The following is a 286,927-nucleotide window of genomic DNA, read 5'->3' as shown; positions in this document are numbered from 1 at the left end:
TCAAGCAGCACAGGACAACAGCAACAAAAAGCAGAGCCCTTAGGTTACTAACAAGCAGCGCTACTAAATCCCAAAAGCCTAAGAGACACTGTTCCAAACCCCGCCAGAAGATGTAGAGTGCCTGCCTAACATAAGTATTTGGCATCTCCAGAAGCCTGGGCTGCAAGCTCAGCAGAGCAGACTTTCGTGATTGTGGAGGTCATGTGGTAAGTCAGCTCCTTGGGCCTTTCAGGCTTTTCCCACTTCAAAGAACTGGCAGGAGCATGAAACCTGAGAGGAAAGGAAAAAAGGTTCACGTGTTTCCCCTGGAAAATAAAAAGGGTGTTTGATTCTACCTCTAATTAGTTGCTTCTTCAGCATCCAAGAGCAAACCCTATCCTCCTGTGTCCACAGCAAGGCTTTTACTGGTGAGCCACACACAGATGCTGTTCACAGGGCTGCCTTTACACAGGCACTCTCTGTTATGAGATTTTTCACCCCAGCTCTGTTCTGTGATCAGCTCAGCTTCACTTGGCATGGCAAAAGCAACCAGAGCAGTTTAGACCCACCAGCAGTTACACGGTTGCACACCTAGCGTCCAGCCACAGCTCTATTTTATCATCAAATTACCTACTCCAAAGACTAAATTTCAGAGCAAGCTCCATCGTGGGGACCCGCTGGGACTGGCACCAGTGTGATACCACCAGCTGCCCCCAAGCCCAAGCACACCAGGACTACTTCCTTCCCACTCACCCAGATTTCCTCCTCCTTCAGAGCCTGGAGATGTCAGCCTCCTCAGAGACATTTCTTCAACACCACTGTCTAACCTTATCATCTCATTTAACCATCTGAATTTTCACCAAGCATCCTCTACATTTTTTTCCTTATAGCCTGCTGTAAACATGTTTCTCCCGTTTTGTCCAGTTCCTCAGTATTGCCTACAAGGGCACCTGACCAGATCTAGTCTCTGAGCATAAAATCTACCCTCACTAATTCAATCCATTCTCACTCTTCTGCACATATTGGTCTTTCATAGCTCATTTATCCCATTTCAGTGGTTTTACCTTCTGGCTCTGGCTGTTATCAATCCAAATTGTTTTTTTCTCCTTCTTTTAAAGGTTTTAAATATCTTTTTCTTGATTAATTACATGTTGTTCCCAGTTGCTTTTGGCTGTAGATTCAAACAACAGGTGAGAATCAGCGTGATGTAGTAGCAACATAGCTCTTCCCCTCTTTCCTAGTTTGTTAACAGCCCTTCTCACCACCAGGCTTTCAGCACCCAACCCCATTGCCCACGGCAATTAGTGAATGGCCACTTGTCAAGTACTTCTGCTACTTAAACATGAGGAGGACCATGTGTAAAGTTGGTGAGAATGAATGCTTCAATACAACCCCAATCTCCCAGGCTGAATTTCAACCTCTCCCTGGAGGCCCCACAGCCTCAGAAGAACAGATACCAGGCATTAAACAAATCACAGGGACAGGCCCAAGTACCAGCAGAGAGGCAGGGAAGAGAGAGAACTACAGCAAAGAAGAATAGCACCAAAAATAACTTTATTCTGAAAGACTCCTAATTGAAAGAAAACCTCAAAAGCAATCCCCACAAATCACAATGTTCCTTCAATGGACAGTCCAGGGGTGACAATTAGACTGAAGGGAAATTCTTGACACAAAGTTTGAGGTTGGAGCTGTAGCAAACCTTTTCATCTAGGCCTATGCTAAACCAAGGTTGCCTGCATTCATACAGGAAAAAGCAATCAAGGAGTTCATTTGTTTGGGTTATTCTTGCCTCATGGTGCTGGAACAGACGCTCAACTTCCTATTCATTTTCTCCAGCAAAACCAAGTGATTACCACTTTATTTCCACACTCAAAGCTGAAATAAAAAACGGAATCCCACGCACTCCTTGTGCAGCCTCTACAGAGTGACTCTTTTTCTTGGAACAGGTTACAGTAATATGGCCTTTCTTAGGCAAAGACTCAGCAAACAAAAAAGCAATGACTGTGATCTCCTTTTCTATTTTATGTTCTGAAAAGGCAGCCCAAAGGGGTTTTGTTCACTGTAAGACTTCTTTCTGTTTAATGATTCTGTCAATAAAATTTGGGGATATCAGAAATATCTCCAAAACAACCCAGAGATACCAGGTAGGAAAAAGGTTTCTAAATGTCCACATCAACAGCTTTTCTTCCATTTGCCAGCACTTTAAGATAAGTCTACTTTACATAAAACATATAAAAGAGAACCGTAAACAGTCTTAAACAATGAATCATGTGTCCTCAGTTAACCGGTTTCGTTAGCTTATAATGCATGATCCTACTAGTACTGTTCTTTCAGAAAAAAACAGTGTTAGGCAAGATAAAGATCTTGTAACACAAAAGCAAGCAGCAAAAATTCTGGATGCAGTTCTAGTACATCTTAGAAGAGTAATGAGTAGTCAGACTCCTTTTCCCTTTTGCAAATGATTAAATCAATCACTTAGGAGCTTCACCAAATCCCTTCTCTACAACAGGAAGCTCCAATTAAATTAGTTATTAAACCCAATTAATTAAAGCTGCACAATTTCTATACAGATGAACTTGGTTTTGTGTGAGTCTTACTTGCGTTCAACCCTCTTTCTAATCAACGTAAGTAAAATCAATATATGAGAGTTAATAAAGCTTGCTGATAGTTGAAGGATGAATTCCAAGTCATTTAGTTACAGTTAATTTGGAAAAATGTTCTCTACTACACAAAGCCTGCCCAAATTGCCATTTTCTCTTATCTGAGAATCAATCATCTGACTTGATGACAAGAAGGGGTGGGGGGATACATCTCTTCACTCTACAGCATTAAATGATTAATTAACGTTTTCCAGGTAACATTTTAAGTGACAAATAGGAGAGCTTAGACTGTAACAACTTGTCAGAGCTTGAGGAAAGCCTCCTGTCACACAGAACGGCCACAGCTGTTTAGCAGCAGCAGAAACTGAGCTGAAGAACAAGGAGTCCAGAAACACAGCCCATATCACGAGGGCCAAGGAAGAGCTTCACACTCCCCTGAGAGTCAGCCCCACTGAGCCAGTCTTATCCATATACGCATGTAGGCAACAGAAAATACAGAATTTAATTCTGCCATTGTAGACAAAGCCCTGGTCTTCCTGAGGCATGGAGACCGATGCTGGTGAGGTCTGAATTTTAGTCCAAATTTGCCCAGGACAACAAATCCTAAATTGCAGTTGAATTCTTTCTAACTGCCTGCAGCCGTCCATGAGCTGCCAGCATGAATAGCAATGGCTTTGTGTCAGCCAAAACCCTGCAAAGGAAGCAGCATGGCCCTACCCTTTGGTGTGAGCACCAAAGCAAGACCTTCCATTTCTGCGAACGGCGCGAGCTCCCACGAGCTGCTCTGCGCAAGGCCTAACACAAAAAGGTTTGCCATAGTTTTGACTCATCTTCCCTCTCTTCCCACTAGCTTTTCCGAATGTTTTTCATTTGTTTCTTTTTTTTTTCATTCCACAACTCTCACATCTCCCCCATTCATTCCCTATCCCCTTCACAACCTCTCTTGCCCTTCTCTCCCTTTATCTCCTGCCTTCCCCCAGTCCCCTCCCCATTTTTTCCTCTCCTTCAAGTCCCTTTGCAGGCACTTGCAAATGTGACTGCTCAGCAGTCAAACAGAACAGGAAAACCCAGGCATCAAGGGAACCTTACTGCTTCGGCCTAACCTGAAATAGACTGACACGGGAGCAATTAGAATGCAATTTTATGTAATAAGATGATTTATTCATTAGTACAAGGCATAGATAAAAGCTTATGGCTGATGAGAGAAGCAGGTTTGTTACAGCTGTCAGTTCCACCAGCAAAATGTATTAGTCATTTCATTTTTCTTTTTATTTTTTTTAAACACCAAAAGCATCCTATAATTATGTGTATGTGCCCTTCCTTATAGAAAGAGGCTTTGCACAAAGTTATTTTCATAATAAAATAGCAACAATTAAAGTGTCATAAGATGATTGGTCTGTCAGCGAGTTTGATTGACCCGCGTATTCCTGATTTTTTTTTAATATTATTTTCTAGTTTCTAAAAGATAACAGTAAGATTTTGGTCTCAAAATATCTATCTTCTCCACAGTAGGAAGGTTAACAAACATCAGGTACTTTAAGCATGCTCTCGGCCAACAGACCTATACAAAATTTCAGATGAATTCTTTTCAAGGCCGGTGTCGGTAACAGGAGTCTTCTTTTCTTCTTGTTTTTGAAATAATTTCACCACAGCCCAAGTACCAACACTAAATCTCTTCTAAAGTTGTCCTTCCAGCCAAGACTGATGAGTAGCAGAGATCACCATGAAAAATACCTGCACCACTGATGGCATGTGGAAGAGACTGCACAGCTTTGGTTCACCATCTCACACACTAGCCACAACGCTTGAGACTCTGCAAAAAGCAAAGAGCACTCAGCTTTACCTTTCAGTGATCACAGCAGGAGCACACGGTTTCCCTTTTGCAGTAGTTCCAATGTTGAATTCGTGCTGGACAGGAGCACTCAAAGCCTGCCCCATTCCTGCAACGGAGCACTTGGACCTCAGCAACATGCACAACACAGGGAGGCTTCAGACCCCAAAACAAACAAACAAATGAAAAAAACTGACACAAGACAACAAGAAGGTTCCCTGAGAAGTAAGGAAAACCAGGGAAGACTATGTTCCATTTGTGGATTTCTCAGTGCAAGAAGGCCAGGTTGTTAACCCCATCTTGAATGAGTTTGGGACTGCTTTAATGTCTGACCTAGGGAAATTACTAGAGAAGGCAAATGTCTTCTAAAGACCATGAAGTCTTCATTTGCAGAGCAGGTGCTGTGTTTGCAAAGGGACCTGTAATAGGTAGGCTTCATATTAAAAAAAATAAAAATAAAAATAAATAGAGAACATAAACACCTTAATTCTGTTTAAAACAACTCTTGTTATCAAGTGCTGTCATTAAATGGCCTCTTTCATTAGTGCTCTTTTTGTGAAAGAAAGGTGTCAGAAAAAGCAACCCTTTAAATAATAATAATAAAAAAAACACTCAGTATCTTCCTGGTATTTAGAGTCCCATTCATAGTACCCCTTTGTGCAAGGACACCTCTCCCCTCATCAGAGGGAAATAATTCTCCACTCAAACATACTGGTCTCGCAACACTATTCAAAATAGAGGTACACACAATAGGTGAAGGGATGTCTGCCTGTATTTAAACTGCAAAAGCAATACTTAGAAATAACAAGGATTAGTCATACAGCACGCAAGACACTTTGTTCTGTACTTTATGAGAAAGTATCAATTACAGGATGGAAGACAGCAGTATAGCATGGGAATAGACTGATGCTCGGTACAGACCACAGTGAGCAATGCGACCGATAGTCTACATGGGCTAAAAGAAGAGATTTCTCAGAAGAATTCCCACTTTCATTTCAGTTCGGATCTATGTTTCATCATGGCTGACTCAACACGAATCACTTAAGACAGCACATCTAGTGAATTCTTACAACGTATTTTACTATTTAGAGGTGGAAAAGCATTCGCATAGTTCACTGTAGGCTTAAACCTGACACACATTACGCTCCCTTAGAGATTTACCGAAGCATGTCCTAAAGCCTCTTGACAGCGGATGGCTCACATTTCCCTTGCAACATCTATATCAGGTGTCTTCCCTTCTTCTGTGCAGACTCCACACCAGTCCCGCAGTTGAAACTGAAAACTGTGCCTCGTTCCCATTAAATCTGTGAAGAGATTTACCTTTAAAATAACAGGTCTGCCCTCAGTTTCAATGGCACAGCTATTTGCTCAGGCCCTCTAACCAGCTTTAATCTGTCATTTTTCTTCCCTATTTGCTTGCTTTTAGCACATAGCAATGTACCTTTCTAAACAGCTCCCAGATATATTTTCCAGTTCCTACATTCTTCTCCAAAACCCTGTATTTGATGCTAACAGTCTAAAAATGCACTGGTCAGAACAGAATGCTACCATCCAGATGTGATTACCCCAGACCAATACACTAACACGCTCACGTTCCTCAGTGGCTAAATGGCTAGCATAGTTTTGTACCTCAGCCTCACTGAAAGGTAACTGAAACCAGATACAGAACTAGACAACTCTCAGTGAGATGAAAACCAGGAATTAAATGCCTGCTGTTACCACAACTCTTGAAAAAGTTTCATTAGGATGCCATGGGATTCCCATTTCATAAGCACAGAATCACAGGATGGTTGAGGTTGGAAGGGACCCCCGCTCAAGCAGGGCCACATAGTACAGCAGGTACCCCCAGCACCGTGCCCAGCTGGCTCTTGAAGTTCTCCACTGATGACCTTTCCAGACAACCTATGCCAACGCTTGGTCACCCCCACAGCAAAAAAATGGTCCCTGATGTTCAGACAGAGCCTCCTGTGTGTCAGTTTTTGCCCCCTTATCCTGTCAGTGGGTAGCAATGGCCTTCTTTGCACCCTTCCCTCAGCTATTTATACACATTGATGAGATCCCCCCCCCTCCCTTGAGCCTTCTCTTCTCCAGGCTAAACAGTCCCAGCTCTCTCAGCCTTTCCCCACCAGAGAGACATTCCAGTCCATCATCTTTGGGGACCTTCACTGGTCTCCAGTATGCCCGCATCTCTCTTGTACAGGTAAGTCCAGCACAGGACACAGCACTCCAGACGTGGTCTCCCCAGTGCTAAGGAAAGGGGAAGGATCACCTCCCTCAGCCTGCTGGCAATAGTCTGCCTAATGCAGCCCAGGATACCAGGCAGTAAGGACTTCCTTGTTGGTTTTGTTTGTTTTTCACTCTTTCCTTTAAGACTAGGACTCTAGATCCAAGACTTGTCACCCAAGACTTGAATGTCTCAGCTGGAAGCCATTGTGTTTCCATTAGTTTTGTACAAAAATAAGACATGCCTTCAGAGCAGTACCTTTGGCAAAAGCATCCTGCTTCTCAAAATACTTCAGAAACAATCATTTGCTCTATTAGATGCAGAGCATCCGGATCCTAAGTCAGCAGGTTCTGTGGCAATGAACTGACAAACCAAGTCACCTCCAGGGCCAGCAGTGCTGGTGCCCTTCCACTCAGATTAGCTGTGGATATCAGGCAATGTCATGACTAAGGACAACTGGTGAGTTTGCAGCAGCCTTCAGCATGTTAGCTTGAAGATACAGCTATGTGAGTCATAAACTGTCCCTTTTAGGAAAACATCAGTACAAATATTCCTGCTCTCCATATAAAAGGCACTGCCATTTAAAGGGTTAAGGTGCTGATATGTTCAAAGAAGTGATCAAATACTGCATTGAGGGTGTAATGTAAGGACATAAAATATATTTTGCAAACTGTTGCACCAAAATATCCAAAGATCAAAGTAAAATCCAACAAAAGCAGGACCATGTCATGCTGGTTCCATAAAAAATAAAAAAATTAAGTGATATATATCTTTGCAGAGACTGCTTTACTAGAAAGTTTTGTTCCAGGTTAGTGATACATCCTGAAAAACATATCTCCACTTCTCTCACAGGTGGTAGAAACTAGCACGAAAGCAAATGCTGCTGTTGAAGTCAACAGGTGACATGCTGAATTACACTGAGAATGAATAGCCTCCTCCTGCCAGCAGGCAAAGCTGCCGTAGAGTTATTGATTCAGCTGCACTGAGGTTTTCAGTATCCCTGCAGCAGGCAAGTGACTGCCCACAATGAAGCAGCATCCAGAGGTTCCCCTCAAGACTCTGTGTTTGTTAAGCCATAGAAGAAGTTCATACCCAAAGACCTTGTGCTCTGATTTTTTTCTAAATCATGTGGAAAAAAAATGGGTAACAAATAAGAAGTGAAAGAAAGAAAAAGACTGAAATCAAAAAGATAGGAGACTACAAGGTCTTACAGTATATAAGCCAATAGCAGTTCCAGACTGGATTTAAAATGCACACATGAAACCCATTATCTGTAGCTGCTGCTCTGTCTGGCCACTAGCCTAATTTCTCACCAACATCACAGAAGTGTTACTCTGCATCCCAATTCATTAAAAGCATACAAACTTCCTACTGAAATATCCGCATAAGTGCCATCCTTTCTCATACAAGTGAGAAAATTTCCCTTCGGTTTACTTGCATAAAATATTTTCAGGCTCATACTTGCCACTGACGCTGCAGTCACCAAAATCACGTGAAAAGCACTTACGCACCCACGTAGCTCTGCAAGCACGTGTCACTACGTTCAAACATCCTGCTCAGGGCATCCAGCGAGGGGTTTTCCCTTTTCTGGGGCAGTGGGAGAGTAGCCTGCCCGTGTCAGCTGAAAGAACCATCTCCAGCATGCCAAGGGAAGCAACCCTTCCCCTCTGCCCAGCACCGGTGAGTCAGCTGGAACACTGGACCCAGTTCGGGACTCCCCAGTACTGAAGGGACACGGACATATACGAGCAAGGCATAAAGATGGCTACACTGACTGGAGCATATGGCACACGAGGAGAAGCTGAGAACTCAGCCTGAAAACCAGAAGGCTTAAAGGGGAGTTTATCAAAGTGTACAAATATCTGATGAGAGAGTGTGAAGATGACTGAACCGCACTCTTCTCAGTGGTGCCCTGTGAAAGAACAAGAAACAATGAGCACAACCTGAAATACAGGAAATTCTGTTTAAACATAAGAAAGAACCTTTTTTTTAATTTGATGGTGGTCAAAAAATAGAGTATTACCCAGAGAGGTTTGCAGTCTCCATCCTTGGAGATATTCAACACCCAGCTGGACAGTGCTGAGCAGGCTGCTTCTGTTGATCCTGCTTTGAGCAGGAGGTTGCACTAGACAACCTCCAGAGGCACCTTCCAGCCCCATACATCCTGTGACTCTGTGAATATGTTGGCTCTAAGTGTCTGTTGTTAGCTTGAGTCAAACAAGCAAGCAGCACCTAAGCCAGAGAGACAGAAAGCACACATTTATTTGGCCTGCATGACATTATCACAAAGATTTTTTTTTTTTTTTAAACATTGCATGTGTACATTACACATCTGTCTACCCACATGCTTGCTAACAGCTGTGAGGTCTGCCTTGTCATGCCCTGAGTTGTTCACTTCGTTCTGGGAAATATTAAATTAAAATGCCAGCTTTCAGATTCAATACATTTGAGTGCTTTTTTGCATCTTTGTCATCAGCAGAGTTCAGAGACGAAGATCTCTGAAGATCTCAGATGCAAACAGGCTTTGCCCTAACATTTACTGACTCCTGGAGACAAGTAACTGAGTTGAGTCACAGCTCAAAAAAAGAAATGAATGCAAGCACATATACACACACACACACACGTGTTTTTTAATCATCACCCCCAGGAGGTTGCACTTATTTCAACACTTTGAAAAAAGTATAAGGATTCAAACCCCCTCTTCCTTCATGAAAAAAGTAACTACAAAGAAATACAATTCCCAACAGGCATTTTATACACTTGTTATAGAAAAAAATTTAAAAGGTGTCAGCATCTGGAGAAATTGAGTAGCTGCTGTGGCTGAAAAATGGTGCAAGTGAACCATGGACCAAAGCTAAAGGCCTGATGCTGTAATGAGGATTTTCTGCATCCTTTAAGTATTCTGTTAAAGTAAGGTTTGGATAGTCACCTGCATATGAACAGAGATCCCTTCTGTACCACTACCTAGCATATGAAGTGATGCAGCCCCTTGAAATTACCCTTAAAGTAGAAAAACAAGTGTGGCGGAGTCGGGGATTCAATGCAGAGGAAGACAAGATCACAACTTGCAGACTGAGAAATCAATGTAAGATAAATCACTTCATTAATGATCTGGAAAAATCAGTTTTCCACCCCATTTCTGCATGGGGCAGCACATTCCTTGGCATGGAGGAAATGTCACAGCTGTTAACTTCATCTCAAGAGGACACATACACATCCAAAATATACCCATGCCAACACCACCTCCCTTGACACCTACAGTGGGTCAAGAGACACACATCAAATCTAAGTGGTGTTAGCAACTTAAATCTAATCTGCAAAAAAAATATTGACATTGATCTCTACATGGTTGTTGTCTACGCCAATACAGGACATTTTCAAAGGGAAAAAAAACAAACCTCAAAATGAGAGCTACAGTCAGACAATGGAAACTCATTCCACGCAAACTCATTCCCAATGCATTTGGGCATTTTGGTATGGCATTGCAGTATGAAACTTCACATCTCACCCTGGAAGTCAGATTTTTTTTTCCTCACTTCCACCTTTTAAAATAGCCCATGAAAAGCACAATGTAAGTGTTAAAAAAAAAAAAAGCAACAAATCAACCACTTTTTACATATTTTAAGTAATTAAAAGTGAGATTTTTAAATCAATTTCTTTTCTTCTCATGATTATCTGGTATATAAAGTGTGAACTGTAAGGTAAGATCTCACTCAAGTTCCAGACATCACCATAAGAACTATATGTAACGTACAAAAAATTTAACAGAAAACATTTCATTTCTTTTGCAAATAAAAAAATAAAACCACTTTTGAAAAGCTGACAGCTTTTCATCTTATTTTATAATAATAAATTCAGAAGTCTGCATTCTTAGATATTTCATTCTGATCTTTCCTTAATCCCAAAGTGATGAATATTAAACACTTGAAAGTAGTTTTGAGTAATCGGATGAACGGTGAACTTCAGAAAAAATCCTCGAAAACCCTCAAATATTACCTTGTTTTTTTAAAAAAATTCTGTATTTAAATAGGTCACTGCTACATCCTAAAGTTTTAACAATTCTTAATTAAGATGTATAGAATTCCTTTCAACACTCACATGCACATTAAATATACACATTCTCGGAACAAAAACAAACCAGAAAAAGCCCACATACGTAGTTCTGTACAGCAAAATACGTCATAGCTGTGCTTTGACAATAGGGTTCCCTTAACATCACTGAAAGCAAATCTTTTGAAACCATTTCTCAGACCAATGTCCTGCTTCTAGCACAGCTCAGATTTTTCACTGATACTCCTAGGTCAACGCTAGCTTAGCAGAAGACATCCTTTACTCAACCTCCCCCAGTGGAAGGCAAGAGGAAAAAATACCTAGACATGGCAGGATAATTATGAGTTCCCAGAAAACACAGCTAACTGGTTATCTTGTGAACTGGCATCAGAAAGCCCCTAAAAGTTGCATTAATGATGGAGAGAGGGAAAGGACACAACAGGAGGAGGCAACAAGAGGACACAGAGCGCTTCTCCTTCAACACACTGCACAGTTTCAGGTTCTGTTAGACAGAAGCCGTGCCACGGCTAACAAATTCCGATAGGGAATTCCTTTTTTTTCTGCTGGCAAACTTCTGAATAATTACTTGTGGTTTGGGTGGGATCTCCACAGGCAACAGGCTCAATTGCACTGAAGAGAAAGGTTTGGATTCCAGAAATCATCATTTGCATTGTACTTATCTAGAGTTGGCACCTCTCTACATTCAGTGATCACCGTAGTTCACCCATTTACTGTAATAAAGCTTAGTCCTTAGACCCTCAGCATGGCAGAAACTTAGTCCAATAAAAGGCAGGAAGTTAAATCTTGGTAACTGCTCTTTGTCAATGCTATTGCAAGAACACTGACTCATAAGTTTCTCCAAGCACTGAAGAAAAATGCTGCTTTGGATCTGGGTCCATATACCTACATGAAACTCTGAAGAAACCAAAATCAGGTCTACCATAGAGACTTACTGCAGCTCTCCTTGGAAGTGGAGTGACAACTGTTGTTTGTGTCCCACAATAAAAATCCTAGGAGCACATACTTGCAAGGATTGCACTCCTGTTTCCTTTGTCTCTGGTCCATTAAGTTCCATTCTCATGAAGAACAAACTCTTAAAAATCTGTCACAAATTTAACAGTAACTTTTCGCCTTCGATTTTAGATGCATTTCTTTATGTTCTTGGCTTATCTCAGAAGATCTTTCCCACATGGTGTAATAATGCAGACTTCCTCTCTGAACCTGATGAAGGCTATCCTATTTCAACACATACCATGTGGTAATGGTTAAACCAGTAATAGGTTTAGAGAAGCAGACTTCCAGCCCTAAACATGATGCCCCGTCTCTCACTCCAAATACACCCTTTTATCATTTCCCACTTAACGGTATATACCTTTCCATTACCATTTCAATTAAAACTTTGTAACTGCAAGAAACTTTACAAGTCTCCACCAAGAAACACTGAATTATTATCAAAAAAAAAAAAAAAAAAAAAAAAAAACACATCATTTTTCCCATATACTCCATAGAAATCAAATTTAATATTTACCAGGAAATGACAAAGGCATTATGTATGTATATAATTTGGGAATTATTACAGGAGCCATACGTTATTGCAGAATCCTAAAAGAAAGTACACATACTTCTATCCATAGTATTCTGCTCTGGATCAGCACTACAACGTGCCCATCATTCCTGTGCAGCAACCAAAACACTCCAACACCTGTAAACAGCCAAACTTACACGTCCTAGTCCCAACATGTTGATTTAAAAAAGCAGAGGAGCAGAAGTCTGTGCACCAACCCTTCCAGTGCTGAGTCAGTGTGCAGCGAACCCCTCCCACCCACCTCTCAGCCCCAGTGCTGGTGCACAGCTGAGGTGTCTCGTCATCTGGGCTCCAGCTGGCAGAGGAGCTCAAGATGCTCACTTTATTAACAAGTTACCTGAGAAACTGCTACTACACACAACGCACCCAAGACAATACAGAGCACTCCAGTTTAGTTCGAAGGAGTTGCATTTGCTAGTGGTATGCGTTTTGGGCAGAAGTCCTCAGTTTTAGAACCTCTCTCTAATTTTCCAGAGCCACGGTCCAATTACACTACATACATACTTCAGATGTCTCCCTAGTCAGAGGAAAGAGGAGGAAATAGGTTCATGGATATAAGAAAGGAACGGTGTGAGGGACGTGCATGTTACCAGGAAAATTTCCAGAAGTTGTTAAGCTACGTGGAACACTAGCAGTATAGGACTGCTGTGAGTGTAAATGCAAATGCAGTAGAAGTGATGGTAGTAAATATATTTAAAAAAAAAAAGTAAAAATATTTAAGCAAACAATACAGCTTGGCCTGGGGCAGAGGCCAGAATGCTTTGTCTCACAGGGATTCTTGCAATTTCAATCAAGGCAGGCTAGGCATTAGGCCTCACAAAGAGGTCTTTGCCACACAGAGTTGCAAAACTTTGAGTACACAGATGAGGAAACAGTGACACTGGTCCAATTTCACCAAGCCGCTCAAGGCACCTGCTTTAATCCACCTCCACTCAGACATTTAGGCACAAACTGAAGCACTTTGTTAGCCCATATCTTGAAGTCACTGCCTGTGGGGGACTTAGAGCTGTGGCACATACTCTAACCAAATTCAGTACAATTTCTAGGGTCCCATCAGATGACTGAAAGGTCTTCCAAACGAACCACCACCCTGACTGCATGGACATGGCAAACAGGAGAACACACCCTGCTATGACCATCTCAACAATTGACCTGTGAGAGAAGGAACACTCCAGTTTCTGTTTTTTCAATTCAATTCATGCAAAGGGCCAGGTGAGCTTATTTACCCTCTGCTGGTTCAGGATTCCCGCTTGACCTTTGATTTTCAGGCTTCCTGAGAAAGAGGCCGATAGCAACAATTCAGTACAGAGCTGATGGACCAAAACATTCTACGTACTGAGACTCTTCTGGAACACTTGGTGCATCGCTCCGTTTCGAAACAAGTCAGCTTGCATCACATTGTATATTTATTTTTTTTATATTACTCCTACCAGGGACAGCTGAACAAAAGCAGGTGTGTTTTTCAGAAGTTCACCTTGTGCTGCTGCATATTCCCCTGCCTTAAGGCAACTGTGACTAGATCATTGTAACCATCTCCGCAGCAGATATGCCAAAGAAGCACAGCAGCTGGGGAATTGACAGCAGATGACAACTGCTATAGAAAAGGAATCTGTTTTCATCAGTGGATACCTTTTGGAAAAAACAAAAAACAAAAAAAAAGATGAGTTGCAAGAACAGAGGACAGGAATTTGGTAACCTCTCTCAAGCGGTAAAGTAAGTTCCACTTAAAATCAGGTTTTTGGGGGGTTCCATGTAAACGTGGATGTAAACGCAGCTTCCTACACAGTCCGATGACAATTTACCAGCAGGTGGTGCGTTATCTGGCAATTCTTTCCCCGTGGTGGCAGACTAGATGTATAGGCACAATACTCCAAATAGAATGTTTCCCCACAGGATGAGACATCCGTGGGTGTTTTCGGCCTTGTATCCAAACAAAGCTCAATGTATTACTAATCATATACCCATAACATTCTGGCCACAGAAGATAGTTGGCGCTTGCAGCAGCGCATTTGAAAACTAGCTAAGGACAACAGGCCTCCATGTAAAATAAACTAATTTAAAATTGATTTGCAGCTCTACTCAACAAGACTTTACAATTGATAAAGCTTTTGCTTAAGTCATCCTTGCAGGCCAGGTCTATTATGAGGGCTGCAGGTCTCTGCAAATGTCAAGCTAAACCTTTGGCACAGAGCAAGTCATGCGTGCAGCTTCCAATGAAGAGAAAAGGCTAGCTACAATTTAAGCTTTCTAGGGCTAGAACTGCAGGTGGATGTGGATTGCATGCAGTTAACCTATGTCTCCTCTCCCTATGATCTGCAAAAGGCATACTAACCCAGGTTTCCACATCTTAATTGACACAAATTCAAGACGTTACTCCATGTTCACATACTATTTTTATTGAGGAAACCAACCTACCTAATAGTGAGCAAGGAAAAGTGATATATTTAAAAATATGTACTACAAAAGACATAGCCAAGTAGAACAGAAGAGTTATCCAGTCCATCTTCCTGCCAGATGGCTGTCTCGGTACAGTACTAGAGGCTTCAAGCCTCCTTAAGCAATGCCTAACTATGCAGAATCAGAATGTTTCTTTCCCTAATGTCCACCCTCAATTTCCTTTGCTGTACAATTCAACCCATTAATCCTCAAAGGATAGAAGTAGCAGTAACTTCATTCTGTTCATCTCTGTTCTAGGAGGCTTTTACCTCTTTTGAGGACTTAAAACCCACCCTTTCTTTACTTAAGTCTTTTTTCCACATCCCAGATCCTTGTTTGTAGACCTCAGTCTTCCTCATACACTTTTCTGAACCATCTCTGAGTTTTCACTCTTCCTTGATGTGTGATGTCCAAGTCTAGAAAGAGTATCTTGGCCAAGAAAAAGTCTATTAAGGAATCCCTCTTATTTTATTGAGAAGACATAGAGCAGCACTGAAGTCACTAGAGATGTTTTTTTAAGTGACCAAAAATCCTGTCATCCTCCACTGATTTACCCCAAAGTTGTTTGGCATTTAATTTGCTAAAGCTAGCTCAACCTGATTTTGAGCTGCTAGGATGATTAGTGAATGGTCAAAAGACATGATTCTGCATCTTCTTTAAAATTGACCCAATCTTGCACAGCAGATTACCAGCAGGAACAGGGAGGTGATTGTCCCCCTGTACTCTGCTCTGGTGAGGCCACACCTTGAGGGCTATGTTCTGCTTTGGGCCCCTCACTAAAAGGACATCAAGGCCTGAGGCATCATTAAAGATGATACGGGGCCTTGAGCATCTCCCTTATGAAGAAAGGCTGAGAGACCTGGGTCTGTTCAGCCTGGAGAAAAGGAGACTGAGAGGGGATCTCAACAATGTGTATAGATACCTGAGGTGTGGGAGACAGAGGGATTTGGCCAACCTCTTTTCAGTGGTTTGTGGGGACAGAACAAGTGGCAGTGGCCACAAAATGGATCACAGGAAGTTCCACACCAACATGCGAAAGAACTTCTTCACGGTGAGGGTGACGGAGCACTGGAACAGGCAGCCCAGGGAGGTTGTGGAGTCTCCTTCTCTGGAGATATTCAAGGCCCGTCTGGACACCTACCTGGGCAGCCTGCTCTAGGGAACCTGCTTTGGCAGGGGGATTGGACCTGATGATCTCTTGAGGTCCCTTCCAACCCCTCCAATTCTGTGATTCTGTGAGGCCCTGGAGCATGTCCAGAGAAGGGCTACGAAGCTGGTGAAGGGCCTGGAACACAAGTCCTGTGAGGAGCGGCTGAGGGAACTGGGGTTGTTCAGTCTGGAGAAGAGGAGGCTCTGGGGAGACCTTGTTGCTCTCTACAACTGCCTGAAAGGAAGGTGTGGGAAGCTGGGGGTCAGCCTCTTCTCACAGGTAACTAGTGATAGGACTAGAGGGAATGGCCTCAAGTTGAGCCAGGCGAGGTTTCGGTTGAAAATTGGGAGACATTTCTTCTCAGAAAGAGTGGTCAGGCATTGGAACGGGTTGCCCAGGGAGGTGGTGGCATCACCGACCCTGGGGGTGTTCAAGGAAAGGTTGGATGTGGTGCTTAGGGACACGGTTTAGTAGATGACATTGGTGGTAGGGGGATGGTTGGACCAGATGGTCTTGGAGGTCTCTTCCAACCTTAATGATTGTATGTTTTCAAGTTTATATGACATTTACTTTCAATTAAGCTTAGAAATGTAAAAAAAAATCTGAGGATACTTATTTTATTTTACTACGGCAGGTACAAAGATGTCAGTAATATGTTCATATGCCTGTAACTTGTTTCCCCTCACCCCACCGGCTCCTGAAAAAGCAATAAGCATTATTAGAGCAAATTAATTCCTGTGACTGTTGGAAGTACTGATTTAGAAATCAGTCTCTACCTATCTACACGAGATTTGTGTGTAGCTTTTCAAATTTCAAAAAAAGTTAACAGGTGGCACAGCTGGTATAGCACTTAAACAGAGGGGGCACACCAAAACAAATCATGCTACTTCAGAATTTTAAACTGAAAGTAAACCTACAGAGGGTAATGAAAAGGTTAAATTTTCTCTAATTAGAGACATGAACTACTCAAGAACCTGAAAGTACTTCTGTAGTAGTGCTGATTTAACATTAAGCAAATGCTGTTTGCTTCCAACTTAAGTCAACCCAGGATCACTCTAAGTGTCTGTGCACTGATCTATGGTGCAGGTCACCTTCAGCAAATGAACAAATGCACTTTAAAACAATTTCAATGAACTCTAAATTTTAGGTTAAGATAGTGGTCATTTGATAATCCGAATGTCTTAATCAGCAAGTGTTCCACTGCACCGCAGGAAGTTATTTCACAGATTTAAGAGGTTGGAGGGAGATTTACTACACGTACGTAGGAACAATCAAACCTGCACGCTCTCCTACGACTGGGGTGAGACAAGACAATTCTGCCACCTTACTGTTGAGCTATTTATCTGATGACACACTAAAAAAAGAAGCGAATAGACTTATGAATCATAAAATGATACTAACTGCAGCGGATGATGAAATTCATGACTCAGGCTACTAAGATTACCGTGTTCCAAATTATACTACTTGCATTTCTTTTATGTATTCCTTTGCAGCTAGTATAATTTGTAGTTACCATCAATTAAATGACACTAATAAATGGAGTTTTAAAAGATAAAAAAATGAATCGTGATGTTAAAAAGCAAATAAAAATGTCAAAAGATTAACTTAGTATTATGCCTCAGGGCATTTATAAAGATATTAACACAACATGCAGGTCTATCAGTACTCTTCAACTAGGAAATGTTTCACATTTTCAGTAAACCACGTTCAGCATTTTGGCCCTTCTAACAGCAATAACAGGTGATTTCCTGCCACTGTGTTCTTTTGCAGAGGAGAAAAGTGGTAACTTCTTGTAGAGTTAGGACTCACAAGAAGGAAATAACAGCATATGGGTGGTAAATATAAAAACTACCAAGTATTCTTCAGCTGTACTGCTTAGAACAAGTTTCAGTGCACATTTCTTAAGCTTCCTATCAAAAGCCATCTTCTTTTAAAGTCACTTTCACTGAAGAGAAATACCCAGGAAGGAAAAAAAGTAGTGTTCAAAGACCAAGTCACGGGTATCCAGCATCTCCTTCAGTTCTCCAGCAGTGGGAGCAGATGACCGCAAAAGTGAGGTTTGTGAGCCTGATCTTTAAAGATTAGCTGCTCCCTAGTAAAACAGGGGGACAACATGCAGCACAAATTCAAACGAGGCTGGAGGCCTACTATAAAGTTGGAGGCTGCTTTGTGACAATCACTACGGCATACCCAAGTGATCAGTCTCAGTTTATGCACATTAGAAGTCACATTACTGGCAAACAGCATCACGAAATAAACAACAGTGTCTCCAAGCAAACACAAGCACCAAACCATTCCCATCCTTTACGATAGTCACGTTTGTAGAGACAATGTAAAGAATTAAATATTGAAGTACAAAGGCTGTTGAGTCAGTTACCACACTACGAGGCCCTGACAGCAAAAGATGTCCAAAGAATGTAACAACTTTGCAGGTATCAGACAGTAATACAACACCATCAAACTCTGTTTAACAAAATATTTCAGAAGAGCACTAGCAAAAGGCCATTAATGTGAACATGCTGTCATCCACCAGTAACAACTTGGCAATATTTTTTCACATGATGTGTGGGAAACTGTGGCCATAGCTGTACCTGCAATTCCGGAACATTTTCACCTGCTCCCTGAGCATCCTGCATTAACAGGCACAAGTGGCAGATGCTGCCCAGATAAGCCTCAACTCTCCAGTGCTCCTCAGTATTTAAAGGAAGAGGAGAGGCCTCTGGGAAGGTAATGACTATGCACATCCTTCCCATAAGAGAGTTTCATAGACCATTCCAGATAAAAAAAATATAAAAATAAAAATAAAAAATGGTGTATTGTTCAGTGTGAAGCTACCTGGAAAAATAGGATTGCATACAAGAACTATCTGTCAGAGGCTTGCCTCTCCCCCACTACTCCCTTGGTAGAAGTTATTGCTATCGAGAAGTATCTTTCATGAATAATGGTTGGTGTTGTAATCAAGTGTACGGTCACATACTAGAGAATCTCACTCCCTAATAGAAAACAGGAAATGGAAAACCTGAACCAGAGGAAGCAAAAACAGGAAAGGGGAGAAGTAGAGAACAGAGACTGCCAATAAACAAATTAGTTTGAGCAGTCCCTGAGTAGTGAGGTACAGCACAGAGCAAAAAGGACAGAAGGCTCAAAATACATACATACATGAACGAATGCCAAAATGGAAGTCTAATTTGTTATACCTGGATGCTTGAAGTAGCAGTGTTCCTCTAAGCACACCCTGAAGCATTCTTAGGCCAACAGATCAGTTAAAAACATGCGAACAGAAGATTCCAACTATGCTTAAAGAAAAAACAAACAAAACAGAACAAAATAATACAAAAAAACCCACAACACTCACTAAAACAGGGGCAGGGAAAAAATTTATCTAGGAAAAGTGACAGCCAGAAGAACACATGAACAACAGCTCCACCTCTTGCTGGCAAGGACTGAGGATAAAAATTTCAGGCAGAAATCCATGACTGATGATCATATGACAACTACACACCTGTAACATGAACACTACCAGTAACCACCCTTTCAATAACCAGCCTTCGGCAAGTGGCTAGCATTGCTTTTGCAGAATCATTGTTTTGACAGTTATCTTAAATTAGGAGAAGGAAAAGTTACTTTGGAATAGATCTGCAGTTCCCAACAGTGCCCTTCAACTTTAAACAAAATCCTACCAGAAAAAATGCTTTCAAATAAAAACCAATTCCAGTTCTAGCAGCCTCCACACGCATATTCTCAGCAGGCATTTACTTTTGAGTGCTCATCCAGCTTTCATCTCAAAAGTTGGACCAAACCAACTTCAATCTATTTTCTCCAAAGGAATTCTCCTGGCATACAGTGTAAGTTTGTGTATAACAACTTTTACACTGATCAAGACTCCTTAAATGTTTGTACAGACTTGCAGCCAGTAGGACTTGCACAGCATGTGGGCACTCTGCATGCTTCACACAAACAGCAGGAGAATTTTTAGTGTGCTGTTTATCACTTCAATTCCCCCTACTAAACCTTGAGACACCCAAAAGACCTTCCAGTGGATATATAACACTTACACGCTCCTTCAAGAGTTGCCCACATGTCTAGTCTACTCCTGTCTTTGTGAGGAATAATGTAACCCAGCACAGGGTACATATGGCAATGCTATTAAGAGCTTTCATTTCACAGATTTTCAGGTTCTGGTCATCACCATCACCTTTGAGAGCAACAGAGAAACCATATTACCAGGCCGAAGTCAGGAAACAGAAGAAAAGATCAAGGGGTTGTCTAGAAGCAGAAGTTTCAAAAACGTGCAAAAGATTCAGCAAGTGAGGACACAGTACATGTTCCCTCAGCCCCTGGAACTAACCCCATGCAGCTCTACATTGCTAGAAAGGCTCTAACACGTATTTAATATGACAGGTACTCTAGACTACACCTGAGAGAAGAGACAATCCAAGTCACAGCTGGTAAGAGTCACGTGTGCTGTTGAATATTTATAAGACTGATACTTGGCATCTCAAAGCCTCAAAGCCCCAAGGCTTAACACACACCATGCTCTTCCACTTCAAACAAGGACTCTCTTCAGAGCTGCCAAATCTGCCCCTATCCCACGTAATGACACCAGGTGGTACACCTGTTGGCCTTGCTGAAACAGCAGACTGCTGAGCTGGAAAAAGAGATGATAAAGAAGCCAGAGGGCTCTCAGACTGCCAGATTAGTCTTCTAATAGCATACTCGGAATACCAAAACCTTCTGGTCTATCCTGAGACTGCCGAGATGAAACTGTCCAGATCCCTTCTGCTTGACCATTGTACCAGTCATAAGGATTGAAAAAAAAAAAAAAAAAAAAAAGGCTGAATAGCTGTAAGTCCACAAACAAAGAAACATGTCAAGGAGTGAAGAAACATGTCAAGGAGTTCCTGCAAGCTTTCCCAGCTCTGCTCAGCAAGTTTCTACCTGCAGGCCCTTTGCAGCTAGCTACTGAAGTAAAACAAATAAAAACAGACTTCACTTCTTCACACAGCAAATAGTTTTTCTCTCCACTTACTGGTGACATGCTTTACAGCAGTAACACACACACCAGACAAAATGGAAAGAAACGATCCGAGTTTTACTTCTGAAGATGCACCTACATAGTGCGATCTTGATGTATTTCCTTGCAAGCTGGGAAAATGAACAGACTGCAGATGAAAAATCTCATCCAGGGAAGTCCATGAGGCAGCTGCTATGAGGGAATTTAACCCACAGACTATACAAACCTGCATTTATCAGGAAAAAAAAGTTAAAACACCAGTAAATGCCAAGATAAAAGACTATTCTGGAGTACAAAAAAAAATTCTCAAAACTGCACAGGCAGAAATGTTAAATACTAATGGAGTGACCAACAAACTACATGGAAAGATGTAGCAAAGTTATTATGGATGTTGGAAGGAACATGCAGATTAAGAGGCAGTGAACAGAACAGCTGGAGTCTCAAGAAGCGACAATGTGTGAGCATTCAGAGAGGAGTAATTCTTCACCCAAACTATGGAGATAAAAAAAATCTTCTTCACTCTCTCCAAATCTGCTGAAAGTAGTCCCCTTCCCACAGGAAAGGCAATCCTCCGAGCCCGGCAGGCTACATTAGGTAGAGTCATAGCAAGTGATTGTCTGCAGGTGCCTGAAGAAAGCATATCCTCATATGTGACTTTGTTAGCAGATCTACAGGTTAGAAGGTGCCTGCAGCAGGTGACTTGGATATGATGTCCTGCGCAGATGCTGAGACTGATACAGACATCTATCTGACTGGTGGGCACCAAGGCCAGGAGTGCAGACAGAAAACAGAACTGAACAAGTAACAAGGTTACTGTCCTCATAAAAGGAAAAATACCTATGTATCAGCGCTGAGACTTGGAACTGTAGGTCTATCATTAGAGGCCATAAGAAGACATGAACATCTTCGAAGTAAGTAGAGCTTCTGTCATGTGTCCAAGCGAAGCAACAGTTAGCCTCTGAAAGTCCCCCATCTGTTTGGTCTGCACAAGGACACTCCTAAAAACTGCAGAACACTGGTACCAAGGAAGAGTGAAGTAAGTTTTGTCTGAGCTTCTTCGTAGGAAAACCTAGTGAGTAGAGACACTAATCCTACAGCATCATTTCAAGCTCTGTTCTCCAAGTTCCCATCTTCCAGACAGAAGAGATGCAGTTTAAAAAGGTATGTCACAAACTAAACAGAAGGCAGTCCATTACAATGAATTAGTATGCAACTTCAGCAGGATAGCTGTGCAACTTGACACTGAACCAACCTGTTTTCTTAATGCCTCTGGCAAATAAGGAAAGAAAAGAAAGCCAGAGCTACAAAGTTACCACAGGAAAGGTCAAAGTAGAAATAAACAAAACTGGTGACACTGAGAAACTGTAATCAATGCTTAATTCAAATAGAAAGGCTGTCCCATACCCTGACGCTTGTATGTACCAGAAGCTTTTAAAGGCTTAATTGCAGGTTTTATAAATAATTTCACCTCTCATGTTAGGTTCCATGTGTAAAAATCAGATTACTTACAGTTGGTGAAGAGATTTGGAAAAGATTGCAATTTTTGAATCAAGCATAAACAGAGACTTCTAGTTTCAGAAAACAAAGGTTAGTAGTTACGGGATTTAAGAAGTATGCTTTAGGTTGCATGGACGCGTGCAGAAAAACTGGGCAAAAAATTTATTCCAATATACAACAAGACACAAACCAAATGGAACTCAGTTCAGTGTTTAACAATGTTAATTAACGTTAGCCTTTTGTTAACAGTGAAAGGCTACAATCAGATTTGGGAAGTATCTCTCAAAACTGCTACCAGTTGTTTTCATTGACAAAAAACAAGGCATTATTCTTCTGTGATTTCAGTAATGAAAATACATTTAACACACTAACCAAAAACTCTAAAAATGTTTTGGACTTAACAAAGGTTTTGATATCATTGATTGTATACGCAATACAAAAACTAGAAAATCATTATAATTTAATGAAAAAGGACAAAGCATCTTACATGCTAATCTGTGTTAAAAAAGAGCGATTTAAGGATGGAAAAACAAGTCTATTTTCAGAGACGAAACTGCCAAGGTGACATCATCTACCCACTGTCCATTACTGTTGTACCTGAGGGCTTCCTGGTTTCCCTACTGCTGTGTCTTGCCCATTACATACTGGATTTCTACATTCTTCATCTAACAACGTGCAGCTTTAGTAATTCCTCTACAAAATACTAGTCTGCCAACAGCACTGTCCAAGAGCAACACCCAGAGGCTAAATATATCGCTACAGAAACTCTGAACATTTTAACCATTTTTTTTTCTGAGAAAAGAAAAGCTTCATAAAGATAAGCAACAATTTCCTGTAGAAATAAAGACCTGACAAAACTCTTTCAATGGTAATGTTAACAGAAAAGTAAGTAGGCAAACCCACTCAAAATGGCATTTTTATAGCTACTGTGAACAATGAGAACAGATGATTTACAGACACACACTTACGTAGAGCAGACAGAGAAAAAGTAATTTTTGCAACATGCATGTGTATAGCATCCTGGTTAGCAGAGCAGCACTGCAAAAGAGCAACTAAAATGATGCTCTCCTGAAAGTTAATTGCCTTTTGCAAATGCAGAAAAACAGAAGAGCGGCAGCCTGCTCCCCATTTCCTTGACCAGCTGTCAAAGTTTTTCTTCTTAAATCTTGAAGGCAGTTGCTGCAGAAACACCTTGAGTACTGAACAACCTGCAACTAAAAAGGTAATACCCTAGAGCATCTCTAACAGGAATATCTAACCTACAATTGCAGCCAGAAGGGGGACAGAAGACTGGATACGAAAACGAGTCGCTACAGCTTCATCTTAAATACTTCTGGCATCTAATATGACTATATCCTGTAAATTTAAAGCCTACACAACGGACAAATAAAAAAGACTGACAAACTAAGAACACAATCAGGAACACCACACTTACATCTCTGAACTCTTATTTAGAATCAAATGTACTCTGAAGAAAATGCAGTTAAGGTTATGTAACCCCAAAACATGACTGCACCTACCCAACTTTTTATATTTTGAGATTTCAAATCAGGACAACTGATCTCATAAATAAACAAAAACAGAAGTTTCAATCAAACACATCATGAACAAGTTCCTTATCTACTGGAGTAGGGTCTATCCCATTCTCCTCAGAGTTAATTTTAATTGCATCTTCCTTTTCATCCATCTTCTCAGAATCATGCTCCTTGTGCGGCACGTGCTCTTCACCTGGTTGTGATGAATCTGGACTCACATCAACTAAGAGGAAGCAATCATCTGCCAGCACCTGCTCAGCTGTCAGTCTGTTACAGCAGAACAAATTCCGAAGAAGAGATTTAACTTTATCATCCTACAAACAGAGGGAGAAGAATTTCATCAGCAAAGGAAACAAACGTGATTCCAAACAACAACCAAGTATTAGATGAACAGGTCTCATACATGCTTGCAGCCCATGGCCCTCACAAAAAGTTTGTACCACAACACTCTCCATGGTTTGCACCCTTCACAGACATGGTGCTTGTTAACAACAGAATAAAAGAAAGCTTTCGGCACCAGGTCCGCCAACTTGGTGCCAGCAGACTTCACAGAAGAGCATAAGTTATGTTTTAAAACACTAGCTTCTCAGCATTTTAGAGAAATACAGAATCATAGAATGGTTTGGGTTGGAAGGGACCTTAATCATCATCTAATTCCACTCCCCCACACCCCGCAATGGGCTCTTGAAGTCTGCTTTTCTACTGAAAAGGAACAGAATGGGTGCCATTCACCTTCTACGACATCAACTTTTAACTCTGTCCTATTGATTTCTTGCAGAGCAATAAAGTAAGAAAAAAAAATGAAGTAATGGGAGTAATGGGCTCTAAATCAACAGCAGCTGTTTTGCTATTAGGCCATCACTTACACTCAAGCTGTTTGAACTTCTCAGAAGGGATTACATGCCTAAATGCTTAGCATATTAACAGCGCTAGACTCCATGCATAAAACACAAGAACACGGCTGCTACACATATGCATGCATGTCAGCTGTTGAGGAAGGAAGGGCGCACACTGGATTTGAACAAGGGGACTGCAAGAAAATCTCAAATGATAATCTAAAGACATAGATTAATAAAAACCAATGTAAAAACAATCTTCCCACAAGGGGGCGCTCATGTTTGTAGCCGCTGCAAGCCAGCATCGCCTCTGACCTGGGTCAACAGAACAGCAAAGCACAAGATACCTGCGCACCACCCCTCCGCTATCTCCGTTTCATCCAGACAAAAATCTATGATGCAAAGGAACGTACACAAATTGTCAAAAATCTGGAGACAGAAACAAGCAGACAATTTCCAACTTTCCCACTGACCGGCACAGTGACTCAAGAGAGACCGCCCCTCTCTCCAGATAATCTGAAATCTGGGTGGAAAGGCAAGATCTGAAAACTGTTGAACTTGCAGGCACACAGGACTGTTAAATGGTTACAAAACATTCAAAACGCTTAAAAGAGAATCTCTAGTTAAAAACATTCAAACATTTGATGCACTGAAATGCAGAAGTAAATCATGCGTACACGCTTCCTTGGTAGAACTAAAAATGAAGAAAGCCCAGGCATTTAAAGAGCTTGAAAAGTTTCGTACTTCCGTATTCCCACTTCAAAAAAAATATCAAAATATCATCAGCAAGTTTCCCCTTTTCACCATTTTCTCACACTAAGGAAACCTAAAACGGATCCCTTAAGTAATACTGCTGTAGGACAACATTTCATTGTGTTTACTCCAGCTGATTTGATCTTATTTACTCCTTTTAATAAATACACAAAACTGAATGCTGAAGTACGCTGAATACTGAAGCTCAGCATGGTGAAACGGAAGGTACAAGATCATGTCTCTAATCACTGCTTCTCCTCAACAGCTACATAAAATTAATATCCCCTTGTTGAAACTTAATGTTGCTTTCCTGCATTAATTTTACATTTCCTGAAAACAAAAAAAAAAATGTAATGGTTGCAAGCATACAATTCCTCTAGGCATGAGACTGAGATGGAAGGGAAATTACCAGCCTGTCAAGGGCCTGCAGATGGGCATTGAGATTAATTCTGAACAAGCTGATTAAAGATAAAGTCCTTAAAAGCAAAATAGATTTTCCCCAAGAACTGGGACAAGGATTAACAGCCAGAGGTCTTCGAGATTCCCCAAGAAACTGTTGAAATATATTTATTAGTATTACATTTCTTAGTAGAACCCTCATGGATGTTCCTGTGAACTGCAGGAAGAACAAAGTGCTTTGCAGCAAACTTTGACAGTTTGTGCACATGCACGCACATGTATCCAGGATGAATCCTTAAACTACCAACAAAGATGCATTGATTAGGATTGCATCACCTGGCAAAGTTTTTTAAAAAGAAAAAAAGCTGCTTCTTTTTATCAGTGAAAAATTATTAAGAAGCTTGCTCTTACTGAGAACTGTAAAATGAATGAATCCCTGCTAAGAACAATAATGAAGAACATTTGTTCTTCAGATAAAAGCAGATATTGCACTTCAGAAGATACTTATAGGAAAAGAACAAAAAAAAGTAAGGGAAGCTGAAACCAGCCACTTATGCAGAAATCTTACAAGCAAAGTGAACCAATTCCTATTTTTATGTCTCAAGTAACTCTTTTCTATTTCCTCAAACAAGTTTTCCTTATGTGTGAAAGAAAGTTAGTTTCTTTCAGAATCTAAAGATTATTGTGCACAACCCTAAACGATGCACTGGACAGATGGCTCTGTGCAAGTTTTTGTGTAATACTTTTAAAATCCTACAGTTTGTACTAATGATCACAGAATCATGATGAATCGTTAAGTACTGGATCTTCTTTCCTACAGCACTACACGTTTCATGAGAATCATTTAATTTTTAATAAAAAATGAGCAACTATAATGAGGAATAAGAAATGCTATTTACACGAAGACCTCACTGCTCAAATGCTACGTTTTTTATTCCTTTATTTTTTCACGATAGTGTCACACTGGAATTAACTTTCCAGACGGATTTGGTAGGCAGTCCTGTGCTTTAATAGTAGCGATTTCAACACTGGAGAACACGGCTGAAAGTTATTAAAAAAACACTGTAGAGGAGATCAGTGATCTAATGGAACAAAATTATTTAGAGCACTGTGCTATGCAGTGATACACAAGTTACTTGGCCTTGACATTGGAAGCACTACAGCTGTGTTAGCCTAATACTGTATCATGACAGTTTCTGAGCTTAAATAAAAGAGGATACACTAAGCTCAGAATGAACACAACTCTAGTAAATGCAGACCAATTTTTGCACCATGTTATCCTAGATAGCTTTGCAAAGCACTCACGTCATTAATACAGAAGTACAACCAATAAAAAGAGGGATTTATTAGGGTTTTGTTTTCCCTTGCTAAAACAACCAAAACTTACCTGGCCAACAGCAACTCTACTGTTTCATTCTACACTTTCCACTTGAAGTATTTTTCTACTTTTCTGAGTAATATGGAGACTTACCTCTAATTCCTATATTCCTTAGAGAATTCTGTTTATTAACACTTCACTTAAAAACTATACAGCTTGCAGGGTTTTTATAATAGTGTAAGACATGATTTAGAGTCTCACAGCCTTCTCAAATCCAAAATCAAAGCTATCAAAAAACAACAAACAAACTCAAAGGCAAAGTTATCACTAAAAGAGAGATCAAAAGAAAAAGCATGCTGTGAGAAATATATCCCAGTAATTAAAACTCACAAGGGTAACCCACTCAAAGGAGGTGGGAAGGGCAAGAAGACAAGAACGGGTAACTAAAAGAGTACAGCAGAAGTTTGAGGTAGAAACTAGTCTAAGCAAGCTAGTGATTTGAAAAAGGCCCGTAAACCTCCCAGAGAATTTCTTTAAGCTATATATGTTGGCATAAAAGTTGGAAACACGTAAGAGATAAGAAGAAAAAGGAATCACCTGTAGCAAACATAGAAGTTGAAAGCAGGCAAGACAAAAGGTCTTAAGTCCTGGCCTGAGGACTGAAAGCTTATGGGAAAGAGTAAACCTGTGTGCCTTCATATTTCCAATCTTAAGTGTCCAACTCTGAAGACAATCCTTTGCTTTCTGACAGGTAGCATCCCATCTCTTGGATGTTAATCATGAGTAGATAACTTTATAGCCTTCTCCTTTATAGCCTATGCCTTTGTCAACCTGAATATCTCTTTCCTTTGGTTTATTTTCCTCCAAGGCATAGAGAAGGCCATAAAATTACCTACTTCAAAGGTGGGGACCTAAGTTGGGAAATACGAAGGCACGCAGGTCTACTCTTATTTTCGAAAGTCATCAAGACATTGGGCAAGGGTCAGTTTCAAAAAACAGACTGAAAATATAGTTCAAGGTGGCAACAGTTGCTAGCATAGGCCAGGCACAGAACAGTGGCTGACAGAAAACAGTGCAAGCAGCAACATTAGATCTCATCACTTGAGGTCCTCTCACATCTCTGCACTTGTTTGAGGCATTTAAGAAAGCTTACATTTCACACACACAAAAAAAAGCAGAAGATAAAGGGTACAATGTGACTTTACAACTGCATTAAGTGATTAAAAGCAAAATTGGCTGTTTTATTAATGCTCAGGAATTGTGCAATTATTATGTAGAAGACAGAAGAACAAAGCCAACTTCCCTGACTTCGGAAAAGACAGGCTTCTAACTCCAATACCTCCTCCAAGGCACGACTCTCAATGATTTATTCCCCGAGTCTGTAACTTGGTGTCACTCGATTAACAGTTATCTATGAAGTTGTTCCTTCTGAGGTTGGACTTAATATTTAAGAAAATCCTGGGATTTTATACCTTCTCAAATATTACTTTATTTTTACTTGATATTTAGAATATCCAAATCAGAGCATTTTCTCAACCCAACACTTACAATCAATTTTTGTTTTTCCTTTAAAAAAAAGGTATCAGTTAATCACCTCTAAACAAGACCAATCTGATCTACCTCATCTGACAATCAACGTACCATGCCAACCACATCCACGCCAGGTGTTCCATCTTCTTTTATGCCAAATTCCTGGTTTTGAATGCAAAGCTGTAAATTAAAAGATACATAATATGTAACATTGTTTTACCCTTTAGTTTCACAAATATCAGTCAAGGAGATTCCATGTTTCAAGTGAAAATGGACTGTTGTGAAAAATGGGCAGGGGAAAGCTTTTTTGTAGTTTCACAATAGGGTAAAATACATAAGTGGCTCACATTCGCCTTACACAGGAAAAAAAAACAAAAACAGTATCAGAGAAGAAACTTTTAGAAGTCAAAAGAAATAGACTTTTTAAAACATGACTCGAAGTCCATGCCTAATCTGTACATTTAATTATAAAACCCACAGCATCTCTTAAAGAAGATGAAGTCTGCTGTAAAACAGCAAACATGAACCCTACATCCATAAGCAAACTGAAGTTTCCCCAGCCCTTATTAAGGCCTAGAACCATGCCTGTATACAGCATTTTTCAAAATCCTGCTTGCAAGTTGAGCTGAAAATGCCTTTATTCTGTACAATTATAAAAACAATGAGAAGAAGCGTGTGTTTTGTCAGGGATGGGCTCCTGTGACACAGAGCAGCTGAAAACTCACAAAACCCCTGCTTCCATCTTAGAAGTAGTAGGGCTGCTCAACGAGGGAGAACACAATTTCAGGTGTCTGCCATCAAACTAGCAATTGCTGAACATAAGACCAGAATATGAACTAGAATTTTCCATCAAATGATCAATACAACACCAAGACTGAGCTGGAGATTTGTTACATGTGGATTAACATGAAATTCAGCTGGAAAGCTTGGAGATCGGTTTTCAGAAGACTGCAGATCTTGCATTCCAGATATTCTCTTCAAGCAGAGCCAGCCATTGCTAGCCCTCCATTTGTTATGGTGGTTTAAGTTTTTGTTTGTTTTGTTGGTGGTAGGTTTTTTTTTGCTTTACACTCACTTTATTCATTTCCGCTTGTAAAAAAAATTTTTTTGAACAGAAGATTTGAATAGTGGCACTGAAAGTGTTCCAGCAAAACCGTACCACATTAATAAGCATCTACAATATTAAGCTACGCTTTAGTTCATCTATTTCAGTAGAAAAATTACTTAATTTTAAGCAACTGCTCCATATTGGGACAAAAAGATAATGAAGAATGACTTTTCTAAGAACCAGCTTCATCTTCTCAGCACAGGTAACTGATAATGGCTACTGATCAACTTGTGGCTTATGTCCCTATCACAGAGTGTTTGAAGATAGCTTCAGCCATCCCTTCTGTGCCACAGGATCATTGTGCAGCTGATGGAACTGCCAGCTTCACTTATCTGAACCCCAACTGGTACTCAGTGAACCAGCTCCAATGGATCAGGTGCAAAAATCACTGCGTGGGAACATCAACGCTTGCTTGGTAGCTCATCACTTTTAAAAAAGTCTAAGAGATTTGAAGTTTTCCATTTGGAACACATGACACTGGGACCCTGAGCTGAGGAGGCAGCAAAACACTAAGAGAACACAAAAAGGAGTAGGAAGAGGAGATACAGACACAGATTTCTAGGTTGGAAGAGACCTCAAGATCATCGAGTCCAACCTCCAACCTAACACTAAGTACTCCACTAAACCATATCGCTAAGCTCTACATCTAAACGTCTTTTAAAGACCTCCAGGGATGGTGACTCCACCACCTCCCTGGGCAGCCCGTTCCAATGCCGCATAATGTGCAACCTAACACAGAAAAGCAGACTGCTTTCTCCTCCCTGACGCAGCATACACTAAGGAACAGAACACCCATCTAAGGATAGGGAGGATGTCCTGAAGGATATCCTTCACCAGGGCTAAAGTCCTACCCTTACCCAAATCAAAAGATAGAGATGATGAACACACTGCCTCACAGGCAAGGGCACAAGAAAAGAATCAAAAAGGGTTACAAGGATGAATGAGAAGCAGGGGAAGAATTTACAATCCCCAGAATGAGGAACAAAAACATAGTTTTTGGTCATGTAACTACAAATTACATTGTATACCTTATAGAAAAATGCACCGCCTTCTGCCCATAAACTCCCATTTATTCCACACCTACCACTCAGTTTAAAATATGCACACTTACTTCTCCAAAACATTCGACGTAGAATTTGAAAATAACATTCATCTATTGCTGTTTATGAAGCCTGCTACAGTTCCTCAGTTTTGTAAGAAACTCTCTCATAAGCCATAACTTACCCAGAACAGAAGGCAGCCGTAAGCATACATGTCAGAGGCTGGAGAAGCTGGCTGTCCCATCTTCAGTTCAGGAGAAACTAAGCTCAGGGAACCAACAACCATTGTGCTTGCAACAGCACGTTGTTCCTATGGGGAAAAAAATTGTACTCTTTAAGTGAAACCAATAGCAGATTGAAGGAGAGGTATCTCCCTCTCTAATTTAATGGATCAGACAACTTTATCATAGCATTCTGTGCTGACCCCGAATGAAACGTAAAATCCTCCTTTATTGGTGGAAAATATGGGGTGTAAAGGAGAAAGGAAATAGTCACATATCTATCATCTGTACCTGTAATAGAAAAATAGTGCTGGCAGATTTTACTCCACACTGGAACTATTAAAGGTCATAAGGTAATAAAGAATACAAGTTACAAAACTTCTCAAATTAGAAGAAAAAACTCAGAAAATGGTTAAAGACATTCAGTACTACTTTCGAAAACTTTAGTTCTATTATCAGTTCTGTCAGTTTTCCCATTTTCCCCTGTCCACCTGGCCTTCACTTGAAACTAGCTACTTCCTTCTTCCCCATTTCCAGCTTATTTTAGGACTGCCTACTGCCACAATAAAAGCTAGACCCTGAGTTTCAACCACTCTCCATGACTGTAGCCACCATCAGCTACAGCCAGACTGGAGGAGACGAGTCTCCAGATTGCCAAGAGTATTCAGCAACACAGCTCTGCTTATCAATTCGTGATCAAGCAGAAAGCACAACCATTGAGCAGTGCTGTGACACTTCCCATAGAGCAGGCACAAACTGATCCAGGCTGTGAACCACACGTGGAACTTTCCTGCTCCATTATAACCTAGCTGCAGGAAGGAATAGAGATGAGGCCCTCCTCAGCTCTTGCAGCCTTCAGATGGCACCATCTACACTGTGTATGACCTTTCAGAAAATTCAGCTGGCAACATTTTTAGAACATCTCTCCTTTGCATGCTGAAAGCAGAAATCTGCTTGTTGTCCAAGCATGACACGCTTCATTAAGATTAACAGAGAATGCACTGACAAAACAGAGATCAAGATTCTCAATAAAAAATGTTTTTATTATATATATATGTATTATATTAGTATAATGACATAATGTAACACAATAATATTATATAAACATTGCTATAAAAAATAAGCAAACATGAAGACCTCTAGCACCCAAATGTGCTCAAATCAACTTCAGTTTAGAAAGTCAAAATGTGACAACAAGATACACCAGTAGTGGAGAGACTTTGCCATGTAAACTAAGTAAAACAGTAAGGGAGTAGATTGTATTCTTAAAGAACATTAGGCTTTCCCCAAGAATGATTATGAAATTCTTTACTACAGAAACCGAGGACTAAAGAAAAATACATACAAATACAGGTATGTTTATATAAGTTAATATGTGTAATCTTGTTAGTTTACTGAGACAGATTAAAACACATAGTAGAACCTCATTACCTATCACACAGAAAGGCAAAGTCTTCGTACAAGAGCTAGATTATTCTTTCCTCAAACAAGTTCCTACTCTCACCTCTGCTGATGCTGATTACCAATAAATATAGAAGAGAGCCAACTAGCAAGTACTGCAACTTCTGTATTTTTCTGTTTGTTTTCCTTAACAAGGGCTCACGCTCCGTAATTCTTTTCTTCCACATCCAAGATTAGACTGTGTTTACAAAAATCTCAGCAAGACTCAAACCACCCAACCCTATTCAGAACATGAAACAGGAATCCTACTGCAGAGCACAATGTTTATCAATAGATCTTATGTACTTCATCTATTTTGATACGTAACTGACTAAAAGTCACTAGGTTGCTTTTTTTTAGTTGGTTTTTGTTTTACCTCTGGTTTAGTGAAATCAAAGTCTCCAACAATTCCTTGTTTCCGATTCACAGCAAAAATGTTGTTTCCATGCAGAGATCCATGTACTATATTAGCTCCATGCAACGTTTGCAGGCCTTGGGCAACTCCTTTCATCACTTTTAATGCCTCCTAATGATTTAATTTTGGTGTTTATTACGAAGATAGTTATGGAAGAACCAAAAAACAATATCTAATCTTTCTATTCCAAAACTAAGACAGATTTTATTTTTTTATTTATTTAATTTTAAGATTGCACATATACAAAGTTCCTGACAATTGTTTCATAAAGTATGGATTAATTCCCAGTAAGATTGTGATGACCTGCACAGCCAGTCATCTGATTGTTTTGTCTCACAAATAAAACGTAATCACTGGTTAACAATTCACTAACATTAAACAAAAATAAACAAAAATAAAACCATGTAATATATTTTGGGATATGTATATTTACGAGTGCCTCCAAGTTAACAAGCAGAAGCTTTTGAGTCGTCAAACATAGCTAGGGAAAAAACTGTATTGGCTTCTAGCTACTGCTTCTTTGAGAAAGGTTGGCCGGCCAAAATGCCAATGAACGGTGTGGGAAGGAGGGAAAGGAAAGGGAAGAGAGAGAGAGAGAGAGAACACCTCCTGCGCACACATACACACCCCAAGGCCTCCCCCCGCCATAAGTCCTCTACACTTCAATACAAGAATGTCTACACTTACAAATTTAACGTATTCACTCTAGAATTTTTGAAGTGTAATAGCAGTACAGCTGAGGCACTGATTTTAATAAAAGAAGAAAGTGTATCCAAGTAAAATCTCTTTTATAAAATGATAGCCTACTGCTTGACCAAATGCTAGTCAAGCTATGTTAGGCAACTCTGTACAGTCACTGGCAGCCACCAAAGGAAGAACACTGCTCACACACCTCCGGCAGCATAATGTACAGTACAATGTTAAGAGTTCAGTCCAAACACATAAAAAGGAAAATGCTGGTAATCTCAATTATACTTACTTGTAAGGTCAGAGGTGTATCAGCCTGTAAAGCTCGCAGACTTGCCCCTGGGTAGTATGGGACCATTAAATACACCAGAGGATCAGACTTTAACAACAAAAACAAACAAAAGTTTAAGAATACATTGTTTCCAATATCAGGAACACTGGAAAATTTAACATGCCTTAAAGATGTGTGATATATCAATTGATGTTTACTAAGAAAATAGTTCATCTAAACTGAAGTCAGAAATATTTTTCTGATTCAATACTCCGACTGAAAAAAATATCAAAGCCTTAAATTCCAACTTAAAAGTTCTTCTGCTTAAACTTAAAACAAAAAGCAAAACAAAAAAACACAACTAAACAACAACAATAAACAAGCAACATTATCGATTTGAATCTTGCCTTGCAGAAAAGAAGAAACAACAGTTGTAATAAGCCAGATTTCTCCTTTTGTTGATTCCAGGCCCTGTGATACTTGGCAACTCTTTCAATCACTTTGCCTTCTGAGCTCACATCTACAGAGTATCCCTGAAAAACAAAACAAATACCCAAACTCTTACTCCTAATGTCTGTAACACTACTGCACGACACTTTTTTAATTGAAGAAAGGCAAACCATTAGGTTCCATCAGACACAGACACAGACACAGATTACTAGGTTGGAAGAGACCTCAAGATCATCGAGTCCAACCTCCGACCTAACACTAAGTACTCCACTAAACCATATCGCTAAGCTCTACATCTAAACGTCTTTTAAAGACCTCCAGGGATGGTGACTCCACCACCTCCCTGGGCAGCCCGTTCCAATGCTTAATAACCCTTTCGGTAAAGAAGTACTTCCTAACATCCAACCTAAACCTCCCCTGTCGCAACTTTCGCCCATTCCCCCTCGTCCTGCCACCAGGCACGTGGGAGAACAGACCAACCCCCACCTCTCTACAGCCTCCTTTAAGGTAACTGTAGAGAGCGATAAGGTCGCCCCTGAGCCTCCTCTTCTCCAGGCTGAACAAGCCCAGCTCCCTCAGCCGCTCCTCATAAGACTTGTTCTCCAGACCCCTCACCAGCTTGGTCGCCCTTCTCTGGACTCGCTCGAGCACCTCCATGTCCTTCCTGTAGCGAGGGGCCCAAAACTGAACACAGTACTCGAGGTGCGGCCTCACCAGAGCCAAGTACAGGGGGACAATCACCTCCCTAGACCTGCTGGCCACACTGCTTCTTATACAGGCCAGGATGCTGTTGGCCTTCTTGGCCACCTGAGCACACTGCTGGCTCATATTCAGCCGACTATCAACCAATACTCCCAGGTCCTTCTCGGCCAGGCAGCTTTCCAACCACTCATCTCCCTGCCTGTAGCTCTGCTTGGGGTTGTTGCACCCCAGGTGCAGGACCCGGCACTTGGCCTTGTTGAACTTCATACAGTTGGCCTCAGCCCATCGCTCCAGCCTATCCAGATCCTCCTGCAGAGCCTTCCTGCCCTCGAGCAGATCGACACACGCACCTAACTTGGTGTCATCTGCAAACTTACTGAGGGTGCACTGGACGCCCTCATCCAGATCATCGATAAAGATATTAAAGAGGACCGGCCCCAGTACCGAGCCCTGGGGGACACCACTTGTGACCAGCCTCCAACCAGATTTGACTCCATTCACCACAACTCTCTGGGCCCGGCTATCCAGCCAGTTTCTAACCCAACGAAGCGTACACCAGTCCAAGCCCTGAGCAGCCAGTTTCTTGAGGAGAATGTTGTGGGGAACGGTGTCAAAAGCCTGACTGAGGTCAAGGTAAACCACATCCACAGCCCTTAATCAAATAACTCTCTTCTATTTATCACAAAACTCAGTAACAACTGTCATAGATTGCTTTCATATTTATTAACACTTAGAAAGTCTGTAACAACAAAACAAGAAGCAAGTCTCCCATTTAAGAAGTATTAGGTAAAAAAAAAAAAAAAAATCAACTATGCCTCCCGTGATACTATAACCCTTGGTTTCTCAATTGCTAGCACACCGGAGAAGAAAAAGAGCAAGGGGAGCACAGCAGTTCCTGAAGTTTCACAGTGATATATCATCTGGAAGACAAAACAGCATTTGCATTTTTGGAAAAAAGAGTAATGAACAAGTTAAAGGGTTCACCAAATACGAGAAAGAACAGACAGCAGAGGGGATGCACTGCTCACTACAGCTGCCCTCAAAAGAAGTGAAAAATCAGCAAGTAACAGGAAAACAATCCAGACAGAGAACAAGATCTTGTGTTCTACAGGCCCTGACAAAAAAAAAAAAAGCGTATCAGAAAAGGGTTGTTAAATGCAGAAATACAAAAGGAACAGCAGAGTTCATTCAGAATCAGCACATTCCCAGGTCGGGATCTCACCTGCAGCGCTAACTGAAAGCCAGGACCAACATTACCTTTAGAAGAACCTTCTGATCCTGAATTTCCGAACACACTAATGGCCGCTTTGTGCTCAGCTCCTTCATGGGCTCAGCATCTAAAAGGTCTCGCTCCAGGCTGTGCGACAGAAGTCCACCTGAATTCTGAAGCACACATACACACAGATAGCCAGAATAAGAGTACAGTATTAACAGCCAGCAACACTCACAGGCTCTAACTCTCTCTTCTCTTCCTCAATCAACTTAACAAAGCACAAACACAGTGGGGACTTGTTAAAAATGAAGTTACCGCATCTGTTAGCGAGAGGCTGGCTGCACACAAAATGCCACTGTAAGGCAGCTAACAAAATACTGATCACCACCCAGAAGGGCAGGGAGTGGGAGACACAGCCATGAGAGTGCCTTAAACAATAACTGACAGCAGATTCAATCACAACCTCAGCTTACCATATAGCTTAAAATTCCTGCTTCTGGATAAAGAAGGGGCAACTCAGGGAACCACTTCTGTACCAAGAAGGAAAGTTTCTCCTGAATGAAGGAAACAAGCTTCAGGTCATTAGCTTCTGACACCATATACACTAACATTTGCCATGTTCAGACCAGGACATTCAAATGGATATCCATGCCTGTTCCACTTTCAGTAGCACCATGCAAAATAAGACAGGGAAGGGACAACACCCCACCCCGCACACTAATACAGCATTTCAATATGCACAGATAGATTTTGGAAAGCTCTAAGGGTCAATAAAGTTAAGGCCTTGAAGAGCTCATGTGCTATGAAGGAAAGACATCCCCTTTTTTTTCCTAAAACAGGCTTTAGTAGGCCTAAACAAAGGACACAGCTTCACTAGAACTAAACAAAAGAAAACAGAAATCAAGTAGTAACATAGATCGAACCACTCAAGCATCTACAGATCTCACACAACCATAATGCAAGGTAACTATTTTGCACAAATGCCATGTCTGCAGAGGTAAGATACATCGTCATCACAATCCCTGGTACTCTTCTACTTCCTTAAAGGTGATGGTTTCAATTCTTCCCTCCATACAGAGGACTTAGAGAAAGGGTGATCTCCTTCACTTCAGGACAAAACCCTGTTTTACTCCACTGCTAAGTAAACATTTGCCTTACTTGCACAGAACAGTCTGTCTTCAGTAACTGAGCTTACACTTTAACCTGCAGCTCTTCTGAGTCAAGAACTGCAGCTCACATTTTCTCTCACTTCACCCCATTTGGGGGAGGGGAAGGGGATGCAAAGAAGTGTCTGAAGAGACTATGCCCAAACGGAAACAAAAAAAAAAAAAGAATTGATCAGCCTCCCTTCTGTCTCCCAGAGATTTTGCCAAAATAGGGCCACCTTAACATTCAACACTAAAATTTAAAAAATGGGATTTTTGTATCCATGTCATACATTAAAGGCAACTGAAATGCAGATGTGCCTCGCAGAGCTTTATTTTAGCTGTCTAAATAATTTAATACTTACATATTCTTCACGTTCCTTGTATATTTCCTGAAGAACCCCATTTCGCAGAGCAGCAATTTCCTCTTTTATTCTTGTCATTTCAAGCTCACTGCAATCATCAGACTGCGTTAGGAATAACAAAGTTAGCATACAATTCCCATTCTGCTATTATACCAAACAACAGTTATCTACTATATCAGGATTAAAAAGCAGTTTCAGTATCACAGTTCTGGAGTTAAATGCATTGTGAAGTTTCAGTCTCCATCCTGGAAACCCAAGGGATTCTCTTAGAACCTAATCACAGGAAAAGGCGCACCATTTATTTACATAACAGACAAAATGTTCTAGCCCTTTGCCTACTCGTTTCTTAAGTCAAAGAGCTTTTTTTTGTTTAAAGAAATTAGCTGACCCCATATAATCATAACAGAAACATCGTTCATCTACCAGCAAAGCTACGTTCCTTAATTCATTCACTTTTTTCTTCCGTAAGTGCAAATTTGCCTCATGCCACCTCATTTATCAGGAACCCTTTTACCAGTGGCTTTCATTTTAAATCCCTCTTGGAAGCTCACTACCCCTTCACAATGCTTACAAAGACACACATGCAGGTTTCCTTTCCTTAAGCATCTCCAGAGTAATTAATGTGTGATCTATGCACTTGTGACATCATCAGTGCTGTTTATTTGATTTAGAGGTAATATTTGCATTCTTTCAACTTCTTTGAGGGGCAAGGGGGAACCCTGAAAATTGGAACAGACATTGACTTCTGCCTCCAAAAGGGAGGCACACGCGTTATGAACGAAGCGGACATGGCTCAGGAGGAAAGCTTTGCAGGTTAAGGTAGAAGTCTAATTTACTTGCTGTTACACACTTGAACAGAAGAGGTAAGACAGACCAACTCCAGGAAAATGAGCACTACGCACACAAGTATCACCCTGCAGAGTGATGAGTGTCCCAGGCATTACAGAAAAAGTAAATCACACAACCAGCAGGGTAAAAACAGCAGGACCAGACTATGCAGTACTTCGCAGTGACGGCCACCAGAGGGACCCCTTCCCTTTCCTTCCCAGAACGGCTCCTTTCAGAGCTGTCCCAGACTTTACAGCAGCTGCATTTTGCGAAGGATTTCCCATGATTTTTAAGATAGTGTTACCTAACTGCAGTTCCTAGCTTGACATGAAGAAAATGCAGGTATTTAGCTCCTCACACAGCTAGTTAAAAGCATCGGTAGTGTGGCTAGGGACTGAAAAAAATGTCTATATAAAGTTAAAAGCAAATTCAGCTCCAGCAACTAAGTCTTGACTGAAGGGACACTTGAAGAACGTATCTTTGAAGCACAGAAGGCAGAAACTGTTCCATGTAGTTACCACTGATTTGGACAAAGTTCATGTTCCTAAACGAATCTGAAATAACAAAAACCGTAACGTTTTCATACTTCCTCAAGGTTGTTCTTTTCAGCCAGTTTCCATCTTAAATGGGCCTTCAAGCTTTTCACAGTTTTTTTAATTGATAATAAGTTGTCAATATTAGGACTTTTATTCAGCCATTCCTCAGCTTGTTTTTTGAACTAGGAAAAAAAAACAGAAAAACATTCAAGCATTCTGTTTTAATATGCTTTAATCCAATACATTAGAGAAACTGCCCTAAGCCTATCTGAATTCAGTTTTCAGGGTTTTTCCCACAAAATAGTGTTTTACTGTGTTTCGTTTTAATGACATTAACAACCTCCTGGAAGACACTCTACTTAACCTTAGCTCCCTTAAGTTACATACTACAGATTTGTAATGAATCCAGAGATTCCAGCTTCCATCATTAAAAAAAAAAAGACAAGAAAACCACACAAACACACCATGCTTTGCATTTAGCTGAAACGAAGCCTTGGCTGAGGTAACGCACAACTGTTATTCTCAAACTTTAACCCAACCAATCTCTCATCACCAACTTACACCTAGAATTTCCATTATAAAATTAGAAGAGAAAAAACAAAAGTGCATCTTTTAAAAAAGTGTCAGAAAGTGCTACTAATACAGGTCAGTGTGACAGTGTGACAGTCAGAAATAAGGTAAACTAACCTCAACACTGGCCAAGTATCTGTTCTGTATGACAGTGATCAGATTCTGCTCTTGACGTACTTTATGCACAACTTTACTGTATGCACTCGTAATTATTCTCTTCTCTGCCTCACCATGCTCCTAGATTGAATTATAGACACAGAGTGATATTAAAGATTGAGTCATTCTTCATTCATACAATCAATGTTCCATATGTAAAACCTTTACTGAGAAATTCCACTGTTACTGGAAAAACTTGTCTATCAGTTTTTCTTCTTCTTAAAGACGACGAAAGGAGAAATTAGCAAGTCTAAGAGTTCATCCAACAGTTTCAGGAAAATAAAATTCATCAGCACTTCCATGCAGAGGATCTATTTCATATTCCACATGCTATGAAGGAATTTTTTTCATTTAATGTTTTTGAGGATAGAACGGTTTAATAGATATGAAGCATCAAATAAGTAACCATTCTTGCAAAGGAGTCACTGGTTCTGTTGCAGATAGTAGTCAGAAGCAGGATAAACTGTTGGTGTGCTGTTCTATGGTTAGAGGACAAATTCAACATTTGCTGGTCATTCTCTGGCACACAAGGGGCTCACTGCAGAGACAACGCAAGTACCTCGAAGAGTCAGCAAAAGAAAACCGAGGAAACACTGAACAGGAAAGGTAAAGAACTGGAGAAAAAGTTAACGCAAGCATCAGAAAAAGACTCCCAGTGAGGCAAAAACACTTGCTCCATGCAAAAAGGAGATGTATAGCATTTTGTCACTAAGACTGGAAACAGAAAGTTTATCCATAAACATCCACAAGATGCAACAGAAACTTACTTATCTGTATTTTCAGCACAAGCACCAAAACTCAGAGCACCTCAAAGAAACGTATGAGCTTCTCTGTGCATACAGAGGGAAGCACCGGTTTTCTCAGTATCTCTTAGTTAACTAAGTCACAGAGTTGAGTTCCTGTAACCCCAATCTGTCCTCTGCCTGTTGCCTAGAAAACATTATTTTCTCTCTAAGGAGCAACCTTAGTGACTTTTTAATCATACTTCCACACAGAAAAAAAAAAAAAAAAAAAGCTGTTCTGTAGTGAACAAACTTGTCTGGTACGGTAAGAGAAGCCTTAAACTGAAATCAAAGATGTATAGAACATACAGAAATGCTTAGAACTTACTGTTAAGTCAGTCTTCAGTTCTTTGCAAATATTCAACTCGGCCTCTTTGAGAACGTCATCCACATTGACAGCCACTTCCTCTAAATCTGAAGATGCTTCTGATGACAGGTCAAAACACTTCAAAAAAAAAAAACAGCCATGTAATTGAAAGTTAGAACTTAGCAAGAAGACAGCAAGAACAGGCAAAAAAATACAAAGAACGAGCACTACTGGAAACCTAATCAGAATTCCTGTCAAATATCACCTTTAACTGCCTGACACTTGAGTGATATAGCAATTTCTAGAACGAATGTAGCCATGATCCATCAAGCAAAAAGTTGAATTGTTCATGGAAAAGTTCAGGTTTGAAACACGTAAATGAGTTTATCATTACATTAGCAAACTTTAGTCACTTCTGTACTTCAGTCACTTGCACACATGCAGAATAGCACTTTGAGTTGCACACAGCAAGCACGCAAACCCACCTGCACGTAAGTATGTTTTCCTAGTCTAGTAACTAACATGGTTATAAATATCTGCAAGTAATTCATAAACATTATGCTGCACACAACATGCACCAAGCTCACGCTGCTACTGAACAGCATTTACCATGAGGTTAAGGCACACTGTTACTCATAACATCTGGCCACTGTAAATGGTCTGGGTAAAACAAAATGCAAAATGCAGAAATCTATTCACTACAAAATGGTACAACACTGATGGATTATACACAATTCACGCGGGCAGGAAGGTTACACTGATACTATCTGAGAATATTTACACATGAGAGTGCAACAGAAAAGGCAATCAAGGAAGCTGGGTCTGCAGGAATAATGAAAGAGCAGCTTACAGTCTTCTCAGTAAGATTAAGAGTTCAAAACTCAGCAAGAACACAGGTATTAAGCACAGAAGCAGAAAGTCACTTCCCAACTTTGCACCTTCTTTACAAACAGAGCTCAATGATAAAAGGAGGTAAACTGTGGAAGTGGGTTAAGACAAATACCAGGTGTAGACATACTTGCTTCAATGCTCCCAACTTTCTACAACTCAGATCAAAAGAGCCCAAGCAGCCATGTGGTATTTCAGCATCAAATATTGTAGGAAATGCCAATAAAAATGGGCAATTTATTTGCATAAGTTCTCCACATTCAGTGTTTCAAATGAGAAAAAAAATTATGTATTTGCCTGCAACCTGTATCTAGACCATTTTGAGTCAGATTGGCTTCTCCAATAATGTTAAGTTCTCATTTACAGCGCTCTCTCATCTCTTTTAGCAGCATTTATGAACTAGCATCTATTAAAATCTTAAATATTTCTATCCAAAGGCTACTTGAAGAGACTAATGGAAGTATTTCAGTCACATAAGGATTAGATAGAGTATTAGATGTACTAGACAGAGTTATAGTTGCATAAAAGCACTGATCTTTAGACAAAAGACATCCTTTCACATGCAAGCATAAACCCTCACTTAGTACCAGCTCACCGCAAAGGTATGCTAAGCACAGAGATAAATTAGCACTCTGCTCTTCAACACACGCCTTCTCCCCCTGCAAGGAGGCGCTGACATGTAGTTCCACTGCTCATATGCACAGGCTCCCTGCCATAGACAGCTGTCCCTACTAACGACTACTGCACACAAGCTTGGTTAGATACAGTGTCATGCTTCATCTTTTTCTGTGACAGGAGAAGTGGACTTACTTGACTTACCTTTAAGATACCACTGAACAAGTCAATGAGAATTTGCAAAGCAGCATCTGTATCGTTTCTGATGTGAACAAACTCCTCCGTTTCAGCACACTTCCATTTAAAGAACTGTTGAAACACTTCCTCAGAGTCATTCACTTCACAAACTTGACCATACACCATCTCCAGAGAAACAGACAATTCCTGTGCATCAAGCAAAGCAAACAAAAACAGCAGGTTGGCAAGCCAAAAGAATTTTGTGACAGTATACTACAGATAAAAATCAAGACATCTAATGCGGAAAGACTTGGTACTACCTCCTGACATAACATTATTTCTATTACAAAATCCTTTCTGCATTAAGTGAGGTATTTTTTATATTCCACTTTCATATCTAGTAGCAGCACATCTATCAGAAAGCATAATGCAGAAAAGGATCTCACATTACAGGGTCTGATTCTCCCTCCAAAACACAGAAAGAAAAAACACCACAAAAAGCTTAGCAGATCATATCATGTCATTCGTATTCTAGTCTCTTCTACCTTATGGGCCGGACTGTGAAGTTAAGCTCATTAGGACAAAGAACAAAAAGGGGTTCAGTTTATAACGCACCAGAAAGCAGCCTTCCATGCAGCTGGGTAGAAGGTCTAACGCTCAAAAATATTTGAGCTGCAATGATGTTTGCATACAACTTGCTATAGCTCAAGAGGTAAAATTGTCCCTACGAAAGGAGATTTGACTGGACAAACCTTTGCTGTTGTAACAATATGCCACATCTTTCAGGCTTACAAAAAGAAGCTAGTCACACCAGAAGAGCACCTGCATGTATTCCATCATACTGTCCTCAAGCAAAAGAGTCTTGTAAGTTAAGTCCCATTTCCTCCCATTTATCTTCCATATGGACATACTTCCCTAAAGCATTAGTACCTTTATCAGCAGGATAACAAGGTACCATACAAAGACTGCTCAATGGCCCACATGTACACAAACCAGTCTCCTAAGTGTGACAACTCAAGTTAGGAGGAACAAGCCACTGTAGGCTTCACTGTGCAGCAGAGGAAACACATGCTTACAGGCAGCTAACATGGAACAGCTGACAACTGTTCAGCTCATACCCCAGCCTGCTTTGGAGTAACTTACATACATATCCATACTCTCAACGTTCCTCTTAACCAATGTAATATTACCGCTTGGAAAGCGTGCAGCTAAACCCAACTGCTTGTTTCAGTCCCAGTCAGTTGGACTCAGCTGGGACTGAAGCTGTTGGAGTTTGTCTGTAGTTCAGGCCAGCAACGGCTCTTACTGGAAAGCATAAAATGTAAGTCAGAAGAAATGTGCGATGGGGTGGGTTTGCAACACACCACCTCAGTGAGACAGGCATTAGCTCCCAAGCTCCCGTTGTTCTGAGACGCACTGAAAAATATTCTTTTCTCCAGGACAGTACAAGTGTGACCCTCTTCAGCTCTGAAACACGGCAACCAAGGTTCTCACTGGTTTTTGTCAAAGAGGTTATTTCCGTTCTATTTGGGAAAGCTATTCCAATCATCTAGCTTGTAATACAGGAGACGACCTTCAACACACTAAGCTAAAGCACAAAACTCATTTAACACACGGCCACATTTCAGTACTCCTTCAAATATTTTCAAAAAAAAAAACAAACAAAAACTATTACAATTTCACTGCAGTACAATTATCCAGAGGATGTTTAATGTCTGCCACCTACTGGATTAGCACAGCATAACCTTTAAACACACACTACAAACACACCACAGTTTTCCTGTTTGAAGGAGCAGGATCTATGCAGGGTCTCCAGTGATAGAAAGCCATGAAATGCTACTCATCTAAACTCTAATTAGATGCTCATCTGCATATCAGACTAGCACCAAAAGTAAGTGCATCAAAACATACTTGAATGGCGTTTAAAAAGAATTCCACACTTTACTTCTATTAATACTGCTCCAACCTTACACAACTCTGCACGCTGCCTGTAACTGGGGTGTTTTTCATAGGAACCCAATCTTGTACGGGCGTAGGAGAATAAGCCTCCAGAATTTGTACAGACAAGCTGTTAAAACTATTGCTAACCTTTTTCCCCCCTCCAAAAACGCTTGCATGATCAAAATAAAAGCAAGCAGTATTTCTGAAGTTTAAAAGAAGACGACAATGTATTTCTAATAACAACACCCAGAAACACCAGTTTGTCCGTCTCCTCATTTACTCCCCCACTTTCTGCTGTTGGGTTCACTGGGCGAGAGAAGGGGAAGAAGAGAGAAGATAGGGGGAGAGGTAGAGAGATGACAACTCCCAGTATCGACGTGACATTCTGTACTGTTTAATGTGCCTCTTAGACAAAAAATGCTTTAACCACTCTGCACTTTGCCATACTAGTCCAAACTACACAGCCAACTTAACAGAAAGAGCTAGGACAGCTTATAACCCAACCATGAAATGCATTGACTTGTTAACTGTAGGTTCTCTCTAATGCTCGCCTTCTAAGTTTTCCGTGCTTTGTGAATTTGTTAGTCACCAAACACAGCACAGTAAGAGAAAACTCTTGCCCAAACCCAAGATAATTTCCTTCTAGAAACAAAACACCCCGAAGACCACGATCACAAGTAATATTGAGAACGACATGTGTCAGATCTACAACTTACCTCAGAAGTATAATCTAAAGCTTCATCTGCTGCTGTTGAGGTCCCTAACTATAGGGCATTTAACATTTAAGAAACATCTCCAAAGGTTCTCAGTGTTTCAGAATTAGTAAAAAGCTCCTGCCCTACCTGCAACATTCTTGAGTGCTCAGAGAGGAACAGCTGATCCACTTCTGAAATAAATTCATTAACTGCAGAATACAACTTCTGCTGCACCTCATTTCTCTTGATAATCAATTCAGCTCTTTCATCCTATGCAGAAGGAAAAGCAAATGAGCAACTCACACCCAGATTCCCCCTACACAGAGTGACAGAAAAAAGCAGTAACCGTGTAATATACATAGTACACAACTGATGAGAATGAATGAAAAAAATAATTTGCTTTTGACATCTACTCTAACAAAATATGTAATACATCTGTAATATGAGTATGTATACACAAACAGGTTCAGAGTTTTTGAATCTACTTTATCCCATGAAAGCTTAGAAGATGACTAAATCAAGTGTTTGTAAGTATCCAAAGAAGAGACTAGAAACCTTTTGTCGGTAACAGACGAATGAATTAGATCCAATGGTTGGTCAGTGAAAAATGGACAAACTAGCTATGAATAAAAACTCAGGTTGCAGCATACACCATTTTAAAACTTAAAACCCATACTAGCAATTGGGCAGATATTACTCAGCCAGACAGTAACAGACTAAATTAAGTTCTACCACAGAAGTTAAACACAAAGTATTGTTTCTGCAGTTAAAAAAAAAAAAAAAAAAAGAATAAAAAGGCAGAAAAACAACAAAAATTATTTAATAGACACTTCTGCACTTTCTGACATCTCTGGTAACCAAAAGCGCACACAGTTTTTACAGACGTCTTGCTGTTTTATGCATGTAAGACATGAGCCAGCTTGAGAAAGAATATTTAACACACTGCATAAAAAAATGTATAAGGATGCCTTGCCATAAAGAATACTTTCCAAGACAAATTTCCGCAAACTACTGCTTCAAAAACTAGAGCAATGGAGACTTAAGTGCAGTAAAAGACTCAACCAAGCAACCAAATTCCAGGTAATACTAGTCCAAAAACTAAGTAAATTCAACAGTCTACAAAGGACAGAATGACACTCCCAGGAAGTCAACGCACAGCTCAAGAGCCACAGGACAAGTCTCCTTCCTCAGTCTGCCGTTTAAGTGGGTACACACAACAGTTCATGCCTCATGGAACACCTGCTACATAACTTCAGAAAGCATTAAGCATTTTAGAAGCATTTTACAAGAAAGCATTTTACGTTTATAGAAGTACTTTGCAAAGACTTAAGCTCATGACAACAACAGAATTAAAACTCCTTTAGAACAGGATGAAGACTTCTCAAACTACACCTAAAAAATTTATTCTGTGTCTCAATCAATCTCACACCTCTCAACAAATGAGCAAAAAAAAAAAAAACATCACCCCAACCACCAGACCTAGTCATGCCAAATGCCCATCTAGCTTATTTTGTTTCAGAGAGCTCCAGCAATGGGGTTATTACAGAAGACTGTAAAAGCAGGATATGCATGGTGCAGTCACCTCATCAATGCTTTCTTGCTTTAAAGACCTCAAGACAAAGATGCATCCCCTTGCACAGATACTTTCTAATCCACTTTTTGAGCCTATTTCTACTTTTGACCTCAGTTTTTGGCTTTCTTTAGTGCAAATTACTACTTTGCAGTACATGAAATAGTTAAAACTAGCTCTGGCATCAGCACCTTCATTAATTGCTCCCCAGCTTTTTCTTTTTATATTAAACAACTAAATAATAAATATATTATTATATGTATACTACAGTCTTCAATAAAGCAAATCTTGAATCAGCTTCTAGTTCTAAACCATAAATTAAGCAACACTCCATAAAATACTGCAATGTCTGAATATACGGTATTTTTGTCACATATATACACTGCGTTATCCGCCTATATTGCAATTAGGGCAATTTTAATCATTTGTGTTTCTTCGTCTGTAAGGCTGCCATCCTGCCAGTAAAGTTTTGTAAGAGAGCTGGTTACGTGATCAACACCAATATCCCTCCCATTTGAGTACGTATCCTTCCTATACTGAGCACAGAATTTACATCAAATTCTATGATTATTTTTGGAAACATTTTAAAAGTACTTTCACTCCAGAAGAACTACCTTTGTTATTTTTATACAAACCATGCGCAAGGACTACCTCAGTTCACTGATTATCTTCTTACGTTTCCAAGACATCCACTACATAAATACCTTATTCAGGAACAAATAATTCAGTCATCTTCAGTTGGGGGTAGCATCCAGACATGAAATTAATTCAATTGATTCAAAAAATTCTTCATTAAAGAAATGAATAAAAATATCAAAAAGAATAAAACACAAGAATACCACCACTACACATTTCAAAGATTAAAAAAACAAACAGGAGTAGTAATCAAGTTAAACCAGCACTAACAAACTATGAAACCCCAGAAAATGAATATCGAAATGCCATTTTCTCTACATTCAAATTCTGTTGGGTTTACTCACCTGCAATATCATTTAAGATGTATCACATTTCTCCTAAGGCAAGACATTTGCTCCTAAGAGCTTACAAAGGAGACTTGGGATAGGTAAAGAGGGAGGTTAAAGGAGTAGCACATTGCTTACGCACCAAAGAGCGAGATTTAACTTTGCAAAGCCAATTTTGACAGATAAATTGACAGATTAAACAGAATTAAAACAGTCTGTTATAGTTTAATAGCCAGCTATTTCACCCATCTGTTTGGGTTCACTAGGCTTCCCCGGGTACCTCATTTTAACTAAACAGGAAACAGAGTTAGTGCAACCAAATATGTTGATGTCACAAACAAAAGTATTTGTTATCTTACCTATAGCGAATATAATTTAAGAAGGGATGACAAGCAGAATAGCAAGCACACCATTTTACCGTGTGCATCTTGGACAGTTATTGTATTTGAAAATACCGCAACGAAGACTCTAGCACGTTATAGCACATAAAATAGATTTTAAACTAAAAATGATTCTCACAGGGAAAAAAAACCCAACACCTACACTGTATGCTAAAAACAGGACAACATTCGTAGCACAAGATACTCGTTTATTTCAGGTTAATTACCCTAGCTTTAGCAGGATGCCACCAAAGCTCATATTATGCACACTTCACCTCCCAAAATCTTCAGAATACTTGAGACATGTTCTACAAGACCCTTGAAATGTCCTGCTTCCAGCTACTACCAATCCATCTTAAAAAATAAATTAATTCCCCAGGGAGATCTACACTTAGGCACACTTTCCCATTTGCAAATGCTTTGCAGTTCTTGGGCGCTCTGGCGGACACCTGACACTTAGCAGAATTCCTGTCTTCTCTACATTTCCCCAATTTAAAATAGTTGTGACACTACCATGACAACTTTCCCTCTTCAGACAGCAGGAATTTTCAAAAACCATGGCATGCTCTTGAAAAGTCTTAAGATTTTGTGCTGCCATTCACTTCTGCTTTAGTTTAGGCAAGCAAGAACAATGTCAGAAGTGGAGGAAGGGGTTCATTTCTAAACAAAGCCAGGCTATATGAGGTCACACCTCCCCAACACAAACACATGGCTAAAAAAACACATGGAAAAGCATAGCGTTGCATTTCCATAGTATTTCAACTATTTTAACAGTGTAACACACTATCAGGCATCCTACAGACATCACTTCGTTGTCAGCGGCCATTCACAGCTAAAAGGGCTGGCAATATTAAGACAGTCTAACATATTCCAACAAATATGTCCATCAGAAAAACCTCAAGCACTCTTCACTCTTCTCATTATGTTTCTCAGGGAAGAATGCTACTTGGCGGGACTGTCAACTCAGAGAAGGAAAAAGGAAAAAAAAGAACTAGCTATTCTTCTATACATTACTGGCCTATACAAGGCAAGGCCAAAATATCACGTCTGCATTAACAGCTTAATGTTGTCGTGTTTTAACATCTTAGTTTTTAGTAAATAAAAGAACCAATTTTCACCTACAGCAACTGAACGTATGTCACGCTACAGTTGTTTTAATACCTTTCCCTGCACAAACAACAAAAACAGAACTTAATTCAGATCTCCACGTGGCTTATTATCTTTTAGTCTATTTCATGCGCTATTAAATTCAGTGCAATGCAGCAATTTCTCCTAAGCAAAGATGTTTAAAAGGGTTTAGGTTATAGGTGAAAATACTCGTAGGTATTTGCTGTCATTGTCCCAGCTGCACAGCTACCTTCCCCTCCCTGCCTTACCACAATGCCTGCCACAGAGCAGGCGACCCTCCTGTTCTCAGAAGCAGCACCTCCTTACAAGAGAGACACAGTACATAAGCATTTTTATCATCACAGCCATTTCTACGTACCCAGGCAGGCTTGTGCTGATTGTTGCTGCTGGAAAGCTACACTAGATGGCATCTTTCCCCTGTACAAGCCCATCTTCCAACACAACTGCTGTTTGCATACTGCTCTCCCTGCACATCTCCGTGGGAGGGAAGCACATACTAGTGTAGTGGCATGCTCCTTTATGAAAGGTTTTCAGGATACACCAGCTGCACAGCTAAAGTGTTTTTTTTGTTTTTGCTTTTTTTTTTTAAACTATTACAGAAAATAAACCCTTTAGCCACCATGCTCTGATGTCTTCATAAAAATCGCGGGTGTCAAAAAGTCTGCATTTAACAGAAAAATAACACTCCATAAATATAGCATCTGTGACAAAGGTAGCAAAGCTCTGATGCTGCCTGGCAGAGGTTTCCATTCTGTGCTCATGATATCAAGCTACACTTACAAGACTAAAATACTCTGTAAACAGCTATTAAACTACAGTGTTTGTGACAAAAAAATAATTCCAACCTACCACGTTTTGGCATAATTGAATCATCTCTTGAGCCAAGTCATACTCTGTCCAAAGCTCCTGCAATTTTTCCAAGGAACACGGAACGGTGAGACATCCTTCTGTAACCACTTTTATGGCTTGTGAAAGCTGCTCCCCAAAACCAGCATTCTTTTTTGCGTGCCTAAATTGTAAGGAAGAAACAGCATTGTACCCAGAGAATACCTTTTCACCAGAACTCGAGCATTTTAAAAATCAATGCTATTTAGACCTCTTCAACATAAGGATCTTGAGATAGCACCTGCCATGTTAACCTAGTTTCCTCCACAAGGCAGTAGCAGCAAGTTGACTCACTCAGCTGTTAGTCCCTTTTTTGAGGAAGGAGGAAGTACCAAGAATACATTCATTATACCTCAGTATTAACATGACTCTATATGGAAATTCTCTCTTGCTCTTAATTTCTCTTCTGTCTCATTTCCTCCCCTAGCAATTTCTTCATTCATCTGTCACAAACATATAAACCAATGTATATTACATAGCGCCCTTCTTAAACCTTCTTAAAGGTTTTGTCCCTTCTTTTAAAACTTGAGGGGCAATTTTGGCTACCCAGTGAGACACCTCTATCAGCAATACAGAAACCTAGAGGGACTTGTGACTGCCCAGGTACTTTTAACAATTAGCTGTGTTTACTAATGAGCATTTTCCTTTAAGAAGGAATTAAAAGATCTTTTAACAGCTGTGGCAAAAAAAAGAAAGTTAACTGAAGTCATCTGATGAGCATTCAGAAGCAGGCAACACAAATTCCAATGTGACAAAAATCTTAGGTTTCAGTCTTGGTCTTGGGAAAGGGTTTTTCCCAAGCTCTGTACAAAACACTGCCTTTTTTTTTTTTAAGCAAAGTACCTGGGAAACGAAAAGCATGCTTTCAAGAGATATCAAGAGATAAACAGGGCAATGACAAAATGTACTACTTTAGAAACAAATAAACACGTACCTAATTTCTTTCAACACTTTCACATTAGCAGCCAAACTTCTCATTTTTGTTCCAATGTAATTACGGAAGGTTTCCTCAAAACGTTCAGCAGTTTGCCTGGATGCTTCCTTCTCTCCCTGAATCATTCATTGATTTTGGAGCAATGTTTCAGAAAAAGAGGTAAAAGAGAGTCAGCTGGGGTTACTAACATGCAGACCATAATTTAGACTTTTAAAAAACAGTTTAAAAACAAAGAGACACAGCTAGACATCTTTGAAACACTAACAAAATCCCTAGAAACACATGAACCAGTGAGAATTTTTTTTTGAATAGCTTCGTAGAGTTGACAGTTCATTTTCTTCCTTTTGTTTCAGTAGTGATGTGTTTAAGCATGTTTCTTCAATTACTCCCCATTTGCTAGCAACTTTTCAGACAGTAAGGAATTGTTTTGAACACACAGGTATTTTTCAGCAAGGAAAATTTAGGGAAGTTCAGGACCACATTCAACTCCTTAGTCTCATAACCACACCTCAAAACAGTGCAGAAATAACTCTTGCCGTACGTACAACCATCCTGACCTTCCCACAAAGAATTTTCTCAGAACAAAAGGTAAAAACAAGAAAACCCCCGTTAGGCTGTATTCCTCAAAGGACTGCCTAAAGTTAAAAGTGCTTGCTCTCATACTACTGAAAAGTTCTTATAAACCCCATTTTAGGTAATGATATAATCTTTTCCCAAAAAAAAAAAAAAAGACCAAAAAAACACATCACCACTCCTGCACAGAAGGATTTAAATAGTTTTGTATTAACTGATGAACATTTAGAGTCTCACAACAGTAGGGCATTTTTGAAGTACCCCTCGAAGTGGCAACCACCTCTTCTAAAACACATCATTGCCTACTTCAGTGTTTTTAGCTGGGAGCAAAGATTGTCATACTTCGAACATACACAACTTTTCCTTTTAAAGCAGCTCACTTGCAGTCAGCACAAAAAAGCAACTAAACCTTGTAGGAAGCAGCTTAAAAAAATCATCAGGATATAGAAAGTAGATGTTTTTAAGAATTCCTTGAATTCAGGTAACTTTTCTTGGCTGCAGACCCATATCCTGTTGTTTGTAAATTCAGTTTGCAGAGGAGTACACAACACAGTAACTTTACTCAATGAAGAATCTGTACGGTAATAGGTTAGGCAGTGTATGTAGAAACACAGGTATTCTAGGCAGAGGTAACTGAGCAGCAAAGCTGGTTGGTTGTGAGTAGTTTTATTACCCCAAGAAAAAATAGGAAAGAGCTGTGAGCAATCTTAGGTTTGGGGTTGTCAGATTGCTAAAATGGCAGATTCTCCTCTCTTACCTATACAGGTAAGAGTTTGCAGATTTTTCTCAACTCATGCAAGAGCAACATCCTTTCACACAATCTCTTTCTCTGTACTGCTTTTTATCACACGCAGAATTTTAAGCCTACTGGTAACTAAGTACTGGGCTTCTCACATAGCATTAGGTAGGAACTTCCCCTGGAAGAAACATAATTATGTGGTATCTGCATCTTTTCTATTAAGCAACAATTAAGGAAACAAACATTTTTATCCAGTCCTAAAACGCAACAGCTGCAATGATTCTGTGATGCTTCGAAATTTTCAGCCCAACATCCAGAAAGTTGTTTTAGCCTTTAAGTCATGAAAAAAGGCACGGACGACATCCTTATAAACAAAGCATGTTTGTCATCACAAAGTGCAGAACTCCAAGCTCAAAGCGAACACCTAGATCCAAACCAGCAACTGCAGCAGCAAGCTGGTACACACACCAAGGCAGGGCAGCCTGGACTGCCGCAGAGGTGGTAACACATCGCCAGCATCTCCCTGCACAAGCGGGAGCTGAGTCTTTGGTCAACCAGTGAATCCTGTTGGATTCCAAACAGCAGTGCACAGCCCTGACAGCAGTATGAAGAAACCACATCTGCAACCAGGAAAGAAGCACCTTCTTTGCAATTCCACATACCTGAAGTTCACCTTTCAGCTGCTCAACTTGCAGCTCTAGTTCCTTCTGCCTCCTCAAGAGATTTATGTTCTCCTTTCTGAGAGCTTCTTTCTCCCCTTGAAGCTTTTCAATCTCTTCAGCCAGCTTCTGATCTGGTCTTACTTGTGCCAAACTTCTGTTAAGCACTGGGGCTGAAGCTAGCATTTTTTCCCTTTAAAAAAATTCAGAGAAATTAAAAAGAACCCACTATGATGTGTATTTTTTCATGCTACGGTAGTTTCAGTAACCACAGAACACCACGAAAAGACTGTAAGAGCATCTACACAGTTACTCCTTAATTCTTTACCATTTTTTACCCCTCTCAACTCTTCAGAGACTGTTACGCAAACAAACAAAACCAGCATACACACATCATTTGAAGACAATCCTTCCTATGTTTTCACATCACTAAATCAAATGTCTTTCCCATCCAAAAAACATCTTACGGTACCACACTGCATACCCAGAAAAGCCAATGTCCATCATATTTCAAGTCTTCTCCCTACTTTTGCCTCTTTTTAACAAACGGATTTGGAGAATACCTAACTCAGAAAACAGGCCAGATTAACAGTATCCAAGTATTCACAATGAGACACTTTACTATGAACGTGGACTTTTTGGAAGAGCCCCTCATTTCATACTTGTTAATGGCACAGACTTGCCTAAGTCATCTAATTGTAACACCAACTGGAATAGTATGCTAGTATGTGGAAGGGCGTGCCCTCGGGAGCTTCATTAAAATGTCTGAGAAGCTCAAATTATGGAACATAACCCGTTTTTTTTTTTTTTTTCTGGGGGGGGGAGAGGGTGGCTGGAGGGGGAATGTTGTGGGGTGGTTTTTTGGAAGAACATTACTTCTTACATCACTGCACCTCTCTGAATGCCAAGCACCATCTTTTCCACCCACAAACGTCTTCCTCAGCAGCCTGTTACCATGACAATCCTAGCAACTGTAGAACAAGTTTATTTTAAAAGATTTCCGAGAACTGTAACTGCCAACTTACCACTGCCTCTTGTCAATGTAATTACAAGTTGCAGATACATCACTATCCCCTAAAGCTTACTTCAGACTGCAATTGCCGGCTTTATTTCTTATAAGCACACACTGTTACACTCCTACACAAATAAATAACCAAAATATGTTTGTCCTGCTAGGTGAACGTACTTTTACATTACGCATTTGTGTCCAATGAGTTTTTAATACGAGTAAATAAACAGAATAGCTACAAGGAGTCTCAAGGACAAGCATGTGGAAATTACACAGATGCATAAACAAACAGCACTGCCTGTCACTGCAAAATCTTTAAGAGGCCTGATATCTTGCAACCTTCGCTTCCAACTAAGGTTCACTGCATCTCCTTCTCTGTTTAATAGCTGCTACCCCTTCCTTCTTTTTCAAAATCCCATGTTAAGATATACAAGAGAAGTCTCCCTGGAAAACAAATGAGGCAGAACAAGCTACCCAACATGCAACAACACTAACAGCTTTTCTAGAGACTGATGCCCTAATTACAACCACCACACAGACTCAAATATACTTCCCTTCCATTCGGTATCCGTATTAGTAGATGCTGGAGAGACAGAAAATGCACCTTGTATGTTAGATGCTCATTCTCCCCTCCATCCTCACATCTACACACACCCCAGCAACCAAGCTCATCAGGTCACTCACACAAACCTCTCCCTGACACCCCACTGCCTTACTTTGTGGCAAACATACGGTTCCCAGCAATGCTCTCACTCCTTGTGCTGGCAGACATTGGGTCAAAGAGCCCACCTGGACGGCTGCTCAGGGCACGACCAGGCCTGTTCACCCACAGGGGAACTGGAACTTTTATCTTCTGATGTTGGTTTTGCATAACATCTACTTCTCTCCGTTCCTCATCTTCAGCATTTCCTAGAGATCTGCATTTTTCAGCAAACCCTGCCTTGGCCACTTCTTCTCCAATGTCTATTTTCTCACATTCTGCCTGGACAATAATGATACCATCCTTCTGCTTGACCTTCTCTCGTACTTTTATTTCTTTTTCAAAAACTAGGCTGCCCAAGAACTTCTTCCCCTGTAAAACAGAATATGTTCAAGTTGCGTACTGGTCATTCTAAATACTTACTGTTGAAATCAGCCATCTTTCTTCTATGAACGGAAAAAAAAAAAGACATGCTTAAGACCAAAGCCCAAACAGCAGAACAAAATAAAGCTTCCTATGTTTAACACATTTATTCTGAAACAAGGAACATCCGTACAATGACTGTCTCTGATCTAATTTCTGTCAGTGTCAGACCGGACATCAACAGCACACCTCCCTCAATATTCAACTCCAAAGAATTCGGTATCATTTATAGGTGACAAGTCCAAAGACCCACCAACTCTCGAAGGAAGTTGGCAACATAGGGTTATCCAAGTCTTTTAAAGGATACCAGACCAACTATTTAACAGTATTACAAAAATAACGTGGAAAGATATTCGGATTACATTGTTTAACAGCCTTCCAGTACATGGTCTGGAGGCTGAAAGAGAAGAAAGCAACAAGTAAATTATTATGTGCACCTACCTTCTTGAAATCTACCTTACTGAAACCACTCATTCAGAGATCAGGAAATGCCAGAATTGAAGCTGTCATTTTCATCAGTAATAACAAAGCATAACAGCTTTGAAAGACTGGGGAATACGCTCAAGACCTTCGAAAGGCATCCAGCAGAAAGTTAGCTTTCTGCCAAGAGGGTTGTTCCTTTCTGCTCAACTAGTTCTGAATACAAGCTGGTTTTGCTTAAAATTAAGAATGGAAGAGGTTGGAGGCAGGAAAGGGGCATAATTTCAAACAACACAGAGCCAAAAAGAAAGCTTTACCTCAAGTAACAAGAAGTGGTGAAAAAACAAAAGACAGGGAAGCAATACCAGAGATTTTCACCTGTCATAAGCACATTAAGCAAAGCCAACGGGACCACAGAGGAGGAGACCATACACACTGGGTCTTGGGATGTCCTCTGAATAGCACGGGGATATGACAAGGCAAGCAAGACAGCCAGTCCAGCTCTTCTGGCAACTGCTGCTCTCAAGTCACCAGCTGGTGAAGCGTGAGCAGTACCAGTAACAAGCCTAAAGAAACGTAACTTTAGGACTGGAAAATGAGTGGTGCCCAGGAAAAGGAGACCACCACTAGTAAAACGAGACCAAGGGTGCTGAACTTCTATCAGTCCTGTTGGCATCAGCTCCTGAGCCTGCAAAACTGTAAAAGCATATTCTAAAATCACCTCCCAGCACATTCTGAACCAATCTCTAACAAAACATTTTTGTTTTTGGAATATGGCAGGGCAAGAGATCAGGCACTGCTTCACAGCACGCCCCGCTATCATGGTTAAACACCCGTATCTTCTAGAACTCCTCCTGGTGACAGCACGCTGGTATCTGGCATCATGTATTACAAAGCACATCGTCTCAACGCTTCAAAATCTGTCACTCACCTGGTCAAACATGTTTAAGTTCTGATCAGCTGGTATCCGCAGTCCCCAGAGCCTGTACTTCTTGGCAACGCTTGGACATTGTAAGTTTGCTGGAATTTCAACTATTTCTGATCTATTTAGAACCTCTGAATTTCCATAGTCAATGTATAATACCTGACACTGCAACAACAACATAAAATCTAAATAAGCAGAGGCTACAACATGAACCTCCTACAGAAATGTGTGCTGCAAACTAAAATACAAGCATTTTAACAAATGTGCACAATGCAAGTACTACATTTGAGGCAGAGATCAGAACCCTCTACACTAAGCCTAGGATATACCCTTCAGAGGAAGGAACAAAGTCAGAAGAACACACAACTCAGCACCCACCTAAAAACAGAAAACTTTCAGGCAATCTGATGTTTGCAAACCAACCAGCCTGTTCAGGAATTATCATTTTAAATAGGAACTATTACCTGTCTGTGTCAGTCACTTGAAACTGAGGAGTAACCCTTTCAGTGCATTTGCATCAGTGCTAACATGTCACACAAAGACTGCCATTTTCACATCTCAGAAGTTTGAAATTAAATTGTATTGCTTAACAACATGAACTATCACTTGTGAATCTTGTGAAGATGTACAAATGGCACTTCGCAACTATGTCATGTTTTGTGAGTCCTCCCATCAGCAACTTTCAAAACTACAGGTCACTTGAATTTATGCCGTATGTGCATATTCACTGTTTTTTAAATTTATTTAGACAGCAAGGTTAAAACAAAGAGGGATGAATTGCATTTATTTCTATCCTCCTGCATGGAGAGCTGATAAACAAGTAAAAACAGTAAAAATATATTTCCTGCCTTTTCATTGTTGATCACTTGCTGTACCATACATCTGTACCAACATCTGTCTTCAGAAAAACACCCACCATAAATCTGAAAATTAGGAAAAAAAAGATCAGGAATTGCATTCTGAAAACATAAGCATACCTCAAGATGATACTCATAATACATTACAAATCTGCTTTTCACACTCCTAAAATTCTCCCAACAGCAGCATGAAAACAAAGTAATGCATGGTATCCTATCTCTCACAACAGCATATGCTAGCTGCTTCAAAAATATACTCCTCTACTCCACAAACAATAATGTGAAGAGTGCCTTATAACTAGAAAAATATCAATATTTTGTACAGCATGTTCATATATGCATTTTTCTACAAATGTATTGCTACAACATTTTACTGGCATTGACAGCTTAGTAAGCCGAACAAAGGAACATGTCAGGAACCCCACAAATGTGCTGAGTTTACTGTTGATGCGTTTTCTTCCATTTTAAGAGGAATGCAGAAGGTCATTTACCTGCACACACAAACAGTTCAAAGATAAAGCGTTTTATTTAAACCTTATTTTGCAGTAGGCCATCAGAAGTTCACACAAACAGAAGTTACTACCACTCTTTGCAGGCTTATCATATAACTGCTACTAAATACGTTCTTATCTTCTTAAGAGCACTTTTCCTAGCCCACTAATACTACAGGTTTTCATAGGATCTTCCACAATTTTGAGATGGAGCAACGAATCATGTCTCTGAAAAAGCACTGCTCTCTAGTTAAAGATAACCCATAACATACGCTAGATAACAAGAGAATTCAACGTTATTTTTATATATATATATATATATATATATATATATATATATATATATATATATATATATATTTCTTATAGTATTTCCTGAGTGGTTTAACATATATATATACATACATACATATATATATATATATATGTGTATATATATATATATATATATATATATATATACACACACACACATAAATATATAAAATATGGCTGCATAATTTAATTGAAGTCTGAAGTGCAGAAAGAAATAAGACTTGCTCACACAAACCAAGCATTTTCTTTAGGAAAGCCAGCAGTTCTCAAGTATTTGAGAGAATTATGATCCACAACATAATTAAAGATCAAGAAAATACCAGAGAAAATAGCTGCACAAAATTAAAGCTTTTACATCCAGGCAGAAAACAAACTCTACACACACTCAGCCTACGTACCTTGCTAAAATCAGGCTTGCCAAAAATTGCATTAGCCCGAGGACAAGCTTCTGCCAGCACACAACTTAATTTCAAGAGGTCATTACATCTACTGATACCCTAAGAAGTGTAGAGAGAGGGCTTGAGTTATTAACTGTCACTTTTAATAGCTGCTTGATGGCTTACAACAGCCAAAAATTAAATCAAAACAGTTGCACAGCTGTTGAGACAAGTAACGCCCCACCTTAAGCTTTCGATCTTCATGTTTTTGTTGAATTTGCAAGCCTGCTCTCATTTTCCTTCAAAAATAAATGAATGAGAGGCAGGTAACATACCCCAGAAAATAGTTCACAAGAACATTTTTAACAGTTTAATGACCTGATTCGCAGGAAGTTCACAGATCTTATTCATCAATCCTGCCTCACAAATCTCAGTATGTTTGGTGTTCTTTTTCTTCATAATACTAGAAGACATCAGCTTTGGCATACCCCTCATTTTCCTTACTTGCAAGACTTGGGCTTTGGTTCAAGTAAAAGCAGCAGATTCTTTCCAATTACAACTTGGTATCTGAACCACTCACTCTTAAGACTGTCAGTTCCAGTAACATGGCATTTATTAGTTGTCATCCTACTTGTAATTCAAAGCAGAGAATCCAGAGCTCAGAGCAGGAAACAAAGCATTAATGCAAGTAAATATTCTGTTGTCCTCAAAAGCCCACTCCTAACTGTTATACCTTACAATGCTAAATAAGCCACCGTAACAGAGTCTCAGAATCCCAGGGAAGGAATCCAAAGGAGAATGAACCATCATTATTATATTTAAATTTAAAAAAAAAAAAAATCAACTTATGTGTTGTTTTTTTTTGTTTTGTTTTTTTAAAAGGAGGTGTTACATACAGCAAGCAAAGCTTGGTCTCTCTCCCCTAATCCCTATTAACAAGGCAAACGGCAGCACCTCCTGTGACTGGCTCCAAGCTAGGCAGTGCCACCTAACATACGCTAGTTATAGTTCTACAGCCAGCAGACCAAATAGAAAAGGTAACCCTAGGGGCTCCTTCTAGATTTCCCCCCCTCTCTGCCACACCTATTAAGGAAAACTACTCTTTTTCCCCCCCCCTCACTACCCCCTCCTCCAACACCCTCCCGCCCATTTACACAAAACTAGAAGGGAGCTGGTACCTTCAAACCAATTCCCTATTAATTCTGGCTGAAACTGCCCCGAAGGCTCACTTTGGGAAGGGGAATCATCTCCAGCAGGTCTCCAGCTACCTGCTGCAGTATTTTGCATGTAACATCAAATACTTACACACATATTTTTTCTTTTTGCATAGGGACTAAAAAATATTTGTGAAAACCCAGCTACAGTTTAAATGGATGGATAAACAATTCCCTTTCATGTTTCAGGAAAGATGAAGTAGCCAAATTCAGTTTAAAATAGTACAATACTTGGAATTCCAAGATCTAAATTAACATATTTTTTTTAGGACTTGAACGCTACCAGTTGTTCTCACTTCCACAGAAACTGGCCATGTAGGGCAAATAAGATGAAGCACTTGAGTTAAAACCAAGCAGCTCTTGAAATTCACCTGTGCCCAAAACGTTATGGCATCTTCAACGTGGCAGCCCACAACATCTTCAACTTGAGGGAGAAAAAGAACACAAATGGTAAGGAACATTTAAATTATTCTTGAATGTAAGATTATGCTGTTGGTGATGCGGTTTTTTGGTTTAATAGAAACCAGCCTCGCATTACCTTTGCTGCACTCTGTATCTCCATCCATGACAGCAGGTCCTGAGACACCACCACACCCCTTGGGATGTTCCTCACAGACCCTGCCCCAGAGCCCTTCACAGGTCAAAAGCGAGACCCCAAACCCTGCTGCAGCACTCCCCACCACCTCACCCACCCCTTCCTGCTCTCCCACTGCTTGCCGCCAACTCTTCACCAGCGCCACCAACGCGTCAGAGCCCCTTTTCTTTCCTAAAAAAGCGGTTTTTAATCCACGGAGAAGCGCCGCGGGGCAGAACCCCTCCCTCCCTGGCCCGGCGCTACCCGAGGCAGCCGGGCACTGCCGAGGCCGCGCGTGCCTCCGCCGCCACCGCGCATGCGCCCGCCGCCAGCCCCGGTCTGTGAAATGGCGGCCCCGGCCTGCTGAGGGGAGTTTAGGGAGGTGCTCGGGTGCCTCATCCAGCCCCGGGGCGTTTGGGGACCCTGAAGGGTGAAGGGCTGTGGTTGCCGGGCTGATCGGAGGTGTGGCAGCTTGACAAAGGGGTTCTGCGCTGATGCTGTTACTGGCTGTGAATTCACTCACTGCCCTTCCTCCTAAACCTGAGAAAGACGTACGTTTTACAACTAGTATCAGCGGAGCGTGGCATCAGGAGGAACTCCTTCCTCTAGGATCACTGATCAGTCTTTATTTCCACAAATAGCCATGTTACACCTAAGTCTTTTCAGAAGGGGATGAAAAATAGGGAAAATGTGGTCTATACTCTTGAATGTTATAACGGCAAATAATTCCTCTGAAAGCTAACTATTTAAAACATGGAAAGTGCTTAAGTGTTGCGTAAGACCCGTGCAATTACCCTTTAATATTTCAGAGCAGTCTGTGACAAAACCCCAAAAACATTTCTCCCGTGCCAGATTTCTTGGATTAGAGTCAGGAATGGTTAATGTGTCTGGCTGAACAACAGATACATGCCCACAAAGAAATCATACAGATGAAATGATAACTTACCCATCCCAGGACGTTATGTTCAAAGTTCATGACCTCAAGAAAACAGATCACCAACAACTACATGTTAAACTGAGCTCGTTATTTAATGATCACTGGCAATGGCAAATACTTTGGCATCTGGTCTCTGTTTTTACTGTTACAAAAAAAATATTTTTTTTTTAATAGAAGTACAGAGAGATTTTTCAATGGAATTGGAAGTCGCAAATTCAATCCTTCGAAACGATATTTTCCAGGATAATTTCCGATTGGTTACTTTAAATAAAAATTATTCTGGTTAAGTCTGCAAATTTCACTCAGGACATGACATCAGTCTCCAGTTTTCACAGCCAGCAATGTTAGGAAATATATTCTACCTTTTTTCACATATAGATAATAAAAATACTGCAAAAAGTTCCACACAAGTAGTACCAAGAAGTCAAATGTAAGCCTTCTAGTAACAAACCATATTTTTTTATTTAGAAGTCATCAACATGGGTGAAAAGTGGTCAGAACGCCTAAGCAATATTTAATGCAGATGGTATTTTTACAATCCCATCTGTTTTCCAGCTATAAAGAATTATTATGAAATAAAGGTAGTAACTTTGTAGTGTCATTTAGGGGGAAACATTAAATATGTTTAAGCACTGAATAAGATTTTACAAGATTAACTTTGATAAAAAACAGTTCATAGTGATTGAAGTATAGTTTAGTAAGACTGAATTTGGGCAAAGCAAGTGTTTAAAACTGGCAAGTATTTTTAATTTTAAAAGTTAATAAAAGTACATTATTTCCAGAAGTGGAAATAAATAAAGGATAAATATGAAACTATTGAAATAAACTTCCTCTGTTTACCTTGCAATAACCTCTTGGAGGACTGAAATCAAAATATTTTTTCTATATTTACCATTTTTTACAAATGTTATATCCATTTTTTGGTTTCTTGTAATTCTACTGTGAAATTCCCATTTGCTTATGAGACTAAATAGACCTACAGAAACAATTGCTTATTAAGACCAGAAGAGGGAGCTCAAATTAGTATTTTTATTTATTAAGGTAAAGCAGTATGTACCCTAACAGTGTAGAATTTAATGGTAAAGGTACTTTTTAAACATTCAGTATACACTTCCATATATTGTTTATCTAAATTAAGATAACAGATTAACCTCTCTGTTTGGTATCACTAGTAGTGAATGGCAGCATAGCTCAGAGTTAAGTGAAGGTAAATGGCTGTTACCCCTGATTTAATTTGGGCAATCAAGTCCTTATTCCCTTTGCACTCCCATCAGCCACTGTATGACCCGCGTGCACTCCCAAGAGCCTGTCTTCCTTCCCACAGCTGCTATTTGAATAAAAAAAGCAAGTTACCTAAATGCATTCAACTTCACCTCATTTCCTCTGCCAATAAGGCACATAGAGGCATCACAGTGGCATCAGTTCTCTGACAAGAATCAAAGCTTTTAAAGTTTCTCCCAACCCATGCTATGAAGTCTCAGTACACACATACCACCTGGAAAGTCTTCAATCCAAGAGACATCTTCAAGTATGTTTAAGGACAAACTGACTTACACCTTCCTGTTTTCAAGGGAGCCTAGCAAAGTGGACTCGGGCACTGTTTTCACCTCCTAATTCCAACCATATTGCAGCCTCAGCCAGGTACTCACTCTGTACTATGCTGCTTCACAGATTTAGAACGTCACACAAAGTTACCAAACTTTAAATTTTCACACAAATGTTCACAACCTTTAATACAATATTTGCTGCCAGAGCTGTGAATGTGCGCAAAGAAAATAAGAGGACATCTCCCATCTTGAGGGACTCTGTATTGGATCACACACGATGAATCTGACTCTGTATTGGATCAGACATGATGAAGAGAATCTGTTGGTTAAGGAAGTTTATATAAATAATGTATAACTGTTTGTTTATGTGCAGTAAATAGCATGTGAATTTCCATGTAATGTTTTCAAAAGTTCATTGTAATGGAGTCACTGTTACAATAGTATCAGACAAACAGAATCACAAGAATGGTACAGAATCCCTACAGAAATCTGGGATAAAGCAGGCAGCAAAATCCCTTCAAGTACCTAGTAAGTATGTGTGGCAATAGTTTTATGGACATACAGAACTTCATGTGTAACAACTACTTATACATTGTCAAGAACAGAGCCTAGAGAAGTGTGACAGACAAAAAAAGGTATGTTTGAATTTTATGCAAAGGAAATTAAACCAACATAAATGAAAAAAAAAAAAGATTTAAGATTAAAATGTCAGTATTAACAGAACAAACACAACCATTAAAAATCCATGAAAAAGATGAGTTGTAAGGATTCTATAAATAAACTACATCATAAAAGTCTAATGGACATATATTTTCTTTACCCTATTACAATGTAATATTTTAAAACGTTCTTATTCTCTCAGTACTTAAATAACAGTTCGGTAAACCTTGAAATATGATTTTCCATTTTCAAAGGAGTATCTACATAACAATTCCAGAGACTAGAAACTCTTTAATCAAAGTGCCAATTTTATTACAACAAGTTAATTAAAAATCAATTTCAGCAATAGAACAAAACCAAATAAAGAAATGAAGTAAAAGCAGGTGCAGTGAAAAATACTCTTCAGTACAGCAATTAGCACTGTTCCACATAATAAATATTTCCTCATTAATCTCATGGCTTCTTTGATCGCACTGGACTTTTCTCCGTTTGTTTAGCAGCCTTCTCCTTTTTCAGCTGTAACAAAGAAAGACACAACAGTGGTTCAAGTTAATTTGCAAGTAGGCTAACGGTGCAATATTAAACCTCTACAGTCAGTCAAAAATTTACCAGAGTAATTTATGAGATAGAGAGAGCTACAGATTATTATTAGCCCAACCCAGAACTGCTCACTTTTGCATCATGTGACAAAGAAGCACTTCTATAGCCCTGCAGCTACTCCCCTCTTCAAACCAAGGCTGCCTTTATCTCTGGTAATGGCAGTGAAGGTATTTATGTATCCCTCAAGGCCAAAGTGCCTCACAAATGTTCATGGTTTAATCTTTATCTCAATGAAAGTTAAAGGTGTTTTATTCCAGATGTCTAACAGACACAGTAAGACCAACCAGTATGCACAAAATCACAAAGGAAGTTTGTAGCTGAGCTAAACGCTAAACCTTTATCTCAATGTCTCAATGTCCAAAATCCTAAGGGAAAAAAATTCTAGTAATTTAGATTTAACAGTAACGTCTTCTCCTATAATCTGATGCCTTTTTTCTATATTTGCAACAATTTATCACATTTTGAGATGATTTCCAAAATAAAGAAAATTATTTAAAATTTCACAAGGCTAGCACAGCTTTCTCATTAACAAACACACCTTTTTGCAAGGAGCGAGCATAACAGTAATTAAGCTTTTAGGAGTTAGTTATGCAACATCACTTTACAAAAGAATTCATAAACAGCAAAAATGTGCTTCTAGCTACGATGGTGGAGCTAAGAAGCTAATGTGGGGAACAAATAGGTATTTAAGCGTCTAGGTAAAAGTGCAGGACATTTGAAGTTAAGATACAGTCAGTGCAGTAGAAGAGGCACCTCTGACTGGGTGATTCAGGTCATCTAAGAAAGATGCACCTGATTTAGCACAACTACACAGACATTCCTACAGTAAGGAAAAAAGCATGAGAAAGTTTTGTAAGTGACACGGTAAACACACTTCCCTAAATGCTACACGGGACTTTCTGTGAGTCTGTTTTGTTGTTTCTTTTTCTCACACAGTAAAATACTTTGTTTTTATGTAACAGAGAGTTAAGGGAATAAAAATATGCCCAGTTAAGGTAAATACCATCCCAGAAAGTAACTAATGTCTAAAACCCTACAATAGCACATAACTGTATTTCAAATCTAATTTAATGAGCTTGTTTTTCTCAGGAAGAGAACAGATGATATAATGCATTTAAATGCCACTTAAATCATATGTTCATCTTTGTTGCCCATCTTTTTGTGAAAATATATTTAAATTAAGCAATAAATGTGGTAACTTGCCCGTTCCTGATAACGTTTTTCAAAATAAGCCATGTCATCTTCTTCTGAACGCCCTTCATGAGACACTTGCATCATGGCAGTAGAACAACCTAAAGTGGAAAAAAAAATCATTAAAAAAAAAAGTTATTTTTAACATTTGGAAAACACATTTAAAAATGAGAACTCAGAATAGATGTAGTAACGTAGTAAAACACCTTTGCAGACAAGTAACAAACCCTAGCAACTGCAACTAAAGAGCATCCATAAGGATGCACTCTAAGGACAGCAGCTACATACGATAAGCAGACTTGAAGGAGTTCAACAGTGATACTATACTAATTGCTTAATATTTACACTAAATAAGAGACATAAAGTAAGCATAACTGATCCCTAATTCCATGCAGAAGACTTTCTAGCAGAAGGCAGTTTCACAGGATTGAACTGAATCTGTGCTATTCAGATATGATGAGCTTCTACTAGGAATCAGAATTTAAAAAAAAACACGTATCCAACAAATAAGTGACACCATTAATAGGGAAGATACAAAATTATATATATATATAACTTAAAAAGCACATCGTGACCAAAATAACAAGCAGTAGTAACATAGTTATTCTAAGCACTTCTAGTACAGGAGAACTGTACTAACTTTCCAGATAACTAGGCTTCAACACTCGTTTTAATATTTACCTTTAATTTTTATCCCTAAACATATTAAAAGTCATAAATAGAACCAATTAATTTTATATGATATACTTATTGTGAAAGAAGTATTATCCTACTAATTTATCACCTGCTATCTGTGAGATGTTTTGAGTAGAACTAGAAGGTCCCTGAAATGCTTTTAGAAATGGATGATCCATGCTGGTTACAGGGGATTCTAGAAGTTCAGCAGAAGGAGCTCCTGTTAAATAATGAGTTGAATGAAAAAAAAAATTCGCTTTGCAAGGTGCATTGAAAACATACATGATGGTGTCAAAACAAAGCTACAGATTCCTATGAACAACACTCTGTGCAGACCAAATAAACATGAGTTAAGAAAAATGCTACAGAGGATAGCTTCAAAAGAAATGAAAAACTTTGGTTCTTTACTTTCTACTGCTATGCTATAGTTTCTAAACTTCAAACAAACCCATGAAAGCAGATCAGAATTTGAGAAAGAAAGGGTGTGTATAAGGAAATAATAAATAAAACAGTCTCTCAGGATAAAATGAGTTCATTACTATATGACACAAAAATTTAGAGCAGGAGAGGTTTCAAGGTCCTTTTTTATTTTATTTTATTTTTGTCCTGAACAGGCATTCATCTGTGACTTAAAAAAAAATAATGCTGGAACAGTATAACTGAGGAAGACTTGGGCAGTATTAGGCTAAAGGATTAATGTAAATATAAAATTAAAATATTAAGAGAAAACAGTAGTTATGGAGTTCTTTCTAAAAGATATGTTCCAGTTCAATGAGAAGCTACTGTGCTGAACACCAAAATTATGGATAAAACATTTTTATTTTTTTTATAATTCACTACAGGAAGCTGGACAGGATGGTCACAGTGGACTGCTGAACAGAAATAAAATCTGTCTTTAAGTCTTACTCCTATTGATCCAGTTCACCTTCAGACTCTGAAAGTCTATGTTGAATGCCTACTTTTCAAAAAAAACCTAGTTGGAGACATCAAATTTCATTTCAGGTCAGCTGCACTTACCTATTCCGCTGTCATCAAGCCTCACGTAGCCCTCTGCTAGTGAGCTAAAACCAGTCAGTCCCCCCATAGCAGCATAAGGAACGTCTTGACCCACAGGCTTTCCTTGGGCTAACCGCTCTTGTTTAGTTTCCACTACTGTTTCGTGTGCATACGTTGGCTGACCACATCCACAGGTAAAGCAACTGTGAAATCCCGAACACTTGGAACCTAATTAACAAATAATAAATGTTATGAGTGAGATGATAATGGAATTTATATCTCATAGTCGACAAAACAGTATTTCCCAAAACTGATCTTGGCAAAAACTGGAGTTTCTTCAATGCAAAAGTATCCAGCCACATTTTCTGTGTGGAGGTTTGTAGAAGATTGCGGGCAAAGTAATCAGCTTTCTTCGCTGAAGCCTTTCACAGCCTCATTTCATCCCAATAAAAAAATGCTTTATAAAACAGAAGGGGTGAATGTGGGGATTAGATCACAGGGTCATGCAGTCTCAGGGTCTCATGCAGTCAAGCTTTGAGAATCTCCAAAGACGGAGATTTCACAGCCTCTCTGGGCAGCATGGGCCAATGCTGGGCTACCCTTGGAATGAATTTTTCTTTCCTAATATTTATTTGGATTTTTTTTATGTTGCAATTTATGTCCACTGCCATTAGTAACACCCTTCTCTTTCCTTCCCCTGATGAAAAATAAAAACAAAAAAAATCTGTCACTTAGTAGAAAAGACAAGCTGCCAGCATTTTGGCTGCATCATCTCCAACTGGGCACAGCAAGTGTCAATGCTGCATGGCCAGAAAACTTCTAATCACAATGCATGATAAAAATCATCAAATTTAAACGAATTTTAAAATTAGCAAAATTATCCCGGTATGAAACAGAGGCTATGGTAACAGCAAAGGAGGTGCTACACAGGAGTACCATGAGACTGTCTCTCCATGTGTTTTTTGAAGTTTTACATAGCCATTAGATAAAACTGCAATGGTTATACAAATGACAGGAGACATTCAGAAACACAGGGTGCAGAAATAGATCTGCCCCAGCTATGGCTAAGAATAAATGTTACCAAAGCCCTGCTGGAGCAGTGATGTGAAAAATAAATTGAAGAGTTGCAAGTGTTTCATTGTTCATATTAGTCTGTACTACAAATCTATTTATGACCTGCCTCTAACCAGTCCCAGTTACAGTTCATTTTGCAGAGTGCCAAGGAAGATTTTTTTTTAAAGACGTGTATAATATGCTCAAGAATTGCATTCTTGGAATTGTTAAAGGTTTGCTTACTTCATTTGGGGCATTCCTTAGTAACTGAGTTCTTACTCTATATTTTGATACAGAATACAGTAGATAAGATAAAGTGCAACAGCAGTGTTTTTTCAATTTTAATGATATTACATCTCTAATTTATCTACCACATTAGATTTAGACAACTGGGCTAGACTAGTGCCAGTACAATAAAACAACACAAGTCCAAAATTGAAGCAAGTCTTGGCATTTCTTTGCATAACCTTTGAAGCTCTCAGAAGTGCCTGGTGTTTTTGAGGAACACCACAAAAAGTGCATAACGTAAATGCTTATTAAAAACGTTTTGTTCTGAAGGTTCAGTTTGAATCATCCAACTGCGCATTTAAGCCTTACGCATTACTTAGAGAAAATTCTTGAAAGGCTGTCATATAAATATTTTATGTTTATTCTGTGGGATATGATTCTCATCTCATCTAGCAAAAGCTATGTTTTTTTCACTGTGCCCATTAAACAGACTTTGTGAGAGAAATTTACTAATATTATAGAATTCTAACAAAAAATCTTCAGCTTACATAATTTGAAGTTCCACAGAAAAACATCTTTATGAATTATTTAATCTCCGTGGTTAATAATTACTGCTGCTTCTCGATCAAGTGAAGCAAAAAGCTTCCTCTTACTGCCTACCAAACATCTTGCTTAAAATTCCATTGCCATTTGCATTTCTGGACATACAATCACTATGTTTGGGAACTGCTTTCTTAGACTGTTAGCAATAGTACTATTTAGGAACAGTGCCCTACTTCCTACTGAGTTGAGAAAAAATATAAAAATACCCTAATGTTACATTCAACCAGGCAATAAGAGGAATAGAGATGAGCACTTCTCTCTTTCAAACTACCAAATTCAGGTAAAAAAGTCACATGTATGCAGCGGAGGAAGGGACACACTGCAAGTGGGTTGTTTTCATACTGCCTAATTTTAGGTGATTAGACTCCCCATGTACCTAACCTAATCGTTGACGAAGTTTACAGTCCTTCACAGAAACTGGAGAACTAGGGATGTTGTTTGAGATCTTCCTGTGCGAAAGGCTGCGCAGGAAAAGATCCTTCCTATCTCCCATCCTTCTGCAAAAATCAGAACGTGCATCAGTTAACAGTGGAGGGCAAACCTAGTACTCTGAGCAGAATACAGTTCCTGGTTAAGTTTATCAGTAAAGAATGCTGCAAACATACATGTAACTTACAAGAGTTGCACGAAAATCCAGGCGCTGCACTGTGCTGATCAGCAAAGTGTTTGCATCTACAGCGGATGGGCTGTGTGCCATTTAGAGGAACGTAGTGATAGGACTGGCACTGACAGCGGCTCACTCGACACGGAACACAAATAGGACGGTCCTTAGGAATCACTTCGTAGTCCGTTTTGTGTTGTTTATACCTAAAACAGGCAAAAATAGTAACTTACATATCCTTGTTAGTATTTATCACAAAACTAACTGAAAGGCTTGTAAATTTGCTTACACGTTCTGGGTTGAAGTATCTTTAATTATCTTAATTACTGCTACTTACTAATTTTTTAGATACATAGTATCAGATGCTTTTACATCCATTGTATAAACATTACAGATCCTTATGTTTCATTTTGATAACACTATCAGAATCAATCTGATCTACAATAATTCATGCCTTAAAGATGAATTTATTGAAGACTACAGAATTGTTCTGGTTTCAAAAAAAGTTATTTAAATTTAGATTTTTTTAAAAATCTTATGATTTAAAACCTGATTTTCTGAAACTTCATACCTCGAACTAACTTGCCTATGCTGTACTTCAATGAATCTGGAATATTTTTATATTTCCCTAATTTAAGAAAAATACAACAGTGCAGAAAAAGACAAGAAACCTACCGGTGAGTACAAAAGCACAGTGTCTCTGGTCCAACAAGCTTACAGTCCATGCCAGTTGGTGATCTCCAGCTCACATACAACCTGTTCTGTAACCGAATGGGTAATACTTTTCTTTTGTACTCCTCATATTCCTCAGGGGTAAAGATTTTTCCTCCGTCATCATCACCTACAATTCTGTAAGCATGTCAAAAAAAAGAAAAAAAGAGGAAATAAAAAGAGGTTTCTCGAGTTTGTTTTTTTTTCAAACAATACATAATAGCACTTTTAATGTAAATGCAAAAAAATCGTATCTTTCATAGTACTCTTCTAGTAATACACTTTTAACAAAAGGAGGAAAATAAAAGCAAAAAAAATAATAAACTATGAAACTATGAAGCTCCTTTTTATACTGCAGAAAAAAACAGTCAGCATTAAGAGTTGTGTAATCAGCCTGCTCTGCTTGAGCAGCTTCTTGAGTGGTCTCTGGCAAGTCACTTCACCCATCTACACCCAAGTCTGTACTGCAGACTTCTATCGATTGTCTAATCTTCATTGAGCCTGAGCAAGAATATTTAACTGTAATTTGGGAAACACCAGCACCAAGGAAACAAACAATACATCTAAGCTATCTTCTAGTTTGCAAGAAAACCATGTTAGTTTCTGCAAAAGGATTGGAGCTGTACCCACACCTCTGACAAGCCCATTTGTTTGCATGACCACCGCACTCAAGTTCAGTCCCTGAATAGCTGGGACTCTGGACCAACATCCAAACCCTACATTTACGCAGACTATTGAAGACAATAAGTAAAACCTGTAAAATACAAATTACACTTAATTGCAACACCTAACTAAGCTGCAGCATTGTTTATTAATGTCTGTAAATATTTCTGTTATTATTTGCTGGGTGTGCTTGAGCATATGAAATAAGCGATTCTTTGTGAAATGCTCTGTGGATTTGTACATTATGGCAGAATAACTGGGTATTGTTTCAGCACATCACTGTCACGTGCGTGTCAGTGAAGTTGGCACCTGCCTGACTCAGCGTGTAGCTGCGTACCTAAGAAATACCACTCTGATGCTTTACTGCAAGCTTTCTTAAGCTAAATTGACGCGTTTCAGTATCATGAGTTTGTGTTTGTTTCTGCTGAAGCCTTCAAGAGGAGTGACAAGGAGGTTAGCAAAACCCCTTGGGAGTACGAGGGCAGGTGTTTACACGCTGCCCAACCCAATTCGTGCTGCGCACACGCTGCAGCTCCGGCACAGGTCACGCAGCCGGCAGCTCGTCCCCTGGCTCCGCTTCACAAAAGGGCAATTTCGGCAGGCACGCAGGCCTGAAGGCGAGACACGGCGTTATTTCGCTGCCGAATTTCACCCGGCGGCCAGCGCTTGCGAAGCCAGCTGACACCGGCTCGCTCGTCAGCGGCCCTCCCGGCTGCTCGAGGCCGCCAGGAGCCTGCCGCGCCCCTCTCCTCAGCAGCCGGCCTCTGCCCCGGCTCCCCCCCGGCCGAGCCGCCTCGGGCACCGCCGCTCACCTCCGGTACTCGGCGAACTCCTCCAGCGCCGCCGCCTCCGCCCGCAGCCGCTCCATGGCCGGGGCCGCCGCCGCCGTTGGGCCGCCCGCGGGCGGGGCGCGGTCCGTCGCCCTCCCGCCCCCCGCAGCCATACGTTGGTACCTGTAGGGTCCACGCACCGTACCTCGGAACGGCACTGGCACAAACAACGGGGCACCTAACACCCTCCGTCCTGCTGGACAAGGCATCTGTGCCCCCCTCAGCGCCGGTGATTTCGTTGGGGTGACATTAACTTGGTGTCAGTGACAGGTCCGAGGCAAGGCTCAAGATGGCGAGCACAGGACCTCCAGTGAAGGGAACCCGCGTTGGATCCCCTTACGTGTACCTCACAACTGCCCTGTGACTGTCCTGCTGTCACCAAAATCCCTACTGCATGCCCTCGGGAAGCGTCGCTCTGGTGATCCCCGCTTGCTCGTAGCGGACACATCTGCACTGAGGGATGGTTGTTGCCTGGGGCCCACGTAACCCACCGGTGCTGCCACACAAGATGGTTTCCATGATCATCGCTTTTCTCTGCGGTGCAAGGCAGTATCTATCTGTTCAGCCGCTGCACGTTGGCTCAGAGGCACAAATTTTCCACAACAGCAATATTAACCATAATAACATGATTAATAACAAATAACAGCAATTGTTTGACTCTAGTAATAGCGTGAAATTCCAATTTTAGTTACTCATTTTTCCTGTACGTGAACGGCAAGTCTCTCCTACTATACTACAGCCATCATCTTCCTAGCAGGCGAGAGTCCACTGCCATCACTTCAGTCCCATGAGGAACAGAGAAATTTGTGGGTGTTGGTCAGGCTCCAGTAGCAGCCAGTGTTGTTTAACCTTTATATTCCCACTCAAGCTAAACAAACAAACCATTAGTTACCAATTTTAACCAGTCCCATGCTCCAGCTAATATACATCCCTGTTTGCTTCTGATTCTGCTGTTATGCACTGTGAACAAATAAAAGGTCCTGGAAACATACTATGTGAAAGAAATGCTAACAAATCCACGCATGACTTGTCTTTCATTCCATATTCAAGCAATATAATGCAAGTCAATAGCATTACTCAGGTTATGAGGGGTAGAAGTACAGGGTGTGGTTTGTAACTGGCATGATTAGCTACAGCCAAGTTGAATATTGCCAGGTGGCAAGCCGTGCTGTGGAGTATCTGTTTAGTTTTGCAAAGTTTATGAAGAGGAGGTGTTTTATTTGATTGACTGATACAATGGGAAAAATAGAGAAGCTTTAAACAGAAAAGCCCTAAGCCAAGCTTTTCTTCAGGTTTAGCTTTGACATACAAGGTCCCACTGTGTAAGAAGGATTCTTTGCTTTCACAGCCTTATGAGTGGATGGATGTTAAAGATGCTAGCAAAAAAATATGCGCTATCTCAAACGTTAAATTCATTTCCTGACTTAAAATTCTTGTGTTCAGTTTATTAGACAAAAATTATACACCAAAGAAGTTACAGACTTTGTGTAATGATTACTGAAAATAGATTTCTGAAAATATGATTTTAACATGTGTGACCATTTCTCTGTGCTTTTTCACTATTCCAAGTTTTTAATTTCTAGTTTGAGTAAAAGGAGGTAATTTTGTAAATAAATCCATTCTAAAATATTTACTAGAGAGGCCCCTGGTGGAGCAGGCTGTCCCCCTGCAGCCCATGGGTCCCACATGGAGCAGATCTCCACGCTGCAGCCCATGGGTGGAGGAGCCCCCGGTGGAGCAGGTGGATGTGGCCTGGAGGAGGCTGCGGCCCATGGAGAGCCCCCGCAGGAACAGGCCCCGGGCCAGAGCTGCAGCCCCTGGAGAGGAGCCCACGCAGGAGCAGGGGGTCTAGGACACCTTATCTCAACTCTTGAGGCCTTTCCATCATATTTTTTCCCCTTTTCCATTTGATGAGTAGGAGTGAGAGAGCAGTTGTGGTGGAGTTCAGCTGCCCAGCAGGGTTAAAACACCTCATTTAGCAAAGAAACCTCCTCCCCTGGATTTCTCAACACCACCTGTGAACCTTTCACATATTTTTATACATCTTGATTCTAGAAGTTATCTCAGCAGCTGATCTTATACCTATGGAGTTTCATTCTTGTGAATGAAGAAATCTAGAGAGGTCGCAAAGAACATGACTCCGCTGCAGCATCAAGGAACTCAGCTATAAAACTCTTAGGAGCAGAGACGGTCCCTGTCTTTGTGACAGAATCCAGAGCTATTGTTATAAATAAATAAATAAATAAATGTACTGTTTCCATTTACACAAAAAGTCTTGAAAGATTTATTTAATGTAGAACATGAAAGCTGCCTCTTGAAATCATAAATCTTACCTTTAACTCACCGATGTTCTTTGAAAGCTTGTCCTTTATAAAGTTTTGTTCATAGTCCAAAACCAAAGGAGGCCAATTTAGGAAAACTATCAAAACCAAAGATGGTTCTTAGATTGGCAACCTGCAATTCCCACTTGCTCCTGATGCACCACAAACCACCACCACCATGCCATTCCTCCGATGTGCTTAAAGGCTGCTGTACATAGACCACAGGCTGCTATTTCTGATACTTACCACACTATCTGTAAACTGACTGCTTCCTCGTGATAAAAATATGTCAATCATCATACTTTACACATAGCATCTGAATATGAGAGCAGAAGATGTATACTTTTCTTAATTGAGCTTAATTGTACATTAGCATAAGCTATGAGCTCTTACTCAGGTTGTCAGAATAAGACCCAAGAGTAAGCTTTTTTTATACAATAAAATGATATGTGCCTGTTGAAAAATGTACAGCCATTCAAAGAAATCTCCAGATTGTTTTGCACTGGGCAAGCCACCAGCAACGAAACAGAAGGTGAAGAAGGATGTCACAGGGACCAAGGCAGTGTTTTGCCAATGCTTTTCCCCAGAGAGAGATGAAACAACAGGGAGACTGTCAGGTTTCCAGCAGTATCTAAATAAGGTGACAGGGCATATGGTTTGGACATTTGTCCTGTGTCTATGCCACAGGTATAGGAAATTTCAGTGGAATAGCTAGCACTGCAATATAGCATGAATGTTTTGTCACTCTGAGCTCTGAACCCAGAGTATGTCCTTCTTAAATGCAGAACAGATAGTGGGAGCAAGTCATCACTGCAGTCAATACATCCTCAAGGAAGCTAGCTGAGGAAAATAAACCCACACAAAGCTGTCAGGATTGTTTCTCCAAGGAAAAGAAACTTCCTCCAGTGACCAAAGTTTTGAAACAGGTGGGGGAAAGAGGAGCTTGAAAGCAGGATGAGCAGCTCTGCAAAAAGAGAATTAGAATATGATGAAGAACACATGGTACTGCACAGGAGCTGCAGTAAAACTGAAGATCTTTGGAATACTTCACCTGTATGCACGTTTCACTGGTGCCAGGGATTCCAGCACCACCAATACAATGGGAAGTGGCCTCCGGCAAGCCTGGTTCACACAGAATCAGCAGAGCTTCTTTATCATGGGTTGACATACCTCATCCAAGCAATCTTTGGTAAAAACTGTGCTTTAAATACAGTCTGGCTTTGAAGAGCAGAGCTGTGTTTCTGAATAAGGCAGAAGGTGAGGGGAACAAATGTTCAGCTGTGTTGTACTTCAGTATCAGATTACCTGTGAACAGTCAGTGTGAAGTTGTTGAGAGTAACAAATCAAGTTTTCTGTGGGTCACCTGTCCTATGAGCTACCTGTCTTCTATCTTAAAAAGCAAGTGTTTATTACTGGGTTTGATCACAGCAAGTGATCTCTTTTTTAAAGAGCCTAAGTTCGGCTCATCAGTACCCCAGCATCTGCTTGGATCCAAATTTGTGCTCATAGACTTATTTAGGAACAGACGTAAAAAGTCAAGGACTTCAGCGAAGAGACCTATTCCTTAATTATGACATAGGTATTTCAAGCACCTGCTGCTTCACTGTCATAGCATATTGGAACACATTTTTGATTCAGAAAACCCTAGTCTGTCTCCAATCCATTCTGAGAAATTGTTGGTGGACATTTGAAATAAAGTTGGTTAAAGTCTGAGTCAAACAATATTCCATGGTAAACCACTGAATAATTTTGAACAGCGGGGTGAGGGGGAAGGCTTTGTGCCACTGTGGCACTCCCTGTTTACAAGGTAAGCGAACAGAACAGAAAGCCAGATGGCATGTTTTACCTCCTATGTCTGTGATGGAGCATACGGATGCTGCTGGCCCAAGATCTCTGAACATATCAAAGTGGGTTGAACATATGGACACTTACTTACAGGACAGCTCTGTGAGACCTAAGGTGCCACCTACACATCAAAGGCAACAGCTTAATGCTGCATGGGGTGTTGACAGTCCCCCTCAACACCCTCTGTTAACAATAAAATGTGTGACCCATTAAATTTTTTAAAATTCTTACAAGTTTGACAAGTGCTTTAAAATTCAGTGGAATACCTGTGTAAATAGAAGTTAGCTACTGTATTAATGCAAGGATAAATGAGTTAGATATAACCGTTTTAATGTTTTAGACAAGTCATCATTTTGAATTAGTAATTATTCTATTTCTGTGCATTTGCTCTTTGACCATCTCTAATTAGCTGTTCTGAAAATGAGTGACAAATAATGTTCACATTTTTTTAATCAATGTTCTGATACACTTAAAAGCAAGTGCAAGCAATATTCACTGTAAGCTTCTAACCACAACCATACATACAATACGCTATAATTAAAAAAAAATAGTCTGTTTTATTCGCCCTGCTTCACGAGCATTTAAAAATGTCAACATTTCTCTTTGGTTTTGCTATCAGAGAAATGGAACATGATTAGACATCTAGTGAATGCCACAGGGAATGTGCAAGCTCATATGCAAGCAAGGGTCAATTAATAATGATAGGTTTTTACTGGAGGTACTAAGAAACATAGTTGGGAAATTGCTAGTAAATAATATCATTTACTGATTATTCTGCAGCGTGTGATGCCACTGGCATTTAGGTGGTGCAATTACGTACATGTATGTCATATGAAGTTTTCTCTCACATTAAGTTGGGTCACAGTTTAATAACCTTAATATTTTTAAACAGATACATATGCACGTGCGCATCATCCCAGACAAACTGAGATTTAGCAAAATACCAATTCAGTAACAGTCTGTTGTGTATGAGACATTACAGACGTCTGATTCACCTTTTTAGCTGCCATAAAAAGAAGTCTCCCATTTCACTCTTGCCTCTGAAAAAAATTTTACATACTATCAAAGATATTAGGTTAAACCCCACCAATAGCATCCTGTGTTGTTTTATGAAGCACAAACTAATGAAAGGACACAAGTCCTGGGTAAGGGGGTCATATTTGAGTTAATTGTTATAATGTTGATTGACACTCCACATCACCTCTACAAAGGACCACACCAATTAAGAGTGGTTTAGAAATTTAGTTCATTCCATTAATTTGAGTATTTGGAGGAAGTATTTTCTAAAGAGATTTAAGAAAACATAATAAACTAGGATGTCAAAGTTTATTTAATCATTTTTCCAAATCATCTTCTTATAGAGGCTCCCAAACTTACTCTGCTTCTGCATTCCTGTCAAAAAAGACCGCAACTGTAGTGGTTACTCCCAGAATACATACCTGCACAGGAGGCACTTTGGTCACTTAGGCACCTTGCCCACAACACTAGACTGATGATGCTGTTTGGGAACCTCTGCATTAGCAAATATTTTCAAGTAAAATTTAGATCTATCTAGCCAGACCCTTTAAATGACTGCATTAATGAAAAACAAGTATTGAGCAGTTACTTGTAGAAACAGACAACTGTGCAATACGTTAAGCATATTACTGGACGCCGAAGATACTGATGTTTCACCACATCAACTAGAAGGACCTCTACATCCTTGTGCTACATTTCTGTACTTTCTTTTTTTTTTTTAAATTATTTAATTAAAAAACAGATCAGCAAATCTCTGTGATCCTAACAATGGATGAGCAGATTGTTATGAGTGGTCTCACTGGAGTATCCATTACCTATCCATCCAACCCAATGCACGGGGCTACTCCACAGCTTTTCTTTATGCAAAATTGTAAGACAATACTTAGACATCTTAATTACATTTAGGTTAATATATTGAGATTCAGAAATAATTTTGTTAGACTAGGAAAGCAACAAACAGAAAAATCCTAGAGAATCAAGACAATTTAACCTGCCAGTTATTTGGCTGTGGAACTTGAGAGCTCTGTTGAGACCCACGGTGCTTCTAGCTGCTTAGATAGTAATCAATATAATCTTTTCTTTCAATTTTTCTTCATTAGAACTTTGAGAAGTGGATCTTGAACACTTTTGCTACCTACATTAAACAAACATTCAAAGGCACAGAAGTCCTAACAACCACTTAGTGAAATCAGGTGGCAAACACTCATGATGCAAATTACAGATGGGGAAATTCAAGTCTCATCATATGCCAAAGGATTTAAAGAACAAACGCAGAAAATCCAGACATTCCCCCCAATACCACCACCCAAGAAGCTGTTTATATTATAAGGGAGGCTATGGGTCCCCCCTACCCTCCAAAAAAAAAGAAAACGAAAAAAAATTCAACCCAGACCAAGAACCAACCAACCTTGAGGAGATTCCATGTTTCATAAACCTTGAAGCAGGTCACTTACGGGAAATTTGTAATGTCATTCATAAAAAATTTATAAAACTTGCATCATAAAAAAACATAATGGACAAATACTACTGAGATCTTCCTTGAAAAAGAAACAAAATAATGTTTTGCAACACAACCAAACGTTGTGATACTCTAATGGTTTTAAATTGAAAGAGGGTAGATTTAGATTGGGTGTTTGAAAGAAATTCTTTACTCAGAGGGTGGTGAGGCACAGGAACAGGCTGCCCAGAGAAGCTGTGGATGCCCCATCCCTGGAAGTGTTCAAGGCCAGGCTGGATGGGGCTTTGGGCAACCTGGTCTGGGTCTGGTGGGAGGTGTCCCTGCCCATGGCAGGGGAATTGGAATAGGTGATCTTTAAGGTAGGGGCCTCAAACCTAACCCCTTCTATGATTCTATGATCTAGCACTTCGGACCTGGGGTGAGCTGTACGGCTTTCTCCTGCATCATGTCCACTTACAGAGCCCTTTAGGTCTTTACAGGGCTGCCACACATCAAAATATTCTATAAAGAAGACTGCAGGTAAATCACACAAATGTCTTCTTGCTACTGTTGTTGATAGAAAGAGCAGTTGAGACCCTCCCCTTATCTCTTCCTTACCCTCTTTTCCTTAGTCTGCATGCTTAGTTTTGCCACTCTGAGAAGCATCAGCTCAGCAAAAAGGATGAAGCTCAGCTTCCACCCTCTGCACGGCCAGAGCACAGAAATCTGGGAGTGGTCATACTGTGCTAGATAGATAGTGCTGGCAGGACACAAGGCAGAGACGCAGCATGGTGATACAACACCAACCCCGGCCACAAAGAGTGGGAAAAGACATACCACAGACATTGGTGTATTGCTGTATCAACTTCTAATAATGCTGTTTTCACATAAAGTTAGATGGAGAATGCTAGGAGTGTATTTTTAACTTGTTTCTTGGTAAACAGTTGTTTCAACTATATTCCTGAATGGAACGTTTATGCCATAAGACAAACATGGTTCATGGTTCTCCCTATATAATTGTCAAGTACACGCTAATTCCCATGAGCTATTGTGATTCTGAAAAATGAGAGAAAAGCAACTGTTCACTAATGGAACCATGAACTACTGTGAGGGGTACGGAACTGCCCATAATTTAGTGTATGCCTATTAGTCTCCAAAATCCCTGAACAAAACGAACTGTGTGCACGCATAGTGACAAATATTCACCTGGCAACTTTCGTTAGGCTTGTCTAACAGTCCTCAATAATTTTGTTTTAGACTTCACATACCCTTAGAAGTAAAAGAAAAAACAATTTGCACATGCACACACAAAATCTACGTGTATTAATGTTTACAGGCCAAAGGGACACCGCCTACTAAGGTTTTGATTCATACAGATGAAGTACACAGGGAATAAAAAGCATAGCTAGGTTTTTATTTCCGTCTTCACCTTGCTAATAAGGACTTGCAGATGGCACCTCTCTTCCTCACCTTTAAGAGCTGGGTCCTCACCAATAAAGATCTAAACCAGTTGTTTTATCATATTTTGAATATCTTTCTCCCCTTACTTCTAGCCTGAGGAAAGTTCCCAAGACATTAGAATTTCAAGAGCAAAATAACTTGGCAATTGAGCAGGAAGAGTACCATACAGATTACTACTAAACCTACTATTAAACTACTACACTACTCCTAAACCTCAGAGATGTACAATTTTCCAATCCTGAAACACCTAGAGCTCATGTAGTAAGAACCACAAGATCGTTAAAAAAGAGAACAGGAGCCTTTACAAATACAATTAAAAATTTATTTTTCTCTTTCTGCAAGGAAGTACAAGTTTACGCACAGTGTAACAAGAAGAAAAAATCATCTGGATACTACTGTTCTAAGCGAATCCAGAATACCAGCAGGGAAAAAGAAAAGAAGAAAACCCACATAGCTTTGGAAAACAAACAAACAAAAAACACCACAGAAAACGATACAACAACGAGCACACTTTTGGCTAAAGTCCCTGAACATACCCTCCCTCCCCACAAAACATTCACTATGTTTTAAAAAACAGGCTCAGTGGCACTTCCTCTTTAATAAGACTTCAGTAACGTTTTCAAATGCAGTGCATCCACACTGCAATTCACTTTGCTGTAAGGCTAACTTAGACATAAGGCAAATATTACCTTAGCTCTGAAATATTCCATGATAAGACACCCTTAGTACATATATCTCTGTTAAATGCAAAGATGCCTTGTCTCCCTTCATCACTCTCCCTCCTGATCAAGAAAGCATTTCAGGGAGATGGTGTGCTATACTGATCACAAACTGCAAAGTACTAAAAAGTTAAAAAGAAACAGCAGTGAATAAAAATAAACAGTATTCACATATCTAAAACTTATTTCCATCACTTAAATAGTTTCATCTGCAGTTACAAAATACATACACTTAAATATCTTTTACGAAATCATCATATAAGGTATCACAGATAATGCTTTGCTTTTGATAATCTAACTGCCCTAATTCCGGCATAAGGATATACCTGGACAGTGTTACTACCTAGAATGTTTTCCTATTATACTGGATTTTCTTAAATATACAGTAAATTCTCTCTAGCTATTCTGACTGATAGTGCAAATAAAGACATTCTTTGGGTCACAATTCTAAAACATTACCCCCCAATGCTATCCTCAATTTAATAATTTTTCAGTAAATGAGTAATAAAATACTGTAAGTATACACATTTTCTAGCATCTGTTTAACAATATGTTTTCCTCAGTTACCTCTGTTTAAAGCAGATCACAGAAATGAATAAGCTACAATGCTGCTCACCTATCCAAAAGATATGCTATATTTATACTTAAATAAATACATTTATAACCCTGCCTGTAAGTCCCCCATTCCTTTCCATTTATTATCCAATGGCATACGACATCAAATCATGATATCAAAATATTTTGAAGACAACAAAGATCACTTTAGAAGCACTGCTCAAGGGCAATGAAATAGTGCTTTGAGAACCTTATGCACATAAGTTAGGCCTACATATATCCAGTGCATTCTAGAACAGAATAGTGTACGCTTCTTTTAGAGGCGGCTACTACTTTGCCCAAGCCAGAGATAAAAAGCTTGTCTTAATTATGACCTATCATAGATGTAGTAAGACAAAGTGGCCCGCTTTGCTATCTAATGTTGCCTGCTGCTTTTGCACGTTTACTTGAATTTACTGGTGCCTGATTGTTAGTTCCATTAGTGGTATTTGTAGCTGAGCCATTCACAATGATGTAATCAACTTTGTTTTCCAATTTCACAAGGCGTTGCAAGATGTCATCCAGAAGAACTGCAATTGTTCTCTTAAGATCAGCTGAAGATAATGAGGAAAAAAAAATGTTCTATTATCAGCTTGCATATGGAAAATAACTTCTATTTCAACACATTCACATCTTAAAGCCTGCCATCTTTCCTACTATTCGTTTTGGGAAAGCACACAGACTGGGAGGAAGGAGAAATTAAATAACTCCTTGTTTATTTTTGTTTAAATACCATTTCCTTGTTATTTTGGGAAAGACAGATACCACCATTATAGTAAACTGTGAACCCAGCCAAGTAAACATTAAAGCATAAGAACAAAACCTCTAGTTAAAGAAGAAGGATAGTGAGTATTTCAAGGCAGTATTTCAGATTTCATCCAGACAATACCCAGCTATGATACCTTTTAGCCTTGGACAGCAATAGAATATATTTGATACTTTCCAACATAAAAGGGTAGTTATTCACTTTCCTCTAAATAACAGATCTATTCCACAGAAAAATTGTTGCGGAAAGTATCATATCACTTTTCGCACAAGCTACAAAACAGGAAAGAAAAGGTTACTTTTTCTTAGTTTAAAACATTAGTATATTTAAGCCTAAATTGACTGAAAAGCATAAGAAAGGAAGATTTAAAAAAATCCCAGGTTTACTAACAATGACAAAAGGATCTTGAGTGTTATAAGAGTATTTTTTGGAACACAAAAACAGTATCAGTAACAGAACTTTCAAAAAAAATTTAAGTATACTGCTGTCCATGTTCACACCACTGTCTTCTCTCAAATTTGGAAAAAAAATATTTAAACTTACTGGGTTTACAAGGTGTACTGAATCTTAAATTTCAACTTTGGTTAATAAACTAAAGTCAAATCAACCAATACAGAGGTTTTTTTTTCCTCTGAAAGATTATTATATATTACTTTAAAAAGAAGTAAAGCTTTATAGTTTTCATTTTAAAAAGTTATTAGAACAAATAGAATGCTTTTTTCCTCTTACCATATCCTGCCATAGAGGCTCCACTGCCACCATTCATTAAATTTTTATTTTCTTCTGCCAGTGCTTTGACATATCTTTTACTTAGGTCTAATATCTGACCACGCAACTCGGCACTGCTTTGACGTCTTGGATACTGAAAAGTGTAGCGTAGCAACATTAAACCCCAAATGATTCCAAAAACCAGTAAAAACATACTCAGTTTCTGGGACATATTTTTTCTTGAAAATGTTAGAAACATCTTGATGAAGGCCACAGGTGTGTCTTAATTTCAGGAAAAGTAACTGAACTTGACTTAGTCAAATTGTATTACATATTAAAACAAAACCAGGATATCTATAAAGTGAAAAATCTTCTGGCTGGATCATCTTGAACACATCTTCTCAGTTTAGCTGGTCTTGATTCCTGAAACATAAAATATCACTTGGTTATTCAAAATTGTTACAGTTGTTGAGATCAAGGAAACAAAATTTTCCAGATGTAGTATTATTGCATAACCTAAAAAAGAGTTGTAGATGTGTACTTGCTTAGAGGTACAGTCATCATTCTATCTCACCTGTTGTTACAAGGTTTCTTTCTTTAAAAAAATAAACCTTTGTTCTCCAAAAATCAAAACTATATTTTTACAAATCATCTTAACTACTTTAAATGTCATACTTCAAATGATTAAACCCAAAAGCAGTATCTAGAAGAGACTTGTAAAACACTTTTCTATATAAGTCTTTTCCATTTATACTCAACATCTTGATAAACTATACAGACACATCTATACCAAGAAAATAAAAATAAAAGCTTGTGAAATCATTCACTTGATTCTTGTTCCTCACATGGAAGCATTGGCCAAGTATAGACAGATAAAAGGAAAAGCAAGGTCTCTTAGCTGTTTTGTTAGTTCAAAGTTGGGTGTCATCCTCTTCTGGTTTTGTACAGTATTAATTCTTTGTCCTTTTCGGTGTCTTGACAATAAACAAAGAAATAAAACCAAAACGAAGATGCACACTGCACCCACTTCTAGCACGTTGCTACTACTATAAAAAAAAGTCTTACCATAGTAGCCAATTCTAACACATCGATAGCCAAAGGCTTCAGAAGAACAAATGGTTGGAAAGCTTCAGCAGTTAAACAGTAAATGTCCAGACAGTTTGAAGCAATACAAGCCAGACATCTTCAGGGAGCTCTGTAATGGAAGAAAAAATTATTCAAACAAGATGAAATACAGGACTAAAAAAACCTTAATTTTCACATGTACCAGCTGAAGTTGATCTCTTCAAGACACGTGGTTTTTGAAACCAAAATACATTTTTGGTTTTGAAGCAACTGTTAGGAAAAAACACAGAATCCAGTTCCATTTTATTATAAATGCATATATGTAAATGCCCTAACGTTCATTTTGACTACTTTAAAAAAAAAACAACTTCGTAAGAACCTCACCAAAACATCTCACTATAAGACAGTGAGAGCCCAATTCCTCACATGCATAAACACACTTACATGTGTCCTTCTTACTCATTTTTTCCCTCAAATGAATCTATTCTGAAACAGTCCCTTTAAATGCTTACATCTTCTATTTCTCTTTTCTCAGCTACCCCTGAAACTTCTTCAACTACTCAATACTTTTTTTGAGAGGAGATTTCTATTATTTCACATAGCCTGGATAAAACCACTCATTCTACATAATAGTAATTTTTCGAGTTAGTCTCCATTTTCTCCCACATATAGCCTGACACGAGTAGTTTTTAGACTGTAGTTACACATATAATAGAGTTCCCCACTGCACTTTCTACACTGGTACTTAGGCCTCTGTTTTTAAAACGCAGTGTTAGTTCAGAATACCGACACCGTTATTTCTCATCCTGCTAAGCACTCATCCAAACTTAACTCAATCTCCATGGTATTTTTCATCGTTCTGTTGACCACTTCATCTGGCCTTATATGGACACACCACAGTCTACTGTAAATTCTAATGTCAGCAGCAGCAGTGCTCGGAGCTGTGCTTCTTGCTTCCTCTTAACTTCCATTCTTCAGATAATCTATCAACATGCATATCTAAATTATCCTGAAGATTCTAAACCCAAATGAGGGGCAGTAGCAGGACTTGGACAACGAAGTTGCTGTAAAGTGAAAGGTATTGCGTCTAAAACGCCTGACAATAATTGCCAGTACACAAAATCTTACTTTTAATGTAGGGTGCACTAATGTAAGAGGCAAACACAAGTCAGTGAATGAGGAATAGGTTCCTCCACCTTAACTGTGGGATACGACCGTGCACACAGGCAGATAGCCTACATGCAATAATTTGACATACCACTGTAAATTCAGTGGGATATACTTTGTTCAAAGAACATCCTAATCTCCCCCAAATCTGCCTTTTCAGACAATTTTTTCTTAAGTATATAAAATAGAGAGACAACCATAAAAAACTTAAAACCTATGGTATCAGCACAAATATTTGGAATTGTGTGATTACAGATTTCCTGAAACAGATCTTCCCTAAACACAAACTAACCAAAATCTCTTTTCCCTAGGACTTTGCCAAATCCATGGCTCTGTACTCATACTTTAAAGCACCAACTGTACCTACGTCATTATGCAGACACATAATCCCTGGATAGTATCAAATAAGATGGAAAACATTTACACATGAGGTACTGCAGTAGAGTATTCGTGTGATGGCACAGAAGAACAAACAAGAGCTCTCAAAGAAAAAAGACCACAAGTTCCAACCACCCTTCCCAAAAGCCAAAAAGTATATATATACATATATACATATATATATATGTGCTTGTTTAAAGATAACACAGACAGCTCTTGCAGAATTTAAATGAAGTTCAGCTCTCCACAGAACTCCACTCAAATCTCATCCCAAACCACTTTAGTAGACGGTATCATTGTAGAGCTCTGGAGTAGCAATAACTCTGCTATCACGCTGTAAATAAGACCGCAAGCCAGGACGAGAGTCCTAGCCAGGCTGAACAGATTGAATCAACTCCCACCAAGGAACAGCAGGAACTACAGACTGGGTCATTGCCACATAAATTTGATTCACAGTGCACATGCTGACCACTGAAACTAACGGAAATCAAGGACTTAGCCTGCTGGGCAAACGGCGTGACACCCGAATGCTCACTCAGACACAGACACAGATTTCTAGGTTGGAAGAGACCTCAAGATCATCAAGTCCAACCTCTCTCAAAGAAATGGGGAGTAAGGTGTACCAAAATGAAGGGAACTATTGGCAGATGGCACTTATCCTATCCTGCAACGGCATTTTAAGGGGCCATTCCTCCTTAAATGATTTCCAGTGTAATTTCAAAGTTCTCGAGATCTGGTCTCCTCTTTCTTCCTGAAGCACGCACTTCCAGTGACCCATAACGTACTTCCTGTAGTGGGTTTACGTGGCGAGGTTTTGGTAGCAGGGGGCCATAGGGATGGCTTCTGCGAGAAGAATCTAGAAGCTGCCCCATGTTAGATAAGGGCCCTGCTGCTGGCCAGAGCCGAGCCAATAAGCAATGTTGTTTGCACCTCTGGGAGAGCATATTAAAGAAAGGAAAAAAAAAAAAAAAAAAGAAATCTTAATCCTTTCAGGATTACGCAGTGCTGAGTGAAAAAAAGAAATGCGAGCTTACACCCAAGTGATTTTATAGCAGAAAAACAAAAAAGGCAGCAGAGCAGTAGGTGTACATACTAGGAAGAAAACAGCACAATAAATAAGATGGATGGACTGGAATAAGCTTTTACTTCTTGTTGCCCTGAAGGGTCAGTATTTCTGTACATGAACATTGGTTTAAACAAAATTTGTCTTCAGAATGGACCTTGGTTTTCAATAATTCAGAGGCAATGCAGCATGAGATAAGAGTACACTTGTAAGAAGGAACTAACAGTTTTGTGACCATTTCTTCCCTCCTCACCTACCACCTGCTGATTAGGGAAATAAAGAAAAAAAGAGAGAGACTTCCTTCTTCACACTGACTTAGTCCGTGTGGAAATCCACGACAAAAAGGACAAAACAAACAAAAAACAGGCAACTGTGCAGGCAAAATGGCAATTCCAGAATCCATGAAGAAGTGAGTATCTTGCAGATAACCCTTTAAATAGGCAGGCAAGGTGACTGATTCAAGTGGCGATTTATCAAAGTTCTCTAAATCCAACATGCACGCCTAAATTATTCTGAAAATTATAAACCCAAGACAGGGGCAACATTAGAACTTGGAACTAAAGGCAATTCCAGAACAGAGGATATGAGACTAGGTTTGTCTTTCACAGACGCTGAAAGAGTTTGCTTTTGTTTATTGTTGCCACTGCTTGTAGTGTAACAAATGTATTGCCAGAGCCTGCCAATGTGGATTTGACACTGTCCAGGGATACCACAACAAACAGTGACACATCTGGCAATGAAAGCAACGAGCGAAGGAACTCAGCCTCTCCAAAATAAAATCACATCTGTCCTCTCAGCTGCGTTCCAACACTGAAGTCATATATAAATTGCATCATAAGCACATGAAACAAAAGAAACAAGGACCAAAGAAAAAGCAACAGAAAATCCATTATATGTTCTGTAATAAAGCAAAGTTCCAGTCTCTCTGGTGCTACTGTTAAGTAGCATCAGACCTAGGCTTGAATACTGACTCTACTCCATGGAAACCAAGCCATACATAAAAACATGCTAGCTGAATTGTGCTGCAAAGCTTTCCTTAGATTCAGCTTTCCTTATTCCTAGCAAAACCCAGAGATTACATTCATATACTTCACCAAAAGCGTGACAGTTTGTAAGGCAAAGGAGTGCCTCATACATCCTCTGAAACAACATAAGGTATCATGAAAACAAGGCATACTCAATCCTTCAAAGGTCACGGCGCACCTTACAGCATTGTCAGTTCTGCTAGTCAGCCAGCTAACAAAAGACGAGTACAAATTCATGACCAATTTTCTAGTCTGTCCAAGAGATCTCACCCTTCCTAAACTGCTAGAAGTAGTTCGTGGCATCAGGATGGCAAATTCTAAGTTGTGCTACAGAGGTGGTATGTATCTCCTAGCTTTGAAAAACGTACAGGACAGATGAAGATGACTATTTGTAAGAGCAAAATAAAGTAGCAGGCAACCACCAGGTATTTTTGGTAGCTATTAATAATCAACTTTAGCGAAAATGCGAACAAAGTGTCAACAACGGGGGAAAAACAGGGAAAACTGAAGTCTAAGAATCCATTCCCTTCCAGGATTCAGAAGAGTTTAAGGATGAAGCTAAGAAAAACGCCCTGAAAATAGTATTATTAATATACAGTCCAATAAAATCACCTCTTTGGTTATGTATTTTGGACGACAGCATGCCAAATACTGAGGCAGCAGTTCCTCACTGATACCGTAGAGACCTATACAGGTAGGCCTGTAACAAACTAATATATTAAGAATGTAACCTCAATAAATGGGAATTTTACTTCATGTATTACTTACTACCATAATACTTACCGGTGTCTCACTGCCAAATTATGACCAACAACACCATGACTGAGTGAATTCAAATGCAAGTCCGGCTTTGTGCTTAATTATCATTATTAACTGTATAAGCACAAAAAGTGATTTATCAAGACAGAGATTAAAAAGGAAATGCCAAATACAGCCACAGGACGGTGCATCCAACTACAGACAGACGAAGGGGAAAAAACATTGAAAAAGAACAGACAGCAGATGAAAACTAGGACAGTACAAATAAAAGCTGTCACTAATAATTACTATAAAATAATTGGACAGGACAAAGTTAGGATTTACTACAATATCAGTAGAAGTGTCATAAGCTTATGAAACATTAGGGATTTTTAAATCAGCATATTAAAATTACGTCTGTAGTAGACACTTCCTTAGATCTATGGCAGCACACATTTCTCAGTTTGGAGGGGATATTAACAGACAACGAGCTCTAAACAGACATGACAATACTCGTGTTGCAACAGCCAACTACCTTCCAGGAAAGCAAAATCACAGGATATTACAGAACACCTGGAAACGTTTCCACAGTCCTTTCAGCAATATCTTATTTGTTTTGTTTTACACGTGTATTTAGAGTCCACCCCTTCCATTTACTTCTGTGACCTCCAAAATCTTTTGTTTGTCCAATTTTCCAGCAGAAAACTTCCAGAATCATAGTCCCTCAACTGACAGACATCATGCTGACCACCCTGACAAAAGACAAGCAATTTGTTTGGTATTTGGAAACCTATCAGATCACTCACTGCAGCAATGAGAATGACTGAGAAAACAGAGAATGGAACAAAAGTGCAGTATAACATATTCACTGAGCAATTGATCTGTGCAGACAGGAACAACAAAATAAGCATGCAGAAGCCCAGGAGCTACATGCCGAGTCTTTCCCAGAACAGGAAGACCAGAAATGATGTTTGCATTCTGGTCATTTGCAGTCTTCACTGGCTGGCTGCTTGGCAGTAGGAGAAAAATCTGCACAGAGTGCAGCTGACAAACAGGTGCCCAAAGAAATTAAGTATATCCTGTTACACAGGACCATGACTCCTGGCAAGATACAGAAGAAAAAAAAAAAAAAAAGGTATTTCCCCATCTGTTATTTAATTCATGTAGTTTTCTATTATCCCATCATACTTGAAAAGACATCTTCTAATTCCCTCCCTTTAATGGTCCCTTCCTACACATACCAAAAGCTCCCTTAACAAATCATCTTGCATGCATCATTCACATTGAAAGCTGGTGCCCAAGAAAGAATCACATTCCTCATATTTTAAAGAGCATATAAGCTCTCAAAAAACTGAAGTGAAACTATTTTCCTGTCCTGGCCCAGTCACACCAGTGACTTTTGCAGACCACCGCTGCCCTTTGGCTCCCAGGTTCACACCAATAGCTGCACAGCTTATGGGAGAGCTCAATATTCTACTAAGCAGCAAGCAATTAATAGCAAAGTGTGTCCCTAGACAAATGAAACCAGATTTGAGCTGTTTTTAGGACAAGACCAACTCTTAGCACGTTAAGTATTCCTATTATTGGTGGTGTAAACTCTGGTCAACAGAAAAACATCACCAGGAGGGAAGGAAATGAGAAATACGGTCAAAAATCTCAGTCATGCTGACCCCACAGAGCCCCTCAAAATGCTTGTGTGCTAGTAAGGCTCACGGGTCTTTTCAGACAGCATCATAGATCAGTCAATAGAAAAGAGAATATTAATTCCAATGATTGCTTTTACTTTTGGTTTCTTAAAATATCCTTGCATGCCCCCCCCCCCGCTTTGTTCTGCTTGCTACTGTCCGTGAATGCTTCTAAAATCAACCAACAGAAATTCATTGTTCCTCGCCTGCAGGCAGTCAGCCAAGACTTTGAGTGGGGAAATGACTTGCCAAGTGTTGTGAAGAAAGTTAAAGCAAGCGAGTATCAATGGGAACAGTATACTATACTTGCTGAAGTTCCCTTCCTCCCCCTAGGTCCATCTGGACTTTGAAACATTCCTACAACTCCTTATCTTCACATTAAAAGAAAAAATCTCAGCTTCATTCCATCTGGGACACTTTTCCCTATGCTTTGTCACTGACGTTCAGGCCATCCTGGTAGGACCCCAGCTCGCAGTTATGGCAGAGCACGAGCTACCTCCTTAGCTTCTTATCTCCTGGTAGCATTGACACAATTTTTTCATGGCAATTAACACTGGGCTATGACAAATCCACATTTACAACACATTTTTTCAAAGCCCCTGGCATTCCAAAATTTCCTTCCGAAACGGTAACGTTCAGCTAATTTTAGCTAGTTTTACAGGGAGCCATACTTGCAAAACCATTAGTGTAGGCTACGGAGAGGAAAGGGATTTTCACTGAACATTTTAAAAAGACCTAAGAAAAGAGGGTTGGTACGGATTGAAAACCAACTAGTAAAGTGACTGCTACAATGGCGGAAAGACTGCCGCTGTAGAACTGGTTATACGTGTACACAGCATCCACACAAACGTTGTTCCTGTAGAAAGGCAACAAAAGAGCGCTTGTACCACCGGGAAAGAGTGGAAGAATTTAACTCGCATGGTTTTATTTCAAGAAACCTGCAGAACTCTGAGTACGGGCATGTGCAATACTCATCCACCAAAAACATGTTTCAGTCGTAAAACTCCAATATAGACCAGGCCTCAGACTGATGCTCCCTCCAAGGAGGCTAATCCATTTGAAGACTTTAGAAAAATAAAAATGCAGGAAGTGATAGACAGTTTATTTCCTTCTTTTTATTATTTCTAGATTGGCCTGTCATTTTATCTTAGCATCGCTAACAGTTGTGACAGGCAGTAGATAACCACAGCACCAGAGTGGTGGGCATGGCAAAACATGTCATTGTTCAAGTGAAGGAGAAGATACCCAGAACCGTCACTTGGGTATTTATATCAAGGTAGCCTCTTATTCCTTTGTTACCACCACACAGAAGAATGATTTTAGTGGAGTAAGTTTGAAGTCCTCGAGTCCAGTATTAGTGTAGACCCCCTTTTAAATAGAGGAACTACCCATTTAGTTCAAAATTCATCTTGTAAATGACATAGGCAAATGGTGAAAGAAGTAATTTTTGTAAATCTGACAATCATGCAAGAAAGGTTAGGAGACTATTAATAACGCTCAGTTGAGGAAAACACAGCCCACCTAACGGTGCAAGATTTCAGTCACAGTTGAAAGAGCTTTTCAAATAACAAATACCATATAAAGTGCATTTTAGCAATAAACATGTACCAGGACAAAACACATTCATCGGAATGACTGAGCTCCACAGCAGATTTTTGACAGCTACTGGAAACAACTTAATGGGTATTTTTGACACTGACTAGTCTGTAAATGTTGTCTACACAGCTGACGATTTAAGCTGACAGCATGCACTTATCCTACTCACAGTGTGGGCAAGATGCAAAATCTAGTGCCCTTAACTATTCTCAGAAAAGTGGTCACGAACTCCACAGGAAATATTTTACTTTTAGCGGTTACGTGACATCCACTCCTCAAGCTAAACAACATGGGATTAGCCATACCAATGCCTCCTTCACGAAGCTAAAAGCCACAAGAGGCCTCTAAAAGAAGAGAGAAAAGAAATCTAGAAGAACTGGAGGTAGTTTTATTTTTACCTGTAACAGCTTTAGAAAAGAGACCTATTTACTAGACCAAATGAATTCCATCATAATTGCTTAAGCCTCTGGAGTTCTCTACTACCTGAAATGAATTATTAAACACACATATTATAACACACAAAATAACAAAAAGAGGCCACAATAATTTAAGTTTTAAACACATGGGTATTTCCAGCCCTCAAAATGGGAACAAAGGTAGCAATAGATTTTCACATGACTAAAAACTGCAATCTCTCCACTTATAACACTAAAGCAATATGCTGCTTACAGCAGTTATCTTCATTTTGTCTTTGATATTCTCATGAAACAGCAATTCATGACACTTGCACCAAGATAACACTACATCCCAATTAGTTAGAACAAATCACACGCATTCTTATGTTCAATATGCCCATATCCTGAAGGCTTCATGAAAAAAAAAGTCACAACTCCTACAAAGCTCATTTTTCAAAGTGAAAAACTACCCCCCTCTCCATAATCTACCGACTTTGGGTATCAAAACCCCAAATATTTGTTAGCCTGTTCTAGACTGCACTGAAGAAACTCCGCATCATGTCAAAAGAAACAAGAATTCCTCTCTGCATTGCTTTGTGGCACACAAACCCAGAAATTACACTCCATTCTAGCTGTCAGTATCTTTCAGATGACAAGATACATAAAAGAGAATTTATGGGATACTAGCATGGGGGATTAGGAAACTGAAAAAAAAGCTTATTAATAACAAATGAGACTACAGAAGTAAGCAAGAGATGTGCTAATGCATTACAAATATTTATAGAAATAAAAAACTACCATTCCTAATGGATCTGTTTTTCCTTGAATATGGATTAAGCAAGCTATTTTTCTTCCATGTTCCACCACATCATTGTAAGTACGCTTAGCCTCTCTGAAAGTTAGGTCATTACCTTACGAGAAAGACATAAATCTTGCAGCGTCACTGCAGCCACAGTTTATGACAAAAGAGCCACTGGAAAGAGGAAGGAAACCACAAAATATTTTTGGAAGTCCTCAGAGAGTTCCAGATTTGCTTAAGTTATATTAGGTTGACATGTTTCAATTCCTCCTTTGGTATTTCAAAACAAGTCACTTGAAAAATAAAAAATAAGATTCAATAGACGTTGTCAGAAATTAGCATCAGTAGTTACATCTACGCAACCAACGGGAACGACACACTTCCACCTTACTGAACATTGCATGCAAGAACATGAAAATATGCCAAGCGTTACAAACCTCTGCAGTATCACAGTCAGGATGATTAAAAGCCTAAAAATCATCTTCATAAAACTAAGTGGTCTTTAGAGAAGAATTTAATCACGTGCGTGTATTTACCGGTGCACAACACCCAAGAAATCCCCTTTTTCTTTCGCTGCTTCTTCACCACCCCGTGAAGCGGGGCTACCCAGCCTACGGCAGCACTCAGCCAGCTGCCTGCAGAGCCCACCGCACTGAAGCACCCGTAGGAACCAAGAACGAAGCGGGGGGCGCCGAGGCGCGGCGACAGCCGGGGCTCTGCTGCCCGCCGCAGCCCGGCTGCAGCCCCTCGGCTCCCCCTCAGCGCCCCCCGGCCTCCCACCTCCCCAGAGGGAGCGGGACGAGGCCTCCCCGCACCCCCTCCCCGGGCACGGGGCCGCGATGCCCCCCGCCGCCTCACGGGGCCGCCTCACGGCGGCGGCGCGCGACCCCCCTCAGTCCAACGGCCGCCCAACGGCCGCCGCGCGCGGTACCTCTGCTCCCCCCCGCGCCCACCTGACAGAGCCGCTAGCGCCGCTTCCGCCCGCCCAGCGACGCGTTGCGTCACGGCGCACAGCCCGGCCCCCCCCCCTCCCCGCGCTGCCCCGCAGCCCTCGTCCTGCCCCGCCCCAGTGCGGCGCATGCGCAGGGAGGGGGCTGTGCCCGTGTACCCCGCCGCCATGTTGGGACGGGGGGCTTCGTGCCAGGACTAGGCGGGTGGAGGGGGCGCTGCTGGGGCTGGAGCGCCTCTCCTGTTGGGCTTGGAACTAGATGATCTTAAAGGCCCCTTCCAACCCAAGCCCTTTTATGAAGTCTTGCAGTTATTCCAGGAAACATTTATTATCAGACTCCAAATGGGAAGCCCATTGTGAAGTTGGAACACTATGTGGCTGTGACTATAAATTCCCATTGACATCTACAAGTGAAAATTATCCCCAGAAGTTATGGACCGTATACAAAAACGGGAAGGGTGTCACTTCTGCCCTCTAATGGTGTAAATTAATTTTGACAGTAGTCTCGAGTGAGCATGGTCCCTCTGGTTAGATACATGGATGGTTTGCCGTTATCTGCAGTCTAGTTCTTGTAATCAACTGCAGAAGCTGTTGACGGCTTTGACATTACTTAAATTTCCACCATAATATTCACATAAATCAACTGTGAACATAGAACTGTGCTAGCAAGTTACATTATGCTCTTCCTACAATGTAGTGTGTGAGGAAGTTGATATCAATTAACCAGTGAAGATTGGCGAAGATGCTAGACAAGCTAACATACCAGTTACCAATGAAGAGGTGCAAGTATTGGAAGGTTTTGCTTGCAACATGGTTCTGTCTGCATTAGCGCCATCATGTGTAACGTAAACATAAGTACAAGAAGTAGCGTTAGTTTGCTGGTCACACCACCACTCCACTCCATCTCCCTATGGGTGCACATTTCTTCCCTTCCCTTCTTTCTGGTGCTTGTCAGAAGCTACCTTCCTCCTCTGTATTTTTCAACTTTTTTTGTTTGTTTGTTTTCTGCATGGATTAGATGCAGAAAAAAATCAGCATATAATCACTTCCTCCAGTAGAAAAAGGAATATTAATATATCAGAGAGGTTTGTGGCCTAGACTGAAGAAAACAGACAAAACTGCTGGCAGGTAGTATCACGACAGCCAGTAAATCGGGTGCATATAAAAATATTTACTTCTGTGACTTCTAATGTTGACTAGTCTGCAGTCCCTTATTTTGGAGTCTTTCAGGACATATATTGGTATGGAAATATTGGCGTTCACTTGAGAGCTCGTTTCAATATGAGAAAATTATGCAATTGTTGAATTGGATGGAGGCTATATTTCCACAGAGAATTAATAAGAAGCTGCATTAAAGGAACGATATATTTTTAGTTATACAATCCATCCCATGGAAAGTCTTTTGCTAAATTATAAAACACTGAGGGAGGAGAGGCAAAAATTAGAAATTGAAATATTTGATAAGTAAGCTTTTCAGTGAACAGATTGACTATATATTGTGCAGCACCAATAAATGTGTTGCTAGAATTATTTCCTAAAGCCAAATCATCTCATCAGTCTCTGTATTTTCTCATTAAGATTTCCTCTTCTAATATCAATAAAAGATCAAAAACAGATGGTCTGAAATGGACTTCACATGACAAATGTACTGCAGCTATTTACTGCCATTTATTACTGCACTATTTGCTCAGTGATTAATCCTTTATTTTCACAGACATGCAGTGAACAGCTGTAATATCTTTGCAAATAAATTATATGATATTTAGAGCTTACTAGGGGGAGAAAGGGAAATCTGTCCATGGTGTAATCACAGAAAGATTTGCTGGTGGAGGTCACAGAATTGTATTAAGATATCTATCTCCATTATAAACGTATCCTCTGTTGACAGGAACTCTTGACTCTTTATAACATTCTTAATTCTTACTGCCTGAAGGCCTCATGTATTTGGTCATCTTTCATGAATGTGCATTTCACAATATACTCTTTCCCCTTATCTTTACCACCTTATAGACTGTGAAAGTCGAACGTGAAAATATATGCTATTTCAAGTAATTATTGGTTTTATACTCTAGAAAACTGCGGTGAAGTTATTGCAGGGAACAATGAAGACAGAGTCGTTATGGAAAACACAGTAAAGAGAGCTTGTAGTTTTCAATTTAAAATGTAAACTTGATCAGACTTGCTACAAACAGCTCTTTGTATCAGTTTCTGCCATCTTTATGTTAGGTTTAAGTGCCAGAATATTTTAGAATAATTTCCTGCTGGAATAATATAAATATCTTGAATGGGTACACTAATAGTGCTTAGGAGCTGCAGACACAATGGCTGGGTCTTACACACGTACGTGTTAACAAAAAGTATATTCCTGTCCTATGTTCTGCCCTTTCCTCCCGCTCCAGCTCATTTTTTAAGTGTGACTGTTACTTATGTTCAATAGATCCTTGGTTGCATTTTTTTCAGTGACCCACCTGGTGGCCGAAGACTAGTAAGTATTTTCTTGTTAGGATTTAAGCATGCCCTTTGCGTCCTTTCCCTTTTGTTCCTGCAGTTAGGTTATTAGGCAGCATCAGCTCGGATAAGCATCAGATTATGCCAGAACAGTGTGTGATCTTGCAGTAGGATAAATGCTTATTAATAAGTTACACTTGAAGGGGAGATGAGAAAAGCTATCTACTGGAGCTGAATGGCGTAGAGCTGGTAAAAAAACAAAACAAAACAACAAAAAACATTATGATATGGATTGAGAATGTCTTTTGGAAAGTAGGACATCAGCTGAGGCTAAAACATAGTCTAGTCTTTTAGGAAGGAAAATTTAATTGCAATTAAACAAGAACTGGCTAAGGAGCTGACTACAACTTTTGAAATAAATGACCTGCAAGAAGCTTTCAGCCAAAATGAAACATTTCACAAAACGTAGAGGAAGCTCTTCCTGAAATACTACCTTCTTTGCCATTGTGGCATAATTTAATTTTTTAAATATTTGCATCTCATTTACCAAGCAAAAAGAGGAAGGGCTAGCATGTACCATTCCAGCCCTTCATTTACAACAGGCGCAAGGAATAACCAACTTCATTCATGGGTCCACATAGGACACAATACAAACCATTTCCATATAGACAAATATAACATCAAGGCTTTGTTGGAACCTCTGCACTGAGCTGTGTATGGATGAGCAGCAATATTTTGGCCTCTCCACTTCAAATTTGCTGGTGTGGCTGTGTTACTACAGATGCCGTTGGAAATCCTGTGTCACGGGCTGAGGAGGGAGAACCAGGTGGAAATGACAGCACTGCCATTTGAAGCCTCAGGAGCGTGCTTCACAGAGCAAGGGCATTTGGTTTCAAGGCAACCATCCCTTGCCTGCTGATCACCCTCTGAACTCCCCACTCCTCTTTGGGAATTCTCATTTTTGTGAGCACTCAGCTAAACTGGTCAGCCCTTGGTTATGGCAATGGTGAGCTGAAGATCTGCAATATTGTGTCCAGTTCTGGGCCCCTCAGTTCAGGAAGGACAGGGAACTGCTTGAGAGAGTCCAGCACAGAGCCACGAGGATGATTAAGGGAGTGGAGCATCTCCCTTACAAGGAGAGGCTGAGGGAGCTGTGTCTCTTTAGCTTGGAGAAGAGGAGATCGAGGGGTGACCTCATTAATGTTTATAAATGTGTAAAGGGCAAGCGCCAGGAGGACAGAGCAAGGCTCTTCTCAGTGACATCTAATGATAAGACAAGGGGCAATGGCTGCAGGCTGGAACATAGGAGGTTCCACTTAAACATGAGAAGAAACTTCTTCATGGTGAGGAGGACAGAACACTGGAACAGGCTGCCCAGAGGGGTTGTGGAGCCTTCTTCTCTGGAGACATTCAAAACCCACCTGGATGTGTTCCTGTGTGACCTGATCTAGGTGTTCCTGCTCCAGCAGGAGGATTGGACTAGATGATCTTTCAAGGTCCCTTCCAATCCCTAACATCCTGTAATTCTGTGATTCTGTGATTGTCAGCCAACGTGGACATGACGGCAGAACCAGGCAGCTCTTAGCTCTGCTGGAGCAGCTGGCCTCTAACCTTGACCCGCTCTCCTGGCCTTCTGGCATAGACAAAGCAAGCCTCGCTATTTGGTCACCTTTGGCAATTTTCTGACCTAAGCAACCACCTGTTTGGTCTCGCTGCTGAGCTTCTGGTGCCTGCAAGGGGGCAAGCTGCCATTATTTGTGTGTGCTGGAGGAAGAGGTGTCCAAACCATGCAGGACGGGGAGGAACAAGATGATGTGAAAAGAAAGGCCTTTCAGTAATGTTCTGATTTAAAAAAAACCCTCAAGACTACTAGTGAATGTGTAGGCCTGTCTTTCCTAGAAGTACTCAAGATGGATCTCATGGCTTTATTTCCAAAGTCTTACAATGACAGCAATCTTCCAGCCTTATGCATGAAGCAGCCATTTGTCATACCAAAACAACACTGGTAAGGGGGGCCTAAATCAAGGTTTAAAATTCTTTCCAGCGTGGAACTTGAAATTTGCCAGAAAGAGGCGACTGTGTGATGTTAACGAGATGAGAAGCCAAGTCGGGCTTGGCTGTGGACAGGGACAGGAGCCCGGGCAGTCAGGGGCGGAACTGAGCGCCTCCAGGTGCCCCCCGTCGGCGTGCGGGCACGGGGCGGCGAGTTTGGAGTTTCAGGGAAACAGGAGGGCAGGAAGAGCCGCGAAGGCTCTCCCTTCACCGCACGGGGAGGAGCCGACCACCGCTACCTCCGAGCCCCGCGTCCCACACGGAGCCACCGCCCCTCACAGCGAGGCCGCGCTCGGCGCCTCCTTTGTGACAGGCGGGCCGCGCCCCGCCCCCCGCGCCGTGCCGGGCGCAGCCGGAGTGGTGGCGGCGCCATTTTGCGCTGCTGCGGGACTCGGCGCGGGCCGGCCGCGGCGGGAGGGAGGTGGCGGCGGGAGCGCTGACGGCAGCGGCGCTTAGCGGGAGCGGCGGCGGGTGCGGTTGCTGCTCGGCACTGAGCGTCCCCGTTCGCCCTAATCTAATCTAACCTAACCTAGCCTAGCCCAACCCCGTGGCCGGGACCCTGCCGACATGAGCGACGTGGAGGAGAACAACTTCGAGGGGAGGGTGAGTGGCCGGTCCTAGCGGGGCCGTGCTGAGAGGGGGCGCCCTGGCGGAGGGGGGTTGAGGGGGGCGCGAGGAGCGGCGCGGTGCTCTCTAAAATGGCCCCTTCGGGAGTCCGAGGCTTGGCCGGGCCGTGAGCCACTCACGTCCCCCTCCTCGTCCTGTGTCCCCCCACCACCCCGTTTTTCTTTATTTTTTTTTATTTTATTATTTATATTTAACGACCCGGCGGCGCCGAGGGAACCGGCCCGGCTGGGGGCTGAGCCCGCTGCCTCCCCCCTCGCACGCTTCCTTCTCCCCTCACGCCTCCGCCGCCATCCTCTTTCCCGGGGGGGGGGGGGGGGGGGGGGGGGGGGGGGGGGGGGGGGGGGGGGGGGGGGGGGGGGGGGGGGGGGGGGGGGGGTGCCTCCATCCTGCCCCCTCCGGCCCCCCCGGCAGCAGGGCCCAGTTCCTTGCCCAGACCCCGTTTTCCCCCGGTCCCCTTCGGCCCCTGCCCCCCCCACCGCCGTGCTCCGTTGCCCACCGGGCCCAGGCTCGGGCCCCCTTTTCCCCCCCCCCTTGCCCGCGGGCCCCGCAGAACGAGGAGGGACCGGGTCCTTTTGTGAGCGCTTCTCCTGCCTGCCGGCCCGCAGCCAGCACCCGTGTGTGCCCCAAGCCCTGGGGCCGGGCCTCAGAAGGCACCGGGGAGGTACGGCCCTCGCTGTTAAACCCCTGACACGCACCGATCGCGTGTAGCCGAAGACTTTCTCTCAAGGAGCCGCTGCGGTTTGGTAACCCTGTTAGGCCTGTTCCTTCTCTCTTCCCTCCGATGGCTGCGGTTTTTCTGTAGGCCTCTGACTGGTCCCTTCCATTTTCTTTGTGTGTGTTTTTTTTTTTTTTTTTTTTTTTTTTTTTTTGTGTGTGTTTTCCCCTAGTGATGAGCAGGGCAGGCAGGAATTAGGAGCTGCTTGAAACAGAAATTAAACATGTGTTGTTCTCACTCCATCACCATTTACTTTTTTTTTTTTTTAATTTTGCAGAGATCTTTTTTTTTTGTTCTCTCCTAGAGAGTTGCTTTAGAAGAACACCTGAGCATCCTTTTGGTGACTTTTTCTGACGAACCAGCGATAGCAGCTTTTCAGTAATACGGTTACATAAGATTGTTGCCTGGAGAACCGAGCAATGAATTTTTAAAGCACCAGAGTCACATTCCAATAATTATTTTTACAGAAATACAGTAGCCTTTTTGTAATGTTAGTCTTTAAAAAAAAATAAAGAAAACAAGCAAAAAAACCCAGTCCCCAGGCTGAATGTGTTGTACCTGCCTGCCCAGTGACTGCTGCTGGTTCCTCAGGTGAGGTAAACAAAATCTGTTCTTGTGTTAGTTGCTGGACAAAGACGGCTGTATGCCTATGCTCGTTTCAGATAAATGAACTAATCTCTGAAAGGAAAGCCAGCCAACTCAGAGAAGGTTGAGCATAAGTATTCTTTGTTGTTCATTTTTTAAAATTTGTTACTTCAGCCTCCCAGTTTCTAGCAAAATTTATATTTTTTTTTATTTTCTTATAACTATTTATGTTAGGTTCCTCCAGAGAATGTGTATGTTAGGTTCTGTGATGGATCTATTGTTAGTGTTAAAAGAACCTGATACAGCTGTTTAGTTTCAGTATTTCTGCATACCTTCTTCTGCCAAATGTAGAAGTAAAATTAATGTTTTGACAGTATTTGAAGTAAGAGAAGTCCTGCATAGCCGTTTCTCTGACTGTTAATTCTCAGTTGGCTTAAGCTTTTCTTGTTTTTGAGGTGGAAAATTTACCTGTTGGACAGAACTGCTGACCCCATTGAGTTTTCACTTGGAAAACTTGCATTCTTTCCTTAATACCGGAATTTCTGAATCAGTCTAGCAAGTGGCACTCTCTTGCTCAATGTTCTTTTTTAAACATAACTGAATGGAACAGGATTCACTTACAGCTTTTTTGTTGTTGTTCTAATTGGGAACATTCCTAGGGAGTTTTTTTTTTTATTTCACTAATACGTTTTTTGTAGATGATGAATATTTGAAATTATATATATATAAAATGTTGCAGCCTAATATATATTTCATAAAATCAAGTGTGTAAGTTTTGGGGGGTACTTAGTGTTTAATCTCCTATCCCTAGTTGGACAGAACTCTGATGCGCTGAATGTCCTCGTGCATCAGTTATGTGCAGGCACGTGGCATGGAGAGAGTATAGCAGAAGAGTTCAATGGGAGAAGGAACCACGGGGTGGGGGGGGGGGGGCGCAGCGGGGGTAAAGAACCTGCTTTCCTCCAAATTGACACAAAAGAGATTTCTGAGTACCTAACTTTTAGTCCTCCTCACCTTCCTCAGCATTCAGCTTAAATACTAACTAGTGTGATGTTTAAAGGGGGGTTTAGTCGAAGTCCCTTTCTGTCTGTGTAGATGCATATCATCCCCAAAACACTTCCAGTAAAGTTCTTGAAAGTAGCAAAGTAGTGATAAAGTCTTGACAGCAAGGTGAAGGTGCATATTGAATCAGCAGTAACCAAAAAAATTCTTAAAAATAAATTTTTACATGGAAGATGAGTTAGAAAGTCTTTCCCTGTTTTGCTTGTTACATGTGAAGAAAAAAACAGTTTTAACAAAAATAAATGTCAGGAATTACTCTGTTTAAAATAAAGCATGTTTTAGCAGTGTTAAGATGTCCACGTATCTTGCCTCCGATTTGCAGTTTTAAAATCATGCTGTCACTTCATATGAAGAGGAAATTGAGGATGATCTTGGAAATAACTTTTCAGTGAGGTTGCATAATCTGTACTGTTTGAAAACTTGCATTTATAAAGTGTTGGTTAAAATTATAGGGATTTAAACTATTATTCTTGAACTCGCTCATTTCTTTACTGATCTTTTTTTTTCCAAAGCAAATGTTAATCAGATATGTTCAGACTAATTAACGTTTGCTCTGTTTTTACATCAATTTTGCTTCAGCAAGTTCTGTATTAAGAATGTAGCTGGTGGAAGAGAAGAAATTCTGCCCCCAAGTATGGTTATTTAATGGAAAGAAATTGACAGAATAATTAGAAATATAATGGGCATACTAGATATAAGTTTATGGACTCGAAGAAGGAAACAGATTTTAAGTCATATTTCTGTCCAATGACTTGAGTTTTGCAAAAGGTACAGGATTTTATCACCATTAAGTATTCGTTGTGAGCGGGTTAGACAAATGAGGCTTTTTATCTCTTATTGTTGATAGATGATAGCTTTGTAGGGATTTAGATCTTAGTTCCTTTCATATTTGTCCAGTTATTTGTAACAACAGATTGTTCATCTGGTGCATGTTCTGTGATGCAGCTTTATTAAAAGCTTTCCTAGAGCAGTGGAAAAGTTGTAGTCTGAACAGATGCGGATGGAAACTCCACTTGCAGTTTTGATCGGTTTTTTTTGAGCTTCTGATAGTGTTTGACTTCTGTAATCTTAAAAGTTTACTAGTTCTCTACCAATATTAATGGGCTCTTTGTCTAAATAGATAAAACTTTATATCAGAGTGAAGGCAGAACTCCATCTTAGAACTCCAGATTGATCGTCTTTCGTGGCTCTAATGAGAGGCCTCTTCCTGCTCTCGCCAGAATCTCAGTGATTCCAGTCTAATAAAGCACTTGAACCCTAGATCATTTCACGTGTGAGCCATTTTGTTGAAGGAAGGATGTGTAGTTCATACGCATGCTTTTGGGTCAGCTAAACTCTGAATGTGTCTTGTGGTTTTTGCATGCAAGCTTCATAAAGAAAATGCTTAAATTCATATATGTTCCGATGCTACCTAAACCTGATCAACCTTGAGATCATTTCTTTGGTTCAGACACCTGTATCGGCCACCGGCCACCTCAGTGGCAAGGAAGGCACGCTGCTTTCCTACCTCTTGAAATACAGGCGTGACAGTCTGCTTATGCTCTGTAGTTCTGCATTAGCTTGGGGGGAAGGCTGTGATCGTGCTGTGGTTTCTGATGGCAAACATGGGAAAGGAAACTTTTTACAGAAGTTGATTTTTTTTTTTTTTTTAATCAACTTAATAGATTCTAGATTGTTACCTGCACAAAAGAGTGACCACAGAACCCTTCCTTGGACAGGTGTATATTCAAGCCTCAGTGAAAAGATAAGCATATATTTCAAAAGGTTTATTGCTAAAGCTACTTCTTCTTACTTTTTTATTGGAGCAGTGTCATTGATAACAACATATAAAGCTTGCTGATGCCAATAATTTTATTTTTAAAATATTTAAATATGTATGTAAGATAGCACAACTTCAGTTTCTGTATGAAAAGAAACTTATGTTTTACATATGTATTAAAATATTTATGGAAGAATAGCTAATTAAGAGATTATCATTTTTAGTGTGGAGTGACAGATCACAGTATTAAGCAAAAACGTAAGTTTTCTGGTGAGTTTAGAGGAAAGTTGGTAGGTTCCTGTCAAAGCAGTGGTTAAAAAGTAATCTGGTCTCATCTCAGGAAGAGATGCTGCTAAATTGACAGCTTAATCCAGCGAATGTAGGCTGCTACCGAATTTCAGTTTCTTTTTTGACTGCTTTTGTTTTTCTGTTCCCTTATGAAGTTGGAATTTGTTTATTTTTGGAGTTTGGGCAGGATTTTTTTTTTTTGCAAGATTTTTGTAAAGCGTTGAGCTATCTTCTGCTAGCTTAATGGTGTTGCTGTACTACTTGCTGTCCTATTCTGTCCCCTGTGCAGGTGGTACTTCTCAAGGTGGAGGCCAACTGAAATTTCTGGGTGATAACGTGTTTTTTTCTTCCCATTTGACTTGCCATGCTTTTCTATAGGAAGCCTAGTGTAAGCCTAATTGGCTCTTTTTACTTAGTCTCTCTTTAAATTCTGATAGCCATGTAGCAAACCCTTTATGACATGCTCTGAAATGGTGAGGCCTGAGGCATGGTAAAATGTGACAAAAGTGAGGATAGAAGAGTCATGTAAAAACTATTTTTGTCTTTTCTTGTTGTCTTTATCATGCCCTCTGATGACGGGTAGAAATCTAAAAATACTTCCTAAAGACTTTTGTAATTCTATTCTACATAGAACTGTTTGGAATGTTGTGTTCTGTTTTTTTCAAGTAACTATTTTGGAAAGTAGCATTTCTCTTGAAGGATGTGAGGAAGATAAATGGCAGCTATAACTTGCATCAGTTATGGTTGAAACAGTTGTACTGGTATGGATGAAATGCATTGACGTGACTATCACCTTGCTTAGCTAAAATTGTCGATCAGTTATTCCGTGCCTAGGTTTATGTGAGCATTAGGTAATGGTAGGAAGAGGCATCCTGTCCATACTACTTTTTTCAGTGTTGTTCTTTCTGGAATAAACAAGGTAGGAATGATGGAAAATATTCTTCAGTGCTCTCTATAAATGCTTCTAGCTCTGCAGTTCTTAACCAGAGAATCAGTAGCTGAAGCGGCAGTCTTTAGGTTGTGTTCACCTACAGTAATTTGTTTGACTACTTAGTGAATCATTAATCCCATTTCCCAGTATGTGCTTGAGGAAGTCGCCGTATCTTACTCTGAGGAAGCACACTGAAGATTTTTTTTTTCCACTTTTGCCGTGGGAAAAGTGGTATTGACAAATGTATGCCTTTTGAATGGGAGGGTTGATCTGAAGACTACTAGGTAGTTAGCTGGCTGTCTCTTTCCTACAGACCGTAGCGAGAGCAAGTGTAGATGGTTTGAAATGGTCCCAATGAGTATCTGCCTGTAAGGTTGTAAGGGTGAGAGTGGTGCCTCGAGAGTTGCATAACAAAGCAGAAAACATGAACGTGCACACTGCCAAGTGTGAGGCTGTTGTGGGGTGAGGAGCTGAGTTTAACAAAATGCAGTCTGATCTGTGGCCCTCAAATGACTGAGGATCTTTAGAACAGAAAGATAAGTAAATATTGAGGATACAGAGAGAAATTGTAGTTTATTCTTTCTTAAGTAGTAGTTAAATTAATTTCTGGGGTAATCATGGAGCTAAGATCAGGATATCTAGATTACTTGAAGGCTAGTACGGAATTCAGGGATTTGAATGCTTTGGATAATAGAGGTGTCTATTTGTTGTTGTTAAAGATGATATACTAAGAAATATAATGTTCTTGTTGATATTGCAGAATGGATGTATAAATTGGTTATTTAGAACAGTGGGGTCTGTCCGTGACATAGACTAAGACAAATCTTGCTAGTTATTTTCTCATTGGGAAATAGAGGAGGAAAATTCTTGAAAATTGCTCTCTGTGACACCTTGAAGCTCTGAATCTCTTAATCCATACCTGTAGTCTTGCCGATACAAATCTCACTAGATACTTTTTCAGTGTCCTCCTTAAGTCCTTAAACTCTTCCAGGTTATTGTGATTCCCTTAGTGTCTCCTTTTGAAGCACTGTAGGAGATATAACTAGGTGATCTATGTTGCATCAGAAGATGAGATGTAATTGCCTGCCAGTGACAGACACAGTATGCAACTGCTAACAGGTAATCTCTCTTTAGCTGCAGTTTACATCTACGGTTACTTTGTTTGAGGAAGTTTGAAATGTGTAAGAACTCGTGCTGTCACCTCTGTCACTCTGCTTCTAAAGTTACGTGTTTGTGAGTGCAGCCCTTAAAGGGCTGGAGCAACCAGCTCGGAAAGGACTTGACCTCCATGAAATGCTGTACTGCTTGCTTTTGGCACCTTCATACAGAGCCGTTGTCAGAACTGATGCTATTAGAAAAACTGTGGGCAGTGTCAGAAGATGCTTCAGTTGAACAGATAAGGATGCTAAGCTAATTTTGTCATCATATGGGAGTTACTGGGTCCTTAATATTTTTGGCACCTCCCAACACTTCTAGATTGTGCGGTATCTTATTTGTTTTCTTGTTTTTGTTCTTGTTCTTGTTTTTTTTTATTAGAAATTTTTTTTTTTATTAGACCTTATTGTCTAAGAAGTGATCTTTCAAATGTAAAAAGAGAATGGACAGTATAGTATCCTCATTAAGGAGTGACTGAGGAGAGTGAATTATTTGTCGTTTTATTGAAGGATCTGTTCTAAATCTGAAGGATGTCACATTAAGTGCTTTTCTGTATTACTGGTCACTTTCACTAAGGAGGGGAGTGGAAATAACTCCCGGAGAAACTGGGAATTATTGCAGGATATGAAGTATAAATGTAAGAATTAAAGAGGGCTATCAAACAATGAAGAGTACAAAATTAGAGGGGAGGTAATTAAAAAGTATGTTAGGGGCTCTAAAAGGATGTTTTCTAATAATGAACAGTGAATTTCAGATGTAAAAATAAGAGCACCGTATAAAATCTGGTATTACTTAAGTGCCCGTTCTTCCTTCTCGTTCTGTGACAGTCTTTTGTAGCTAGACCAGCAGATAGCTGGTTCAGTGGGATACCCTGTAACGTAGACCTGCTGGGGTCCACGTCACCGCCCAGCTTTGAATTTGGCCTTCATTGATAAGTTTAGTGTGCCTGTCAAACTAGAAGGTGATGTTCTCCATGTATCCTGTGTCCTTTTCATTGAGGTAAAGGGGAAAAGGCAGCATAGCTGTAATACTCCTGTAATAAATAAGGGGCCTCTCATGTTCCATTTCTGGTTGATTTATTGTCTTTAAATATGAGGAAGGAGTCCTTTGAAAAGGACTTCAGTCCAGAGTGCTGAAGAATTCAACTACAAAAGAAAATGCAAATCTGGACTTACACAGAAAAATAGATAAGCTGGGAAAAGTATTTTAAGGACAGGCAGGAGAAGAAATGATGAAAACGAAAATGAAATGTAACGCTTGTGGGAGGGGAACTTGCTATGCGATTTTTCCATTACAAGTTTTGCACGTTTTTTGGTGACATTATAGAGGTATATAGCACACATTTCCACAGCTTTTTTTTTTTTCTTTTAATAGCTGAGCTCCCTAGGAATGCTGTACACTAAAATGTGAGGAAATCCTAACCTGCTCTTTGTTTGCTTGTTTTCCTAGTTTTTCTCTTGTGTGCATTATCATACAAGAAAACAAAAAAAACTCCTGTCTGTTATTGGATTGCTTTGAACTGCAGTATTATACGTCTTGTTTTTTGTGGATTAAGTTGTGTGCAAGGAAAACAGGATAACAATGAGGAAGAGAAAGTAGGAAGAAAAATTTGTCTTGCCTATATCTATGTGCATGTATTATGCGAGTAAGTATGTGCATAGATAGATTTTGACTGGAAATCTTTGGCCGTGCTGTTGAACTGAGTGTCTTAGTAATAATGTGTAGGAGTGGAATTTGGGATATTTAATACTGAGAAGTACATAGTTGTTATTAGGGGGAAACTCAGTTATTGATATCAATATTTTTAATATATATTTGTGCTAATTAGCTTTTTAGTTCATCTATGTATCGTACAGAGAATAAAAATCTGAAAGGGGAGGAGGGTAGCTTTGAAAATACAGTAAAACACCGAGAACTCAGTAAGCTCATTGTTAGACCGTAGACACTTATACAGTTTTAAAGCTTTTTTTAAAAAAGGTTGTTTTATAAAGTAGTTTCTTGCACTTTACCTGCTGGCTTTTCAATTTGGTAGATAACATCTGAACTCCAGCAGAGTTTTATAATCCCCACGTGCTTAAATATACTAAATGTTCTTTTTCCATTAAGGTTAATGTTCGTGAAGAAATTGAAGAGTTTTTTCCAAGAATGTGGAAGATAAATCAAGATAAAAGAAGGCTAATGAAAAGTATTAAAGATCAGAAAATTAAAATTGAATGGGGGAAAAAATTGAACAGAAGATTGGTCAGATAGAAGCACTTGAATGTTTTTTTTAAGGCTATAATGAATTGTTTGAATTGGGGAAGAATACACGAAGTATGAAAAATGAAAAACTCAATGAAGAATGAAGAGAAGTAGAAAGCAAGAGTGAAGTAGAATTAAAAGAATCTGGAAGAATGAATGGGTCCTAGGTTAAGTAAATGTATGGTTTATGTTCCAGTGTCTGTATGATCAAGTTGTAGATGAATTTGCATGATTACTTAGTTAATAGAGAATTGGTGATCTGGTTCAAGCAGGGATCTATTTGAGGAAAGCATACAATATTAACAGTGGGCTAGCAAAATGAAATTTGTTCTGGAGGGTGTTGCCTAACCATTTGTTTTTTCAGGAGCAATCAATATAATAGAATTACTGTACTTTAAATGTTAGGAGTTAGGCATTTGTACAACCAATACCATTTGTAATACTATCTTTTTCGTTAGGAGTCTCGCTCCCAGTCAAAATCTCCAGCTGGGAGTCCTGCTCGTGTAAAATCGGAGAGCAGGTCAGGATCTCGCAGTCCATCGAGAGCTTCCAAACATTCTGAATCGCACTCTAGGTCGAGATCAAAATCGAGGTATGTCTAGGAAGGAGTTCGAGTTGATATTCAGTATTATTGCTTACGCCTGTTCTGTTGTTACATTGCTGAGAATTTTTTCCCCTTGTAAAAATGATAAACCTTTTGGAATGCACTAAGAAGACTGCGTTAATTTGTGTGTTGGTGGATGTACAGTTGGACAAAGCTGGGGGAAGATTCCATAAGTAATGAAGTATGTGTATTTATAGGGAAGTAATATAATAGAAGTAGTGGAGTAGAAATTGTTACTAAAATGAGAAGATTTAACTACTCCAGAAGAGAGAGAAGAGAGTACAGCTCAGTTCTGTGAAAGCTTATGTCCCCTTCCCCAAAATCTTTTTCCGGGGAACTCTTTATTGTGTAGACCCCTCCTTTAGGAAAGAAGGAAAACTCAAGTGAGAACTACAGCAAAAGTATTCTGGGTTGGGTAAAAGAGTAAGCTCCCTAACTATTGGAAATGTTGGAAGACGCTACTTGGGCCAGTTCTTAACATTCCTTCACTGGAATCTTTTTTTTAAAACAAAATCTGAAAAAATACGATTAAAGTTGGGCATGGGTAGCTTCTTAATTTATGGGAGCTTTAGTATTTAAGCTCATTTTTGGAAGCTGCATATGCCTTTCTCTCACTGCTTGTGCTTGCACAGGCAAAGTTTTATAGTTCTCAGTTCTGAGAGAACTTGCTTAGTGTACGGGAGGAATGTCTGTCTTTTTTTCCTCTAAGTATGTCATAAAATACCCAGCTCATGCTACTTCTCTTCTTCCATCTTCCCTTGCACCTTCATACTGTTGAAAACTGGTAGACCTACTGAATCTTTTACCTGTGGAGAGAGAAACCAGAAAACAAAACATTTGTAGCCCCGGAGGGGGAAGGGGATTTGCATAGTATTACATTTTTCCTCTTTACCAGTTCCTGGGAGAGATCAGTGACTTCCCTATCTGTTTACTTTACCAGGGAAGTCTAAAAGAGTTACTATGCTCTGAAATTCCTAAGTTCAGCCCGATGTTACAGCTTCTGTCTAAACACTGCAAGAGAAGAGATCTGCCTGTTATTAGGATATAACAACTGTATGAAATCATACAGCTTTGACAGAATTATGCGAGTTCAAAATTGTGTTTATCATTGACTGGATATCCGCAGGGAAATGCTTGAGGAGTTAAACAGCTTTTTTGGTCTCAACTGATTTTCAGACTTCATTTGTAGATACCCTAGCACTGTTGTACTGCTAGATCTTTCAGTTCATCAGTTAAGACAATATTTTACAGTGTGGTATGTTTGGTTTCTGTATCAATATGCAAGCGTTAGTTACATGTGGAGCCAAGCTAATACAAATCTAAGCTCTGAACTTTCTGAAGACTGTTGTGAATATAATCTGTTTTTTATGCCAGAAGCACTCTGACCAAATTGAAAATCGTGCTACTGAGCAAGTTATTTAAGATGTGCATCTTAAGATTGCAGAAAGTAAAAGAAACTTAACTATTTTTATTGTAGTGAGCCTCTGAAAAATGAATTTAAGATTTTTCTCTGGGAAATGTAAGGCTTACATTTCAACACATTGGGTGCATATGACCTAACTAAAAGCTTTCTCTTTGTTGAAGATCCAGGTCCAGAAGACATTCGCACAGACGTTACACTCGCTCCAGATCCCATTCCCATTCTCATTCCCATAGGAGACGTTCTCGAAGCAGATCGTACACGCCAGAATACCGCCGTCGAAGGAGCCGTAGTCACTCTCCAATGTCCAACAGGAGAAGGCACACAGGCAGCAGAGTATGTCATGTTCCCCAAGGCTGAGTATCAACAAAACAGTCGCTGCTTACGTCAGTGTAGTCTAAGATAATTGCAGGCTGAATTTGACTTGCTGTCTTGTTGTTGGAGGATACGGGAATTGTTTTTGGGTTGGGGGGACAAAGTCTTTCCTTAACAACTGGGCACTTATGTCTTGTGCCAGCCATTGGCAGGGTAGTTGTAGAATTTTACTGAAAGCCATGCTGTCCCAAGTGAGTATGGGTAGATAGGTGACATCTCTTTCCCTCTGCTCTAGAAGTTGGACTTCTCCTATTTTTATTCTGTTCCAAGCACGCGTACACTTCACAAAAAAGGAAATTGTGCGTGCCTTTAAAAAAAAAAAAGTGAAAATACAAGATCAACTGTAGGAGCAAAGGAAAAAAAATTTTCAGGTGTTCTTGTTTATAACATATAGCGTATTATGTTGAAGATTGCTTGTGATTTTATATTTCCAAGTAATGATTTTGGTTTAACTTGAAGAAATAAACTCATTTGTTATTAGCTAACCTGTAAATCTTAATAAACTAGAAAAACAGACAGCTATGAAAAGGATCGATAGTCCTCTCAGAATTCAAATGAAATAACCTAGTGTCTGTATGGACAGGGATAGGAAGTGTAGGTAAATCGACTTAAGATGCTACTTTTATGTCATTCAGAGAGATTTCCCCCAGTATCCTTCCTTGTTCAGTGTCTTAGGTTCTGGTTTCGCATCACTTGATGCTGATCTGAGTGAGTACTACTACACACGGGTCTGCCTCTTCCTTGGTGAGGACCACAAACGATCCTTTTAGTTTTTCATCTTTTTTATTTTCTCTTTATTTATTTATTACTAATCCTGTCAAAAAGTATGTAGTTTTTTATATACTCACCTTAGTGAAGCAGCTTACCACAACCAGATAAGACCTATGTGAGGGAGAAGATGATGATGTGGAAGAGGGCAAGACTACAGCTAATGTACATTGGCTTAAGCTGTTGTGAAGCAACATTTGTAGTTAAGCTATTTGTGGATTGTTGCCAGTGTGTAGTCATACTGTTGTAAATACGAATCTAATGTCTTAAAAAGTTGGCAGGAATAACAACTTCAAAAGGCTTAGCAGATTTCCTGGTAAAAGACAAATGAATCCACTTTACTACTTTAGGAAGTATTAGAATATTTTGCTGTGAAGTCTTTTTTGCCTTGGAAATGACTCTGAAACATGAGAAACTCCTCAGAGTGAATTTCATGTTTGTTCTAAGGAGTAGTTCTAATAGTGTCAAAACAAAAATAAATCAGATTAGAATTCTCTAAGCTGCAAGGTCTAAGGACACTAGGAAAATTGGTAGCAATTTTGCCACTTCTGCTGACCTTGGCATACTGTGCTAATGGGAGGTGGTACAAAAACTCAGTATTAAAGCTGTCTTTTAATCCTGCACAGTCAAAATCTTTCCAGTGGTGATGTAATTGTCACTTGTTGCTTAGGGTGCACAGAGTGATTCTCCGTACTTAGCTTGCCTTAGAAAAGATAATAGCGTTCATTTCTTAAAACTGATGTTTGAAATTTGGCAAATGCAGAGAAACAAATACACAGGTATTTTTGGGCATCATATTTTCACAATGAACTCCTGAAAAAAAAGTTATGAGAAAAAAAAAGAAACACAACATAATTTGAAACATACCATTATAAAAATAAGGAAAGATAATATGAGAGCATGCGTGAATCATGTACTTCATCACTTCCGTGTCTTGGTAGAAGATAGGAAGGGGAATTTGTTACATCTGCAACCTATAACTTTTTAACTGGAGCTAAATTAGGTTGCAGATCTCCTGTTATGAGAAACTGATGCGCTCGCTGAACCTGCTCAGGCAGAAGCAAGTAAACACAGCTGTAATGTTTTTTTTAAACATTCTTGTGAAAAGAAGTGCTTATCAAGTTGCTACTTCCTACATGGAAAAATACTATCCGAATACTTTTTTTCTTGCATAGTGAAAAAGATGTGCTTAACCTGGTCACAGTCACTATCTAATGTTATGGTTCTCCAGAAAACAAGAGTTTTTAAGTCCTAAACATTTTCGTGCAGATGGAGAACCCGGTAGGGTAAACTTAAGCCTACTGCACAGGCATGCTTTTCTCGGTTTATATTTTGCATTCTGTTTCTCATGGCTCTCTGTCTGAAAATCTACATGTTGCAGTTTAAAACCCAGTAACTAACGTGCATGTTCTACTGTTCCATGCATGTTATTTGGCTTAGTGTAGTTACTTAATTTGTTTAAAAGTGTAGAATTTCAGCTAGGGACCATGGAATACTTTTACTCAGCTTTTAGTCTTAGTTTGTTTCATGACTATGTACTTGAAAGCAGAATTTTCCTTTCCTTATGGAAGTAAGCTTTGAAATTCAAGACTTTACTTCTAAATTGTCATCTAAAAATTGTCACCTTGGTATCCAGGAGTACAGAGGGGTTCATAAGAGAACATGACAGGAGATGTCAATCTGTTCATTCTTCAAGTCAGGATGAAAGGCAAGCTCTGAGGCATAAATTACTGTGCATCAGTACAGTACAGCACTGTGCTTTGAAAATCTGAACTACAAATTTCATCTGTGTTGACTTGCAGTTACTATTTTAGCTGAAAAAATGCCTGTTGCTCCAATTTTAAATTCCTGCTTCTAGTATAACAGGTGTCAGGAACTTAGCTGGAAAAAAAAATCACAATAAAACCAAAACAACAATTTATTTTGATCAAGATAATTCTTAAAGTTAAATTGGCCTTATATGAATTCTGGGGCATGTGGAGAAATTTTGAACCTAATAGGAAAATGAATTGCAGTACCTTGAACAACTGTACAATTTCTTATTTGACTTCCTTTAGTTGAAGTGAAGTGTATGAGAGTTTCCATTTCCTACATTATTTTCAAGAATCGAGAGTCTTGCTCTAGAAAAGTGAGCATACTTTTTGGTTACCGTTTCACAGAACCAGCCTTCAGTATGTAGTTGAGAGAAGCTGCTGGTTTTGATCCAGTTTACTAGTGAACAGAGAGAAACTTTAAAATTTAAATATTAACTTTCATTATAGTTGAACAGGAAATGTTGGAGGGAGGAGGGGTTGGGAAGAACACCCCTTTGGTAGAAGGCAAGTTACAGTTCAGCTGTCTGTGCTTAGGATCTCAGCTGCTTTTAGGGTGTGAAACTGGAGGCAGCCTGCAGTATTCAGAACCAGTGGTGGTGGCCTTGTAGAATGGCTGAAGATCGGAGTTGAAGCTAGCTGACCAGTTTTCAGCACACACTTAGACATCCTGCCTGCAGCTTATTGGTGATTTGAGTGAGAAATACTAATAAAACAGGTTCTTGTTATCTGTATCTCTTCTGTAACCATAGTGCTTCATTTCTCTGAAGTGTACAGTCAGAATTTTTCACCAACATGAGAAGTTTACCTTTTGTGGTTTTTTATAAAATAAAAATCGGAAAGTGAGCTACCCTTTGAAACACGTTAAGATTGGAATGTTAACGCTCAAAATATTAAGATTTGTAATAAACTATGCTTAATTTTTTCACTTAAAAACAATTGAGAAATTTCAATGTAAGAACGTGTAACTTGTATTTTATTAACTTAATTGGAGTTGAACGCTTGTCTTACCAGGCCAATCCAGATCCTAATACATGTCTTGGAGTGTTTGGTCTCAGTTTGTATACCACTGAGAGAGATTTGCGTGAAGTCTTTTCCCGTTACGGACCTTTGACTGGTGTCAATGTGGTTTATGATCAACGGACTGGACGATCAAGAGGATTTGCTTTCGTTTATTTTGAGAGAATTGATGATTCCAAAGAGGTAAATTCATACTTTACTACTTTAAAGAGGTGTGCTCTTTGTGCATTGTCTTTACAAATATCTTCATAAAAAAATATTTTTGAGTGTGTATTCATTAGAAAGTTCTAAGTGAGATTTATTTAAAATGTTTTGTTCAAATCATGTGGCACTTTTAGACAGATTAAACACATTAGTTCAGTGTTCAGATGTTCAGGCAAATTTTGAGCCTGGGCTGTCTGTATTGAACTACTAAGGAACATGGTACTTTGATTTGATAATCTATTACTTCAAAATGAAAATAAGCCTTTAGGCAGATACAGACATCCAGGATTTTTCCAAATTTTTCAAAGTTAACTCTTCAAACTAATTTTCTGTATCAAAATTCTGAAGGTTCTCTTTACTGTTTTCTTTTAAAGTATGTCACCATGCATTTGAGGGAGTATGTTTTTTGTCCTCAATTATACTTCAGTTAGTGACTTTGCTAGTTACACAAATAGCTGTTTGCAGCTGGACTAGTGGCCGGTAGTGTGATTGATGTGTAAAGAAAGAATCGAAGAATCTGAACAGAGGTCTGTATTATGATTCACTGCAGTAAGAAATATTTTAACCTGCATATGGATATTGTGAGCTTTATTAAATTTAATAAAATTTGTAGATGCAAAATCGTTGTTAAAAAGTGTAGATGTATCCGTTCTTCTTTTAAAAAAAAATATTTCAGTCAGTTTTTTTACCCCACGTTCTTTAAGATGAATAAAGTACAAATACTAACTTAGCATGTAAGCTTTCGTTGTGGGGTTTTCTCCTTTCTTATTTGCAAAATGAGTTACAGACTTCAGGCATCACGTTTATGGATGAGTAGTCACGGGCAGATGTTTCAGATTTGCTGTTTGATTCTGTTTATGTTAGATAAGTATGTTCATAACGGTTGGGTCTGACCCTTCTCACCTAGCACTGCAGGAAGGGAGGGTGGCAGCTGCGGGCCTACTATCAGTAACTTAAAAATGAAAATTGCTGATGCTAGTTGATGATACTTCAATGAAAAATGTTTCATGGATAGCTTGGTTGGACTAGACTCAGTTTTGAGCTTCGACTGATCTCTGGTATGATTGTACAAGCAATTGTGATATGGCAAGCAGCTGTAAAAGATGGTGAAGTGATGTACAGAGAACTGGTTTATAATGAGAATGGAAGTTGTGTATGTGGGGTTGTTGCAGGCTAGAGGAGGAGGTAAGAACAGGAAGCTTCCTTCAGCTTCCCTTCATTTTCCCACTGTTGCTTTGACAGGTTGAGAGAGGAGTTGGTAGGATGGGTGGGATTCACGTTTAGTGGCCTTTCTGGTTCTGACCTTTTAGCCTAGTATTTCTTTGCACTGGGGTGCGTGAGAAACAATCTGCAGCCAGTAACACAGGCTCACGTGAGGATCTCAGTGAAGTACTGTTTTTATTTACGATTGCAATGGAGGGTGTCCTGCAAGCAGGAGCATCCAGCAAAAGTATTATCATAACCTTTTATTCCCTATTACCCAACGCTTAGTTACTCCCCTGTTGGAATTGGCCGAGTACTACAGGTTCACAAACTACTCAACGCTTATTACTATACCATATATATACAGTTTTATTTGACCAACCGTTAATTTCTCCTTTTCCTTTTTTTTTTTTTACTTATTCTCTCATGACTAAAGGGCCTGTGATTTTTTTGTTGTTGTTTTTACTGATTTTGCACTGCTCATCTTGTTTTTCTTAGCTATTCTCCTTATTTTGGAACAGTAGGACCTTCCCCTTATCTGCTTAACATACTTCCCACTATTATGCCTGCACAATCACTTTTGAATATACAAGGTTAGTAGAATTTTCCACTGCAAAAACACAACTTTATTTCTCACAGGTGGGATTTTGAAACTGTGACTGTTCTGTAGCACAGTTAGTATCTAAAACACCTGCACAATATTTTGGCACATTCATATGCTAATCTTGTCTGTTTTAAAACTTCATGTGTCTTTAGAAGTACAGTTTTTTTCTAGTTGTCATTGGCAATGGTCATGCATAACACCATGCATTTCTTAAAATGTTCCGTGTAAATACCATAAAGTAATTTGTTTAGTATGAAGCTGCTTTGGCAGAAACTACAAAACTGGAATGCAAAGAAAAAAATGGGATATTACATGCAGCATCAGAAATACAGAAATGAAGATGAGCACCGTAAGTGGGAACTGAAGTCATTGGGAATGTAAACAAATTTTTCTCCTGCCCTCTTTGCTAAATTATTTCAGTTATATAAATTCCAAGTGTTGAGAGGTTTTACACTCCTCCCTCTTCCCACACCAGCCCATTGCGGGGGAAAAAGAAGACTTTATTTGACTTGATTTCACAGGCTCTGAATACAGATTTGAAGTGGCAATAAGCAGGAAAAGAGGATCTAGCTATAGGCGTGAAAATCTGTGGCAGGCCCTGTAGGAGGACTGAAGGACATAAACTAATTCCCTGTGGAAGATGGATCTAATCTGAAAAATTGGGTATGCATCATAGCAATGTTACTTGGAACAAAAGCAGCCCAAGTAAATACATTTTGTCTTAATAGAAAAACAAACAAAAAGCCTCTGAATAATGGGAATGTAAAACTCTAAATAAGATGCTTTAAAAGGCTGCAGTTCAGTTCAGCAGTCATAGATGGACTAAATATGTGTGGAACCCTGTTCTGGGGAGTACAGGGGGAATGGACAACAAGGATATCAGATCATCTTTACTGTTATCCTTCCAAGAGGGGTGCACTGGGAAGCCTCTCGGCTGATGCACTCTCAAACACTGTTGATACTCAAATTGGACACTAAATGGGTTGTGAATGTGTTTAAACTTCTGTGCTTGGTTTAAGATAGGTCAGTCCCAGACCAGTGTAGGTTCTGTTGCAGCTGAGGTCTTGTTGGGAACCTTTGTCATCATTAGTAACCGTTGTTACAAGTCATGTCAGTTGCTGAGCTGGTTAAAAGGCTGCTATGTGTTTTGATTTTTTTATGAAGCTACATCTTTGTTTTCATAAAGTTAGAAAATTAGTATTTGGTACTCCTTTTGGGCTTTGTCTGTTGCAATCGGTTGTCTTACATTGTCTTGCTACTCTTAAGTCTTCAGAAGTATATATGAGGAGTACAGTACCCTTATGTGGAGAACGAGATCCATACGTTTCTGCTGAAGACCTGTTTCTGAAGATAGATGTATTTTCTTTTATAGTTCTCAACATTTCTAACACTGGCACTGAGGTGTCCATTTTGAAATATTTTAGCTAAATTTTAAAGGATGTTCACCTGCCCGTTACATTATTATTAGTTTAAGCTTTTCCATTTCTTCCAGGGTTTACAGAAAAAATACAGACCTATGTAGTAGGATTTAAAAAAAAAAAAAAAAGTTGGGAGGCAGAATGATTATCTCAGGGTTAGCAATAAGAGAATCACGAGTAAAAAGCAGTGGGTGTTCTAGGGAGGTGTTTCTTACTGTGGTAGGCAGGGATTTCATATGCCACTATCCAGCTTTTCAGTAACCCATACTATCAACCCGTAGCTGTTAAAGCTGAGGCTGCTGTGAAAGTATTGTGTCTGTAGGAGAACTCATCTGAGAAGCATTAACTACAACAGCTGTTGGCAATAGGAAATTTCCAGTTCCTAATGTGACTTAGATGCTATTTACAGTTTTGACCATCTTTCAGAACAATTTTCTGAAGTAGTTTTTTTTAGCAATCAAGACAAACTTTATGGAGACAAACTGAGCTGTTAACATAGCTCAGTTGCCAAAGACTAGAATAATTACAGGTGTTTTGGTCTTGTTTTTCATTTTAATTTGCAAGACATTAAATCTGTGGTGCAAGCAGACCAGTTTTAGAAGCATTGTTACTGGCTAAAGCTTCTCCTACAGCTTATTGAAGAAATGTTTAAGTGGTGTTTGTAGTATCAAAAGGACCCTTGATGTACCAGAAAAGAACATGAAAAAGTCTTAGATATTCGGAATTACAAGTTACAGACTTCTGGAGACCATGAAATACCATGAAATTGCTCATACGGAAACATACCCAGTTACTCATTCTGGTTCTCTAAAATCCGGTATTTCTTTACTATGTACAACTCTTCAAGGTATGCCTTAAAAAGAATCTAAGTAATCAGTAGATGTTTAAGCCCAGAAAGAAAAAAAATGGTATTTGCGATTATTCTAATTATATTTAAATAAAAAGCAACCTCAAACTAGAGAACATAAACAACTCTTGCTCAGAGGTGAAACAGACACTTGAATTCAACTTGGCAGGCTGCATTAAGTGTAGAAAGTTGGGTTTCCTCATTTGTTTCTTCTTCCCACCACTTTTTTTTTTTTTTTCCAGAACATCACTTCAGACAACCTCATAAAATCCAGAGCTGAACTAGTGATATCAGTGTACTGGGGGGGAAAAAAGTTAATTATGTCTGTTCATCCCATGTTGCACCTGTGACAGGGGAAATGATCTTTTTGTTGGTGGCCTTAAGTACCACTCGAGAAATTTCAACTCTGAGTTTAAAAGAAAAAAAAAAAGTCTCTTACCCTGAAAATATTTTTAAAAATGAGTCCCACCATAAATTGCTTGTTTGACTCTTTAAGTATATTCAATCTACTATACATAAACTCTAATATCTTCAGAATACAATATATCCAATGAATTGAAATCTGATGAATTTAATGTTTCCTTTCTAACTGTTTTGAGCCACTGGAGGTGATGACCTTGTAGTTTGGGAACTGCTCATCTTTGTCAAACACCCTAGATAGTAATTTGAAAGAACTTTCTTGTTATGGATAGACTATTCTAGGTTTAAAACTATCATGTAAGATTATTATATGTTTCATTCACAAGTCTTATTCTGTGTCTTCTGACTGCCAACATAGAGACGTTGTATATGCTGGCCTACAAAGTCAGTTTTTCCTTAGAGTTTGCAACCAAAACTAATAGTGTACGTTTGTGGGAATCCTGGTTGCTTGCTTGCTTACTGTCATCTTGCAAAGGCTGTGCCAGTCTTTTGACAGTGCTCAAATATTTGGAAGAAAATCAAGGTTGAAATAAAAATAGACTGACAGTTAAAGGCTCCTAAGAAGGCATTACTTGTCTTTAAACCCCAATGTAATTTGATTTTTTTCTTAAATATGTTTTGTTTGATCTGGAAAATATATTCCTATCTTTGAGATAGTGTTGGAAAGTGTTTTCTTCATTGTTAGAGCAAGTATGCAACTTCTTTTCACTTCAAAAGTTGAATGTTCTTAGCGTTCATGCATGCCCAAAAGTAGCAGGAGAAGCAAACTGTAATTTGTTTTGAATACAACGTGCTACTCTAATAAAATTGTAAAATCTTAAATTTGAATATAAGCTGCTTGAAGTTGAAGGAAGAAAATTTAAAAAGTAAGTAGGGTCATGAATGTGTTTTGACAGTCTTTGTACAACTTAAATACTGTGGTATCACTTGTCTGAAGTATGTTTTAAAATAGACTTTTTTCATACCAAAGCTGTCATTAGTTAATAAAGTCAACTGAAGTACTTTGTTTCAAAGAGTTAACATGTGGAAGTTAAGAATGATGCAGAGATTTTAAAAACATCTTTGGAAGGATTTTCCAATTGCAAAGGACTGAATGTGAGTGATACCATCAAAATTATTTATGTATTTATGGTGGTTTATTTTGTTTTCACTTTATCTACTGAAATAGAACACATTTCCTGGTATTTCCAATACAAACTATCAAGTCTCAAAATTAATTCATCAGCTACCCTGCTGGTATCCTGCTTTTCTCTGTACTGCTCCCTATATCAAAGAACTCTTCCTCCTTCTTCTTAAAGAGGTTCTGCTTCTTTTAAATAATAAAACAGGTGCCAGGTGTTCTGGAGTTCAGGTGGCTTGTTATCAGCTAAGTTTGTGTCTAAAAGTTATTGATCAGACATAAAAGTGCCATGAAGCAGAAAGTTCCTTTCCTTCTAAGACTCATTGTGCTTCACCACTTTTCCAGAAAAATGCTTTTCATCGTGATGCTGATTTTTCAACCAGCTTTTTAGCAGCATTCAGTTTTAGTGTTACGTGTATATACGGCCATAATGTGTGTGCACAGATTTATTTTTTAGTTCTTTCATCCTTGTGGAGCAAGACCTTTCAAAAAAATTCAAAGCTAGGGAACTAAAGCTAATGGTCATGTTTAATTCACAAAACATATTTTAATACATGTTGAGAAATTTGACATGCTTTTCGGCTCAGCCTTGCAGTTAACCAACTCTAGTTGTTAGATTGCTGTGTGGGAGCAGAGCTCACTAGGTGGCGATATAGTATAGATATAAACAATTATTAAAGCACAACCTAAGTGCAGATAAATATGTTAGTGATAACTCAGTCACTTCCAGTTTGGAGACAGTTAGATCTTGTGGGTGTCAGGTTTTTGTGTTCTCCTCTATAGGTTATGTGTTAACTCAGTAAGATCTTTCTTATAGAACTACAAAAAAAAAAAATTACATTTCTGAACAGTTGCTAATTTCATTTTTAAAAAGAAAAAAAAGAAAATGCTCCTCTCTGCCATGATTTGAGGCTTGTGTATTGTGCCTCACAGTTAAACTCAAGATTTGTCTTTTTGCTGTTGCTTAACTTGAGATTAAAACAGTATCTTTTCTCACAAAAAAATGAAAATAACATGTATTGGATGAACTGGGTTGTAAAGTAGTATTTAGGAGATCCAAGAGTAGTGGTGAGGAAGGATCAAAAAAATGTTGGCTTTGAAAATTTTAATAACTATGAAGTCCAGCATTAATTGTAAATTTTTATTACTATTTTATTTTTTAATTGCTATCACCTGAACATAAATCTCAAAAGTACGCTGTGGTCCTCTGAAAAACTACTTTCCTGATTTTGAGTTTGAGAAAGACCACTGTATTGATTCAAAGAGCAAAGAAGCAGGGGCTAGAACACCCAGCGAGCGTGTGCACGAGCTGCGAGCGGGTCTGAAGGCAGAGGCTTCTCAAGCGCAGACCCTCCTGCGTATCGCTTTAGCTGGCTGCTATTGTGAGAGTGAGTGGGGAGGAAGGTTGTAATTAGGTATCCATGTAGGCTGAACCCGCCATTTTACTAAGCTCTGCTGGAGTAGGTCCTTGTAAGGGAGATGGCAGGAGGCTGGGAGAGCATGAAATGGCAGCCGACTAGCAGTAATCCGGCCATATGCACCCTACAGGAAGCCACTGTTTTGCACAGCTTTTGAATCCGCCCATCCCCTCTGGGTCAGAGACGGCGCTAGGAAAGATGCAGTTTTCAGGAAAAGCTGCTTTGACTTTGTTTACCTTTCTGATGGGGTAGTAGGCGAAGTCTACTACAAAGAAATTGACTGTGTTAGTGGGTAGCCCTGTGCTTTCTTAAAAAGGGATTGCGTGGCACGGTGCTCCCGCGCCCCAGTGCAGCCCTGTAGCACTGCCGGCGGACGGGCCGGGGGACAGAGACCAGCCATTCGCCACAGTGGGGCACTAGTAACCAGGCTAAATGAAACAAGGTCGGGGCTTGTTTTTCTAACAGAAAATAGTGTGTTTTGCGCACAGCTTTCCATAGTGGGTTGTAGGTTTCACGCCCCTGCCCCTTCTCTTTCTTGCAGGCAATGGAGCATGCAAACGGTATGGAGCTGGATGGCAGGAGGATTCGGGTGGATTACTCAATCACCAAGAGAGCACATACGCCCACTCCAGGCATCTACATGGGCAGGCCAACACAGTAAGGAGTTCACTCACTTCCTTTAGTAGGATTAAAACTAGTTTAAACTGAATGATTGAAATCTGGTTGAAAAACTGAACTGCAGACTTTTTTTTTTTAATTTTAGAGTTATGCCAATTGTATTTTCTCACAAAGGTATTAATATAATTGTGTTACTGTGATTCAGATATACTATTAAGTCCTACTGTAGTTTCCTGTATTTATTTTAAAAATTGAATGTGTTATTTAAAAAAATCATCTAGCACAGCCAGTTAAGGCACCTTTAGTTTACTTAAATATTAGGGTGTCCATTTGCCTTTGATTCTGATGTGAATTAGGCTGAAAACCTTGATGTTGTTTTTGTCTGTTTTGTTGTGTTATTTTAAGTGTTTTTCTTTGAACATTTAATCACTAAATTAATTGCTTCTTCTTAAGTGTCTCATTTACAAGAACACTGGAAAAAGTTTGAGTTATTTAGTTTGATGAAGAGTAGAATCTGAAATACTTCTTGCTCTTTTTTTTTTCCTAATAGCAGTGGAGGAGGTGGTGGTGGCGGAGCAGGTCGTCGCCGTGACTCTTACTATGATAGAGGGTATGACAGAGGTTATGACAGATACGAAGAATATGACTACAGATACAGGTGCATAATTTTAATTCTGTTTTATTTCTGTAGGAAAAGTGGGTTTGGGGGAAAATTGATAAGTGGCAAAAAAGAAGTTACTCTGCTTGTACCAAGATTCAGCATACGTGCTTGCTTTGTTTGAGAGCCTCGTTACGATAGTTTGGGTAAGATTAAAGTAGTCGTCATCTTCAGTGCCTCTGTAATTCAGCTACATACTAAATAGTTAAGTGAGAGGTTAATTTTGCTACCTGGAGAAGGTAGAGCATATATTTTGCAAATGTAGTGGACAGACAGAAAGAGGACTCTTCTTCCATACTGTATATAGAATCAGGAACAGCTGACAAACAGTGCTGTTAAAGAAGAGGTTATTTGTAGATGGGGGTTTTTAATGCTTGACATTTCATAGCTATCTGACTGTTTTGAAAGTTATCTAGTTTCAGAGAATGTTGTACAACAAGAATTGTAGGCATCTGTAAAAGCATTTAGGTGTTTGCAGGGCTAGTGAGAGTTTATTAAATGTTCTGTAGGAATACCACATAGTTTTAAACCCATCAGGTAGAGAAATATAAAAGCATTTGTTAAATAGCTATAAGCCACAGCCAAATAAAGCTGAAGTCTTTCATACTGGCCAAATCTTTCAGTGCTAAGGAAATGGTTTTGTTTTGTAGAAGTAATGTGAATGAGGCTTCATTCATTATGATCATGTTCATTTTCTTTTTTAATTTTCCTTAAAGGAGACGATCACCATCGCCTTACTATAGCCGGTACCGATCACGATCAAGATCCCGTTCCTATAGTCCAAGTAAGTAAATACACAGGAATAAATAGAATCAGAACAGCATAAGACTTGTTATTAGTCTAATCGGTCAGTGGGAGTTCTGAAAACAAAAAACCTGGGCACTTCCAGTGTTTGAGTTCGTGTATACTGTTTGTTCACAGTAATGATGTTGTCTGTTTTTTTTTTTTTTCCAGGGCGCTATTGAAGATCAGAAGAGTTACAGTTGAGGGCATGATTTTTAAATACAAGGTTCAGATCTTAGCTTCCCTACTGCTTCCCTCCCTCCCTTGTTCTCCATCCAGCTATTTTACAAAACTTTGGTTCATTTAGAGTATACATATCTTCAGTTGAAGTATTCCTGTTTTCCATCCCTTCTTATTGTAATACTCTTAAATATTGTAATTGTTGTAGTTTTTGTGTAGTAAAACATCTTAAGCAAAATGAAATAGAAAACCCAAAGTGTTGATACATTTTGGAAGTCATTCCTATTTTGTTTTTAAACCAATTGGACTCCTGGCTAATTACAAGAGAGCAACGATATTTTTAAAGCTTGCATGTCATATGTAATACACTCAGATACTTTAACATAAACCTGCATTTCCAAGTAACTCGTTAATCTTTCTGTTAAAATGTTTACCTATTACTTTGATAAACAAATAACAACTTTGAGCCTTTCCTGTAATGACAAATTTATTTAGATAGTCATGAACCAGAGGATTTCTTTTTTTGTCAGGTAGTTGCTTTGAGCGTAGAATATTTGAGCTAGAGCAAAATTTGGTACTTCGCTGACCAGGAAAATAGATCCTTGTACACCGAAAATTAAGACTGTATTTTATACATGTTTTTGGATTGCTACACAGTGGATAACATCTGAAGTTAAAACCATAAAAATCCTGTTTTTTTTTATTGTACTTGGTTGAATTTTTCCCCCTAATCAGTGCAGGAGAAAAAATATTTATTGAACATAGCAATTAGTTATATAATTTGCTGTTCATTTAAACAACAACAACAAAAAACTTTCTGGTATTGCAATAATGATTTAAGCAAGTTTTGTTTCCGGTCCTTTTTGGAGTTTGAAAGTATGGATGGAAAAACCTGTAACTACGTGTAAACCTTTTTTTTCCCCCCTCAATAAAAGTTAATTCCACTGAAATGTGGCTTCTTGTTTTCTGTTCTACATCTCATGTCACCTTGGAATACAGGTTAAGCAGGACATGATATTGCTGCATGAGTAATAAAGTCAGCATTTATCTGTTTCCTTAGGAGCTTTGTCTTCCCTGGGAATTGGCATGCAGTTATATGAGATGGCTAAGCAGAGTGGGTAGTCCAGATTTTTCTTGGACTATCTTTGGCACTTGCTGGAGTCATGGTGAGATGGTTTAAGGAGAAGAAACACTGTTGACTTTGTTTAGATTTCTGGCAAGTTTTGCCCTCTGAAATAACTCACCATGTGGCCGGTTGAATGTCGATGTTGGCACAACAAAAGGAGTAGGACTACCAAGCTCTCACAGCAAAAATAATTTCATCCTGACTGTCAAGGAATGCCACCAAAAGTGTTTGTCATAATTATAACAGAGTAAGCATATGAAACAATTTTGTTCACTATTCCTGAATGCCAATGCCAGGGACTATTCACAAGTAATTATAAGAAACAAACATGTACCCTACTCTTCTAAAGGTTTGATACAACATGCCGTGAGAAACTGGTGACAAAACAAGTTCTGTCTTACTGATTCTTGCTCAGTATTACTCGTCTATTACATTTTATCCTTAAATTGTAATTGAATGCTCATAGTAAAATGAAAACAAAGGATCTGAAACATTGAGGTTCAACAAATAGCCCGTGGACTCTAGTTTACTGCTATTTATTGGTGAACCAGGTAGTTTAATAAAAGCGAAGAAAATCGTCCTCAGTAAACCAAATTGCCAAAGTCCAAAGAGTAAACCGTGAGTATTTCTTTAATTTCAAAATTACAGGGAGTACAGGGCAGAAATAGTGAGGCAACATGAAGCAAATGCACAGGGAAATAGCCGCAGGGCTGGTTGGGGGAGGCACATTCAAGCTCAGGGTTATTGTGATAATTGGGGAATGGAGAGACAGAGACGGCTGCTGTTTGCCAGGTTACAGCGTTTGTGGCCTCTAACTGAAGGGTTGAGATGTTCTGTTAGCTGGGGAGCAGTCTGTCAGTTGTGCTGGCTGGAAGCTAAAGCCAGATACGGGAGCGTCTGAAAACTAAATTTGAAGACGGTTTCTTCCAACAGTTAGACTTAACCTAATGAATCTATTTGTCACTGGTCAATACAAAGCTGTAAGTGGAAACTGTTTTATTTTGTGGTAAATGTTGACTGATGTGATGCAGATATTCTGAAGAACAGGTGAAAATTCTTACAGTATTGGACATACTTGTACATGTATTTAATGTATAAATAACTGTAGGACTTTAATGGCAATTTATAAAACTATGGGTCCTGAAATTGGAAGGACAATTTGTAGCTGTTTCCTCATTTATTTAATGCTTCCTTGGAACTGAGCAGATATCTCAGCGTTAGCAGGTTTCTGTAGCTTGTACGGCCTGCATTTTCCCAGAGGATGGGAGCCGTTCTTTCAAGTTGCTTTTGAATGTATTTGGGAACATCATTTATATAAGCTGTTGGTACTTCTATGCTTTTCATATGTTTATGTTGATATTTGTGTTCATGAAAGAAAACAGCCTGGGTAGTTTGTACGTACTGTGTCTCTAATCACAGCTAATTAAACAGGTAAGTATTTCCTCTAGTCATTTGTATTTAGTGCTACGACTCTAATCATATACAATAGTTTCGCAACAAAGTAAATTAAGTCAACCTTAAGTAACAAAACTTAGAGAAAAGCTTACTTTGTGCTAGTACACGATAATAGTAAGTTTGCAGTTGAATTGCAGAGAATATTTAAACGTTGACTTCAGGAAAAAAAAAGTTCGTCTTTTTTCTCTAGCCTTAATTCTAGGCTTAGCATATAGAATGCAAGATAATACTCACGACAGCTGCTATAGCTGCTATGCAGGCTAGCCCAAGGCTTTATGTCATGGAAAATTCGCAACTGATAAGAACAGTTAGAGAAATACGGATTTACACGTTCGGTCAAAGTAACTTCTGAATTTGTGTGCGTATTTAAGGTGATGTACATAAGTATAAGGTGAAATATGTTTATTAAGGCTATCGTTTTATGTCGTTTGTCCTATATAACTACCCTTCAAATGTGTGGCGACATTAAGCATTCTGTCCTGCAGTACTTACTGAAGCATTTGACTGTGTTGATATGAAAGAGATGTGACCTAGTCAGCTGAGTAATGCTTTTTGGAGAAAGACAAAACAAAAAAACAAGCACCTTCTACTGCATGGCTTCACAAAAAAAGAATAGTTATGTATACTTACACCCTCTTTTTTGCTTTCGGTAGATAGGGACAGACAGAATCCAAATGAACAAACCACAGCAGTGCATTACGTTCCTGTTGTGGAGGAGGATCCAGCTCTTACCAAACTGCCCACTCTGTTTAGATGCCGCAGTCCACCGGAGCTCTCAGGGCTAGAGAAAGGAGCAGTCTGGGATAATGCTGCTTCCTATGAAAATAACTTTTGTGGTGGTGTTGGGCAACTGATTGGAACAGAATTCCCTTGTGCCCATAGTCAACCTCCTTGTCTTCTAAACAGAAGTGTGATGGAGAGTGCAAAATTTTCAAGCCACGCCATCTACAGTAGCTAGACATTTCTCGTGCTGTGTATGTTGTACCTCTCTGTGAAGTGTTTCAGGTGGCACTGCCTCTGTCTACAGCCAGAAAGGGATGGTCAGTTTCAGCAGAGGGATGCTTTTCTCTGTCTCATACAGAGCTGTAAATACAGCACTTGGATCAAGTTTAGGTGGAAAGTGCAATTTCCCTGAAGTTAGGTCAGCAGTATGTCTAGGCAGCGCAGAAAAGACCATCATCACGCTTCCTCAGTTTGTGTCAAACTTATTAAACTGTAATGGATAAGCTTAATCCTCCTCTGCTTTAGATAGGTGATAAAAGATGTTAAGCATTCATTTTTTAAAAATTGCAGATACACTGCCCATTTCTAGTGTCCTAGAAGAGGCTGTAAGCCATTTAAGCAGGTCCATTGTACAATCTCCTGATGAGAAGGTGAGCGATGGCCTTACACAGGCTGATTTCTTAACCCTTCTGGTATTAACGAGGGGCTACATTTTTGATGTCTAATAGCAGGTATCTTTTCATATTCAAATTTTGAAAAGGTATCTGTCTAAACATTAAAGAAGGTAATTAACTAAAATATGTAAAACTTTATTAAAATCGGTTCTTGGAAAAAAAAGGGTGGCTACAGTGGAAATAAATTTTCCCATGTGAAAAAGGGCTAGCAGTGCTTCCTGTGTAAGTTTATTTTTTAAGGTTAATTATTTCCCCATTATTCTCCCCCTCCCCCCCTTTTTTTGAATTTTCCTACTGAAGCTGCCTGATACATTAGGGATTAAAAATAGAGAAGACTTGTGGTCATCAAGAATCAACATCGATTACAACTGTTCCTCACATCCAGTCTGAGATTGCCATCTCATCCTCCTTCGAGCACTGCAATAGGGCCAGCATGCACACTCTCTAAACATCTCAAATTCAGTAGTTTATGATTTGCCAAAACTTCCAGGCTGAATTTTTCTCTTGTAAACCTGGTCCCTTAATACATGGGATGTACTATCACCAGTATTGCATGGGCAGTTGGGACCCAACTGTTGCACTGCTCCTCTTTTGTTCACATTCTCAGCATGATGGCGATGAGCCACTCTTGCTGGTTTGGTTTGTAGATCCACGGTGACGAAAAAGATGCTTATTTATTGTACTTTAATAACTGTAAGCTGGCCCTCTCTCTTTCACGGTGAAACCTTATAAATTCACGGAGATAAAAAGGACCTGAAGGACAGCTAAATATTACTGATATTTACACCCTACATGCTCTTAGGCTTTAATAATTTGCAAAAGCTCAGCTCTCTTTCATAGGCTCTGTGGAAATAAACACCCAGCTCTCACAGCAGCAATTCACACAGGGAAAAAAAAAGCCACTGCCTGTTGTTCACTGAAGCATGGTTGGAGATATGCGATTCCGCTATACTGACAAGGCGGATCTTTATGAATATTGTGCAGCATCTAATCTCACAACAAATACACAAAATGCCTTCATCAGGGAAAATTCAACTGGTTTGATGGCTATCTCACATGCACTGCTGGAATATGTTGACACGAAGCAGACTGTAGCAGAATGGCAACAGAATGGAGAACTTTGTTGGCAGCCACTCTCTCCTGCTTGGTAACTTGCACAGCCTAAAATCCTGAGAACCAAAAGCTAATCTGTATTGCACTGAAAAATCCCAGCTGTGAAATCCCATGGTCACTCTACAGTTGAATTCCTTCTGGCTGAGGATCCTCTCTTCTATGAGGAACTTCCAGGTTGCATTTTTAGGTTGTGGTTTAAACAATACTGTGTAGTAAATGTTCAGAAGCTGGTCTCTTTTAAAAACAAACGAAAAAACACCCCCAAGACTTTAACTGTCCATCAAATACATCTTCAGTTCTACTGAACTATGTATGTAATTCTAGAGGGCATGAACACCTCTAACAGTTTTTCTTCCCTTGAGCGAGGCATTCACCTTAGCAGAAGGTTAATTACAGGTAACGAACAGGTAATGGTGTTTCCCGTTAGCAGCCAGGTCCAAGGTAACTGCTCTGTACCCCTGCTCTCACTGTCTTCCTTCTGCTTCCACTGCACAGGCACAGTGCACTGAATGCTTGCTTGTTGGCTAGAAAAGAGGGAATGAGAGCAGAGAAAACAGGTTATAACCCGCATTTCATGTTCTAAAACCTTTCATTCTTGTACATCTGAACCTCTTCCTGGTGGACTGCATCAGGAGGACCTAGCAGGCCTGTGGGCTCTTTAGAGCAAGTGGAAAAGAGTTATTGGCTAAGCTAGAGGCAAGCTGCCTTGTGTCCTTCACAAGTTTAAGGTAAGTGTAAGTAATAATTAAAATGGCTGACATAGGCTTTTCTGCGAGACCAGGGCAGGGGCTGCTGGCCCCACTGCGTTAGCTGCTGGTGCTCAAGGGAAAAGGTGGTGAGCACAAAGCTTCGCTAAAAACAAGCACCCAGCCCTGATCTCTCACTCAGAGTGGAACGTAAAGTGCAGGGATTATCCCACGTTTTATTTTAAAACTTTCAAAGTCTGGATTTTCAGTCAGTGTTAAATGCAGTGTGTGTAACTTGAGGCTGGAACAAGCCCGTGCAACAAGCCGTCTGAGGGGTCTTAGAAAGGAGACGAGAAAAACAGGTATTCAAAAACAAAAAGACAAAACCTTAGTGGAGCTGACAACTGGACCAGAGGCTGATATAGCTGAGAGTATGCCCTGGAGGGGGAAGTTTCTGCTGGGATAAAGTTGCCTGATGTGCTGGGAATTTAGGAGGTCTGGGTTCATTTCCTGCCTCAGCCTCTGTGGGTAACTGTGGGCAGAGTTTCATATTGGCTTTCTGGGTATGAAGATGAAGATAATTACCCTTCTTCCATCAGTTTTTTATTTAGAAGACAACAGGCAATTTGGGAGAGGATCCATAAAACAATTTTAAAATCTATAGACAGGTTTGTAAAGGCTAAAGCAGCCCTGACAGACGCAGAAGGCACAGGAGTGGCTGCACCTGCACGGGGATGTCCTAAAGGACCCGTCTCCCTGGTCCCAAGCAGATGTTGCAGGACAGGCGACATTTTCAAGGATCTGGCTCTGGAACCACAACACCAAGAGGTTTCTTCCTCCCGTGGATGCAGGCAATGAAGGAAAACACAGCTTGCTTCAGTCAGCGGGAGAGGCTGAACCCCCTTTCCCAGCCCGTACCTTCTTCACAAGCACTTTTCCAGCGCCTGCCCGCTGCACGTTGCAGAGCAGTTGGAGATGCACACCAAAACACTCCCATACCATTGCTTTAAAAAAGAAAAAGTATTGCAGAATCCACCTTGATGTGCTAATCTGCCCTTAAACTTCTGGTTTTTAATGCATCTTTGGTCTCACCACAACCAGCTGAGCTCTCCGAGGCCGGAGAAACTGGGCACCTCTGCTGCAGGCGGCAGGGAGGCAGCTGGCCCCGGCTTCATCCAAAGGCACAGCCCTGGACAAAGTCTTCTCTGATGATGAATATCATTAATCAGTTTAATTAACTGATGGAGGCAGGTAGCTGGAAATTGCCAGGCCTATGAAAGACATGCCTGCTTTGTAAATGAACTCCCCGCAGCAGGCGGGGCCTTGCCCAATTATTTCCTCCCTCAGCCTCTTCCCAGCATCTTCCCACCGCGGGCCCTGCGCGGCTCTCCCTTGTCACGCTCCTCGGTGTCCTGCTTCCTGGGGCCTCGCTCTGCTGTGTAGGAAGGGGACGTGTGTGTGGCATTTCTAATGCACGGGAGGAGTAATTAACTGGAAATCATGAGGATTAAGGAGGTGACATGGATGGAGCATCCAGGGCGGGGGAAGAATGGATGAGCAGGAGCACGCCTGGCTCCAGCCTGAATTCACTCTCTATAACTTTTTAAAAGGCACCCTTGGCTTTTTCTTGGCCAGGTGATACCCGTCCTCTAAGGGAATGTTCATGGGGACTCCCTTTCTGCTGCAATATGTGCAGTTCCTGTAAACCCCTGCGGAACCTGGCAGCCTGCTGGGGCAGAGGTGCAGGGAGGACGGAGAGGAGGAGGCCGAGGACAGGAGTCCGTCCTGCTGCTCTGCCGGGAGGCCCCTGCAGCTTCTCCTGCCCCACCAGAGCGACTGGCTGCGATGTGTGGCAGAACAGGGTGCAGCATGTATTTTATTCAGGCTCTTAAACACAACCGGGCAGGTTCGGCCATCGTAACCAGAGGGGTTGGGACCACATAAAGTGCAGCGATGCCCGGAGTGGCAGCACGTGGTCCCGGCCCTGCAGGAATCCTTCCCAGAGCTCCCCTCCCCTCTGCCTGCCCCTTCCCTGCCCTGAAAAACTCACCGAGCACTATTTCCAAATGCAGCCCTTCCAAGGCATGGTAGGCACAGCCCTCTTTAAAAAAGCAATCCCGATTGACTAATACATCCTTTGAGACTGTTCCACTCTCTGTTTCTCCATCCAAATCTTCTACACTACCCTGAGGATGAGCTGGGCCAGGCTGGTGGAGGCTGAGCAGAACGGATCTGGTGGCTGCCCACCACTGCGCTTCCCTCGTTGGCTGAGGTGCTCCTCTGGTCCCAGCCACTGCCATTATGGGGTGCGAGGCAAAGTCACCAAAACCCCGAGCATTTCAGATATCCCCTCTGTAAGGTATGTGTGTTTACAGAAGTAAAAAACTTTCCCCGTGTTGTTTCTGGGGGCAGAAGTGTGAGGAAGGAGAAAAGTTTCCACATAGTGCTGTGTGTGTGTGCTTTTACAAGTCTGGAACCGCGCTTGCCGCTTGCAGGTGATTTCCCCAAGTAACGCTGCGGTGCCGTCCGCACACCCCTTTGCAGGATCGGTGTCGTTCCCGTGGTGTCCCTGGAGGGCTTTGTGTCCCCTTGTGAAACCCGCTCCCTTCTGTGGGCTCTGAAGGAGAAACATAACTCCCAGCTGCTGCTGCTGCCGCTGAGACAGCCTCCGGTCGCAGCGCTTAGCAGAAAAAAGCAAGAGGGCTGCTCTCGTCCCACCAGCTCCCCCGGCGGAGCCAGGGCAGCCGCCGGTGGCCCCAGCCCCAGGCATCACCGGCCACCCACCCGGGGCCGCTGGGGGAGACAGGGGGAGGCTCCCAGCGCCCGAGAGCAGGCCCTGCTTGTCCCCAGCCTGGCAAGCGGCAGGGAGGCTTTCCACTCAAATACCTACCCACATAGCTAGCGCCGTCCTCCGCGGCATGTGGAAATGGAAACCTTCGTTTTTCCCGCCTGCCGAAGCCACCTGCTGCCGTCCCCTCCTGTGTTCCACTTTTAGCTCATTAGTTCCACCAGCACTGCCCCGCAGCCCCGCTGCCTTTCACGGCGGGCATGTCAGGAGGGGCTGACTGAGCCGCAGCAGCTGTACCGCCATCCCGTCCCGTCCCGTCCCGTCCCGCTCGCTGCACTGCTAACGCTGCGTGCATCAGTGCAGGGTGCGTGCTGAGCGGCCACCCCGGGCAAGAAGTGGCCCCAAACCTCCTCCGGCTCCACACCGGGGTCCTTTGGCCACAGCCTTCTCTCTGGGTGAGGAAGATGAGCTATTGCTGGCCACGGCGATAATTTTATGAGTTGGCCGCTGGAATATCAGCACGGGCGCTCGCTGAGGGACGCTGCCAGCCTGCTCTCCGGGTGATGATACCCATGGAAGATCTTCTACTAATCACGAGGAATGCGAGGGGAAACGTGAAGAGCTGCCCAAGAATTTCCCAAATTTCTCCAGGTGCAATAGATCAGAGCTAATGAGGGAAGGCTCTGCTCTCATCTCCTTCCCTCGCTGAGGAGACAGCCTTCCGCTGCAGCAAGAGGGAGCCTTGCCGAAATCGGCACTGCCTTTGTGCTCAAATCCAGGTCCTCCTTGACAAAGATGAGAGAAAACGTGTCATTTACAAGGGGGGGATAAGAAAGGCAGGGGTTGCTGGGTGTGTGGCAAAAGCTGAATGTTATCCATCAGCTCCAGAAACTGGGAGAAGAGCAAATGCCCTGAAGGAAAGGAGGGAAGGAGGTATGAGGAGGGGACTGCTCGCTGCCCTGCTGAACGGTGCTGGACCAGCAGGGAGAGGGGAAAACACTGCATGGCTGAAGGCAGCAGGGAGAGGTGGGAAGCTCAGGGTTAGCTTTGGAAGTTACTGAAGAAGCAGTGTGAGGAAACCCCTGGGCACAGCAGGGAACGATCTGCTGAGAGCCCTGCCTGTGGAGGAAGGTGGGTCCGAGCAGGATGAAGGTGCAGAAGGTGCTGTGCCTGGACAAGCAGTGACCTGACAGTGGATTTTCCTGGAGTTTTCTGCTCGATCACAGCATTTTCCACAACCTGTCCTGCCAAGCCCTCTCAGAGCCCCTCGGTCCCACTGCCACCTCCTCTCACCTCCTGCCGCAGTGAAGTTTCTCCTCACAGAAAGTTGTTGTGGGATGAATCCATTTGTATGCTATTTTGCCAGGTACAAAGTGGTAACGTTTGAATTAATACCCGTGGAACCTGTAAAGTTTCAAAAGAGCGGAGATGTGCAGAGGACATAGGGTGATGTTCACAATCTCGAAGTGTTGACAATAGCGAATAAGGAACCAACCTTAAGTTGGGGAGAGCTACAGAAACTGCCTGATTTTTCTCCTTGCAACCAACTCGTTGTTTTTCTTCTGGAGTCAGGCGACTGTTAAGTTTCTGAGTGAACAATATGGATTTTTCACTGCTGCCCTCCTCCTTGTTTCTTCCCTTTATGCCGGCATGAATTCACTCTTCCTGTCAGACACCAGTTACTGCAAACCCACAAAGATCTCGTCTGCTTTTAACTTCCTCCTCTCAGCCCGGGCTCCGTGCTGCTTCTCCCCCAGCACCCAGCCGGCTTCTCGGCGGTGAGCAGCCCTGTGCTGCGCCTGGCCCAGGGGTCCCTGCCACCACATCCTCCTGCGGACCCCTAGTGGCTTCTCTGCTCTCCCCAAAACCCTCCCTGGTGAGGAGACCTGCACCAGGAGAGCCCCTTCCCCGTGGTTTATTGCCTAAAGCACAGTTATATTAGGGCTGGTGGGGACAAGCGTGGCACCAGCTAATGCAAGGGGAAGCCTGCAGCTGGGGTGCCCTCGAGACGTGGCTGGCTTGTAGGAGTCCTGATAAAAGGCTTCAGCTTCTGACTCGTGGCACAGCTGGGGCAGCAGGAGGTGTAAGCTGCGGCCATGCGCCCTGGGTGCAGATGCAGGGCAGAAGCCAGTCGCAGGGGGGCTGAAGGCACTCGGTGAGGCTTGGTGAAGAGGAGAGGGGAGGAAGGCAGGTGGGGAGCAGGGGCACAGGGTGCTACAGCTGGAGGAGGGCAAGTGGGAGGAAGCTTAGGGTCAGCAGCTGGAAAGGGGAGTGGGGTGGGAAGGAAAAGTGGATGAGACAGGAAAGCAGTGCCTGTGAGCTGGGCAAAGGAGGGCAGGGTCTGGGGCTGAAAATCGTCATCGTCAGGGGGCTGTCATGGTGCTTCTGGGCAAACAGGCACCAAAGTTCAGGATCAGGCACCTGTGCTGGACAGGGAGGAGGCTGCTGCCCTGAAAACGTGGATGTGCAGACACCAGGGAGGGCAGAGCTGCATTTCAGGGAAAAAGAAAAATCTGGGGGGTGGCAGAAACCTGGGTGTGCTGAATGCAGCCCGTCTGGGGGCACAGCTCCCACAGGGTGATTTGCTCTGTTTCAATGGCTGCTGCCCTTTTCCCTTTGGCTTTTGCTGGAGGAAAAGGAAATGCTCTGAAAATCATTGCCTAGTTTGCCATTCTCTCCTGGATCAGATTTACCTACAGCACTTGGGAAGGACGTTGTGTTTTACCGATGTGGGGATGTAAAATACACTTTTTGGGGGGGAATCCACACATGTGCACACTCTTCCTCTGGCTCTGCTATCTCCTGTTTGAGACCACAGCCAAAGAAAACAAGAGAAGCCAGCACCCCTGCTAGGGGCATATGTCTGAACAGGCACAAGCTTAATGATGTCCCTATTTAAATATGTATAGACCCGATTGTTAATGTAAAGCACGCACGCACTAAAACCTTTTGGGGTGGTTTGCAGAGAGGTTGGGGCGCCTTCTGTGAGGTCAACGCAAAGGAAAATATTGGTGGTGTCTTCCCTTCTGCTACTGCACTGAACCAATGATGGCTGCTGTTTTTCCTCCTGGTCTTCTGCAGCTCCTGTGGAGGAGCTCTGGCCAGAGGGCTCCGGGTGCACCTCTGGTGGCTGCCCCATCCCGTGTCCCCCCCGGCCCTGGGGGATGGAGCTGGGGGGAGTTTGGGGGAAAGGCTGAACCCCAGGGACCATCTTAGTGCAGGAGAACCCCACAGAGCAACCACCCAAAGTGCTTTTTGGAGGGGAAGGGAGCCCAGAGGGGAGGACACGAAGTGCCCAGCAGCTCTGAAGCCACCCGGCTGCCTTGGGTAGCTGCTCCTGCCCCCCAGCTGCTGCTGCTGCCTTCCCGAGGGGTCAGGGACCACCTGAACCCCGCACACCTGCTGGGGTAGCGCTGCTTCCATCCCTGCCCTTACCAAGACAGAAAGGTGTCTTTCCCCTTGGCTCGGTGATGCTCCAGCAGCCTCCTTCTTCAATTGTCACCTGTAGCAGCTGAACTCCAAGGTAAAAACCAAGGAGAGGGAAGCATCACCTAACCATTTTGAAAGCTTCCCCTTTTTTTATTTTATTTTATTTTATTTTTTGTAGGATCATTGCAGTAAATGCCCCTCTTACTCAGCTGGAGGTAGGTTAACCCAACTCACCCCAAAAAGTTTTCTATTAAAAAGCCCAGCTGTGTGGGGATGGGGTGTTTGTCACAGCAAGGTCCTCCGCTGCCCTCACGCTATCGGTTGGCTTGGCCATGTGTCTGTGGGACCCACCTTGTGGGTTTGTAAAGCTCATTAAATATCTGGGGTTTTAACCGTTAGCACTCTTTTCTATTCAGCCCCTATTGAAGGACTTCCAAAGTCAAACTGGAATATAAAAAAACGTGCATTTTGGAATTAAGATGGTATCTCTGAAGCCACCTACCACCTGCTGTAACAGTGTAGGTTTGCCCCCATGGGTGCACTGTTGGTGTTCTTTTATTTTTATTATTATTATTATTATTATTAAAAAAGACATGATGAAGAGAAGAAGGAAAATTTCCCGATTCCTAAAGAACCCTTCCCTGTGGATTCCACTTTGGGTTGTGTCAGAGGAGAGGCAGCATCACCCCTGGGATGCCATCGAGCCGCAGTGGCCAGCAAATCTCCGTGTTTCTGCCAGACCTTGGTGGCTGCGGTCAGATGCAGCCCCACCACCTCCACCAAGGGTACTTCTGGCAGCACAGCTCTGTTGAGTCTCTCTCAAAGTTGTTGAACTTCTCCTAAAAAGAAATTTCCTATATGGGAACCCATTCTTGTGCTAGGACAACAACTTCTTGTTGAGAGGGAACATTGCCTCCAGATGAAATGGGTTTAGGGTTTTGTGTCAGTCTGTTTTCTGCTGGTGCGGTTTTCTCAGTTGAATTGAGTTTCTTACAAACCTGAATTTGAGATAGCAACTAAATATGATGCAATTACTCACTCTAAGGCAAGGAAAGACTTTAATCTCTCACTTGATTCATCATTGATGGTGATTTCTAGTGCAGTCATAAGGACAAAATTTTGCCATGTCTAAAGCTTATTCCTAATTTGTTGAAGGGATCATATAAAAAGGGTTATGGAAAAGAATGGCTCTCCCCAAAATATCAAGTGCTGTATTTCAGAATTTAATTGCAAGAAATATTTCATCTCTCATACAACAAAACGAAAGAAAACAAAAAACTTTTGTTTTACTCTGTTGTAATTATTTCTTGACTTTCAGAGTATTTCTTAATTTTAGAGGTACTTCTGCAAGATTTATGGAAGTTTGTACCCTTAAAGTGTATAAAAAGAACACAAACAATTAAAAAAGAGATATAATCGATAAAGTTTGTTTTGAGAAAAATGAATGAAAAAAAAACTGATCAGAAAATGTGTTAGCAAAAAATTATTATTAAATTAACACATTAGAAAAAAAACAAAATAATACAGGAGAAAGACCCCACGGGCACAACATGCGGTGCAAACCCAAAAGGAAAGATCAGCTTTATTAATTTAGGAATTCAACAGTTCTGAATGCAACGCCAGGAGCGAGCACAGGTTCTTGAGTTCTGTGTACGGGTCTTCCATGCTGGATGTTTACAAGCAGCAACAGTCATTTGATAACCAGATCTCCGAGGTGCTCAGCGCCTTCCCTGCTTGACCTACAGCTGCAGAGCTGCAGTGCAAGCCCTGGCTTGCTACGCTGCTGCGCTGGGCGCTGCTGGAGCTTGAGGATGAGACAACGCGGGCACCGGTACGATTGCTCATGGCAGTGGTTTGCAACAAGGTGTCCAGCACTTAAAACAAACCAACCCCCCCAAAAAAAAATCAAACAAAAAAAAAAAATCCCACCACCAATGCAACAAAACAGAACCCAGCATTTTGTATGAGAATAAAAATAATCAATCGCAACTTTATTTGTAGCAGAGGGAAACGGGATAGGGTTCTTGTGGGGATTTCAGTTATAAAACCTCATATCTTTTTCACTCCTTTTTCACTCATAATTTATAGAGAAAACAAAATCTTCCCTTAGGCTATAGATTGCCACGACTTTTTTCCTGCTCAGAAGAGTTCCTAAGCTGTCTGAAGGCATGCATGGGGCAGAAACGTAGTTTTCTAGCGGGAAAGAAAGGGTAGCTCCCTCTTTCCTAATTATTGAGACAACTGGACTTTGACACCCGACGTGCAGCCGGTACTCACAGGAGGACACCCACGAGCAACCCCCCAGCGAGCGGGGAGCCTCCCAGAGCCCCAGCAGGACGTGGGGGAAGCCAGATACCAAGATGGGGATGTTTTCACCCCAAAAAACTGCCTGGCTTTGCTCTGGCTCTCCCAAAACGAGCGTTTCACAGCCCTGCTCGTAGCTCATGGTGCAACCTCTCCACTAGGCCAGGGGCCGGCTGGCGAAGAAGCCCAGTGGGCACCTGGTGGCCTTTGGCTTGCAGGGCCAGGAGAGCTTTGGGCCACCAGGCTCTGCCCACACACTTCTCCCTCCCCGAGGAAATAGCCACAGCTCAGCAAAAGCTGCCTCATTTTAAGGACCAGCAGCATTTAGGCAAGTTTTGGCTACTGGAAGCCGAAGGCAGCGTTAAGGGCGTAATTAAACTGAAAAAGTCAGAGCGTAAACGTGCTGTATTCGATCCCACAATTAAAATATACCACTGACTTGAAACGTCTTCATTTGTTCGTAGCCTTCAAAATACAGATTCGATTATTTTTATTTTATTTTTACTTTGAAAGAAAAGTTCTGTATTTTTACTGTCTTGCCAGTGCTGCAAGAAATTTAACTAAAATTTCCAGAATTTCATGGTTTAATTAAGCAGCTTTAGCACTCATTTCAATTAGGTCTACATTTCATTACCATCAAAACTGACGTTTGGATTTTTTTGTTTTGAGAAGAAACTAAGATCAGATTCTGACCAGAACCATGCCTGAGTTCAACATCAGGATTTCAGTGTTGTTAGTATTAGAAACCCAAACAAAGCTGAAGCAAAAGGGTACAAAAAACTTCTGAATTTTCTCAGATCCATCATTTAATGTAAAAAAGTAGACTGTTGCAGACAATTATTTTTTTTTCATCCAAAGAACGAAAATAAACAAATTTTGGTGTTTCGTTGCTAGCATAAATCGAGTATGTTTTTACATTGCTAAGTTATGGCAAGAAAGGTAGATATGAGCCTTGCCTCTAACTGCTGCCTATCAGAAAGTTTCAGTGGATGTTTACATATAGGCTGGGGCTTTATCACAGCTCTGATGCAAGAAAGCTGAATTTTTTCTCTGGCCTCTGTGACCCCATTCTAGTGCTGTGCCTGTGCACATTCTGTGAGCTCGGTTTTACTCCCACAAAATGACCATACATTCAAACAATGGACTCAGAGCAGACTTACAAAAAGTAGCCTCACACTAGACCTGCAGACACGGCTTTACCTAAATGTGCAATTTGTTTCGTGTTTTTCTGCTGGATTTTCAAACTTTGGTTTAAGTAAGACTTTAAAAACATTTAAAAGCTTGGCTAAACGGTTTACTGCTGCAAATACATATATATACACACAACAAAAAAATCTGCAGTGAAACCAAAAATATTTCTTAAAGAAAAACTTGAATCTGAAGTTTGTAAAAACTCCTACTTAGTTTAGAATATATTTATGTCCCCCCCAGTTGTATCAAGGATTGCTCAATTGAGATGTAAATTGAGCTTTGAAACAGGAATTAATTAGCATGAGAGCAGGGCTGGATGTATGCTCTTTGATTTTGTCAGACTAAGACTTATATTTATTTTCACAGGTTACGCCTTACGGGGATGCAGACTATTTTTGTTTTTACAGATCTCTCTTCTCCTACTTAAATAATTATTTTTGGAGAAGTTTTAGTTACTTAACTTCATTTATTTTATTTTATTTTATTTTTTCTTCAATAACTGGGCTGTACATAAAAATGTTTTAGAAAAAAAAAAAAAGGTCAAACTTCATTGAGTAATTAACTGTCAGAAAACCCTAAGTTGGACAAAAAAAAAAAGATAGGTATTTCCTTCCATAGTATCACTGTGCCAGCCATTTTATGCTGACAATACCAATCTGAACAGATCTCATAATCAAAGTTCCCTACCATTTTATCCCTAAAAATATGAACCCTACACCAAGCTAACCCATTGCAACGGAAACAGTTACACGGCATGGCTTTTGTGAGAAACCCAGGAGGCTGAGCTTAACTTATTCAAAAGCAGATAAAGAATAACTGAAATGACGTAGGGAAATGATTCGGATATAAGCAGCAATGTCTGCAGGAGGAGCCAATAATGCTGCAGCTCAGCCTTCAGCCTTATAGGTAGTTTAAGCCTGCCATAGGCTCTGTAATTCATGGGCTCAACTGCCTGAGGACCAGAGCAGAAACAAAAACCCAACTGTATTTAACATTAGGTTGCTTTCTGATCTTGGGAAAAATAATAAGGGGCAACTGATAAAACATATACTGGGAAGGGAAAACACATTTTTCGACACAAAGGATCGTGACCATGTTCTTCAGAGGGCACATGCACTAATGGCTAATTCAAGCAGCTGGTTTCATGAGCGTTACCTTGATAGGGGAACACTTATTCCTGATAGGATTCATAAAAAGACAAAATCAAAATCAAAAACAAACTCTTGCTTGAGCTGGAAGGCATTGAATTCTTATCAACCTCAGGCTAGAGAATAAATATATTTTAAGATATTAAACCAATTTAAAACAAAACAACAAAAAAGAAAACTCTATGAAACTTTGGCAGCTAGCAGCGCTAACTGCGCTTTTAATAAAACAAGATAACTATTTTTTACCCCAAATCTATCTTTTTTAAATCAAAACCAAAATGTTTCAGCCTTTCTTCAAAGGCCGGTGTTCTACCAAAATTTGTAGAGAAAGAAATGAAGATTTTTTTTTAAAATATTACTAATAAATAGTGGCTGTTTGGAATAAACTCTGGGCATCAAAATCTAGGCAGTGCTAGGTGTTAAAAACCCAAAAGTACCTCTCCCTTCCCACAACTGCAAGCCACGGAGGGGCTGGGGGAGCTCCCACCAGGTGCCCCTGGCACAGGCTGAGGACATCGCCCCTGCCCCAGCCAGGCACAACAGCCCCTGGAGAAGAGGCTCGCATTGTTCTCTCCGCAGGGATTTCACGCTTGGGTTGCTGCCCCATTTTGCTCCCTTACTGGGGATTTTTTTCCCCCCATGGCAAAAGAAAAAAAAAAAAGAGCTCCTTGAGCAAAAGGGGAGCCAAGCGAGGAACGCAGCCTGATTTCTCCAAAACTCAACCAAAGGAAACAAAACAAAAACAGAACAAAAAACCACCTGAGCTGAGTTAAAACGCATTCAAACAGTGAGCAGCAGTCTTCCTCCCGAAATAACGCCTTCGTTTCCAGCCCTGCGCTCCTCGTGAAAGCCCCACACAACACTTTGTGGCCAGGGGAAGCCATGTTGGCGATGGCTCCTGTCACTTGATCAAATAAACTTCTGAATCTGCCTGGCCGGCTCGCACATGATGCATTTATATTTTCTCTACCTTCTCCTTCCGCCACCACGGCGAGGATCTCAGATTTCAGGTATCGGGCTGAAATATCACGGCAGCACTATTTTTAAAGCCCCATTTTGAATCCAGCTGCACCAAGCACGGTGAACACTGATTAAAAAGTTTTCCGTCTGGTGTATTCAAACGAGACTGCGAGTTGGTTTTGTGCTTTAAATGCGCGCGAAGACGTTTTGTGGTTTTGCAAGACCAGTTTGCAATTGTTTGGGGGCTGCAAACAAGATAAAGCCAACAACCAGCGCTCGAGTGAGGAGATCCCTGGGCAAAATGAAGAACTGAAGCCTTTACTTCCCAGCCAGAGCGCGCGGGTTCATCCCAAGCCCCAGCCACCACCGACACGGTTAGGTACAAATATTGTTCGCGTTATATTTTAGTATCACAACGTTACTTGGAAAAAAATAAAATAAAATAAAATGAAGAAATCCCGGCGAGCAGAATCACACAGATGGGTAGAGGAGCTCTTTTTTTATTGAGGAAAAAAAATAAGAAGAGGAACCAAACCGAACCAAGCCCCCCGAGCTCGAACGGAGCCGGCTGCGAGGCTTTTTCCCTCGAGCCCTCCGGCTGCCGCAGTTCCCCGGTCCCCGCGCCCCGAGCTCGGCTCCCGGCGCTGTCGGGGCCGGGCTCCCGGCGGCTCCGGGCAGCGCTCGGGCGGCTCCGTGCGGCTGCAGCGGTGGAGCCGGGGCCCCGCTCCCGGTCCCGCTCCCGGTCCGGAGCCGCGGCGGGCGAAGCCGGTGCCCGAACGCGGTGTGAACGGAGCCGCCGCTTCCCGCGGCCGGTCCCGGTGGCATCCCCGGGCCAGAGGCTGCGGGGCCACCAGGACCTGCGGGACCACCGCCACCGCCTCCCCGCCCGGGCCCTGCCGCCCCTTTGTCCGCCGCGCTCCCCGGTGAGCGGCACCGGCGCGGCCCCCACTTACCGCGTGACAAAGGCCCGGCTCTCCCCGCCCTCCCCCTCCGTCCCCGTCCCCATCCCATCCCCCTTCCCCTCCCCACCCGCGCCCCCTCCCCTCCCCTCCCGGACCCCCGCCCCTCCTCTCCCGCGCCGCCGCCGCCACCGCCGCTTTCGCGCCACAGCGCCGCGGGGGCCGGCGCGGCAGCCAATGGGGCGGCGCGGCGGCGCGGCGCGCGCCCTCCCGCCAGCCAGTGGCGCCCCGCCGGCGGGGCGCAGCCAATGGGAAAGCGGCGGCGGCGGCGGCGCGCCACGCCCCGGCGCGCGCCCGCCACGGGGGGCGATGGCCGCGCGGGAACGGCTCCGCGCCCCCACACCGGGGGGCGAGGGCGGAGGTGGCGGGGACGGGGGGCACCGAGACCGGGCGGAGCGGGGGGGGACCGGGGACGCGGGGCGGGGGGGACCCCCCCCCCGCTCCGCCACCCCCGGAGGGAGCCGCCCCCGCCGGCAGCCCCCCAAAATCCGAGGCAGCGGGCGGTGCGGAGCCCACGGGGGAGCTCCTCCGGGGCTGCTCGTTGATGGAGTAAAAGCCTCGCGGAGTGCTCAAAGCTCCGCGCCTCCCGCTGCTCGCCGTGGTTTTTCTCCGCGGCTCGGTTTGGGTGGGCGATGAGCGGACGCGGTCGGAATTCGAGGGGGGGGGGGGAAAAAATGAAATGAAATGAAATGGAAAATGAAATAAAAATAAAAGACGCACCGCCTCTCGGCGCGGCTCTGCCCGCGGAGGTGGCTTGGAAAAGGCGGTAGCTGTAGGAGCATCCCGGCGTGCTGGGCTTGGGACTGCCGAAGGGAATTACGCCTCAAATTGTAAAAGTACACACTCCAGAGGGTGAGGGTCTGGGGTGCCAAGCTGGTCCGGAGCGTGCTCGTGCGCAAAGGGAAGCGGGGATTTATCCAGCAACGTGAGCAAGTTTTTGTTGTTGATTTGCCCTTTTTTTTTGGCATTCAAGATTTGGATTTACTCACAAAACCACTAACCAACCCACACTTCTTGACAAACAAAGCTATACATTATTTAGCTTTACAGAAAATATTTCAGCTTATTAGCAGGATGTTTTCAGAGTATCAAAAGAAAGGGATTGCTAATAAGCAGGGTTTTTTTCCCCCAACCATCTGATTGTGAAGGATTTTGTGATGTTGGCCAAGCGATGCGTCCTGTTATTGTGAATTCCCAAGCTTCGTTTCTTTAAAAAAAATAATAAATCTTGCAGCAAAACAGATTAGCAAAGTGGAATAGTAAATGTAATGTGTGCACCCTGGTTAGCAGCTTTACGAGGAGCCCCCAGACAAGGCTCTGGAGCAACCACGTCGAAATGAGCGCATGCAGCCTGCCTTGGAAATTCGGTACAAAATCAGATTTACGAAGAACGCAATTAATCTGCGAGGAGAGCGGCTGGTTCCCCGCCCAAGTTTGACCAAGGAGCCGGTAGTTCGGAGGGGGCTGCTTTCAGCTCCCACGGGGAATTGTTCCTTTTAGGCAGGCTGCTCGGGGTGGGCTAACGAAACCCAAATTCGGCTAGGGAAAGTGCCACGGCCAGCGCCAGCGAGCCGTCGCCGGGTTAGTAGAGTAGGAAAAAAAAAATAAAAATACCGAGAATCTGTTTTTTCCCCCCGAGACAACTGTTTGCCGATCTGCTCCGAAATGGAAGTTGCGCCCAGGGGCGCGCTGCCCCGGCCGGGAGGTGACAATTCAAAGTTCCCCGGCCCGAGCGAGGAGCCCGCGGGGCGATGTCGCGACGCTGTCGGGCGACGGGGGGGCGGCTGCTGGCGACACACGGGGGGAACAAAGGCCGGGCCCCCCCCCCACCTCGGGGGCAAAGCCGGGGCCCCCCGGAGGAGCCGGAGCGGGGCCACGCGTGGGGGCGGCCGCGTGGAAAGCCCGTCCACGGCCGGCGGGGGTCGGGGCGAAAGAGGGGCAGCCCTCCGGTAAAAGTGCTCCGAAATCCTTCAGACAAGCCCTCCGAGCTGGCGGTGCGGAGCGCAGCGCTGGCTTTCATTTCCGTCTCCTTTCTTCATCTTTTCGGGCAACATTTTGTTTGCGCTGGAAAGGCTCCACACCACCACCCCCCCCCCCGGCCCCTCCCCCACAAGCCCACCATTGTATATCCGCACGAATGGGGAGAATTATGAATGGTTCCTTAAACCGGCCCGGGGGGGGAGGGAGGGATGGAAGGAGGGAGGGAGGGGGGCGCCGAGCCCTTTGTGTGCCCCCGCCAGCCTGGGGCAGCGCCCGGCCCCCTCCGCCGCCAAGCAGACGAGCAGCGAGCGGGGACCCCCCCCCGCACCCCGAGCCCCCCCCGGGAACCGCAGGACCCAGCGCGGCCCCCTCGCCCCGCGGGTCTCCCCTTCCCCATCCTCCCCCCGGCCAACCGTCCTCCACCCCTTTGTCTTTTTTTTTATATATATATATATATTTTATTTTTTTTTTCCTTTTTACCCCTCCCCTTTTCTTCCCTCCTTTCCTCGGCAGAGCCCTGCAGAAACATTACCATATGGGGCTCCGCCGGGGCTGCAGAGACCCCCGCCCCCCACCTCCCCCTCCCACCTTCCCCCACCCCCTCCGCCTTCCCCCATCCCCACCCCCATCCCTCCTCCTCCTCCTCTTCCTCCCCCCGCCCCATCTCGCCCAGGCGCGACCCCAATGAACAATCCCCCCAGCCTGGCCCGCCGGGGGAGGAGCGGCCGGGGGGGGGCGGGCATTGCGGTGCCTTTTCCCCTCCCTCCGTGGCTGGGCTCCCCCCAGCTCGCAGGGGGAGGCGCGGCCGCCCCAGCCGTTTTCGGGTAGCGGGGGCGCACGGCGCTGCTCGGGGCCCCCCCGGCGGAAGGGCAGAGGCGGCGCAGGGCCCTCGCCCACCCGGCTCCGGTTTCCCCTTCCCTCCCCCCCCAGCTCCCGGCCCTCTCTAAACTTGTCCTGTCCTGGGCAGCCTCCCCCCCCCCCCCGGCCTTCACCCCTCCTCCTCCTCCTCCTCCTCCGGCTGTGTGCGCGCCCCGGCCGCTCGCTAATTGAAGAGCTGGGATTCCTCACGTGAGAAGTTGATTTGTAGTTTGAACACGTGGCTCATTCAAAAAGCCGGAATATTCAAGTAATTTTTTTCCCCCCCCTTCTCTCCTTCCCTCCCCCTTCCCTTCTCTCTGTGTGTTTTTTTTTTTTTTTTTTTTTTATACGGAGAGGCGGCGCCTGCACGCACGTAGTGTGACATTTTCATAGTCCGCCTGCTGCTGCCAAAGGGGCTCGGGGGCAAGACAAAAAAAGTAGTTTTTTTTTTTTTTTTTTTTTCCCTCTTTCCCTCCTCCTTTTCCTCTCCTCAGCCCGCCATCCGCGGCCCCGGCGCTGGGTGTTTCCCCCGCGCCCCCCATGCGCCCGGGTAGCACGGCAGGCACTTAGGGCTCCCATTTGGCCACGGTTTTTTTTTTTTTTTTTTTTTTTTTTTTTTTTTTTTACCCCTTGAGAGAGGGAGGGAGGGACGCGAGCTGCAGATCTGATTTTTTTTTTTTTTTCTTCCCGTCCTCTCTCTCTCTCTCTCTCTCTCTCTCTCCTTCCTCCATCGCATTTTGTTTTATTTCCCCCTCCCTCCCCACCTCCTCTCGCAAGACGAGGGTTGCAGCCCGCCGTGCGCGCCTCCCCGAGCCGCCAGGAAGATGAACAAGCTCTACATCGGCAACCTCGGCGAGAACGTCAGCCCCCTCGACCTGGAAAGTCTCTTTAAGGACTCCAAGATCCCCTTCTCGGGCCAGTTCCTGGTCAAGACGGGGTACGCCTTCGTGGACTGCCCCGACGAGAGCTGGGCCATGAAGGCCATCGAGGCACTTTCAGGTGAGCGGCCCCATCCTTCGGCCCCCACCTCCGAATTTCCCGGCCCCATCCTTCAGGCCCCCCCCCCCCCCCCCCCCCCCCAAATTTCCCCGACGGCTCCGGCTGCCCAGATGGAGGGGCCGAAGGGGGGGGTCCCCGCTGTGCCCCCCACCCCCGGTACCAGCTCAGGCACGGCCGGGGCCGTTCCCCCGTTGCTCCCCGGCCCCCCGGGGGGGCGGTGGTGTTTGGGGGGGGGGTCGTATGGGGCCGGCAGGGGCGGCAGCCTTGGGCCCACGGCCCCGCGTTGCGGCGGCCCCCATGTTTTTTCCCCACCCCACAGCCTGGGGCTGGAGGGGGAGGGGGGGGGTGGCAGGACCCCCCCCCTCCGCCCCCATCGCTGCGGCTGGGCGCAGGCCGCGGGTTTCCCCGCAGGGCTGGGGGCGAGCCGCCCACCCGGCCCCAAAGTCTTGGGGTTTTGGGGGGGGGGGGGAGAGCCGCTGCTGCCCTCCCCGCACCGCCCGGGATTTATTTCGGTTTCTTTTCGCTGCTCTCACGCACCCATCACCGCCTCCAGCAGCGCGCCGGCTCCTGGCCCCGACATCCTGTTTTCGGGTGGCTTTTAAAAAAATATATATATTATAAATAAATAAATAAAAAAGAATAGCGATAAAAAAAAAATAAAATACGGCCGAAGCGGCTTTACGCATCCTCTGCTGGGAAAGCCAGCTCGGGGGTGCCGGTGGTGCTTCTCTTCCTATTTTCCGCCCGTGTCCGAGGCCCGGCGGCTCGGCATGGCTCGGCTCGGCTCGGCCCTGCCCGAAGCAGCCCCGGGAGCCGGGCTTTGTTAGCGCCCCGGGGCCCCGCTCGGCCGCCGGCGGCCGGCCCGTAACGTGTTGCGCTCCCGGCTCCTGCCCCGCGCCGCTGCGGAGCCCGGCGGGGAGGCGCGGGGGACGCGCGGCCGCTCTCCAATCTTTCCCCCTTCTCTTCGGCTCTGCAGGTAAAGTGGAGCTGCATGGGAAACTCATAGAAGTTGAGCATTCGGTCCCTAAAAGACAAAGGTAATTTCTTTGTTTTTCTTTCTTTCTTTTTTTTTTTTTCCCCTCCCTCCTCAGATTACCCTTATTTACCCAGCGAGAAGCAATTTGAAAAATGCTTAGGTTTGTGTTTCTATTCCCCGTAGATAAATGGGCTGCTTTCTTAAACACCCAGCCGTGCTCTCTACGCTGTCCTAGAGGCTTTCTAGAATCGCCCCATGTATTTCTAATGGGCTGGATTGGCCAAGCAACACCGTAGGATTAAAAAAAAAAAAAAAAAAAAGCCTTCTTGTGGGAGAAGCAGGTTATTGTGGTCCGAAGGCAGAGGATTGTGAAGATTTTAAATTTTAAAGTTCTTGAGAGGAGTTAAAAATCTGCGTGTTAGCAGGAAATAAAATGTGTTGTGGACTGTATAACGGGCAAGCACATGAGCCCTGCTCCAGCAACAAAAGGCATTTTGTAAATATCCTGGTATACATATTTTCTGATCCTGCCATGTTGGAGTCCGCAGCATTTTATAGACACGTAGTGTAGGTCTGTGTTTGAATATCTGTGTTCGGGAGGATTTTTCATCACTATTTTGAGCTGGTATAGAGAAGCAGCAGGAGAATGATTTCTTCCCAATAAGGACAGGATTTATGCATCCTTAATTTCTAAATGTATGTTTAATTCTTGCAAGGTAGTAATTTTGTGGGCCTCACGTAAAGAAGGAATAGTTGCAATATAGCAGGGTAGTATTTTGATACTGCCTATAGCAATTCAGCGTGTTTCTTTCACAAATGTTTAGATCAGAGAAAACCTGGCGTGCACTAGATAGTAAATAGCAAAATAGATCAAACTTTCCACGTGCTTGTTCCTGCACTCCATTATTCAATCTGGGAAGTATGTCTGTCTGTGTAACTTTGTTAAAAGGGGCTTCTGCTATTTCAGGGTTGTTTTAAAAAGGGCAGTCTCTTCAACGTAGTTGATTTGAGAAGGTGAATTAGCTGTCTTGCTGGGTATTGTGACTTGGTGTTTGAGAATTAAAAGTTTAATCACTATTTAGTGTTGGAGGAAATGTTTGCTTGAGAAAGTATGGAGGATTCTTGATCTAGTTAAGGCAGGGGGCGAGCCCCTCTCTGGGCCAATTCATAGCACGGTAATCTTTATGGTTATATTTGATACTTTTCATTGGAAATTAATATGCTATATGTGCTCTTTCTCATTTATAATGCAAGATATATGGCTTTGGTTTACAGCAGTCTGTATTTCAGATCTTTTGTATATAAAAAGATTATTGTAGATAGAAAATATGTTTAGTTTTGAGGAGGAAAAGTCCATGCCACACGTAAGAATTGATCACTTCCTACCAGTCTCCATAATAAATGAACTTTATTATCATGCTTAATCATCTCAAGCTTGCACAAATAACATTTTCTTTAAGCTGTTGAAAACAAATTCATTTCACTCATGGTAAAGGTAAATTAAAAATAGCTGTGCCCTTCACCCCACCACCCCCCGCCCCCAACTTTTTGAATCATTGTTTAATGTGTTTAAATGTATTTTCCTGTCCTTTTAGTCATCAGCTGAAACAGTGTAAAAGTCCATTCTTCATATTTGGTAGTGTGTCTTCATATTTGTGAACTAGCAGTTATCAGAAATGTGGATCTGTCTGTAACTTGGGTTGAGAGGAACTGTACACTGAACTTTAGCACTTCTCTAGGCACGCGTTGCCTACGTATAGGCATTATACTGGAAGGGGGAAAAAAACAGATATAATTGTATCAGTATACCTTCATTGTTTCTCCCAAAGATCTTACTTGTTAAAACACACACAGTTTGGATTTATACTGCTGTTTAACAGAAAATTAAATTGCATTTCTCATAACTGCACTTCCTTCCCCTTTGTTTCCACTCCCCCTTTTCCAAAATCAAATATAGAAAGCCACGTAAAATTCATTCAGTGGCCTCCATACGTAAAAGTAACTTTCTTGTTCCTTTTATAGATGTACAATACTTTTTCTTTTTTTGAGGGGTGGTGTCACAAAGTTGGAGATTTTTTTCCATGTCTCTGGACGTTGCTTACTGGGTGTGTATTTAGAGTTGCTGGATATGCATAAAAGCACAGCCTTCAAGAGTTGAGTGTTTTGGTGCAAATGGTCACTAATGTGTTTTCAAAGTAACTTATCTGGAGTCCCTGTATGAGTTTGGATGAGGGGAGGGTGTCAGATACGGCCAGGGTGGGGGGTGCTGCTCACCAGGCCCACCCAGTGCGTTTGCACGCTGCAGGGCCGGGGAGCCTTCCATGGAGCCCTGCGTGCTCCACTGTGTCTGAAACGGGCAGGGAAGTGACACCATTTTAAATATATATCTACACACACATTTAAATACGTCAAATCTGTCTTAAAGCGTGAGTGTACAATTAAGTTGGGTCAAAAGATGCTTCATAGCAGCAAAAATTTGTTTTGTAGTGCTTTGAAATTATTCAGTATGTTGTATAGAAATTATTCAGTACGTTGTATTGCCCCCCTATTGCTGTGAGGGTGCTTCATGGGGAGTTCTAGCTCACTGCCTCACAAATTCCTAAATTGTTTGTTTTTTTTGGGGTGTGTGTGTGTATATCCTATTGCTCCCAGAGGTGGTTTGTGAGTATCTCTCCGCTGAGGTGGCTGGGAGGAAAGGGTAAGAGTTTGGCACTCCATATCCTTGTCACGTAAAGGGAGGTCAGAAGGTGGTGTTGGTCGGGGCTGCCATGGAGCTGAGCTGAGGCAATGGAGGGTGCCTGGTGGGCTGTTGGGAGGGAGATTCTTGGGCCCCATAGTCACTGCATTCCAGCCCCTGCTGAATCTTCACGTTTGGAGTGGGCACACCCAGGTTTGCAAAATTACCTTTCTACCTGCTGTGCAGAGCCTGTGTGTGGCTCTCGGCCTCCCCTCCCCCTGGAAGTATTTAAAGAGGGAGGGCTGGATACGCTGCCGCTGAAAGAAGGGGCCTGGTCAAGGTTTTCTTGATGGAAGGGTGGGGAATTATTTTGGGGGAGGTGCAAAGTCTTTAATAAGCTCGGAGTAGATTCCTGACTTACTATGGAAATCTCAAGGGAATGCAAAAGGAATGCAGAATTTCTGCATTCGGACCCCTCTGCATGGAGGAAGGCCATGGCAATATTTAAAGGTTTAGGTCACTTTATTTAAAACTCGGCGAAGGCATTGCAATAATTCTGCCTGCTAGTCACGCTCGGCAGAGGAACGGGGGGCACGGTTGGTCACAGTCATGGTTTGGATTAGCTCTCCTCTTGTGCAGGAGGATGGCCACAGCCCTGAGCCCATGAAACTTGTGGCATAGGCCTTTGGGTGCTACCTCATGGCCACCCAGGAGCAGCTGGCACCTCGCAAGGCGATGTGTGCTGCAATCTGATTATTCAGATGGCCCTGATGTCGCTGGTGTGTGATGAGGGGGAAGGGATGGTGCTAACTGGGGGCACCTGGGGCTGTGCCTGGCCCTTCCAGGTGCCTACAGTGCTCGCCACACCTGAACTGAACTGTGGTAATGACGAGGCATTTTCTCTGATTGGAAGGCCAATTCTTTTTCCGCCACGCATCTGGGGTCCTTTGTTTCTGTTGAGAAAATAAATTCAGTTTGTCTCTCCTGGGGGGGGGGTTAATTCGGGAGAGGAGAGGCACAGAGGTGTGCCATGCGGGTGGTGTGGCCTCCTGACAGCCGTGGCACAGGTAATGGCTTTCCAGCTCTGCTTCACCTGTAATGCTCAAGTGGCCGAAGGAAGGCCGATCTGAGGGAAACAGGCCCCAAAGTCCTCACAAAAACCCGCCTGTTCCAGGAGAGAGCCTTGCGCTGTGGGATGGGCGTTGAATTGTGTTGCTAATTTTTCGTATAATTAGGGTTTGTGGCTTGTGTGCGCAAGGCGGTGGGAAGCGGCTTCACAGGGCTAACCTATGTCTAGTGGCTACAGCAGTCAGGATTATTTAAAAAAAATTAAAAAATTAGTGGCAGACATTTTTAGTTTTGCTTCTGTAAATATGAAGCAGGGTGAAACGTGCTGTATGTAAGAAGGCGTGATAGAAAATGCCACTCACCAGCATTATTCACGCTCTTTTCTGTGGAAGGAGGCTGAGGGCCATGCCTGGGTCCAAGTTAGTGTTTTCAAAAGCTAAGGGTCAAAATTTTACATAGTGAATTTGGGGGGTTTAGTCTCTGTTCTCACATTACTTTTGCAGATGTGAGCAGGATTTTTTTTTTTTTGAGGAAAAAAGATCTTTGAAAGTTACAGTTATAGTGGAAAATACAAACCTGGACAGATTTTGTGATTCTTATATAGACAACAAGTTGTAATGCAAGAACAGAAAATTCTTCATAACAATTCCTCATACTGTCTGGTCATCAAAATCACTTCTTGTTGCATTTTTTTTTTAATAGGCTGAAGTACATGAAACACATTTCTAAACTTGCATCTTGAAAGTTTGGTTTTGTTCTCTTTTTTTCTGCCTTCCTTTTGTGGAAGATACTCTGAGAGCATACTTGTAGTAGACATTAAGTTTTGTGTAGATGTGGTAAATTTTGTAGGGATGGATTTAAAAAAAAACTTTTTTTGGGAGTGTAATTCATGGGTAGTAAAGTATAATCAGAAAATGTTTAAAAAATCTTTCTTTTTGTTTTAAGCGTAGGGTAATAAAAACACTTTTCCATCTTTTTGAGCCCTTGAAGGTGGTATTTTTGTAAAATGGAGGCATTCATTTCAGTCACTCTTTTAAGTGCACAGCATAGGACTCTACAGTGCTGGAGTCCTTTAATGGCTTCTGGTTAGCTTTTGGGTGGACTTCAAATGCTTAGTCTTGACCTGAAAAAATCTTGAATAGCTTGGGATTTACCTACCTAACAGAAAATGTGAAGCTTCCCATAATGCCCACGAGCAGGGACCCAGGCAGTATTAAAATACACCTTCTTAACTGTGGGCAGGGCTCAAAAACAAACTTCCCTCCTTAAGCCTCCTCTCCCTGAGTTCATCTTAACTTTCAGGGCTTTCTCCTCCTGAGCTCTTGATAAAGAGAGCACAGTGGTGTGGAGCATGGGTAGGGACTCAGCTTTTTTTTTTTTTTGGTGACTTTGTCCAGTGAGACAGGCACTGTGCTGTATGGGTGTGGGATTTCTGCTCTTGCAGTTTGAGTCGGCTTTTTGATTGGAATTTGTTTATTTTAAATCAGAAAACAGATGGAGAATGGGTGCAAAATTTAAATGTTATAAAATGTGAGGGTAACTTTTCATGTTTTGCAGAGGGGGAAAAAATAGGTGGAAAAGTTTGAGTGGAATTGATGCACTTAACAGTACTGAGGTGCAGGATGCGCTTCTGGGGTGCTTCAGAGCGGTTCTCTTCTTATGGGTGCTCTCTCAACTTGTTTTTGTATGCAAAATGGTTATCTGATGCAGGGTATAGAGGGGTATGTGGACTTAAATGCTAAGGGTGGAAAGCTAAGATAAAAACCGAAGTTTTCCTTATTTTGTCTAGAAATGTGACTCACCATAAATGCAGTGTGTTACATCTCTCTATATATTTATCTGCGTTTGCTGTCCAAATAAAGACAATATTGTTAAAAGTGCCATCTGAAACCTGTGAGGGTCTCTGGGCTTGGGGTATGCTGTGGAGAAGCAGATTTGGTGCTCCTGGGCTCGCTTATCAGTGTGGGCACTGCAGTGGCAGTTATTTTTTTTTCTCCTCACCTGCAGTAAGCAATTTGGCTCTGGAAAGTTTCTGTATAGGAGCAAGAGCTTCTGTATGCTTGGGCATGTTTCAGGTAATTAAAAATATAACAAATTCTATCTCTATATATAATCTCCTATTTTTGCATCTTTCCAAATCTGCAATATAGGTTTGTGTGTAGAAAGATGCATACGTTTAGCCAAGAAGAAAATCTTGATGTTTATAGTTGAATATTTTTAGTAACACATTTTATTTGCCAAGTATAGGGTCAATATTAGGGTAAATATTAAAATACTGAGCGTGTAACATGTAATAACAATAAAAAAGCAGGGTGGAAAAAAGGTGCGTTTGTTTTGTGTTGAAATTTTGAAAGGAAAATTGTACCCAGCTATAACGTGAGTTGTTATTTCACCGAAGTGCATTCTCGCAGCAGCTTGCACAAGAGACGGTCGCAGTGTAAATGCCATCTCCTGTGTAGTGTAACCCCAGCAGCAATGTGCTTCCCCTGTTGCCTGCCTCTTCGTGGTGCACTGGAGCCAGCATCACCTAAAACTGTCCTTTTGCCCATCTGAATGGGAAACTGCCTCTAACAGGCAAGATGAGGCATATTCTGTATTAATCAAGTTGAAATTCGGAGTAGAGCATGGATAACAAAACGCATCTGACGCTTCTTAGGTATGGGATTAAGTATTGAAATGAAACAGTCTTGAAATGAAAGATCTTCAGGTGGGAAGGGCCTTATTCCATCTTAATTTTTTTGATGTCTTGGTAGCGAAAGAGTGGCTGTAGTTTGAGAAATGTTTCGAACCGTGTGTGTGTATCCTTAAAAATGTGTATATAGGAGAACATACTACCATAAAATCAGTTGCAGTTTAAGAAGAGACCTGCTAAAAATATCCGGAGAACTTATAAAAATAGTCCATTTTTTTTGCTAGTGTTGGTACACTTGAACACAATTGGAGCTGAATGTTCACTTTTGAAAGATTAACTTTCATGCTCAGCTGAACTTTAGGAACGCTATTTTAAAATATGTAGCCTACGCTGCGTGTCTAATACATTTTTCCCCTTTGAAAATGGCAGGATTGTATTCTTTTGGGAAATTGATTTCACAGGACCTGGACTTTTAAAATTTAAAAGTAAGTTTTCCCTCAAAAATGGAGCTCGCTGCACCCTAACGGAGCCTTAAGCGTCGTGGTGCAGGAATTAAAATTCCAGTTGGAGTGAGCTCCGGTCTGCGTGAACAAAACACCGTGTTGACAAAAACGTATCTTCAATTATTAGATGTGTTCTCAGTTACTTGTTTTCCTGAAGCTTCGTGCTAAACAGTGGTTAGGGGTGGAATGAAAAAAAAAAAAAACAAAAACAAACACATGGAGTGATCTGTTAAAGATGCAGCCTGTCCGCATCAAAGAGGGGCTCGTTTTTGAGGAAACAGCAGGGCGAGAGGGCTAGCGAAGGGGAGGGGGGTGGCAAACCCACTGAAGTGGAGCTGCGGCACATGGCTACTGCAGGCAGCTCTCATCCCGGGGCCTGATCCCGCGTGCTCGCTGCTCCTGCTCCCCCTGGCCCTCGGAGGAAGTCCTCAGCCCGCCGCCGAGAGGCTCTCGGGAAACCGAGTTTGCAAAACTGCCCCAGCCTTGACAGGGAAACTGCGTGTGCCAGGCAGCAAAGGCTAAAAGCTAGCTCTTGAAAAGAAAGCAGACATGGGGTGGGGGTGTTGAACGCGATGACCAACAGTAGTTTTAAAACTGTTACAGAAGAGATCCTCCAGAAATTTGGTTTTAGTGATAAAGCGGGCTGTTAGGTTTGTACGCTTCTGGGGGATTTTTTTATGTGATGGCGACTTCCTAGTTATCGTAGGACAGCAGTTCGTTTCTTCCTCCCGCTTCTAGAATAAAAACTTCAAAACAATGTGTCTTTACGGCAGTACTTGGAAACAATAACCTGTAGGATGTTTGATGAGGAATTTAGGCAGTAGTTTAGTCCAAGGTAAGAGAAAACCCTTACAGTGTAAACCGCGTCTCTTCTCTTTTTCCTGTTGCAAATTTTGGTAAAAAACTCTTTAAATGACTTTCCAGTGAAAGCTTGACAGCAACCACAGGCAGGTAACTGGGGGGGGTGGGGTATAAAATTTACTTGTCTGAGTTTTGGGATATAGTTTCCAATTTTGGAATATTTTTTTTCTAATGGCATCCTGGAAAGTGCAGGCTGCCACGGTGCTGGTTGGTCACAGGTGGGAGCTGCCATGCATGGTCCTTCCCACTGAGGCCACCGGGTACCTGAATGAGCCACATTTTCCTTTGGAAAACTGTTACTGTGGTGTGCAGAGGCATATCCATTCTCTGGGGTCAAGCGAGAACTTTTCAACACTGAAGTGTCTCTTCATGGTGCTGGTCACAGGGGATCCCGGTGGTGCGAGCCCTCGTGCAGCGAGCCTTGTCTTGGGTTACCTGAGCAGGTCCTGCGTGCGAGGGGAGCAGCACAGCTATGTGACAGAGAGCTAAAAGCTGCCGCTGCTGGTCAGCGTGTGCTCCTCCTGACCCTCGCAGGAGAGCTGCAGTATCCCGGTATTTGTTCCTGTCCCGACTGCGCAAACTTTGCAGCCGCCCCGCAATTAGTCAGGCGGGATGCTTAGAAGAAATGCGTGTCCTGCAGGGATGCTAGCTATTTAAAACTATGGAAATACGGGTTGTCTTTCCATTTCGAGTACAGCCTAAGAGGCAGTAAGCATGTAGGTTAACATGTGCTCTGTGGATTCACTAATGCTCAGTGGGGGAACCGGAGGTTTCTGTGATTCCGCATGCGTATTGGAGCTGGTTCTAATAACCTGTGCAAAATAAATGAGAAACGGACAGCTCTTAAAGCCCGAGCAGAGACGTTTTTTTTCTTTAGTACTTGCACACTCAGCATTAAATTTCTTCTGAGTTTAGTGCCGGTGCTCAGCAGCAGCGGTGTAAAACTCCTCTTGTGCTGCTAATGCTGCCATCCAAAGATGCACCAGAATTATTGGTACTGCTTATTGGTACAGCAGTATTTGCTTTTTAAGATTAAGAGAAAAGATTAATTTGTGATAATCAAAGTGGGTAACACTTCCTTTTTGTTCATTTATTCATTAAATGCTAAGTTTGGTACTCAGTGGTCTGAGTCCTAATAGCAAACAGTGAAGTCCTGTTTTAATTATTAGTCCTGGTAACTATCTGGGTGCCTGTTTTGTTTGCCTTCACAAAGGGTTCAATTAAGCGAGGTTGTGTACCTCTTTTTAGAAGAGTTTTTTCCTCTTATGCTGTTGAGAGGGATTTTTTTATAAATGTGATTTCTACCTCCTCCTTCACTCTGGTTTCTTAAGCAAGAAATGACATTTGGTGGTGGCGTGTAAGCATGTCCCAAATCCTGTGCCTAACATAAAACTGTAAGCTTTTACCTGAACCTGCAGGGTGTGCACGCTTTATACAAGTGGACTTGATGACAATTTTTCAATTAAAGACAAGTCATGAGCAAAATCATTCTTACAGGTACATAGCAAGTGCTTTACCTGTGTAAGGGTGAAGTTATGCGTTGCTCCTTGAAAGCAATCACAATCTGAGAAAGATTTAGGAGATGAATTCAGAAGACGAATTTATCATTATAATTCACAGAGCCCTTCGAGCTTTAGGACTGAGTTAAAGATTGCCTTCCCTTTGTGTCGGACTGGCTTCAGTAAAATTACAAAATTGCGTTCATTTGCTGCGCCTTCCTTCGGCTCTGCAGTAAATATTTATGTGCGTGGCTTGTCTTCCCGGCCCTTGTGCTCGCCTCACCTGGTCCGCACGGTTCCCTCAGTACGACTGTTACTGGTTTCGCATGCGTTGGCTGAAGTTCAGCATCTTGGCATGGCAGTGCTGAATGCACGAACGGCAGCGAGGATCCCGCGCCGCACGTGTGCTCCTGTCAGCCCGCTGCGTAGCGGCGCTCCGCTCTGCGCGGCAGCTCTTCAAAATGGCTCTCCAAATCAAAAGCTGTGTTATTATGGTAACTTTTTAGCCACCAAGTGTTCGTGGAAATCATGTGTGAATCTCTTCCAGCGAGCTTCCGTATGCCGGGCTTCTGACTCGTGTCACTGGGTGGGTCTCTTTGGGTGGTACCCTTTAAGAAGGCAGGGGGAAAAAAGGGAAAATAATAATAATAAAGGCAAGGCATGGAAAATTCTGTCCAAAACTTAGTCATGCTTCACCGTGACGAAGCCCTGCAAGTTCCTGAGGAAGAAGTGGCTTTGAAGCTGTTGGGGTTTTCTGGAGATGCCGGTGTTTGTGTGCTACCTGATGGGGCTGGGTACGTGCTGCCTGAAGGAGAGCTGTGGCTGGCTTGAGGGCAAAGAGGTGCCCTGACCGGCTGCTTCTCCCTCTAGCATCCAGCCCTGACTGTCCCCTGCACCCCGTGGGTGGTGTGCATGTGGTTTAAGAGGTGTTGAAGCAGCTCTCAGAGGTCTGGGAGGAGGCAGGGCAAGGGGTGGTGGCTGTGAGCCCCGCGATAGCCTCAGCTCTGCCAGGTGCCCGGGGCTGTCCGGCTCTTCAGTCCGAGAGCGGATGGGGAACTGGTGCCAGCAGGGTTTGAAATGAGCTGAATTTTGGGGTGATGGTGTAGGAAATGAATGAAGACGAAGTATAAGTGCTGGTGTTAGCAGAAAGCGAGCAGTGACTCCGAAGGAAGGATGATTTCATTCTGTGGTTGAATCCTTATAACATCATAGTCCTCCTTATGCTGATTTTTTTTTCTTTTGGTAACGGGGTATTTTTAGCTTCTGCTCTTCATTGCTTTTTAAAATGCTCTTAAATCCTCAGTTGCTGGGCATGTCTAGGTGCAGGTGGAATGCTTGAATTTCAAAGCTTTGGAAGGGGTATTCCAGCTATGCTAGGCTGTGCTCCGGGTAAAAGCAACTAACTTAGGTGTCCTTGTCACTTCATCTGTACTGTAGGACTGTAAAAAAAAAAAAAAAAAAAGTGCTAATTATCATCTTGGTGTGAGAGTAAGCTTGCAAAACTGTACATTAAATAAATTTGAAACAATCAACTCCTAAATAATGTACTAAACTTGGTCAAAATTATCATTGTCATTCATATGAACTCTGCTCCTACTCTTGACTTAAATATCTCAAAATGCTGTGTGTTTGAAAACAAGTTACTAGATGCAAATAGCCTTGCTGTTAATGATGATACAGGTTATGAGTTTATCTCTGAACAAGCTAGTTAGCTATAGCATGGTATATGCCTTTGCTTTATCCAAATTTGCAATGCTCAGTTAAGTACAAAGTGAACTGAAATAGTATAGCAGATAAACATTTAAACTCTCTCTATATGTGTGTGTGTGTGCAGTTTTCGGGGCTGCAGAAGTGTAAACTCAATTTTTGTTCTCTAATCAGAACAGTGTATTTTAAATCTACAGCGAAAAAAATCGGTGCTTACTGTGATCCTCATCCTCACAGCATGTGCTATTTTCTGTTTTCTGCGAAAAAGGAAATGGAAAATAATGGGGTTATTTAAAAGGTGATGGTGGCTGTCCTATGATTGCTTTTTATGCTACTTCCTAAAGTCATGGCAGACTTTTATAGTGTTATGAAAGTAGGGAAAAAGCATTAAATATAAAGGTTACCAACAAAAATATGCTTACACATCTTGTATACAAGTGTTTTTAAACATAACTGTGCCATTGCAACATTTCACAATTTTACAATTTCTTTAAAAGATTAAAATTTAACAGCTGTATTTTAGTTTTTGGCTTTTTTGGTTGGACAGAATGAAATGAAACTAGGAGGCTTTGGTGAAGGTCTGGTATGAAAGTTCAAGGCTTATTTTTGTATAGTACACTATGTAAGTCCGTGTGTCCTAAACGGAGCGGCTGTGATGGAAGTGCATAAGATTGCTCTGATGATTCTTAAAAGTGAGGTTTAATGAAGACATAATTAACAAGATTTTTGATCAAGTAAATATAAAATATTGCAAGAGACTTTATGCACAAGCGGTGACGTTTCAACTATACTACTGTGAAATATTTATCATGAATATACATTTACTAGTGTAGATCAACTATACTACTATGGAACATTTACCATGATGTACATTTACTAGTGTAGGTGTACTTATGACCAAAATTAATGTCTTTTTTTAAAAAAAAAAGTGGGGAGGGAATAAGCCATGTAGACACATGTTCCTGGAAAACTTTGTGTGGAAATTACTTGATATGTCTTCAGAAGCTACATTTCTCAATCAGAAAGGTGCATTTTTCAGTAACATCTTTGGTCTGAAGCTTAATGCATAGAGTTGTGCACGTGTGGCAAGTGTGTATGCTCTTGTGTGTTGCACCCCAGCTGAAAGGCAGGGGGCTTTACACCTTGGGGGAACAGATCCTGAACAGGAGAGGATACAGCTCTAAACAGCATGTAACACTTGCAACGGAAGTGCAGGTATGAGATAAAATTATTTGGTACTATTCTGTCCCCACAATTTTTATGCAGCTGAAGGGGATTTTATGTTTTGGGGTAGAACTCTTCAGAAAATGTAACTTTAAACAAAAAACACAATAGCATCTGAAAACCGTAAGCCTAATTGGTTTGGCTTGTTTGTCCTACATCTGGTGACATTCAGCATAAAGATGACAGAGCTGAACTGCAGAGTGGTCAATTCCTGTGACTTCTGGGTCTTGACAGGGCAAGCAGAAAGGAAGGCAAAAACATGTGGTGATGGCAGTACAAAACCCACACGTTCTGTCACTCCCGTGGAGGTGTTATATCTCGTGGACCTTGTCACTTAACCACTTTAAGGTTACACAGAATTCCAGTTACTATTTCTTGTTGGCGTTCAGTTATTTCAGTGTGTTAGCTGGTAAAATAATTACTAGGGTATCAAAATGAGAGCTAATACCTTTGCAGTGTCTTATGTGCATCAGTTTATACTTGGAAAGTTTCTGATTTTTTTGAGAAAACTCTTCAGGTGTGTGAATAAGGTTTATTGCAGTGAATCCTTTGGGATGGAAGATCTTACTTATATTAAAGCAGTGATGACGGGAAGTGTGTGGTGAATTTGACACTTCTGCTGTTGTAAGACTAGTGAAGGATAAATTCAACTAAATCTATTCCTGTTAGTTTGGTCTAGGGGATTTAAAAGAAGCTGTTTGTCTTGCCATTCCTCCCTTTTTAAACTTTTCTTGGTTTGACTAGAGATTGAAGGCTGGACAGCAGTAATGAGGAATTAGATTAAAAACTTAAAAAAAAAAAAAAAAAAAAAAAAAGGCGAAGTAGTTTGTCCTTCCTAACATCCTTTTTATGTCATGGAAGAGACTTGCTTAAAAATCTGCCTTAGCTGTGAATTCTCACTAACTCCAGCTGTAGCAGGTAAGCCTTGTGGAGTTAGGTGGTGCTCTCTGCAGCACTAGTGCCTCAGCCTTGTAATTCTCGGGCCCCAGAGGAACCTTAATTTACTGAGAGAATTTTGGGGATTGGATGCTGCTTTGTGCCATTTTTCGTAGAGTAGCCCAAGAGAGGCAACAGAGAGGATTTTCTTTAAAAAGCCCACAAGTAGGGTGAAATGGTGCAGCAGCAGAGAGATGTGCACTGGGATGTGTCCCTGAGCTCCCCAAATACCTAGAACCTCTCTTAGGTTAAGCTCTAGAGCATACCTGGAAGGTTTAAAACAGATATTTAATAGCAAAAACATAGCGAGTAGTTTCCCTGCTTACCAGTTGCATGCTGAGTGGTATAAGAGGAGCACCTCTTGCTATTTTATTTCAAGCCTTCTACAGCATCTCCAGACCAGATCTGAACTGGAATGGTTAATCTGGAGCATATGGTGATCTTAACCTGGGTGTAAACTCCCTCTGCTCTGCTTGAACCTGACCTGCAAAAGGCTGAAATGGGTTACGCTCGGTTTGTGCTGGTGATGTAAGGAATCTGGAAGGCATTTCCAATATTCTCCACAAATACTGTCTCATGGTTGAGCAAATTGGTGCTGGCAATAGGACGACCACAGAGTTTGGCTACGAACGCTGCTAATTTTGTTCAGATATTTTAATCTGGGAAGGATGAATCACTGAGCTATTGTTAAGGCGAGATGTAATCTGGTGCCCTACCTCCCCTCCCGAAAAAGTTGCCAGCGCTTCCACATCATTCATGAAATCTGTGTCACTTACTCCACCGAAATGTGTGCCATTGTTGGACACCTGAAGGAGATGGGTGGAGGAAGGCGTGCGGCTGGAAGCGCTGCGAGGGCTGTCCAGCAGCCGCATCGTGGAAAAAAGCATCTCGTTGGCTTCCCAATCCCCAAGTCTTGCTGCCCGTTTTTCCTTTAGAAATGGCTCTGAAATACCCTACACCATTTCTTTCTGCCTCTTGGCATTTGAAAAGAAGCTAGACTCATTGAAAATTAAAGGATAAGCTTTTTTCCTCTGGGCAGAGCTCCCCAGCCCCGAGCATGGCCGTGTATTGCAGGGACACCACGTGCAGTCTTCAGGCTTGCACTCTGTGATAAGTCTGTGATGGAAATATTGGCTGCTTCAGCTAGCTATGGACACCAGGAAAATAGGTAAGGGGGTAAAAGGAGCCTTTGGCTGCTCTGATGGCTGAGGGGAAGGGGGTGGAAGAGGGTGGACTCCGTTCTGGCATTAAGGGATTATTAATTCAGCTCGATTAAGGTAGTTTCTGGCCAGTCTTTCACACATTTAGAAGCGCTCTTACATTTAAAGATATTTTTGGTCCTTCATATGCATCCCGAGTGTTTTCAGTGTTATCCACGTCCCAGTTAACCGCAAGTTAGTGGTGGGGTGGGAGAATAAATGGCAAGTGACCGTAGCCCTAAAATGGCTGGTCAGCCAAGTCAGCTCAGTAATAAGTGTTTGAGGGATGTGGACCCCTGCTCTAAGAGGGAAGGAGAAACTCTGGCATTTAAACAAAACAACCTCCCTTATACCCACCCCCTTTCAGTTTCTCCAAAGGCTTTGGAGAAGGAAGAGAAGGTTCAAAATGTTGGAAGCCACCAAGCTATGAGTAGATGAAGTCTTTTCCTCCTGCAAGGTACTGGAATTTCCTATTAATTTTGGAGCAGTGCTTAATTCTTTAATTAAAGAACCAAAGTCTTAACAGCCTTCAGTCATTAACAACACCTGGAAAATGACTTTATTTTCAAACGAGACATTCAGCATTAATGTGGTAATGGCAGAATCTCCCCAATTCTCTTTTAAAAACGTCTTTATGGACCACTCGTGGGAATTTACAGATAATGAATGTAAGCTTTTAGTCTAATTAGTGGCGTGAACAATCGTCAAAACAAAATACTGAAGCAAATGGTTGTGGGCGAAAGCCTACTCTCTGGCTTATCCATGCAAGTGCACCGGTTGATTTACCTACTCTGTATGTCGTGACGTGGATGTGCTGGTGTTAAATCTTCTGCTTGTGCTTCCTGGGGTATTTCCTGTCCGCAAATATCCAGCCTCTTCCACGTGTCTGGGTGAGTTGCCCCGAAATGGGAGCTGAGCATGGTGCCTGGTCGTTTGGCCGGTGGCTTCAGAGCACCGAGCTGCGCAGCCAGCTGCGGTTGCTCCTTCTGGTGGAAAGCACTAAGCAAAGGCGATGTTTTGCAGATGCTGGGAGGAAATTTGATCATCAGCGCAGAGGAATCTGTGAGGTAATCCAAGAGGCAGATTTTCGTGTTGAGTGCCTAGATAACACGCCTCTCCAAAGCTGCTGCTTCAGTGGGTTGTGTGCGCAAGATGAGATGGGACGGGTGGTCGGATCCAACCATTATGAAAATGGTTATAAAGCATGAGCTTTGAGGGGGAAAAAGTTCAAATACTATTTAAAAAAAGTTTATTTTGAGTGGTAGAACAGTGCTTTTAAATCCAGGTGTGTGATGAAATAGTGAGGCAACACCAAGTGAAGTATTGCTGCAGTTTGCCTGTGGCTCAGGGCTCAGCCAAGCTTTGTCTGCTTGGATTGCTGAGTTGGGTCTGAAATGGGAGCAATAACATTTCTACTTAACATATGCTACTGTCTGGGTCAGAAAGTGTTCAAAAAAAAAAAAAACCACACATGCACAAAAAAAACCACAAAGAGGTATGTTTAAAAAAACACACAAAAAGAGGTGATGTTTGTTAACAAGTAGGTATCTGAAACCATCTTCCTTTCTTAGACAGGTAAGGTGTTAAGATGAACTTTCTGGTTCCCAAGCTAATGGGTAGATTTGATAAAATGCAGTATCACCAGTAAGCCTTGTAGGATGCACTAGAAATTAATTACCTCTTAACAGAAGCGATATACAAACCTCCATTTGTCACTTTACTGAGTATTTTTAACAGAAATTCAGTATACCTTCTTTTTAAGCAAGGATTGTGACCCCTTGCCGTTGTATTTATCAGAACTCATTGTTAGAAATGGAAAAAAAAAATATAAAAGGTTATAGAAGTATATTTACATTATACCACAATTATGTATGTAGCATACAGTCTGCATAATATACCTACATACACTTTTACGTGTGTTTAAAATTGGGCTTGGAAGCTTTATTCAGATGGACTTATCACCACGGTAGGTGCTTTCAGGAATCAAATCCGAACAACTTGAAAAGGCTGCGAAGCTTGCCAAAAGCAACGGAGCTTCGCTGAGAAGCCAGGAGCCAGGCGCAGGCTGCAGCACCTCTTACAGGACAAGCTGTTCAGTGCCTTCATCTGCTGCTCTGCCTGCGTTTGCTATAAGGATATGATAAGCAGAACCCCCCACACCTCTCCCCCATATTGTGACTAAAACAAACTGCTTCGGTTTGTTTTCCCCAGCCACACCGATACGAGTTAAGGACTCTTTATTTTGTCCTGTAAACCAGCTTTTCCTTTTGCACCGGTAAAGCACTGAAAACATTGATTCATTCCGGTGTGACCAAGCATTAGCAGCCTGAAGCAACCTGAGGGGGAGAAACTAATCAAGTGTGGTTGGGAGGGTGGATTTCGGTTTGGGGTTTTTCTTGCCCGTTTTTGTTCTGCTGGTTGCGGAGTAAACATAGGGATACCTCTTTCCCTTCCCCCCGAAATCCAGTTTATTAGCAGCAGTTTTCTATTTGGGCACAGGAATCCCCAACCGTGTTTCTGTGCCTGTTTGCACGGGGACTTTTTGCCCAGATTTAGCTTTGTGGTGTGGGGGGGCTGATGGCGCTCGGCGCTGGTTGATCCTGGTGTGTTCTGCAGCTGCACCCTCGGCGTAACGTGCCAGGGCTTTCCCAGGTAGCTGGTCCGGCAGCACCTACCTAGAAGGGATGAAATGATGAAATGAACAAGCTCTCCTTCCCCGCACGTTCCTCGGAACGGAGAGGGGAGACCGTTTACTTTCCATCCCGTAGGTATTGAGTTCAAACAGTCGAATGGACTAGCGCTGTCGATGTGCGCTTGATCTGTTTTCAGACCCGTTTAACTCTTACTCCACGGCAGTGTGTGTCAAAAGGAGTTGTGTGTTGTTTTTTTTTTTAAAGGCAGTAATGATGCGGGTAGCCCATAGTGCTGCTGAAATGAAATCAGGCATTACATGGGGTTATTGGTGAGAAATGGGAATTGAGGTAAAGGCGGCAGCAGCATCCTTGTAGGGGGGTGGATGGGAAGGATGCTGAGAAGGGTCTGTGGTGAGCCTGGGCACGGTGACCATGTGGAAATGCAGCCGCTTTGATACTTTTGTTTCTTTCTGAGACAGGGCAATTTTGGGACCCCTGAGACTTAAAAATCATTTAAAAAAATTAGGGACTGAGCAAAAGTATGATACTTCATTGGTTTTTGCTTTATAGATGTACCTCTTCTGTATTTTTTAACAGTTATTATCCCTGATAGGGGGAGGAGGGGGTCTTTTGTGCATCCTGAGTGTGTAAAGGACAGCCTAATAGGAGAGAGTCTAATAGGATTTTGATGGGTTGAAGGGGAAAAAAAAGTGTGTAGGGGGGACAGAGAAAGAAGAAGGGTGCATGTAAAAAAAAAAAATGCTGAAACTGGGCTTCCCCCCACTTTTTCCCCTAAGTACTTAGTATTGTTTCAAGTATGTGGAGAGCTTTTAGGTCAGGGGTGTTGATGGGTGTCCATGGGCGTGCTTTGTGTGCTGACATACAGGAGATTGTGTCCAGGGAGTGCTAAGGTGGTTTCTGGTACCTTACCCGTTTCATGTCGCTTCACCTTTTCTGTCTCTGCACACACATACTTGTGCCGCGCGCTGTGTGCCCGAGGTGCTCGTGTCCCCCGGGCTGAGGGCTGCGTGCCTCAACACCCCCAGCCTGTGTCTGTCAGCGCGTTTATGGTCAGCAGCAGTGGCTTGAGGTGACTGAACCCAGGTGCCTACAGAGCACCTGAAAAGTAAATTCTTGCCCAATAGTTGATTACGGCCACCTCAGAGAGCAGTGAAGTCTGTTTGCTTTCCAAATAAAAGGCGTTTGGGGCATCTTTGAAAAAGGGAAACAAGTGGGAATATCTCTTCCCATGCTGTGAACTATAGATAGCTTTCAGGAACCTTCAAGTGCTACAGAGCATAAGCATCATTTGCCAAGACTTTTTTTCAGTTGACAGCTATTTGCAATGCCTAGCTGGGGTGGATGGGATGAAATAAGAAACCTGCTTCCAGTGGGGAAGGTGCGGACACAAGGCTTCTGTGAGTCACCTAGATGAGAGATGCTGGCAGCGTTTTACGAAGGATTTATTAAAACTTTAGGTGATCCGTTTATTAAGTTGAACTCTTGTAGTGTAAAATACCTCTGTGGAATTTGGAACGACTGTTTCGGGTCTTACGTGCCTGGTGTGACTGCAAGTAGTTCTCTAAAGTAGCAAAACTGAGAGAATTAAGAACAAAGCACCCTCTGCGGGCTCGTGCTGCCTGGGGTGTGATAGCCATGGGAGCTTTGCTTGCACCGAGCTGAAGAGAGCGGGGCTAGGAGGAAGACGGGAAGCACCCGAAATCGCTGACGTTGTCAGAGATGAAGGGTATTTCCAGGAAGGTGCCTCCGTGCTTCTCGTTCCTTTCCCTGTTTCTCCTGTGGAGTTTTGTTCCTGTGCTTTCTGAAGTCAGAGCCCATCCTCGTGGAGGCAGCTGCCTCTAGTAAATTCAGCGTGACCCCCTTTGTCCCTCGCTCCTTGCTCTCTACGCTCACGTTCGGTTTGGGCTGTTTCTGGAGGAAGCCGAGTGCCGATGCCCCTCGGGTTCCCGTGCAGGGAGGAGCAGCCCGCCCTGCGGCAGCCGCACGGGTTGGTGCAGCACAGCTCTGGTCCCGGGGGGCTTGCGCTGGCCCCGGGAGGGCAGCGTGGGTCTCGGGCACACCTCTGCTGCTTTAATCTGCTCCTTCTTCCTGGGAAAAGGGCAGCGGGGGAGAGGGATTACCTAGACGTACACAAAGCTCGGAGCCTTAACCACGTGGATTTTTTTCATGGGAGCCGATAGTAACCGAAGTGGAGAAGTCTCAGAGGCGCCTGTGAGCTTTTATTTAATGCTGGTGTAACTCCTCTGACCACGCAGAGCTCCGTTTCCGTCCCCCCCGCCGTTGCTAGTGGTGCTGTAGCAGTAACGCGGACGCTTTTAAACCTGTCACGTGCACCCACAACCACCGGGCTGAAATCTCGTGCGCTGGGCAAGGAGCTACAACCGCTCGTGGTGCGGCCAGGCGTCTGCTTGTGGTGTCCGTAGCCCCAGCGGAAGGGGCTCCCGTAGCCACCCTGGTGTTTTTAAAGCGACCTTTCAGCGTCGTACAATAGGTGTCTCACTATTGCCACAAATCGAGGTGCACGGCAGCGCTGTGCCCGCTCTGCTTCCCATTCCCTTTCGCTCTCTGCGAGCGGGGTGGAGGAGCCAGCAATTTAAGGTGGCGTTTCTTCCGTGCTTCTCCTCTCCCTTCCTCCTCCTCCCTTTCGGGATACCCACGTTATTTCTGTGCCCGAAGTGCCGCTTGGCAGAGTTTTAAACTGCATCGGAAGCTTTTGTCCTTCGATGCCGTGCGGAAAGCAAGAAAACCCCAAAAGCGTGGTTTTAGGTCCTTTATAGCTCAGTAGGCAGAGAGACAGCTTCCCAAGTCTCTGGTCCATCCTTTGGGTGCTGAGTGGGCAGGGAGATGCCCGGGCTTCCCTTCCCAAGGGAAATGCAGGGTGTGCAGAGCTGGGGCGTGCACAGGACGTGTCCTGTTCCTGTCCCCGAGCTCCCAGCCCCTTCAGCGAGTGGCACCGCTGGCTGCGCAGCCCTCATGAATGTTAATGGGCATCTACGAGGGACTGCCGGCGTGACACCATTCGAGGCGCCCTGAATAGCTCATTGACTGCCAATTCTGTGCTTTGGGATTTTTCAGCATTACGCTTTCCCAGTGTTTGTAAGGTTGAATGAACCACCCCCCCCCCCCCCTTTTTTTTTTTGTTCCGTTTCGGGACCAAACTTTCAAGCTTCAGGTTGCTGCGTGAGATTACCCCGATGTGTCAGAGAAGTGTATCGCTAATTTAGGGTAGCTGTTTCGTAGCGGTTTCTCCAGCTGAGATTCCAGCGTAAGGAAGTTTTTTGCAACTCTTTTCCCCTCTCTCTCACCGTGGAGCAGCTCCTGCCTCTGCTTTATTGAAAACGACAGCTTAAAAGGGGTTGTGCGATCTGGGTTTGTGCCTATTTATATGGTTGTGATCAAGTACTGAAATAAGCTCTTGCCTGAGAGCAGCCAGCAAGTGCCACACCACCGAGACCTGGAGAAAGCACGTTTCTTGTGGGATCTCCCAGGCACCAGAGCATTTGGGGTAAAATCTACCGAGAAAGGGAAATCTGGGCAAAGCAGCTTTGTGAGCAGGGAGCTGGAGCTGCACCCTGAGCGAAGTCTTTGGAGGAGAGCGCTTCGAGATGTAAAAACCACTCCCTGCAGGGCTGCGTGTGTGGGTGGCGGTGCGAAGGGAAGGAAGGAGTGTGTTTTAAAAGGAGCCGAGGGGGAAAACGAAAGCTTTTGGGTTTATTGCTAGACAGGAACGTCTCAAACTTGCTCCGTCACAGGACTGTACTGGCCTGTGTACGACTAACACGCTTCTGGCATAGAAGGCCCTTAAAACGTGCGGGGTTTCTTCTGGGAGAGGTCAGCATTGAGCAATTGAAGCACCAAGGAAAACGTGGCTGAACAAGAGACTCCTGTTTGTGCTCTTCTGGTGACCCGAAACGTGTTTGTGGCCCTGGAAGCGCTGTCGCTCCGTGCTGTCCCCTCTCCGGGCCCAACGGAGCCAGGCAGCAGTACCTGGGCCCAGCTGAAGCCCAGTTAATCTGCACATTCCTGCGAGTCCCGAGGGGTTTGCGGCATCTCCGGCATTTATTTGTTCTCTCCCTTTGGGGGAAGGGAGCAGACAAAGGACTTGGCTGTGAAGGCAGCCAGCACGCTGCCAGGCTCTGCAGTAGCACTTCGAAGTGGAGATTTTGTTTGCTAGATAAGTGAAAACCGATATAAATTTGGGGTGAAAAATACAATCAATTTGCTGATTCTTCCCTCCCCCCCCTTTGCCCTCCAACCAGAGACAAAGAGTATCAGATGTGTTAAAATATAGCCTGTTGTTAGGCTAATGGGGAGCTTAGCATCAGAGTAAATGTATTTATTAAGCTCCTAATCCTTTCCTTAAAGGCTGTGGCACCCTAAAGGATCTTGATGAATAAAAATTAAATAAAAATTAAATAAAAAAAAAAAATCTAGTAGGTGGAAGAGAACCCAGTATAGATGCAAGGAATTACCCGTTTATAATGGGGAGAGTTGGGTACTGAAGGCCCTAAAGCTGAAAGAGAAATAGTCCTCAAAAAGTGGAGACTCCATGAAATATAGCGGCTGTCAAACATGGAGCAAGTGCTCCTGTAACAGCTCTTTGGGCTTGCAATGGTTTTGACCTGACATTCCCCCTGGCGGTCTGTTTTTTTTGTTTTGTTGTGTGCTTGGTTTTGCCTCTCTTAGTAGAAAATACTTAAACGTGGACACTGCCATGTATAGTCTACCTTATAATGTGTTTTTCCCTGTTTTTTAACTGTGTTCTTTGATTTATTTGCAGGAGTCGGAAACTTCAGATCAGAAACATCCCACCACACTTGCAGTGGGAGGTAGGAAATTACTTTAAAAATTAAGATGTTCGTGTTTAAAATGGTGTTTCTGTTTCTCTCTTCACCCCCAAGACTCTTCCCCTTCCCCCACCTTTCACTTGCTGTGCACACACCACCCATTCTTTTCTGGGGAAAAATCCTTTGGAAGAGGGAACAATAGAGCCTTCTAAGCAATTCAGATAACTGCCTTCATTTTTGTGCTCCGAGTTAACCATAAAAAATGTTGAAATGGATTCTTTGGTGAACGCTGACTTCCTGATGCAGTCACTTGCTTTGACTGAAAGCTTGTCCATTTCAGACCTTGCTGGTGTATGGGCTCAGTAATCTTAAGATTTCAAGATTTAAGTCTTCAGATTTAAACACTTGGCCAAAACCTTTACAAAAGCAGACAATTAATACAGATCTATTTTTTTCTTTGATTCCCTCCCCCCCCCCATCTTTTGTTTCTCTTCAGTGAGTGGCATTACAGCAAATTATTTGCTCGTGTTATTACGGTTATGGACTCTCCCCAATATATTGTGTACTTGTTGTTAATGCTCTGCAAAATGGTGTTATTTTTACATTAAGTGGGCTACTGTGAGAACAGATAATTTTCTTCTTTTATACCTTGTATGTGTTTAAAACATTGGCTTACCACTACTAAGATGTGAAAACATCCTTTCACCTGAGGGAGCTTGGTGGGCAGAGGGATTGAGGTTAAAGTGCTGGTAGTGTTCTCCTCTTGGTCTACCTACTTCATCCAACTTTGTCTGCTGCTACCTCTTCATTTACACTCCGATTGTCTCCTAGCTTAGAAGAAAGATGGAGACATTACTTGTCCGATCTAGGCTGTTAAACCAGACGATTTCTGCAGGGTAGCAGCAAACACCACCTTTCTCGCTGCTGATGTCTGTCCTTCTGGTGTGTGCTGTCAGCATAAGCGTTTCCACTGCACTTGCTGAACCTTTCTGCTCCCCTCAGTTGAGCCATATCCATTTGATACATTTTTATTTGAAATTCATAGCCACTTTTTTTTTTGTCGTGCCCTTGGCACCAGCTATTAACTCCTTGGGAAGAGGAGTAATAGAAATGGTTGAGGGTGACTGGTTTGAGGATTAGTTTGTTTTTTTGATATAAACCTCAAGTAGCCTCTGAGGGCTTGGGGTAGGAGCGAGTATCAGAGCAGGGTCATACGGTTCAGAAAAAGGGGAATAAATGATGTAAGCACAGGGCAAAGAACATCAAAAGGTGTTCACCTGCTGGGCCCTTCTTACATGTATGTATCTGTTAGTGCTAGTATGTTACAGGTTTCTATCCTGATTTTGCTCTGCTTCCTGATTTGTAATTTTTCCCTTTCCTTGTCTATTGCTACAGTTTTTGTGGTGACCTCTGGTTCCACTGCAGGGATGGTCCCTCTGCTCCACCTGTTCAAAACACTGTAACTTCCTAAAGTTACAAGGCAAGAGTTAAGATTATCCATCCTGACACCACCCTGACTGTGCCCAGGTGTCCTGAAGTTGCTTGTGCAGACCTGGGCCTTTGCCTGGGCGCAGAATTTAGAGGGATCAGCCCCCAGGATAACCTGTACAGTGCTTTTGCATTTCCCAATGGCATCGGGGCTGCTTGCCAAGTACAGGTTGTCCTCAAACTTCCTGAAGTTTTGCTTTGTAAATGCTGGAGGTCTGTTCTGCACTCAGAAGGTAAGTTCACAGGTTCTCTAAGAAGTACTGCTGACAAAATAGGGCAGATGGTGATTAAGTTCATCAGAGGATTGTCTTACGTCAAGCTTTCCTTGGGTTCTGGTACCTTTTGGTGCTGAAGGACCTTGCCAAAACTTCTCTTGAGCACTGTAAGAAAGCTTTGGATGGTTCCTCCTAAAAGCGAGTCTTTCTTGCAGCCAGCTACTTGGTAGGGAGTGTAAGTTTGTACCTACAGAGAGGGGCTTACATTGGAGTAACATTCTTGCCTAATGTTTTCTGAGAGGGTGGTGTGTGTGTGTGTGTGGCAGCTGGAGCAATTTCACTTCGTAAATTGTTTCTTATAGTCCCTCTGTGCCAATCTGCTTGCTTCATCACTCCTTTGTTAATTGCTTGAATCAAGACTGACTTCTTCTAATGGGTGTGAACTCCTTAAAGCCAAGCTAGAAACAACCAATGAGAGAGGTCTCTGGGTTAGTTTGGTCAGTCACCACTAAACATACAGGAGGGCTGAAATACAAAACACGCTCATTACCCTGCAACAACTTTCTTTTTGTGGTGACATAGGGATATGTGAAATGGACTGAAGAAAGAGTAATGTTTTGGGGAGAATTTGTTCTAGTGTAATCATCGTTATGAAGGGTACCTTGTCATTCTGTGCAGAGGCATTGGCTTAAGCTCTACTGAATTATGTCTTGTTTTGCTCTTTGTAGAAGACAAACATGGAAAGCCTACAGCTGTGGTCCTAGCAGTCATGGTGTGTGCCTTCAGTTCAGTGCCTCCTGGCTCTGCTTGCTGCCAGCTTGTCATGCAGTGCTATCTGAGTCCTGGGCCTTGTAGGACTGGAACCAGCGAGGCTCTGTGAGCACACAACAGAGGGATCCTTGACTTACACCCAAAAAAGGATCTTCCACAAAACTACTTAAGATAAGGAGGACACCCCTAGTGTTCTCAAATGCAGCTCCTTGGGCCCAGAGAAAGCAGGTTCTTACCTGGGGTCTGGAGTAGTAGTGAGGGTGCTGGTCTTGTGTAAGAGAGAAAACACTGAACTTTAGTGTTAGGGAAAGCTTGTCTTCCCTTTGGAAGAGAGTGATTATCCTGAAGACTCACAAGACTTTATTTGACCCATAAAATTATTCCAAAGAGAAAATAGTGGGTGTAAATGGCCAGGGAGTAACAAGCATTTATTAATAAGACTCTTCATAAACCAGGTGCACAAATTCCTAGATTAACTATGCATTTTTCTGGATGTCTTTTTGGAGAAAAGCGTGCCAGCTAGTTTTCTCCTATGGAGAGGTTGAACTAGTTCCTGAATAAAATACTTTTACAGCCAGGCATAGCAAGTGGATTTGTGTTCATTCCTTCGTTAGGTTTGCTGTGTACTTATCAGACCGTTGTGGTGTAAGTAAAAGAGGTAAGATAACCCTTTTAGACCAAGTTCAGAGTGAAGTGGCAGAAGAAAGGCAGATAATGACCTGATGTAATCTGATGAGTTGCTACATTTAAACAAGACCACAACGTTTTACCCTGAAGAGTTTGTTCTTAAAGTGCAGCTATAAAAGATAATATTCTGATGTACTTCAAGGCATTTAAGGTTAAATTTGTACAAAACTAGCCTGGTAATTAATTTGAACTTTGAAAGAGGATTTTTGGCAAGGTTCTGCAAGTTTCTGTACCTGGGGATTGGATATTTTTGGACTCTTTGCCCAGCCATGGAAGACTGGAGGTGGAGGGAAGGCAGCATCTGCGTGAACTAAACTGAGTGCTTGCCCTAGACTGAGGCTGGAGTATGGACTGCGGTCTGTGAGCATGTTCTCTACTCATCCAGAAGGTCACTTGCAGAAGGACATGTGCATTAACAGATTTTATTTTTTAAATAAAGCGAAGTTTCACTTGTTGAGATTGTTTGGAGGAGTAAAACCACAATTAGTGCACATCTTCTAGTGACAGTGGGCGGGTATAATTTTTTTCCACTTTTTTCTCCTTACTTATCAAATACAAAGTCCAGATTGGATGCTAAGAATTGAGGCAAGAGGAGTCGTTGCCATACTGCCTTTTCCTGTTCTCCACACATACCATCTTGTCTCTCTCATTGGAGACAAACACCCTGGCTTTATAGTCTGCAGAAAACTTAAAAGCTGTGTTACCCTTTCCTGAACTGTGTTCTCTTGCACAATAATGTACTGTTTTGAGTCTTAATTTGTAATCACAACTTCTATCTTAGCTTGCGAGCATTCGGTGCTGGAGGTGTATTTACAAGACAATGATATGCCTTCCAGAAAGACGTCTAGGTGTGGAGATTTAAAACTGAAGTACCCAGACTTTGTTCCTGACGGGTTCAACATGATGGGAGTCCAAGTAGGGTTCTCTTCCTGAGAGGGAACTATTACGTGAACTCTTTAAAGCATTTTAAAACTAGCTTTTTCAGCGCAGAAGATGCTTCAAGAAATTTACTTTCCAAATATTTTTTCCATGTTTAGTGAATTGAGAGCTAGAGAACAGATTTTCAGAACACAGATGGTGTAAGAAGCAGCACTTGCTGGCTCAGCGGGAAGGTAGCTGTTGAAGAGTTCTCACTTATCTTCTGCAGGCTTATTTCCTTATTGGTTTGTTTGGAGCAGATAAACAGATACAGTGTTGATGAACTCTGTAATAAAAAAAGGTAGACTAAAAGCCCAGCCTGTGGAGTGTGAACCTGTTGAGTGAGCGGAGAAGCAAGGAAAACATTGTGAGTGTGTATTTCTAGCTTGCAGGTTGCTTTTGGGGATAGGAACATGTGGGAAGGGAGGTCTGAGTTAACTCCTCCAAAGGTAAAAGTTTGTTACTAACCACGGTTTGCTTTTCCTCGCTCTTCCACGGAAATGAAAAAACAGTCTCTTAGCTCTGTTGAGACCTCTGATGCTTTCGATTCTCTCTGCGGAAGTAGTAACAGAGAAGGATTTCTGGATGAGAGTTGCAGTGTGAGTACACGTTCTGCATTGAGATTTGGCAGCGCAAGAAGAGTGGAGATGGCACAAACCTATTTGCATATACTGTAAGACAGCGTTCAGCTTCTTGAAAAGAAGTGAGACTGATTGTGATTGGGAGGAAAAGTTAGTATATCTTACAGTGCATATCACTACTTCTCCTGGTGATCTGTAGTAGTTATTACTTGGATCAAAACTGCTGAGCTGTGTCAAGCTTTTCGGTTTGCTTTTTTTGGTGCGTGGTGGCTTTTTTAGTTCCGTGATTTTGTCATAGAAATATAGTGTAAAAAACTAATTTTTGCTGAACGGTACCTGCTCGTGACGCAGCTTATTCTAGATTACCAAGGATATGAAGAATGGATAGGTGAGGAACTTAACATGTTGTAAGAAAAAAGGAAAAACACGGAACCATTGCAATTAAGAATGAATAAGAATTATACAAAGCGGATACTTCTTATAAAGCAAGACGTAAAGGGAAGGTGCAGGAATGAGCTGAGCTACACGCAGAATCAACAGTAAAGAGGTTTAAAATATATGAAATATGATCTTTTACCTCAAGCCTTCTCCAAGCATCCGAGCCATAAAAATAATACATAGCTATAAAAATGCTAGTAGAATGCTAAGCACGCACGAATAACTTTTATCTGCTGCTGCTGTCTAGGTGCAGCAATCTCTGGTAGGGATCCTTGTTTTCTGTTCCCTCCTCAGCGTGCTCCATCAGGCACTAAGCTGTGTATCTCTTGCCTGTTGCTACTAGCCCTGCTCTGTGGGAAAATGGAGAATGCGTTATTCTGTTCTCTGCAGCAGTCTTTTACATGCCTGGAGGTCTGTAATGTGCAGAGAGGGGTGAGGAGAGTTGAAGCTCTTTCAGCCTCTTCTCAGGATTCCTGTTCCTAGGCAATCTATTGTTCTTGTGACAGTCTTCAGGAGATGTCCCGTCAAGTTTCTCCAGAGTAGCTTCTGTACGTTAAGATCACTCTGAGTTCTTGCTTTGTCCTCTGTTATATTTGCACTCCACTTCAGCCTTATGTTGTCTTCAGATTTAATACACATACACCTGATACAACACTGGGTGTGGAAATGAAACAGCTTTCTAGTTGGACAGCAGACTGGTAATGACTTATCTGATTACAAGGTCAACTACTCACCTGCTGTTGTAGTGTTGGTATTTATCTTGGAGTCTCCTGTGGGGTGACAATGTCGAGAGCCTTCTGAAAAGCTCTGTGGCTCGTCTCGTGTGTGTGTAGATGAATTCTGTTATAACATGAAGCTAGAAAGATTTACCAAGAATTACACCTTCAAACAAATGTTGATCATGATATTGGTCATTGCCTATTTGCTTTTCCTCTTCGTATTACACTTTTGTTTTAAATAATGTGACCTAGTTTCCACCTTCTTCCCTGCTTCTTGTGATCTGTTCGTGTACCACATGCTCTTGTTCCTGTGCCATTTTGGAGGGCACCACTGGCAGCCTGTTCAGTGGCTCCTCTGAATAGGTGTTCACAGCTGCGTTGTCTCCCCAGCTGACGCCTGAGATACTGAACTCCGTTGCCTGTCACCTTTGTGCTTTGGATGGTTCAGCTACATTGCAAAAAGCTTCATCCAAGTGATGGATCTTGCTTTTCTTAGTGGTGGTGTAATCACCACCCTGTGGGATTCTGCATCGAGGAAGCCAATTTAGCCAGGACTTTGTGTAACCTAACTGCAGGGGAGTAACTGTAACCGAACTGGTGCAGGGGAGAACACGGGCAGAAGGGGATGGGACCAGTGGTGCCTGTTCTTGTTGTATTTGGGGAGGGGAGGAGGGGGAAGCTCCCTCCCCAAGATTGATGGGACTTTTAAGGCAGGTTGTCCGTGTCGTTTGTAGTAACGGTTGAAGTTTTGGGTCTGTGGTTCTCATGGTTAAAGGTTCACCAGCTCTGCTCCCTCCCAGGGTGAGAGCCCACAGCCGGCCAGGTCTGTGCCCTCCACCAGCAGCCCCTAGGACGTGATGCACAGCCCCTGGCTGCCTGCTGGTCCTGCATCTGTACCTCTGCAACGCAGGGGCTTTGCTCTCCTGCCAAAAGGAAAAGAGAAGATGGTCTTCCCTCGTTTCTGCTACCTGACCAGGGCCCCACAGTTTGCTTTAACTGTTCTGCCTGAGCTGTGCACATTTCCTATCCTCTAGCAGGGCTTAGCAGCAGGTGAGGCAACCTGATACAGGGAAGTGCCCGCCTCTGCGGCAGACCACCCGGCTCAGCACTTAAGTCAACATACAGGCTTACGCTGGTGGGTTTTAATTGCCTGGCTTAATTACGGGGGGCGATATTTACAGGTATATGTGAGGTAATAAACACCTTTTGCAGGTGTTTAAAATGCAGGGTGTGGGAGCGAAGGTCTCTGGGTAAGCACGTAATGAGCATATTTCTCACTTGAAGTGACTTATTCATGCAAGTGTTCGCTATAGGAGCGCTGATAATTTGCTTGGAGTTGTAATCAAGGGGGAAAGATACAGGGAAAGTCTTCTACTCTTAAAAGTGGACTCCAGATTTCTGCTCAGAATACCCAACTTTTTTTACGTAAATAAGACCCTGATTTATTTTTTATAGTTGATAGTGATGCTCCTGTCAAACATCTGCCCCCATTTTAGAGTTAATGTTCCAGCTGCTGCTACTGGAGATGCATTGCTGTGCTTTTATTATACTTCTAAGGTTAGAAAACTAGTGTTTTTTTCTAATTTGTATTGCTTGTGTAAGAAAGAAAGAAGTTCCAGGTGAGGTCAGGGCTCTGCTCTGCAAAAATCTGTTTTTGTGCCCAATTTTGATCTTACAGGGTGCAGGAAGGAATAACTTATGATCCCTCAACTTGCCAGAAATATTCTAGTACTTAAAACAGTTGTTAGTGTGCAAGAATTCTGGCAATGTCACCATAGGATTGCTTGGCAGCGTTAGAACAGTGTATTGTTCCTAAGCCTAGAATAATATGGTTACTTGTGTATTGGGTTTTTTTGGACGCTTATTTCATTATGTTTAGTATATGGAACTAACAGCGATTCCAAAAACTTGAGAGGCCTAAAAATACACACAGCTTGCTTGGCTCAAAGCATTTCTTGTGAAACCAACCATCAGCTTTTACCTTTCTAGAACTGCAAATAAAAAGCATAGAAGCATAGAATGGTTTGCTTTGGAAAGGACCCTGAAGATCCACCCCTCCTGCCATGGGCAAGGACGCCTTTCACTAGATCAGGTTGTCCCTGTGAAGCTGTTTGTTCAAAGGCTCAGTTGCCAAAGTCTTGCATCTCTTAGCTATAATTTTCACTAAAGGAGTCACTTTAATCATTGTGCAACCTCTTGATCCAGCGTTGCGATGTGCAATGTGTACTTTCATGGAATTACAAAACAGTTCAGGTTGGAAGGGACCCCGGGAGGTTTGTAGTTCAACTTTCTGCTCAAAGCAAGGCCTGTATTGAGTTCAGACTATGTTGTGTTTAGGGTTTTATCCAGTCTTGGAAACCTGCAGGAATGGAGTCTGCACAACCCTTGTGAGCAACCAGTTCCAAGGGTCAATGTTTGTCTTAAAGCTGTTTTCCTTAGAGCCAGCAAAGACCTCTCCTGTGTAAATTTCTGTTTTCTCTTGTCCCATCCTGCATTTCTGTGAAGAGCTTGGCTCCGTCTTCTCAGTGCTCTCTGGAGCAGCCTGCTGTGATGTCCCCCTCAAAGCCCTCTCTCCTCTGGGTTGAACAAGCTTTCTTCCCTCAGCCTTTCCTCACTGGCCAAGTGCTCCAGCCCTGAGCCATCTTAGAGGCCCTCTACTTGTTTCAGGTTATCAACGTTGCTCTGTATTAAAGGTCTGAAAATTGGATGCCCGACTTAAGTGTTGTCATCCCTCGTTATTCAGCATTCGTTTACTTCCCTCCACCCACTGCCCGTCCTCTGTTGATACAGCCCAGGTTGCTGTTGATCTTTGCAATGGGCTCATGTTCAACTCGCTGTCCATCAAAACCCCACGTGCTCTTTCCAGCAGATCTGCTCTCCAACCAGGCAGTCCAACGCCCGGGGGGTTCCTTTCCCAGAGCAGGGTTTTGCATTTCTCCTCGTTAAATCCCACCAGATCCCAGTTGGCCTGTTTCTCTGGCCTCTGTGGGTCCCTCTGGGTGGCAGCCCGGCCTTCCAGCATGTTGCCTCTTCCCCTCAACTTGATCCCATTCCCAAACCTGAGGAGGGTGTGCTGTAACACCACCTCCGGGGCATTGATAAAAACGTTAAGGGCAGGTCCAGGGACAAACCACTTGGCGTTGGCCTCCAGGCAGAGTGCTGTCCCGTGGGCCCGACTGTCCCCTGGGCCCGACTGTCTCGCCAGTTACCAGCTATAGTGCTGTTGCTGTTGGGCCTGGAAATGCTGCAAGTCTCTCGCTTGCGTGCATGAGAGGGAAATGTCTGTGAATTGTACTGCAGCTCTGCAGATACAACTGAAGTTGCATGCCATGGTTGGCTAAATTGCCTTAAATCTAAGGAGGAGTTAACCTGTTCTGAACTTCACACGTAATTGTGTGAAGCTGGGACTCTAGCAGCATAAAAAGCAAACTGCCAAGGGATCGCTTGGTAAAAATTGTAGCTTCTGAAAACCATTTCCATTTTAAATGCATCTTCAGTTTGGAAAGTTGTAAGGAAAGTCCCAAGGTATGTTTCCTGACCTTTGACAGAATACACCTTTTAAAGATGTGTTCTCATCTCTATCAAAGCTATTGACACAGCTTTTCTGTGTCTTTGGCATGTAAACTTAGTCTCTCCTAATTAATTATTTGTGCCGTCTGTGATGTTCAATCTTGCTCACTTTAGTTTCTGTATGTGAAATGAGGAACCAGTAGCTCCTAGCAGTGCTGGATCTTCTGTAAGAGTGCTGGCAGGGTGTTGGGAGTGCAGCCCAAAAAATTCCAGGTGGAATTAGATGTCAGTATCTTTTTGTTTTGGAAGTGCATATACAGCTGCTGACAAAGCTATGTGCTTTTTATAAACAAAGATGTCCTTTAAGTTTTGTAAAATTAACATGATTAAGAAACTATTGTCCTGCTTCTGGAGAAGTTCCCAAGTCATTTCAGGTACCTGCTTTGACAGAAGATGTAAGTAGACGGGATCATCTCTTAAGAATTGCTGGTTTTATAATTTGAGAAGAACTGAAGGACTCCCACAAATGACTTGTTCTTTAGGCGACAATAGAAGTGTTATGAGCTCTTGTTGATGGTAGACAAAGAAACAGAAAAATGTTCAAGTGTCCTCAATGATTATTTTTTTTAATCCACTTAGAGTTTGTGCATAAAGAACATGAAAAGAGTAACGCTGGGTTAGATGAAAGGTATATGAGTAGTCCTGTATCCAGTTTCTGCTGTGCCCTGGGAGGAGTACAGGAATAAAGGCAAGGATGTGGTGGTGATCCTTTATACTCTCCTGGCTTTTGGTGTTTTGCAGCCCTGGAACTTAAAAACCCAGAAATAGTGCATTTGGGGTTGCAAAATTCATCTAGAGCTTCTGTGAACGCGTTCTTGAACTAACGCAAATATTCAGCATCCACAGTATACTGCGGTGAAGAGTTGCATGGTTTAAGGGCATGTTGCAGGGAGAACCATCTCCTCTTGTTTGCTTTGAACTTCTGCTGGCTAGTCTCACCTGCCTCCGAGCTCCTGTATTGGAAGAAAGAATGGGTAGTAGTAGATTAATGAAATTTTCTCCCTCTCTACTTCCCTTATTATTTTAAGGACCTTTATTTCTCAACCAGTTTTCTTCCAGGCTGTGAAGAGTGGTAGCCTGTGTAGTTGTCTTCGCGTTGAAGCTGGTCCCTATCTTTTGATTATCGTCATCCCATTCTTGGAAATTCTATTTTGAGTTGAGGGACTGAATCTGCAGCCAGTTTTGTCATTCATTTAAAGTTATTTCACTTTATGAAGGTATTTGCTTTCAGAGACTGCTGTGTATGCCTTAGGTTTTGCTCCTTAAAAAGGAAAAAAAAACCTGCAGTGGAGCTGGTGGAAAGTTAATCAGTGGAATGGGGATTGCTGCTTTTTTCTCAAGAGAGCAACAGACTTAAATTTTTTTTTATGACAGTCATGGGAAAAATCTACATTATCAGTAGTGCAGATCCTCTTCTGGGCTTGCCGCTGGTTGCCAGGAAATGTTACATTCGAATCATATGTGTACCACATGTTGACCTAACTTTATGCAACTTGCTCTTGTGTAGAGGGAGGGAAACAAAACGTGCTTATTTCCAAGGGGCCAACCAGTTTCAGCCCTTTGCATTGCGCACATAATGGTAGCAAGCACATCCCTCCTCACACATGCTCCTAGGGGTGAAAGGTTTTCTTTTCTTGATTGAGGAGGTGGAAGGTGGCTCTCGGGCTACTTCTATGGAGATCAAGTCTGCTGGCACTCCTGCAGAAGCTGTCTGGCTGCTGCCAGCTCTGCAAGCCTACTGCTTCATTGCCTCTGCATCCCCTTTCTGCTCCTTCCTCAGTGACTTTTAGCTGTGGTCTCTAATTTGGACACCCAAGACTGAGCCCCCATCCGTGTCTCTTACAGCTCCTACTTGCTTTCATCTAGTAGTACTGAAAGTCTTGGGTTATTCCTTGGTCATGTGCAGGGGAAAAAAAAAAAACACAAGCTCAGCTGCGGAGCCTCCTGCAGAAAGAGGGAGATGGGTATGATCGAGGCAAGCAGTGAGGCTGCCGTACCAAGCAAGGGAAAATGCCACGGGCTTATGGAAAGGTGAGAAATGCCAACAGAATCTGCCCTGCAGCTGCATAATGCCATCTCGTACGGCAGCTGGTGATCAGTGCAAGAGTCTGGATGCCCTGGTGGGCCAGGCACTTGCTGCTGGGTTGAGGATGTGAAGAACAGCTTGGAGATCTTTGAGACCTAGCTGGATGTCAACTGAGGCAAAGCTTGCTGAGCAGGGGGAAGGGAGATCAAGTTGTGTTAATGCGTTTCCTTTTTTAAGTTTTCTTGTTATTTTGAAGCCTGAAGCTCCCTCTGATCCTGTGTCTCAAACTGGTAGCCAAGTGCATGTGGGCAGGGAAGGAAGGGAATGTAACTTGAAATAGCTCCCTTATTTTCAGCTGCTTTGGAAGTCGTGGCAATCAAAGGGGGGGTTGTGACTAAAAGCCATCAAAACCACTTCCAAGCACATGCGTTTTTGTGGAGCAAATGAGCAGAATTTTTAGAATATAATGCAAACAGGAAAACGCTATGAAGACTATAGCTCACCATTAACTTGAGGGGGGAAGGAAGGTATATTAAAACTATCATTGTAAACAGCCTTCTTGTTCTAAAGTTCCCTTTTTTCCTAATAAGGGACTGAGTGCACGTGTAATTCTTGGGACACCTTTTATTGGGTGTTGGGTTTTTCTTGGTTGCTTTTAGTTAATAGAATCAGGCTGTTACGTGAATAGTAGATAGCTATTCATGCAACACTTTCGCTTATTCACTCACACTGAACTCACAGTTCCTCAGTGTGAGCAGCAACCAGGAGGCCAACCTCAACTATGTACTCTGAAGTGGAGGCTTATAATGTGCCAGTGGCCTCTAGGTTGGTGTTCCTTAGTCCTTTGTTACACTGGATGTGCAGTAAGTGTATAGTGTGTATCTGTGCGTATATATCTGTAATCTTCGTCTGTCTGCATAGAGCAGTCATTGACCTTTTAGGATGTGGTCGATGTGGTCTTAGTTGTGCATCTGTTGTTGATGTTCACGTGTGCTAGCGTCTCTGTACAAATTCAGCAGGCTGTTGGTATGCAGGACACTCACAACCTACGTTCCCAGCACATCTTTCTTCTCTTTGGCATGTTGTATTCTAGTAACTCTTCCTCTATCCAAATGTGTAGAAGTCTACAGGAACCATTCCTGTGAGCTTGCAAAGAAAGGATGCTTATTACATCCTGACCCCAAAATTTGTTGGGGGAGAACCTCACATTTTGTCAGCTCAGGAGCGGAGACAAAAGCCCGGTGGTGCTGCTCAATGTTAGAGAAGTGTCCATGGCTTCCACCGCTTTTCTACGTGACTTAATTCTTGGTCTGTGCTGATGTCAAGTGATGCCTTCGTGCTTTGTAGAAATGTGTGTTCTGGTGACTGTTGTGAAAGTAATTTTAGTTTTTGTGAAACAGATCTTTCAAAGTGGTGCCCTTACCTGACTAATGAAATATGTTACCCTGCTTCCATGTGGGGGTGTGGTTTTATTTACAAAACAGATAAGGGTACTAAAACAAAGCATTGCATAGAATATGTCAGCTGTGGTCTTACAGCTTCCCCTAGTTGTGAGGCACTGCCATGCTTGCCCTTTGAGCTTTGGTGTTTAGAGTCAGCAGGCAATTCTCCTCTCCATCATGTTGTGAAGCTCCTCTCTGCTGCAAAAGCCAAAGCAGGAACAGCTGATTTCCTTCTCACAGTAGGAATACCTGATTTTCTGAGATCAGGTGTAACTGAATTTGTGTACCTGCATGTCAACAGTTCCCATTACCTTGACAAACCCAACCTGCCTAATGGCCACCCCTCAGTTTGATTGTTCACGTTCCCATTGTAAAACCTGCACTAATTTCCCTGCCATTCAGACGATTATAGCGTTAATACAGCTTCCCAGAGGTGAGCCAAGCATGTGGTCATTGAGACTGTAACGTGCAAGGGATGTCGGAGCTGCAGTCTCCAGTATCTTTGGGAGGCACTGCCTGTTGTGCATTGTTCCCCATCCTTCCACGTAGTATTTGCTTCCGAGTTTTATGGGATGTAAAAGAATTGCCCTGTTTTGTGTAGCTCGATGTTGGATATCTGACTTCTGCTTGACAAAGAAGGTACAATGCTATTTATTCTTCTTGCACTTTTGTTGCAGCAAGACCGGCTGTTTTATTAGTTGATGAAGGCATATTAGTTGGTGAAGGCAGCAGAGCCCTGAGGTTAGGGAGAGTGCTCTGCAAGTCTCCAGCTTGTGTGCTTCCTCTGGCACTCCTGCAAGCTTGCTGCTGCCCTGGGCAGAGGAGGAAAAGGTCCCTGATGGCAGAGCACAGCAGGGCCTGCTACTCCCCTGCCCTGGGTGCTGCTGCTCCTGACAGCAGCGTTCAAGCACCTTGCTCTGGGAAGCACCAAGTGGACATGCATGCATTCCCCTGGCCCTGTGGTCACAGCCAGGAGCACTTGTGCATATCTCCAGGTATTGCTAAGGCTTTTTAAAAACTGTTTTTAATAAACATGAATGCCACTGGGTCAAACGTATAAATGAACAGGCACGGAGCTGCTGACTTACAGCAGAATGTGCCTCCTCTTAGAGAAGTGGATGGTGCAGGTTGTGTGAAATGGTGGGAGAAGTAAAGCTAGACAGCTTTCTGTGCAGATGTGGTCATAAAATAGATTGTTTGGGCAGTGAGCGACTTGTAGACTGGGCGCTGTCACTGATGGAGTGACAAATCTTGTAGCTGCAGTGACATGTGACGCTTTTGCTCCTTGAATTTCCCATTTTGGTGGCAGTAAATTCAACCAGAAGTGATCAACAGCTGCTGCACCATCACTAGAATTACTTTCTAGCGTGTATGTGGTAGAAAATGTTATCTCCAGCCTTCTTATAGCTAACTGAATTCAGGTGGCTGGGTGTGGGACAGAGGGAACTTCCTTTTTTGCAAGTAATAGAAAAACTAGCCTGCAGTTGCAGTGGGAATTTTTCAATGACTAATGATGCAGCCAGTGCATAAAACATAGGAGTGGGCAGCCCAGCTCTTCTGCCAGAGAACTGAGTGCGTGCATGAGGAAAACCCTTCTGAAACAAACAAAAAAACCAACCAACCCCAAAACCTACCAACTCTGTTGCACGTTGGCGTTTTTTGCTGTTCCTTCTGCTCATGGCAAATGCATGTTAGCTGCACAGGTGAAGTTTGTGGAAGTGCTGAAAAAGAAATATTTCTCCTGACTTTTAAAAGAAATCTCTTATAGTCTAATTGGAGCAGATAAAGGTACCAAGTTACTTCATCATAATTTTCTCCTCGTTCAGGCAATAGTAACTTCATAATCAAGTGAAGGATAATTTTAATAATGAGTTTCAGGACAGTGATACCATCAAATTTAAATTGTGTCTAACAAGTTAATTATAGATACTATATTAGTTCGGCTTTTTGTTTTTGACATCTTAAGCTTGGCAAAAGAAAACTGTAGATTATAAAAAGATTGAAAATTCAAGTCTCCAGATGAGTTCCAACATCTCATGTACATATATTTAAAGCTTAAATAATAACAATAATAAGCTTTTAAATAGGCATTCCTAGGCAGTTTGATTCCAGCTGAACAGTTCAGGGGGATTTCTATAAATCAGCAGAAGAAACCTTTATCATGAGACAAATCCCAAATTTTGTCTGTAAAGAATAATACCAAAAAAGGCGAACAAAAAACCACCCGTGTTTGTCTTTAAGCCTACTAATATGTTTCCATAACGTTATCTGAAACGATTGTTTGTCCATGAATTATTCCCTCATCCCAAGCCCCTGCTCTCTTCCTTGCAAAGTATTTGCTATTTACCAGTTCAGTTTCTCTTTGAGATGAACAAAGTGCGAGCCAAATAACAAGCCTGCATTAGCTTACCTGTTCTGACCTTTTTGATGTTGATGCTAGCAGAAAAGCAAGTGTAGGTTAAACACGTGGTCCTGTAGTGTGCTTAAGTTTGTTTTCCAGCAGGCAGTTTGACCTATGGCTTCTAGGCTTTCAAATTTCCACTGGAACTCTTGGGTGAGATGTCATACTTGAAGGCTTTCTCTCCCAAAATAAAACTCTTTCCAGCCTGTGAGCCAAGGGTCCTGTCCTCCTTTGCACATAAGTATGCTTTTTAATTGCTGTTTTGCTTCCACTTCACCTCGGTGGTGGTGGAAGCTGCTTTCTTGTTTGTCTTCTAGACACTGCAGTGATGTGGCAGCATCCTTATGCTGAATCGCCTTGACGCTAGGGAGCACCCTGAGGTTTGTAGGACATGCTGCCCTGGGGCTCTTGCTTCCATCAGTGGTTGTGGCAGGTCTGGGGGCAGAGGGCGTCTTTTCTCCTCACCCTCATTGCCAGGGACCAGTGGTCATCTCATGGGAGAAGACTGCTTGTTAGCTTGAAGGAAAGAGCTTTGGATTGGTGTGTGGATTTCTATGCATCAGGATATTGCAAGAACTAGGTGGTCTCCAAATCTGGTGGCAGACAGCTGGAGGACACAGGCACTGCTACCATACCCACAGAGCTTGAAAATAGGTGCCACCTATTCACCTGGAGTAGAGGGGGGAATCTTAAACCTACTATTTGTTGGGGAATTAGTGTCCCGGACTATATAGTTGTGAGTCTTTATTCCACAAAAATAAGTTAGTTTTTCATTGTCAGATGGCTTTGGTCTCTTTCCTCTCGTTCTATTAAGAACATAACTTGAAATGGTTTAAAAAACACTGTAGTTGTTGGTGCTCGTGGATTTATGTCTACAGTGTTGCAAATATTTCCTTAAACTTAACTACTACTTCACTATAATTATTCATGGATGCTTTCTATGAATTCAGTATAAAATTCCTGCCTCTATTTCAGTTTAAGAAAAACAAACTGAGGTATTTTAATTGGGCTATATACAAAAAAATATTTTCTGTATAACCAGAACTGCAAGGAAACTTTATGTTGTGCTGATCAAAGGAGGTACTCTTAGTCCGAAGGCTTTATATTCCATGCTAACCCACAACAGGAGTCTTTGCACATTTGATAAATGTCAGCCCGTACATCAGCTGCACGTGAGATCCTTACAGGACAATTTATGGCTTTTTATCTACCAAAACGAATTCTTGGTATGTTGTGGTTGTTCTGTGAGGAAAGCTACAACCCACCCAGCATCTAGCCTTAATCAACTGCTTGTGGCGCGTTAAGAATGCGAAAAATGTACACTTCTGAAGAAATAAATAATAGAGGAGGAAAGTGATGGTTAGTAAGCCTTACGTCTGCTAGCTCCCTGTCCAATGCTATGGCTAGCAACTTATAGTGCCCTACGGTTTTAGAAAAATAACCTTTCCTCCAAAATGCAGTGGATACCACCACTACACGTGCTCCCTACAGACCTGATTGTGGATCACAGCCTTCTGCAAACTGTTTTTGGAATCAAATTCTGGTGGGATTTCTTTCAGTTCTGCACCTTTCCTCTCGGTACAGAAAAAGCAGGAGCAATACCATCCTTGTTGAGGCTGCTCAAGGTCTGGCTTACCTTGTTGCGCTCGTAAAGCTGCTTCTCTCGCAGCACTGGATGTGGTGCTGCTTAACTACCCCTCAGCTGGTCATAACGAAATTTTAATGATCAATGTGGTGCATGATGCTTGTGCTTCAAGGTATGGGGGATCACTTCTGGTCTGCTTGAAGAGTGGTGACTTGTGCTAACACATTCGCTTTTCTCTGTTATTTTTGCAAGCGTTTTAATTCATCTTGTAGCTGCCTCTTGCATGCTTTCGGTGGCTTTGGCGTATCTGACAGCATATCTTGCTGGAGCGTTGCTTTTCATTTCCTTCTGAGGGTGATCCAGATGTAGCAGTGCTGTCTAAGGGAATCCTTCTTGAATCCAATTGCAGCCATTAGAAGGTCCTCAAGTGTGGTCTTCGCTCTGCTCCACTGCCCAAGCTGTTGTCTCCTGTGTTTTGTGTCTCTTAGGCAGTCTGCCCCATCACATATCCTCAGGAAGGAGGGAAGAGTTTTATTCCTAGGGAAGAAGAGACAAAAAGTTGGAGAGGAACTGTAAGAACCTGAAACACGTGGCTTCTTCCTTTCACTTTTCTTGGGGTGCAAGATATATACAGTAGCTTTGGAGTATACATGAACTTTATATTCGTTTTTATTCTTAATGGTTAATTTAATCAAAATGGTCACTGAATACTGCGAGGACCTGCTCCACCACCAAAATACCTGACCCACAGAGCAGGCACTCTGTAGGCTGCAGATGCTGCTGTGCGCTTGCACTGAGGTGGTATGACCCATGTTAAGATCCACATGAACTCTTTTGGGATTATTAAATAGTTGTTTGAATGACCTTTGCTTGTTAACGTGCACCCTGTGAAAAGGGCAGCGAGGTATTTTGGTGGTTTCAGTGGAATTTGATGTGTGTGAGTGCAAGGCTCTCCATAAGGAAAGGTGTTTGCCGCTGTGGGTTCCACGTTTGGTTCAGGTGAGGATCACGCTCTTTAAATATTCCTGCAGCGCGTTGCTCATCCAGAGATCCGTGGCTGTGTCCCCTGTTGCCCGTGAGGAGCTCACTTTGTGTTTTGTAGCTCTTCACACTGGAGGACGCCTGCCTTCCTCGCGGCGCAGCCTGGGACGCTTCGTTAGCGGCATCGCCCACGCTGTTCTGGGGGAGAACGGGCAGGAGGCTCGCTCCAGGCCTGGCTGCGGTCGGCGGGGCTGGCCGGGGCGTAGCCGTGTGGTTTCCATCCTGCAGGAGCCCTCAGCGAGGCGGGGAGGAGGCTCCGGGGCTTCGAGCGAGGCCGGGAGCCATTCCTCGAGTGCGGACGCTGCGTTTTGTGCGATCTGGGTTGGGCTCCTGCCCACTTGGCCACGCTCCTCCCTCCCTCCGCCACGGCCCAAAATAAACACTGCAGAAATTGTGCGTCCCTCAAACAAGCAATCAGGGAAAATTGCTGGGCTTCCACTAAGATTAAGAATAGTCCAAGCGGGCAGGAGGCTGGCTTCGCCTGGAGCTCGTTCTAATGAAGTCTCTGCTGCCCCATGAAGGCGTGGAAGGAATAAGAAATGACACAACCTACAAAAACTTTACCACTAATTGCTTTTTATGTTCTGCTGCTCTGCCACGTTCGCTTGGTTGCTGGCCATTTACGTTGGTAGAAAGCCCCTCTGGTAGAGAAGAAAACCTTGTGTTGGCAATGTAGAAGGCAGTAAGCTTTTGCTGTGAGGTGGAAAACAAAACCAGCCCTCTATGATAAATGCACGTTAGTGTTTTAATTAGCGAGCAAGTTTAAAATCAAAACGAAATCAGTGGATTTCTGTGTGGTGCTAATTAGGTTAAGGGGGAAAACAGTTTGTATTGGAAATGTGTGGAGTTCCTTTTTATGAAGTCTAGTTTACTGTGTGAATAATTCCTTATAAAAATAGCCAGTGATTTAAGAGGTGACTCATTAATGGTTTAAAAGCAGTTGAGTAAAAAATGATACTTGGTCGTGTGTATGAGAGCTATTTTGGGTCTCTTTCTTTTTTTTTTCAAAAGTAGTTTTGGGAGTTGCTTTCAGTGGACTCCTTCTAACCACCCTCTACAGCTTAGCTGGGACTGCCTACCTCGTGTTTTCTTTGCTGCTGCCTTAAAGGCAGATGGGAATGCTGATGTCAGGACTGTGAAGCTCTTCACACAAAGCATGGGCAGACGTGCAGCTTAAAGGCAGCGCGAGAATGAAGTGTGTTCTGGTAACTTTTTTGTTATTCCTTACAATACTACACCATGTCGTCTTACTGCACTGAAGTCAGGATTAACAATTGGCTTCTAACTGATGTCATCTCAGTGAGAGAAGTTGTTGGCTTGGCTGACTTAATGAGTGTAGTTTTCCCTCCCTTTGTTTCAGCGTTCCTTGGCTGACCAGCTGCACGCAGGGAAAATTTTCTTGAACGCTGGTAGAACCTTTAACGAAAAGAAAAGATTCATTCAGCTGTCACAAAGATAGAGAAAAAGCATGGCGTTAAAGCTCTGCGTCTTCTCCTGCGTTTGCTGTAATACCAGTTATTCAGTGTCAGGCTTCTCTTTTTGATTATCTATATGAATCGCTGCTTCGTTTGCCATTTTACTGAGAGTATTGGACTCACAAGCAGTATGTATATCTCCTAAAATATATTTTTCATCTTGCATTGCTATAGGAACTGAGTTCAATTGAGTTTTTATCAATGTCCTCAAATTTCAGAGATGTCATTACTTGGCCGTTCCTCTCCAAAGGCTTGTCAGTGCATGGAGTTGTAGGAATAGCAATGGAGGTTGGGTTCTGCACTCGAGCATCGTTTCTCTTAGGGAGCTTCTCTTAGGAATGTTGTTGTCTTTATATCTTCCTATTAGCAAAAACTTAATTCTAGAGGTAGGCAAGCATTTAGGCTGGGCTTAAAGTAATGGGAATTCCAAGTTCAGTGATTCATGGGTGGCTTTAAATCAGCGTGCTTTTCTCAGCCTTCCCTCTTCATGTGTATATAATCGGGTCTTGAAATCGACACAGCTTTTGCATTTTTTAAAAATGTGAAACGTCTGTCAGAACCTCTGAGTATTCACACACACACACACACACAACTTTCAGAAGATTTCCAATAAATTGTTAGAGCATTAACTAAAGCTTTAAAATTAAATTCATTGTATAACATCATGTAATATTTTACTGATGTTAGTTTATAAACACAGGACCATGAATTATAAGCAAGATAGTGACTTGTTGGAAACTGTCTGTAACACTTGCCACGCAGCTTTAGCAGATGCCATCGGAAAGTTAATGCATTTTAATACAGAGACAGGTGGTCCTTTTAAATGAGTATTTGCTTTCTAGCTAAATTAATCCAAAATTAAAAATTTGCTTTTTTAAATTAATTTTGAGGCAAAGTAGGCAAGTGACAACTTTGATAACCTTGATTCTTTCAACTTTATGAAACTTCTCACCTTTTTTTGTACCTTCTTCCTGCTTTTCCTCTTTGCTGCTGCTTCTCTTCCCCAAATCCCAGCTGTTCTCCTGCGACCCCATCCCAGCAGAGCGCGGCACTGACAGACTCGCTCCTCTGTGTCCTGCCCCTGTGCAAGCCCAGCTGGGGAGGGCAGGCTTTGCTGCTGGGAGGCTGGAGCTGAGGGCGAAGGTGGCCTGGGGTGGGGTGGTTTGTGCGTGTTGCGTGACTTGGGGGGCAAATGGCAAGGCTAACCAAAAGCAATGCAAGAGACGAAGGGTGTAGGTCGCTGCGCGGAAAAGCAATGAGGAGCTGTTCGGCCTTGGATGGCAGGTTACCTGTGCCCCTCACCGGTGGGCAGCAGGTTTTCTGTGTGTTTTTTCAGCAGAAACACATCCAAAAAGTTGAGTTAACCGCAGCTGCGTGAATGCTCACAAAACAGCCACGCTGGACTTCGTTGAGGTGTAACCTATGATTTGCACAGATGACCTGAGTAACGGCACAGGAGAACAGTTACATCTAGATGTCTCGGGAGAGGAGCTGCAGTACGAGGATTAAGCCTACACCCCATCTTGTTTAAACAGGCACAGAAATATCTTGTAACTTGGAACTGGTTTTTTATTTTTTTCTGTTTTCTGTCATTCTTTTAGTAGCGTGTTCTGTGTAACACATTCTCTACAAGCAAGTGTTGAAACTGAGATGTTGTTTGGCAAACATCTGTTCCTATGGAAAATTAGTGGGATTTATATCGCTCTGCAGCTTATTTTTTAATGCAGCCAAAAGGAGATGCAAATATCTCCGCTTCTTTCCTCCAGTTGTGCTTGTATGCTTGCTTTGCTGGCAATGGTAATTTCACACACACGTTCCCTTGCTGTCCTTATTTCCTGTCCTAAGAAGAGCCCAGTACACAGAGTTGCACCGGACAAGGCCATACAAAGCTGATAAGCAGCACTGTTCTGGTAGCTCTCTAGAGCCAGGTCTGTCCACATCTCATGCTGTCCAAGCCCTGCTTTCCAAACTGTTTGTGGTTGACTGCCTTTTTCCACGGTTTCTGGGTGTATGGCACTGGATGTAGTCGTTGCAGGTGCCTGCTATTTGGGTCTCAGTTGTGTTGTGACCATGCTGACCAGCACACAACACTTAAATGATTCGTTACCTACTAGAGGTCAAAACCAGTAAACATCAATAGCTTCATGTAAGTCAGCGTGGTTGTGAGGACTTTGTACACGTGAGTGAACTGAATAGTTAAGCTTTTCAGTCTGGCTTTAGTCCTCATAATGGCTGAACAGCCTCTTTTTTGAGGGCCCCGGGGGATGTGACAGTTCCCCTTGATAGCTGGGAACTTGAGCCAAGTATACCATGGGCTGCTGTTGACACCGACCTGCTCTGGTGTTCCTGTTCCTTGCAAACACACTGAGGTTGCTGTAAGCCCTGTACTAAACTGTAAGGTTTCTTGGTGGAACAGGCACCCACGTAACTCGTAATAGCACACCAGCTTTTGGGCAGAGAAGCCCTTTGATACCCTTAGGTAGAACGCTGTTTTTCCAGCTTGCACTTCTGTCTTATTTGATTCTTAATTTGTTTTTACTGCTGTGTGCATCACCATGTTTCAGGTGGCTTAGTGCTTTATAGTCTTTCGGTTCATTTACATATGGCACATCCTCCTTTGCCAGATTTCTGATCTGACCAGTGAGCATTTGGCTATCCCACCTTGGTTCTTGGCCAAAGCATTTGTTTAAGTGCTTGTGGATAGCCTGAGGAGGGCTCATCTGGCACCACCATGCCAGCGGGATGGAGGAAGAATGCATTCACATCCAGTTTTTCATACTTTCCGAGTAGCCTTGTGCATTTCACGATGTGACTGGGCAGGGTGTTAGATATTCTCATCTAGGCAGTCTCTTCTGTTAGAGCCTGGACCAAATGTTCTCTAGAGGTCCCTTCTCACTGGAGCTGTTTTGTCATCTATTAATCAGTCCTTGTTGGCTTCTTCATTGCTTAACTTACTAGCTAAAGCATATTTAAAGATAGTCTTAGTGTTGCTCACTTAAAAAAAAAAAAAAAGACTTAAAACTATTCATATTATATTTCAAACAAGGGAGACTTGATAATAATGAAAAAATGGAGGGAACTTTCCCAGGACTCTGATTAGCAGTGGCTGCAGGTGTACAGATACTACTTGAAAGTAGCAGGTTAAGCATATATGTAGTGGTGAAACTATTTTTGCTTGGTAACTGTTTTTTATTAACAAACAAGACCTACCAGATAATGCATTACAGTGTTATGTACAAATACACTGCAGTATTAGGCGCTGTGGTCTAGGTTTGGAGGCATTGAACAGTATTAGAAAGATCCAGGATGAGCCAAGATGATCAGGCTTCTTGCCTCCTTTAAGCGACTCTGCAGACTTCCATCCACACACGCACAGATGAAATATTTGCTGGGCTTTTCTGAACAGCTGATGCTAGAGCTACTGAACAGTTTGGAAAATTATCATAGGTGGAACCTAAAATAGAAAACAACTGGGAATGTGAAGCTTTTTATAGTGATTCACTTTTTTTTTTCTGCAGACACCCTGCTGCCTACTCACAATATTCAATTTTCATGTGAAAGAATGTAATGTAGTCCGTTTGCTTTCAGCCTGTGCTGCCCCAGCCCTCCCGTGCCGCTCAGGGACCGAGCGCCACGCGCCTGCTCCTGTCCCGTGTCACCCGAGCAGCGCTGGGGCCGCGTCAGGCTGGCGCTGCTCCCGGGTGTCACCTGGAAGGGCCGAAGCGGCCCCACGTGATTATTCCCACACGGGACTCGGGCTCATCTGTCCGTACATACGCATGTGCTCGTCTACCTCGTTTTTCCTGTAAACTGCTGAAGCAGTGAAAGCGCTTTCTAGGCATGTGCCCTTGACACATGCTTCTAAAAATAGGGCTGCTTGACATCGCTACAGGCTCGCTGGCTTCCTATTTGTCTAAAAAGATGCTTTGCTGCTTAAGCAATCATATGAATGGTCACGTTTTTTTTCCTGAAAGCGAGTAGATACTCTGAAATACTCGGATGTCTTAGTTATTTTTATGCATTCAACGCCAGTACGTGGAACTCCCGATTTATTTCTTTGCTGCATGACCAAAGTGAAGTACATGGTATGTCTGTTCATAATGCTCAGTAACTTTTTTTAATCTCAGTGGGAGAGAACAGAGGGGGTTTTGAGCCTTTTTAAAGCATCGGAGCTCTTCCTGGATGGTGTTGCTGTCTTTGTGAGTCTTTTAAGTGCTGCTACTCGGCTCGTGAAGTCACTGTTGTTGCCCTTCGCACTGGTTATCGTCACTATTACTGAAAGCACTTCAGATGTGGTGGTGACGTGGTGGGCAGGCTAATCGGTTGTAGTAGCCAAAGCTGTCTGGTTTTGACTGTGCTTCCATCACACCTTTATTTAAAAAAAAAAAAATCCAAATCAGTTAAGCCAATGAAAGCATTTCACACTGCCTCTTTTTTTTACCCAGTGTGATGTGAACCGTGTGAAGGTTGCTCTCAAATACATTCCTCAAAACTTACGCTTCTGCCCCATGCGGTTTGCGGTGTCACCGACTGGTGTTTTGCATGATGGTGCAGGAAAAGACTTTAGAGCAGAACTGAAGATTTAAGTACAAAGCTTGCATTTGAGTCTGAGCCTGCTGTGCTTCCAGAGATGGAAATACAGGGAGCTGGGTGTATGGGGCTGGGAGGGGACGAGGGTCCCTGTGAAATGTGTGGTGGGCTGATGCCAGGCAAGGAGCTGTGCGAGCAATCTGCATTTACCCCTGCTGCCTTCCAGCCCTGGAGAAGCTTCTTTCCACCATCTCAGGTGCATCCGAAGACCCAGCTCTTCCCTCAGGTTTCTCCTCTGTAATGACATGACTGCAGGTCTCTCAGTTGTTTCTTGGAGGCCCCCTTTTGAAGGCTATGGAGGGCTCTTGCTGCCATGCTGCAGATGCTTTCAGAGCAGTTTGCGTGTCTTCGAGTGGTGGCACGTGGCAGCATGCAGGGCTCCAGGGAAAGACCTGGAGGGACCGGCTGGGAAGAGGTGTTGCTCATGAGGGAAAAAGTCATGCCAGGATCAGTGCTGGGAAAAGTCTTGTCTTTGCAAACCTAATTTGGCTTATTCCACACCGATTGCCCTTGCAAACAAACTAACTGTGTGCACTGTATCTGGCCATACATCAACCTTTAGCTTTGCATGGGATTCTCAGACACCTGTATCCATTGAATTCTTGAGTGAATTTCACTTTAATCCTTGCAAAGATGAATGGTTAGAGCCTGCACTTCATCATTCTCCGTTGCTTTAGAAGTACAACTGCAGGGTTTGCAAGCTGCGCTTAGTTTCCTTCTCAGCTTGAACCGATATGAAGAGCAAGTTACGCAGCATTAAAAGCCAGACTGGGATGTAAAGCAGCCCAAATTAATCTGTGCATTTCTAAATCATGAATAACTCTGAAAATCCTATTGTATGAGAGAGACGCACGTCCCTGGTGTGGCATTTTGAGCTAGCTGCAGAAGCTGCATGTGGCTGGGACAAAGAAAAGAGAAAGAAGGTGACTCGTGGTGCATGGAAATACCTGCCTGCCACAGCCACCGCTCCCAGGACATCCCTGTGGGAAGCAGCTAGGTCCGATGCCACGCTGGGAGCGCAGCCTTCCTGGCACCGCTGGGTGCAGTGGGGCATGAGCTCCTCTTTGTGACACCTCTCCCAGCTGCACCTGGCTCAACTGCTGCCTCCTGATGCCAGCCCTGTGGTCTTCCTCGCTTTGCTTTGGAGGTTATTGCTGTGAACAGGCGTGTGCTTCACGTGCGTGGCTTTGTGCTGGTGTTTTTAAAGAGGGCAGAGCATCGCACGCCGCAACAATGATGTTCCACAGTTGTCACACCAATGGCTGTATCCTCATGTGGTCTGCTTCGTTCCCGGATTTACGGTCGCATGTTGGGTATCAGGCTCAGAGCTGTGTGTGAGTAGCATTCCTGTAGTTGCCCATCTATTTAAAAGTTACCCAGACGCAATTCTTGTTGGGCAGTCGAAACAAATGCAATGTACTTGTGAGGGCTTTTTTCCCCAGTCAAAACAGTTAGACTGGACTCACTTTTGAAGGCCTGGAATACTTGCTCCTTCTGCCAAAAAGGGCAGGGGTGCTGAGCTCTTTTGCTGACTTATTCTGGATTAAGGAATTTAACTTGTGACATCCAAGTTGGAAAATTATGCCTCTTTTTGATCTGATAGTTTGGTGGTTTGTAACCACTGTTACAGCACAATTTATGCTTGCATGTGGTAGTCTAGAAGTATACACAATGGAGCATTTATTCAGTTTTTGTTGTTGTTGGCCAGTGTGAAGAGGTGATTGTATTTGAGATGAGAAAACATAATATTTCATCCTCTCCATGCACAATTTACCAGTTGGAATTTGGTAATTATGGTTCTAGTTGGGCTTGCAGTTGAGAACTCCAGAACTTGAACCATTTATCCTCTCCCTAATGGTTAGAAAATGAGTGTTCAATTGAATGGTTTGTAGTGACCAATGTCTGCTCTTTCCTCGTGGTGTAACAAATGAAGTACAAACACAGTGAGCTTCCTGCCCAGTGTGCTCACAGCGCTGCCTGGGAGGTGATGGGCTCATAAATTGCAGTTTAAGCTTCTTGGAGCTTTAAAGCTGGAATTTCAGATTTTTCCCGTAAGTTTCATTTTTTTTAAAGCCAATCAAACTCAAGCATATGGGGATATCGTAGTCCCTATTGCATCTCTGCTACAAACTGAGGTTGTTTTCTGTTGCTTTTGTGGCATTTGCACAAGTGGCTTTGGTGTTCTTGTGTTGTCACTTGCTGTTCTACCGCATTCCATGTGCAAAGCTTTTTACAGTTTATTTCCATTGCCATATTAATGGGCTTTAAAAAAAATCAATGGCAAGACAATGTAAATACAAAAAACTTGAAAAGAAAAAACACAGAGCCAAACCTTCATTATGCTTTACTATTTACAGCTGCAATAAGCTCTCTGTAGTATTCACCAGATCTAGAGCTTTTTTTCATTCTTTCCTCACACCACTGCGTGCCTCCCTGATACTTCTTTTAAGATGCTTTTCAACTCCATTTATGAGCACAGCAGAGAAACAGATTTTTGTGAAGCTAAATGGAAGGAAAACGTAAAACTTCTTGCAGTGTTGCTTTCTTTCCTTACATGTTTTGTATTTTAGCTGCAAGTGTGTTTACACAGCTGTCTGCATTCAGTCTGCTGTCTGCAAAGTCTGCTCCCCCAGTATGTGAACTGGGTAATAGATGGATGATAACATTTTGTATATATGCTCACATAGATTTATATTAACAAATCATATTTGCTTTATACCCCAGTTTGTCTCTTAATGCTGTATAACATGCACTTTATACTTGGCTCAAACTGGGAATGAAACTAAAGAGCTTACAAGCGCCTTAGTCCTGTTTCTAAAGCAATACAGAATGATGAAGTGCAGAGTCTGAACATTCACTTTCTGAAGTATGTTGTGTGATTTTAAAGTGAAATTTATTCAAGGATTTGATGGATATAGGCTTACTCTAAACCAGTTACTGATGCCTCAAATTATATTTGTAGAGACAAGAGTTCTAGCAGATGGTATTTTGCCAGTGCTGAGGGAAGTGGCTCTAGGTCATTCCCTTCTTTTTGAACTGCCACCTCCTCTGAGACAAACATCCTTTTCTCATCTAGTCCTGTCACCTTAGTCTCTTTAGCAGAGTCTTTCTCTGGAGACCTTGGTTTGGTCTTTGTGCCATTGTAAGAAGCACATGGACTGCTTTTTGGGTATCTTAGCAAGGGGGAGTAAAAACCCTGCCAAATCAAGACCTACAAGGGCTTGGGGTCATTGTCTTTTGACTGTCCATTGTGAAGATGGATGTCTTTGAGCACATGAAACGTCTTAGTATTGAAATGTCTTAGTATCTGCTGTAGACAAGTGAAGTGGTAAAGGGCTTCAACAAGGAAATCTGAAGTGATATGGAAAGGGTATTTCTGAGTCTGTCTAAAAGTCATCCACATGTAGATATTTGCATCTCTACCTCTGAAGATCTTAGTTACTGGGTTGTAGGTGTGATTGTACCTTCTGCTAGGTTAAATGACTTGAGGAGATATTTTATGGCTCTGGTGGTGGTGATGTCTTATACAGATGCCTGTCTTGAGAATTTGGGTCATGAACACCAAAGGCCAAAACCAATTTTAGTCAAGGTTTTGGTTCATCAGACCAACACTGCTTCTAAAATCATATTGCTGTTGCTGTCCTGGGACAAGTTCTAGACCTTGTCTTCCAACTGCAATCTGACTGCGATATGAACACTGGTGGTTAGCTTGACTGGACTTCAGTGGACACAAAGGCATCAAAAGCACCTGAATTTATCGATGCTCTTCGCATGCAATGTTGAGTGTGTCCTTACTGCCATTGTCCTCCTCAAAGTTGGAAGAAACCTACTGCAGGTGTCTCCTTATTAGATTAAGGGAAACCTATGGATGGTTTCAAAGTACAGTTTCTCTGTAGAAAGCATAAGATGAATATGAAGCCTTGGTGCATGAGGATTGTATGCTTCTATTTCCAAATTAGTTGTTCTTGGTGTTTCTATCTAGTAGTTAGTGATGGTGTAGAAAATGAGGGGACAAAGCAGTCTCTGCCTTAAAACTGTTTTGAACTGTTAGGTTGTGTTGCAAAACTTTGCTGGTTGACTTCCTCTCAACTGCTGATGCAAGTTCTGGTCATATTTTTTCCACTTTGGTTGAGGAGTGTTTTCATTCTGGATATCATTAAGAGGCCAGCTTGAGCTGTATTTATCAAATAGTTTAAGCCTATGATAGGATGCTAAATCCGTAAAGTCTGATAGTACATATGGAATGTTGTTTGAGATGACACCTTTTAAGTGAGCCAATCACGTAAGTGAGATGAGCATATTATTCATCTTATGCTCTCACTAATTCTTTAAGAAGTGTGTGCTCTGCATGCATCCCACAGCCTATATTTTTACTTGTGATGCAACTTCCATACTCATGCCAGATTGCTCTTCCATGCTGTAGTCCTCCTATCCTGCATGTGGGTGGGATATGAATGAATATGTATAATATGTTGTGTGCCCATGTACACACAAATATATGTAAAATAAAGGTATCTAAATATTAAAAAATGTAGCAGTCAGCTGCATGTATTCAAGTGCAAGCAGCTGCAATCCCCATCTATAGCAGCTGTGGTGAAAAATGCAGGAGTGTGGAGAGAAATGGGAGGCAGGACCTTCTTTGTGAGTATTTTTTTTTAATAATCCTGAGGCTGGACTTTCTGAGACTTCTGTCTGTCAGCTACTGAAACCAGTTTGAATGTTTCTGTGAGAAGCTTCCAGGAGAAGGTACTAATGTGGTTAATGTGACAACTATATTTGTACTTGTGAAGTATTCCTGTTTTCATTCTCACACAGTGCAGCTCGAGGTGAGCATACTGCTATCTACATATTGTTCTTGTTAAAGCCTGCTTTAGCATTTCTCTTGTGATGAAAATCCAGCCGAAGATACTGGTACCTGTACCTTAACAAGAAGCAGATGAGAGGAAGTTGTAGCACTCGTTTGGCTTTTTTTAAAAAATTAAGGACTGACAATATACGCAACATACAGAGACGGATATAGTCAAAGTGCAGATAAATCAGGCTTCCTTCTTCCAGAATTTGGATAGATCTCGAGTTATTATTTTGTCACTTCTTTTCTGAAGGTATTAAAATACCACAATAACAAACTTTTAATGGTAGTTTTGATGCAGCTAAAAGAGTGAGGAACAATTTCACATGAGTATCACTGAGATCCAAATACTATCCTGTGTTCTTGTAAATATATCGAGGAAAAAGGTTTTGTCTTTAGGTTTTAGGCAAAACTAGCAGAAGGAAAAAGATGGTGGTGGTAGGGGAAAGAAAAGGTACTGCAAGTAGTATTGAGGTGTGTTCAGGGCATGCTGGTTGCAGTGGAGCAGCATGGCCCACCAGCAGCCCAGAGGCTGCTTCTCCCCAGCTTAGAGCTAGGTTGTTGCCATTTTGGTTTTGTGTGTGTCCTGTTCTCCCCCAGATTCTTCTGCAAGGGGTAAGAAACAAACTGGAAGAGAAATCTTTGTCTATGGGCACCCAGAAATTAATATAAAAGGACCCCTTGCTGAATGTTTTACCTCAGAAAATTCCAATTTGCTGCACTTGGATATCAAAAACTGCATATCCAAATGGCTGCTCAAAAAAAAAAGGGGGGACCAAACTCAACTTAAAAGTTAATTTTAGCTGTGACAATGCCTGGTGTGCACTTCAGGAGCTGCTCTGTGATGGCTACCACCAATTCAGGTTAAGTGAAGCTCTGTGTTGTATTTGTTTGCAGACAAAATAAGGAATGAAAGCGATAGGTTTCCCTGTCACTGTTTGCGCTTTTGGAGCGTTAACCCTGGGGGGATTCCTTTATCGAATTGGAAAGCGTAAGAGCCTTTAATACAAAAAGGACACACCCTGCACGTGTTGTAGTGTGTACAGGCAAAGTGTCTGCCTTAACTGTGCTTTTGTTCTCGAACCTCACCAAGCCCGGGCTGGAACATGACAGAACTTTTTCCCCCACTTCTAGGAAAAGCTAATATAGTCACCGGGGAAAGAAAAACAAACACACGTATATGAAAAATATGCATCACAACCATCATCTGCTTCCTTGTGAAAGCTCACTGTTTCAGATTAACGCTACGTGCAGCAGTTCTCCCGTGTGCCAGTTGGGAGCAAGGCGGGGACCGCGGGGCCTGCGGCGGAGATGAGCCCGGGGTGTCTGTTTACAAACCAAACAGCGACCCGGCACGGCCTGTCCTGGCAGCCGGGCTGCCTGCACGCTAAAATTAAAGAGGAGGCTGGAAAGGGAGGCATTCCTCCTGTTCTGGGCAGGTCTCATTGGTTCGGCAGTGTGCACCACCACGGAGCTGCTGGCGTGGTAGCCAGCACACAGCTGGCATGGCTACAGCACCGTGTTGTGCGCTGGGTAGGAGCTCGACAATAAGGGACTGGCTAAGGCCACAGTCCATAGAGAGGTTTTGAGAAGGCCGAACCTTACCAAAATAATTTCTCCGAGCTATATAATCTGAAAAGCAACTGAAGCGACTGCCTGTGATCTGCTGCCAGAACTCGTCGGGGTATTGCTTTCCACAGGCTGCTGCAGCACACGCTGCCATGTTACCCCATCCCGTACGAGGCTTCTCTGCCATGGCCGAGCTTACTATTTATGCTAGCTTGACAGATAAGCGTGCTCTCGAACAAGCAGAAGGAAAAGTAATTTTACAATTGCTACATGGAAGAGCAGCCAAATGACTGTGTATTTTGGGGCAGTACAGAGTGTTTGGGGTTTGAGCTCTAGCAAAGGACGTTCAGGTTCCTGAGATGGCTTCTGGGGCTGTCACCCCTGCTGCTGGGCAGAGGTGGCTGGCATGTGTTGTGATGTCCTGGAGGGAGCAATATGGCAGCCTTCTAGCCTGGGCTTCTCAAATCCATTGGTCAAAGGCCTTTAAAAATGTTGGTAAAAGGTCCCCAGAACACTATGGCTCCTTATAAAGTGTTTAAAAAAAAAGCCAGAAGCGGGGTGTCCTCAACTTACCTCCTCCTGCCTTTAGGAGCAGCAAGTCTGCTGAAATGTGTTGTTGCTGGTGCTTCCAGGAGCTGGGCTGGCACAAACACTTACTCATGTTCAGCATCTCTATTTTCTTTAGAGCTACTGACAAATTCTGACTGCTTATTGTGAAGTTTGTTTCTAGCTTCACAGGGGAAGAGGGTGTTTTGGGTTTTCTTGTTTGTTTTCTTGGCATTTTAAATATTTCTCATCTCCTCTGGGATGCTGTGCTGTTTGCATCTTGTGTCCATTATTCATAATTTAAGAACCTGTCTTCATGCACAACATGTGCAGCAGGCCCATCTTTATTCAGTCAGCTCTTGTCTAAAGAGCATCTTTGAGCATCTCTACAGAGTGTAGCTCTGTTGCACTTCGTTAGAGGGTCTCGTCTGTCATGCTTCTGATTCTTTTCCTCCATTTGAGTACCTGGGTGGTGAAAATCATGTCATCAGTGCTTTGTCTTATTTTTTTCAGCCTTAAGGCTTTTGTATGTGGTTGCTTCTGAGCTGTTTCTATTGCTCCGAAACTGAGGGAGGAGGTGAAGGGGTTTGTAGCAATGTGTGATAAGGAGAGAATGTGAATTAATTGGTAATGCTTCTGCTGCTGCTTGCCTCCATTTTTTCCCCTCCCTTTCTCCCTATGTTACTTACCCCCAGAAGCTGCTCTTGCAGGTTCACCGGCCAGGTGCTGAGCTGGGATCCCCATCTCCATTCTGCTTGGGGTGCGGTGCAGCTCGTCTCCAAATGCTGTTGGACGGCTTCCTCATATGTTGCCCCTCACACTTTGGAAGCACCTCTGGTACTTGGTACTTCCACAGCAGGTGGTCCCTCTGCCACTATCCTCTCCTACCCAGCACAGACCCGGTTCCCAGTGAGGTCCCTCCTGTGTGCTCCCAACCCCAGGAGGAGTCCTGGTAGCAGCTGGGCTGCTGTGACCTCGCAGCTGGGCTGGGCTTCCTTTAGTGCTTGGGCTGCTCGTTTCTCACTTCTACAGCCAGGCAGTAAAGTGATCCAGGCTTCAGTTGCAGCCCAGGCTGGCTGAGGACAACCTTGAACTTGAACCAGAAGACCTTGTGAATGTTCCCATTTTTTTCTCTAATACTTCCCCATTTGGTGGTTGCACATGTTGGCTGTGCTTTGTAAGCTCTTTGAGGCAGGGGCTGCCTCTCGATTTTGTTATGTGTAGCTGCTATTTAATGTAAGAGGTGTGCACGGCTGATGGCTTGAAATCAATTTCTCCACTGCCCCAGCAGCCCTCTACTACTACTTGCTATGTTAAAGTCTGAACAAACTCTGAACGTCATGTATTTCATTCTTATCCTGATGCCATGAACAGGGATTTCAGAGCTGTGGTTTCCTAAATATTCAGTAGGCGAATGACCAAGATTTCTTAGTTCCTCTTACACAGCCTCCTCTTTCTTCTCATGTCAATAGCAAAGCACTGAAGTGCTCTTTTCTGCCTTAAAATCTAGTTCCCCTTCTGCTGGGCTGAGGATTTCACTATGAATCAGTAAAAAATCAGAATGAAGCGTACATTCAAACAGGCATGTACTGGGGATTTACACTCCCACTTCCTTATTTTAAACAGTGCTGGCTTCTTAAATGTCAAAAATTTAAATTGTAAGCATTTTAAGGAGGACGAGTTGTTTTGACAAGAGGAGGTAATTTATTCCATAGTAAATGTAAAACTGGTAGATGGCGTGCAACTTCTTGGTGCCCTTCAGTATTGTTCACCTTTGCTCTTCATTTGTTGCTACTGTAGACTTTTTTGATTCCAGTTCAAGCGAATATTGATGTAGAGTTGGGGGACTTCTAGTGGAGGATAGGCTGCAGAGCTACTTACAGCGGAGTAGCAGTGAAATAGGACCAGAGCCTTTTATCTGAATGTTCGCAGTGCCCATGTCAGAGCATAAGGGAAGTTGCACAGAAATTGGGTGCCCAGCTTTCTGGGAATGATGCTAGTTTAAAGCAAAGCGTGTCCGTCTTGCACCTTGTGCTACCAAACTGCTTCGATGTTTGCGTAACAGTGACTTTTCCAAAGGACAGCTCTAATGGCTTTTTTACCTGGTAAAACCGGAAGAGCTGGGCAGAGCTGATTTAGTTCCATTGAATACTTGGCTACAAAATGTAAGGCTGAGGCTTATGTCTAAACTTTTCCCCTGGGGCCAACGGAGCCAACAGGAACAGAGAAGACCTTGTGCTTGATTCCTTTGGCTCTTCCTATGTAGACCTGAGTAGGTGTAGCGATTTAATTATCTTTCAGGCAAGCAATCAATTCCCTTTAAATTAGAAAACAGTAAAAAAACAGAACCATCTTGCACCCTTGTTGGTTTGTAGTCCCTCTTTCCTCTATGATTTCCAGCCTCTGTGAGGGATTTCAGTTTTCCAGTCTGTGTGACCATCGAGTATTAATTAATGCAGAGCGGTGTAAGCTTGCCTCCTTCACGTTTTCTATGGTCTTGTTTTCTAGAAAACATCCTAATTATACTAATAACAAAGCTGTGCAATAAATTTAGAGAGCTTTTTGATGACTGAATACACCCTGTGAGGCCGTGAATGGAAATAGCTCTTCGTAGGAGGCTATGAATTCAAGATGGGTGCAGAGATTGCTTCTGAAGCACGGCTAATGCAAGCCATGGGCAACTCGTTTAGCTGTGGCTGTTCTCCTTGAGTTGTCCCAGTCTTCTTGCTTGTCACTCGATTGCTAATTCACAATTGACACCTAAAAGTAATTTATAGTCTGTAAGCTGTTAGCTAGCACTCAGTATTCAAACTGGATTGTTTTGTTTGGAGATATATAGGTCAGATGGTATTAGTGTAGAGCATGTCTTGCAGTCTTAATCTCTAGGTTAGTTAATTGCATTCAAAAGTTGGTGTTTTTTTGACTCAAACCTTTCAAATTAATGCATGAGTTGACCATAATGCAGGGCTACTTTAAGGTAGACTTTGAAATTTTGTGGATCTTGTGAAATTGTGTTAAACACACATTTACCAATAATTTCCTTTTAACTCTTGGTGGTCTTCTGAATAACTTTAAAAAAAAAAAAAAAAAGTAATTGACTTCTTAGTATTTTAGATGCATTCAGATAATCTTAAAAACAAAGTTATATCTATGACTACCTGAATTTATCTGCTAGACCGTGGTTTGTTTTTTTTTTTTTTACCATAGGAACTTTATACACTCAAAAATCCTGTGATTCCCATTTGCTCTGAGGTTCATGTTTCCCCAGCTGGAAGGCTTTGACAATACTTATTGGTGGTTTGCAAAGCTCTCATCTCTTTAGTACTGTAGAGAGGTTTACTATAAGTTTTATTTTGACCTGATTCTGCGGCTCAAAGTAAATCCAATACTTAAAGGTGGTGGTCTTGTTCTTCTTGCTGAAATGTGGATATAGCTTATATTTTTGTCTGACCCTGGGCTTCAGTTTGAGACCTACCTGACCTCCTGTGCCTTTTTCAGTGCCCAGACCCACAACAGGGGCAAGACTACAGGCTGTTCCCCCTCCTGCACTAAGATATAGATGTTTTCCATGCCAGCAAAATAATGATGTAGGTGAGGTAGGTTATAGTACCTTTCACGCACTGACATCTTGATGGGAAAGTTTTATGTGAAAATATCCAGCAATCCGTGCCTGTAAAATGCAGATAACCAGTCCTTCCCTTCAGTGGTCCCTTATGTTTTGGAGACTAGTTGTTCAGAGGCCAAACCTCCTCTGAAACATTTGTCTGGACCACAGCGGTGCTCTCACTTGGACTGCTGGTAAGCCAGAGGCATGGTATGCATCTTATGGATGACTACTGGAAAAAAAGTGGGGGGTGGATCTTGTAAATATAACTCATGTAAAATGCTTCAGTCTTTTATAGTTTTTTTCCCAAGTTATAAAGGGAGCTAAGGTATTTATAAAGTGGCTGTTAAGGGCTTATCTTTTTTTTCTGAAAACTTGTCACCCTGAGTCTTGCGTACAATAGAGGGAATGTCTTGGATGTGATCTCCATCTGAGTTCTAACGTACTTTATTTTTATCTGCACCAATCTGAGAACTAAATCCATTTTACAGGATTTTTCTCTGATTCCCTCTATCATTTTTTAGATAGCTATAAGCAGATTCTAGAGGAAATGCTTACTGTTAGAATATGGGACAAACTTCCCAGGGAAGTCTTCCCTAGTATCGAATGCTGACCTGGCTCTGTTACTGCAGAGCACCAGCACAGCTGTACCAGGAGAAATGTTTTTCACAGGTGTGACCTCTCTGTGAAATTCTCCCTGTGTTGTTGGGAGACTTCTTGGAACTTGTAATTGTTGATTGGTTTCAAAAGATGATTCAAAAATTGATTTTTACTTTTTTTGACAGCTTTCTGTTATAGTTGCAGGTTTCTAACTTTACAGAAGGCAATTCTTTTTAAATGAATCAACTATTATGTTGAAACTAAAAATATCAGACTAGCACCAGCCCTGTAGAGTGATAATGAAATGGCATCAAGACTTTTTAATAGCACCAGGAAAATAGCTTTCAAAAGTGCCTTTTTCACGTGTGCACACAAGAAAAGAGTAAAGTGTATAGGAGATGTAGTTCTCCCTGATGCATCTTCCCGTTAAAAAGACCACGCTTTCCATTATAATACGGAGCCAACAAAATTGGGAAGAATGAAAGGTTGAAGGGGGGAAAGGGAAAATGCCCCCACTTCCTTCATGCACAGAGCGGGACATGGAAACCTGCCCTGCTGTAGCAGGTGCTCTGACAGCCCTGCTGGGTGCCTCCGGGGCAAGGTGTTGAACCTGTCAGGGAAGCATTGGCTGTATTAAACAAAGTGCTGTGAATAAAGCAGAAAACTCATACTTTATTCCAGTCTGTTTTCGAAACACGCTTTTAAAATTTGCTGGCTCCCATGCTTTTGTGCAGTCTATCATTTAATCACAGTTGGGCAACAGATATTCACTGGCTAGTAATGCTTTCATAGTGGGTTCTAATTTTTTTCCCCACCCCCTTCTTCTTTGTCAAGCTACCAATGAGCCTGTAGAAGCAGTGCTGAGCATTGCCACTGAAACCATCTGCCTCAAGCAAGAGGAGGAGGAGGATGGGCCTGAGCTGGTGCTGCTGCTGCCCAGGGACGCTCTCTGCAGGGAGTTGGGATCTCTGTGCCCCAAGGAGCTCTCTGCCTGTGTCCTGGCTCCTTGAGCGGTCGGGATGGGTGGGGAACACCGGGTGTCCATGGTAGTGCTTACCCGGTTTATAAACTCTGATGTTATCTGCAGCTGCTCCCGCAGTTTTAAGGCGAGGGGAGATTAATATTGTGGCAGATATTGTGCAGCGCTTAATTGCATTCAGATAATATTGCTTAAATGGTTATTTCTGTTTTCAAACTTGTTTTCATTTAATTTAGATGAAGGGTGAATAGAAGCTGCCAATTTGGCCATCTCTACATGATTCGTTATTTCATAATACCTGTATCATATTCCCTCTCGTTCCTTTCCAAACTGAATTATCCTGCTCTCTTTAATCTCTTTATGAAGGAGGCCACCCATGCATCTAATAAGCTTTTTGCCTTTCTCTAAACATTTCTCATGCACTTTTTTTAACCTTGGAGACCATTTAATACCATTCGTCAGCATCGATACTGTGATCCTCTCTTTATTTTTATTTTTTGGCATCTCATACCTCCTTACTGTAATGCACACTAATCTTCCCTCCCTATCGCACGTACTAGAAACCCTTTCCAGCTCAGGGTGTAATGTGGGAACACAAAAGCACACAGAACCCTTAGCCTGCCAAATTCAGTACCTGGCCTAATTTCCATCTTCAGTGTTGTGTCCCTAAAATGTCTTTCACTATTTCTCCTGTTTTCAGAGCTTCCTTAGAAAAATTCACTGACAGTATTCAATTATGTGAATTTGTATACTAAAAATAAAGGGGAAGGCGTTTCTGGTGCTGATATTCATCTGTAATGGTTTTACCCTGTTGCTTACATTTGTTGGATTCCTTGTAAATTTTTCTTTGGAAGCTAACCTTCTTCCATCTGTAAATTATGTTAACCATATTTTATGCAATTTTTGACTTAGCAGATTTAAGGCAGGTCCTTTAAATGTTGTTCCTGAATACTAGCTTTTTTAAAGCATTGTTCTCTGATCTTTTGATTTTTATGTATGCATGTGTATAAATTTAAATGATTAAACAGTATTATCTGGAATTAGTTATAAACACATGTGGTGCGTGGAGTTGGTTACAATCATTGCAGGCATGATTGCCTGTGATGCTCTACCTGAGATCTATTTTGAGTTGTGTGTGTATGTATATATATAGTTTAATTTGAAACACTGAAGTTGAAATAGCCCACATCACCTCTTAACCATTTTTCATGTTTTAGACGAAACATTTCAGATGTTCAGTAATGAGTGAGATAAATAGGGACCTAGCGCTTGTTCTTAGTGCTGTAGGGAGGGATGTTGGCTTGGGGTAGGAGGGTGGCTCTTCTGTCATGCAATTACAATAAAGTGTGTGGTAACTTGAGGATTTTCAGGAAGACAAACCCCTTTGATTAAGGGAGTTGAATGCTGCCACAGAAAACTGAATTCCACACCTAGGTTTGGCTACCTGGTGCTGGGCAGACAGGAGCAGGAGTTGTGGTGAGTTGCTTGTGGTGGGGCCTGTGTTTGGTTTGTCTCATGTGAAGAGCTTCTGGCCTCTCGTGCAGAAGTGCAGTGTTCTCCTTGCTGCTGAAGTGGCTTTGAAGCTGCACTTTGGATGCCCAGAAGTGCTGAGCACTGTGGAAAATCAAGCCCTCGGTGTCCAAATTGGTCACTCAATTAGTAGTTCCTTCTGACAATTTTGGTTTTGTTCTCTGTGGTTCAGTTTTACGTTCTTAAAACCCTGGTAATGCCACCTAAACACAGTTGTATTATAGGGTAAACTTATTAATAGTTTTGAACATTTGGATACAACTGTAAGTTCCCAGGAGAAGAATTCACTCCAGGGTTTGTATGGGATGTGGTAAATAAGCCAGAGTTATTGTTTTCAGGCGCTGCCTTTCTGGTGTGTGCAAACAATGACTTCAGCAGCTTCCAGACTTATTTTTCTGATTCTTCCAGATTATGGTCATGGTTTCATGAGACAGTAAACTGGGTATTGGAGGGCCTACGAGATGAAAAACACCATCACCACATGTTGCAACGTGCTGAGCCATAGCAAACTGGCTTTGCGTATTCAAATGCCTTCATGATATTTTGAAGCAACTTTATCCCTATCCCGGCAGACCGCATGTTGGATTGGATACTCCATGTCCACGCTGCTCTGGTCTCACCTTTTTGGTAAAAACAGGCAAAGCTGCTGTGCTAGTGCTCTGACTTGTGGCAGTGCCCAGGCCGGCCTAGCACTAGGTCTGGGGCCTGTGATGGCTTCCACACAGGTGGCGCCACCTTGTTTGGTTGCACCTCGCAGAAATGACTGCTTCCTCAGGGATTCATTACGTGCTTCTTCATGTTTAATTTTCCTTGTAAGCTATGCTGGCCGGGCCCCCTAGTGGGGATACAAGTTTTACCACTGAAAAGATTATTTAAGCTGAAAGGAAGCCGCTCTGAAGACCTTTTGTTGCTGTAAGTTGTGGGGCTGGGCGAGCGCTGGTTCTTCTCCTGAAATGAGGTCTTGCTTCACGCACCGGTGTCGTGCCTCAAGTGCATGAGGGCCTGGTGGGGATTACGTCAGGCTGTTGTGTTGCATTCATGGAATTTAAAATTCCTTTTTTTTTTTTGTGGGCTTAAATATGCCAACAGAGCACGTAAGGTGTACAGATGGCATCAGTGGTTCAAACAGGCTTGATATCTGGAGTGCTACCAGCATTGCCTCCCCCTTCCTCACCTGGCTCTTTCCTTTTCTTTCACCTTGCCTCTCCTTTCTAAAAAGAGAAGCCACTTGTGCCAGCAACTTCTTTCCTCATGTTGTTACCAATCCCTCCCCCCTCTTTTGTTAAATCACCTGGAACACTCACGAAGTGTTTGCAGCCAAAAGCTTCCACGTGGCCTTTTACTGAATGACCCTAATCCTCCTGTCTCTGTTTCTGCCTCTGCTGCTTGTGATTTCAGTTGTGATCGGGAGTTAAAATTAGCCAACGACGTTTTAGGAGTTGTGGAAGTGAGGGTAGTGGTCTAAAGCATTTACTCTGAGTGGAGAAAACAATTTTAGGTTGCACAGTAACACCCAAGTTCCTGCATTTTGTGTGAGAAACAATGAGGGAAACTGTTCTTATGGACATGATGCCTTGAGGCTAACTTTTTATGGTGTAGGGCAGGAATCATACAGTCCCAGTAGGAAGAGATGTACAAAATAGTGTTCTCTAAAAGTGCAGAAAATAACTGTTCTGACTTTTTCAAAGGCTCCACTTCTAAACTCGTGAAATCTGCATGAAAACTGGAATATTTCAACATGGGCTTCGAGCTCTCAGCACTGCTGAAGGGTAATGTTTGCTTGCGAGGCAGCCCTTGTAGAGCAGTTGCGATTTGTGGGGCTTGGTGTAGGGTAACGCTGTTTATAATGAAGTCAGAACTGGCTTTTAGAGCCTGATGAATGAAAGTCCACAGCATAAGACTGCGGCTTTTTGTGAGAGAGACATCTGTGCTATAACAAGAGCAGGAGACCCAATTTAGACAACTGCTAGAACAAGAGCTCAAGAAAAGGAAAGACTTTTTTTTAGCTTAGATGAAAAGTTTATACAAATAAACTTTTCAGCTGCTCATCAGAATTGCTGCTGCACCACCAACTTGGCTTTGAATTTTGTTCTGATTGCCCAACAAGGCTGTACACGAAGAGTGTTACGGAAGAGCAGCTTAAACAAAACATGTTTGTTTTGCAGCAGAATTAGAGGCTTTGGGCTAGAGAGAAAAATTTGGGGAGAGAAAAAGACAGTATGAAGAGAAATATGAAAAAATGGAAGGATATGAATAGAAACTGGCTGTTGCAGTAAATACATGTGAGGCAAGAAACACATGGAAGAGTGGAGTTCAGTGTTTTGACAGTGAGTTACAATAGAGGATCTGGTTTTGAGTACACACAACTTTTCCCAACTGGATCAGCTGGTTCTATTAAAAGTATCCATCTCCCTACAAAGCTCGCTGCTCACTGGAAAATAGATGCACACATGCATCTGCCCCAACCACTGCTTTTATATATATATAAATATATATATATTTTTTATATATATAAATAAAAAAATTATATATATATAAATATATATTATAAATATATAAAAAATATATAAATTTATATTATATAAATTTATATTATATATATTATATAAATTTATATATTTATATAAATATATAAATATATATATTTAATATATATAAATAAAAATTTATGTGATGTATATATACATATATATTTAATAATACATTTTAAATACAGTCTGGTTAAATGGCTGCCCCTGTGGTGTTGCTCACACTTATAACCTTGCTGCATGAGCAAGGTGATGAAAAGGTAAGCGTATAAAGAGTACCGTGCTGCAAAGAGCAAGTTTCCTTGACCCAACAGGGATTGTGTCCTGTTTTTGTTAAAGTTCCAGTCTTTTGAGGAAGCTTCTCACAAATCGGTTTGGTTTGATTGAACTCCTTTAAGAAAATGAGAACTCAAAATCACTTGGATTAAAACCTGAATGGACACAGTCTGAGGCAGCTCAGAGGGGAGGCTTAAGGAGTAGTGTAAGCGGAAAGCTTGTGATGAAGAGGAGTGGGATGTTGAATGCACGGTCCTGGGCTATTCCTCAGTATTAGCAGCAAAAGAGCCTTTTGGTTCATAGGCTTCTTGGAGTAGATGCAAGTCTAGCTTGCTGAGAAATTTATGATAGCTGATAGTAGACATGTTGGAAGCAGTAGTTCTGAGAGAGCATAATATCTTGGGAAGGTTACTTAGTTTCAGCTTTAAAAGTGTTCCCTTTCTTGGTGAAGCAGGTGGCTTTACCTTTTAATGAAAAAATCACATTTTATTCTTAGCTCAGAACATAAATTTAATATGGAAATAGCTTATAAAATGCTGTTTAATTTTTATTCCACTATTGTCTTCTCTATTGTTGAAAATGACGTGATTTTTGAAGTGATGCAGCTTTGGGCCAGGGTGGGCTGTAGAGTTCAAATGTAATTAAAATTTGTCATAAATAACTAAAGACGTTAGCTCATACTTGTAGTACAGTCTGCTGTGTAACGCAGCACTGGTGTTGACATGCTGTAGGGACAAAAATTTGCTTTTTGCAACTAATGGGCTCTTCAGTATCCTGTTTGGAATAAACATCTCAAACTGGGTCTTCAAGCCAGGGACTTGCTTTGCTTTTCCTGGTTTTAAAACACTCAAACCACCTGAGGTCCTGCTCATCTGCTGACTTCAGCTGAGGCAAAATTATCATTTGGGTATCCTTTGGGCCATCTGCAGTAGAAGGCTTTCTGCTGGTCACACTTGCAGTGACTCTTCTGGCTTGTGCCGGTGCACAACCTCTGAGCTGCAAGACCTCCCCTCTCCAGCCTGCCTCAGTGAATGCTTAAATGGTCTCGAAAGGGTTTTCCCCAGACTCTTGATTTACTCTAATCCCCATGGAACATCTCTGTTTCTGTTAATATTTAGTGAATTTCAGAGTAAACTTTTTCTTAAGCAGCTTCCAATTGTAGAATCTGAGGAGTGGCAGAAAAACTGTTTTAGGGGATCGCAAAGACTAGGCTAATGCCTGGCTTTAGGAGGAGAGGACAATTAGCAACTTGTCTATGAAACCTGTTGCCAAGAAAACTTGCTGAACCCTTTGCAATAAGGATGGGGAAATTCTGCACTTAGAGGTAGTAATGCGTTGCTCAGACTTGGCAAGTAGCGCGCTGCCTTTTAAATACCTAGTTTGTAATATTACCTTTGAAATGTCTGCATGCAATTTCAGGTTTAATAGGAGGTGAAGATTAAGATTTGAAATTATACTGATGTAAGCTGTCATTAAGTTTGGGCATACACATTCATTTTATTTTAAAAGCGTCTTTTATATTGTAGTAAAAGTATACAGTAGGTTAATAAACTATCATTTTGAATAGTTAATTTCACAGGGATGTGGGTTCCAAGTCTTTACGTTTTTAGGGGCTGTTCTTTTGTGCACGCTCAGGTGCTGGTTACAGCAAGTGGAACCTGGCTGCAGGGGCAAGATGCGCAGATGTGTTGCATGCCTCTTACTTCTGCCCGCGCTTCCTTCGTTCCTTCTTTTCCCAAAAGGGGTTTCTCCCTTTGTCTATGACAGTTCGTTTTAAGAGATGAACTGAAATGAGCAATGGCACTTCTACCACGGAATGGATTGCAAGTTCACTTTTTCACTTCTTGATGTAAATTGGAAACTTTTTCAGCAACCTTTTAATGATGGACACAAAACATTAGGATGCAACAGAGCACAATGATATACCTGTGTTCTCTGCTAGCTACTGGTGTAGCCGACTGTTTTCTGCAACGTTATTTCTTAGTGGGAAGAAAGTAAAGCGTATACCACCTGGATTTTAGAGGTGTTACAACAGTTGGTATTTTGATGTTTTTATTGGAATATTCTGATACCCTGATTTTCCTCAAGACATAAGTGCTTCTTGCTTCTTCATTTTCCATATGACTGGAACTAAGTTAACTATGCCAGATGAAACTGCTTTATTCAGACTTTTTGTCCATTCTTATGTTTTTACCTGTTCCTCCTTATCTTTTTACCAATGGACAAATGAACTGTGATTTTTTGAATAATCGTGAGGATGCTAGGTTGAATAATCGTGAGGATGCTTTTATTCTAGATTTGCTCCTTTTAAATTCTTCTTGCCTCTGTTTTACTCCACACTGCGAACACATGTTTTGGAGGCTTACCTTCGAAGGTTAGGACTCATGGTGCAGTGTGACTTTTCAGAGATGTGGTCTACATTTTCACATTCTTGAAGTTTCAAGCTTGGGTTTTCTAACTTGGGAAAGAATACAAGCACTGCATGCTTATTTGTTCCATGACTAAAAAATAAAAAAATACAGCTCGTCACAGCATTTGTCTTGAATACTAAATGTTCTGATAAAATGATTATAATTTTTGGTGTAACTACAGACTTATTAAAATGTATTTTAAAATTGAAATGTCTTTTTTTTTCCCCTCATGATAGGTGCTGGACAGTTTGTTAGCTCAGTATGGAACGGTGGAGAACTGTGAGCAAGGTATGCTCTCCAATCTCAGACTCCTTCTGAATTTGTTGTGGGAAGTGAATGCATGCTGAATTTACCCTTTTCCATTGCCTCTTTCTCTCCAGTGAACACTGACACGGAGACTGCAGTCGTAAATGTAACATACGGCAATAAGGACCAGGCTAGACAGTAAGTGTCTTGTTTATTTGTTACTGTAGGTTAACTTGCATGTTGGAGTTCACATTGTTTCAAATTTTATATGCATCTTTGCTTCCTATTAATCTACCAGCAAAATGATAATGTGAGCAATAATATTTTAAGAAAGCCTTTCTGCCTTGCCCCTGCCATGTCTTGTGTGCTTAGATTGCTATTTTGTCACCAACTTTTCCAACGCTTCGATTGTATGAGAAAATTGAAAATTTAGGTAAAATTATTTGACCGGGGAGGGCAGAAAATTAGTGTTTTTTCCAGTGACAGAGGATGAGAAATATCACTTAATTATTTTATCTATTTTTAAAAAGCTTTGTCCTTTTACAGTGTTGGTTATTTCATGTTTGTCTCCTGCATAACAGTGGTGGCTTCTCCTGTTGGTTTCTGTGCTGCTGAGGTTTTCCCTCAAGAAATGATTTCTTAATTAGAAAATTTAATGCTTCTTCCAAACAGGTCATAATCAGAATAACTGAAATAGTTTGTTTGGGCTTTTTAACTTCTAGGTGGCCAATTTTGCTTGCTTATATATCTTCAGTAACTGAGGAATTTTCATCTAGATATTAAAACTTAAAAATATAACGTTTCATTTTCTTAATCAGCGGTTGTGTATCCTTTCCCTTTCAACGTTGTTACTATGAGTTATGCTATAGGCTTAATTTTGCTTTTCCACTGCAGGTAGAAACACCGAAGTCTTTTTTTCTTAATTCTTAATCTGGGGACATAAGCATATTTTCCTTCTCCTTTATAACCATAGCAGGTTTAAACAAAACCCAACCTAGGGAATAGCCTGCAATGAATTTCTTTTTTTAACTTTGAAATTTCTGCCACCTTGTGGCTAACTAAAACCAGCAGTTAAGATGCAGGCTGTGCTTATGGTTTGCATTAATATAAAATTACAAATGAAATAAATTTGTACACATAATTAAGTAATTAGGACTTCTGTGCAACTTGAATGCAACACATGTTTCATCTTTCCAAGTGTTAGGTTACTTGTTAGTGTACTCTGAATAAATGTGATGGGAAACTTGTGTCAACAGTGTGCCTAATATGTGTAGTGGAGCTGAAGCGAACAGTATTTTCCTTCAATTCACTATTAAACTTACCTTTTCAAAACCTGAATCATTCAACGTGTTCTTCGGGTTCTTTTTTTTGAATTCTGTTGCACAATAATTAAGAAATGCTGAATTTCTCGTTCTGAAGAAGCCTATGGTGCAACGTTAGAAATGCTACATGTGTTAATTCCCTCTTTGAAAATGTAAGAAGGAAGTACCTAAAATATCATGAAAAGAAGCATGATGCATATTTTTGATCTGTCATCTGTGGTGTGGGTTCTTGGATTTGAGCATTCCATGCTGAAACTGAAGACAACGAAGTACAATTTCTTCCCCCTCAGCCTGTACTTGTTAAATTTTGAGGTTAATACTGAGAAAATGCTGAGATAAGCCAAGCCTGTGAGGAAGCAACTGAGATAAATTTGTTTTTGCATGAGAAATCACATGAACATAACTGAAGGTATCTGGAGTTCAAAGCAGGTGAATTAGCATCGAGCGCGAGTGTTGGTAGAGGACCTGAAGTGGCTGAATGACGACACGGTGTCAGTTGCCTTGAGCAGGTAGAGCAAGCAGAGGAGCCTTGATTTGCTTGGTGAATGCTTTGATAGGGACTCAAGTTTGCCTCAGGGCACGAGCCCATTTTCCATAAAGAAAATGTTAAATGAGGATGGTTGGGTTTAGGATGAAGGCCTGCAACCGTTTAGCAACCCCGAAGAGAAGAAGTGACTGGGTAGGGTATTTTAAAGGAAAAACAGTAATGAACTGCGATGTAGAATCACAACAGGGCGTGTGCGTGTGTGGCTGATCCGTAGTAGCTGTGGTGATGTTTCAGTTGGATGTTTTTGCTGGATGTGACCTAGCTTTGCTTCTTGGAACTGGTTATGGTGGGCAGCAATGGCTTTGGAAGGGGAGCAGTACACGAGTGCTGACATCTGATAAAAGTCAGTGTTGGTCAGCCCGTGCAGTACAGGGAGAAACAAGAACTGACTTTGTGAAAGCTGTTTTTAGGCTGGTTGGGAATCAGCAGCTGATAACAAGCTCTGCATTTTGAGACTTAACTGTTCAGGGCAAATAATGCCATTAGCCATTTGGTGCGAAGACTGAGACCATACATTCCCTACGGTGCTGCATGCAGGGGGTTCCCAGGCGTAACTGAGCATCTCACCAACTTTTTGCAACGCGTGCCATAACTTCACAGCTAAGTGTTGGCTGACAAACGATGCAGAGCTGGCTCCTTCCCCTCTGGACAGGCTGTGCGGCACAGCCCTGCCTGCCGGAGTGTGTGCATGCTGTGTGCGTGCGGCGCTGTGATGGTGCTGGAACAGCCTGGAGAGCCTTCTGATAAGCAGTTCTAAACAAGTGTGGTATGCGTGGCTTGAAGGATGGTACTTCTGTATAAAGCTCTTGGTTCCACCCAGATGGGGCTGAGCATTGCTCTGCCTTGCAAGCCTAATTGCTGTGGCAGAGGTCTTTTTTTCCCCCCCCCCTTTTCTAAGCTGGTACTGCGGTTGCAGCATATACTGTATAGCACCGCGTCCAAAATCAACTTTGAGACTAAAAATCAACTTTGAGATTAATTAGTGGAGAATGTTGTAGTCCTTTTAAGCAGAAGCAGCAAGCCTGGGACAGAGCACATAGCACCCAAAATCTAAGATGTGCACAGCTGCTGATTTCTAGTTGGAATAGAGGTCTGTGGCTTTGACCTGTTACCGTGGTGTCTCTTTCCTAGCTGAGCAGGCATGATGCCGCTCCTCATCTTTAAGTGGGCAGACCAGGGGTTTGCAGGGAGCACGGGAAGTTTGCCAGGGAGGTATGGCAAGCACCAAGCCATGCATGGGCCTAGGAGAGCCACCCCTGCTCCATGGGTAGAGAGAAGACTGGGACTGCCCGGGCAGCTCTGAGACCCCAAACCTCCCCTTCTGCAAATGACTGCAAGGAGGAAGCCCCGTCTTTACCAGAAACTAGAGGATCTTAAAAAGCACATGCACGCTGCTCTTGCACATGCAGTTACTGACCATTGCAATGGATTTTGGAATATTTGGGTGAGAGGGTGAGTGGCAGAGCCCAGTGCGTTCAGTTGAGGCTGAACACACAACCAGTGCTGCGTAGGTGTTGAGGTGGCTTGGGACCTGCTCGCCAAAGGGGACCCCCTCCTCTCCCGTTGTCGATCCAGGACGGGCTGGCCATGTCCTTGTGGCTGTTGGCTTCATAGTCACACTGCCTCCTCTTTCCCTCCCCCAAAATGTAGTGTGTAGGCATCTAGTGCATGCTATGGGATTCAGCTCTACCCAGGGTTTTGGAAGTTTTTTGTGCAAAGCTGGCTTCATGCCTGTGGAGGTGGTGCCTATTGTTTTAGGATGGGGCTGGATGTCCATTTTTTAATCTTTTTTCTAGCTCAGGAATGAGATGTCTGTTGGTTGCGTTTTGTAACTGATGGTGTGTTGCAGCCAGCAGCTAAAATGTGAGGAGCTCGGGGTCTGTCTTTGCAGATACAGGTAGATACATTGCTATAAGATGCTAGTGATCGCCTTTTAATTAGAATATATGCAAAAACAATTTTTTACCCTTTCAATGAGGCACAAAGCTGTGTGCACACCACACGTATCCTTGACAAATGAATGAGAGTTCACATAATTAATACTTTTATATTCCATCATGGGTCAGGACTAACGTTGCCATAGGAACGATAAGACTGAAAATTTGGAGTGGTGTGTGATTATAAGCTTAGATTTGTCTTTTGCTTTGTTTTTATTTTCACAAATAATACTAATGAAAACTATATTTTTACTTAATGTGGGAAAAATCTTTATGCCAAGGAAAAATTACCATGTAAATCTGTCTTCTTGGTATGCAAATGTATCTGTTTAGGGAGGAAAAATGAAAGATGGTGTATGTACAAGCTGCATGTGGGAGTGAAATATGTTCTCCATCTAGTGCTTAGTGTGATCACGCTATCAATGGATGAATGATTTCCTGCACAAGACGTGGTGCTTTTACTGTGTTCGTTTATTTAAGATATTTAACCTCTGCTAGCATCAGAAGGGAGAAGAAGGCTGAGCAAGTATCTCCTCATAGGAAGCTCATAAGAGGACAGCAGTGAGATGTAATTTTGATGCGGGAAAAAACTCAGCTGACTAATTTACAAAATATTTATGTAAAGGTTTAGTTCTTGCAGAGATCTTCCTCCGAATAGGTCTTACCTGACCATAAGCCAGGCTCCTGTACAGTTTAACAGAGCACAGGCAGTGGTTGCTGCAGTCTTTAAGTTTTGTTTTACAGAATATTTTCTGAACTACACCGAGATTCCTGTCTACGAGCTCTTGCTGGCATATGAAATGTAAACATTTTCCATTTCCCTCTAAATATTAATTAAAAAAAACATTGGGTGATAGGAGGGGTTACCTCTTAATGAGGAAGTCTTCTCCATCTCTGCCATCGTGGAGTCACTCGAAGGCTTTTAGGCCTTTTAAAAGACTGGGTACCAGTAATGACACGGGTAACCTGTGAGACCTTTGTAACTGTGGTCGTGGAGGAGATGCCCAACTCTGTTTGGGAAGGCAGAGGTCTTTGAAAAGCAGTGGCTGTGTTGTTGTGGCTTGGACTTAAGTCTCCGAGGTGGTCAGCCTATGTGAGGATTTGTTTGTCAAAAGGAGCTGAATTTAATGTGTTTCTTGGGGGACTGCAAAAAGGCTGGTAGGCGTGGTGTGTTGATCTCCTGTAGCTTTCACTCAAGCAGGTGCCACTGGTGGCGTGAAGAAACCATCCCTTGCTTTCCTCTGAGGCTCCTTCTTTCACAGGGAGTGGGGATGGCTCTCCTGATGGCAAGCGCTGATGGTTTTTTTTTCCTTGATGCTGGCACCAGAGCAAGCTTAGGGACCCTGTGGCTTAAACCCATCGATCAGTCTCTTTCAGGAATTCTGAATCTAGACGGTGGCTCTTAATCACTCATCTCCCAGTTTTTCTATTTCATCCTTCTCTTTCCTGAAGCAGTACTTTGTCTCTGAAATTTTATCATGGTTCTGGTGGTGAAGAACTGCTGAAGAGAGTGCAATCTTACCTGATTATAGCCTTGTTTTATGCCACAAAAAAGTTCAGCACGGTTAAATAAAGGTGCTATGACAGCATATTAAGAACCTAGTGGAAACTGTCAAACGTTAGAAAATTGAAGGCCAGGCTCAAAACTCCAAGTGACCTCTCAGCAGCTGTGGGCATTGTCTTGTGCCCGCATTACTGACAATCAGTCATCGCTGCGTTCGCTTCTGTGTGCGTGACTCAGAGCTGAGAGCGAGACACCTGCCTGGGAAACTCAGTTCCACGCACGGCTGGGAGAGCAGTGTTTTCTGACTCTTCTGGCTGCTTGTCACTTGATCGACTCGGATTATAAAACAAATCAGCCTGTAAAATAGGGAGAACTGTGACTCAGAGGATGAATTCATTAGTTTAAAGTTTTCTCTATAAATATCTAGGCTAGTTAAACAAGTGATATCATTGTAGTATCTCTAGATGCTAACCTCTAATATAAAGCTAGAGAAGTGAACTTTAAAGCATGCTTGCTTTCAAATACTTACTCAAAACCAACTTGTTCAATATTTGAATTAATTTTCCCTGTCATCATATGGTTTTGGTAGCCAGGGATTGTTTGCTGCTAACATGATTGATTTCCTGAAATGGAAAATGACCTTTTTTCAGTTTGCTTTGAATTTAAGGCGCTTGTAGTCATACAGAATCATTCGACAATTTAGAAATTGTTTCTAAGTAGACAAATTGCAACCTTTTTTCCAGGAAAACTTTCCAGGAGAAGTGTGGTATATGTCAGTTGTTGCTTTATAATATCTGTTGTGAAACCTATGTGTGTGGCTTGGCTGCAAACAAAAAGCCTAGTCTTTTCCTCTCCTGCCACTTCTGAGGAAGAATGAGAAGTCTCTCGCGCTGATTTCATGTAAGAGTTTGTGTTAGTGCTGGGATTCTGGTCGAAGATCTTTTAAAGCCAGGTAAGCTTGAAGCGTTTTGGGAAAGAAGCAGTGTCTAAACTTGTCAAATGAATGCGTGGAAGGGAATGAGCTGGGATGCACGTCAATCTGGAGCCTACCACCAGCATGTTGGCAAAAAGGCTGGTGCTCATCTCTCCAACATCTTGAGGTTTGTTTCCAAAAACAAACAGGGCTTGTGCAACTGCACTGCCTGATGGTGCCGTGCTCCTTTCCAGTAGCTCTTCAGCTTCTTGGCTGATTTCAAGATTCATTTCAGTAAGACTCAAATGAGAAAGAGGTTGAAGACGTTTGCAACCAAAAAGAAGTTATTTTCAGGTTACATGAAGGGGAAAGCTTCTGGACCCCTTCCCCAGAAAATGCTTTTTGGGCACTGCAACTCTGTGCAGCTCAAACCTGAGAGGCAAATCCATAGGACGGCAAGATCCATGAGCTGTGCTGCTCACGGTCCCTTACTGCTCTTGTGAACACAGCATTTTGCATAATAAAATGCTCTCCGAAGTCTATGCAGTAAAAGTTGAGAAATGTCACCTTTGAAATAGGCTCAGCAAATTTTAATGCAGCTGTTTTGCCACGTGCTGTAGGAGATTCTCCCATCGTGGGAGCAATTACCCTTCCGTCCTGTCCCAGAAGGACCTGTCTCATTTGGTGAACATGAGTATTTAATGAGCAGTGATCAGTTATTCAATACTTGGCTTTCCTTGTTGTTCAGTGGGGTTGCCTTAGGCCTTGCTTATTATCAGCCCTTGTTAAACGCTGCTCCAAAGACAAGAACTACTTCTATAAGCTCTTTACTGCCCTGCTGGAGTATTTCAGACATGGGGCTATTCCCTGTGAGGTGAAGGGGTAGGCTGTCCTCTTTTTTGCAGCTGGGGCTCAGTACCCCTATACCCTTTCTGATGAACAAGGCTACTTCTCACCTCCAGCAGCGGTACGAGACCGAAGGGCCAGGATGCCCAGGAGATGAGCAGTACTCTACTGCCTCCCCTTGAAAACGTAGGTGGGTGGCGAGCATCGCCCACTCATCTCTGCGGCAGGGGTGAAGCTGTTGCAGAGGGCAGCGGGTGGCAAACTGGCTGTAACTACATGCAAATGTGTGTGAGGGGAGAGACCGGATTAGGTTTCGGCATTTCAAAGGCCTTGCTCCAGAGCATACGGTTATTATGAGCTTTCTTTTTAAAAAAAAAAAAAGAAAATGTTGGTGGGTTCTTTAATATGAAATGGAAACCTCTTGCTCTCCCCCGGGTGTTTTTAATTTAAATGAAGCCTTTAAACAAAATCTCTCAGTAAACTTTCTAAGCCTGGCATTCATAAACTACCCCAAATCAATGTGTGTTTCGGTGATATCGGTGTATCGGGTTGCTGATAATGTGAATAATATGCCTTCTGGATTGAAGCTCAATGTCCATCAGACAAAAGCATGAATTTTGTGCTAATACCTTATGAGCATGCTGCAAGTAGCGTAGTTATTCCTGCTGTTGCCTGGGTCTTTAGTTTTAGTGGCGCTTTCTCTTCTGTTTGAGTGGAAGACCTTTGAGCTTTCAGGAATCTTTCAGGAATCTGTCATTTTTAACCCCAGAGTCGTGCTCCGTCTGCGGAGAGGAGGAGGACCTGCCGGTCAGGCTGAGTTGTGAGCCTGGGGCCTCCTTGCTCTGTTGAAATGGCTGCTCTCAGACCATGCCCCCTTCTTCCTTTCTCCCATCAGTGCTATCATCACAACCTCAATGCTGTAACGGGGCAGGGGCTACTTTTCAGCGGGTGCTGCCCAGAAGTTGGGTACCAGAGCGTTGTGTGAAGCTGAAGCCACACTCCCCAACATCACTCAATGCAGTGGGATGGCGTGGGGAGGGAGCGTCGTGTTTTTTGTGAGCTCAGCAGGTGGGGAGAGGCTGAGGGGAGAGCACCGGGTCGCTCTTCAGTGTGATGGATCACGGTGTGGGCAAGTTGTGCGCCTTTGGGTGAAATGCCTCTTCGATATTCAGCAGAAGGGGGCCCTGCTTTGCCTCAAAGGGCAGCAGAACTTGAAACACCATGTAAATGTCTCGGAACGCCTTTGCATCCATCAAGAGCTTAACTGATGCTTTAATTTGCTGGTTAACTTTTAATCCTGCCCGCAACGTGGCTGCTAAGTTGCGAGGTGTTCCAGTGGTCTGTGAAGTGATGTTTCAAGTGCCATTGATTTGGCTTTGAATGCTTTCTCTCCTGCTGAGAATGAAGCACAAGCTGTCTTTCCTTTCTTTTGTGTCATAGCTATGTCAGTTATCGAAGGGAAAAAAAAAATCCGGCCAAATAGCTGCGCTGGCAAAAACCATAATGAAGGCGCTGTGATAGCAGCGAAAAAGTTTTCCCTCTGGTGCAGCTTTAATTCTATTTGGGAAACTGATTTAAATTAAATCAGGCAAAAGAATGCTTTTGAGTGTGTAAGCTCTGTCTCCTGTGAGGTTTTGCTGATAGGATTGTACCAGCAAAATGTTTAAAGTGCACAGAAGCCCAGAGCAAGCAAGAACTAACTTGTAGTCCTTAATATGGTGACTTATAAAAAAAAAAAACAAAACAAAACAAAAAAAAAAACTGTGTAATCTAAATCTTGACTAAAGAGTCTTGAATGTAACCCTTCTTCTCGGAAGTAGCTTTTTAGCTTCGTTGTGTGATTTAGTAAGTGCAGAAGTCTACACCTGAGTGACTTCTCCTTTTATAAGGTCCCACATGTGACTGTTTCTTTTTTTCCCCTCCTCTCTCTCCTCCCCTTTGCAAACAAACAGAGCAATAGAAAAACTGAACGGGTTTCAGCTCGAAAACTATTCCTTGAAAGTCGCATATATCCCCGATGAAATGGCAGCCCAGCAACCTCCGCAGCAGCATCCCCAGGGGAGACGTGGATTCGGGCAGAGGGGCCCTCCGCGGCAGGGGTCCCCCGGTGCCACCACGCGGCAGAAGCCACAGTCGGACGTCCCTCTGCGGATGCTGGTTCCCACGCAGTTCGTAGGAGCCATCATTGGGAAAGAAGGAGCAACCATCAGAAACATCACAAAGCAGACGCAGTCCAAGTAGGTTACCTTGTAAAAACAAAACAAAACAAAAAAAACCAAAGTCATTCTAAGCTTCAATTTTGTCCTTTTCTACTGTGTAAAGGGAAAAGTGAATTGTTTCTCTTCTGTGGAATAAGAATGTATTTTATGTGCGTTGTGCTCGGGTTTGTGTTTGTCTTGATACTTCTGAAGAAAGCCTTACAGATGTAACAGCACTTTTTCTAGGTAGAGTAAATTGTGCAAACTTAATTGTGTTAGGAGATGCTGGCAGTAATGTTTTTTTTCCTTTTTTTAAAAAAATGTGGAATATTTGAGCCATAACCCTCTACAAATTTGTGCTATGAAAACGGTCTTGATTACAGGGAGAAATCTGTCTCCCACTCTTCCCATAATGCTGTTATATCCTTTGGAAGGCTTCTGTTTTCTCAGAAGCATCATCTTTGGAGACCAAATTTTGGTGTTCCACCTTGCTTTCCAGCTTGGGTGAGCAGTGTTGCTTTCTGTACTGGGGTGGCAAGGAGTCACTCCAGAAACACGTAAAACTTTACAACAAATGAAAATCGCTGTGACTAGGAAATCTTCTGCAAGATTTAAGAACTGTATTCTGCCCCTGATACATGTTCAAATACCAACTGACTTGCTGTTTTTGAATGAAATTAGGTAGTATTTGTAGGATAGTACTTGACGCCAGAGTTGCTTAATAGATGTACTGATAAGGCTCCGGGCATGAAAGTTGAACCTGAAAGCTGTAATATCTTGGTCTGTGGAATGTACAGTCACTGTGGTGACATACCAAGTCTGTAAGTGCTTATACTAGCTGCAGTTTAATTCGGGGCATTCATAGGATTTAAATATGTTTTCAATAAAAGAGGGGGAGGGCATAAAAAAAAAAAAGCCTTTGTCTTTCCCCCTCCTTGCACCTCACCAGAAGTACATAGGAGTGAATACATTCATTGCTATCAAATTGCAGACCACACCAAAACACAGATTAAGGAAATGCATGGAAGGCAGAAAGCGAGCTACTAAGTGACCTAAGAAGCTTAGAGCACTAGGGTCTGGAGACACTGAAGGAGATTGTTTTCAGTGTGTTAGATCCCTGCCCACAAGGAAGAAATAAGCGCAGATGCAGGGGGAGGTAGGGATCGCATTCAAGGAACTCTTCTAGGATTCCCCTAAGAGCACAGGGTGGAAAATGGTGCCTTTAGGAGTAAAACAAAACAAACAGACCCCCCTGCCCACTGAACTCTGGATTATCTTGATGCTACTTCCAACCTCTTATTAGCATGTTGTATCCCAGGAGACCCTTTGCTGTGTTTAACAGCACAGATTTAAGAGATTTGTGGTGTCCTAACAAGACTTGGTTGTAGTTTGCCTATGGGCAACCAGTTTTCAGGTGATATCTAAAACTTCCAGGTTTTTTTATAGCACATAAATTAGAAGTTTGGCATAAGGAAAGCTCTTATCTTTTAAAAGAAGGCTGGATAGAGCAGAAACAATAGCAGACGACTAACTTGAAGGATATGTGACTTCAAGAATGATGTTTTTCTTGTTTGGGGGATTAAGAAAAGAAAGGTTGTCTACTTCTAGTTGCAGCAAGGATTGCCATGGGCTCCTCAAAATGCTGCATCATGAAACAAAATGAATTTTCAGTATCAGAACTGGAAAAATATAGAAGTTTGTTGAAGAGCAGCATGGTTGTTTCTTAAATTTGGAAACAGCTGTGATCTGGGGGGAAAGAGGGGAGAAAGCCAAAAACAGAAACGGTAGAAATAGTATGTGACCTGTAGTTATTGGCGAAGTGCAAACAGCATCCAAGGCATTGTCTTGCTGCAGGTTGTGATGAATTTTTAGTCCTACAGGTATGTATACTGCTGTGGGTTAAGGCTTCTAGTTTTAGGGTGGTAGAGTGGAATTGGAGGAAAGGTAGTTGCAGGACAAATTTTAGGCCTAAAACACATAGCAAGTAATCTTTATGATGAATGCAAGCACTAGTATGCCACTTTGCTAGCAGAGAAGTGTTAGGAGGCCCTGCTGCTGATGTTGTGAAAAAACAAAATCGGACAGTTTTGCTATGCTCTAGTTGCACAGTCGCTATTAATGGAGTGAGGGCACTGGAGATAAACATCCAGAGCTTTGGGATATCTTGATGAAATGTTCTCTTCAGTGGTTTGTCTCGGATTGTCTATCTAATGTATCCTCTGAATGTCTTGCAGTCGGAGGAACAAAAATCCCAGTGTCCACATAGGTGAGGTTTAACTGGTAAAGTCAGGATAGGGAAGCCTCTTTAAAACACAAAATAGTATTTAGGGGATGTTTAAGTAATTGTATTTCTTTTTGAAATGAAACCACTTAAATGTGTAATCATTGTTAGCTCAAAATTAATTAGTTCTATGAGAGTTGGAAATATGCAAGCTTACCATAAAATATGTGGTTACAGTTAGTGTTTTTCTTTCTTTCAAGAATTGATATTCATCGTAAAGAGAATGCAGGTGCTGCTGAGAAACCAATTACCATCCACTCAACTCCTGAAGGCTGCTCAACAGCTTGTAAAATTATTATGGAGATCATGCAAAAGGAAGCTCAAGATACTAAATTGTGAGTAAAAGGCATTTCACTGTGAAGGCACTAAATATTAATTCAGAATTTTCTTGTTGACTCCATGTGAAGAAGAGTCTTTGAAACCTATCAAGTAGTGAAGCTTTCCTCTGTTGCTGTTATCCATACTTAAGTAGAAAAGTTGTCTTTACCTTTCAGGGGCAGTCTACTTGTTTAATTAGCTCCAATACCTTCTACGTTTCTAGCTATTTAGTGGTTGTGATTTTGAGGTGAACTTAGAGCAAATACTGTGAAGTTTCTTGAGAAACTAGTAACTTTTAATCAGAGCAAGCATAACGAGTTATCTCACTCAAAACTTTAAGATATATTGTTTCCTTCCCGGGAGCTCTTGCTGCTTCAGTATGACATATATCAGATATGTTGCAACATATCAGATATGTTGCAATGAAACTTTAGATGATATTGTTGAAATAGCATCACACTTGGACTCTTCTGCATCTAGTGTAAACGTGCAAGTGAATGGGATTGGTATACTTTTCTATGAAAATCTATTTTACGCATAAAAGCTTGCAGTCTTTTCTCCAAAAGTCTCACTGGGTGTAACCTCTATTACAGTACAGAAGAAATTCCCCTGAAGATATTGGCACATAACAACTTTGTTGGCCGACTTATTGGCAAAGAAGGAAGAAACCTGAAGAAAATTGAGCAGGACACAGATACTAAAATCACGATATCTCCGTAAGTTTTCAGTGGTCTAATCTTTTGATGAGGGGTCTCACTGCTGTGGTACGTTTATGTACAGAGTTTTTACAGAAACGTTGCTTTTTGAAGGCTGAGATGACAACCTTCCGGAGCCCCTTCCATGATGTGGATTAAACAGTTGCTTAAGACAAGATACATTGAATGTAAACAGTGATTCTTCATTGTAGATTCAGTCAAGAGCAAACTTAAAAATAACATGGGCTCTTTAGACTATATTTTAAGTGTTTTTTAACATATCATGCTATATGCAAAGAAGAGTGTTTTATAAATCATAAGCCTTGAGTAGTTCTGGGCTGTTTGTGAAACTACTGGTGTTTTAGTTTCTGGTATAGATCAGATTTTTAGACAAAAGGGAAAGCAAATGAATGCGTAAGAGTATTTGTGCTAGTAATTCTGTCCCTCTCTGTGGCTACTAGCAGCTGAATGTTGTATGTTGACTAGTATGCATCAAAATAATAGATTACAGTCTGTGAGTTTGTGAAGGTAACAGATCTGTTTAAATTTAGCAGAGATAAAACAGGAATTTTCACCCTAACGGGAAAATGTTTGTGTCTGCGAGTCAGTGGGGGGAAATCACTGATTAGATCAACATCTCTGTAGAAGTTTGGCTGCTGATAGTAGTTTTACCCTGAAGTAATATCTTCAGAGAACCTTCTATGCTGAATAATGAATGATCTGGCATGAACTTCCAGGCATTTGAGTACCCTGGACTTGAGCTTTAGCCAGAAAAGAGGGAATAAGGTTTATAGGCTGTAACAAAAAGATGTGTGAAGAAATGTTGGGGCAGGGGGGCAGGGAGGGGGTTTGCTTCAGGAAACAGCTCAAATGAAAGCAAAGAAGTTAGGAGTGAATGAGTTGCATCAAAAAGAGGTAATTCAAAATCACGTGACAGAACTTGAGGTCTTCCTTGAAGGTATGTAAACTTTTACAGAATTAATCTAAAGAAAAGAGAAATCAACTGGAGCAAAAGCACCAAAATGGCAAGTGTTTCTCAAGAACAGGCTTTGTAAGGCTGGCATGCTCACTTAAACAAAATATTTATGCCAATGCTTTTGAAAACAGTATGCAGGCTGTTAGTGCTGTTTCTGAAAGGGAAAATAAATATACAGGGTAAACGAGATAATGGTCTTCATTCCATGAGACAAACTTCTCCTTATTATGATGATACAAATAACATAGTCTGTAAACACTTAACTTGTGAAATTAATAATATTCCTTAATGGCTTACGTGCATTAAAATCTTGGACTTTATCTTAATCTTTTTGCTAAGCCTAATATAGCTCCATGAAGCCACCTGGGTTTATCAGTACCTAAAAGAGAGCATGTATCTGTTTCATCTAATTAGTCTTTCTCCTGATCTCTCTTCGTTTAGGCTTTGGGTAAGCTTGTCAATAAAGTTAAAGTAAGGCAGCTGGTTTGGGAAAGTTTCCTGTTATTTGGGGGTGTTGCCTACCACTTTCCTCCCTGAGGCAGTAACTCGGTGCTCACACTGGAAACTGAAGGATTGCTTTGTGGCTGTATCTTGTGCTTGCCTCTGCTTGATGGAGATGCGTAGGTTGCCATGCTGTCTGCTGTGCAAGAGAGAGCCTGGCATGCTTCTGTCTCTGCCCTATCATCAGCTTCCTTACCTTTCCTGTGTTCTGCTCTGACTTCTTAAATTTCTCACTGCTTCCTCAGCTCACTGTTTTGCAGTACATGGGCATAACTTCCCAGCCATCTTCTATTTTATCAGAATGGCCCAGCTTAAGTTGCTTACCGAAGTACAGGAGCTTAGTGTTGTAACCATTCCATTTCTGTGGGCAGTTACTGGTGTTTCACAGCAAATGGCGACTTGCACACAGCATTTTGTTCTCTCTTTGTGAGGATTTGGAAGCTCTCCTGCAGTTTCACTGGGAGTTGGGCTTTTCCGCCTTCTTCCTTCAGGAAACCACTGTTGTTCTTAAGGAACAAAAGTTTCTCAGTCTGTTTCTGGGATGTCTAAAGTACCTGAAGTCCTCTTACAGAGCTGAGCAGTATTCCACTGTTCTTTAGTTCATGTTCTACCAGTGTCTGCTATTTTCCATTTCATGTTGCACCTCGGTGCATCGCAAGCATGTGAAGCCAAACCTTGCTGTGGTGACTTTTGTTGGGTTTGCTGGGAGGGTAGAGTTTCTCCAGATTCTCTGAGAATTGTCTGAGCCATGTTGTGAACTGATATTATGCTGTCTGGAGGGCAAACTCGACATGTTTGGATGTCCTCACACACAACTGATAAACCTTGATGACCTGCTCTTTGCTAATCAATTGTGCTTCTGTTTCCTCTGTAGGTTGCAGGACTTGACACTCTATAATCCGGAAAGGACCATTACAGTTAAAGGCAGTATCGAAACTTGTGCCAAGGCCGAGGAAGAAATTATGAAGAAAATCAGGGAGTCCTATGAAAATGACATTGCTGCTATGAACGTGAGTTGTCTTGTGGCATGGGAGCTAGAACCACAGATGGCTTAGGTGTGATGGACCTCTGGAGGTCATCTGTCCCAACATGGCTGTTGCTCAGTCCTGGGCTTGTTTCAAAGCTAAATGAAGTGGTGTAGTGCCTTATTGCCTTTGGGACATCTCCATGGGTATAGTCCACAGTCTCTCTGGGGAAAATTGCTAATATCCAATCAGAATTTCTCCCTTGCAACTGCTCTGTTGCTTCTTGCATTTGCTCATTGGGCTTGGGTATGTTTTCTTTCTTTAAATTATTTTTTTATGAAGGCTTCCTCTGCTGGTTTGTTTTGAGTAGGGAAACTGAGAAATTCATTTAGATTGAGGAAATGGATGAGGATTTCATGTTTTCTTGTTGCAGAAGCCTTAAAAGGAATGTGTTTGCTGATGTGGTTTGTGCTATATTGTATGTTTCTTAAAGTCATGATTCCTAGTGTCTTGATTTTTAAAAGCATAGTGTACAGGAGATGGATCTCTGCTGCTTTCAATTGTTTAATTTAAGAAGGCTATATTAAGATTTTTCTTGATATATATGAGAAAATCAATCATCTTTGAATAACTGTCTATATTAAACAACAAAAAACAAGTAAACCACACCACGCTAGTTTGCCAAAGTATTACTAATGCATATTGGGAAACAACTGCAATTGTTGGTAAGCCATGAAAAGCTGCTTGTGTGTTAGTGTAACCAAATCTTATGGGCTAGGATCAGGCTGAAAATATTTTTCAACTTTACAGTAGTGTCATTTTCTAGAAATGACTCTTCCTTATTGCTTCACTACTGGGTGGAGAGAGAGAATATTCTCCCCACTTTTCTTTTTCCCATGCTGTGCAAAGGCAGGACTCAAACTATACACAAGAAAAAAAATTTCTAACGTGCTGCATTTTTGCTTCATATAGTGATTTCTGCTCTGCTACTGAGCGAAGGTGTGGCAAGCAGAAAACTACTTCAATTACTGGATGGATTTCAAGTTGAATTAGTTGTGGTTCGTAGGGTAGTTGGTCAAGTGTTGAGGTGTTCTGTTGATGTCTCATACCTGGGCTATCTTGATGTGAGATGGTGTCAGTCTCCAGCTGAAGTCTTTCTAAAGCATAGTTGTATTACTAGGCAATAATTTGGCAGAGTCAAAAATGGTACTGAAAAAAACTTCAAAGCTGATGCTTTCCCAGCAAGCACTGGTGGGATCTTCATCTTTTGCAGGCATGGAGGGAAGATCTGCATACAGGGAGGAAAGATGAGGTTATAGTGTAGGATATATGAGAAAACAGGGCTAGTGCATAAGATTTCTGACTATACAGGACTGGGTGTTTTTTTAGTATAGAGCCAAAGTGATTTTCTCTGGTAATTTTGTTTACTCTGAAAGTAAATGATACTATTGCCCGAATTTCTTGCTACGAAGCTTGTTATATGCTACGAAGCTTGTTATATATTTCACTTGATTAAGTTGTAGCAAGTGACTCAGCTGCCTCTCCTAGTAAAGTCGTGTTTTCAGTATTATTGCTCTGTGCACGTGTCTGGGAAATAAGTTTGAAGCGGAGTCCCTGGGGTAATGGAGATAGAAAAAACTTTAAAGAACATACTGACATCGTCTAAAAAGGTCTATGTCAACTAGCATTTTTATTAAACTTAAAACTTTGTCAAAAAGTCTGTCGACTAGCATTTTGATTAAACTTAACTGGAACTGTAAATCTAAAATAACTCTTCTGCCATTGCAGCTTCAAGCACATTTAATTCCTGGATTAAATCTGAATGCCTTGGGTCTGTTCCCACCTTCTTCTTCAGGAATACCACCTCCCGCAGTGAGCGTTGCCTCCGCTGCTGCTGCTGCTTCGTATCCACCATTTGGGGTAAGGCAAGTCTCTGATTTCGGGTGGTTAGTGGGTAGTGATGTTAGTCTGTACAATACTGCCATTCAAATTTGCTGTTGTCAAATTACCTCGAAGATCTAGGAACAGTGTATTAGTAGCTACATTCTGTCAGTTTTCTAAGTATTTGTCTCCCTGCTTACTTTGTATGCCGGAAATATTCCATGTAGCTGCTGTTGACAACAGGCATTCATCATTCATTTAGTGAAATGCTCAGTGAAACCAGCAAACAGTGTTTTTTGGAAAAGTATTAGATTCTGTTTTCTAGAGAACTTGAATTATTACACAAAGAAGTCAGGTATGAAATGGAATTTAAAAGTTGCTAGAAGTTTGCAAGTAACAAAATGCTAATCTGCAATTGTATTTCTGCTCACCTGGAAGGTAAAAAAATGAGTCATGAAGCAGGGATCTGTATGTAGCAAAGATGTTTGATTGTGGTAGTTTTATAAAGGTACAAGTCCTGTTGAAATGAAGTACTCCTAACTATACAGGATTTAAATTAGATGGATTAATCTCCAGAAATCTGTGATTTGCTTGCCATGTTGTTCTCTAAGAAATAAGTGAAAAGACCCAGTAGAATCTTATTCAAATCCAGTGCTGCTCAGTAGTCATAAATGAGTTGTTTTTGCTATGGAACAGAAGAGAATTTCTTGTATCATAGTGCCAGAGCCTTTCTGGAAAGAGAATGTGTTCTGCTTGCTATTCAAGAAAAGACAACTGACATGGAGGAGGAGATTTTTCAACTTTCTTTTTTTTCTGGTGGTGGTGGTTGTTAGTAACTTGGTTTAAGATGAATTCTCAAATTGAATGCTTAACAAGTGGATGATGGAGCTTTACAAACCCTGACGTGGCTGACTTTGCCCTCCTCTTTGCTCAACAGTAACATCTAGAGAGCTAGGTCTGAGACCCCATGAACTTAGAACAGTGAAAATGCAGCACAGCACACTGAACTTCGTCAAACTACTCAAGTGGGCCTACATAAATTGCACTAAAGGGAAGTTGTTGCCTAAATATTTTTCCCAGAGGAAGAAGCCAAGAAAATGTCACTGAAAGGAACAGAGAAAATTCCACACTTGCAGCATTGTTTGTGGGAATGAACAGCTTGGGTGATACGAATGTATTATAAACTATATTCAGTATAATAGTGGCTTTATCAGGAAAAGGTTCCAATGAGAACCACAACAGAAATATGTTTATACCCAGTTAGCTCACTGCTAATAGCAGTGCCTCTGTGTATGACAAACAATTTTTCCCTCCCCACGGTTCCTTTCCAGTTTAATTAGTGGTAGACTAAACTAACTAAAGACCCCAGGTTTTGGCTTCATTGTATTGTGTAAAATGCCATCTGTTGTTGTAATGGAATGCCTCAATTTATTCTATTTAAGAGAAACTAAAGATGATTTGTTAACAGTATATAACTTTCTTTGCTTTGCTGGTAATGAAGTGTAGTTTTTTTTGTTTCTTCAAATTTGCAAACTGCTTTACAATTCTTGAGAGCTTCATAGTGTAAGCCTATGGTTTTGTTCCTCACTTGTTTTTTCATTTTTTCCCCACTTTTTCTATTGTCATGACTCTTTCTTGCTTTTGCTTTGAATACGCACCCAAACAGTGTTGAATTTGGCAATTTCAGTCTTATGCATGTCTGTCCCTCTGTTAGTAGGCCACTCTCCCCAACAGATGCACCTTTGTTGGCCTACTAAGATCTCTGGAAGTTTCTGGGTTTTTGGAAATAGGATAGTGGCACCATCTGGAAAAGGTCACCAAGAAACAAGTGTTATTTTGTAGAAAATGTAGAGACTTCGGAGCTGGATGGACCTTGCTGTCTGAACTCTCTCTGGCTCCTGTTCCTGCTATCGGCTCGATCCTTTGAACAAGCTCTTTTTCCAGGTAGTCTGTATGTCTGATAAGCTAATGAGGGATAAACTCACAAATAAGAAGAATGAGTTCTGATGGCTTTCGGGATCTTGGGTCTGGTACCAAGACAGCCCCCGAACCTGAAGCAAAGCTTCTGGAACACAAATGCATGAACAGTTGAAACTATCACAACTTTCTTTACTTGTATCTTACCTTATCTGGCAAAGAGTAGGTAGTGCTGTGAGCTTTGGCAAGCCAGCCCCTCTGATTGATTTTGGAGTACCTCTCCCTCTTCGCGGAGAGGAAAACAAGGAAAATGAGGTTTCTTTTTTACTTTTTTTTAATGGATGCTTTTGGAAAACAAAACTTTCATTTTTTTTTTGTTCCACAATGGCTCTTAAATCTTGTGTATGAGGTTAGTTTCTGTTAATTTCTGGTTTTTTCTCCTCTTTCTTCCTTCAGTAATATGTTTTATTTTTAAAATATAATTTTTAATACTGTTTAAATACAGTATTGGGGGCATGTAGAAGAAAAAAACAAGTGAAAAGGCATGGCTATATTTAGAAAAGTGGAAAAAACTTGAAAGGCTAAAGGTAACCACAGAGGGGGCTCTAGGAGAGCAAATAATAGATTCAAATAAAAAAAATGGGTTTAAAAAATGACTTCAGGGAAAGAAGGTCTTAGAAACATTAACGAAGAAATCAGAGGAAGACTTCATGTCCGTTTGCCTATAAGCTATTTGTTAGCAAGTTCCTTGTTTTAGCAAAGGTGTTTGGGCAACCCAAGACCCTTTAGCTTGCTTTGAGTGATGCCCTCCTATGCTTAGTGCTGGTAAGCTGGCATTGAGAATATCCCTTTCAGGCAGTTGAAAATCATTTCTGAAAATACTGCTGGCACCAGGGTGTAGTAAGTATATCCCACTGCTGTTTTGCTTATTTTTATCAGTGTAAATTTGCACAGGAGGTTCCCTCATAACCCAGAGCCTCCTGAGAGTTGTGAAGCTTTTGTCTGAGTACTGTCAAATATATGGAAGGTGTTTTCTTCACCTTATTGTGGAGATAGACTTGCAAGTGTCTGTCCTGTAGGTCAGAAGAGGTAGGTGGGTGGGCTTGGGGCATTTACAGAAGTTTCCATACGCAGTTCATCCTTCAGATGTAGTATTTTCTAGGTACAAGGTGTTGCTGTGAATTTGTGTAGGACTTGACTCCCAAAGAAACTGAGGTGTCATCTTAATTATCAAAACAAGCGTCTGTCATATTCCTGCTGTTGCTTTTTTACACGAGTGGAAAGAGAAAAATCCGCACAGCAAACAGGTTTGGGTTTTGTTCCTCTGCCAGAGCTTAGAGTGACATGTCTGAACTCCCCACTACACAGCCATGGCCAAGTATTCCTAAAACCAAGTTTTCAAGAGCTTGGAACTGAGTAGTTTGGTAGGTCTGGTTGTGCTATTGTGAGCTGTGTGGTGCTTCTTCCTCTCCATCTCTCCACGCGAAACTTCAATACATATTCAGTAAGAGTGGGAACACCTTTCTCCACCTGCTTCGGGAACAGCCCAGTATCAGACGCAGGAGATGTTCACGTTATCTGCATTGGATTTAGCTCTTTGGCCTGAGCCATGTTCATGAGAGCAATTTTCACCTGACCCAAAAAGCCTCATTCTCTAGGGTCCGTTGCCACAGTGACTCATGCTGGTGGATAGTACCGGAGTCTTATTACAGCCTTATCTAATTTAGGGTACCAGATATAGCTTCTGTCTCACTAAGAAGCTGGTTATTGCTTTAGCCTTTGTGCTGGCAGTAGAGTGCATACAGGAAGGCACAGGCTGTCCTTGGGTATCTGTCTCTTTGGGTGTAAACACACATGTGCAGGCACGTGGCTGCTGCACGTGGCTCATGGTGTCTGAGCACCAGGTCTAGTGCCAGATAACCATTAGGTTTATTTGTTATTTGCTTAACACTAGCAAAAATTATCATATTGCAAAGTCCAGGCTCTGTTTGCCTGTTTAAAGCACGCATTTTGTGTAGTCATTTGAACAGGATGCAATAGCATTGCGTATTTCTATTATTACGATTTTTTGTCTCTTCTTGCAAAAATCCAAGGTCTGTATGCTTTCTCTGTCCTCCTAAAAGACAGGCGAAGCAGAATGTGTAGGAATTGTTGAAACATTTTAAGATTGGAGGAAAATGTAGGAGTTGAGAAATATATCAGTTGGTTGAGAATATTGAGTTAATTTTTGATGCTGGTAAATTGACATGATTTTACTCTTATGATCCTGATATATCACTAATGGCTTTCTTGATGAATGGGTACCCTTGTGTGACCATACTAAGGACTGGTGGCCTTTCTGTTCCTGTTTGTAGTTGTCTTGTCCAGCTGCTGTTGGGTCTGAAGAACCACCGCTTTCTGTTTACCCTTAAATCTCTCTCCTTAGCTCTGCACTTAAATGCTTGTGTGCCACAGTTTGGACACAACTGCAAATAGTTCTGTTGGTCTGCCTCCTGTCACTTGTAGACATGTCACAAGCTGAGCATCAGCACAAAGAATTGGGTTTTGTGTGAGGAGGAAAATACGATTTTGTAAAAGTGAGTACGCCCATGCTTACGTTTTCCAGGAGTTACGTTACCAAGAAAAATGTTTGAGAAGCATTCCAGACAAACCGCTTCAGATAGCGTTGTACTGCTCAAAGCTGTTGTGATGAACTTTCTGTTTCTGTCTTCTGAACTTTGGGGAGAATATGAACGTGCTTGTTTCTCAAGAATAAAAGTTTGTTCTTGTGTGAAGCTGAAGTGTTTAAAGCATCAACCAAACAAGAAATCCTTGTCTTGAAGTCCAACTATGTACAGTCACTCCATTAAATACACTTAGCTAATCTGCTGGGGTTAAGTGGGTTGCACCCTTTCTCTTAAAATTGTGCTTAATTGTACATCTGACTGCGTTTTTTTGTAGCCTTTGGGTCTGAAAGTTGGAATCCCAAGGGATGGGGAGGGAGGGCTAACCTGTTGAGGGTTCGTCCTGTCCTTGAATGTCCTGAAACAGTGAGGTAGAAGTAATGCTCCTGTTAAAGGATCTCTGTCACCTGGTAGATGTACCGAAACGCATCAAAAGGTGAGAAGGAGACAAGAGGAGGCCATGCCAGTTGGTCCTAAAAGTTTCTGTAGGAATCAGCTGGATTTCTGCTCTGTGAGCATTAGCTGAGGTGAGGAGCTGCTTTCTGTACTGGTAGTCTTGCACACCGATGGTAGCTTCTTGGAGCTCCACCCTCAAAATGCATTTTTCTAACCTTTTCTTTAGCCTCATGGTTAATTTTTAGGTTGTGGGATATGCATAGAGACTTCTGGGGGAGGGGGGAGAAAAAAAAAAAAAGCAGTTTCCTACAGGAAACAAAACCAAATCAAACCACCTTTCTCCAATGATGAAGAATCATCCTGTGCAGCTAGGCTTGACAGGTTGCTTTCCTTTTTCGTCATCTTTTAAGGCTTTTTGTTGCAGGTGAGGAACATGCCAATGGAAAACTTTCTTCTTAGAAGATGTTGTGTTCAAGACAGATTCCTTCTTTATTCTCCAGTAATTTTCAGAAATAATAAAGAAGAGTTCTTCTGTATCGCATAGATGTGAGAAGAAATAACTGTATTGTGCTTTTGGCAGGAAAGAAAAGTAATTTAAAATGAAAAATTGCTTCATTGAGGGCCTTCATTTGATGCCCTGAGCATAGATGAGAGAGACAAGGAAGAGGAAAAACTGTCCTATGTTTCCAGGTACTTTGACTCTTTCTTGGTGGAGTTGGGCTCCTTTGGATGTCTGGGTTTGATAGGATTAGCTTGTGCAACTGTTTTGTCTAAACTACCCAGGGGTAGTAATGTATGTACATCTATAATTTGTGTAGTCTAAGTGGCTTTGCCATAATTTGGTTAGCTTGTTAACCAGTAGATGATTTTGTAAGGAGCTGTCCTCCAGCCAAAAGAGGATGTGGTTTTGAGGGGGGATGAAGGAGGATTTGGCCGTGTTTTTCAAAATGGTTTTATATCAGTGAAATGAAAACCATGCATGTGCAGCACACGCAATCGTGAGGAGGGCACTATAGGACAACAGCACTGTCTCAAAACAGAAAAGGGCTGCTAGCCCATCAGACTTCTTTTTGAGATTGTAACCTTGGTGCCTTGACTACGCCTTTCCTGCTTGCTTTTCTAAATTTATGAACAAAACTTCTTTGACACCTAAAAAACTTGCTCCAGGTTGCATAATGTCGTGGGATTGTTCTATCCATAGAGAAAATGGTCGGGTCCTCCCACTGCCTACAAGTTTACTGTCCTGCCATGCTGTGTTGGCAGGGGCCCTTGTCCGGAGCAATCAGAAACTATTCTGCCTCTGGAGATGGAATGGTCCCCAGCGAGGGGAATGGTGGGGAGCAAAAATGCAGCTGGCACTGTACGATGTACAAAAATCTGTCAAGTTGATGGCAGGCATGTTTTCCAAGGTGTTGAAGTCTTCAGCTATTCTTAATAGCTCTTTGTACGGGTCTGAGGTTGTCATAATGCAAATGGTGTCGCTGGCTAACCAGGAATGCACTATTTTTAAAACAAAAATGGTACCTTCCTCCCTGCAGTTTTGGATACTTGCATTCTTGTTTGTAGTTCCCTGGGACCAGAGATAAGAGTTTGTGCTGGTGCCCTGCTCCCATATTCTTGTGGTGGGAAGATTTCTGTTGTATTTGTGAACATCTCGGGCTCCTAAACTCTAACCTGAACTCTAACAGGCTCAGCATCTCCTGAATATTAAGCTAAATGGGAAGTTTAATTCCTTAAGGTACCAAATAATGCTTTGTTACTACAATGTGCTGAGCTCCTTCAGGCCAAAACCAAAAATAGGTCAAGTCCTCATTCTGGTGTAGCTGGCTCCATCTCCTGTTTGTTAAGCGTGATGGAAAAACAAGTGACCTCCCTGTGTTTTCACAACCTGTTTTCCCTGCAGCTTCTAAGGCTTCTGAGAGCACTGTCTTTATAAAGCAGGAATGGAGGGTACCTGTATCTTTCAAAGCTGTTGATTTCATGCGTACCTTTGAGGAGTCTGCAGTGTCCGTGTGGCTGGTGCGTCACAGCCACGAGTTTTGCAGTGGAAGTGCTTTTATACATAAACATCACTTTTGTTTTCATGGCTGTGTGGTGTTATAGCACTGAATACCGATGTTTTCTGCTTGTGAATGACCAGCAAAATTCCCTCTTATGTAGTTTCAGAATCTGTTCCTTGTGCTGATTTTTGGTTTTGGCTATCCCTTCAGAACAAAAGGTAGCAGATTGCTTTTTTTGGCGTAGTGGCCAATCAGATTTTGCAAAAACAGAGTTCATGCCGTGTTCAGAAATATGTCAGACCTGTTCCTGCTTGTGAAATGCCTTATAACCAGCCTGCCAGAAAATGTTCCCTCTGTGCTTCTGTGATTGCTCTCCTCCCTGTTCCTGGCTAGGTTTCCATATTGGAAACGCTTCTGATAAGTGTAGTTGTGTTAGCGACTTCTAGTAGTATGAGGAGATCCCCTTGGCTTGCCAGGTAGAAGATCATGGTGATGAAAAGCACTCAAGTTCAGAGCCAAGAAGTGGAGTGAGTACTACTAAGAGGCTACTCTTAAAATAATCTTGCTTATTTTAGGGTATGGCTAGTGCGCAATAACCAGCTTGGTCTGCGATGAAGCAGTAACGCCCATGGGGGCAAGAGGGAGTCAATACCCAATACAGTGTGTTGTATTGATCTGGGCGGTGGAAGGTGGTGGTGTCATGAACTCCTGGCCACAGTAGGAGAAAATTGCTGCAACCGTGGTGGTGAAGCTGCAGAGGAGTTCCTTGTTGTAGCTGGAAACCTCTCACACCACTCCTTGCACCAGTTTGGAGCTCATGGGAAGATGCAGCCATGGGTGGGTGGTGGCAGTACTGTGTGTGGATGGGGGTAGTGGTTGATGCTTCAGGGTGTCCAAAGCTAAGCCAAGAATGCGCATTACTTCATCATGTTTTGCTAGCTCTTTTACTAACTGAATTCAGCAGCGAGAACTCTCCATCACCTTCCGAGTGCAGGCAATATGGCAGAAGCTTTTGGAATTGCAGCGCAAGCTTTAATCTCTTCTAAACAAATGCAGAAAGCCTGGGGAGTGAGGAAGCTTGGGCTTCAGTTTGTTGACTTAAAGTGGCAGCACCACTTCAACTAATGTACGAAATGGTGACCCAAAAGGTGTTTTCAAGGGTGTTATAAAGCTTTGTGTCAGATTTGGCATATCTAGCACGATTTTAAGGTTTTCTTAATGAGCCTTTTGTTTCTAATGAAGGCTTAGTTTTAGTGTTAGTACCAGAAAATGAATACAGTAGGACTTCTTTCACCAGTGTCCGAAAGCTAATTTTATATTAATGCATTGATTCTTACTGGAATGTCTTCAGGGATACTTGGCTTAATGTTGGCTTTCCCCTTTCTGCAAACTTTTATTACTAACTAAATAAGAATGCTTAGTGCAGCTGTAGGCCAGAATAATTCTTCACAGGGCATTGTAAAAACATGGTTTAACCTTTGGCTTTGGATCTGGTAGGGGATCTGAAGAAAATGGGACATCGCTTCCAGACAAAGCTTAGGGTATTTGAAGACCAAGTGAATCACTGCAATCTTGGTCTTGCCTGATCGTGGCAGTTGGGAAGGGGGGTTGGCAAATGAGAACTTCTTAAAACAGTTATCTTCTAGTGTCTTTTTCGTTACTGAGTGGATTTGTTTAGCATTTAAAAACAACAACAAAGACCAGCAAAAGCAATAACCCACTCTGCTAGATGGTAGACAAACATTGGCTGAAACTGTTTCATGCAGTCTTAAAATAGTTCTTTTCCCTCACAGCTAAAAACTGATGCTGGCTAGAAATGGATAACATGACTTTGTGACTTAAAATAAATGCCTCATCCGAAGGTAATTCATTTGCAGCACACTTAGAGTAAATGAAAACATGTACTGGGAATGCATAACAGGCTTAGAAAACAGTGATCTGATTCTGCTCCCACTGATGTCTGGCACAAAATCCTATTTACTTCAGTGGGTACAATATTTTAAAGATTTACAGCCTTATCCCAAATGTTGCAATGGATTTACCAACCACATACGTTTGATGGAGCAAGGGGTCTGTGGAGACGCTTAAAAAGATGACTGGGAAAAAATTCATGCTGTTGGCAGGCTTGTAGAAAAAGACTGAGATTAGTGCTCAAGTTAACATGAGGGACATAAAATAAAACCCATTTCCCCTCGCTAGCCCTTCAAAGGGTGGGAACGCACCCATACTGGCTGAGGACTAACATAGCAGCAGCTTCAGCTGAAAGCAAGAGAGGGGTTCATCTTGGGGAAGAACAGAGGGGGCAAAACTCCGTTTAAGACACAAAGACAATGTCAAAACCCAAGACCAATCCCCAGATGTAATGCACAGTCCCAAAATCTCGTTGGTCTGGGTCCTACTTTTCCCTACCACCATCCATCTGAAGAATCATCTGTGATTTTTGAGTGTGTGTTCTTGCCTGGCCATGCTTTGGCTGTTATGCAAGCGCGAGAAGATGATAAATGCTTCTTCAGATGTAGCAGGTAAGGGAAATGCTTTGCTTTTCATGCACAGTTTGCAGGACCACTGGGCCTTGGCAGAAGAAAGTTAAGATAAGCTTATCCCACAGGAAACCTTTGGGGCTCTACAGATCTTTCTAAGTGTGCAAGCGGTTCAGGAAGGTGCAGGAAGAAGAATGCATCTGCAGATTCGCTTGGCTGGGAGTCTTCAGCTTCTAGCTGTGGTGAGGAGTGACAGACCTCGCACTGAAGGGCATGGGAGGTATCCTAGTGAAGGGAATAACCTCACCCCAGCAGAGGTTCTGGAAACAAAAATAACCATTCTGTGCTGAGCCAGGTTGCTCAGAGTAAACTGTAATGTGTTAGGGAATGGTAGTAGAGAAGTGCTTCTCCTGGAAAAATGTCCGGGAAAAATCTTCTCTAGGGCTGTAGAGTCTGGGTGGAGGGAAGGGACCATCCTATGGTGCCCACAGCGTAGGGGCTCCAGGCAAGCAGCAGGTCTTACAGGGTTTAGGATCAGATTAAGTTAAATCTTGGAAGGAGGTGGGAAATTAAATATAAATTAAAAAAAATGTTGGTGTGGGCTGTTACACTAGGGACAGATAGCAGAGGGCTGGGGCTGGTGTTTGCGGGCTTGTAGGAGGTCTGGAAGGAAACGCATCCAATCTGCTAGGGGAAAAAGAGTTGGGCTAGTCTAAGATGTTAGTTACTGGTGTGCAGGAGTTGCTTAGCTTCATCCAGCAGTGTGGACTAACTTACATCTGTGTATTAGATTACTGTCTTCAATCATGATTTAAATGAACAATCAGGAAATCCGATTTAAGTTGACTTATTTCATTTTACATCAGTACTTCAGTTACCTTTCTGAAAGCCTTAGTGTAGCCTGTAGCACCACAGCTACCTTTTGTTCACATAGTGAATCTTCCTGTTTAAACAAATATTCAGGTTGCTTTGCTTTCGTTAATATATTTGCTCTAGTTTGTGTTTTTTAAATGAATGGTGCTTTTCTTATTTGCTTGATTAATTTTTTAGCCTGATGAAAATTAGAACTTCATTTGGATGGAAATTGGAATCCAATTAATGAACAAAAATGGCATTTAAAATTGTTTTCATTAGTTAAACGTGCTGGATATGGATGAAAAATGCTTATTAAGTCTGTTTTTGTTTAAAGCATGCTGATTTTTGTAGAAACAAAGCAAGTATTAGCAGCTGTTTATGAACCAAATTAATTGTTTCTGGTCAGCGTGCTCTTCAAGAATCTGTTTCTTAGAACTAAGAAATCTCAGTTTCCGGAGTTGTTCTTTTTTTATTCTAAGAAACGAAATTCTCCATCTGAGCAAACCTTCTGGCAGAGTCTGTGTGCCCCGCCTATCTGAGGCAAAATCTCTCCCCAGATCTCTCTCAGGTGTGCGCAGGCTTCCTGCCCCACCACCCAGAAGTATGCAGGTCAAACCGAACGTAAGCTATTCGATCAACAGCTGAGCTTCCATCAGGTAGCAGGAACGAGCAAAACAAAGACAATCCCCCCTGTGCTTGTTTTATATTATTTGTACCTATTTAAAGGTAGGAAACAACTAGTACTGAGCCCATCTAACAAATACTGCTGGGGCAAAAGAGCTCTTCTGTGCACCACAGACCTCAGAGGCACTTAGAAGTTCAGGTGGACATACGGGCCGTATATGTCTTAGAGAGCTTAGATTCATACTTTTAAAGTTGTTTTTCTATGTTTTTATGTGAAGTCAGTTCCCAGGGCTGGTTTTGAACAAACTATTTTATATGTGGGTGGAAAATGAAGTTAACTGGGAAACATAAGAGTACAAAGAACTCTCCACATGCAGGAGACCTTACTGGTGTCAAAAACTAGTTGATGAGTATTACTGACAACTTCATGATTAATGAACTTCACAACTTCCATAAAGAGTGCATGCTACTTTAATCTTTAAACTGAAAAACATTTAGGTTTATAACCATACAGTTAAGGCCTTTCAAATTAAAAAAGATGAAGACCTATCATAAGCTAACTATCTTTAAGAAGTTTTAAAATTCTGGAAAAAAAAATGATTCATCCTTCTATAAGGAGGCTGTAAACCTGGCAAAATGATAAATTCGCTGTAAATATTAGTGAACCCATCTTACAGTGCTACAGCTCCTGTTAAAGCACATTAAACATGACCTGATAAAGCATCTTTCTCCCTACCCCAATAGCTTGGAAATGGTCTTTTTAGTAGCACGCTTCTTTCAGAAAGAAAACTGTAAGATGAACTGCGGGGTGCTCTCCAGAGTCCAAATGGATGATTATTCTCCAAAATACATGCATTTTAGTCCTTAAATTTTAACTATACGTTTAAGGAAGCTGCTTTTGGCCTTGTTATGGGAGTGAATGTGAAGCTCAGATTGCACGCATTTGGAAATGAGTTTCCTAAATTTAGTGCCTCTAACATATGTTTAAGATCTAGGAATCTATTTCTGATATAACGCATGCTAGAAGTTCCTGGAAAGCTACATGACTTATGTGGCATGGCACGGAGAAGATTAAATTATAGTTGACTTTTTTCCCCTCCTAAGCTCACCAGAAGCATCTGCGAGATTGATGGGTGGTGCAGTCATTGCATTATGTTTTGATGTGTTTCTTTTGGAAGACAGTCTTTCAGTAAATATAAAATTATTTTTAAATTATTGTGGGTAAGGATGTGAACAGACTCTCATAACTGCAAGTTCAATTTATTTGCTCTTGAAGTCTTTGCTATACTTGATTTCTGCCAGAAGAAAAAAGAAAGACCTGTCTTTTTTGATGTTCTTGCTTTAAAACAAATCAAACAGTATTTCTTTTGAGTGGTTAAAAATTGGTGCGGGTGAGGAAATGGACATAATTTCTCTAAATCCTATATTATACTGGAGATGAATTTGGTTACACACGTGTCAATGTACTTCTGCAAACAAGAATATGAAAACTGATGATATGCAATCAGCTCAGTATGGACAAACTCTCCTCCCTTCCCTTATAAACATATATCTCTATTACACCAAAATGGAATTGTAATGTTAAGGAACCTCACTCACAATGCATAAATAAATATCAGCAAGTCAAAATTATAAGGATGGACGGGGAGAGAGAGCTGCACTGAGCTGGCTGTAGGGTTGGGAAGGCACGTGTATGTCTTCCGTCTTTCATTGCCTTTGTTGCCCATGTTTCATGTTTAAGGGTGAGGCAGCAGAAAGGAATTTCAGTGGTGAATTGAACCTAGCCAAGAGAGCGGCTGGAAATCAAGCTTTGGGAAGAAGAGGGGAAAACTCTGCTGCAGGCAGATGGGCAACAGAGGGAAGGCAGGAAATATCTGCAAACAAAAGTAATGAAGTTTGCTTTGTTTGTATAGGAGAGAGATGTCTGGAGGTGGATCGAGGTAGAAGCTGTGCAACTTCTTGACAACCAGCTGGAGCCGCACGTTTGATCTGTAGCAGTGTTGTATGAGTTAGCTTAAAGTGTAGCTGGAAGAGGGGGGGCTGGAGCTGCACGTGGAGAAGAAAAATTTGGCAGAGGACTCCTGCATGCTCCTGGTGTGGGGATAACTGAAGGTAGCGGTCACTGCAGAGAGTAACTAAGCTCTCTGTTCAGCTGTCTGGGCTTGGCTGGAAAAAGTCATTGCGTCTACACCCAGTGCAGGTAGTGTGGGTCCTTGCAACAGAACTGGAACAAACAAATGTCTCACCAATTTGTATCCCTTCAGAAACTTTTCCAAAGTGATGACATCAGCCAAGCGTCCACGGTAGTGTTTCCAAATTACTGGAAATCTTGCTGGATTCACGAGGAAGATGTAAAAGGATTTACTCTGAGTACACTCACAGGATGTTGGTAGTAATAAGAGGAGAAAATGAGTAATCTGCTGGAAAGCAGTTTAACATCTATACCGAAATGACTGCTATCTTTCATTACAAATACGTAGTTTCAGGGCATAGTTTTTGAGATCACTTTAAACCTTTCTCTAGGCAGATTAAAAGGGCTGCTCCACCTTTTCCCATGCCCCGACCTAGTTACTCTTGCTTCCTCCCTTGCTCCAGGACTGCCATTTGTGTGGCTCTGTGGTTATTCAGGTCAGGGACCCTCTGCCGGCACCATAAATCAGCTGGAGCCGCAATCCTGCTGGCCCCAAATCGCGAGGAGGAGCGGGGAGGCTGGCTGTGGAGGTCTGGATCCTGTGTCCAGGCAAAACGTGGGCTAAGATCAGTGCGAGCTGCCTGTGAATGCTGCTGTCTCGTACGTGTGGAAACACGGGGTGAGTTGTGTAACGGTTGCAAACACCTAAAGCGACTGGCAGAGTGCGTTTCTATGCTAAATATCCTATTTTGGGGTTTCTTCACCTGGTCCGTGGAGCTGTGCCTGGAATTTTTTCCCCCGAGGTTACGGTTGACTTGTGTTTACCAAACGAAAGCGGTAAAACTTGGAAACAAGCATTTCGTTCTGATTTGTTTACGGTTAACGCGCTGGGACTTTGCTTCCCCTTGAAAGAAGTTCCTGAGACGCTTAAATTAAAGTAGCAATAGGTGGTGGTGGTTGTTGGATTACAGCAAAATTAGCGGCTTTTTGTGTTGTGTTGCATATAGGGTGTCTATTTCTTAAAGTATTGCAGCAAAGGCTGCTTTGGTGAGGCTCTGCATGTGGGCCTGTCTCCTTACCACGATGCACAGGAGAGCAGAGCGAGGGGGGTTGGTCCCCGTGCTCTGCCGGCGGGCGCTGGGGCTGGGCTATGGGGCAGGCACCGAGGGTGGAGGTGTGAAGGTGAAGGTCTTTCCCTCGAAGACCCCTGCAGGAAGAGGGCTCGCTGGCCCTCCTGCAAGGATGAAGGCAACAAATTCAGAAACTGCGTGCGAGGGCGACTCAGAGGAAGGTATTTTTTTTCAGCAGAGGTCTTAAATGCCTTCTAGTTCACAGAAGGGCTTGTGTGAAGTGCTTTTGAGAAGTAATCCTGACGTAAATGGATGGATTAATGGTACTGCAGTGTAGTGGGTACTCGGAGGTGCTCCGCTAGCCCGAGACGAGCTCTTCAGAAGCTGCTTCTGAGGCTGGTAAAATAGTTACGGTTTAGCGTGGCATATGTAGCCCTGCGGTCTGATCATTGCTATGCAGCACGTAAAGAGGAGCTCGAGTGTTAGATTGTGTTCTCCAGCTGGGGCATCTGCTTGAAAGCCATAGAAAACCGCGGTGGTGCCTGGTCTCCAGTGGGCGCAGCGCTCGGGCCCTCTCACTTGCACAAACGCCTCATCTCGCCTTTAATTTGCTGGCCTGCTTCGGGCCCGCCGCCAGGACCCTGGCTGTTGCATAATATTACACAGGAGGAACCACTGGCAATTTTCATGCTGGCTATCATTCCAGATTACTCCCACACAAAGGAAATTGTAGCATGTATGTAACTCTGAGGCTTTTTGTGCAGCCCTCAGCACAATCTAAAATTAAAAAAAAAAAAACAGCTAGGAAAACTAGAAAGAGTTTGGCTGCTCTGACTGTAGCCCGTTCACTTGTGGCAGCCTCATCTGCAGAGTCTTGCATGTGGAAACGCATCAAGACAGTGACAGGTAAGAACGAATGCCTCGTGAAGAAGCAACGACTCGATGGTTTTTAGAAGAACTTCTAGGCAAGAAAATTGCAATTATTTTATAAAAGATGGAAGAATCCTCTTTTGGCTCAAACTGTTCTTTCATGTTCTGTGAATTCAATGATTTCCAGAAAAAAGGCAGACCCTTAATATTCAGACTTCAGAGGGCATCATAAGATTGCTCCCTCATTTCCATGCATGCTTGTTCCATACCAGTTTTTCTGTCAGTCTGATTCATAATGTTCAAAAACATTCACTGCATATTTCCTTTTTCCCCACAGCAACAGCCCGAGTCTGAGACTGTTCATCTGTTCATCCCAGCCTTGGCAGTTGGAGCTATTATTGGCAAGCAGGGACAGCACATCAAACAACTTTCTCGTTTTGCAGGCGCATCTATTAAGGTATTATTACACTGACTAACTTTGTCTATTCCCCACGACACTTCCAGCAAGTTTGTACAAGCCATGTTTTTGTGAATGTCCTCCCCCACTCTGTGCTTAGAATGTGATGTGATAAATGGTACATTTGTTTATAAATCATCTTTTAATCTTCCTTGAGACAAGATAATTAGAAGCATGTTTTCAAACGTCTCCTGAGGTGTGAAATATAAGCTGCAAAGAAAGCTACTTTGGTGGTCTCGATTTCTTAGAAACAGACTTAAGTCTTAATGATGCGGTGCTTAAAGGCTTTCTTCTTGCTTTTGGTAAAGTGAAAATTGGTGAGGTAAACTCCCTTCCTAAAAACAACTGCACAGGTGATGTCTCCTGCTGCTGTGACCACTCTCGCTTGGCTCTGGATGGACCAGGCAGGGCTGTCAGCCTCTGGTGGCTCCACGGTGAAGCACTCGTGTTTTAAAACCTCTGCTTTAGCCTGAGCTCCTGGCTCAGCTTGCATTTCAGCAGCGCGATTACCTTGGCGCCCTGCTTTAACATCTGCCTGACTGCGTGTCAGCCACCTCAGTGGGGAGGAGAACAAGACGGTTTGCAGAGGCTGACGTCGTGGAAGCATAAGTTTGAATTTGAACCAGTTTGCTGAAATCCTTGATTCCGCTGTCTGTAGGGGATAGTAACAGCAGCAGTTGTAGGGGAGTTGTAGGAAGGCCTTGGGTTTCTGCTAGTAACACCATTGTAACTACAGGTAGCTTTTCTAGGTGCTGGAGCTTTTTTTCTTGAAAAATGGCCAGTTTTGCTATTCTGTGCTGCAAAGATAACGTCTTGGCCTAAGCTATTCAGTGTTCTACAGTGCCGTTTGTAGCTTTATCTGCTGTTGGATTGAAGTTTTCCTGCACAAATGAAACAAGCGTTTTCTCCTTTTTGCTCAGGAGATGTGGCCTCTTCAGTGAGCGCTATGGAGCAGGGATCTGCCAAAGTTCAGGGGCAGGAGTTGGCTTTGCTGAGTTAAGCTTGGTGAAGCCAGTGAGGCTTGGCTTCTCCTGGAAGGTGTTCATCCATCTAAGTGTGCAGGGCAAAATGTTTAGGGAACCCCGGAGTTGATATTAAGCAGTACACTAAATATCTGTTATACTGTCTGGGTGGTTTACGTTAGAGCACTAACAGTCATGTTTTTAGTGGGGAAGATGGAATGGAAGGAAGTGCAAGGTGTTGGTGGTTCTTCATTGAACCTGTCTTGCGTGGAGGTGTGATGTATCACAAGATGGATTTCTTCCCTCCCTCTCCCTCTCTGGTTTGTATCTAAAGATGAAGTGGTACATGGAAGGATACTGCCAGGTGAGGAGAAATGCAGAATAACCTGGACCTCTGAGAGCCAGTCCAAACTAGTTCGTTAGTTGGTTCTTGGAAGACATTTTAATGGAAAGGGAGTTCCCTGCATTTCTCACACATCTGGCTAACAGTGGCCTCGGGCTGCTTTTACTAGCTGGCACCCCATCTACCCAATGTGCTTAATGTACCTGCATTAGTTGAAATTAAGCTTGTTAAAGCTCCGGTCTTTTGTTCCTTCAATAAACAGTAAGGTGAGGAAGATTTTTGTGGAAGTAGGATCAAGCCTTAAAAGAACTGTATGGATACAGGATATGCTTGCTAAATCCGGAAGTTGCAGGCTTCGTTTAAGACTATCAGTTAGAATAAAAGCACAATTTCAACTGTGATCTGACCAAACAACATGGAGCAGCACTCTTGTTTTTGTGGGAGAACAAGTGTCAAATGTGACAGCTAGTACAAACTGACTTGAAACTTCTAAACTTCCTTTGTGCTGACCGCCTGCACTTTATCGTATCTTCTGAGCAAAATAATAAATCATGAAGCCAGGAATCTGTGCTTTTAGTGAAGAGCTTGAGGGAGTGCTGCTGGAGTAACTTTTAACTTCCCAAACTAGTAATCGTGCTTTATGGAGGAAGGTAAGGCTTTGTGTGCACAATGCTCTGAGCTTGTTTTGGGTGGTGCTGGAGATAGTTACATATGAAAACATTTTACATCCGCATGCATTTTCTTTGTGCTCGTGCTGAGCTTTGTAGATCTGATGAAACTAGTTAGCCACAAAATAAGACGAAATAAACTGCAGATGCACAGGGGCTCTGCGTAAGGTTGTGGCCAGCCCAGTGCTTCAGAGGCACACGCAGCTGCTGATGGCCTTGGGTTGTGTTCCTGTGACAGGGACTGCTGCTTGGTGGCGCAGGCTTGGCATGGGCCTTGTGTAGACAGAATTACTTAGAGCCAGGCAGAGGTTTGCCACCTCACAGGGGAGTGCTGGGACCTGTTGGGAACGCTGGCATCTCCTTGCTTATAAAATAATTCCCTCAGTTCCCCTTCCTGTCTTTGAAGGAGCTGGGATGTGTGCTGCTGATTTCGGGTGTATGAAGGTGTCTGGTTGTAACTCAGCATATGGAAGACTCCCCCCAGGTTAGGAACGTAAAAGTGTTCTCTCAGAAGTTAAAAACTCACCACTTGAATAATAATTGTACGTATATAGCTTCTCCTTCCAAAAGCAGACAGAATTAACATTGAAGGCTCTTAGATTGTTCCTTCAGACTTGGAAATGCTCCAGTCGGTAGGTGCGTGCTTCTCTCATAGCCCTCGGCAAGGCGTTGCTCCAGCTGTGGAGAACAGGCCATCCCAAGAGGAGAGCAAAGCAAGAAATGTCCCAGAACACTTAAATATGCATAAGATGCAAAGATATAATGAAGACTTGATGGAAAACATTTTTCCTAAAATTTCAATGAAGAAGCAGACTTTCAGTAAGAAAAAATGAGGTAACTGAAAGGCAAACTACAACATCCATCTTACTGGAATGGAAATTGGTAGGCGAAGCTCTGCTCAGTCAGCTGACTCCAAATGTGCCTTAAAATTTTACCCCTGTGAAATTCCTGCATTCCAAAGAGTGAATGTATTTATCCTGTGCTTGCCCTTACCACAATGCCCCATCTTGGTGTTTTAGTAAATGTACTGTTGTAAAGTGAACGTGTATTTTTAGCTATAGCCGATTGCAATGCAGAAATGGTATGAAAAATAAATATGCAAACCAGATAACTAGCATGTAATCTATTCTCCATCTTAGGGTACAATATGAATAATTATATAAACTTTGGTTAGCAAAATTCTTTAGTGAAAATGATGCATGGTGACTGGTAATTTGTCTGAAATAAACTACAGCTGTTAAATATGAATAACATCCCCATGCCAACAGCTAAGATGAAATCCTGTAGTGTTTAAAATATTGCCCATTCAACAGCAGCTCTGTAATACTAGACGCAACAATGGAAATGTCAGTTGTGATAAACAAAAGATTCATCCAGAATGTCAGAGGCTAGTTTGAATTATTTAATGTCAATGGAGTCTGAGAACAACACCCACAGAAATCTTACTTTTGTGGTGACATGAACTGCTAAAGGCCCTGCAGGCGTATCTGTCTCAGCTCTGGTGGAGCTTAATTTTTATTTGGGTCACACAAATGTCTGGAGATAGAAAACCCTTGGAAACTGTGAACTCATTGTCCAGTGCGGAGGAATGTTTTGGACCTGATTAGTTACAACAGTAAAGTGATCTTCTGCTCTCAGGGGGACAGATGCAAACTTCTGCTAATGAGCAAAACTCATTAGACTATTTAAGTTAGCAGGCAAGGATAAGAATCTCAGCCTATTAACCATACTTTTCTTTTTGAAGGCTACATGTTTTGCATCCCTCATAGCCACATGAAAATTGCTTGTGGGATTTTGCCATATGCAGACAAGTAGTTATGCCTTTTAATTTTCAGGAGTAAGCTTGCTTATGGTTTAGCCAATTTCTCCACATTTCATTACAGCTAATTAATGCACTTTAAAGAGAACAAACCCGTCATGACTGAAGTGTAATGCTGCTGCAGTAATGAATAACTTTTCGCTCTTGAACAGAATGTGAGACTGAAATGGGGAGGAGGTGGCTTTAAATGATTCCTTCAAAAGACAGCTACCAAAAGCTATGTTTATCCATTCCAGATTGCCCCTGCTGAAGGACCAGATGCCAAGCTGAGAATGGTTATCATCACTGGACCTCCAGAAGCTCAGTTTAAGGTATACCATATAAAAACTTGTCAATCTGTAGTGGCCTTTGTGCTGCAAGGGACAATAGTGAAATCTAACTGCTCAGTTCCAACTGAAGTGTATTCAGAAATTTAGTCAATGATCTTCTCCTTTTGCTTTCTTTTTGCTGAAAGGTATCTCATGTATATATGAGTACCATCAGGGGCTATGTTCTGGTCATCTGCAAACTGGCAGCAGTTTCATGCAAGTTAGAATCAAGTCTAGAGTGTCAGTGTGACCATACGGCATTCCTGATTCTCCGTTTTTAGCTAGGAGTGCAACAGTTGAGTCGTTCTAGCCTGTCTTAATACCTGCGATAGTGCAGTGTATTTAATTGTTATAACAAGATGAGACTGAGTCTCCCCAGGTTACTGTTGCATGCTGACTGGAAAGTGCTTTTTGGGTGGCTCTGCAGATAAAGGCAAGGGTTGTAATTGTATTTACACTACAGCTGCACAGAGATACTCCAAGACTATTATCCCATTTGTGTTCAAATTGAGCTGTGGAGTGGCCTTCTGCCTTAAGTGCCAAGGGCTAAATCTAGTTACCACCAAAAGGAGCTGACCACGGTAAGAGTGGTGCAGATGGCTCAGTGCAGCAGCCCAGCCTCATCGCAGATGAGGCCCGGAGCAGGTAGGAAGTCACCTGAGAGTTCATGTCCTGGCATTGCTCTCTTGCCTGTTCTTGTTTTTGGCTTTGTATTTTTGCTTCAGGGCATCTTGCAGGAAGAAGGCGCACAAACTTCAGGCATATCTAGAATCAGTTTCATGAATGCCTTCAGGAGTTTTGGAGAAATATCAGGGCAGGTATTTTACGGGAGTAATAGTGATCTGGATGCATTTGGGATTGTTGCTCAGTGTCTTCCATATAGATTTGAAAAGCTAGTGAGTGCAAAGCTTAACTTAGAAGCTCTGCCTCCTGGAGGTTTTCTGTGCATATGTAGGCTTGGTCACATGGCATTCTCCACATATGAAGCATTTTCATGACCTGGGATCAGCACAAGGTTGGAATTTTGAGTACCTTTTCTTTGTCAGACGTCAGCCAACCCTTGAGTAGCAGTCCCAAGTAGATTTGGGTGCCCCTTATCCTGACTTTCATGTAGGCAAAGGCTTGTCCGTAGGCTTCCTCCACAGTGTTGGCTTGGAGTACCACAGGGCTCTTCTGCCAACTTTTCTCCCCAGCCTGGACCCTTTGCAGAAAGTCTCCCTTCTCTGCGCCCCCTGCTTTGGCTAAAACCACATCCAATTAAGCATCAGTTACTTCTCTACACGTAGGCTTCTGTTTGCACGTGTAGATCACTGTACTATCCAGTGATCCTGAGAATGCTGGCCTCGAGAAGGTGAGGGACTATCCCTTAGTTTTCCATCACTCCAGCCCCCATAGCTCTTTACTACTCTTTGAACAATGCCCTCTTGCTGGGGATAGGCAGAGTTCAGTCCTTTCTTTTATAACCACTGTTAACCTGAAGGAGGCCAGGCCAGGCCCAAGCTTCAGCACTGCTGTCCTTCAGCTCTGCGTGTCTTCTCCATCTCTGAGCACAGACTCTTGTTACACAACAAGAATGCAGTCTGGGCGCACAGCAATTTGAAGAGGGAATGGTTGCTGCTCAGATGAGTAGTAACCAGCTCTCGGAGAGGCCGTGTCAGTGCAGAGCCTGTGAGTTTGGCATCCTTTCCCTACTACATTGTGTTCTGTTCTGTGATTCATGTCAGTGGTAGCTGCAGTGGCTGCACCCCTTTCTTCCTCAGCTGCAGTAGCCTGAGGACGTTGTGGTATGCGGGACTATTTATTAGCGAGGGAGCTGGAAGAAGGGTGAGAATATGCTGCTGTTTACAGCCTCTGCTGCAGTGCTCCCTAGAGTTTAGGCATGCCCAGATGCCAACATTCACAGGGGATCTCGTTGCTTTGGATGTGGGACATGCGCAGCGGAAGTGGAATCGAGTGTAGACAACATATTTCAGCCACTGTTTTACTGCAAAGGACTTGCCAACCCAGTTGTTTCCTTTCTCTAAAGACTCTTTCAACAGCGAGAAGACATTAAATATATTTCTAACACCGCAAATCTTTCTAAAAACAACATCCCACCTTGTTCTATCATTCAGCAGTAATGCACGTGTGCCTTCTTTCTCATAGTGCATCTCCCACCTAGGCCAAAGCCATACATTATAGTTTTTTTTCCCAAACTGTTTACATGGAGTCAGACCTACAAAAATACCAAGTACTTTCAGGTCCAAGGTCACCAAATGTCTTTCATCTTGCCTATTCTAGAATAGAGTGAACTTGACTAGGCTTGAGGATGTGAGATAAGATAAGCTGCCACTACTGAACCTAATTATCCATTCACGTGGTCGTCTTGAACTTTGTGGTCCACTGCGTTCTTGGCCAGCCTGGATGGTGGCTGCACTTAGGGGGTGTGCAGTGACAGGGCTGGTGGGTCTCATTTAAAGGAGGAGAAAAAGGACCTGAACTGGAAAGACTCTGTGACCATAGGTTTCTGCTCTTTGCAGAGCATCTCTATTCAGTACCTCAATAGAATTCATCTTTTGGTGCTTCTAGGATATGTGGAGACAAAACTCCAGTTGTCACTTCTCAGGAATTCACTGACGAATGGCAGGCAATGAGGAAATAAATGTCTTTTAAAGATCAGTGAGATTCAGTGGCTTAGTCTCAGTGGACATCCTTCTTGCTACCTGGCACTTGCATATTCCCCAGAAAAGGCAACTGTGTGCAGGCTGGAGTGATCCTGTTCCCATGGCGCCATTTAGATCTAGACAGCTTTAATTTTCCACTTCAGAAGATCGAGCTAGCTCTGATTTATTTATTTTTTAAACAATATGTTGTAATTGAGTGTAAAACTAAGCAGCTTGCTGTAAGTGAAGTCTTTGTCCCATGACTTTTTTTTAGTTTAGCATCTCTTAAAAAAAAAAAAAGGGATTTCTGAGCCAATTAACTGCATTCTGTGCTTCTGGGTGTAATAATAAAAAAAAAAAAAAGCTTCAGCCAGACGGTTCTTCTCTCTACTACTCTTTACTTCTATAGAGATGTAATAGCTTATTTTAAAAGCAACATTTCTACTGAAAAATAGAGTAGTAATGATCTTTTTAAAATCGTTCTTTGATTCACTGATTTGTCATGCAATTTTTAAGGTTGTACAGCACTGCTTCCTAGTTTGGTACAAAGACATACTTCAGGAAAGTAGCTATTGCTAGCTATTGCATTTATTGGGGAAAATGGCTTGTTGGGGTTGTGCATTGAAAACGCTGCTTTCTGTAGAATTTCTTTGAAGTTAACTAGATTTCAGTAAGCACGTTCGTTAACTGGAAACACTTCTGCAGGCTCAAGGGAGAATCTATGGAAAACTTAAAGAAGAAAACTTCTTTGGACCTAAAGAAGAAGTGAAACTTGAGGCTCATATAAAAGTGCCATCCTATGCTGCTGGTAGAGTTATTGGTAAAGGAGGCAAAACAGTAAGTAGCTAGAATAAAACGTAGTGTTAATCAGTTATGTTTATTTCATTGTATACATAAGACTTAAAGGTTTAGCTAACTAATAGCTAATCCTTTGAAGTTATGTTAAAGCTGGTGTTATTTTCTTTGTTGTATTTGTTAAGCTTTCTATTGTCTCAAGAGAATCTCACAGAATGATGTATTTAATTCAAAAAGTGGAAAAAAGTTGCAGTCAGATCTGTAGGGCTTTTATTAATAGAAATGTTGTTCTTCCATTATATTCCCACTTAAGACCACTTTCTTTGAACCTTACCTTGTGTCAAATCTGGGGGAAATAGTCACTGACCTCATTTGATTTAAATCAGATCAAATCCAGTGTGTACAAAGGTGGCATTTCTGTCCTGAATTGAGTGAAAGCATAACTTGTAAAGTGGTAGAAAATTAGGACACGTTCAATATGACAAAAACAACAGAGAAAGTGATTTGCTCTGTCTTAACTAATGGCATCCCTTCAGATCAGTTTGTTGCATAAAATAATACAACTCAGATCTTCAGACCTGCAAGCGTGCTGGTACTCCCGTATTTTCCATATGCTTGTTAATCAGGAGCTAGTTGATACTAGCAAAGAAACGGTTCAGTCTTGGGTCGCTATCCTTGAGTACAATGGGGTCTTGAAGTTGTGTGTCAGGAGGCAGCATGGACTTCCTTATTACTCGGAGTAGTAAGAGATTAAAGGATTAAAATCTTTGAAAGATTGGCTGTGCAGAATACTTTTGGATTATATAATGCTATGCATTTCTAAAACAAAAGGAGTGTAAATCGGACAATACAGAAGCTGATGGGCTACTGAAAATAGTTTGGATGCTTCTCATTGTTCTGTTTATCATTCTCCGTCTTGTGGAAGCTGTTTTTTACAAATATTTCTACATTCGTTCTTCCTTACATTATACATTGTATGAGTTTTCTGCCCTTAGACTTGTAAACTCAATTGCAAACACTGTGGCATCTATGTGCTTTTTTAAGTGGTGTATTTAACACCTTCTGTGTGTTGTATTTGGTCTCTAAAGCACTTCTACAAACCTAGAGAACTTGGTGCTAATTTATGTTAGAGAGACAAGGCTCATCTTGCAAAGTACACTGCTGCATGAAGATGCTTTCTGTAGTGGGTTTCTTTTTTTAGGCATAATTTAGAGGATGTTTCTATGGCCAGCAGCATGTTTGAGGTTGGCATGTTGTGGGATATTTGGTGGTTCAGGATTATCTGACTACTTCTATCTATTTATAGGTAAATGAGCTTCAAAACTTGACAAGTGCAGAAGTTGTAGTCCCTCGTGACCAGACACCTGATGAAAATGATCAGGTGGTTGTGAAAATAACTGGTCACTTCTATGCATGCCAGGTAGGACTGGAAATTATGTCTACATTGCCCTGTTGTTTCCATGGTCTGTCTTCTCTGTCCGTGTGCAGAGCCAAGGGATGGAAAACACTTGTTCAGGGTATAGAAAGCACTGCTTGCCAGGCTTCTCTAATGGCCTTGCTGAACAAATTTTCCTCGTGCCTATGAGAAAGATTTATAGCAATTTTGTGCTCTCAAATACATAAAACAATCTTCTTTCAAGTGTCATATTGACATGTTTAGGCTCTGGCACTGTTAAAACTTTCAAAGCAAAAGAAACCCCAGGTTGTGATTGGACTGAAGGTGCAGATGAAAGAGGGGTGTAAGCCATCTCGTAGAACCTGGCAAGAAATGCACATATATGTGCAATCTGTCCGCATCTCCCGATCTGTTGATTTAATGCCATAAAGAAAAGGATTACAAGATTCCTTCCCTCACCTAACTTGTAGTTCAGATTGATTCCTTTGTCATGTTGCTGCAGGTGCCTCGTAGTTTAGAAATGAGATGGGGAAGGCTGGTAAGTTCTGTAAAACTTAAAACCTCCTGGAATCTGTGTACGGAAAAATTAGTTTGCTCTCCAGTGAAGCAGTGGTTCCTATAAATAAAAAAAAAAAATAGTATCTCCAGGGAATAAAATTAAATTAGGCTGAAACTTCAGTTAGTCTTGTTGGTAGTCATCTTCCTATGCTCATGCTTTCTGTATTACAGATGGAAAAACTGACTACGCAGGTAGTTGTGGCAGGTGGAAAAAGTAGAGAAGTTTAAAATAAGTTGTGCTTTGGGACTACATTATGACTACCCAAAGTGTATTTTATCTAGTGAGTAATCAGTGAGTAGTAGGGACTTAGTTATTCCATGTTTTCTGTATCCCAGTAGCATCTACAGAGTCTGTTGTAAGCAGCATGGCATCATCATGGGTTGTTTCTTCTTTATATCCTTCAGCTTGCTCAGAGAAAAATTCAGGAAATACTGGCTCAGGTAAGAAGGCAGCAGCAACAGCAAAAAACATTGCAAAGCGGACAGCCTCAGCCAAGACGGAAATAAAGGTTTAGGAAATGGCCCATCAGAGACAGATGCCAGACCAAAGACAGACTGTGCAACAGAGAGACGGGTGGTGAGCACCTGTTGAAGTTATATGCAGAAGATCCACCAAGCCAATCACCTGTTCGAGGACCAGGCAACCGTTGAACGCTGTCTCTGAGAATGTATTCTTTAGGCTCTCTCAAACTTTTGAAACCCAGCTTTAAAATAAGGACCCCTTCACTTCCCTTTTGTTCTATTCTCACAATTTAACATAAACTCGTTAGTCTTTTTTATTGTTCTTATTATTCCCCAACAATTTTAGAACTTGGTTTAATGAAGCTTTCTCTTCTGAGTTCACTGGTTATAAAAAAAAAAAAAAGAAAAAAGGACAAAAAGAAAAGGCATTGCTCTCATAGGTCCAGTTGTAAAAGACGAAACATTTGGAGGGTGGGATTGTGGGTGGGCTAGGGTTAGAGCAAGGGTATCGACAAGAGTTTAAGTGTTAGTCCCAACGTTGAAACAAGTGGCATTTTTTAAAAAGAATTTGGTTGCATTTTTACATAACACTGCCATGAATAACCTAAGGGAAGTGTTGAATGGTGTTGGCCAGGGCATAAAAAGATAAATATGCATTTTACTAAACTACCTCAGGCATTTAGTACCTCAATGAGAAATTGTTCCTTTTTTGCTTTTTTTTTTGGTATTTTGTATACTTTATAAAGCTAATAGTTCTTGAGCATTTTATTTTTTTAAAAAAAATTAAAATTTGATCAGCCACCAGCCAGGAGTACTACAGACTTATCGGGGAAAATATAGTAGAGCACTTCTAGCTGCTGGCTGATGGGAGTAAGGTGGGTAAAAAAAACATAGCCTCAGATTTTCTGAGGGCTTCAACACCATCATTTGTTTAAAAAAAAATTCAGTGAATGTTCAAAAGATAGTGAATGATGCCAACATTCTGATAGCAGCAATGCCGTTTAGTTTTCTTTTAAGATGGGATGAAAAAGTTTGTGACGGTACTTTTTTGGGAACAGGACAAGGAAGTGATGGCAAGAGGCTGGGGTTGGGGGAAAAATTTAGAAGGCTGCAAGAGGCTGAATTTTTTTTTGTGCTACTTGATTGAATGCATGAACCCTTTGTGCCTTTGACCATCACTACCTAATAATGCTACATTTAACCATTTGCAGCCCATTTGGACTTTGCCATTTTGTTCAAAGAGCAAGCTTCATCTTCAGTTTGATAGAACACTCGATCTGCTAGAGCGTATTTGAGGCCGTGGGGGTCTCTGCTGTCTGCAGATCACATCATACTGCTTTCAGTTACCACGATGGGGGAAGGTCAAACAGTGTTTGATCACGTTGAAAGATAATGAAAGGCTAAGTTTACATATCCAGCCGCTGTTATGGGCCACACTAAGCCACTTTGAAGGTTTTGAAAACTATTACAAGAAAAAAAAAACAAAACAACAACCTCTCTAGCCTGGCTTATAATAGATGCAGCAGGATTTATGCACGTTCTGCAACCAACCATTAGAGAAAAAAATGTCAAAAGGCAGGGATAACAGGAAAGTTACCAAATTTCTTAATTTCCGAATGTAATTTGAATGATGATTGTGGTAATAGTGACACATTCAAGTTTCTACAATAAACTTCAGTCTACCTCAGTTTAAAAAAAAAAATGTGGCAACACATGGTGCATAAAGACTGCTGTGTGTGTGTGTGTGCGCGTGCGCGCCTGTATGTGTGTGGTCGACAGAGCCATGCTATTACCTCTGAACCTTTTTTTGTGATGTTTTTTGTGCATGAGATGATCAGAATCACCATGCTGCACTGATTTGAGGGGCACAACGAGCAAAAACATTTGTTTCATCATTTTGTTATCTACCTCTTAGGTTCATGTTGAAATAGAGGCATTACTACATAGACTAGATAATTTTCCCAAAGATCATTGTTGTACAGATTAGATAATTTTGAAAATGGTCTGAAGTGTTTTTCCTGCATCTCTTCTTTACTAATTGGTTTAAAAACCACAAACTTATGTTGTAGATTTAGCAAAGAAAAATGAATTTCTTTTCCTTTTTTGACAGTGACCTTCATCTAGCCTTTAGGATAATTTTTTTTTCTTACAATGAATTTAAAATTACTGAAGTATGAAAAGTCATAGCATTTTAATTTTTGTTGAGGCTTAAGTCAGTCTGACATTCCTTTCTTAACATTTGAGAAGGATTTGACTTCATTATTTTCCATAAAAAATTACTTTACAAATAGGCGCTGCATTTACATCTACTGATTTAAATACTGTCATATCTCTTAAATTTCTAGACTTAGTATGGTAAATCATGTTTTTCTTTTCAATTGAGACTTGGTAATTTGGAGTATTTGGGAATAGCTAGAAAGTAAATACTGTAAATGATTTCAATATCCACAAAGTATGGATCATTTTTCATCTGTAATGTGCCCCCCAATGCAGCTCCACTTGCCAGATGCCTCTGAATGGAATAAAGAGTTTAACTCCTATCATCAGATAAAGTTGTGTGGTGTTTTCTTAAACTAATGAGGCATAATGACTGACTGCTCTAAGCATTTGTGGTGCTTTGATCAGGTTGGTTTTCTGTCTGTAGTAATAACCGAGGAGGAATGAACAGTCACCCACAGGCATCCAGCAGCCAGGTTACGATGTCTGCGCTTTCCAGTACAAGCAGTGACTTCTGTGGCTTGTAATTCGTCTTCTCCTTTTCATATACCAACACTACGCGGTCTGTAGAACAACCCTTAGCTCACGGCTCGTCTCACGCAGACAAGTTGGGCTGGGTTGCTCTGGAAGGAACGCGTGCTGAAGTCGTGACCAAGGGCAAATGTGAAGGAATCGTTTAACAGGTTTGAAGCGAGATCTGAATTGTAGTCAAAAGTTTTTGGCTGCTTTTGATGCAGTCTTCACTTTGGCGCTCCGTGTGGTGCAGCTGTGGAAGGAACATGGCCTTAGGAGCGTGGATAGGCAGAACCAGCCACAGTGAGCAAATGTGGTAACTTGCATCTTGCTCCTACCACCCTCAAACACCCCCCAGCTGCCAGGGAGGTGGCATCTCCTCTTGATTTAGATACATAACTGTGAATGCTTTAGGTGGAGATGGAGGGATCTGGGGAACCGGGGTTCTGTTCACCAATCGTATAACTACCATTTAAAGTGGAATGGAAAACCAGGCTTACTTTCCCAACTCTTGCACCCTCCTACTTGTCCTCACAGCTCACTTAAAGGGACTGACCATTGAAAGGAGGGAGTTGAAGGAATGATGTACGTAGATAACACCCTGTATGGTTCTGCGCTTCACAGGGAGCTCCAGCTCATTTTCCCACGCTGATATTGAGAAACCTTCTCAGAACTGGCATCCCTGCCCTTTGAGCAACTTAAGTTGAGCCTTCCTCTGTATCGCTGGTGCATTTGTGATAGCTCAATCCCTGACTGTTCTTAAGCATTTGCTTAATCATGATGCTTTTACTCGCTTCTAACCTCCCAAAGCTTTTATTCTTAAGCTGCTATTTCAAAGGCATGCGCTCTTTGTGTTAGCTTCCGTTAAATGAAGCATGTATGCTGTGCAGGACAACACAGTCTCAATGTGGTACTAGGGCACGGGATTTTTAAATGATTGTAAGAAATCATGGGGTAAGCACTCAAGCTGGGCTGTAACAGATGTTAGCTCAATTTATGGATGCAAACACTGCTTGATACCCAAGTTACTCAAACGCAGCATAGGAAATCTTGTAATATGACAAGTTTCGCATTGGAACTTCTTTCTCCTGTTCATCCCATCATCAAGAGATCCTGCATGCACCTCTCCAAGAGGACTGAATGATGAATCTGTAGTCTCCCTGGACCAACTACTCTAATTTTTAAAATAATTTTACACAAGACTCAACTTATCCATGGAGCTGAAACACCCCAAATGTTTCTCTTTCCAAATGGGGTTAGTGTTGCACAGTAGTGACCAGCCAGCCCATCTCTGTTAATTCCAAGGTCCCAGCTTTTGCAAGGGTCAGGCCAAAGGCTCAGCAAGTCCGGCTGGTAACCTGGCAGCGGCACTGCAGTAGGGTGGTACAAATTATGGGAGTTTCTTCTAAGTGAGGGGGGAGGAAGTGCTTTTCCTGAGCTGGAAATTCTGATTAATAGCAACTAGTGACTGTTTCAACTAACTCATTTTCACAATATGCTTTGACAGTAAATTCAGTTACACTCTTCATATAGTTCACTGCTTGTTGTCTCATTTTGACTTTTACAGTTGGAAAGGGATGACAGACACGCACAAAAGTCCTTGTCTGTTCCCACAGCAGCCATTCCCTAGTCTTTACCGTTCTTTTCTAGACTCTCCTGTTGCTACCATTCTCTTTGCGAGACAGCATGCTGCGTGTAGTTCTGGTTACTAAACGTAAGGTACAGTAGGTACGTATAATGGCATAATGTTTGCCACATCTGCCTCTACTCATCCAGCAGTGCGTGTCTGCAGTAGCAGCAGTAAAAGGTAAATGATTTCAGGGAAGGGTCCACATCTCTCCTGGGAGGTAATGCCAGATACAGAACCCGTCTCTCTATAGGAGAGACGATGTTATCTTTCCTCTATGTGGGTTACTGATTGTAAAGTATCGTGAAGTGTTTTGCAAAGCTTTTGCAGACGAGTTTACCACAACCACCTTTATTTTGTGGTCAAATATGTTTTATCTGCGTTGTTTAACTGCATTAGTAAATGTTCCTTGTTCAATTTGGAGAACTATCTGCTGCCTTCTATCAGAAAGCAGGTGAATTCAGAGGCAGTTCTTCCTGAAAGAGGCTAGACACAGGAGGGTAACATAACCAGGCTGAAATGAGGCAGAGGATATTCTTCGTTTACAAACAAAGCCCAGTCCACCCCCAACCACCCCCCAAAAATAAACACACACAAAAACAAACAAAAAAAAACTTTCTCTGAGCACTGTAACCAGCAGTTGCTGTGTAGGGAGGAGATGTTGTCAGGGCTTGAAGTAGGCTATGGGGTAAAAGGTGACTACCCTCAGCATCCACTGCTGCTCCTTCCTGATGCACGGCAGGGCCAATTTCAAGGAAGAGATTCTACTCTTCTGCTGACAGCTCTGTCCTGTAGTTTACATAAAGACAAGTTTTGTTACCAACTTGAAGCTCTAACTACTGCTGAACTGCCTAACAGCAAGTAACGCTGAGTGCTAAGGGCTTCCTGCAGATCTTTCCCCCAGCTCAAGGGGGCTGAAGGTTTACGCTGCCATAGCACCTTTGCCTCATTGCTTTTTCCAGAAACTAGGTGAGAGGACAGCCCAGAGATAGGCCAGTAGCACACTTAAAGTAAGCTGCGTGTCTTAATATGAAGGCACAGAGCTCAAGCTCTTCAGTTTATTATTATTATTAAAAACAGATTGGCCTTGGCTGAAGAAGTGACTTACTGTTCTGTTAATTCAAGACACATTTATTTGTCACTGCTGCTCTTAGCTTTTATGCGCTCAGTAATACCATTATGTTTGCTCTCCTCCTTCAACTCAGCACATGATTTGCTTCATCATGACCAGAAGCAACTGGCTTAATACAAACCGCATCTAAACTGTACTACTTATTTCATGTTTCACCTTGCAGCACTCCAGCCTTTTCACAGGAACTTCACGTGCACTGCCACTATGGGCAGGCCTTTCAGAGATAGTAGGAAAATGATCAGTGTAGAAGCTATGCCTGAGTTTCAGGGCAAGCTGCAACGGAGCAGGGAAGAGATTTCTATTTAAAACTCCAGTGAGGGAGTGACTCTCCTAGGAAGCTCCCTTGTGATACGGTTCCTTCTTTATCGCATTCTGGTAGCTCCTTCAGCAATTTACTGAGGCCCATCCAGCAAATACATCGTTTTGTGCTGATCAACTGCACTGACAGCGGAGTCAGCACTGAAGCCTGCATGCCTCTCATGTCTGTTAAGGCACACTCATTTCTCTTTCTACTTGCCACCTCGGCAGCTGCATTCAGTTCTTGTCACAAGATGGTGACGCTTCCCACTGCTGTTGGGAAGTCAGCCCAAGAATGAAGTCTTCTGGCAGTGACTGTGGAGTCATCTGTGTTAACTGGTCATCGTAGGAACCCAGAGTCCATAACTTCTCCAGTTCGTAAGTCTCGCGTGTCTCCGGCAGCATGAAGTGCATCACTATGCTACCTGCACGGAACAGAAATTCACAACAGCTGAGCAGTAGGAAGTGACCCGTTCTGGGCAATCCATCAGGTAAGTCTGAAAATATTCATGTACAGGCTTTAACTCAGGGTGGGGTAAGTATGCTAAATTTAGTAACCTAAAAGCAGTGAAACTTAGTTCTCTGTATTAATGAACTGTAAAGCACAACCGTGCTTCCAGCTGTACAAAGAGTTTGAGCCCTCCATCCCTACTCTGGCTAGATGGAACAGGTCAGCTGATGGAGGGCTCTTCAGTTGATGATTCTTGTTCGTGAAGATAGATAGGAATTGGTCATTCCTCCCAAACAATGCAAGACTACAGCCAGGAGAACAAGAAGGACAACATTCTGATTTAAAACGGTATCATAAAACTTGAGACTAAAGAAGTTGCCCCCTTTCTGGCCCCTAGTAAGCTGAAGGAATTTTTCCCTGAAAGAAGCCCTTCTCCAAAGTTACAGGTGGACTCTCAGCTTTCCTCTATTACCAATGACAAGCAGCTATAGCCCATTGGTCTTCCTTAGGTGTATTTCCCTGCTTCTCAGGTGTTTTTTAATGTGAAACAGGCTTAAACTTTGACACAGGCTCACCAGCTAACTGTATTAAGATTTTCCTTACAGGGCTTCATTAGTTCTGTTAAAACAGTAGTAAAACTAATTGTAGTGTACTTTGTAGTTATGCCCTTCAAATGCAATTAGTTTTCAGTTTATGATTATCAAAAATCATGAACAGTAAAGTAACGGAGGCCTCATCACTGTCTGCACTGCCTCCTTGCCCACTCACCTTCTCTCTTTCAGAGGCTGAGATTACAGAGACAGTGGCGAAGGTGACATGCTCTCTGAAGGTAAAGTCTTTATGTTTGTGTGTAGAGTTTCACACGTGAAGAACAAGGAACTGAACTCGGTTTCTTTAGGACTGTGGTTTTACCCAGTGCCATGGTATGACCTGGACAGTGGCAAAGTCTGTTCAACAGCTCATGATTACGGAAGCGTACAGAGAGCCCCTGCTCGCCCAGAGATCATATAAACTTGAGAAAATTTACTGAAGTAGCTTTTCTCTTGCTACTGTTATCTTCAAGTTATAAAGACCCGTTTTAGCCACTGAAGAGCAGCTGCTACTTTCTTTTCAGTGCCCGTGATTTTAGTGAAAATTAATTTAGTAGCTCAATGAGTTCAAGCAATAAAAACAACCGGAATTCCAAAACAGCAGACTGTTGTCAACTCTCCACAGCAACCAGGGCTCACAGTGAGATGTTTCTCTCAACAAAGGGCCCATGCAGAACTTCATACAGGTCAGATCCACAAATATTTACCAAAATCAATGCACAGCCAGTCATCTGTCTCTTTCCCTTCAATCTGAGCGTGAGGATCAGTGTCTTCTTTCTGATGCTTGTACTGGGAGAGAAGCAACATCAGGAAGTGAAATACTTCACGTTTATTTAAAAGCATTTAAACCGAACAGATAAACCTGACTTTCTCAAGTTGTTGAGAGTTGTTTTACATCCGAAATGGGATAGATAACTCAATGCTGCTTCTGAGGGCTGCATATACAGCTGCAGCTCTGGAAAATAAGTACACATCTATCAGTGGGATTTACTACCAGACTTGCTATCAGAGTTCCAGTACTCAGAATTCCCATAGTTACCCATGAGTTTTGGGTGGCCATTTTTTGAGATGAATACTGAATACAGTTACTTAGCAATAAAGTAGTCTTTCAGGTATAGGTTCCCCGTAACTTCCATTACCATCAAGATTTGCTTCCTTTCAGATACCTTTAGGTGTTTCGTGCTGGCTAGCTAAGGATGCAGAAATGGAGATGCCCAATGGCAAAGGGGAGGTGGGGAGAAAACAAGTTTGACCTGGTGTTATGAGGAAGGTGTTCAAACAAGCCTCCTGCCCCTCGAGAGCGGGCTCTGAACACTCATTGCAAGATGGAGAAAATACAGCTGGCATACAGATTTACAGGCTATGAATAACTGTGATAGAGGAGAGGGAGAAATTCGAAGCAGGACTGCAAAATCTCAGCTGGGGCAAGGTAGGTAGTTGGCCGTGTAGTTTGCCATTACCGTGACATTTTAAGTACTGTAAGAGTAAAGCCAGCCAGCTGCCCCAGCATCTGCTATACTTCACGCCTTATGCTTCACCTTACTTTTGTCTACAAAACTCTCAATGCCAGGCAAGCTCTGCCACTCGTGAGTACTTGGCCAAGCTTCCCAGTTTTTCAGGATGCACAGGAAGACCCCGTGTCTCTCCCCAGAGGCTCTGCTCTTACAGAGATGTTCTTGCAGCCACCAGAGGGAGCACACTGTTGTAGTGCACAGGCATTTTTGCAGAGTTGGGGAGTATTCACTGATCTATCCTGGTCTGGGGGAGATAAAGGGCTGTTGATTTAAGACCAGCAGTTTATGCAAGCAATAGAGTACATATTAAACACTTATATTCAGATCACACTAATGCAACTTCTAACTTGAGGCACAATTTTAGTTTGCAAAGGTGCATAAATTCCTGCAGAGAACAATAAATTCCCCTCACCTGCTCAGAAAGGCACTGAAAAGCAAGACCATCTCTCTCTTTAGAGTGAGTGGTAATAGCTATGAAGTTTGCTGGACAGAAGTCAGTCACGGACACAAGTCACCAGCACCATTTCACATCACTGATGGATGCTCTCATTCTAGCCACCAAACTGTGCTACTGTCATCAGTGTTCTAAGTACGGAGAGGGCTGTTTTTAAATTATAATCTCTACATATTGAGTACCGTCACTATAGGAGAAAAGTACAGTTTGTTGGTAGGTGTATTTAGAACTAAATGACATAAGGATAATTAGTTTCATCTTGCCTTGTATATCTGTATACCTGCAAACCTAGGGAAATTAATTTCAGAGTGTCTCCTCCTAAAACGACTCCCAAAAACCTAGAGAGGGCAGTGGGAACTCTTACCATTTTCATCATATAATGTGCCATTGCATGGAGATGTCGTGTTGAAGATCCACTCACAACTATAAAATAGTTACAGTATTTTATTTCTGGAGGTACTTGGATGACACAGATGTCTTTTGCATTTTCTTGCCTCAGCAGAGCTACAACAAAATCAATGTTGAACTTTGCAGTATCTGGAACAGAGAAAGAACAAGAGAGTGGTAATTTCTCTCTTAAATTGCAAGCATCAACCACTCTGAAAGTTATTAAAAACACAAAACGGCAATGAACTAAATTATAGCCTAAGCTAGCCACTCACTGTGAAGTTTGGTTTGTACTGACAATCCAGTGGGGAAGACTTTTAAAAGCCATTTTTTAAAATCATCAAACCTGAGTACTAAGCACTCTCCTCGTAAATAGTGCTCTATAACTAGACAGAGCAGTTAGCAAACATCCAGGTTTCTTTTAGGTAACTTATTTAGTTCTCTTTATTCGTACATATTAGAGTTAATACTATCATCAGATACCTGACGATTAAGATGAATGAAACCTAAGTACTTCAACAGACATTCATTTCAAGCACATTAAAAATATTTCAAAACAATGCTTGTCAACAGGCCCCGATAGGCCCGTGATAATATGTGGTGATGAAAGTACTCTAAAATCTTAAGTAGATGGGCTCAATATATCAAAAATGGAGCTGATGTGATGCAGTGGACAGCCTCTTCTTTATTTTTACTTATTTTAGTTCTCTAGCCTGCTCTGCCATAGAATCATTAAGGTTGGACGAGATCTCCAACAGCATCTGGTCCAACCGTCACCCTACCACCAATGTCACCCACTAAACCATGTCCCCAAGCACCACGTCCAGCCTTTCCTTGAACACCCCCAGGGACGGTGACTCCACCACATCCCTGGGCAACCCGTCCCAGTGCCTGACTGCTCTTTCTGAGGAGAAATGTCTCCTCATTCCCAACCCCAACCTCCCCCCAGCCCAGCAGCGCGGCCAAGGGCTGCCCCCGGCCCCCTGCCGAGGGGCCCGAGCACAAAATGGCGGCGGCGGTCCCCAGGCACGGGGGGGCAGCGCCCGACTGCCCCGGCCGCCCCCCGCGGGCCCTACCTGCCGCCCGCCGCTGCTCCGCCGCCGCCCCCAGCGCTCTGCTTCCTCCTCCTCCTCCTCCGCCCCCCGCCGCCAGCCTGAGGAGCGGCCGCGGGCCGCGGGCGGCGGCAGCGGAGCGGGGCCGTGCCCCCAGCCGCAGCAGGCGGCGCCCCCCGCGTAGCGCCCGCCACATCCCCGCCGGCCGCCCTCCGCCGCCACGGCCCGCCCCCGCACAGCCATTGGCCAGCGCTGCGGCCGCCCTCGCACCTCATTGGCTCGTCCCGCTGTCGGTCCGGGGGGGCGCAGCTGGGCGCGTGCGCAACGGCCGCCTCGAGGCTGAGGGGGCGGCGGGCGTCGAGTCAGGGCGACCCAACCTTGGGGCGCCTCAGGGTTGGGGCTCCGGCTGTAGTTTGGTGTAAAAAAGCTGCAGCTGGCTGGAAACTAGGGGGGTAAAAATACACTTACCCCACCTCCTGAAGATGCGAGCATTTACACTGACGCATAAAAAAATATACAAAAGAATTCCTGTTCTGTTTTTCCCTCACAAAGTGATGATAATAACAATGGTAATAAAACTTAAAAGGCATAATCTTGTTATTCAAACACTTGTAGTGATAAAAGCTTTAGTTTTAAATAAATTCAACTCTACAGGGCTGAAGGTGTTCACTATGAGGCCACGGTATCTGGATGTGTCTTACAATGTATAGTTTGCTTTCTTTACAGTCCCTTCAGGAACTGGTATTTTTTAGCCTTAGTTTCATCTCAGAAATACTTTTAGTAAGAAAAGAATGTTAAATCTGATGAATCTCTTAATTGTGTGCTATAAGAAGTGTTCAGCAAATAGGGGGAGGAGAAACAAAGCAAGCTGTTTGAAACGGTACTTCATTTTTAAGTCATTTTTAAACAAACTTGCTACCCAACTAATGTTTCTGTTTCTCTTGATGGCGTGTTTGAAAATGTCGTTTTTAAAGATCATGTACATTTATGTTTGATGTCATTCTTTGATGTTATTTCTCCAAAGGGGATGCCTGAAACCTATCCATATTAGAATCATAGAATCATAGAATATCGCAAGTTGGAAAGGACCCACCAGGATCATTGAGTCCGACTCCAGGCCCCACACAGGTCTACCCAAAAATTCCGACCATATGAGTAAGAGCACATATGCTGACATTCACAAATCTGTTGTTTGTCAGCTGTTCTTGCGTTTGATGGACATGAAGATCATTTTTGTCCTGATCTCTTCTGAAACTGGGTTCCACAGCCATCGTGTGGTTGTTAAGGAAGTTTCACCACTTCTCAGGTTCGTGGTGCCATTGTTCTAAGTACACTCGAACAGCAACAGCAAACACTGCTGGATAAGCAGTAATAATAAGTAATACCAGATATGCATAAGTAAACTAAGACTAAGACAAATCCATATCTGTTTTCTGGTGGTAGGTACTGTTTTGATCAGTAATGAGACAACTCATCAAGTTACCTGTTTGACTGTCTCTTTCTGAGATAAAGAAAAAGTACTCTTTAGATGTTTTATTAGATGGTTTATTTGTCAATACAGCAGTTAAACATTCATTTGTGTAAAACAAAAGACGTATGGAAGGGAAGTTACAGTTGAAAAGGCAAAATCAAATTATAAAAATTTAATATTCTGACATTATAGCAAAAGGAAGATAGTGTATGCTATATTGTATACTTGGGTGGAAGATGAAAAAAGTTCTTTATCTGAAAGCTGGTTTCTATACAAAAGCCTAAGATGTCTCTGAGCTCCCAAAATGCAGTGTTCTACAGAAACAAGATGCTTTCTGCATATAGCTTAGGTCAGCCACGTGCATCATCACTAATCCTGTGCATTATAACTGTGATAGACATCAGTTTTTTCATGCTTCATTACAGATTTTCTTAAGCTTTTGACTAAATCCCTGTCCTGCAACAAGTCAGAGTCAGACATCACAGGGGTCATAACATTCTGACAATTTTTGTAGGAACTGGTCTCTGTTTAAGTCAGAGAATTATTTTAGATGCCCAGTTATGATTAGATAATAGCTTGTTATACGTAAGGAAGACAGAATGAAACCAAACATGGTGCTTTTAATAAAATGTCTGAAATGGCCACAAAAGAATTAAAACAATTGGAGAATATGGAAACAAAAGAAGAAAAGAGGTCGTTGAATTTTATAGCTAAAGACCTACTCTCAGAGGTATGTCACAATCTGTATTTTTTATATCCTCAAGTTGTGTCTATGCACTCTGGGGAAGTGCTAATGAAGACTACATTCAGATTGTAAATGACAAGCATTAGACAGGTCCACGAAGATACCAGGAAATCTGTTTATGCTTTTTATTGCCTCAGTAACCAAGAACAATATGTATCAGAGATGTTCCAAGATACAGTAAATAAGCTAAATATATTGAAATATAGCTCTTCAAAGAATTCAGTTTTTAGAACAGGACTGTGTAAAGGCATTTGCCCCTAGCTGAAAGTTAATTTCATTTTGATTAAAAACTTTAATGTTAACAATAAGGCACTTATGAAAAACAAATTGTTTAAAGCATTTTTTTGGTCTGCTTTCTCATCTCAGTTAATCTTCTTAGCAACCTCTTTCCTACCACAAATAAGATGTTCTCCTTTTCATATCATCCAGTGACCCAGACTTCAGCAGTTTGCTTCTAGTCTTCCACTACGAAACGCCACAAAGCAGACTTACAAGAACATACAGCTAGAAGACCGTGTCACTTCAGAAAGGCTTCCATGTAAGTTTTGTTAACGCAGAATTGCAGGTACAGTGAACAAGTCAACACGTTTTGATTTTTTGCAGAACTTTACAGTTTCTAGGCTGGATCATTCAAAAGCAAAAACTGGAGCATAGTGTTTTATTTACATTTAAGGGTTTTCATTTATTTGAGTAAGCGTTCAAAGAGAAGGGATGAAGGGGCAAGCAGAAATTAGTGTTTCTTTAGAAGTAAAAAGTTTCAGCAGGAACAGCCAAGCAGATGGGCCTTGTCTGTCATGGCAATGTTTTGTTCCACAGACATAACCCGTACCTGTCCACCTGTAGCTTGCTTTCCAGCAAAGGCATGTCTCTCACTAAGGTAGTAAACAGCTGTACTGGACTGTGTATGTAAGGCCAAATATTTACAATTGTTTATTTTCTTTGTTTAGTAATCTTTTTTTCCCCCCTGCAGGTTATGGATCTGATTAGTTTTGCAGGTAGTTAACCCAGAAGTAAGAAAACATAGATGGAGAGGGGGATTAGTTATTTAGAAAACTATACCCTAGATCACAAACAAGAACAGCAAGTGCTCAAAACTACCTAATTGTTTTCTAAGAAGGACTATTTTAATATTTCTAATTGCACCAAGCCCCCAAAAGTTACCAACCAATCTACGTGTGTTTTCCCCTTACCCCTTGTTTTTATAACGAAAACAAACCAAAAACCCAAAACATCAAGGTACAGTTCAGATATGAGTCCTGTACGTAATCTAATAGTGTCAGACTAAAGGTTTAAACAATGCCTGGTTTGGTTTTCAAGAGAGGATTTCTCTCAGTGCTCCTAGGGAAGAAAATGGCTTTGAAATTGCTGAAGTAAGCACTTAGTCCCTCCTGGTTCTCTGCTTGTCCTGCGCTTCTCTCAATAGGTTTGTATTGTTTGTATCTCCTGCAAGAGAAAGAATGTGTACAGTTAGTTGCTGGAAGACATTTAAACAAAGATCCAGATTTAGCGTGCAACCAGCACATAAGAGAATTAATTGTGTTCATAGCATGTATTCTTTTTCTTCCTTCCCCCTTAAATCCAAAAATAATATTAGTTAGTTGTGACTAAGGCCTGGTTAATGAGAAGGCTCTGTTGCACAGACAAGTACTGTTGCTCTGTGGAAGTGTTTCTTTCTCACCACTGGCTCTTAGGGCTGAGCATACTCTTGACTCAGGAGTCTCAGTGCAGTCTTAAAGTTTCATGAGAAATGTCCAAGCTAGAAATGCAGTAATACATGCTTCTTTGAACCACTTTCCTGCAGCCCAGTATCCTTTTTTCCAAACAATCTGTCAATTATTTAATGAAGTATTTTGATGATTAATTCTTAATCTGTCAGTCATTCACAAACAGTACTTTTGTAAGAATCACAGAATTGTAGGGGTTGGAAGGGACCTTGAGAGATCATCAGGTCCAACCCCCCTGCCAAAGCAGGTTCCCTAGAGCAGGCTGCCCAGGTAGGTGTCCAGACGGGCCTTGAATATCTCCAGAGAAGGAGACTCCACAACCTCCCTGGGCTGCCTGTTCCAGTGCTCCGTCACCCTCACCGTGAAGAAGTTCTTTCGCACGTTGGTGCGGAACTTCTTGTGATCCATTTTGTGGCCATTGCCACTTGTCCTGTCCCCACAAACCACTGAAAAGAGGTTGGCCAAATCCCTCTGTCTCCCACACCTCAGCTATTTATACACATTGATGAGATCCCCTCTCAGAGCTAAGAGTTTTAACGCTAAATTAAATTTCTATTTGTTAGGTTTTAATGCATGTATAAATCACATCATGCAGTTTGAATTTGCTTACTGCATACATGCAGTTCACAGGCTGCCTTTTATTACTAATTTTTCTAATATTTACATGTTTTCTGATGGTTTTGTGGCTTCCGCCAGTAATCTCATTTTCTTGAATATTTGCTAGAACACTTGTGAACAGCAATAAAAAAAGAAACAAAAATATAACTAACACAAACTCAAGCTGTAGGTTTTATTAATTTAAACTAATATTCTTGTCAATTCGTTGAACTATTTTTAATCTTAGCAACTAGCAACTTACTTGTAAAGGACAAAAGCCCCAACAGCGGCAAACACTGCCAACAAACCAAGGAAGATGAAGACACCTTTTGTTGTTCCTGAGGATGATCCTAGAGTTCAGAAATAGTTTGATTAAATGTTAGCCTTGTTGTTACAGTAAGATAGACTTTCTAAAGAAAATGTCATTTTAATTTGATTGCTGCAAAGATTGAAGTACACTTAATACTTCTAATATCGGAATGCAAGCTCAGCATTGGAGGTCAGTGACTTTGGCAGGCGGTGGTGCTTTCACAGCCTGATCAGTTTGACTCTCAGTACCAGCAGGCTGTGACTTGGGCTTTCGTTTTGCGTGAGCCGTGCTCCAGAGGCACAGTGGCCCTTCCAGCATGGAGGGGAACTGAGTCTCTTGCTGGCATCCCACGAGGTGGTGCTAATTTGCTCCTTGCCAATCGCCTTGACCATTTGCACCAATAAGCTGTGATGGAAGAATCAACTTCTGCTTATTCTTAGGGGCGATAGCCGGGGGAAAGGAAAAGGGAATAAAAATTGAGTTTCTTAAATATTCTTCATCTTTGTTTCAGCCCCACATGCTAAGATAGCAAAGCATGGCTGAGAACCTGATTAACCCAGGCTCGTTTGCCTTATTCAAGAGGCGAGGGCTTTGCTTTTTTAACATTCTCAGTTCTGGGAAATTAACTTTGGGCTCTACCTGTCATTGAGCTCTGCCTTCTGGTTTGTCATTAACCATTTCACTCATATCTACTCCTAATTCACTGTATATGATGGAAGAAGAAGGTGAATGATTACAAGTACATTTTTTAAAATTTGTGTTAAATATCTTAATTTTCCAGTCCGCAGGCTGTACTTCAACCTATTTATTGAGTTTGCTGAGATGGATACATGTTGTTGGTCCTCACGTTACTAACAGTGTTTATGCAGTGGAGTAACCTAGAAGTGCGTGTTGGTTCACCTTTCCAGTGTATTAATTTATAATTGATATCTGTGAAAATCAAGATATCAGATCAGGATTTACCATTTATTTGTTACATGTGCCTCATGCATTTTTCAGTTTGTTGATAAAATATTTGTGAAGGCTTGACCTCATTCCCAGTTTACACGGTATTTTTGATGAGAGTGCAGGGATTTACATTATTTTATTAATAAGGTAGATCTTTGAATTAGTTTGCAAAGGAACACACGTTGATGGGACAGGTCTAAGTCATAGGACTGCAACCCTTTCAGCAGCAGTTTAAGCAGGTTAAGAGCTGATGTTTTGTGCAACGCCTGCATAACTCAGGCACAGTCCTGCTAAACTTCAAGGGACAGGTGTTCAGGTATTCTCAGGCACCAAATTATAGGATTTTCAGAAATTCATAAATACTTGCCTTCCCTTGAAATGAGTGGAAAATCGTGGCACATGGGAAATGGTTGGAAACGCCAGATGGGCTCCTATGGAAGGTGATTCACAGCAGCAACCTCTCTTAGATCCTAATTCTGCTATGATTATAGCTGAAGTCCCAAAATACAACTTAGCTTTTCTTCCTGGAGGAAGCCTAGGGAGACAGTCTTCTGGGGCTAAATTTAGCCTCTGTGAATAAAGTTTTGAAAAATCCTATACTGCATGCTTATTTTCATCTTCAGGAGCCTAAATACATTTAGAGGTCAGGAATTGTGTCTTAGTCACCATGAACTGATTTAGGTACAGCTAATTTTATACCTAGATAAAATAAAAGCAGCCAAAAATACTGTGACAAATGCCCGCAAAGGGTCAGTCTCTTGGCTGATGCTAATTAAAGCATTCAGAAGAATCACTGAGACATTGTAGTGGGAGGTCAGAAGGGGAATGGGGTGGGAGCAGAGAGACAGCATGATCATTTGGGGTTCTGCTTGAGACCAAGTTTAATACCTGGCTCTGTCAAAGACTGCTTGGGTAGTTATGAGCAAGACGCAGTTATAGTCAGCTGAACAAAAGTAAACCTTCTGTTCTGAAATAGCTGCCCTGGGCACACTTTGTAGTCAGTGAATGACACAGGCCTTTCCAGAACCTGATTCATCTTATCCTAAAGTAGAAATAGAAACCTGGTCAAGATCAATGGGCTACAGAGAGGGCTCAGGGCAGCTAGCTCAGCTGTAGGCTTTTATTCTCTTTCAAGTGAGCTGAATTCTGCTCGTAGTTTCTCCTATTTCTCCATGTGCAGAGTAGACTGGCATGTCCCTCAGCTACTTTTCTGCCCAATAGGGTAGAAAAAATAAACTACAGCTTAAGAACACTATATTTTGTGATGCTGAAGGGTTTGTACGGTTGCTGTACTCTTTAGGTTGTACACATAAATTAAATCAAGTTCTAACGTCTAAGATTCCCGTAGGGAAGGAGTTGTCTCTTACCGTTGTATGGACTCTCACATAAGATGGCACAATCTCAGCTGAGGCCTCGAGGCATGCTAAAACCCCTACATACCTTCCTGTGTTCTCCCCCCAGCAGAGAAATGACCACGAGGAGAAGCTATTCACAGACAACCCACATCAGCTCTGTGCAGACTCACCTCCGTTCACAGAAATAAGCGCGCTGGCAAGGGCTTGACTTGTGTCGTCCCCCAAGGTGATGTTTATGCAGTACGTCCCAGGTTCGTCAAAAGCTCTCCTTACGGTGAGTAAGCATTCATCAGTGATGACGATGGGGTCACATACCACACCCTGAGACACCTGACATGTGGGGTCAGAAACTGCTGTACAGACATCTGTGGGGAGACTGGGGTGGGAAGACAGAATGCATCACATCTGTGAAGTCCTATTAGGCCGGCTTATAGACACATTGCATGATGCACCAGTATTATGCTGGTGCCTGGTTACTCAAGTCAGTGATACTGTACTGATTTATGAACAAGGTAGTAATATATTATCTGTACTTTATACATACCTATGTATTTTATATCTACACACGTGGATTTTATATAAAATACATCTATAAAATTGTCTGCTTTTTTCCATATTTAGCATTTTATTGTGATCACAGAAAAAAATGCCTCAAATCAGCTTATAAAGTTTGTTACCTTTAATGCATCATTTAATTCATCATTATGAAAGTAATGTGGATTCTTATGTGTAGAATCATGTGCTGACAAAGTGAACACTAAATTGAGAAAGGTTAATTGTTTTGTAGTTGTGTTGCCAAGACAATTCTCGTAGTTCTCAGTCCTCTCAACTCAAATGCTCTTCCAGAAGCCAGGGATAGTAGTGCAACATTTTCCTCTCCAAGAAATTGCTTGGACACACCCATTTACTCTAAGTGTCAAAAAATCATGGCCAAAAAGAAAGAGTTTCCTTCCAATTTCAGTTGACTGCTTCCAATTTCACAGTGAGTGCTGAAATCTTGTCTTTGCCAGGAAAATATAGAATTACTTCTCCTCAGTATCTAGTTCTCTTACTTTTACTTAGGCCTGCCATTTGTTCTGAATCCTAAGAGCCTGGCAATAACCTCTGTTGACATAGTTCACAAATGAGACTTGCATTATCTTTAGTTCCAGTCAAGAAATAGAAACACTGCGGTTCCCAGCTTTAGTTCATTCAGCTGCATCTAAGTGCAGACAGTGTTCCAGCACCTAATTATTTTTAAAGAGGGAAGATGATTGACAATTTCATTTACACACTTACCTCCCTTGGCAGGTAACAACAAAGTCAACCAGTGAATTTTCAGCTTGACTTTCTGTCATCTGGATGCTTGTCATCTGAATAATATTTACCTCAAGGATTCCCTCTGGGAGAGGAAACAGATGTCAACTGTAGGACACATGACAAGCCTGTGTGTACAGAACCTCAAGTGTTTGGCTGATGCTCAGGTCAAGTGTTGTTTTCCATAACCTTCTCCCTCCCTTAGCACTCATTTTGAAGGGTTTGAAAGCTGTGAAATGTTCCAGTGCTTTCCCTGGGAGGTTGCTCCTTTCTGCTCCACTTTATTTTTCTTTTATAAATGGTTAGTTATTGCTTTTACAAAATCACCTCCGCTTCCCATTAACCACAACTTCTGTGCATGCCAAGGTCTACTCAACCTAATGTGACCCCTCAGGCCTGTGTGTTTGGGGTGTGCCAGTTTCTGAGGCTGGTGATACAGAAAAGAATGTTATGTCTCACATCCCCACCAGCCCTTTCCCAGCCCAAGTGCCTGGAAACCCACGTGTATCATAGGGGCAACTATCAGCAGGCATCCAGACCAAGGCTCAGACTCACGTGTCTGAAACCAACGCACCGTAACCTCTGCTACTGACCTGACTCGGCAGAGTATGTACAGAAGCCAAAGTAAGCCAGTTAGCTATGTGCACATTAATCTTTTAAAATGTCAGCTATGTCCAAGAGAAAGATCTGACTTTGGGTCTCACTAATCTGATAAATGTGTGGCCTAAATAAACACCATCTTTGCCATAGATATAGTACATTATTAGCCCCATTTCGCTCCAGGTATTGACTTGTGTCCTTACCTACAATGGAGATACCAGCTGTGTAGTATCCATATCTGTAAATATGGCAACCTCCATCAGGATTGTCTTCCATTGTCTCAACAGTGGCAGAAGACGTTGAATTAGAAGATGCTTCAGTCATTACTGTTGAGTTGAGGGAGGAAAAATAGCTTTACAGTGAGTTCTGCTTACAGGTATTCTGAACATGGCTATATCCTTCAACTGCATTCAAGTCATATGTCATGGATTATTTTGCTTTACAGTTATGCAGTAATATATTTATCTGTATGGGATCATTGTAAGAGAACACGTGGTGAGCTGTGCTGTAGAACCCTGGAGTAGCCTGGGTTGTCTCTGCGCTAGTTACCTGTCTCTGTGAAGTAAAAGTGAGACTGCAAGGTTTGGTATAATTAAACACTTCTTTAAAACTTCCACATCAATAACAGAATAAATCCAAAGGCCAATAAAAGCTTGAAAATGCTCTCTTTAAAAGTAGGTATTTTTCCATTGCTCTACATTAGAGCTAGTAGGGAAGTAGTGAAAATTCTGTCTTTCCTTTCATTTTCCATTCTCACTTAACATTTCATTAAAAAAATAAAATTATGAAATTTGAAAAATATAGTCAGATTTACAATTTAATAGTGGTACTGTTCTAACTACCCAGCCTTAAACTGCAGTCCTTTTGCAAACCTTAATAAAACTTTGAGATGATAAACCAGTACTGAACATAATGAAAGTTATTCTGAAATGCAGTAGTTCATAAATGTAAAGTGGAAGAGCCATTCTGGGTTAATGCCATCTGAAAATCCCATATTTTTAAATATGAGGACGATTTTTCTAGTTCAATTCAATCTCATTTAATTTGGGTTGGAAGTTAACGCAAACTAGAAAGGAACTGGCTATAAAAGTGTTCTGAAATACCTCTTTCTCAGTTAAAATTTGCATCTTACCTCAGAAGATGTCTCTGAGTAGGCAAGAGTGAAACCACTTGATCTGGCAAAGCAGAGGGTAAAAAACCAAATGTGTATATGCTGGGTCCATCTGAAGACCCCTTTATGCCATCACTGTGGTGGTATAGCTAGATTTAGTGTAAGCGATAATTAGGCTTATAAAGGTGTACATGATGTCTATGTGTTTATTGATTCTGTCTTTAAACCAATCTATAGACAGTTTGCAGAGCTTCGCAGAGCTGCTGATAGCACTGCGCATTGACAAACTCTTACCTGCTGAGGTGGGCAGTGGTGGGGTAGGTGTTACTGGCCTGCAAGGTACAGGTATAATAGCTTGGACGGTTAAATTCAGAGTGAAGTTTCCTTGCAGAGCATAGGTGTGAGATGTGGTGGCACTGCTTGCTACAAATAAGCCACTTCCATCTCCAAAGTTCCACTTGTAGGAAATGGCAGAATTATTTAGGTAGTAGCTGGGATCATGGATCTTCACATCAAATGTGATTGGTGAGTCTTTGATAAAAATGGAGTCTGAGATGTTGCGGTCATGTTTTTGGGACATACTCACAAATATTGGAATCTTTTCTGCCAGAAAAAAAAAAGGAAGAAAAATAAAGCATATATATCTGGCTGCAAACAACAAACAGCTCCAAAGCTTCTGAACAGCAAGAGTCAGAATGTGAGACATTAATATTTTTTACATGGGTTTCCACTTTAGTTTGATTTACTGATCTGGCAAGTTAATGTTAGTGGGAAACAGGTACCCAAAAAAAGTATGGGAACAAATAAGGAATCACAGGCATCTGCGGAAGACCATGTTTCCTCTAGTAAATCATTCTTCATTACAATGTAGAGGTGTCACGACTGAGATAGGTACAAACATAAATTACATTATTCAAGGCAATTTACCAGATATTTCACATTTGTATTAAAAACCTTTCTCAGCCTTCTTTTCACGCCAGATGATGTTTGTGCTGAATTCTTATAACACCTAAACAACAAATGCCCCCGGTATTTTATCAGTTTATTTCAGCACACTCACCCGTTACAACATAAATGGCACTTGCTCTTGCAATTGGAATGTATGTTGAGTGCCCTCTCCTGTAAATGGATACTGCCATTACGTGTTTGCCAAGAGTGATATTTGCTGTGTTGACTGAAAAAATCGCTGAAGATCGTCCAATTGTTTGATAGTACTGACCTGAAACAGAACACAAACTTGTAATATGTTTTCTCCTTAAGGCTAGCTACGAGAAATTGTTTTTTGAAGACTTATATCTCTGTGAATCTTAGATTGTCTAAATCAAAATGTATAGTTCAGGATTGTCTTTCAGTTATCTGGCAAGTGTTTTTGGAGCACTTTTTCAATGTGTTTACTCCCATTATTTCTCTGTGTTTTTTCAAAGGTGTCAGATGTCCCAGATTGCACTGATCTAAGAAAGGGCATTTGCCAAGGCATCTACATCTTTCCAAAGAAATTGTGTTATGTTATTAGGATTATGTAGTGGATGGTATTACCTGTTAGGCATTTTAAGTCGTCTTGTGTTTGTTTGCCTTCAGTGTAGCAAAAAGATATAATGCCTCTTGCTTCACACCCCAGAACCCTTTGTATACATATATTCATTTTTCTTCATGTCAGCAGATTGAGGTAGGAGTCACCTCTCTGTAAAACTAGGGACATTATTACTTGCGCTGATACTAATGATAATACTGATTTTCTCAACCTAAATTGGGATACTAAGATTCAGTATGTGGCCAATGTCAGGAATAGCTCAGCCATTACATACCCACAGCTGGAAAATCAGCATCTGTGACCAGAACAGTATGACACAGTCAATGACAATTTTCACCTTGCCAGAGTCAAGATGTGCTGTACCATTAAATTGATCTGAACATATACAGCTCTGTGTTCTCTCTTAAATTTAAGAGTCTGAAGTGGCAGTGGCTGGTCAATAAGTCATCTGACTGACCTGCTTACACCCTCTGTTTTACTAGAAAAGTATCTTGAGTACTATGGAAAGGAAATTATTTTTCTTCAGTGGTAGTGCTGTGAATGCAGACTTGAAGATCTGGCAATACATGTTTTCCAAATCTAGCAGAAGATAATAGAGCAATTGGTGGCCTCTCTGGAAAGTGGGGAATGAATTCAGTCTCCACTAAAGAAGTGTGGAATCTTGTTAAGGACTTTTAACGAAAGATACTAGTAAAATGAGCTGATGTACAGAATGAATGTAAGCCTTGCAGCATCAGCCACACTGAGGTATGTTGCGGTACTAACCGAATGTATGAAACAGGTAGACAAAGTTCCTTCTTCTCCAGCCGGGATGATGAGGGAAAGGTCTCCCATCTGGGAATACGTTATGGCTGTAGTTGCTTGTGCAGTTTTCCCAGCCACAGCTGTCAATCCATTCAGTCCAGTTGTAGACATACTGATCCTGGGAAGCTGGGGAATCTAAATGTAGAAACAGGACATGTTCCTGGTCAACTGAGAATTGGGCAGTAAATGAGGAAACAGGAGGCAGACACCCCAGGTTACAGCAAAGTTTCTGCACTTAAGCAGCAGGGTAAGTGGGATATTTTTAGACTGACATTCAGTTCTTCCAAGACTGTACTTTGTTTTTGTTTTTTTTGTTTTTGTTTTTAGTGTAAACACCACATTTTTCTTGCTTGGAACTGTTTTGTTTAGAGGATTAAAAATTTAGTGTCATGGGCCAGACACAATTTAAGTTGCTTGTCCAAAAATTTCTGTCAGCTGCACACAATTGTAGTGTTTCACTGGAACTAGTGAGTTTGCCCCAGCATTTGGCAAGCAGAATTTTAAATTTTAAGTAGAAATGGCAGCTGTGGAATCACTGTGAGGAAGTAACTTATTTTGTTTTGTCAAAAAAAATTTCTATGGCACCTTTAAATAACTTAGACATGAATTTCAGTTCCTTTCTGAATAATAAAAAGACAGTTTCCTTCCTCAAACTGCACAACAGACATTAAATAGAGAATGGGTATCAACAGTTAACAAAACATTAGATGGTGAAAAAGTAGAACATAGGCTGAAAAAAATGTTGATATGCCTTGAAATGAAAATTACTGGCAGCTTCAAACATTGAAGTCATTATGTTTTTGTTTTGTTTTTTGTTTTGTTTTTTTCCTTATGGAACATATAAATAAGATAAAAAAGGCGATTCGCTGATGAAGAGATTGCTTGTTTTTAAAATGATTTATTTATTTTTCTTCTTGTTTCCAATTCTTAAAATGGGGGAACGTGAGACTTACACTTTCTTGCGAGTTTTTCAAGATACAAAAGATTGTTAGTGAGTTCTACAATTTGCAATTGAAACAAACAAACAAACAAAAGAACTCAATTCTATAAATTGACGGTTTTACAAATTTTGGCAAAAACAGTGTGACTGAGTGATCAGTTGAACCTGTACTCACCCAGGGACTGTGCAACCTTGTGTTTGAGCTGAAAAGCAGTACCGGTTTAGTTAGGAAGCCAAATTAAAGCCAATTAAAGTATTTTGGGAAGCCAATTTTATGCTCAAGACAAATCTCCTTAAATTACTTGGTCATTATATGTAACAGGTACAGAATGCTAAAAATACTACAGCGATCTTCTGAGGAAGGAAAAAGGTATGACACCGGCTAGACACTAGTGTAGTTATCAGTTAAAAGCACCGTGACTGTTCACGATTTCAAAGATTTATGGTGCTTTCACACCAGTACCATAGTGAGACACGTGTACAGTGCATGCAGATTGCCATTACTTGCCCGGGGTACAGTTTCTCTGGTAGATAATGTTGCCATCGTTATCTTCTTCCTGGCACTTGGGAAACTGGAGAGTCACAACAAAGGTCACATTGGATCCTACCAGTGCTGGGCTATCAGTGACCAGTTTGGCTGTCACCCTTCCTCCTGGAAAAAACAAAATTGGTCTTCACAGCATTAATGGATGCATCAGAGCAGCAGCTACCTTCAGCTGTGCACCCTTTACATTAGAAATGCTTTATTTATTTCTCCTTTATTTCCAAGGGAATTTGTGCTCCTAAGTCATTTGTGCTCTCATCAAAGTCCCAATTTAGAACAATGGGGATTCATCATTTTCCCCCACATAACTTACTGATCTCTCATTCATTTCCTTCTTAGAGCTAAGAATGAGCTTTTTACCCATGGAGTTGATAGATTCCAAAGGAGAATATTTGTATTTCTCTCCAGCTGTTAGACCTCAGCTGAGAGCAGATGATAATAAACAGGCTCTCCACAGAAGCTGTTAAACTGAAGCCCACAGTACCCTACTGAGGTAGAAGTTGAAGTTACATATCCTGCAGGGCATGTTTCAAAGAAAGGGTTATCCTAGAGCCCTGGCCATCAATACGTCTTAATAAGTATTCATGTCTGAGGCTATGAGCTATGGGAAAGCATTTACTGTAACAACTCACTATTCTGCTTCTTCAGACAGTGTTCCGGTAATGGCATCAATCCCAATTGTCTCTACTTTGCTCTTGCTTGCAGCAGCTATGAATATTGCACTTATGAAAAACGCACTGCAGCACCCGCACTCTCCAGTGAAGTGGATTTTATGGCCAATTTTCTCAGTGTCTTTGAACTGCATATGTGCAATTACCTTTCCAGCAGTCCTTCCACCTGGGATCATCTTCCTCCCAGAAAGGATAAAGTTTTTCATTCCATTTATTTTGATCACTAGACCAGCCTTGTAGCTGCTTGTAGGATGCAACAGGAGGAGTTCTTCTGTTGCTCAGCACATCTTGAAACCCTAGATAGAAAAGCAAACATGCAATGGGCTAGTACGTTCCCTCCTGCCCTATAAAGCATTGTGCCCGTGCTGAACAGCCGTCTCATTGTGGCTGTATTCTTGTACTGATGAGAAAACTCTTTGCCAGTGGAAAGTTACAGAATTTTGTCACTGCAGCTCTGAACATTTAAATCAGCTACAACCAGCACAAAGATGATTCTGCCACTGACAGACTGACATTTTTCTGCTTGCACTATTGCAGGCTCCCCAGAGGAAGAATGCAAAGTTTTACAACATTTTGACCATATCAGAGCAATAATTGTTCTTATGAATGGAGATAACCATGCAACAGTCCGGCCAGTTGTAAAGAGGCTGCCTGATTGCTGTTGCTGACTGCTTTGTGCTTGACTGGTAATAAATCTGTGACTGAAAGGGTAGCAGGCTAAATTCACTGTGTGTCTGTGTTGTGCTCTAGTGGAAGTTATGCTAGGAATGAGTTTTGACCCAGTGAGGCTTCTCTGGTGAGCTGGCTGGTGGTTTGGGTGGGAGGGGTGGAACCAATCGTAACAGAAGCTGGCATTTCCAGAAAAGGAAATTCAGAGCTGAGTAGTAAATTCAATGTGTTTGTAATATAACAACAAAAACATATTAGCTCCATGCCTATTACTTTAAAATGGCTCAGATTAAATAACTTTAATGACCTCTTTCTTCTCATATTACTACAAATGATGGACTCAAACTTTTCCCAGGCCTTCGAGGATCCGTCTTTCTGTCACAATGGGAAGCGAAATAAATATCCAAGTAACCTGTAGGAACACGTCAAACACTGGAGGATGCCACAGATGTTTATAAACCGGCTCATAGGCAGAGTTCCATTAAAGCCTGGAGGCTTTAAACAACTCTGTCATGTTAATCAGGTAACTGCTGGGTGTGCCATTCTGTCACAACATCAAGGGAGTTACTTCTCGTGACTTTTAAAGTTCCCAGATGCTGGATGCTTCTGAGATTTATTCACAAATGCAGCAAAGAGCTGGTTGATTTCAAGGAAAATGCAGAGACCTATAAAGAAGGACAGGAATGGCCCTGTGTGGTGTTACAAAACCAACTGCGTTGAAGTTTCTCCCACTTTTGGGAAAGGTGCAGAGCAGGTGCAGCCAGTCTAAACACGGTCTTTATGGGCATGTGACTGCTAATTTTACTGCGAGGAAGAGCCAGAGAAACGGCACTGAAGAAGAGGCAGGAGCTGTTTTCTCTTGGCGTTTTATCACCCAGAGAAATTTCTGCTGGGCAGGACTTCCCTTGTCCAGTCCCATCTCAGTGGTCACTCTGAAGTGATGCTGGTAGCTTTCTCGCTAGTCTCTTGAGGTTTGAGGACTGATTGGTCAGAGGAAAAGGGCCAATTTTACAGATTTTATGAGACATAATCTCCCATACTCTTTTTCCCTACAGGAACTCCTCACAGTCTCACTTAGACCACTTGGATCAAGACTGATCAAGACGGATCAAGACTGAAGAGTTAATATATTTTGATGTGAGCAGAGCTTAACATCATGACTGGTATTTACTCAGTGGCCTGTATCACATGCTCTATTATTTTCAGTCTTGGTCAGAAACAGAGTTGGGTAATACTGTCCTCTAGAAACTTTTCTCAGGGGAAAAAAAACAACAGATTAGAGACTATAAAAATATTTCACAAAGGCTTATCAAGCTTAATTGCATTTTATGTCAAGAAATTAATTTCATCTTATTTGAAAGTAAGTAGTCAGGGATTTTTTTCCTAATTTTTCCCATTCTCTTTGATTTTATCTAAAAATTATTTAATGATTAAAATGTTTTGATTTTGTCAGTTCAAAATGTTTCAATCATTGTTTTTTTTCTCCCAAGTATTCAATTCATCAAAAAGAGCTGGAACACTTTTAATTTTATAAATGCTTTTAATTTTGAATTTTGAATAACTATCTTTGAATTCAGAAGTCATTTTCTTTCAGTCCAGCTTTAGTAATAACTGTGGTCACTGCTTCTAAATCACAAGCTCCTTAGGCATTTCTGTGCCTCTCTGATGTGCTTTGTTTATTTCAATCAAATATAAAGCATTTCACAAGCTTCAGGACAAGACAAAGGCATTTTTAAGATAAGCAAATACTTTAGCTGAAGATTTTCCATTGCTAAATCTAAAGGAATGAAAAGCTGTAATGTATTTCTTCTTTAACAAAAAACAAAACAAACAAACAAAAAAAACAACCTAAAAAAAAATCCAACCCAAAGCACTCAAGAACAGATGTTGGTCATATTATAAAATTAGAGTGATTCAGTTCAAAATAGACAGTAATAATACAATCTAAGGAAATGATTTCTGTAATAGTTTTGTTGAGGTGATCATAGGAGAAAAGATCTTAACTCTGATGGACTTTCTTCTTTCTCATTCTGGTTTTCATTTTAGTGAAAAATATAGAAAAGAAGTTCAGCATTTCCTGTGATGGTGTGTTAGCCATGAAAGACAGAAAGTGAATGTTAGAATAGCAATAAAAAGATGACATCATTAAAGAGCAGAATGGAAAAAGGCTGATGTTATGGCTAAGCTAAGACAGAAAATAATGTAAACTTTCTAAAGTTGCACATAGGAACATAATAAAGCAGGACAGAAGAGAATTTGAGAAACAACTTACAAAAACATAAAATCTACTAATTAAACTTTTTAAAACACGAAAGTAGTAGAAAGCTTGCCAGCAAGTCTGTAGGGCCAATAGATGATATAGATACAGAAGAAGCATTCAAGGAAAATAAAGTGATGGCACAGAAATAAAATACATTAGTTTACATTTTCATTCACAAAGCAGGAGCCTGAGAGACTTCTGTGTCAGAGTTTTTCTTTACGATGATGGAGAATCTCTCTCAAAATGAAGTGTTGGCACAAAAAAGAATTATAGAAGAAATTACCAAACAAAAGAGTTGTCTAGATCAGGTGGCTCAAAAGGTGTGGAAGTTATTCAAGAGTGAAGTAAATGAGCTGCTAACCACAGCATGTAAAGTCTTGCTTAAAACTGCTTCAGTGGCTGTGAAACAAAAGTTGGCAACTGCGATGACAGTTTTTAAAAACATTTCCAGGGAAGATCTAGAGGATTACAAAACGTGTGATACTTGAATTGGACAATCTGGTAGAAACAGCAGTGAAGAACAGAATTAGCAGATACAGGGGATTAATATTATATCCCGTAAAAGGAGCACGTTCCTCACAGATATATTCAAGTTTTGCAGAGGGAGCCAGAGAGCACTTAGCCTGTTTGTTACAGTCTGCCTGAGTTCCAGACAGCATTTGGTGAGGCCCCTTGCTAACGGCGCATAAAGGAACTAAGTTGCCATGGGACAAGAAGGATTTCACGAGTAAATGATTGCTTAGGATATATGAGCCAAAAGCTGTGAACAAGTGGCCAGTTTCCTCCATTGTTGAAATAATTTTAAATGTTAATCATCTGGAAAACAGGTAAACAGTAAAGTTCTTTAATCTGCCAAAGACAGCATGATAGAGTAGGAGAGAGGAGGACTGGATGAGACTCAATGACTCAACAGTATTACAAAATGAAATTCAGCATGGTTAAATGTAACTTTAGGTAAAGTTAAAGAATGAGAGGCTCTAAACGAGCTATTGCCACTCAGAAATGAGATCTTGTAGCTTTACAGTTTTGAATGCAGTGCTCGGGAATAGTTGAAAACCTAGGAAAAGGTTAGAGAATGGAGATCAGAACGTCTTTACAGCATTGTATAATTCCATGTGTGCTCATGTCTTGAATACCGTATGCTGCTCTGTTCTCTGCAGCTCAAGCAGGGTGTAAAGAACTAAAAAATTACAGAGAAAGGTGTCAAGGATGCTGCAAAGGGATGGAATTGTTTCCGTATGAGGAACAGCTAAACAGACCATGTCTTGAGCCTAGAGAAGAGGTGACAGAGGAGAATACAAAAACAGAATCAAGAACAACATGGTGAAAGAAGCAATTTTTCACTGTTTCTGAAAGTACAAAAGTTAAGGAGAATCAAATGAAACCAGCAGGTTATAGGTTCTAAGCACACACATACACAAAAGAAAAAAAAAGATATTTCTTCATGCAAGGCACAGTTAAACTGTGAAATTTCTTGCTGGCAGGATGTTGCGTGTGCTCAAAATTTACATGGGTTACAGCCAAAACCTGAGTGCGCAAACTGGCAGAAGAGAAGTCCATTAAAAACTGTTAAATACAGTGGCTCTACATCTGACTGAGGAAGTTCTGGTGCTATAAATCACTGGAGGCTGGGAAAGTATCCTTGGTAAATACCATTATACACTTGTCCAGTTCTACATCCATGACTGTTCCGCACTGGAGGCAGGTGCAAGGCTAGCGGTATGCTCAGCCTCAGCTCTTTCTTCAGTTTCTTTCTCAGGGATGCTGGAACTTGACCCTAAATTCCCATTTCTGGGTTCCTAGCACCAAGCTCAGTGAGTCAGCCTAAGACTGTAAACCAAGCTGGGAGTCCGGGAAGAAGGCAAGGACCAGCCCAGTGCCCGTCCACCGCAGCTGGAAGGTCCAGCTCCTTGACTGGGCTCCTTGAGGTTCAGGATGCAGAGGTCTGGTGGCCTCTCCCAGCAACAGCTGAGCAGACTATGAACAATCCACTCTGCCTCTTTGGCCACACTTGAACTGAGGAATTGTTGTTAGAAATTGAGGAAATTAACCAAGGCTCCAGTCAACTCTGAGTATCTGCGTAGCGCAGCCAGGAGACAACCGGACAGCTCTTGGCATTTCTCTACAGCCAGTACAGCTGCAGGAACCACCACGCTTGCAAGGAGCAGCAGGTTTTACAGCACAGTCTCAGGACAGGAGAGAGGAAAGGGATGAAGGAAGCACTCACGTGTGGCGGCTGTACACAGCACCACTTCGGCCAGGAGCAGGAATCCGAGGTGGCAGCAAACCCCGCTCATGGTGTGAGGGATCGTACGTCGGGTTGGTGCGCACGGAGGAGCGGAGGGCGCCCAGCTCCTGCACGCAGCAACTCCGTCGGTCTCCGCTGAGAAGTGAGAATAAAGTTTCTCCACTGCGCAGCTCCCCAATTAAATGAAGGGCCCCAGGACTCATCATGTGATGGAATTAAGCAGAGATGCATGATTTTGTCTTCAGCTTCTTTCAGCTCATGTGCTTATGACTCACTCCCTTTGCTTTCAGCATTCCCTGGGATTTCTGAGAGACCTGTTTAGAGCCACACCATTTACCTTGCAGGCATTTTTATACTAGTTTTATAGTATGATCAATTTTTGTACTTAATTTGTTTTTAAATTAGGACCATTTATTTCCAGAAATCCAAATTAACTCTCACCCTAGCCTGATTTGCTAGTGTTACTGCAACAGCTCATTGCATTTGATGGGCCCATCACTACTTAAACATGTTTCTCTTCCCACATGCTGGGCAACAACTGCAAACTAAATGGAGACTGGCGGATTCTAGCATTTCCCTGGATGGGGCTCCTGATCAGAAATGATCCTTAAGGAAAAAAATATTTAAAAGGTTTGGTTAGTGGGCACATGCATATACCACTGTGCCACAGCTGTGCGATATGACATGCCCACAACTAGAGGTATGATCACAGACTGTGTAGTGATGGCCAGTCAATATCTAGGTCACAAAGTGCCGTGACCAAAGCACTGACAAGCACTTCATTGTAGCGTGTGGTGTCCAGAGATAAATTAAAAGTAGACTTTACTGTACAACCTAATAACAAGGTGTCGCCAGAGGCTGAAGAGGAGGAGGGTAATACTTTCAAACACTGCACTTATGGTCCAAATTCAGGTTCAACATGCTTCATCAGCCTAGACACCTTCCCCAGGTGGTCTTCCATAGGCAATGCAACCACTGAATTTTGTTGCGGTCCTGGCAGCCTCATGAAGTTTCTTGCTTTTGTTTGCAGCAGAAAAGAAGCTTTGATGAGACAAGGCATAGAATCAAATACAGTCCTCAAGACAGGAGTTCAACAGTGGTTTCAGTGATCACAAATATCACTGGCAAGTGAGACGCTGTTTAGCCAGAAACAGCAGCAAGCTGGGCAACACTAAACCATTTTTATATTGGGCAAGGCAGGTGGAAGTCTGTAAATCCAACACACTGTAAACAAAACGAAAAGATTGCCCAATGGGAGGGGACTTTACAACTATGACTTTTTTTAACATATTTTTTATTTATTCTTAGTATCTTTCTTTTTTTTTTCCTAGCATTTTCTATTAACTGTAAGTTATTGTCACTACCTGGAGCACCCCAGCCAGCATTTTTTCTCAGAAACACAGATTCTGATGCCCTGTCCTCTTAAAAGCTCCTGATGGATGCAAGGCAAGACTCCTTCTAGAGGTCTTTCAGAAGGAGTAAGTCATGGCCTTTGTGTGTGAAGCCAGACATGGGTGAGCAGAGAGAGGAGTGCCTTTTTTCACCCTATCTTTCCTACAGCACAGAGAGAAGGATCCCAGGCCCTGTGAAAAGTGAAGTGCATCTTGCATATGGAGGCTCCATGGTTCAGCAGCCTCCTGTCTGTAGCCAGCTCTCCCTCCTGCTGCCAAGCCAGGAAAAGAGGTGAAGGCGATAGCCTTAGGGATACCAGGCTTGTTTAAACTAAGCCCTCATTGTCTGGCAGAAAGGAGAGGGAGCGTAAATCAAAGTCAAACCTGTGAGACTGACTATGCAAAAAAAAAATCATATGACTGCAGCGTCCTCATGTGATTGTTGCTTTCTCGTTGTTATTAAATCAACTACATTCCCAGTTGAAATGTCAGGTTTCGAAGCCATTCACAATTATTATTTTAAACCACGTCGGACATTAATTTTAATTGCACTCCTTTGTTTCCAGGTTGTCGATCCTAAAAGTGAAAAGTGACCTTCAAATACTGTGTTTCAGCACTGAGGGCCTGATCCAAAGTCTGCTGGGGAGAAAGGAGGCTTGAGCACTCTTTCCCAACAGGGTTTTTGAGAACCTCCAGAGAAAAACTGCTGACAACAAATGCCTGGTAATTAAAAACAAAAATTTATCAGCCTAAAAACAATAAGGTTGGTTAAGACAGATTTTTTTTGCTGTGTTATTTGATACATGAAAATGTTACATAAATATTGAGTGACACTCTCAATAAGAGCCAGCTGGTGGAAATTATTAAACATGTTGTAAATAGACTTCAGGGGCACTGAGGATCAGGCCTGTGGTTAGAGGAATCCAAAACCACCAGGGCTGGGGTAATCACTAAAAGGTGGCCGTACTGTGAAGATCTGGTCCTTCACATTCTCCCTCTTCTGCTCTTGGGCCTTAGACTAAACAGTCCTGAAGAGATGAAACAGAAAATATTTGGATCCACTTACGCTGTGGCTGCAGCCAACTGCATTAGCAAGAAAAGAGGAGAAGAGGAAGCCATATAAGAAGGGAAGAAAGACCTAGGAAGAACAGAGATGTAAAAAGAGTGAAGAGAGGAATAAAAAGTGAAGGAAAAGTGTTAGAAGTGAAGACTGAAGGGACCCTCTGAAAACTGAGCTGACTTAAAGTCATACTCAATGTCCCAGTGTTAGCTGACTTCTCAGTTATGTTTGAACATGAGTTCTTCTGAAACACCAAAGAATTGCTTTTAGCTGGCTGATCATCACCAGATCTTAAATTAACTTTACAGATTTTACATCGCTTTGCTTGGTGTTTGAGAAGTGGCTTCACAATTAAAACAACTGAACTGAATTGTGTAGCTGTAACAGAGAAAAGATTTAAAATATATCTTAAATATTCTTTTAGCAAGGAAATACGTTCAGAGAGATTTAGGACTTATTCTTACAAAGAAGTGGGTGGGTAGGAAGTGCTTGGTTCTTCACAGCTTTAGCTCCTCAGTTATTAAAACTCATCCAAGAGATACAGATCTCTGCTACCTGAAGGCTTGTCAGATGACAGGGTGTGATCAAATCATGTGTACCTGCATGTCTAGATTGTGACAGAGCTGGCATGTTCTCACCGCTATCATGCTTCCATCTCCTCAACACGAGTACAGGAATTGTTAAACACTTCTCATAGGAACTTAAAAAAAAAAAAAAAAGAAAAAAAAAAACAGATTAGAAGAATGATCTTGATTTTTAGCCAGGCCAGCAAACGCAAATGAAACAATCTCATTTTAGCTAACCAGATATGTGTAGGTGAAAGCTGTGTGCCATTACCAGTGGTCTCTAGGGAATGCTGCTTAAGGCGACACAAATTCCCTTTCTGGGAGGATATCATCTGTGTCTTACTTCACATGGGACAGTGCCCCATCAGCTGACTAAACTGAATGTGTAAACAAAGCTGCGTTAGCAGTCTGCAGTCTTTCTGCAGAAAATGAATAAAAAACTGCCATGTATATGTGTATATATTACAACACACACACAAAAAAGGCTTTACAAAAGCTCTTGGTCAGTTTATGGCACCATCCAGCTCAAGTTATCACTGGAAAATGAGTTAACCATCACAACAGAACAA

The 286,927-nt window shown here is 41.9% G+C and overlaps 7 protein-coding genes and 1 long non-coding RNA gene across 14 annotated transcripts; 3 read left to right on the top strand and 5 right to left on the bottom strand.

The window, feature by feature from the left end:
* Window positions 1-23,954: 23,954 nt before the first annotated feature.
* On the bottom strand, window positions 23,955-60,416 carry STK31 (serine/threonine kinase 31). The gene is made up of 23 exons (XM_035562499.1): window positions 60,389-60,416; window positions 60,222-60,274; window positions 58,658-58,756; window positions 57,445-57,519; window positions 56,603-56,761; window positions 54,845-55,200; window positions 53,102-53,312; window positions 51,149-51,258; window positions 50,179-50,338; window positions 45,437-45,559; window positions 42,681-42,860; window positions 40,995-41,111; window positions 39,846-39,965; window positions 39,209-39,340; window positions 37,795-37,896; window positions 36,758-36,838; window positions 36,329-36,454; window positions 34,327-34,452; window positions 33,941-34,027; window positions 32,923-33,072; window positions 31,070-31,195; window positions 28,849-28,917; window positions 23,955-24,215 (listed from the first exon to the last, which is right to left on the bottom strand). The coding sequence occupies exons 1-23, from the start codon at window positions 60,414-60,416 to the stop codon at window positions 23,955-23,957; spliced, it is 3,051 nt and encodes a 1,016-aa protein (XP_035418392.1).
* A 3,501-nt stretch (window positions 60,417-63,917) lies between these two features.
* Window positions 63,918-72,244, bottom strand: FAM221A (family with sequence similarity 221 member A). The gene is made up of 7 exons (XM_035562498.2): window positions 72,111-72,244; window positions 70,191-70,364; window positions 69,531-69,721; window positions 67,052-67,258; window positions 66,144-66,254; window positions 65,372-65,460; window positions 63,918-64,084 (listed from the first exon to the last, which is right to left on the bottom strand). Exons 1-7 carry the CDS (start codon window positions 72,242-72,244, stop codon window positions 64,022-64,024), a joined length of 969 nt encoding a protein of 322 aa, XP_035418391.1. The 3' UTR covers window positions 63,918-64,021.
* Window positions 72,245-80,109: 7,865 nt separating this feature from the next.
* CCDC126 (coiled-coil domain containing 126) lies at window positions 80,110-93,552 on the bottom strand. 2 transcript variants are annotated; one of them, XM_035562467.2, is made up of 4 exons: window positions 93,453-93,552; window positions 83,654-83,783; window positions 82,610-83,011; window positions 80,110-81,668 (listed from the first exon to the last, which is right to left on the bottom strand). In XM_035562467.2, exons 3-4 carry the CDS (start codon window positions 82,845-82,847, stop codon window positions 81,487-81,489), a joined length of 420 nt encoding a protein of 139 aa, XP_035418360.1. In that variant the 5' UTR covers window positions 82,848-83,011; window positions 83,654-83,783; window positions 93,453-93,552; the 3' UTR covers window positions 80,110-81,486. The 2 variants fall into 2 exon arrangements, with proteins under 2 accessions (XP_035418360.1, XP_035418361.1); XM_035562468.1 differs by lacking the exon at window positions 93,453-93,552 and adding an exon at window positions 92,937-92,955.
* Window positions 93,553-98,016: 4,464 nt separating this feature from the next.
* TRA2A (transformer 2 alpha homolog) lies at window positions 98,017-123,732 on the top strand. 5 transcript variants are annotated; one of them, XM_035562453.1, is made up of 8 exons: window positions 98,017-98,551; window positions 107,770-107,903; window positions 109,500-109,671; window positions 113,304-113,492; window positions 121,085-121,200; window positions 121,712-121,819; window positions 122,536-122,603; window positions 122,774-123,732. In XM_035562453.1, exons 1-8 carry the CDS (start codon window positions 98,516-98,518, stop codon window positions 122,782-122,784), a joined length of 834 nt encoding a protein of 277 aa, XP_035418346.1. In that variant the 5' UTR covers window positions 98,017-98,515; the 3' UTR covers window positions 122,785-123,732. The 5 variants fall into 5 exon arrangements, with proteins under 5 accessions (XP_035418346.1, XP_035418349.1, XP_035418348.1 ...); XM_035562456.2 differs by having other exon boundaries at window positions 98,271-98,551; window positions 109,572-109,671; window positions 121,715-121,819; XM_035562455.2 differs by having other exon boundaries at window positions 98,273-98,551; window positions 109,572-109,671.
* Window positions 123,733-144,125: 20,393 nt separating this feature from the next.
* IGF2BP3 (insulin like growth factor 2 mRNA binding protein 3) lies at window positions 144,126-253,685 on the top strand. 2 transcript variants are annotated; one of them, XM_035562452.2, is made up of 16 exons: window positions 144,126-144,444; window positions 144,954-145,175; window positions 146,152-146,212; window positions 167,892-167,940; window positions 210,974-211,025; window positions 211,118-211,181; window positions 220,005-220,289; window positions 222,732-222,866; window positions 223,443-223,565; window positions 225,896-226,031; window positions 227,775-227,906; window positions 243,211-243,330; window positions 247,359-247,433; window positions 250,778-250,909; window positions 252,174-252,287; window positions 253,227-253,685. In XM_035562452.2, exons 2-16 carry the CDS (start codon window positions 145,001-145,003, stop codon window positions 253,326-253,328), a joined length of 1,755 nt encoding a protein of 584 aa, XP_035418345.1. In that variant the 5' UTR covers window positions 144,126-144,444; window positions 144,954-145,000; the 3' UTR covers window positions 253,329-253,685. The 2 variants fall into 2 exon arrangements, with proteins under 2 accessions (XP_035418345.1, XP_050564790.1); XM_050708833.1 differs by lacking the exon at window positions 144,126-144,444 and adding an exon at window positions 144,536-144,613.
* A 4,290-nt stretch (window positions 253,686-257,975) lies between these two features.
* On the bottom strand, window positions 257,976-263,741 carry MALSU1 (mitochondrial assembly of ribosomal large subunit 1). The gene is made up of 4 exons (XM_035562451.2): window positions 263,542-263,741; window positions 262,443-262,615; window positions 260,818-260,899; window positions 257,976-259,494 (listed from the first exon to the last, which is right to left on the bottom strand). Exons 1-4 carry the CDS (start codon window positions 263,711-263,713, stop codon window positions 259,307-259,309), a joined length of 615 nt encoding a protein of 204 aa, XP_035418344.1. The 5' UTR covers window positions 263,714-263,741; the 3' UTR covers window positions 257,976-259,306.
* A 1,303-nt stretch (window positions 263,742-265,044) lies between these two features.
* Window positions 265,045-283,568, bottom strand: GPNMB (glycoprotein nmb). The gene is made up of 11 exons (XM_035562449.1): window positions 283,321-283,568; window positions 278,311-278,460; window positions 277,458-277,601; window positions 275,971-276,144; window positions 274,735-274,893; window positions 273,969-274,277; window positions 272,767-272,889; window positions 271,946-272,048; window positions 270,838-271,043; window positions 268,317-268,404; window positions 265,045-267,176 (listed from the first exon to the last, which is right to left on the bottom strand). The coding sequence occupies exons 1-11, from the start codon at window positions 283,388-283,390 to the stop codon at window positions 267,023-267,025; spliced, it is 1,680 nt and encodes a 559-aa protein (XP_035418342.1). The 5' UTR covers window positions 283,391-283,568; the 3' UTR covers window positions 265,045-267,022.
* LOC118255879 (uncharacterized) lies at window positions 279,227-285,447 on the top strand. Its single transcript, XR_004781068.2, has 3 exons — window positions 279,227-279,356; window positions 279,889-279,996; window positions 285,299-285,447. It is a non-coding gene; the product is annotated as an uncharacterized LOC118255879 (long non-coding RNA).
* The last annotated feature ends 1,480 nt before the right edge of the window (window positions 285,448-286,927 follow it).

This window comes from Cygnus atratus, chromosome 2 (genome assembly GCF_013377495.2).
Source record: "Cygnus atratus isolate AKBS03 ecotype Queensland, Australia chromosome 2, CAtr_DNAZoo_HiC_assembly, whole genome shotgun sequence".
NCBI classification, from domain to species: Eukaryota; Metazoa; Chordata; class Aves; order Anseriformes; family Anatidae; genus Cygnus; species Cygnus atratus.
The sequence above is the reverse complement of the archived record's forward strand: the minus strand, read 5'-3'. Positions and strand labels throughout refer to the sequence as shown.

What these genes read in the sequence shown, in the direction of transcription:
- GPNMB (XM_035562449.1), bottom strand. Translation starts at nt 283,390, where the DNA reads ATGAGCGGGGTTTGCTGCCACCTCGGATTCCTGCTCCTGGCCGAAGTG. An exon ending in TGCCATTTATGTTGTAACGG is followed by an intron (nt 274,278 to 274,734) that starts GTGAGTGTGCTG and finishes TTTTTCTGGCAG; the next exon opens with AAAAGATTCCAATATTTGTG. An exon ending in GCTTATTTCTGTGAACGGAG is followed by an intron (nt 268,405 to 270,837) that starts GTGAGTCTGCAC and finishes TCTGAACTCTAG; the next exon opens with GATCATCCTCAGGAACAACA.
- STK31 (XM_035562499.1), bottom strand. Translation starts at nt 60,416, where the DNA reads ATGGATGGAGATACAGAGTGCAGCAAAG. An exon ending in AACTGAAGACTGACTTAACA is followed by an intron (nt 39,966 to 40,994) that starts GTAAGTTCTAAG and finishes AATTCAATCTAG; the next exon opens with GAGCATGGTGAGGCAGAGAA. An exon ending in AAAAGAACAACCTTGAGGAA is followed by an intron (nt 37,897 to 39,208) that starts GTATGAAAACGT and finishes TTCCTAACGCAG; the next exon opens with TCTGATGATTGCAGTGAGCT.
- TRA2A (XM_035562453.1), top strand. Translation starts at nt 98,516, where the DNA reads ATGAGCGACGTGGAGGAGAACAACTTCGAGGGGAGG. An exon ending in AGAACAACTTCGAGGGGAGG is followed by an intron (nt 98,552 to 107,769) that starts GTGAGTGGCCGG and finishes CTTTTTCGTTAG; the next exon opens with GAGTCTCGCTCCCAGTCAAA. An exon ending in GAAGGCACACAGGCAGCAGA is followed by an intron (nt 109,672 to 113,303) that starts GTATGTCATGTT and finishes TTGTCTTACCAG; the next exon opens with GCCAATCCAGATCCTAATAC.
- CCDC126 (XM_035562467.2), bottom strand. Translation starts at nt 82,847, where the DNA reads ATGTTTCTAACATTTTCAAGAAAAAATATGTCCCAGAAACTGAGTATG. An exon ending in AGCCTCTATGGCAGGATATG is followed by an intron (nt 81,669 to 82,609) that starts GTAAGAGGAAAA and finishes CATTATCTTCAG; the next exon opens with CTGATCTTAAGAGAACAATT.
- MALSU1 (XM_035562451.2), bottom strand. Translation starts at nt 263,713, where the DNA reads ATGTGGCGGGCGCTACGCGGGGGGCGCCGCCTGCTGCGGCTGGGGGCA. An exon ending in GGAGCAGCGGCGGGCGGCAG is followed by an intron (nt 262,616 to 263,541) that starts GTAGGGCCCGCG and finishes TCTCTGTTCCAG; the next exon opens with ATACTGCAAAGTTCAACATT. An exon ending in CTGGCTGTGCATTGATTTTG is followed by an intron (nt 259,495 to 260,817) that starts GTAAATATTTGT and finishes TGTTCCGTGCAG; the next exon opens with GTAGCATAGTGATGCACTTC.
- FAM221A (XM_035562498.2), bottom strand. Translation starts at nt 72,244, where the DNA reads ATGATCATGGAAACCATCTTGTGTGGCAGCACCGGTGGGTTACGTGGG. An exon ending in GCTTGATGACAGCGGAATAG is followed by an intron (nt 66,255 to 67,051) that starts GTAAGTGCAGCT and finishes ATTATTTAACAG; the next exon opens with GAGCTCCTTCTGCTGAACTT. An exon ending in AAACATCTCACAGATAGCAG is followed by an intron (nt 65,461 to 66,143) that starts GTGATAAATTAG and finishes TTTCCACTTTAG; the next exon opens with GTTGTTCTACTGCCATGATG.
- IGF2BP3 (XM_035562452.2), top strand. Translation starts at nt 145,001, where the DNA reads ATGAACAAGCTCTACATCGGCAACCTCGGCGAGAACGTCAGCCCCCTC. An exon ending in GAAGCTCAAGATACTAAATT is followed by an intron (nt 222,867 to 223,442) that starts GTGAGTAAAAGG and finishes CCTCTATTACAG; the next exon opens with TACAGAAGAAATTCCCCTGA. An exon ending in ACTAAAATCACGATATCTCC is followed by an intron (nt 223,566 to 225,895) that starts GTAAGTTTTCAG and finishes TTTCCTCTGTAG; the next exon opens with GTTGCAGGACTTGACACTCT.